This window comes from Ambystoma mexicanum, chromosome 3q (genome assembly GCF_040938575.1).
Source record: "Ambystoma mexicanum isolate Mex_15411 chromosome 3q, UKY_AmexF1_1, whole genome shotgun sequence".
Taxonomy (NCBI): Eukaryota; Metazoa; Chordata; class Amphibia; order Caudata; family Ambystomatidae; genus Ambystoma; species Ambystoma mexicanum.
Genome location: NC_090926.1, coordinates 406001690 through 406290047, shown reverse-complemented (window position 1 = coordinate 406290047; position 288358 = coordinate 406001690). Strand labels below are relative to the sequence as shown.

The 288358-nt window shown below is 48.0% G+C and overlaps 1 protein-coding gene and 1 long non-coding RNA gene across 2 annotated transcripts; one reads left to right on the top strand and one right to left on the bottom strand.

The window, feature by feature from the left end:
- Positions 1–78690: 78690 nt before the first annotated feature.
- Positions 78691–88152, bottom strand: LOC138582641 (uncharacterized). The gene is made up of 2 exons (XR_011305055.1): positions 88016–88152; positions 78691–82034 (listed from the first exon to the last, which is right to left on the bottom strand). It is a non-coding gene; the product is annotated as an uncharacterized lncRNA (long non-coding RNA).
- An 818-nt stretch (positions 88153–88970) lies between these two features.
- MAML1 (mastermind like transcriptional coactivator 1) lies at positions 88971–255041 on the top strand. Its single transcript, XM_069654103.1, has 5 exons — positions 88971–89267; positions 122132–123571; positions 171858–172115; positions 187624–187741; positions 249932–255041. Exons 1-5 carry the CDS (start codon positions 88971–88973, stop codon positions 250915–250917), a joined length of 3099 nt encoding a protein of 1032 aa, XP_069510204.1. The 3' UTR covers positions 250918–255041.
- The last annotated feature ends 33317 nt before the right edge of the window (positions 255042–288358 follow it).

The following is a 288358-nucleotide window of genomic DNA, read 5'->3' as shown; positions in this document are numbered from 1 at the left end:
TTTATTAGTAGCTGTCTCAAAAAGACAGATATTTGTTGGACTACCACACAAATATCCTGTAATTTTTGTGCCCTTCCTTTGCGTTTTATGCAGGCTTTCTACATGCTAGACATACTATTGTTTTCCAAATGTGCATTTCAAACTTCCATAAAAAAACAAAAGTAATTTCCAAATTGTAAAAATGCTGCTTGCGTTCACTAGTTTTCTTTTAAATGTTTTTTTCGACAGGCACCACACATACTCTGTTATTTGTGTGTCCCTCTGTGTTTTAGCACAGGTTATATTTATAAAGATGGTATATGCTTGTCAAACTGGTTAATCACAAATAAATGCTTCAGTTGTGCTGACAGCAGTTTTTAGGAAATTAAACTGTGGGTTCATGGGTGCCAAATTTTGATGTTCACTACAGGGGCAGAAATATCCCCACCTCCATCCTGAATATAAGCAAGGAACCAGCCCAACCCATACCCTGGCCAAACACATTTTATAGCACTTTTTCTATGATTCCAGTGTTATGCGGACGACACTCAGCTCACTTTCAGGCTACCCTCAGCCACCTCTTCTCCCTCCCTCATCTCTGACTGCCTGTCCCCCACCCAGGAGTGGCGTGCCGCCAATGATCTCTGCCTTAATACCAGTAAGACCAAGATTCTCCTCATTGGAACACATGCTCCCTCCTTTCCTGTCACTTTCTGGCCGGCCTCCCTTGGCCCTCCTCCTGCTCCCACCTGTGAGGCTAAAAACCTCAGGGTCATCTTCGACTCCACACTCTCCTTCTCTCCTCACATCTCTGACATCTCTAAGAAGTCACACTACCAGCTGCACCTCCTCAGAGACATTCTTCCTTACCTCTCCTTCCCCCAGGTGCTCAATGTCTCCAGAGCTCTGGTTCTCTCTAGGCTGGACTACTGCAACAGCCTCTTTCTAAATCTGCCTGCTTCTACTCTCCGCCCTCTGCAACTCATCCAGAACAGGACAGCGAGACTTGTCTTTGGCCTCAAGCCCAGGGATCGTATCTCTCCAGGACTGAAATCTCTGCACTGGCTCCCAGTGGTTGCGAGGATTAAGTTCACAACCCTCTGTATGGTCCACAAGGCCTTCTGGCGCCTGGGGCCCCAATACCTTCAGCTCTCTCTTCCAAAATATCTTCCTTCTCAAGCTCTTCTCTCATCTGCTCCAACTCCCTCAGGGTCAGTCGCTTCTCCAAGCCACAAGTTGGTGGTAGATCTCTTTCCTCGGCTGGGGCCTCCCTCTGAAACAGCCTCCCTGTCTCCCCGAAACTTGAGAAGAATCATCTCCGGTTCCGGAAGCACCTCAAAACCTTTCTCTCTGCTTCTGCCTTTTCTCCTCCTCTCGCCTGCTGACTTCCTGGCCGATACTGAAACTGCACTGGTTATCTGCACTGGTCACCTGGCAACCCCTCCTGCTCTCATGCCCAGCCCCCCCTCCCCTCAGTCACACTCCTGCACTGCCTTCCTGGCAACCCCCCGCACTTAGGGACTGGTCTGTACCCCAACAGTTCCACCACTAGCACTTGACACCTGATGTCTGCACTACCCTTGCACTTGCCACCAGCTGGCCGGACGCTACTGATTGTTATTTATTATCCCATGTACTGCACTGTCCCCTTCCCCTCGCCCCCGCACTTTCCTCCTTCCCCCTTCCCATGCACTTGCGCGATCTGAATGACGCCCGGCCTAGTAGGATCATTGTCTGTCTTCTCTCTATTCCCCCCTCCCTTGCCTCGTCATGCCTTGAAACACTTATGGTATGATATGGTACCGCATTTCGCTTTGCATATATAACATCTCAGCATCGGTCTGTCAACCTGCTGAGCTACCCTGGTAAGCTTCTACTATACAGCATGTCTATGGTTCGCTTAATGTACTAAAAGTGGGTGTACCTGTGTCATGGAAGTGATTTAAAGTGGAAATGTACAATGCGGAGTTTGGAAAGAAGCCACATGAAAGAAATTGCACCATTTTTAAAATATTATTTTGAACATTTCCAGGAGAGTAGCAGTGCTACTGTGATATTTTCATTGCGTGGTCACAATGATTCTGATTCTGCCCCAACCCCTCTGACATCTCTGGCAAACAAGTGCAGCTTGCTTAAGCAAGACAGTGTCAGGTGCGCACAAGGCCAACTCTGGTACTGCAGGCGGCCTGCAGAAGCAGAATGTGATACTGACATCTGTCAGGTAATTTACAAGCAGCTCCATGTGGCACAGAAGTCAAGCTCCCCGCCTGCAATTGGGACGTCCAGGGTTCGGATCTTGGTTAAGGAGAATAACTGCAAAAACACAGCATTGAAATATTTAACTTAAAAAAGTATTTCTTTTTCAGTATTTCCAGCGCGGGCTACTGTAGAGGCTCAGGCGAGCTACTAGTCGCCCGCGATCGACCGTTTGGTGACCCCTGCTCTAGATAGTGCGAAAGTAGAAGAAGTCTATAAAATCATTGATATCTGGATGCAGAAGCATTGGATGTGCCTCAACAATAGCAAGACTGAGCTCATGATCTTTGGAGCTCAGTATGCAAGAACCAAACTAGGAGATCAATATAAGGATTTCAGAATAAAAGAAGCCAAAATCCCAGTTTTACCCCAAGTCAAAACACTTGGGATGTTGGTAGAAGCCTCAGTGGGGGCCGAAGCACAAGTAAACTATCTACACAAAAACAACACATATTACCTGCGCTTGTTGAGAGCTATTAGACCTTACATAAGTGAAGCAAACGCTGCAAATATCGCAAAAGCGATCATACTATCCCGTCTCGACTATGGCAACGCGCTATTGGTGGGGGCCACCAAGAAAGAGCTGCATCGTTGCCAGGTCATGCAAAATGAGGCAGTTCGCATTGTTAAGAAAATTAAATTTGGAAATCACATATCGGCTGCAAGGAAAGATCTTCACTGGCTCAGAATTGAAGAAAGAGTCTACTTTAAGGCCATGACAATCGTTCACAGATGCCTATATGGCACGGCGCCAGGATATTTCAAAGAGAAATTCGCACTCTACATACCTAGGAGAAACCTGAGATCAGCCGACACAGGCCTCTTGGTTATCCCCAGGGTGAAACGAGCAGCAGGGGGGAGGCAGAGCCTTTCCATTTAAAGCAGCCAAATTTTGGAACAACCTCCCAGGGAATCTAAGATTAGAAGGAAACTATGGCAATTTCAGGAAAATACTGAAAACCCACCTTTTCCAGTAGCCTCTGGACTTTTCAGGGTCTCCCACTGGTATACATATGATTATCAGTCCTTCCTGAACTGTTTTCAGTTCTTACTGTTTTCAACATGCCTCTTTACTTAGGTGTTCTCCGCGCCCTGATGCCCGCGGGCTGGCGAGTTATAAACACATAGACATAGACATCCCAACTGCCAGTTCAAATGCATAGTAGTTCTGCTCCTCCAAGTACTTTCGAGTCTCCAACTCTCTTCAGGGAGGCTGTGTTTAAATTCAGGTGTTGCCAATTGCTTTTTTAATTACAGTCTCAAGGAATTCTGGTCTTTGTAGTGATGGCACAATGTTTTGTTCAGGAGACAAGGAACTAAGAGACCAGGAACTAACTCCCCTCCAAACACACACATCTTACCCAAAATTGGGGCAGGGGGAAGACCATGATTATGGCTCTTCAAAGTGAGGGCATGACAACCCCCGGTGCTGCTGCCTCCAGGACCCGAGCTTCCTGCAACATTAAGTAAAAAAGAAAAGGTCAGGCGTGCACTCTAGTTCCCAGTCTTTTTAATCCTTAAACTAGCAATAACAGGGTTTGATCCCAGCAATGTTAAAAAATAACAGGGTTAAATTCCAACTGCCACAGAATGTTCAAAAAATATACCAGGGTTAAATCCCAACTGCCAGTTCAAATGCACAGTAGTTCTGCTCCTCCAAGTACTTTCGAGTCTCCAACTCTCTTCAGGGAGGCTATGTTTACATTCAGCTGTTGCCAATTGCTTTTTTAATTACAGTCTCAACGAACTCTGGTCTTTATGGTGATGGCACAATGTTTTGTTCAGGAAACCAGGAACTAACTCCCCTCCAAACACACACATCTTACCCAAAATTGGGGGATGGGGGGAAAACCATGATTATGGCTCTTCAAAGTGAGGGCATGACAACCCCCGGTGCTGCTGCCTCTAGGACCCAGGCTTCCTGCAACATTAAGTAAAAAAGAAAAGGTCAGGCGCACACTCTAGTTCCCAGTCTTTTTAATCCTTAAACTAGTAATAACAGGGTTTGATCCCAGCAATGTTAAAAAATAACAGGGTTAAATCCCAAACTGCCACAGCATGTTAAAAAATATATCAGGGTTAAATCCCAAGTGCCAGCTCAAATGCACAGTAGTTCTGCTCCTCCAAGTACTTTCGAGTCTCCAGCTCTCTTCGGGGAGGCTGTGTTCATATTCAGCTGTTGCCAATTGCTTTTTTAATTACAGTCTCAAGGAACTCTGATCTTTGTGGTGATGGCACAATGTTTTGTTCAGGAGACCAGGAACTAACTCCCTTCCAAACACACACATCTTACCTAAAATTGGGGGAGGGGGAAAAACCATGATTATAGCTCTTCAAAGCGAGGGCATGACAACCCCCGGTGCTGCTGCCTCCAGGACCCGGGCTTCCTGCAACATTAAGTAAAAAAGAAAAGATCCGGCGCGCACTCTAGTTCCCAGTCTTTGTAATCCTTAAACTAGTAATAACACGGTTTGATCCCAGCAATGTTGAATATAACAGGGTTAAATCCCAACTGCCACAAAATGTTAAAAAAATATACCAGGGTTAAATCTATAATGGCCCAATTGGCTGAAGGAGCCAATTGGGCCAGTGGTTTCTACCGCAGTCCCAGAGGGATATATTATATATAACAAAAATAGAGATAAGGGACAGGGCGGTGGAGTGGCTGTTATAGCAAAAGATGCCTTACACCTATTCAAAGCCAGTTTCGAATGTACGGGCTGCGAGTCTATTCAATTAAAATTGACCTATACACCCAATAATTGTTTGAATATTATTGTGTTTTATAGGCCCCCAGCGCTAACCTCAGACTTTCAAAATGAGGTAGTCAGTCAAATCAATAAACTAACCTCGGCAAACTCCGCCACCATACTAGTAGGTGATATGAACAGGTGGAGGGGGGACCCGGCGGACAAAGAGGCATTGGCATTAGAAAAATCCCTGAATAATACAGGTTTCTATGTTATTAACAATGACCCTACTACACCCCAAGGGAACCAGCTGGACTGGGTGTGCACCAACAATGTACAATCAGAACATGTCTCCACTGAGCCATGCATCTGGTCCGATCACAGTCTGGTTACCCTGGAATTAACAATAGAACCTCCCCGCAAAAGACAAGAAAACCCACATATAGGAATTCAGAGTAGAAATTTCAAGAATCTAGGGCCAGAAGTTCTGACACCTTGCCTACAGCAAGTCCTGAAATCATTTGCAGAAAATGATAGCTGTGAGACCATGCTAGAGAAATACACCTCTGGTCTGCAAAAATTAGCGGACAAGCATGCCCCACTAAAAAATAAGTTAGTTAGGAAAAATAACAATCATTGCAAATGGTACAATGATGAAATAAATGCACTGAAACAAGGGAAACGTGCCAAAGAAAGAACATGGCTTCGGAATCAATTACTAGAGAATAGAAATGACTGGAAACGCAAGGACCTAGAGTACAGAAAGGCAGTCAAAGAAGCCAAACTCAACTATTACAACAGAGAAATAGAGTCAGCTGCTAACTCAACGAGCAAACTCTTCGAAATCCTCAAGTCAATTGAAAAGCCAAAGGCACTCTCATTACCACATAACCCATCTAAAGAAGATTGCGAGAAAGTTCAAGAAGCTTTTGCAGCCAAAATTTTAAAAGCCAGAACTAATATAATTCAGGCAAGGGAATCCGCCAGTATCGAAACTTGCACCACAGTAGAGCCCAGACCAGGAAATAGGGACAGCTTCCAGTTCAAAGCCATAACAGAGGAAGATGTCTGCCAGGTACTATCTAAAATGAAACCAACATCCTGTGCAGAGAACATCCTGCCCACAAAAATTATTCTGGATAATAGAGAGCTTTTTGCACCAACCCGCACTAAAATAATTAACACCTCGTTCTCCGAAGGGAAAATTCCCAACACCATCAAAAAAGTTACCATAACCCCTCTGGTGAAAAAGCCGGGCTTAGATCCAAAAGATCCTAGCAATTTACGGCCAATAACAAATTCCAATTTTGTATTGAAGATTCTGGACAAAATTGCCACAAATCAGCTACAACAACACGTGGAAGCACAGGAGATGCTACACACACAGCAATCGGGCTTTAGAGCCGCCCACAGTACAGAGTCAGCTATGCTCGACCTACAATCCCACATGTTAGAGCTGATAGAACAGGGCAAGTCGGGGATGCTCATGCTGCTGGATCTTAGTGCAGCGTTCGACCGAGTGGACCATTAACTACTATAAGAGGCTCTAGATAAAACTATAGGTTGCTCTCCAACAGCACTGGCTTGGATAGCATCCTTCTTAAGTGATAGGAGGGCACGCATTCACTGGGGAGACACTTTCTCAGAAGCAGCTCTCATCCTATTTGGAGTACCGCAGGGAGCCAGTCTGTCCCCTCTGCTTTTCAACATCTACATGCGTAGCTTGTGTGAATTATTGGAAAGCATCGGTGTGTTTTTCACTAACTATGCCGATGATACTCAGCTGGTTTTTGAAATGACGGGAGACTATACTCTAGATAGTGCGAAAGTAGAAGAAGTCTATAAAATCATTGATATCTGGATGCAGAAGCATTGGATGTGCCTCAACAATAGCAAGACTGAGCTCATGATCTTTGGAGCTCAGCATGCAAGAACCAAACTAGGAGATCAATATAAGGATTTCAGAATAAAAGAAGCCAAAATCCCAGTTTTACCCCAAGTCAAAACACTTGGGATGTTGGTAGAAGCCTCAGTGGGTGTAACGCTCACCTGATTCCCGTAGAGGCGCCGGTCTTGACTGGGCGTATACCGTATCTTCAAAGGTGATGTGTAACACACGGCTGGCTCTTTGGGCTGGACCTCTGTGCACTGTATGTTTGACTCGAAGGGTAAGATGTCTGCAGATAGAAAATATGGGATTAATGAACTGGGTTATTGAATGTCTCTCTCTTCTTCCCTTTCTCTTCTCCTGTAGAACCCCGAAGGTTAACGCTCTCACCTTAGGTAAGTGAACGCCGTGCTCTCCATCTGCCTCGGGGCAGGGTGCTGTAACCAGTTTCTTCACTGGATAAGGGGAGCAGGCCTCTTGACTTCAGAGGACTGCTGTCCGTCGTTTACTGCACGAACGGTAAGTTTCGAGTAATTCTAATGTCTTTAAAGTCTTTAATAATGATGTCTCTTGTTTTGCAGGGTTCCGGCGATGGTGGATGACGGGCTGAAGTGAGTTGAAGATGGAGCCCGTGTGATGAATAGAAGCGCCTGGAAGCACGTAAGTAAGCGCTTGTTGCCTGCTTCACCATGCGCTCTAACTGTCTTTTTATTTTGCAGGTACAAGTTCGGAGCGGCTGCAGGGTGCCGGAATACCCACTGGGTTAGATGTGGAAAGGAGTAATGGCACGTGAGTATTAAAGTTCCGCAATGTCTTTAAACGCACCTTGTTTTGTCTTTCAGATGCGGGATGCAGCGCCGAAGGCCTCCGGAGCGTGCGAAGAGTTGGTAAGCTTTTGTCTTTCAGATGCCGGAATGCAGTGTGAAGACCTCCGGAGCGCCTGAAGAGTAGGTAAGCCTTTGTCTTTCAGAATGCAGCGCGAGGCGTTGGTGACAGCCGATGGCCCAGGTAAGTGAAGAGCTGTCACTGAAGACCGTAATGCTAACCTGTTCTTTCTTGTCTTTATAGGTGTTGCTGAAGACTGGATTCAGGATGGTAAGCCTTTTTCCTTAGGCCCAGGATCAGATGCAGAAGACACGATGAGCGTTCTGCTGCAGAGGATGCAGAATAATGCAAAGCAAGATTCATCCATCGGGTGTGGTTTAAATAGCCTCCTGTAGTGCTTAGGTGTCTCCTTCCACAGCCACGCCTAGGTAAGAAAAGAGTTCCTGCTTTCCAGAAGAGTTCCAGTGTTCTGAACCTAGGGAGTGGCTCCTGCCCCACCCAACAGGAAAAGTAGTTCCAAACAGAAGAGGATCAGAGGCTCAACTGGCAGGCAAGTAAGCAGCATGGTCGGCTGCAGGTAAGTCCACCCAAGCATTATGAGCCCGGCGCTTCCAGAGCTGGGACTGGGTACATTTATGAGCCTGGTGCCACTGGCGCCAGGACTGGGTCCAAAAGGTCCCAATTGGTACTGGTTGGCACTCGGAACCTGGGTTATGAATCTGCTTCCAACGGAGTTGGGAAAACCCTGACCTTTTGGAAGCAGAGATCATGACAGTACCCCCCCTCAAGGCCCCTCCCAAACCGGGCTTCTCCGGGGGTTTTGGCTTGTCAGGAAATGTTCGGTGAAATCTTTTGATTAGGCGAGGAGCGTGGACATATTCAGCAGGTTCCCAGGATCTCTCTTGGGGGCCGTAGCCTTTCCAGTCAATTAGGTAAAATAGTTTAGATTTGGAGATCTTGGAGTCCAGAATGCTTTTGACTTCAAACTCGAGTTCCCCATCAACTAAGATAGGTTTTGGAGATTTAGTTAGTCAGGTTTGAGGTTGCACGGGTTTTATTAGAGAGACGTGGAAGACCGGATGTATCTTCATGTGCGGGGGCAAGTCCAACTTGACCGCTACTGGGTTTACTATGGTAGTGATGGAATAGGGACCAAGGTATCTTGGGTTGAATGTGCGTGGCCCTTTTAGAGGTAGATATTTGGTGGATAACCAGACTTGATCCCCTACTCGATATTGAGGGGCTTCCTTCCGATGTTGATCTGCTCCTTTCTTGTATTGTTCTTTAGCCCTTTGAAGGTGAGAAACAGCTTCCTTAAAGGCTTGGGTGATTGTAGAATGCAGGTAGTCTACTGCTGGTGTTTCAAGATCTTGGAGGGGATCCAACTCCGAGGTTCGAGGGTGACTGCCGTACAAAAGAAAAAACGGGGTTTTCCCAGTTCCCGAATGGACAGAGTTATTGTAGGCATATTCGGCTATCCAAAGGATGTCTTTCCAAGTTTTTTCAGTTTGTTGCAGCATGCAGTGTAAATACTGTTCCAGAGTTTGATTGGTCCTCTCGGTTTGTCCGTCGGTCTGAGGGTGGTGGCTGGTCGATAGTCTCACATCAATTTGAGCCGACCGACAGCAACTTCGCCAAAAATGAGAAATAAATTGACTACCTCGATCCGAAATTAGAACCGAAGGAAAACCGTGCAGTCGGACGATGTTTTCGAGAAATTCTCGGGCCAGAGTTGCTGCTGTTGGTAAGCCTTTGAGCGGAATGAAATGCGCCATCTTGGAGAATAAGTCCACGATTACTAGAATCGTATTGTATCCGGAGCATGGAGGTAGATCGGTGATGAAGTCCATAGAAAGCGTATGCCAAGGGCGAGGTGGGATGTCAATAGGGCGTAAGAGGCCTGCTGGTCTTTCCTTTTGACTCTTGTTTTGGGCGCATACTCCACAGGACATTATAAAGTCTCTGATATCTTTTTTCCAAGACGGCCACCAGAAGTAGCACTTGATCTTTTCTGAGGTCTTGGCTATACCGGGATGTCCTTCCATTAAAGAATCGTGATAACAAGAGATTACTTCTTTCTGTAAATCTGTGCTGGGTAGGTATAATCGTTCTTGGAAATACAATAAGTTGTCCTTTACTGCAAAGTCCTTTCCTTGCAGATGCCAATTCTGTATGTCTGCTGGAGTTACAAGTTGCCTGGCTTTATCCTTAACTGTCACGTCCCCCGGTTTCTTAGGGTATCCTTATGCCCAGGGGAGAAGGCCGTGGCGGTTAACTTGGCGTTTGCGGCAACGCCGACGCCACCGCCGGTAATCAACTACATCTCCCAAGAAGACGATGCCCGCAAGGAACCTTTGGAACGTTGTTACTTTCTTTTTACGTGCGTTCCACGCCTCAATTTCAATTCACTTCCTATAATTGGCCGCGCCACCAGTAACCCGGTGCTCCTAAACCATTGCGTTACGCGAGCTACGCTCTTGGAATAAGTTCCTTTTCTCCTATTCCTTGCCTTTCTGGTTCCTGAATTCTAAGTTGACCTTGGACCTTGTTATCGCCTCCTTGGTTCTGCCTTAGACCTTCGTTTGATCAACTCCCCTGCTCGACCACGGAATACACCTCAGACTTCTTTTGGATTATGCTTCTCATGTCTGGTTTCCGGCTCCCTTCAACCCCGTAGTTTTCGAATCATTCCTGGCCACCCGCTTCCCGAGCGGAGAAACATCACTTGTGAGATTATTGGGACGCTTTGCTGTGTTCATCACTTGTGGGATTTTTTGGGACGCTTTGCTGTGCTCATCATTTACTCCGCCCCCTTGGGTCTTGAGACACTTGGCTTCACTCCTTGGATAGCGGGACGCTCTGCTGTTTTCTTTGTCTACTTGCTTTTGGAACATTTGATTTTGTTTTCACTCATTGGATTGGGGGACACTCTTCTGTTGACATCACTAATCCATCATTGAGGGAAGTCTATGGTCCCGCTTCTTTCAAGCAGAAAAAACTTCCCTTGACCTTCACGCATTCCCATTCTTGTGTATTGTCACAAGTAGGTATTCTGCTGAAGGAACGGAATACACAGGTAAGCTTGTGGGGCTCGGAGAGGGTAGAGGGATTGGAGTTGTCAACAAACGGTATGTAATATTTGCTTTGTTTGTTTTCTTCCCTCTAGCTCCGCTGTGCGTTCTGCCTTTTTGCCTGAGCCCTTGGCCTGACAGGTGTTTCTTTTCCCTGCAAGCTGTGCTCTCAGGAAGGAAGTCTGAATTACTTTAGCGGCATCTACCCAAGTGATTTCTCAGACTGATCGTGGAAACCACGAAGTGCGACATTAACTTCCTCTATGGATTGTGTGGCGATTACACCCAGAATTCTTTGTTCGGGAATGATTGGTACAGGTTTACGGTTGATCAAGTGTTCTTCCACTCCCATCCGAGAAAGGGCATCAGCTTTACCGTTTTTTGTACCAGGTCGATAGGTAATTATGAAGTCAAACTCGGCAAAGAATAATGCCCAACGGAGTTGTCTAGAGGATTGGGCTTTTGCGGTTTTCAAATATTGCAGGTTTCGGTGATCCGTAATCACAGTAACGGTGTGTCGGGCCCCCAGCAGATAATGCCGCCAAGCCTTAAAGGCAGACTTGATAGCCAGAAGTTCCTTGTCAGTAATCGTGTAATTGATTTCAGGAGGCGAGAATTTGCGGGACCAAAATGCCACGGGATGCAACTGATTGGTTACCGGGTCCTTTTGTGATAGAACTGCCCCCATGGCAAGGCTTGAAGCATCAGTTTCCACGATGTAGGGGAGTTCGGGGCGAGGGTGTTTTAAGATTGGTGCAGAGATAAATTTAGTCTTCAAATCCTGGAAAGCTTGTTCCGCCTCGGTAGACCATTCAAAACGTTTGTTTTTCTTTAACAAGGCAGTGATGGGCTGGACTATTCGAGAGAATTCAGGGATAAACCTGCGGTAAAAGTTAGCGAAGCCTAACATGCTTTGCACACCTTTTACGGAGGATGGTGATGGCCATTTGAGAACTGCATCGACCTTCTGTGAATCCATACGCACTCCGCCAGGTGATAATATGAATCCCAAGAATTCAACTTCAGTCACGTTGAAAACACATTTTTCCAACTTAGCGAAAAGTTTGTGTTGACGCAATCTTTCGAGGACCATTTTCACGTGTTTCTGATGTTCAGATTCCGATGAAGAATAAACGAGGATGTCGTCAATGTAAACAACAACACACACATCTATGAGCTCTCTGAGGACATCGTTCATAAAATATTGAAAGGCGGCCGGGGCATTGCAAAGTCCGAAGGGCATGACCTGATATTCAAATAGCCCATACTTGGTGCGGAAGGCCGTCTTCCATTCATCGCCCTCTTTTACTCGTACCAAGTGGTAAGCTCCTCTAAGATCCAGCTTTGTATATATGCATGCTTTTCTGACTTGGTCCAGGAGTTCAGGGATCAAAGGTAACGGATATCTATTCTTAACGGTGATCTGGTTCAGGGAGCGATAATCTATACAAGTTCTAAGGTCTCCTTCCTTTTTTGGAACGAAGAACAAAGCTGAAGAAGCAGGGGACTTGGAAGGACGAATAAACCCATTTGCCAGGTATTGATCCAGGTATTGTCGAAGGTGAAGGTTCTCAGGCTTGGTGAGGGCATAAATTCTACTACAAGGAGGAGTAGATCCAGGTATCAGGTCTATCTGGCAGTCATAAGACCTATGAGGAGGTAGAGAGTTAGCCTGATCCTTCCGGAAAACATCTTGGTATTCTAGGTATTCGGGAGGTAACTGGGGAGTCTCTGAAGAAATTGCTGCCAGTGCAACACCAGGTGGAGGGTGACAAGTAGAGACACATTCTGGAAACTGGACCGTTCTTGCTCGCCAATCGATCAGAGGATTGTGTTTCTCTAACCAAGGTATTCCTAGAATAATCTGAAACTGAGGGGCCTTGATCACATCGAACACGATCTTCTCATGGTGTCCATCTTGACTTATTAGCGTCACTTCTTGAGTGGTATGCGTTACTGGCCCGGAGGCAATCTCCGTACCATCCACCGTAGTAATGACGTCCTTTACAGCCTTGGGACAAAGAGTTAGATTCATCCTCAAAACCATTTCATAATCCACATAATTGCCGATGGCACCGCTGTCGACGTAAGCTTCAATTGTATGTAATCGATCCGGATTATCAGGGCTAATGAGGACCATAGGTATCACGAAATGCGAGGTCACGGAACTGGTTTTCACGCTCGGCAAGAGGACCTCTATTCTTGTCGGGCGAGGTCGTTTCCCTGCTCAGAGTTTGTAACTTTGGTAACTGCAGCTCCTACTGCCTTCTTAGCAGGTTTCACCGGACAGTCTCGAAGAAAGTGCCCTGAGTTTCCGCAATAGAGGCATAATTGCAACTGTTTTCTCCTTTCCCGCTCCTTTTGTGTTAGAGGACCTTTCAGACCCCCTATTTGCATGGGTTCCCCGGAGTCTACTCCTTTGGAAGGAGTTGGCGGTTTGGAAAATACTCGAGCATCAAACTTGGAACGATCGGCCTTCCTGTTCTGCAGTCTGTGATCTATTTGAACGACTAAATCTATATAGTCCGAACAATCTTGTGGGGGATTCACTACTTGGGCTAACACATCTTTGAGCTCTCCACGTAGACCTCTATAAAACAGCGTAATCCTTTTGTCCTCAGGCCATTGGGTTTCCACTATCAGTCTGTTGAAAGACGCAATATAAGCCAAAAGGTCTTGATTACCTTGTCGCAACGAAAGAAGCTCATTGTCCAAGGCCTGCCCCTATGAATGTCTTACGAACAGTTTTTCCATACTGAGCTGAAAAGCTTGAAAATCATGGAGGACCGGATCATCTTGATTTACTAGAGGGATCAACCAGTCTGCCGCATTGCCACTAAGGTACGAAAGCACGAAAGCTACTTTAGCTTGATCAGTTGGAAAGGCTGCTGGCCGGCATAAGAAATGCAACCGGCACTGATTGATAAATACTGCAAACCTCTTTGGGTCACCAGAAAATCGTTCGGGCGGAGCCAGAGGTACATTCCCAGGTAGGTGGATCTGCACTGGATTCATAGAGGATGTAGAAGGAAGATTTCCCCCAGATGCGGGTAACGGGGTCTGTCCGGCTTGTGACTGTAGCAATTGTCTAGCGAGATCATCTGTTCGCTCCTTGGAAATAATCAGTTCCCTTCTTAGAGCGTTCGTTTCCTGACGGGCTGCATGCACTTCTGCCCTTAGTTCCCCAAGTAACTGGGCTAGTTGGTCGGTATCCGAGGTTTCCATAGCGCCTGGACGGGAGTTTTGTGGTTGGCTTTGCATTCTGTAACGCTCACCTGATTCCCGTAGAGGCGCCGGTCTTGACTGTGCGTATACCGTATCTTCAAAGGTGATGTGTAACACACGGCTGGCTCTTTGGGCTGGACCTCTGTGCACTGTATGTTTGACTCGAAGGGTAAGATGTCTGCAGATAGAAAATATAGGATTAATGAACTGGGTTATTGAATGTCTCTCTCTTCTTCCCTTTCTCTTCTCATGTAGAACCCCGAAGGTTAACGCTCTCACCTTAGGTAAGTGAACGCCGTGCTCTCCATCTGCCTCGGGGCAGGGTGCTGTAACCAGTTTCTTCACTGGATAAGGGGAGCAGACCTCTTGACTTCAGAGGACTGCTGTCCGTCGTTTACTGCACGAACGGTAAGTTTCGAGTAATTCTAATGTCTTTAAAGTCTTTAGTAATGATGTCTCTTGTTTTGCAGGGTTCTGGCGATGGTGGATGACGGGCTGAAGTGAGTTGAAGATGGAGCCCGTGTGATGAATAGAAGCGCCTGGAAGCACGTAAGTAAGCGCTTGTTGCCTGCTTCACGATGCGCTCTAACTGTCTTTTTATTTTGCAGGTACAAGTTCGGAGCGGCTGCAGGGTGCCGGAATACCCACTGGGTTAGATGTGGAAAGGAGTAATGGCACGTGAGTAATAAAGTTCCCCAATGTCTTTAAACGCACCTTGTTTTGTCTTTCAGATGCGGGATGCAGCGCCGAAGGCCTCCGGAGCGTGCGAAGAGTTGGTAAGCTTTTGTCTTTCAGATGCCGGAATGCAGTGTGAAGACCTCCGGAGCGCACGAAGAGTAGGTAAGCCTTTGTCTTTCAGAATGCAGCGCGAGGCGTTGGTGACAGCCGATGGCCCAGGTAAGTGAAGAGCTGTCACTGAAGACCGTAATGCTAACCTGTTCTTTCTTGTCTTTATAGGTGTTGCTGAAGACTGGATTCAGGATGGTAAGCCTTTTTCCTTAGGCCCAGGATCAGATGCAGAAGACATGATGAGCGTTCTGCTGCAGAGGATGCAGAATAATGCAAAGCAAGATTCATCCATCGGGTGTGGTTTAAATAGCCTCCTGTAGTGCTTAGGTGTCTCCTTCCACAGCCACGCCTAGGTAAGAAAAGAGTTCCTGCTTTCCAGAAGAGTTCCAGTGTTCTGAACCTAGGGAGTGGCTCCTGCCCCACCCAACAGGAAAAGTAGTTCCAAACAGAAGAGGATCAGAGGCTCAACTGGCAGGCAAGTAAGCAGCATGGTCTGCTGCAGGTAAGTCCACCCAAGCATTATGAGCCCGGCGCTTCCAGCGCTGGGACTGGGCATATTTATGAGCCTGGTGCCACTGGCGCCAGGACTGGGTCCAAAAGGTCCCAATTGGGACTGGTTGGCACTCGGAACCTGGGTTATGAATCTGCTTCCAAGGGAGTTGGGAAAACCCTGACCTTTTGGAAGCAGAGATCATGACAGTGGGGGCCGAAGCACAAGTAAACTATCTACACAAAAACAACACATATTACCTGCGCTTGTTGAGAGCTATTAGACCTTATATAAGTGAAGCAAATGCTGCAAATATCACAAAAGCGATCATACTATCCCGTCTCGACTATGGCAACGCGCTATTGGTGGGGGCCACCAAGAAAGAGCTGCATCGTTACCAGGTCATGCAAAATGAGGCTGTTCGCATTGTTAAGAAAATTAAATTTGGAAATCATATATCGGCTGCAAGGAAAGATCTTCACTGGCTCAGAATTGAAGAAAGAGTCTACTTTAAGGCCATGACGATCGTTCCCAGATGCCTATATGGCACGGCGCCAGGATATTTCAAAGAGAAATTCACACTCTACATACCTAGGAGAAACCTGAGATCAGCCGACACAGGCCTCTTGGTTATCCCCAGGGTGAAACGACCAGCAGGGGGGGCAGAGCCTTTCCATTTAAAGCAGCCAAATTTTGGAACAACCTCCCAGGGAATCTAAGATTAGAAGGAAACTATGGCAATTTCAGGAAAATACTGAAAACCCACCTTTTCCAATAGCCTCTGGACTTTTCAGGGTCTCCCACTGGTATACATATGATTATCAGTCCTTCCTGAACTGTTTTCAGTTCTTACTGTTTTCAACATGCCTCTTTACTTAGGTGTTCTCCGCGCCCTGATGCCCGTGGGCTGTCGGCGAGTTATAAACACATAGACATAGACATCCCAACTGCCAGTTCAAATGCATAGTAGTTCTGCTCCTCCAAGTACTTTCGAGTCTCCAACTCTCTTCAGGGATGCTGTGTTTAAATTCAGGTGTTGCCAATTGCTTTTTTAATTACAGTCTCAAGGAATTCTGGTCTTTGTAGTGATGGCACAATGTTTTGTTCAGGAGACAAGGAACTAAGAGACCAGGAACTAACTCCCCTCCAAACACACACATCTTACCCAAAATTGGGGCAGGGGGAAAACCATGATTATGGCTCTTCAAAGTGAGGGCATGACAACCCCCGGTGCCGCTGCCTCCAGGACCCGAGCTTCCTGCAACATTAAGTAAAAAAGAAAAGGTCAGGCGTGCACTCTAGTTCCCAGTCTTTTTAATCCTTAAACTAGTAATAACAGGGTTTGATCCCAGCAATGTTAAAAAATAACAGGGTTAAATCCCAAACTGCCACAGAATGTTAAAAAATATATAAGGGTTAAATCCCAAGTGCCAGCTCAAATGCACAGTAGTTCTGCTCCTCCAAGTACTTTCGAGTCTCCAACTCTCTTCAGGGAGGCTGTGTTTATATTCAGCTGTTGCCAATTGCTTTTTTAATTACAGTCTCAAGGAACTCTGGTCTTTATGGTGATGGCACAATGTTTTGTTCAGGAAACCAGGAACTAACTCCCCTCCAAACACACACATCTTACCCAAAATTGGGGGACGGGGGGAAAACCATGATTATGGCTCTTCAAAGTGAGGGCATGACAACCCCGGGTGCTGCTGCCTCTAGGACCCAGGCTTCCTGCAACATTAAGTAAAAAAGAAAAGGTCAGGCGCACACTCTAGTTCCCAGTCTTTTTAATCCTTAAACTAGTAATAACAGGGTTTGATCCCAGCAATGTTAAAAAATAACAGGGTTAAATCCCAAACTGCCACAGAATGTTAAAAAATATATCAGGGTTAAATCCCAAGTGCCAGCTCAAATGCACAGTAGTTCTGCTCCTCCAAGTACTTTCGAGTCTCCAACTCTCTTCAGGGAGGCTGTGTTTATATTCAGCTGTTGCCAATTGCTTTTTTAATTACAGTCTCAAGGAACTCTGGTCTTTATGGTGATGGCACAATGTTTTGTTCAGGAGACCAGGAACTAACTCCCTTCCAAACACACACATCTTACCCAAAATTGGGGGACGGGGGAAAAACCATGATTATAGCTCTTCAAAGCGAGGGCATGACAACCCCCGGTGCTGCTGCCTCCAGGACCCGGGCTTCCTGCAACATTAAGTAAAAAAGAAAAGGTCATGGGCGCCCTCTAATTCCCAGTCTTTTGAATCCTTAAACTAGTAATAACAGGGTTTGATCCCAGCAATGTTTAAAAATAACAGGGTTAAATCCCAACTGCCACAGAATGTCAAAAAAATATACCAGGGTTAAATCCCAACTGCCAGTTCAAATGCACAGTAGTTCTGCTCCTCCAAGTACTTTCGAGTCTCCAACTATCTTCAGGGAGGTGTGTTTATATTCAGCTGTTGCCAATTCTATGGCATGCCAGGAGACTTCATATTATGCATTACAATCTTTACTCTGAAACCACAGCAGCAAAGAAAAAACTTTTACAAATAAAAAAGTTTCAATAACAGAACTAAATAGAGTTCAATGTCAATGCAAGGGGGACTCCCCAATCCATCATCGAGGACAGGTCACGCCCTGCAGGGGACCAATGAGCAGGGACCCTCCTCTGTATATGTCCTTTACTCTAAACCCAACTCCTCTTTCTTTGCTGCTGACACCACAGCTAAGTCACTCCTTTCGTTGTGCCTTGCATGTTAGTCAGTGGTGCCATATGAATTGGTTTATCATATATAATATGCTGAGTGCTTTACTGCTTTCATCTTGGGAATTGTGTTTCCTTATTTTAAGTTTATTCTTGCAGTATTGTATGACCTGCCACTTACTTTGTGGCGTCTAATAAATATAATGGGCCGCGAGTGCCCGCACTTTATTTGTAGTGTGGTTCCTTTTATGAAGCGAGCATTTCGCATTTAAGGAAACCTTTTTTCCTACCCAACGCGTGCGGGCCTGTCTGAAGCTTTAGCTTCAGGCCCGTCACGTGTGGGCTTGAGGGCGTCTGGCAGTGCGGGGATCTGTGTTTATTTTTCTTTCATAAATTAGTGCGAGCTGCGCGCAGGCTTTCGTTTGGGTTTCAGTCGCGTGCGGCCCTTTTAGAAGCTTTAGCTTCAGGCCTGTCACGCGTGGTTTATGTGTTTATTTTCTTAAAGATGTTTGGCCACTTTTACCAATCGCATCACTTTGGTTTTCATGGGGTTACTTTCCAGATCGTTGATTTTGAGGTAATCATTCAGATTATCCAATTTTCTCTGGAGCCCGATCTTCATTTGATCAATTAAAATGATGTCATCTGCGTATAGCAGCCTACTGATCTTTTCAGAGCCCAAAGTTGGTGGAAATGCTTTTACGCTTTTTTCAAAGTGTTGATAATCGCCTGTGTAGGCATTATAAAGTGCCGGGGCCAAAGGACATCCTTGCTTTACTCCACGGCTTGTCTGAATTGTTGAAGAGAGTAGGCCTGTGCCATCGAGTCAGACTCTCATAGATGTTTCGGAGTAGAGTTCTTGTATCAGGTCCAACTTATTTTGCATTTTTAAAGCGCTCACACAGCCCGTGGGCATCAAGGCGCTGTTACAGCAATTGTTCGTTCTTTTTTTTAATCTTAGTTGCTTATTTATAATGCGCTTAAACACCCACAGGTTTCTAAGCGCAGACCCGGGGATCGAACCTGTGTTGTTTCGTGTCGTCTTGCTTCCAAGGCGCGCACGTTGCTACTAAGCTATCCTCCCGGGACAGTTGCCGAGTTTTTCCCACAGCTTTCCTCTATTTAATTTGTCGAAAGCTTTGGACAATTCAATAAAGGCCAGGCATAAAGAAGGAGCCCCTTCCTGTACTCTGGCCTTAAGGATGTTGAGCGTAAATATATTGGCCGTGGTGCTTAAGTTTTTTCTGAAGCCAGTTTGGAATTGGCCCCAGCCTTCCGATGAAGAGACCCAGATCTTAAAACTGTCCAGGAGGAAGGATCCAAAAAGCTTTCCAATACTGTCTAGCAGTGCGATGGGGCCATAGCTGTTAGGATCTCCTGACTTGTAAATCAGCACCACATTTGCTGTTTTCCAAGACAGGGGAATTGATCTAGTTGAAACACAAGATTCAAAGATTTCTGCCACCAGGATTGACCAGCTCGCTGGGTTAGATTTTAAATCCATGTTTGACAACCCATCTGGTCCAGGAGCTTGCAATGATTTTAGCTTTTTAATTTTAGATTCTATGCTGACTGGATTAAGTTCTATGGTACTCTGCAAAGTTCTGTTTCACCCCATGGTAAATCGAAGAGGGATGTAAAATGGGTGGTCCATGCCTTTTCTGAGACACTAGTTGTTAAATTGTCTTGGTTTAGCGCGCCTTTTGAAGATATCAATGACCAAAAAGCCTTCCTTGCTTACCACTGTGTTTTCAGCATTTGCTCATAGTCGTCCTTGTAGAGCTAAATTTTATAACTTTTTAACCAGTTCTTGTATCGGTGGTGGTAATCCGTGCTTCTTCACAATTAATAATAGAAGGAAATCGTAAGGCCTTTCTTTTTGATTGTCCCATGATGAGTCTTTTTTTCTCTAAGGACCAGATTATTTTGATGTTGGGCCTTTTCTTTAAGTTTGCCTCCTAATTTTTCCACCTGATATGGCTGCATTAATGGGCAATAATCCGTAAGGCTTATGGCCTTTTTTTGCTTTTCCAGTGTCTTGGCTCGGCAATAGTTTTTTGTTAATGCCGTAATGGCTGAATCTTTCAGTCTTAAACGTGTGGCATTGGCATGGGTCTCGATGTTAGTAGACCTGGGTGCACGCAAACTCTCATGTGCAAGTGAGGTGGAGGTTGTCCAGGTTGTTTTCAAAAGGTTATGGTCACTATTAAGTGTTCGATTAACCTCAAAACCTGTAATCTGCATCAGAAGATCTCTTGAGAGATATTCATGGTCTAAAGTGGCATGTCGTCCAGCTAGTTCCCAGGTTGGAATGAACGGATGGGTGGTTGTTTCCAGAAAGTGGGTATTGTGCAAGTCATAGGTTTTCATCAAGTCAGCCCATTTCCTTCCTCTATGTAGGGAATTTTCTGGCATTGCAATGGTGACAGATTTGTTTGTAAGTTTCCAGATCTTTTTTGCACTATTTTGGCATTTAAGTCCCCGCAGATGATTATACTATCAATTGCATCATTGGTTAGTGCATCGTCCAGTATATTTTCGATTTTTGAAAGAAATTGTTCTGTTGCGAACTCCTTCGGGTTCCAATACACGTTTATCAATAGATAGGCTATTCTCTTTTGTTGACTTAGCCTGGTTGGAGTGAGCATTGTTGGATCAACGTGGCCAAAATGTGAGGGTCGTCTTTTATAACTTTGATCAGCTGGAGATTAGATCCAATGCGAATTGCGGTCAATAGGCCCGCCCTCAGTCGACCTGTGGCTCCTCTCAGGGCAGGGGAGAAGGTGATCTCTTAGCCGTCTATCGTCGTTTTTTTGAGGATCCATGTTTCTGGAAAACACCAGATATTTAATAATCCGAGGTTTATGTCAGAATTGTTTGTCAAGTGAGTAAAACCTTGGGTATTCCATGAACCCAAAGTTAGACAAGAAGCGTCTTCCATGTTAGATGGCCCTATGGAATGAAACTTGACTCTCTGTCTTTCTATTGGTTGCTAGCGTCTCTGTTTTATTGTCAGCGCTTCTGGCAGCCAGGCCCATCGATTTAGATCTACTTTTGGGCAGCTTTGGTTCTTTTCAAATATTTGATTCTCTTTTCCTTTATTTGAGATGTCTTCATCAATAAAACGATGGTCAATCTTTTGAGCCCTTGCGGATGACCTTTGGTTATGACCATTAGAACGTGGGGGAATTCGATCAGACGGGGTTTGGTTCTCTTTACTCTGTAGCTCTTTCATTCCTCTAGCACGGGGTCTTTTTTCCAGGGACTCTACAGCTCGATCCTTATGTTTGTACCCTGAGGAATTTCTTTCACTTGTTCACTTCTTGGTTTGAAGATATTCCTTATCGTGATTTCTACCTCGATGGTTTGAAGTAGGTCTGGGAGTTACCGACCTGTGGTTTTGCGAATTTATTTGTGTTTTGTCTCGGTGTTCATGAGGAGATAATTTCCTTGAGTCATTGGACTCATAGTCAGTGAGATCGTATCCTAGGGATCTTAATTTATTTTTTGCCTTGGTTAGTAAAGACTTTGTTGCTGCTGACTGTATATGGAGGTAGACACTGTCCACTCGCTTTTTATCTTGGAATTCTACAATCGTAATCTCTTCTGATGGAAGAGACTTAAGCTAAGGAACCAGGCGTAAAATCTTTAAAATGGTTTTTCTGTTGAGAATGAATGAGACATCTTCTTTCCAAATAATTTTCAAGAGAAAGCTGCGGGTCCTGTGGTTCTTTCAGAGCCTTTTAACATTTCTCTTTTAGCTCGACGATCATTACTTCGCTCTCTGGTTGAATTCACGTATTTTGGTTTTCTGGGCCCTCTCGAGCTGGAATTCCTATGTTTTCTTTTTGAGATAGGAAGTCTCTCAGTTTGATGAGTTTTGGTTTGACTTTTAAGGATCCGTTCTCGTGAAGTGGAATGATTTTTCAAAGATCTGTTTTGGTGGACCCTGGAACTCCAATGCATAGGACTTTTTGTCGATCGTTCATGCTTATAGTTTTGGGTAGCTTCTCTCATTGGCGTCTTTCTATTAGTTGTGCGAAGCTCAAACGTAGGCCGATGTATTATCTTTTACACTTTCTTTGCCGATGGGTATTGGATCATCATGGAATCTTTATTTGCCTGAAGTTTTAACTTCTTCTCCTCAAGCGTAAGAAAAATAGGGCTTGCTTGATCCAAGGGTAAAAAAATGTTTTTGTTTCGATTCAGCAGCGCTTGGGGAGAGAGATTGTCTATTTGCCTTTCTTTTACCTTTTTGTGGTTGATTCCACTCCACCTCGTCTGTCTCCGCAGAAACTATAGTCCCGTTTAGTGCCGCCTCCATCAACTAACTTTCCGTAATTGATAGGTAGATTCCATGTCCTGATCTTCATTATTAGAAGTGGATGTCTTGCTGGCTTGAGGGGGTATGGTAAGATCGATGGATTTAGTTTCAAAAGTCAAACAAGTTTGTTTTAACGTGGATGCCAAGCTAGCTTCGTTAACTTTTGTTCTGACTGGTCGTCTACTCAGCGTCGTCTTAGGTGGCTTTCCTTGTTTGCCACTATCTTTTTGAATTGAAAAGTTGATGGGCCATGTGGCACATCCATTTTTTGCTTGTTGTTTTGTCAGGGTTTTCAGGTTACTTGTCTTTAAGAGCTCTGTAATCGGCGAAAGGATCTTTCTAGTGATAGTTATCCCCTTTTCCTTTGATTTCACTGGAAGTAAATTTGAAGGCTTGGGGTCTGCTATTTTTACTATGTTCTGGCCCTGAGGCAAGCTTTTTGCAGTGTTAGTTTACATACTTTTTTTCAAAAAAAATGTTTTATTACATATTCAAACAAACAAAACCAATACAAACCAATCTTGCAGTGCAAATATCAATAGTACTGTTACACATTGTTCATTACACAATTTTAGTCACTGCTCCCCTTATCCGACCCCCCCTTACAAGCCTATTTATTCCACTCACTTTGTATCCGCACCACGTGGTGGGGTCCCATTTTCAGTGGATTCTGTCAAATCTTGTATCGTTCCAAACAGTTCCGCTACCAACGATTTCCAGTGTTAGTTAACATACTTGTAGAATCTTTCATGCCGCTTCCTGTGAATAAAAAGGTTTTGATGATCGTCTCTTCAGTTTGTGTGGACGTTGAGCGCTTTATTGAAGAGTCAGAATGATCAGATTGCGAAGAAACTTCTGCCATTATGGGTTTGTTTAATTCTTTTGCTGTGATGTATCCTTCAATGAAGGAAAGTCTTGTTTGCATATATGCCATTATTATGACTTGATCTTTGGCTGTATAATTGAGCGCTTCATAAAGCTTGGTAAAGGGAGCTAGTGCTATAGTTAGGGATGACATAATAGAGAGGAGATCCGGTTTTTTTGATGGAGTAAGGGGGCCTGTGTCGCCCAAAGAGTCAATTGATCTTGGTGATTTCCTCATGGTGTAAGACATGGTTGGGGGCAATTGAGCATCTCAAGTACACGTAATGTTTCTAGTTGAAGATCGAACTGGATTGTTGCGCGTCTCTCTTGTCAAATTCTCGAGGGAATTAAGTTCAGCTGATGCATCACATTTCACAGCCATCAGGTCGGTCGAGTTTTCAGATTCCCGACCCGGCGGTTCTGATAAGTTTGGCTTCATCTTGGTGCTTTCAATGCCTCTTAGCATGGGGTCTTCAACTGTCGTATTCGTGACAAGAGGGCAATGTGTTGTTTCTTGGTCAGATGAGATTTTTATTTCGTTGGATATTGGTTTTGGTTCTTTTGCTTGAGAGAGAGTTCCAGTATCTATTGACCTTTCTGATTTTAGATGCCATCTCTTCCGGAACGCTAATTTACGCAAGGAATTGTTTTCGATTACCTGTGTTAAATCCTGACGTGTTCCTTCTAATAGTTCTGCATCAGATATCTCCGCTTTCCCTTCAATCTGTAACTGTTTTTTTTTCATAGAAAAAAATTCCACTATGGATCCCGTCACTGTTTTTTTTTTAGCCTTCAAATGGCGGGATAACGTTTTGTCTTTCGTTAGTGTTTTTTTGCAAGGTTGTTGTTTCTTGTGTTTAAAATCTGGTTTCATATAAAATTGAGACTGGGGCTCGACAGTTCTAGCCACAGTTGGATTATGGTGCTTTGTGGATAGAGTTTCTGTCGGCGCAGAATGTAATCCCTTAAAGTTTGTTTGCTTTTGAGGGGTAATCTGAGCCTTGGAGGTGGCCATGGGTAATTCAAGTTCGTCTTCTGAGTACTGTATAGTCGAGTACAAGCAGTCATCCGTTAGGAGGTCCATGGGACTATTGTTGGGAGGGCTGATTAAGACCTCGTCGTTAGGGACCTGATGAATTTCTGCCTTGATTTCTTCTTTGCCCCAGGGGGAGGCTTGTTTAATCAAGGCAGGAGGCGTAAGTGATGAGGAAACTTTCTGTACGGTATTAGTTGTTTTCTGGACCACCATCACTTCCAGCGAATCATTCCAAATCTGTAGGTCCTGTTTACTGGAAGGCGCGTGTCCTGGTTTTTGATGTTGCACCGCAGAAGAGTTAGAACAATTCTCTGATATGGCTTTTGACTCCGGCTGAGCCAATGTATTGGAAGCATCCTCATGTTCCAGCGTAGGCGTTGTTATCAAAGGTTTCGTTGGAACTGCCTCGCAGCTCTGCCCCGATTTCTCCTTCTCCCTCTCCTTCACTGCTGCCCACCCCCGTCGGCTGGAAAACTCATCACCTCCGTGACGGGCTCCCGGCTTTCGGCATCGCGCAGATCAAAAGAAAGGGCGCTCGATGCAAGGAGGGGCAGACTTCGGAGATCCGATGGAACTAAGTTTAGCACCTTGTCGTCCCTCGCTCCCTCCAAAACGTCCTTATCAGCCGCAACCTGACCAACTACATACGTTGCCGTATTTTGGGCCGGCGTATCTTGGGGGATTGTGGGACCAAGTGTGGTGTTGTTGGGAGGGACGGGGAGGTGGGTTAGTTCCTCTCTTTTGGCAATTTGGGCATCTTCCGGAACTGAGTCCGTAACCCGTACTGGCAGATCAAGCGCCTTACTATGGCTGGGCGGCGCCAATGTTGTTAAACAGGGGCAAAGTTGTCCGAGACGATCAAGGCATCAGTTTGGGGCTTGTTAAATGCAGCCTGCGCCTGCGCCCTGATTTCACTTTGTTTGCCATTTTGTCCTGATTTATCATCTTGATTTAGATGCGCTTTTCCTGAGCGACTTGACGGTTTCAAAGGACTCTGGTGCTGCAGGCCGCTATCTTCGCTCCGGGTTCGCTGGCTTCTCAGCCAGTGCCCTTCACTGCCAGTCTCTCGGGCAGACATCTTCCTTGATTGCGGACCGCAGAGTGGCCGCGGACTGCCGTAGACTGCGAGCACCTCAGCGAGCACATCAGCGAGCAGCTCCGCGGCCGCTCTGCGGCTTGGATGAGATTTTGTAGACTGAATAGGTCAAGCCTCCAACCAATGGAAAAAATGAAAAGCAGACTGCCGAGACTGTAATTAAAAAAGCAATTGGCAACAGCTGAATATAAACACAGCCTCCCTGAAGAGAGTTGGAGACTCGAAAGTACTTGGAGGAGCAGAGCTACTGCGCATTTGAACTGGCAGTTGGGATTTAACCCTGGTATATCTTTTGAACAGTCTGTGGCAGTTGGGATTTAACCCTGTTATTTTTTAACATTGCTGGGATCAAACCCTGTTATTACTGGTTTAAGGATTAAAAAGACTGGGAACTAAAGTGCGTCCCTGACCTTTTCTTTTTTACTTAAGTGAATAAAGTACTTTCCCTTTTGTACTTACCTGATTCGGCGTTGTTCCTGTGTGCTGGCTGGCTGTCCAGGAGTTCCCACATACTATATTCTGGCGAAATTACAGAAAAGTTCTTGTGTTAAGATCCGTTCAGCCTCTACCTGTCCAAATTACAAGGAATAACCTCAAGACCCCTGTTTTGACAATCAATCCGCAGACATAAGGGAGGGGCAACCATTCCCTTCAGTAAAGACAAGATTAGAAGATTTTCCTATATTCAATGTTAACACCCTAAAAAAGTAACAGGAATGCAATCTTATCTCCAATCCCTTTACACTTCACATCCCTCCCCATTTCCAACAAATACTGAGACGAGAAAGATGCAACTAGGAGCAGTGCAGATTACCATAGAAACAACATGGGGAAAGTAAGGGAAACCTACTATAGAAAGAACTCAAGTTGTTCAACGAATAGAGTCATGCAGGGCCAGGCATTTAATAATGACCACTCACACCTCACTCCACTTGACTGTTTAACTATAAAAGGTGTGGTTTTTCAGAAGGGAAAGAGCAAGCTGGGGATGCTGTCCAGACCACAGAAGCAAAGGAGCAGAGAGCAGCAGGAGTTGAAGCCTGGCGGAGTATGGCGTGCCGAGACGCTGGCCCAGTATTTGTGAGGGGCTACATTGTGGCTAGGGAGTTGTGCCTCCAAGGAGCCGGAGTAAGGCAGCCTGTATCCCTCTGGTGGCATTCGGTAAAGTGCTCATTCCCTTGGGACGTGTGCCGGTCCCAAGAGTGTTTGAGGGGCAGGTGTTGAGACCGTGACCTCAACCCCATGTATCCAGAGAGACTGCTTGTCAACGCGGTGCTGCTCCGTGAGTAACAGAGAGAAACTCGGGAGCGTGCGTTTGAACGGAGCGGGAGAAAGACACAGTTTTAAAGCGGCATGGAACAGAAAGAGAAATAAAGTGTACGTAGGACAGAAATTTAAGAAATAATCAGAATAATAGAAATAGAGGGAAGGGAGTTGCGCTAGCGGCGCCGAAGAAAAGTAAAAGTGAAAGAAAAGCATTTGAAGAGTGCAAAGAAATAAAAGTGGAATGAAGGCTTTTGAAGAGTGCAAAGCATGCACGTTAAAGAGAGGGCAGTGTGTCAAGTGTGCAGGAAGCACGAGAAAGAAACAGACAGGTGCAAGGGTGTACGTTAAGGGGAAGAAAGTAAGTGCGCAAGAGGCACGATAAGAAAGCGAAGGAACTGTATAAAAAGGAAAGGTACATCCTGACATGCTGAACTTGTGCTTGAAACCAAAATGGGCCTAAACTTGGGGAAGAGAACCCTGAGAGGCCTAACAAAGTGGAATACCTATTATTTCATGATACTGAAGGAAGGGAAGCTTAGGGAAGGGAACCCCAAGAATGTGAAAGAACTGTATATGAAAAGAAAAGTACGTCCTGAAAAAACTGAATTTGTGTTGGAAATTGAAAGGGGCCTGAGCTTGGGGAAGAGAACCCTGAAAGTCCTAGCAAAGTTGGAGATGTATTGTTTTGTAGTGTTGAACGGATTGAAGCTTGCTGAAGGGAACCCCGAGAAGCTTCAAAAGGAACTGTTATATTTCTTTTGTGGTGTTTGGAACTTGGACAAGTTGAAGCTTGGCGAAGGGAATCCCAAGGAACCAAAGGCACTGAAAGTATTTGAGAATATTGCAAAGGATCTGTGGAGAAGGTCTTACGAACAGCCCTTTTTGATTGTACTCATGTTTGCGACATTGATCAAACTACACCTGGTGAGACCACCTGAAACTAACCCTGGTTTTCTATTTTCTGTTGAACCACTATTTTTTCCTTTTTAAAGACTTCCTAACACATTTTTGTAAGGAGTGACACTGATGGATTTTTATTTTGGACTATCAGACATTGACAGCCCTTAGAATCATCAGTTAAGGGAACCATCCCTTTAGAGTTCGAGCCAGATGGGTATTACACCAACTCAGGAACCTTAGTAAATAAAGGTTTTGAAACGAACATCTTTGAGTCTGTGTCGCTCTTGATACCATGCCTGTCTCACACTATCCATAATTTAGAGGACATCTTGCAAGCATGCATTTCTGCTATCGGAGGTTGCTATTACCACCAACTTCCTTTGTCAACTCACGTCAAGCAACCATAGCCAACTTCCTTGTGCATCGCCAATACTTACATTTCTCAACCTTTCAATAAAAGTTCCAATGTTTTCCTCCTCATTATTTATATTACCGTTTTCCATCTCAGTCTTTAGCTTGTTCAGCATTGATCCCCTGGGATATATTTTAGTTCCTTTGCAATAGAGATCTTAATTCATTCCTGTCAGGCACCCCAATTTCAGAAAATTCAATTTTTGTATCCAACAAGGTTCCTATGACAAAGGAAGACTTCCAGTGGACCTCCACCAAATCAGTGCGAGTCTCATATGGGAAACTAACATAATCTATATGAAGGGAGGAAATGTGATCTAATGCAGGAATTTATCTAAGTAATTTTAAGATATTAGCCCTTGTAAAGGCTACATCCACATTTAATTGTGGTCTTAATTCAAAATAAAGCATCTTGCTTTCCTCCTTCTTTTTAGTCTTATGGGCATCCTCCCGTACACTGTGTACCGAAGATATTTGACGATTATTTTTAGTATTTTCCAAATCGCCAAATCCTTCTTTGACTGTGCTCCTATTCTTTAAAGCGAACAGTTTAATCAGCCGGTCTCTATCCCCCACATTCCATTCAGAGATGGTTAATAGCTTGGGGCGTTCACTAGTTTGCCCAAAGGTATTAGTTATGTTATGTTATAGTGCATAAGTATAGCGCTTTATATACCGTTGGTATGATCTCAAAGCGCTGTGGGTTGAACGCCCTCTGGGACAGTGGTCTGTATCAGTTGAGAGAGTAGTGTAGCATATAGTGCTTGGGTGCACTTGGTATGTGAGCAGCCAGAGTTGTTTGGGTGGGTTGGCTGCATTCTAAATCTAAGTGTGGTGCAGTGGATGTGAGAGATCAGTGTTATGTGCGCTACAATGAGGATGGTCTCTTGAGTTTGCATTCTGGCTGCCGTGGGGCATGTGTAAGCGATTATGTGTGCCGCCAGGCCGATTTTTTGGTGGGGTATAGCTGCGTTCTACCAAGCTGTTGAGGTGTTCTATGAGCAATGTAGGTATTTGTGCAGATAGGCCGAACTGATCGAGGGGTGTAGCTGCGTTCTATTGTTTGTTGATGTAGAATGGAGAGTGAGCATATTGCTAGGAATGAGTGCCTGCGGTTATCGGTGGGTGGCCCCCTTACTTGGGATGCTTTCAGACCTCAGTGTGTCGGCCGTGTCTGCCCTGGGGGTTGGTGGTAGTGGATTTCAAAGAGCGGTAAACTGGTCGGTGGGATATGCTGTGTTATCTCGGTCAGTCCGTCCTTTTCCAGACACTCTGTAGTCGGACTCGGAGGGCTCATTTTCCGGGTACCTGGAGGATTTTTTAATCTGGGTTGCTAGGTGCTTCTTGGGTTATTGCATGATTCTCCGGAGAGTTTAGCCAAGCATAGTTACTTCTGTGCTGCCGGTGCAGGGTTGTAGGTTCTTATTCCTAGGTAGGCAGGGGTCGCCTTTATTGATCATATAGCACCAGCTGTGCTTTGGCAGTTGAGCTAGTTGCGTGCGGCTTGGAGCTTGATAGGCCAGAAGTCCATGGTCCATAGGCTGACTTCTTTGCCCTGACTGTTCCTGCTTTTCTTGGGTGAGGTAATTAATTAATTGGTCAGCCGTCTTCCATGGCTCTCCTGCTGTGTATCAGGTTAGTGCTGATTCTCACAGGACTTTGGTCATTGGGGATGGGTTTATGGCCTTGGGGGGACCCTTTCACAGATTTGGGAAGAGCCCTGTTTTTACAGCTTTACGGAAGGCCATGTAATCCTGGTTGTGTACAATACGGGGAGGTAGTGAATTCCATAGAGTTGGTGCCAAAGTCAACAAGGCTGGCCCTCCAGGTCAGGCTGAATTGGAGGCTGCGATCATTAATAGGAGTGCCGTGCTTGGCCTTAGGGTGTGTGTTGGGCGGTAGCGCATAGTCTTCTCTTGGAGGTATGTCATGCTGGCCTTGTGCACTGCTCAGTGGGTGATGCACAGGATTTTTGAAAGTGGCTCTTCATCGAACAAGTAGCCAGTGCAGGGTGCGGAGAGCAGGCGAGATGTGGTCTCTTCGTCCCAGAGCAAGGAGGAGTTTAGCGGCTGCGTTTTGGACTCTTTGGAGTTTGTTAAGTTGGTATGCCTAAGCACCCAGGTACCTGGAGTTCGCATAGTCCAGTCTGGACATGACAATTGACGTAATAGAGGTCAATCTGTGGGGGAAGGAGAGATAAGGAAAGATGTGTCTCAGCAGTCTGGGGTGGTAGTGACAGGATTTGGATACATTATTGATCTGGTGGGACAGGATTAGGCCCGAGTCCAATGTGCAGCCAAGGTTTATGGCTGTGTTGGAGGTGGGGGGGAGTGCTGAGGGAGGCCACAGGAGTGGTTGCGTTAGTAAGGCTGTGTTGCCATATACCATGATCTCAGTTTTCCCTGGGTTGAGAAGGAGGTGGTTTCTAGTCCTCCATTGATCTATATCACTGAGGCAAGCTTCTCGGTCGTGGGGATGATCAGAGCTTGTCTTGGGGATTCTCAGGATAATGTGCATGTCATCAGCATAATTTTAGAAGGTGAGGTTGTGCGAGCGAATTATCCCTGGCAGCGGGGTCAGGTAGAGGTTGAAAAGGAGCGAGGAGAAGCACGTGCCCTGGGGTACTCCGGTGTTCACTGGGCGAGCGGAGGAGGTAAAAGGGAGAAGGATAGTGATTTGTTTCCTGTTGTTAAGGAACGAGGCAATCCAGTTGAGTGCTTGGTCTCGGATTCCAAGGACTAAGTGGTTAATGGTGTCAAAGGCAGCTGAGAGATCAAGGAAAACCAGAGCGGCGCACCCTTCAGAGTCTGCCATGACTTTGAGATCATCCCAGATCGAGATCAGTGTGCTTTCAGTTCCATGGCGAGGTAAGAAATGTGAGAAACCTGAAGGTGTCTCACTTAATAGTCCCCAGTGATCTGTCATCCAGGTGCCCAGGATACGGCCATCGCTGTTGGATCCAGTTCCTGGGTGTGGACCAGTGCGGGAGGATCACCTGGATGGGGGGGTCTTCGAGGAGTGCAAGTGGGACACTGAAGGGTGCGACGCAGTACCCCCTTCCTTTTGACACCTTTTCTCCGACCTGTCAAGTCGGATACTTGGAGGCTCCACCCCCTCCCCTTTTCTTACACAAACACTTTCTCACCCTGTGAGCAACGGCGGACTAATATCAGAGCAGTTTACCTGACATGTCCCAACACAAGTGTCGGGCAATTGCTGACAACTACACGCACCTGACTGCCCTTTCCCTTCCCCATTGGGATAGAGCACAATCGGAGCAAGGCCAAATGCACGAGGAAGCAGCTATTCCAGGACAGCAGTTCAAACGGAGGAAAAAGGCAGGCGAGACCTGAAAGGACGTCGAAGATGGAGTTACCCTTGACCTTTTCAACCAAGACCCGCAAAGCCTCCGACAAAAGAAACATAAGACCGGGAATCGCAGCTGGCGAATGGTGTGACGGATGTCAGCAGTACTTGGAACCCTACCACACTGATAGCCAGGGCGGGGAGACACGGTTTCCATCGTGGTACCGTCCTTGACTCAAGCGGCAAAAGAAACGCCAACGAGTTCAGCACAGCCGGTGAGCCGGAAGAACCTGATAGTGGGCCAGACTGTGTTAGGCTCAAGGTTGCAGTGGCAACTTTAAGATTAAGAGACAGAGGTCTTTTTTTAATGAACTTGGTACCAGAAATAGAGTGATCCAGCGCCACGTGGGCGCTCATACGAAGGTCTCTGGCTGGTACCCCTCTCTTGAACAAGGAAGGTATTGAACCGAAAAGATAGTGGAACTACAAGTACCAAGGGGCCATAGAGGAGGCCGGGGTGAGGTGTCAAGGTGGTCATACAAGGGTCAAGACAAACCCCTTGTACAATCGAAGGTCCTTGGCATGTTGCAGAAATTGTGAACTGTGGAAAGTGTGAACTCGACTGAAGGAATTATAAGACAGGCGTTTGCGACCGGCCGAGGGGAACGCCGTGCAAACTGGTTATTGTGAATAAACATGCCCTTGCCATAGGCTAACCAAGTGACCCAGCGAGACGTGCTCACCCGTCAGAAGTCTTTGTGTAAAGTTGGCAAGTGCAGTGGAAGGTCTGAGCCCGGATGAGGGGGACCTACAAAAAGGAGGTTGTTTAAAAAGACAATTGAGACTTTTGAATATTACAAATAAGGAACTTGATGGAAAGACAATAGTGAACCCGACTGAGGGATGTCAAGAGAAAAGTACAAAGAAGCTAACTGAACAACATTGTGACGACAAGTATGAACCCAAATGAGGTATGTCCACAATGAATGGATAGTCTGACCCTGATTGAAGGAGGCTAACCACTAAGAGGAGGATCGGAGCCCGGCTGAGGGGATCCAAGGGTGAAGACTAATCACCCTAAATGAAGGTTAACAGAAGGAACTTTAATTTTTTTGTTATCGCTGAGCATAATCACTCGACATGAAGGTTACCAGAAATAACATTTGTTTTGTTATTTTTGGACATATCAGGCCCTCTGAAGCAAGATACTTTGCATGAGAAGAGACTTGGGCACAGAAGGCCCTGTTAAAGAGGAAAGGAGATGGGCTCATGCCAGAGAAGCACATGAGTGTGCTGTGCCCAAGGGTCCCGCCTTGTCCCATGCTAAAAACGTCAGGAAGGGAGACCCCGGCCATAACATCCTGACTTATCATTTTGTGAACACTTCTTTCTTTTCTTGTGAACATTATCCCACACTATTTTGTAGTAAGGTAAGGATTGGCAATAGGTTTTCTTAGTATAGACTCTTTTTATTTCACTAGACTTCACTAGGACTGTATAATTGTTATTTGATGGTCGTAGCTTGCTTCCATCTTAGATTTAGATTTAGATTAGGCGTTTATCTCACCCATTTTATAGTTTAATAAACACCCTTGAACTGTGATCACTTGTGTCTGTTTTACTTTGATGCCATGCCTTTCTTACAGAAACCACACTGAGCGGGGTCTAGTCGGTTGTTGGATTTGGCGAAAAAGTTGAGCTGAGAGTAGGCAGAGCGGTCCATGAGTTTCGTTAGGAATCTGGTGTACGAGATGGGCCTGTGATTGGATGGCTGTAGGGGGGGTCGAGGCCTGCCTTTTTCAGAAGGGGTTTGAAAAGTGCTACTTTGAAGGGTTCTGGGAAGGAGCAGGAGGTGAAGGAGTCATTGAGCATGGACCTAGCCTGTTCTCCTGCACAGGAGGAGGAGAAGATTTCTTTGAGGAGGGGTGGGGGGCAAGGAGGGACCCGCAGGGTCTGCTGCTGGACAGTAGTTTGAGGAATTCCTCGCTCAAGATTGGCTTGAAGAATTTGAAAGTCGGTGCTGCAGGGGGATGGGATCTAGAGCGGCGGGTGAGGTTGGAGAGTTTGACATTGAGGGTGGCCATCCTGTCCAGTGCTGTTCTGTAGAAGTGATGGGAGAGGGAGTTGCAGAGCGCTTGTGTGGGCTTGGTAGGAGCAGTGGTGCAAGAGGGTTTCACGAATTCTGAGATCACTCTGTGGAGCTCTTTACTACTGCTGCAGCAGTTTAGGATTATTTTATTATAGTTGGTCTATCTGGCATTTCGGATCTCGGATTTGTAGTTACAGTGATGGCAGGCAAACAGGGATTTGCTAACAAGGGTTTTTGACGCTCGCCATTTGCGCTTGAGGGAACGGTTATGGGTCTTGACAAACTTCAGGTGGGGTGTGAACGATTTGGGGATTGGTCCTTTGCCGGTGCGGGCAGGGCGTGAGGGGGTGAGAGAGGAGGAGTGAGTTATTGAGCCAAGAGTCAAAGGATTCGATATGTAGAGGTCTGTCTGTGGTTGTGAGTGAGCGGGTCTTCTTGAGTCTAGTGGGTCTCACCAGGCTCTCGGTCGGGTTTGTTGTTTTCAGAGTCCCCAGGTCAATTGGAAGGAAGGTGTTAGGCAGAAACCTGTGCAGTTCCCTCTGGGACCACTGCAAAAGATTTAGGACTACAGGTGTTTGGCAGTAAACCCACTTGGTAGCAGTCTGTACCACACAGATTCACTTGGTAGCTGTGGCTGAGCAGTCAGACTTCCCTCAAGAAGAGTTAGGCAGTATACAGAGTATTTACAATAGGTCAAGAGAACACAATAGAACAAGTGAACACTGACCAGGGCTTGGTGTAAAAGAGATATAATTATTTATTTAAAACCACATCTAGAAAAACACACAGGCACTAATATTAAGCAATTCAAAAACACGGTCACTAAAAGATATACACTCCCTTAAAAGAATATTAGACAAGTCTTAAGTAAAGCCCCACTTATTTTCAGACAGCGGTGAGCGCTTAACGTAGATGGCACTCCAATAATTCGTTTTAAAAAGGGAGAGAAAAGCAGAGAATAAATGGAAACAGATCCCAACACTTTTTCACGAACACAACAAGAGAGGAAGGCAAAGTAACACCGTGAATTCAGAGTCAGTAGGCCGTATCCGCTTTAAGAGGATCAAAACGAAATGTGTGCAAGGTCACAAGGTTGCAGTGCACAAAAGTCTTGTAACGGTTCAAAAAGGAGTTGGACCAAATAAAGGGACCAGTTAGAGGGTCAAGGCGGCCAGCTCAGTCCAGAAGGTTAAGGGGTTATTATTACCTTGTAGCAATCTTTAGAAAGGGAGGCCTGGTGGACACGGTACCTTAAAGTGGTGAGAACACTCCAGCGTGGGCAGTTGTTCCTGGCAGCAGATGCAAGTCGGTGATTCGTCCGGGAGAAGAGAGGATCTCATCGGGGAGGAAGACAGGAGTCCGTTGCACTGCCAGGGAAGAAACCAGCTGCAGAGTTTCTCAGGTACAAGGAGCGGTCCGTTGATTTGCGGTTCAGTGGTAAGTGGCTATCCGGCCACCGGGGTGCTTGGCATGGGCGGTTCGACCACAAACCGGTCTGGGGTGCGAAGATCTTCTCTGTCGTCGGGAAGTGGTGAGTCAGTTCCGCAGGGCTCCACGCTCCACCGGTGGTGTCGTCGTGGTAGGTCGGCTCAGCTTCTCCCTCGTCAGATTCTCAGGTCCTGTGGCGACTTCTGAAGTTCCAGTCCCCAAAGCCCTGCTTTTATGCAGCATACCCCCATTCACTCAGCCTAGCTGTCAATCAAACATGCTAAGTGGTGAGCCGGCCGGCTCACCACTTGGGCCAATCACACAAGAGTGTGACTTGAGTTACCAAGGTAACTCAGTCCAGGGTGCCTAAACCCCCTCTCACACCCCCTGTGGTACCCAGACAGAGTGGCACCACTTTTGGAGGCTTCTGTGGAGAAGCCTGCCAAAAAGTGGAACAAAGGGCTCGACTCGGGTTGGGGTCACAGAAGAGAACACAAACGCCATTTTAGAATCGAGTCCTGGCAAAAAATACCAACCGGCGAATTAATATTAATTAAATAAACCGGCGGTGTGTTCGAGGCTATGAGAATTAAATAATTAAAGTTGGTAGCCTCGAACAATGGGAAAATCCCATAGGGAAATATTTGCGGTCGAATATAAAAAGTAGTATCCACTGCCACCAGCCAAAACTCGATCAGGGGGGACGGAGACATGCCCCCTCGACTAACAGACCCCGGGGCAATCGAATTGCCCCGACCAGTACGTCCACAATATGATGGTTTGTACTGGTTTCTGTTAATAATTTGGGACTAGTAAAGCCAATGGTGACTTTACATGCCCTGGGAGACAATAGTCAGTCCCAGGGTATGGAGTCTATGGTGGGGTGCCACTAAGACACCCCTGTGTTACTGCACAGAGGGTGCTTTGTAACACACATAGTAAAAACACATGAGACCCTATGGAGTAAAGGACCCCATAGCCCAGAAAGCACACCAACATTCAACGGAACAATATAAATCATGTCCAAGAGTGGGAGAAAAAGAGTCTCACTCTTGGCAGGAGAAAAAAAACAAACTCCAGAAATCCAGCAAAGCTGCTGGGGGACTCACTAGGTTAGGAAATTCAGCCTAAAGAGAGACTTCTCCATAACACTCACCCCCTCCCCCCCCAGACTAAGGGACAGGTGGATTTAATCCACTCCTGGATGAATCTCATACCTCTAGTCGATGACATACATCCTAGAGAGACCATCAGCATTTTGGTGGTGACACCCTGACCTGTGCTCAATGGTGAAATCAAACCCTTGCAGGCAGATTGACCATCTCAATAGTTTTGGGTTTTCCCCTTTCATTTGCATTAACCATCTCAAGGGTTGGTGGTCAGTCTGAATGACAAAAGTAGAACCATACAAGTATGGCGAGCTGGGATGCTGGAGGGTGCACAGTGGCTGAGAGGAGAGAATTTGAGCTGGAGAAACCCTGGAAGGCCTGGCACCTTGGCGTAGCGGAGTGTACTGAGTGTATTTCCTGTGCCTGGCGTGTCCTTTTTGGCGAGTCTTTCTGCCATTGCCATTGAGGAAAAGGAGGAGCTTTTCCGTCCCCGCCGGAGCCGAGCGTAGCGGAGTGTACTGAGTGTGTTTCCTGTGTTCCCTGGTGGTCAGTGGAGACGTGGACGCGGACGGACGGGAGTAGTGAGGAGCAACAACACACACTACCTCATCTTGGAAATTGGAGAGCGGGTAAGAACGGACTAGCGCAGTTTGAAAATAGCTGTGGGTGTATGTGAGGCCGAGAGTCCAAAGAATGAGGACAGTGGCAACGGCGCACACCCGCGCCCAAGCGAAGCGCAGCTTCTGGAAATGCTAATGCTAATACAAATGTACTTATCCTGCACACCGATGTGAGGATCCCGCAAGCGGAAAACAGAGACACGGCCCCGGCCCCGGCGGCCCCCCTCCCCTTATTGACACAGCAATCTTCATCCATAACCCCTGGTGGTACAGAATTAACCAGTAGGAAGCAGGGAGGAGGTGTAGGATCAAACAGAGCAGCAACAGAAGTATGTGATGGAAGTGGGGTCAAGGAAAGCACGAGTAAGCTGGGCAGTGTGAATGAGGAAGAAGTGGAGGTATGGGTTGTTGAAGTCGCTGTGAGTGAGCAACAAACACTCAACCACTCACATCCATCACAACCCGAGGATCTGGTGGTAAAAGAGATATCGGCGGTGGTGGCGAGTGACAATGCAGGCGATGTGAAGGAAAGATGCGTTGTATTGGTACATCACACACCTGTGCTGAGTAACATCGCCCCTGCCCCCTCCCCTCAGTGCCCATGTCTCTCTCAGCCCGATCTGTGTGTCAGACATTGTGTAGATCTACTGGGTGAAACTGAATCTTTTGCGAAGTGTACAGCTGCTCGGTGCGCCCCGACAGATGTTCATCTGACTCACAATGTTAGTGCAAAGCATATGGAGGAAATGCATAAAGACAGGAAATGGGATTTAATTCCAGAAAAAGAAGTTCAGGTCAGAGACGCTGGAAATCATACCCAACCAGCGGCAACGATAAATGACAAAGAAAGCCCTATAGAGGAGCAAGTACCCTTGAGGCTCATACAAGTGAGGCCGGAGGTAACCGTCCCAAGGATGGCGAGTTGCTACAAGGATCCGCTATCTTCGACATGTTCATCGACTATGGAGAATATACCAAACTCAGGACTTTCTTTAAAAATGTTGGCATGGACTAGAGTTGCAGCAATGCATAAACCAGAACCTAAAACTCTAAAAACAGCACACACGTTTGCTTCACTACCATTCCAGAATGAAATTGAGGGTTCAAATTCCCCTCTTCAAACAATGATGAAGACTAGAAACCCGGGAGAGACAGTGCGAGAGATAATTGAGGACTGGACAAGACCTAAGGTCCGGATGGAAGGAACTACTGAACTCAATTCTCCTAAGATGATACGCCGAAGAGACATGAGACATTTTTCCAATAACAGTCTCTTAATGCAGAGGGCCTGTTGTAACAAACAAATACCAAAGTTCCACTCTTATCAGGATCTTCAAACGCACATGCTTTTGCTTCCAGTGTTCATCATGGGTCTCCTTCCTTCAGGCTTGGACTCCCTTTTTACCATAATGTTTACACTTGGTCTCCCTCGTTCGGGCTCGGACCATGTAATCTCACTTTCTAGGGTTTCCTCTTGATATCAAAATCAAAGACTTTTGAATGTGCAATGGGTTTTTCTTAAACCGTCGCAGGACCACTTCAATTCACTTTGCACAATGTTCAGACCAATCTTCTACTTTAGTTTCTACAACTTCTTGGTGGGATACCTTAGAGAGACCTTCGATTGAGAACATTCACGGTGCCAGACCACTCTGTCAACGGCATTGCATCTTTCCTTCTCAAGTTCAAACATTCATCGGCCGTTTAGGTTTACTCGTGTCTTTCATCACACATGTTTAACAATGTTCGTTCCAGCGCTCGTTATAAAATGTTGCTGTTTGCAACCTTGACTTCAACACAGACCGGTCTTGCATCAGTCTCCCCAACTCACCGGCTCTGTTGATCTCTCTAGCGGTTCTTTGTTCTTGAATCCAAGGATGATATCACAGCGGCTGCTGCTCCTCCCCGCCTTGGTCGGTTACGCGGGAGGGCCTCCGGTATCTCTGACACACAATGCAGGATTCTTCAGTCTGGTTTCCTGGCCTTACGCTTTCTGACTCGAAGGTTTCTTGAAAGTAATGGTTTCTTGCCGAAAAGGTCAAGGGTATTTCCCTCTGTGCAAACCCTTCTTGGTTTGCCATCTTTATCCCCTCGTTCAGCTGCCGACTCGAAACTGCTTTTCCTTAGTGTACATTGCCTCGCTCAGAGTGTGCTCTCGTGCTCTGCCTTTTTTCCATGTGGGGACATTTAATGGAAGTCAGGTGTGATGGATTGTCAGTAATTGCCTGACTTTGCCTGACCATAGTAGCGGGACATGTCAGGTACACTGCTCAGGTGCAAGTCTGTTTTCTCCCAGAGCGGGATGTCTGTGTGGAAGTGTTTGTGAAGGGAAAAGGGGGGGGGAGTGGACATAAAGGTATTCTCACTCCTACTCTCCCTGGATCCTCTTCTCAGGGGGCCAGGGAAAGCCCATCGCTTTTGGATCCTGACCGTGGGGGTGGAGAAGTGAGGGAGAATTACCTTGGTGGAGGGTCCTGGGGGATTGGCATTGGGGTGCCCACAGGCAAGACATGGAAGCCCCCTTTCCCTATTGATGACCAACCTAACCCTCCGCCGACCTTCATATGCTACTGTAACACCTCTCCCCTGCTTTCCCCACATTTGACCTCCGACAGTACTGGGACGAGGAAGAGGCGACTAAGAGTGATTAACACTAAAACTTAATTTCACCACTCTGGTAGTGGGACGAAGAAGATGTTTGCAGAGTGCCTTGAAAGTCAGGCATGTCCCTTTAACTATGGTCAGGCAAGCCCAATTGAGAATGCACAACTGCAACCACTGGCAAGTGGTTGCAGGTGTATAAAGGGAGAGCCAAAGAGCAGCAAAGGGAGAAACAGGGAGGCCTGTGTGGGTGAGACCAGCAGGGGCCCCGTATTGTGAGGAGGCAGCCTTGGTGGGACCTGAGAGGAAGTCCGGACGCTGGCAGATGTCACAAGCAACAGAACATCAAGACCAGTCACTGGGAAAACAATCCAAACAGCAGAGCTATCGCTTAACGGGGCAAAGGGAGTGTGAGTGACTAACAATTCAAGCAAACTAAGCATGCGTGAGTTAATTCTCAAATTTTTAAACAGGTGACCATTCATTAAAGCTCATATCAAAAATATAATTTTGTTCTAAAACCTTGTTAAAAAGAAAAATACAAAAAGGGAGAAAAGATCTTTACACACCCCGTAAGACACAAGAAAAATCACAATTATAGCTACTCAAAAACATAAAAGTTGTTCATACTCTAATTAATCGGTGAGGCATGAGAAACACAACATAACATATACACTACAAAGATACGGTCGCACGTTTGGACATTTAAACAAGTGTAATGAGCATTTTAAGAAGAACAGTGTTGTAATGCTCTAGTCCGACCCAACATGTTTCTTTCCCATATTACAGAAGGATTACAAATAATTTGGGGAAAATTCTTCAGGGGTTTAGGTGAAGAGTAGCAGTGTCTCTGCAGTTTGTACTTCTCAATAAAAGTTTTACTGTGAGTTGTCCCACTTTTGTGAAGCTCTGCAAGGAGGATAAAAGCAACCAGTTAATTGTTGCTTGAGGGTTTATGGTCAATCATAGCCAGATGAAGTATATTACTTGGAGCTCATTAAAAGCTCTCATGTACTTCTCTATCACTTACCAGTGATATATAATTAATCTCCGGCAATGTGGCTTTTGGGGTCTCAATCTGCTGTGCTAGCTGTACCCTATGGGGACACAAAGAGAAAGACCAGATGTTAGTGACACTCGGCAACTAGACTCAATTGTAAAGCGACTCATATTCATGAGCCATAATTAGTTTGTGATGGGGGAATTTGATGTAGAATCCCTCAAGAAAGAACATAGATGTTAACTTACATGAGATTGATGGTTCCTCTTGTAAGGTATAAAGCTGTCCGTCATACAGGGGAATACAGTCAATCCGAGTACTCTCGTTATAAGGGTATACAGATGAAATCTTGTGGACAATCTGTAAGGTTACAAAGCGAGAATCTGCTGGTAATAAATCTGATGGTCGGCGCAGGCTGCTATTGCGAGCTCTAGCAGCTGAAGGTGGACGTATGGTGTTCACTACTCAGTTAGCATGCACGTCGTGCAATTGTGTGTGAGTGGCACACTATGCAAACACTGATAACGAAACCCGTGAATTATGGCTCTTTGACCATGCTCGAGCGGGCACTAACTGCTGAAAAGGGACGTGTGGTGTTCACAACTCTTAGCATACACGTCGTGAAGTTATATGCAGATGACGCTCTGTGCAGCCACGTGATTTTAAAACCTGTGTAATGCGGTTCTGGCTGCAGTGCTCATTTACTTTTGAGCTTTACTGGTTTGTGATGGATACATCCAAGCTGGAAAAATGTCTCTCATAGTAGAGGGGTCAGCGTCGGGTACACTTTGCAGGAGTCTTAGGCCCTCATTACGAGTTCGGCGGGAACCATGCCGCTATTGGCGGCATGGCTGCCGCCGAAATCGCATCGGGGTCCGTGTCCTCGGAATGAGGACTTACCGGGCCATTCCGAGTTTGGAAGGCCCACTAATTTCTCCCTCCGAGTACCCGGACACGGTCCTTCCCCATTCCCATTTCAGCCCCCATAGGGCTGAATGGGAATGGGAGAGGGAGCAAACAACGGGCCATTACGAGATGGCCCGTTGTTTGCTCCCTCTTCCCCTCGCGGGACCCGGTAAGCACGCCTGGTTTTCCCAGGCGTGCTTACCGTGTCCCGAGAAGGGAACTCGTAATGCGGCGGTACGGAGTGAACGGCGCCGGCACCTTTTACGGCGCCGTTCACTCCGTACAATCAGCGTTCTGTTGGACTCGTAACTTCCAGCAGAATTAAGTGAAGCAAAGATTGGAAGGGTACTTACTTTCAATAAATCCCTGTGCTGTGTGTTTATCAGTCGCCATCGTTTGCGTTCTTCATTGTTTACCGTCTGCCAGTTAATTTTTTTAAACCATTTTTATTGGTTTAAACAAACAGACACAACACCCAAAACAGAACCAAACAGTGAATATCAGTCGTAGCATTCAAGTGTCATATACCATATCATGTTATATCCACCTCTGTCCCATTACCCTCCCCCATCCCGAGCTTACTCCCCATCACCGACTTCGGCCGTCTCATCCTGGGGTGCCTTCCTCCCCTCACCCTCCGAAGAATCTTCGTCTTCAGACAAAGTAGCCACCAAGTGCCTCCAGGCCCTCAATGTCTCAGCTTCTTCTTCTCCCCCTCTATTGGCTGCTTCACTCCACACCACTGTATCTGCGTCCACCCATTTCTGAAGGTCGTGCCACCACACTTCCACCCTTGGTCTATTAATTGCTTTCCAGCCCATGGCAGTTCTACGCTTGGCCAGTATGTAGGCCAAGTCCTTGAGTTTGCTGACATGTGCCAGCTTACAGCTTTCTCAGACAAGAGGTGGGCCACCTCACAACAGAATTTCCTTATTTCAGGACACGCCCAGAACATATGTATTATCCTGCATCCACTTCCCCACATTTGGGGCATGTTTATATCCCAGCATTCTTGAACTTTGCAATTCTCTGGGGGGTCAAATACGCCCTATGAGTAATATATAACTGGATTTGCTGCAACCTTTCATTCCTGGACACTTTTTTATGCTATCTCTGAACCCTCCTCCACAACCCGTCACTCATAGATTCCCCGGCTTCCTCTTCCCAGTCCTGTCTCAGCTGGAGCACCTCCTTCCCCACCCTTGACATCAGTGGTTCATAAATTCGGGAAACTTCATGGGCCCCGTCTGATATATCATAGAATGTTTCTATGGCCGTGTCGGGCGGACCATCCTGCACTATTTCTGACCATGTATCTCTTATCTTCCGCTCCAGCCTAGTGTAAGTGATATATTGTCCTCGGTGTAGACTAGTTTCTGCCATCAGTGTGTTGAACCCCACTGCCTTCCCTTCCTGCCAGATGTTTCCCAACGTAGCTATTCCAATCAGTTCCCAAGGCTTCCGGATTGCCTTCCTCAATTGTTCGTCTATTCCTTTCAATGCCACTAGCGGCATTTGTGGGGAATATGGGGTTGGGTTCTCCATGACCCGACAAGCTCTTTGCCAAATCTTCCACCCCAAGTCTAACATTCATGTCCTCCTATCTTGCTGCGGTTTCGGCACCCATATCCACTCTCTTAAAAAAACGGGATACACTCAGCCCCCAACAATCTGGACTCTGATGTTGAGTCTTCCGATAACCATCTAACTACATATTGTAGCTGGCTGGCCAGATAGTAAATTTCGAAGTTGTGCAATTTAATGCCCTCTTGGTTATACTTGTAATATAAGTCACTGCCTTCTCCTTGTTTTGCTTGTATTCAGCCTCAACCGTATGGTATACTTTGATCCCTAGGTACCTAAAGGTCTTGGTCTCCCATTGTATTTGTAGTACCGGCAGTTCCTCTCGTGGTAACCCCTTATATCTACCTAAGGGGAATATACATGATTTCTTGGAATTTACCGTTATGCCTGACAGCACCGCATATCTCTCCATCACTTCCAGGATATTGTGTAGGTTCTCTTCAGGGTACCTTAGATACAGCAGCATATCATCAGCATACATAGATATCAAGTGTTGCCCTCCCTTCGTGCTGATCCACACCTCTCCATATTGTTGCCTCAAGTATATCGTCAGGGGTTCTAATGCTAAGATAAACAGCATCAGGGACCATGGCCATCCTTGACTGGTACGCTTACTAAGCTGCCATCGCTCTGAGACTATTGCTCCCGTCCTAACACGGGCCAGGAGCATACTGTATAACAGCTGTGCCCATCTCAAGTACGTGGGCCCAACCCCATACTCCTTTAAGGCCGCCATCAATTAAGGCCACTTGACCGAGTCGAAGGCCTTTACTGCATCCAATGAGATTATAGCAGCCTGCTGCGGGCCCTCTTCCGCCTGTTCTATGACGTGGTGTAGCCTTCTAAGATTATCAGATATACTTCTACGAGGTACATACCCAGTCTGGCCGGGATGTATAGGTTTGTTGATAACCGGTCTCAGTCTATTCGTCAACACTGCCGTGAGTATCTTGCTATCTTGATTAAGCATGGATAGCGATCGATATGACCCGCAGTCCATGCTTGGTTTGTTTGGCTTAAGAAGTGGGATAACAATCGCTTCCCCCAGGGACTCCGGCAGTATCCCCCTGTCCAGAGCTTCATTTAGCATTGCTAATAGTGGGGGGACCACCTCCGCCCTGTATGTTTTGTAGAACTCGCTAGGGAGTCCATCCGCCCCTGGGGCCTTACTAGTAGGTAAAAGCTTAATCACTGCTTCTAGTTCCTCCACCGTAATTGGAACCTCCAGGGCCTCTCTCCCTGTAGTCCCCAACTTGGGAAGACCAATATCCGCCAACGTTTCAGTCACCTCCCCCCCTCCACCCTCAACATCCCTATACAGTTGCTGTTAGAAATCTAAAAAGCCTTTATTGACCCCTTCTTGGGTATCCAGTAATTGTCCATTCATTCCTGTACTGCTCTAATTGTTTGCTTGGGTGTCTCACTCTTGTATAGCCATGCTAGTAGCCTGCCCAGCTTGTCTCCCTACGCGTCTTGCCTTTCCGTGTATTTTTTATAGCTCAAGTTACATAATCCCTCCCAATGCTCCCCACCATCCTGTTGCAACTGTCTTATCATTCCAGCCTCGTCAGGGTAATGCTCGCCCTTTCGCATGATTGCCTCTATTTTCTTCTACGCTTTTTGCAGCTTGTGTGTTATTCTCCCTTGCAGACCTTTGGATTTGGATATTGCTGCTCTCCTCACCACCACCTTAAATGCCTCCCATACTGTACCAGACGAGTCTACACTTTTTGTGTTATGTTCAAAATATTCCACTATTTCCTTTCTTATATCCTCCCTAAATATTGTATCTTTCAGAGCTTCGGCCCTAAGTTTCCAGGTAGGGATCCATGCCCTAGGTGGCAAGTATTGCCATGTTACCACCAGAGGCGAATGGTCAGAGAGGACTCTCGCTTTGTATTCCGACCACACCAGTTTCCCCGTCAACTCTGGTGCAGTAAATATGTAGTCTAGCCTTGTATACAGGTTATGTGGGGCAGAATAGTGGGAGTAGTGCCTGTCCTGTGGGTGATGCATCCTCCACACATACCAGATTGAAATTGCTCAATAGGGTCTTTAGGGCTTTAGCTGCCGGGATAGGCTTGTCCATCTTCATGTCTGATCTATCTACCTTGGGGTCCAGTGTACAATTAAAGTCTCCTCCCCATATCACTGCCCCCCCCCCAAGTATGGATTGGTTTTATCATATAGGGTCCTGAAGTAGCCTGTGGCATCTTGATTCGGGGTATACGTGTTGATTACGCTCAGCTCCCTATTTTCCACCAGTCCTCTCATTAGTACCATCCTCCCATCTGGCTCTATGGTAGACTGTAACAGTTTAAAGGGGACATGCGGTGCAATCCACATAATAACCCCTCTGGCTAACGCTGAATATGCCGCCCCTATGCTGGTCCCTCTCCACTTCCTCCCCACCAATTCCTGTTTCTCTTTTGTTAGGTGTTACCGTCTACCACTGTTGTAAATGGATGCAGCATACCAATTGGTGCAGAAGCAAATCACGTGATATATTGGTCACGAGGGTTGTAGTTAGCGGGCATCTTGACTTTGGAATGAGTATCCAGTTAGGCCTGGGAGTAAACTAAAAACATAAGAAATGGACTAATGTAACAGGTCGTACATGCAGTCAGCTACTGTAATGAATGGTTCATTATTGATATGGATCTCTTCGGAAAAACCCTAACAAAGCAAAGGAAGTTGCAAATATAGATGCATGCATCAGTCTGTGTTCTGCAGGGTTTCTCAAAGACATGGGATCCAAACAGTAATATCACACTACGTAGCTCTTTTCTACTGCTATACACTAATAAGTATAGTGAATTCTCGAATTAGTACCAGGTACAGATCTAAAGCTCTAGTTAACTAGATGCCAGTCAATTGTCTCATTGAGTGCCAGCTCGTCACTTTTTGTTAAGAAAATCATGCGCGTTTCCTCCCTAGAAAGTCTATTTTTATCCAACGCTTTAGTACCACTTTGATGGAGTTGGAGTACTATAGACCATTTGATTTTGTTGCAGGAATGTCCTGCCATCACAAAATGGCCTACCAAGAGGGCTGTTGGTACTCTGTTTCTAATACAGCTTTTATGCTCACCAATGCAGATTGTCACTGGTCTCTCAGTTTTACCAATGTACAATTTATCGCACGGGCACCAGATCGCGTAGATCACCCATGCAGTGTTGCAATTAGTAAATCCCTTTTGTTGCCATGGTGTCGTCAGGCCTACATTTAATGTTGTAGTTCTGTTTTTCTGGCTACAACATCTGCAATTACTGCATGCACAAAGGCCTCTAAGTTTTTTGAACCACCAGGATTCGGTTATAGTTGTCTGTCTCGTGGTGGGTTCATACACGTTGTTTTTGGTTATCAATTCCTTCAGGTTTCTACTCCTCTTGAAGGTGCATCTCGGTAGGGCAATGGGATTTTTCCCTTTGGACAATATGTGCCAGTTCTTAGTTACTTTTCGTTGGATTTGGTTTGACATGGCATTGAATGTACTCACAGAGACTATTCTCTCTGCAGCAGCATTCCTAGGTCTTTCTTTGACACTTCTTTTTTAAATATATTTTTATTGTTATCATCAATTGCACAGCAAGTACCTACATTTGTCATTGCAACATAGGGCAAATTCCCCCCCGGATAAACTTCCAACTTAAAACCCCCCCTGCCCTAACCCCCGAATTAAAGTAAACGGTAAACGGGTTGTGAAGAGAGACTGCAAGAAGCTTCTAGTCTTACACCTGCTTTGGAGTGGTACTTGGTTAATTTCTGGCCAAACACTTATTCATTCTGTTACTCCACCATGGACCAACCAAGCCAGGCCATCAGTTGGGGTATTTAATGTCCGGGAATCGTATGGTGTCTCACCCAAGGGCGGGGTTACCTTCTGTTGGACAGTAGAGACCCACTTAGCCAAGGCCTCATGGAGCAGGAGAGTTGGCTTTGCAAAAATCAAGGAATGGGAGTCAGTGGGCGTCAATATGCGAGTGGGACTGCAGAAGCGCTGCTGTTAAGCTTTCCATCTCGTAGATTGACATGGCCTTGCACAGCCAGTCTGTCCTAGTCGGCAGGGCCCTTCCTTTCCATCTAACAGTTACACATACACGTGCTGCAAGGAGCAGGTTTCTAGGAGGTGGGGTAATACCTGATATCGACCCTCCACCAGTTCCACACCAAACAGCACCAAGAGCGGGGTGAGTTCTCTGTCTATGCCCTCTATCTCGTGGATCCAGCTCAGAATTTCCTTCCAGTAGATTTGTATGCTGGGGCAGTCCCACCACTGATGCCAATATGTGCTAATCTGCGTGCATCCTCGCCAGCAGTGGGGGCTGACGCCTGCATACATTTTTGCAAGGCGCTGGGGGGTGAGGTGCCGTTGTGTGAGTAACCTGCAGTTATACATCTTGTACTGGACTGCTATCAACAAGCTCCAGACCGCTTTGAATATTGCCTCCCAACCCTCCTCGTTATCTTCCCATCCCAGCTCTTTTTCCCATTTTAATTGGATTCTGGGTGTTGGCAGGTGACCTCTTTCTAGGAGTGCCTGATACATTTTAGCGATCAGCACTTTGGACCCAACTTGCGTATTAAGGGTGTTTTCGAAAGGGGTGAGGGGTCGTTGCAGCTGCTCTTTCCATCGTGGGTCTGTGAGGACTCCCTTTAGCTGTAGGTATGGGAGGGGACCAATGTTTAAGCCCTGTTGCGCCTCCTCTAAAGCCTCCCTGGACAAAATGACTCCTTCCCTCCACATCTGGCCCACTCTAACTAATCCTTGTTCGCACAGGGGCTGGAAGCGGTTAGGATCGATTATGATATCCCTAATCGGGAGGGCCAGGTCGTGACTCCGTTCATGTCTGAGCTGATTTTCCATATCGTCCATAACACCCCCAAAACTGGCTGCTCTCGGACTTTGCGTGGGATAGATTTTAAGGGGGCCCACAACCATTCTCCCAGGGTGACCGGAGTGTAGCTGTTTTCCAGGTGGACCCATTGTTTGTCCTTGGACTCTTGGATATGGTCCGCAAGCACTCGTAGCTGTGCTGCTCTATAGTAATCTCGGAGATCGGATATGCCAAGCCTCCCTTTTCCTTGGGGGGGATCAGAGTATTATAGGCAATCCGGGCCTATTTCGTTCCCATAGGAACGCTAACAGCGTTCTCTTAGTCTTGGCAAGAAAGGTCTCTGGGAGGGCGATGGGGAGTGACTGAAACAGAAAGAGAAGCCTCGGTAGCACATTCATTTTTATGGCAGTGAACCTCCCAGCCCATGAAAGCTGTAGTTTCGCCCATCTCCCAACGTCCCCCTTTATGGCTGTCCAGAGGGGCTTATAGTTCGCCTGGTACAGGTCATTCAGCTGCTTTGTTATACAGATCCCTAGGTAGCGAATACTATTGCTGGCAAGCTTTAGTCCCCACTTCACTGGGCTTGGGCCTGGGCGTGCACAATTGTTCTGGAGTGACAATGCTACCGTTTTGTTTCGGTTTATGCAGAACCCTGAGTGACCGCCGTATTCATCCATCCTATTTATAAGCGCTGGGATGGACTGCGACGGGTAGGTTACATATACCAATACGCAAAAAGGTCCAGTTTATATTCTCTACCAAACTTTTTGAAACCCACTATCAAGTCATCGTTATGGATGATTTGGGCGAGAGGCTTCATAACCAGGGCGAAGACCATTGGCGAGGGGGGACATCCCTGCCTCGTTCCTCGTGTCAGAGCAAAGAAGGGGGAAGCCACGCTGTTGGCCACAACTTTCGCCTTTGTGTTCTTATAGAGAGCCTGCGCCCCCCGTGTCCAACTTGGCCCCAGATTTGCTTTCTCCAGGACCTGATCCATAAACCATTACTCTACCCGGTCAAAAGCCTTTTCGCCGTCAACCGAGACCAACGTAGTCTCCACATCCCCATCCTCAACTGATGCCATCAAGTCTAGGGTCTTACGAACATTATCCGTGCCCTGTGTCCCCTTCACATACTCCACCTGGTCGTTATGCACTAAGAGCAGGAGGACCTTGCTTAACCTATTAGCTAAAATGCTAGCGTATACCTTGGCATCCACGTTTAATAATGAAATCAGCCTGTACGAGCCGCACTCAAGCTTTTCTCTACCCTCCTTTGGTATCACTATGATTCTAGCCTCCGTGAAGGAGGGCGTGGCCTGGCCGGAGGTCATGATATTGTTGAACAAAACCACCAAAAAAGGAGTTAGGGGGAGGCTGGCCACCAGGGGGCGCACGGATGGCAAGCTCCTCCGCGTGAGCTCCGTCATGAGGTCCTCCAAAGTGGCTTGAGCCCCCACTTCTGGACCCCCCCGGGGTAAAAGACCGATCCGATCTGGGACGCAGAGCCCCCCCCATACTTCGAGCCAAAACCCGATGAAAAACGGAGGTTGCTTCACTGAGTTTCGGCCTGTGGGATTTGACCGAACCGAAAACCCTTCAGGCCTCGGAGCTCCCGCCTCCCACTGTTTGTCGCCGGCCTGCCAACCTGTGCCTTCGGCCCACATCCATACTCCAGCGGCACCGACGGGCCATACCCCTTGCCCCACTGCTGTCGTGCACCGTGTGCTTTCCCCTGGAGCATCTGGAGCGGGCCCGCACGAGCGCCCGTTAGAACCTGCATCAACCCATAAAAGGCAGCCTCATCACAGAACCCCGTCGCAGGGTGCCTCGCCCTCCTGCCGCCGATCCCAAGGCGGACTTTGCCTCGCACCCCCAAGGTAAGGTGCCATCAACGAGGAAAGAGAGACGGAGCGAGGCCACCGGACTCGGCCTGTGCGTCCCGGGCGGTGCACCATCCAGCACCCTCCAAGCCCGGATCAGACTACAAGGCTCTGCGCCCCACTTCCGCGTAGGGATCACCTCTCCTATGATCACGCAGGACACCCATTATAAACTGTAGAGTGGGGAGCCGGCTTGGAATAGCCTTCAGATGCACAACTCAAGTTCAGGAGGAATCCTCTCCACAAGGAAGGGACTAATCTCCCTCCCTGACGGCGCAAGCTACTCCGAGAGCTGAGCCCCTGCACTACAAGGCGTGAGCCCTTCTCGGATCTTCCATCTCAGGGACTTCCCGCCCCACGAAACTCTAACGCTGCGGTAGGGTCGACCGCTGACGTACTTAAGCGCTATATGAATCCTGGCCCCCCAGCACTCCGGGCCCCCCAACATGGCACCCCCCAACTGGCAAGACCATACCCTCTCTGGGGACTGTAACACCGTGAACTGACCCTCAAAGCAGCTACTAACGATACCCTTGTGAGGTTCGCTCGCACAAATATTACCAAATACAACGCATGAATGCCAAGGAGAGATTAGCGGCATACCAGTACGCACCACCGCAAGATAGCCATCGACCGTATAGAGCTACAAATATGGCATCACCGAAGCCTGAGGCAGCCTCAACAAAAGCGGACATCGCTGATATCCTCAACGAAATGAGGAGCATGAGAGCAGACATCGGCGGCAAAATTGATAAAATCACCCAGAGGATGGATAAAATGGAGGACAGGCTTGAAGAAGTCGAGCACAATCAATCATCCTTGAATACACTGGAGACACAAATGAACGTGCGAATTGCCGAACTTGAAGCCAGAGAAGAGGAATTCTGATTAAAGATTGATGACTTAGAAAACAGAGAACGGCGCAATAATATACGCATTTTTGGAATCCCAGATAAGGAAGGCGAGACTGAGTCGGACCTAAAGAGAACATTGCACGGCATAATGAAAACACTCTTCAATGATGACTCGGTTGACAAGCCCAAAATTGACCGTGTCCACAGGAGCGGGTGGAAGACCGGGAGGTCCCAGAACGGCGCTCGCTCGCTTTCATAATTATGCAGACAAGGCTAGGGTCCTAGACAAAGCCAGAAATGCCCCGCAAATCACACTGGGATTGACGCACTTCTCCATCTACCAAGACTTGTCATCCCTCATACTTGCAGTGCGGAGGAAGTGCCTCCCTCTCACTAAAATGCTAAAAGAGAAGGGCGTGCGATACCGCTGGGGGTACCCCTTCTCACTCTCCTTTGAGTGGGATGGTAACACCATAAAGCTGGTCACCGAGAAGGACATCCGGTGTTGCATTGCTGACTTACTGGGCGCTTCGGAAGATGAACCGAACCAAAGCGAGAAAAGATCTGAGACAACAGACTGGAACACTAAAGGCCTGCGTAGAAAGAGGATGCAAGGCTCTAGGAAATATAGAAGGATGAACACTTCTCAGGAAGCCGAACACTAACTTCATCATGTCTCCTTACCTGCCCTCTCTTCCTGCTGGTGCACCGGACGACATACACCGGGCTGACTGGCGGCTCTTGATGTCGTTGGCCGGTCGCTTATTGAGCACCAGCGGGCACTTGTCACACCATTGCCCCCCCTCTTCCCGCCCCACCTCATGCAGAAGATGCACTTGCGAAATGGACAAGGGTAAGAGTATGCATGCGCGCTGTGGGACATTCAGCTTTTGCGATCAGTAAAGAGAGTGGAGGTGGGCGGACAGTGGGGGCAATTTATGGAACGCGGAGACATAGGTGATGACCAAAAGTAACAGAGAAACATTAATCACCCATAAGGTGACATGTCTGAAGCCGGAATCGGGATCGCGAGTTTAAGAAACAAATGTAAAAATGCAGTTCAGTTTGTTAATGTGTGCCTATATTGCATGGGGGGAGTTGAGGGCTCATAGTTACGTTGTATATGTAAGAGAACGGGACCATTCTAGGTACGGTTCCCGCTGGTGGTCCGAGAATGACAGGGTGAACATAACCCAGCCGGATCGGACGTCGCACAGTTTTGGGGGATTGGAGGGAGGGATAATGCAACCTTAAGGGTCAGAGGGGATAGGTGTGTACTGGGAAGAGTGGGCAGGAGAGACGCCCTTTAAACCTTTGAATGCTGAACACCAGAGGCGCTTAACGACTCTCTCAAAGTCAGGTGAGACTCAGTTTGCTAATATGGAGGCAGGCATATGGCAGGCACCTAGAATAGAGGTAACGAGGCAGACGTACCTAGAATACCACTCCACACTGGTTGACCGTAATGGCGACAAAACCTAGACAGCAAGGGCTACGTGTTTGCACACTCAATGCAAAAGGCCTCAATTCCCCCACCAAGCGCTCCCTAGTAGCGAGAGAATTCAAGAGGTCCAATGTCGACATTATGTTCCTACAAGAGACCAAATACTAGAGGGGCAGTGAGAAAGGGATTGTAACCCTCGCTACAGTCTACGCACCTAATCAGGGCCAAAATAGATTCCTACACAAGATAACCGAGTGGATGTTTAACAAAGCACAAGGCCACACCATCCTAGGGGGCGATTTCAATACATGGATGGACAGCACCATGGACAGGCAAGGCACACTCGACCCCTCCCAACCCTCTCAGACACAGGCACACGTAGAAATCAAAACCACCCTTGCCCTTTACAGCCTTGCTGATAGCTGGCGTCACTTACACCCTTTAGACAAGGGATTTACTTTCCGGTCCATCCCCCATGAGACGCTCACAAGAATAGACTATGGGCCTCATTACGACCCTGGCGGTAAATAGCCGACATTACCGCCATGGCGTAATGAACATTTACGCCATGGACCGATGGCGGAAAGAGCGCCACATTCCGACCCATCGCGCACGAGCATTACGCCATGGCGGTAATGTAAATAACGCCATGGCGGAAAGGGCCCCTACCGGCATCGTAGGCCGCGCAAGGTGCACTACCGCCACCCATCTCAGCGGCCACCGTAATTAGCGGCCACCGTAATCAGCGGTGGCCGCAATTAGCGGTCACCGTAAAAAGCGGAACCGGAAATAGCGTCATTGCGGCGGAACGGGAAACAGCACGGTGGCCATCTTTAAAAACACAATCCATTGCTATCCTTCCCAACAACACCAGATCCAACCCTGACACCTGTCCCAACCCATCACCCACCCACTTAACCACCCAAAAATGCCCAAAGTTGTCAAGAAGGCATGCGACCGCCAGCGCCAGGACAGATTCTCCCGGGAGGAACTGAGCATGCTCGCGGAGACCCTACAAGACAATGCAGCCGTTGTTTTTTCGCCGCAAATGACCAGGCCGGCGATAGCCAAAAAGAAGGCCATATGGGCCCTGGTGGCAGAGCGTGTCAGCGCGGTGGGGACCGTACCCCGCACCCCACAGCAGTGCAGGAAGCAGTGGGATGACCTTAGGCTACGTGTAAGAAGCATCATCTCTGCCAACCGCAACCTTGCCCTGGCTACCGGTGGAGGTTCTGAATCCCCACTGAAACTCCAACCGTGGGAGGAAATATGTGCCAGCACGATTGGCATGGAAGGCATTGAAGGCGCGATGAAGGTAGGTGCCTCAAATCAAGACATGCCATAGTCACTGAAGTCCATTCATGTGTAGCACAATGTTGCCCTAGAGTGTAAATGCAACACATTAGCTGGACACTACCCACAGCCACATGCAAGCTCCATCCTGTATACATGTAGCATGCACACCCTAACTGCCGGCACCCACATACCTCCATCCTCATTCCACACAAAAAGGAGACAACCTGCATGCCCCTGCCTCAAATGTGCCTCATCTACTGACCAAAATCATGTCAATCATTGTCATTCCAATGTCTGCAGACCCATCAATAACGCTCTCCCTCCTTTGCTCCACCACAGGCTCAGAATCACACCCCGAGGACGAGGACACCCCTGCGACAAAAAGAGCCAAGAAGGTCAAGACAACCATTCACGCACCCTCAACCTCAGCTGCAGTGGGCCAGACCCCACAGCAAGCACAATCCACTGCCAGCAAACAGGACGGCCCACCGGCAAGCACCCCAGTAGGCAGCAGGCCAGCAGCAGCAGCACCACCTGTTCCAACATTGCCTGCCACAGAAGGCACCGGTTCTGCGGCCAGCAGCACCATTGGAGAATCAGCTGCCATTGCAGCATGCTCAGACTCCGACATTGAGGAGCACGACGTCAGACGCCCCACTGACCTTCCACATTCCCCCTGTTTGTCCCATGCCAGCCCCCATGAGGATCCCACACAGGGGCACACAGAGGAAGAGGAGTGGCCATCTACCCCATGCCCAGCTCTAAGTCCACAGGAGGGGAGCAGCCCCTCCATCACACCACCGGCAATGGGCATGGCCCAGCAGGGGCAACAGTCCCTTGAGGACATCATTCAACGGCAGCAACAGCTGTCCACGCTACTCACCGAGCATGCTGCCGAATGTGTGGGGGCTAGGGCAGCCATCGAACAGGCTACGGAGACCCTAAGGGCCGAAATTGCGCAGAGCACTGACACCCTGAGGGATGCAATGCAGTCCATGTCAAGGGACATTTGTGGCGAACTTGCCGGGGTGCGCCGTGTGCTCTCAGAGCTCTCCCACACCCTACAGGACATGCATGCACGGAGCAGGCAGGGACATCCTCCGCTGCCAGTTCTGCCCAGAGCAGCCCCGTCCGAAGTTCAGGACAGAACCTGCGCTCCACAGGCAGGGGTGCCCCGGGGGCCAGGAGAGGGGGCTTGTAATAGCCTGTGCCCACTGTTACAGGCATCTGTAGACACTCACAGGGGGTGTGTTGGGGTGTGCAGGGGGAGGGGGGAGGGGTGTGTTGGGGTGTGCAGGGGGGAGGGAGTGTGTTGGGGTGTGCAGGGGGGAGGGGGGAGGGGATGGTGTGTTGGGGTGTGCAGGGGGGAGGGGGAGGGAGTGTGTTGGGGTGTGCAGGGAGAGGGGGGATGGGGAGGGGGTGTGCCACGACAATTTATGTTTAAAATACACTTTTTCCTTTTTCCGAAATGAAATGTGTGGACATTTTCATTGCATATGTGTGCTTTATTGGTGTACAGTCCACAGTGTGCATGTCCCAGAGACACACAGTGCCCCAAGTGCCGTCTCCATGTGATACACACCAGCCGTGTGTGCTAGAAGCATTGGTCGATGATATTTTGACGCATTTCACGCCCCTCCTGTGCATCGCCTCCTCCATGAGGTGCGGCCCCATCTGCACCCTCCTCATCCTCATCGTCAGGTGGTTGCAGTTCTGCGTCAGGGGGCAGGGGCACATTTCGTCTGACGCACATATTGTGTAGCATGACACATGCCATGACGATCTTTGCCACTATCTCATGGTGGTACAGGAGTGCCCCACCAGACCTGCTGAGGCATCGGAACCGTGCCTTCAATAGGCCGAATGTCTGCTCAATGACCACACGGGTACGTGTATGTGTACGGTTGAAGTCCTCCTCGTGCTGGTTCTGCGGGTTCCGGACTGGTGTAAGGAGCCACCTCTTCAGGGGATAGCCTGCATCACCTGTATGTAGGCGAGAATGTATGTGTCAGTCATGACGTCTGATCAAGAACATGATGTGCCACCATGGCTTGCATCCAACTGTTACTTTGGACCACTTCTAAATGCACTAATTGATTCACACAATGCAACCAGTATATGCTCATGGCTCTCATGGCCTGTTTTGCATGCCATCACCCAATGTATGCAGAGGGGTGGAGTGCATTGTGAGTGCCCATCCACTGTGTCTGTTCATGCCGTTTGTTGTGTTGGCCTGGCACGTGTCCTGTGATGTCAATGCGCACATCATTGCAACATTGCTGTGGGCCTCATCATGACCCCAGTGAGCAATGCTGATGTTGATAGGGACATTTTGGGGGCCCTGCTGTCTGTGTAATGGTGTGTTGATGTTTCTGTCCGTCATGTGCCTCCTTCGTGGGCAGTTATGGGGGACAGGCCTTTCGGTTGATGGTGTTTGGTGACGTGCATGTAGGTGCATTTCATTGTTGACAATGTGTTCTGAATTGGTAGAATGCACTTGCAGATGGTTGTGTCATGGTTGGGACACAACCTCATTCACATGGTAGGGCTGCATACATTGGGTATTGGCTTTACTGGTGTTGGGTGGAGTTTGGGTTGCTTTAGGGTATCATCTGTCTCCGTTCTCTATGCTACTCACAGCCAGGTGGAGTATGCATCATCCCCCCCCCTTTCAGCCAGGTGGAGTATGCATCATCCCCCCCTTTCAGCCAGGTGGAGTATGCATCATCCCCCCCCCTTTCAGCCAGGTGGATTATGCATCATTCCCCCCTCCCCTTTCAGCCAGGTGGAGTATGCATCATTCCCCCCCTTTCAGCCAGGTGGAGTATGCATCATTCCCCCCCCTTTCAGCCAGGTGGAGTATGCATCATTCCCCCCCCCCCTTTCAGCCAGGTGGAGTATGCATCATTCCCCCCCCTTTCAGCCAGGTGGTGTATGCATCATTCCCCCCCCCTTTCAGCCAGGTGGAGTATGCATAATTCCCCCCCCTTTCAGCCAGGTGGAGTATGCATCATTCCCCCCCCTTTCAGCCAGGTGGAGTATGCATTGGTACGTCGTTCACCTACCCACTTCACATTTCCATGGTCATGACATTAGACTCACCGAGTAGCCAGGATCTTGGGCCTGCATGTCGCTCCATGTAGCGTGGTATTGTGGAGTTCCTCAGGACCATTGAATCATGGGTTGATCCGGGGAATCGGGCACAACAATGTGTGATGATCTTGTTGGAGTCACAGACCATTTGCACGTTGATTGAGTGGAAATTTTTCCGGTTGCGGTACGGTACCTCCATGGCACGTGGAACCACCAATTCCACATGGGTGCAGTCGATGGCACCAATGCAACCAGGTATGCCGGCTAGTGCATGGAAACCCACTTTGGTGTTTGCAATCTCCTGGGCAGTCCGTGGTAATGAGATGTGGTCGTCTGTGTGCTTGAGGAGGGCATCGAGCACTTGGATAAGTGTATGTGAGAATAATGGCTGTGAAATGCCATGCAAGTGCCCCACTGTGTGCTGGTAGGTGCCTGTGGCCAGGAGGTGGAGTACAGACACTACCTTCAGTAGGGGTGGGATGGCGGTTGGACTTTCTATCATGCTGACAATGTCGTTGTGTGTCATGTCTACAATGGCGTTGATGGTGTCCCCGACCAAACGGTACAGGGTGTGGATCTGCTCAGCAGTGAGGTTGAATGGACTGGCTCTGATGCGTGGGATTGGGGGCTGCCTGCGTGGTGGCACTGGCTGTGCTGGTGGGGCTTGCTGGCCCTGTCTTGCCCTCCTTCTCCTCCTGCGTCTCCTCTGTGCTGCCTGTTGTTGTTGTTGTTGTTGTTGTAGTAGCACTTGCATTGCTATCAGGTCCTCCAGCCCCAACATTGCAAGTCGTATTGGTATCATTGTGGAGTGTGACTGGGTGTGGGAAGGGGTGGGGTGTGCTCTTTTTGTACTTCCTGAGTCTGTATTGCCTCCACCTGTGCTGTTTCTGTGCACCTGTGGCAGCTGGATTCACTTTACATGGCCATTTACGGTTGGTCCGCGATGGCGTACTTAGCGCCATGACAGTAAGGTACTTAACGAGCTGGGTGATGGCGTTAGGTGCATGTCCGCTTGGGTCGGCATTCGCGTACCTTTCCGCCATGGCGCTAAGTACGGTGTGGGAGGTCGCGTGCGCGCGTCCTTGGCGCAGATAGCGGCAGCGTTGACTACGATGCCGCTAATGGCATCGTAGTTAACGGTCAAGGGTCATAATCGGACCTAGCGGAAAACGATGGCGGTAATCATTTACCGCCATCGTTTTTCGCTTAGCGCCAGGGTCGTAATGAGGCCCTATGTGTTCCTCACCGAGGGTCTAATTAGAATACTCCAAAGTGCAGACATGCACCCCATTTCATGGTCTGACCATGACATGGTTGTGGTTGATCTGGATTGGGAAGATCGCCCCCACCACAACACGAAGTGGAGGTGTAATGAGACACTATGGTCGGACACGGCCTTCAGAGAGGAACTGGAAAACTAAATTAAACAATTTTTCATTACCAATGATACGGATGATGTCACGAAAGTGAACGTATGGGAAGCGGCTAAGGCCACCTGGCGTGGGATTTTGATCAGGGAAGGTGCAAGGAAGAAGAGGGAACGTACCTTAATTGAGACCAATATTAGACAGAAACTAGAGGCCGCAGAAAGCTTGGTCCAGACGTCCCCGCAGAACAGATCCACACATCTCGCAACAGTCAAGGAATTAAGGGACGAGCTAAAAACCCTGGAACTGGGCAAGGTGTCACAGACCTTACAATATCTCAAGCAAAAGTACTATGAGAAAGGAGACAAGGCTGATGCCCTCCTTGCAGAGAGGCTCTGCGCACAAAGAGCAGAAAGATGGGTGGACATGATAGAAAGAACAGATGGTACTCTCGTAGACACGGTCAAATCCACCCCCGAAGGCATACAAGAGGCATTTGCCTTCTTCTATGAAGACCTATATACCTGTGACCCCCATCCCCCAGTGGGGAGCGTAGATGCCTACCTCAGAGGGGCAGAACTCCCTACACTCACACACTCTGAGGCTGGAGCCCTTGATGCACCGGTCACAGGAGATGAGGTCTCAGATGCCATCAAACGCCTTAAGTCTGGGAAGGCACCAGGGGACGATGGTTTCACCCCCGGCTTCTACAAAACGTTCACCGCTTTTCTTACCCCCTTCCTAGTTACCCTGTTCAACAGTATATTTGACACGGGACAAGCACCCCCATCCTTCACCCAGGCCCTCCTAACGGTCATCCCAAAAGAAGGTAGAGATCCAAAGTTTTGCGCATCATATCGCCCCATATCTCTCCTCAACATAGATGCCAACATCTACGCGAGAGTAATAGCGGCCAGACTAGAAACACATCTCCCCAAATTGATACACACAGATCAAGTCGGCTTTGTAATGGGACGGCAGGGAGCAGATACGATGAGGAAAACACTGCATTTGATACACGAGGCACAAAAGAGGAGTGATGACCCAACCCTCCTGTCTCTTGATGCCGAAAAGGCTTTCGACAGGGTGGACTGGGAGTTCCTGGAGGAAGTTTTAACCTGGATAGGCCTTGGCCCTAAACTCTCCCGCACTATTAAGGCTCTATACTCCACTCCCAAGACCTCTGTGGCTGTGAACGGTGGCTACTCAAGATGGTTCGCACTGGAAAGAGGAACCAGGCAGGGCTGCCCACTATCAGCCATTCTATTCGTACTGTCCCTTGAACCACTTGTGCAGAAACTAAGGCTCAATAAAAGGGTGGAAGGGATTAAAGTAGGCAACCAGGAATACAAACTAGGCCTATATGTAGATGACATCCTCCTGCACACAATCAACCCACTGAGCTCGATACCAGCGGCCATGGAAATAATTGAGGAGTATGGTCAACTGGCAGGCCTGAAAATCAATACGGGGAAGTCAGTCCTTCTACCGATCGACAAGAGCAGGGACCTAGATGTAGAAAGATTTGCATCTCTAGGGATGAAGGTCAGTTTTACCACTCTGCGGTATCTGGGCGTCAATGTGACCCGAGACCTGGGCGGCCTCTTTGAAGCCAATTTACCCCCGATACTACACACGATCCAGAAAGATACTGAGCGATGGACAAGACTCACCATTTCCTGGATGGGTCGCCTCAATACCATTAAAATGGTGATCCTCCCAAAACTACTCTACCTATTCCAGATGCTCCCTATCCAAATAACCCAAAACTTCTTCACAACCACCAAAAAAATCCTACATACCTTCCTGTGGCAAAATAGGAAACCCAGGGTTCCCCTGGCCCTACTACACTTGCGTAAGGATGATGGTGGGGTGGGCCTCCCAGACATAGAGCTTTATTACAAAGCTGCCCAACTCCGAGTGCTAATCCCGCACTTCAGACAACAGAAAGAACCCCAATGGATAAGTCTAGATAACTACCATCTTCAACCTTTTATTGTGGGAGAATGGTTATGGATACCGGGCCCCCAATTACGAAACAGTATTAAAAACCACCCCATCCTTGGGACTATATGGGCGATATGGAAACCAAACAAAGGAATGAAAGGAGTCATGACATGGCCCTCCCCCCTAACACACCTGTGGGCGCCAGGCGTCAGGGATGATATCCCTGATCCAGGCAGCTTCAAATCATGGTACGAGGCCAGGCTTGAAAGGACAGGGCAACTGCAGAGAAATTATGCATTCATTACCATCCACAAGCTAGAAGATGCCCTAGGCATAGGCCCACTTTCAGTCTTTCTGTATCTGCGGTTGAAAGGGGTGATGACCCGAGAGGTTTGGAAGGAGGCCTTGCAGAGAGACCTCACACCGTTTGAGAGAATTTTAGACCTGTACGTGGGCTCCAGGGGCCTCATTAGCACAATGTACACAGCACTAATTGGTAATAACACAACCCCCTCAACCACCCTGAAATGCAAATGGGAAAAAGACCTTGGAAGAAATCTCCCACCAAAGACATGGCTCAAGATATGCAGAAGGACCTCGAAGTCATCTATCTCCTGTCAGTACAAACTGCATGGGATCAAGTTACTGTATAGATGGCAGTATGACCCGATGAGACTAGCCAGGATGTATCAAGATATAAGCCCGCTCTGCTTTTGGGGGTGCGGCCAAAAAGTAGACTACAGGCACATGTGGTGGGGTTGCGGGGCAGTTCAAGCATATTGGGACGAGGTACTCAGCTGGATCAAAGAGCTTGATGGGGAAGGGAGGGAAAAGCCACCACTATTGATTTTGTTTGGTTTGGAGGAAACGGAAGAACATATACTTAAAGTACCCAAAATGATACATGGACTCTTGCTGGCAGCCAGGGCCTGCCTCACATCCGTCTGGAAAAGAGCAAGTTTACCGACAAAATCTGAGTGAATAAATGTCTCCCGCAATATCTATACTATGGACAGGCTGACAGCTGCCATTCATGGTGATCGCACCTCCGTTGACACTGAATGGTCTGAGTTCCGAGCCAAGTACAGTAACTGAAGTTGAATGTGCACCACGACATAGCCAGAGTACTAACCTGTTAATCTGCCATTAATGCTTTTGTTGATCCAAAAAAATCCAAATGTGGTACCAATGTCTGCACCAGCGAATTAGTCAATGATCTCCTCCCATGCTCTAAGTTCAGTAATGAGATCACCTTACCATCGCCTCAAGGGTTGCGGGGTGGGGTGTGGGGGGTAAAGTTTGGATTGGAGATATATGTTATTTTGAATGGAACGCATTGCATCTAAAATTGTGTTATGTTGTATGTAACAGAAAATGCTATACCCATGTTGAAAATCAATAAAACCAATTTTCAACAAAAAAAAAAAAAAGGAGTTAGGGCGCCTCTTAACCTTTTGTAATAGGCCGGGGTAAAGCCATATTGTCCCGGTGCTGAGCCCGCCTTGAGGTTGGAGATGGCGAAGTCTACCTCCTCTGTGGTTATCGGAGAGTTCAACCCTTCACGGTCTGTGGACTGCATCAGGGGAAATGTAACATTGGCCATGAATTTTGGCTGCTCTCAAGGGAGGAGTCACTATCAGATGTATACAGCTGCTCGTAGAATTGGGCAAAGCGGGCAGTTATTTCCTTTGGGTTGTCCAGAATGACACCAGACTGGGAATTAATCTTGTTAACGGCCTTGTCCGCCCTCTGCTTTCGCAGTTTTGCTGCGAGTCGGGTATGGGCTTTATCCCCCTTTTCATAATATCTTTGTTTAACATATCTGAGGTGGGTAAGTGCCCTTCCTTGCCAGACTTCCTTCAGCTCCTGTCTGAGCTCTTTGAGCTCTGCCAAGGTTTCCACAGCATCCCCTTCCCCCTTCTCTAGGGCAGTCTGCTTCCTAGTAATTTCCCTTTTCATCTGAGTTTCCCTAAGCAGTTTGGATCTCTTCACGACTGCCCTTTGTGTTATCAATAGGTCCCTTATTGTGGCTTTTGCAGCTGCCCATACTGTTGCACATGGGAGATTGCCTGTGTCGTTTAGTTAAAAGAATTCCCAGACTTCCTCATCTAAAGAATCCCTAAAGGGCTTGTCTTTAAACAGGGCGTTACATATCAACCGTCTATCTGCCGACCGGCTGGGGCCCATGTCTAGCTCTACCACTACCATGTCATGGTCTGACCATCCCACTACCTCAATAGCCGATCTTTGCAATTGGTGTTCGAGTTCCCCTCACTTATCAAATTCTGGAAGGAACCCGTCCCTGTGGGGGACAGCACCGTCTCTATGGGATTGGCCATCCAATGCGGAGTCCATGACCAGATTAAAATCTCCTCCCACAAACCATGGTCCCCGTCCTCCCACTGTCCAATAATGCAAAGAGGACCCTGCAGAATGCTAGTTGCTGAGTGTTCGGGGCATACACCGAGCACAGGGTCACCTCCCTTGATCTAATGGTCCCATGCATCACTAGGTATCGTTCGCCCGGGTCTCTGTGCGTTTGCGTAATCTGCAGCCCTAATGAAGAGCGGTATAGGATCCCCACACCTCCTTTTTTATCTGGCTCGGACGCCCATATGGCTCCCCCAACCTGCCTGCCCCTCGGGGTCTATTCCTCGCTGCTTTTGTATTTGGTCTCCTGCACAAATAAAACATCTAGGTTGGCTTGTTGGAAGGTTCTCACTAACAGACCTTTTATGTGGTGAATTAAGGTACTTGACATTTAAGGACCCCATCTTAACTGAGTCAGCCGCCATGGGTTGCGTAAGGTATGCATATGTAGCGGTGGAAAAAAAATGCTCTTTCCCCAGTTTGCGTGCACTTCTAGATCTGTGTTGAGGCCAATTCGCAATGTTAGATGTGATTGGCGGTCTGGTTCTCCTCCTGCAAGACCCTCCACTGCTTGGTGTGATTTGACAAGGTTTACTTAAATGCAACCTCACATTCTCCCTCACATAACCATAAAAAAATTAGAGCCCTCCTGTTTTCCCTCTACTCCATTGCGGGGGGTGAAAACAAACAAAAAAAGGAGAAAAAAGCACTCCTCCTCTTCATTGAGATGTCCTACGTAAAAGCATAGGGCCACACTACAGGTGTCTCTCTGAGGACCCCATCAACCTTAATTCAAAACTCAACAACTATTAACAAGCTAGATAGCTTTTTAACTACTCAATAGATCACCCAGCCTGGTGAATAGGGTATAATAAGGCATGTTGGAGGGGGGCTGGCAGTGACACTCTTATGGCAGAGCGCTGTCTCTGATTGTTAGATCAAGGCCCTGGCCCCCATTACAACACCGGCGCTAAACCATCGCGCTATTAGCACCATGGTTGCTGCCGGTATTGTAACGAGTCCGCCATGGTGAAATGGGGAAGTACCACCCCATTCCAAGGTTGGCGGGGCGGTACTTCCCCATTTCACCATGGCCCTTCCCCATTCCCATTTTTGCCCCATAGGGCATAATGAGAATGGGGAAGGCAGTAATTACGGTACTGCAAATTGCGGTACCGTAATTAGCACCAAGGTCCCTTTGCGGGTCCATTACTTAACGGCTGGTAAAACCAGCCGTTAAGGTGGGAACCCGCAAAGGGACCTCGTAATCAGGAGCTAAGGGATTACCAGTACCGGTACCCTTACCGGTAATCCCTTAGCGCCAGGGTCATAATGAGGCCCCCTGTCTCTTTGCTGCAGCGAGGTATGCATTCCATCAATTCCCCTCCCCCCAAATTCATCCTGGTGGTGCATCCTTCCCAATCACGTGTGTTCAGCCTTTTGTATTTTCTAGTTCCTTTTGATCTGCCTCTTTTTGGCCAAGGCCCCATTGGCTTCCTTGGTGGCTCTGATGATGAAAGTAATTCCTCGTTGTCCGCTGTTCCTTCCTTCTCTCAGTGTCATGATCTCTGCTTCCAAAAGGTCAGGGTTTTCCCAACTCCCTTGGAAGCAGATCCATAACCCAGGTTCCGAGTGCCAACCAGTCCCAATTGGGACCTTTTGGACCCAGTCCTGGCGCCAGTGGCACCGGGCTCATAAATATGCCCAGTCCCAGCGCTGGAAGCGCCGGGCTCATAATGCTTGGGTGGACTTACCTGCAGCAGACCATGCTGCTTACTTGCCTGCCAGTTGAGCCTCTGATCCTCTTCTGTTTGGAACTACTTTTCCTGTTGGGTGGGGCAGGAGCCACTCCCTAGATTCAGAACACTGGAACTCTTCTGGAAACCAGGAACTCTTTTCTTACCTAGGCGTGGCTGTGGAAGGAGACACCTAAGCACTACAGGAGGCTATTTAAACCACACCCGATGGATGAATCTTGCTTTGCGTTATTCTGCATCCTCTGCAGCAGAACGCTCATCGTGTCTTCTGCATCTGATCCTGGGCCCAAGGAAAAAGGCTTACCATCCTGAATCCAGTCTTCAGCAACACCTATAAAGACAAGAAAGAACAGGTTAGCATTACGGTCTTCAGTGACAGCTCTTCACTTACCTGGTCCATCGGCTGTCACCAACGCCTCGCGCTGCATTCCGGCATCTGAAAGACAAAGGCTTACCTACTCTTTGTGCACTCTGGAGGTCTTCACACTGCATTCCGGCATCTGAAAGACAAAAGCTTACCAACTCTTCGCACGCTCCGGAGGCCTTCGGCGCTGCATCCCGCATCTGAAAGACAAAACAAGGTGCGTTTAAAGACATTGGGGAACTTTAATACTCACGTGCCATTACTCTTTTCCACATCTAACCCAGTGGGTATTCCGGCACCCTGCAGCCGCTCCGAACTTATACCTGCAAAATAAAAAGACAGTTAGAGCTAATCGTGAAGCTGGCAACAAGCGCTTAATTACGTGCTTCCAGGCGCTTCTATTCATCACACGGGCTCCATCTTCAACTCACTTCAGCCCGTCATCCGCCATCGCCGGAACCCTGCAAAACAAGAAACATCATTACTAAAGACTTTAAAGACATTAGAATTACTTGAAACTTACCGTTCGTGCAGTAAACAACGGACAGCAGTCCTCTGAAGTCAAGAGGCCTGCTCCCCTTATCCAGTGAAGAAACTGGTTACAGCACCCTGCCCCGAGGCAGATGGAGAGCACGGCGTTCACTTACCTAAGGTGAGAGCGTTAACCTTTGGGGTTCTACAGGAGAAGAGAAAGGGAAGAAGAGAGAGACATTCAATAGCCCAGTTCCTTAATCCCATATTTTCTATCTGCAGACATCTTACCCTTCGTGTCAGATATACCGTGCACAGAGGTCCAGCCCAAAGAGCCAGCCGTGTGTTACACATCACCTGTGAAAATACGGTATACGCCCAGTCAAGACCGGCGCCTCTACGGGAATCAGGTGAGCGTTACAGAACGCAAAGCCTTCCACAAAACTCCCATCCAGGCGCTATGGAAACCTCGGATACCGACCAGCTAGCCCAGTTACTTGGGGAACTAAGGGCAGACGTGCATGCAGCCCGTCAGGAAACAAACGCTCTAAGAAGGGAACTGATTATTTCCAAGGAGCGAACAGATGATCTCGCTAGACAATTGCTACAGTCACAAGCCGGACAGACCCCGTTACCCGCATCTGGGGGAAATCTTCCTTCTACATCCTCTATGAATCCAGTGCAGATCAACCTACCTGGGAATGTACCTCTGGCTCCGCCCGAACGATTTTCTGGTGACCCAAAGAGGTTTGCAGTATTCATCAATCAGTGCCGGTTGCATTTCTTATGTCGGCCAGCAGCCTTTCCAACTGATCAAGCTAAAGTAGCTTTCGTGCTTTCGTACCTTAGTGGCAATGCGGCAGACTGGTCGATCCCTCTAGTAAATCAAGATGATCCAGTCCTCCATGATTTTCAAGCTTTTCAGCTCAGTATGAAAAAACTGTTCGCAAGACATTCACAGGGGAAGGCCTTGGACAATGAGCTTCTTTCGTTGCGACAGGGTAATCAAGACCTTTTGGCTTATATTGCGTCTTTCAACAGACTGATAGTGGAAACTCAATGGCCTGAGGACAAAAGGATTACGCTGTTTTATAGAGGTCTACGTGGAGAGCTCAAAGATGTGTTAGCCCAAGTAGTGAATCCCCCACAAGATTGTTCGGACTATATAGACTTAGTCGTTTAAATAGATCACAGACTGCAGAACAGGAAGGCCGATCGTTCCAAGTTTGATGCTCGAGTATATTCCAAACCGCCAAATCCTTCCAAAGGAGTAGACTCCGGGGAACCCATGCAAATAGGGGGTCTGAAAGGTCCTCTAACACAAAAGGAGCGGGAAAGGAGAAAACAGTTGCAATTATGCCTCTATTGCGGAAACTCAGGGCACTTTCTTCGAGACTGTCCGGTGAAACCTGCCAAGAAGGCAGTAGGAGCTGCAGTTACCAAAGTTACAAACTCTGAGCAGGGAAACGACCTCGCCCGACAAGAATAGAGGTCCTCTTGCCGAGCGTGAAAACCAGTTCCGTGACCTCGCATTTCGTGATACCTATGGTCCTCATTAGCCCTGATAATCCGGATCGATTACATGCAATTGAAGCTTACGTCGACAGTGGTGCCATCAGCAATTATGTGGATCATGAAATGGTTTTGAGGATGAATCTAACTCTTTGTCCCAAGGCTGTAAAGGACGTCATTACTACGGTGGATGGTACGGAGATAGCCTCCGGGCCAGTAACGCATACCACTCAAGAGGTGACGCTAATAAGTCAAGATGGACACCATGAGAAGATCGTGTTCGATGTGATCAAGGCCCCTCAGTTTCAGATTATTCTAGGAATACCTTGGTTAGAGAAACACAATCCTCTGATCGATTGGCGAGCAAGAACGGTCCAGTTTCCAGAATGTGTCTCTACTTGTCACCCTCCACCTGGTGTTGCACTGGCAGCAATTTCTTCAGAGACTCCCCAGTTACCTCCCGAATACCTAGAATACCAAGATGTTTTCCGGAAGGATCAGGCTAACTCTCTACCTCCTCATAGGTCTTATGACTGCCAGATAGACCTGATACCTGGATCTACTCCTCCTTGTAGTAGAATGTATGCCCTCACCGAGCCTGAGAACCTTCACCTTCGACAATACCTGGATCAATACCTGGCAAATGGGTTTATTCGTCCTTCTAAGTCCCCTGCTTCTTCAGCTTTGTTCTTCGTTCCAAAAAAGGAAGGAGACCTTAGAACTTGTATAGATTATCGCTCCCTGAACCAGATCACCGTTAAGAATAGATATCCATTACCTTTGATCCCTGAACTCCTGGACCAAGTCAGAAAAGCATGCATATATAGAAAGCTGGATCTTAGAGGAGCTTACCACTTGGTACGAGTAAAAGAGGGCGATGAATGGAAGACGGCCTTCCGCACCAAGTATGGGCTATTTGAATATCAGGTCATGCCCTTCGGACTTTGCAATGCCCCGGCCGCCTTTCAATATTTTATGAACGATGTCCTCAGAGAGTTCATAGATGTGTGTGTTGTTGTTTACATTGACGACATCCTCGTTTATTCTTCATCGGAATCTGAACATCGGAAACACGTGAAAATGGTCCTCGAAAGATTGCGTCAACACAAACTTTTCGCTAAGTTGGAAAAATGTGTTTTCAACGTGACTGAAGTTGAATTCTTGGGATTCATATTATCACCTGGCGGAGTGCGTATGGATTCAAAGAAGGTCGATGCAGTGCTCAAATGGCCATCACCATCCTCCGCAAAAGGTGTGCAAAGCATGTTAGGCTTCGCTAACTTTTACCGCAGGTTTATCCCCGAATTCTCTCGAATAGTCCAGCCCATCACTGCCTTGTTAAAGAAAAACAAACGATTTGAATGGTCTACCGAGGCGGAACAAGCTTTCCAGGATTTGAAGACTAAATTTATCTCTGCACCAATCCTAAAAAAACACCCTCGCCCCGAACTCCCCTACATCATGGAAACTGATGCTTCAAGCCTTGCCATGGGGGCAGTTCTATCACAAAAGGACCCGGTAACCAATCAGTTGCATCCCGTGGCATTTTGGTCCCGCAAATTCTCGCCTCCTGAAATCAATTACACGATTACTGACAAGGAACTTCTGGCTATCAAGTCTGCCTTTAAGGCTTGGCGGCATTATCTGCTGGGGGCCCGACACACCGTTACTGTGATTACGGATCACCGAAACCTGCAATATTTGAAAACCGCAAAAGCCCAATCCTCTAGACAACTCCGTTGGGCATTATTCTTTGCCGAGTTTGACTTCATAATTACCTATCGACCTGGTACAAAGAACGGTAAAGCTGATGCCCTTTCTCAGATGGGAGTGGAAGAACACTTGATCAACCCTAAACCTACACCAATCATTCCTGAACAAAGAATTCTGGGTGTAATCGCCACAGAATCCATAGAGGAAGTTAAGGATAAAGCCAGGCAACTTGTAACTCCAGCAGACATACAGAATTGGCATCTGCAGGGAAAGGACTTTGCAGTAAAGGACAACTTATTGTATTTCCAAGAACGATTATAGCTACCCAGCACAGATTTACAGAAAAAAGTAATCTCTTGTTATCACGATTCTTTAATGGAAGGACATCCCGGTATGGCCAAGACCTCAGAAAAGATCAAGCGCTACTTCTGGTGGCCGTCTTGGAAAAAAGATATCAGAGACTTTATAATGTCCTGTGGAGTATGCGCCCAAAACAAGAGTCAAAAGGAAAGACCAGCAGGCCTCTTACACATCCCACCTCGCCCTTGGCATACGCTTTCTATGGACTTCATCACCGATCTACCTCCATGCTCCGGATGCAATACGATTCTAGTAATCGTGGACTTATTCTCCAAGATGGCGCATTTCATTCCGCTCAAAGGCTTGCCAACAGCAGCAACGCTGGCCCGAGAATTTCTCGAAAACATCGTCCGACTGCACGGTTTTCCTTCGGTTCTAATTTCGGATCGAGGTAGTCAATTTATTTCTCATTTTTGGCGAAGTTGCTGTCGGTCGGCTCAAATTGATGTGAGACTATCGACCAGTCACCACCCTCAGACCGACGGACAAACCGAGAGGACCAATCAAACTCTGGAACAGTATTTACGCTTCATGCTGCAACAAACTGAAAAAACTTGGAAAGACATCCTTTGGATAGCCGAATATGCCTACAATAACTCTGTCCATTCGGGAACTGGGAAAACCCCGTTTTTTCTTTTGTACGGCAGTCACCCTCGAACCTCGGAGTTGGATCCCCTCCAAGATCTTGAAACACCAGCAGTAGACTACCTGCATTCTACAATCACCCAAGCCTTTAAGGAAGCTATTTCTCACCTTCAAAGGGCTAAAGAACAATACAAGAAAGGAGCAGATCAACATCGGAAGGAAGCCCCTCAATATCAAGTAGGGGATCAAGTCTGGTTATCCACCAAATATCTACCTCTAAAAGGGCCACGCACATTCAACCCAATGTACCTTGGTCCCTATTCCATCACTACCATAGTAAAGCCAGTAGCGGTCAAGTTGGACTTGCCCCCGCACATGAAGATACATCCGGTCTTCCACGTCTCTCTATTAAAACCCGTGCAACCTCAAACCCGACTAACTAAATCTCCAAAACCTATCCTAGTTGATGGAGAACTCGAGTTTGAAGTCAAAAGCATTCTGGACTCCAAGATCTCCAAATCTAAACTATTTTACCTAATTGACTGGAAAGGCTACGGCCCCCAAGAGAGATCCTGGGAACCTGCTGAATATGTCCACGCTCCTCGCCTAATCAAAAGATTTCACCGAACATTTCCTGACAAACCAAAACCCCCGGAGAAGCCCGGTTTGGGAGGGGCCTTGAGGGGGGGTACTGTCATGATCTCTGCTTCCAAAAGGTCAGGGTTTTCCCAACTCCCTTGGAAGCAGATCCATAACCCAGGTTCCGAGTGCCAACCAGTCCCAATTGGGACCTTTTGGACCCAGTCCTGGCGCCAGTGGCACCAGGCTCATAAATATGTCCAGTCCCAGCGCTGGAAGCGCCGGGCTCATAATGCTTGGGTGGACTTACCTGCAGCAGACCATGCTGCTTACTTGCCTGCCAGTTGAGCCTCTGATCCTCTTCTGTTTGGAACTACTTTTCCTGTTGGGTGGGGCAGGAGCCACTCCCTAGATTCAGAACACTGGAACTCTTCTGGAAAGCAGGAACTCTTTTCTTACCTAGGCGTGGCTGTGGAAGGAGACACCTAAGCACTACAGGAGGCTATTTAAACCACACCCGATGGATGAATCTTGCTTTGCGTTATTCTGCATCCTCTGCAGCAGAACGCTCATCGTGTCTTCTGCATCTGATCCTGGGCCTAAGGAAAAAGGCTTACCATCCTGAATCCAGTCTTCAGCAACACCTATAAAGACAAGAAAGAACAGGTTAGCATTACGGTCTTCAGTGACAGCTCTTCACTTACCTGGTCCATCGGCTGTCACCAACGCCTCGCGCTGCATTCCGGCATCTGAAAGACAAAGGCTTACCTACTCTTCGTGCGCTCCGGAGGTCTTCACACTGCATTCCGGCATCTGAAAGACAAAAGCTTACCAACTCTTCGCACGCTCCGGAGGCCTTCGGCGCTGCATCCCGCATCTGAAAGACAAAACAAGGTGCGTTTAAAGACATTGGGGAACTTTAATACTCACGTGCCATTACTCCTTTCCACATCTAACCCAGTGGGTATTCTGGCACCCTGCAGCCGCTCCGAACTTATACCTGCAAAATAAAAAGACAGTTAGAGCGCATCGTGAAGCTGGCAACAAGCGCTTACTTACGTGCTTCCAGGCGCTTCTATTCATCACACGGGCTCCATCTTCAACTCACTTCAGCCCGTCATCCGCCATCGCCGGAACCCTGCAAAACAAGAAACATCATTAATAAAGACTTTAAAGACATTAGAATTACTTGAAACTTACCGTTCGTGCAGTAAACAACGGACAGCAGTCCTCTGAAGTCAAGAGGCCTGCTCCCCTTATCCAGTGAAGAAACTGGTTACAGCACCCTGCCCCGAGGCAGATGGAGAGCACAGCGTTCACTTACCTAAGGTGAGAGCGTTAACCTTTGGGGTTCTACAGGAGAAGAGAAAGGGAAGAAGAGAGAGACATTCAATAGCCCAGTTCCTTAATCCCATATTTTCTATCTGCAGACATCTTACCCTTCGTGTCAGATATACCATGCACAGAGGTCCAGCCCAAAGAGCCAGCCGTGTGTTACACATCACCTGTGAAAATACGGTATACGCCCAGTCAAGACCGGCGCCTCTACGGGAATCAGGTGAGCGTTACACTCAGGCCTTGCAGCACGGTGGTCGCCTCCTCTCCCGAGGTCACCCTGTATTCTTCATTGGCATGCTCAAACAAGAGCGAAAAAAAGGAAGCCCCATCTATATCGGATATTATGCGCTCGGAGCCAGGTGGTCAGGGGGCGACAGTCTCTTCTTTGGGCAAGAGTGGCGGCCGACAGATCTTTATATATTTTGACTCGAGTCTTCGAAGTCTATGAATTCTGGTTCTCTGGCCGACTGAACAATTTCCTATATGTCTATAGTGGCGGACTTTCGCTAAAACTGAACGTGGGCCTCCAGGGGGGGGCCCAGCTCGATGCCCCCTCTCAAATTCCAATTCCGGTGACAGTTGGGGATGGGAAGAGGGACCCGACAAGGGCTTTTACTCTTCTTGCCAGTGTTTCGTTAGGTGCTTCCTTAAGACCTTGGAGTCGTATGTTTGCTCTCCTCGCCCTGTTTTCTAAGTCATCGACTTTTGCTGCCAGGTCAAAGTGTCATTGTTCCAGATCTTGAAAGCGGCTTTCCGCTTTCATTTCTATGAGGTTGGTGGACTGCTGATAGTTTTCAAGGGCCTCCACTTTATCCTCAATTTTGTGTACCCTTTCCTGGAGGGCGTTGACCGTCATGGTTATGCTATTCCTGAGGGATCGGATCTCATCAAGCAATAGATGCACATCAGCTTCGTGAATGTCTCCTGGTCTCCCCATGGGATGAGACGGGCTTCTTGGGGTGGGAGAGCTGCCATAATTAATTGCTTTCGGCGGAACTGTTGAAGCTTCTGGACTGTGGATGGATTTAATCCGTTCTGCCTATGGCCTGTCTTGGTCTGACCCCTCCATGTAGGGGGTGGGAGGACTGCTGCAAGCTGGGTCAGTGCGAAAGGATTGCTTCTTTTGCCTCTTCCGTGAAAAACGTACAGTAGCTTTGGCAGGTTTGTGGAGGCTGTGTAGGGGACGCTGCGTTCTTCTTTGTCCTTTTCGGATACCTGTCCCCTTTTTGGTGGGGAGGAGACGGGAGTGCACCTCTGTTTCGTAGCTTTGGCTGTCCTATCCGTTATACACCTCTGCTTACTACTCCTCTTGTGCTTCAGGTGGTGACACTTTATGCCCTATTTGGTCATCCCCGTTTGACTGTCACTACCCCACTTTGTCACAATGGGCGCTGTTGCCGGAGGTGCGTACAGGGGGTTAGGGAGGAGACCTCCCCGCCCACCGTCACGCTTGCAGCACAAGGGGATCCTGCTCCTCAGTAGCGCCACCACTATCTGTCACTAGTGTGCTCGCACGTTGAAGCACCTATTTGGGAGGGGAGGCCCACTGTGAAAGAAAAATGCTGGAGTGTCTCGTGGAGGGCTCCCCTCTTACCCTACACAAATTGTTCCCACTCAGATCCCCGAATTGCAGGAGGTGCCACCAGGCCCCAGCTGACCTTTACCACGTTGCCTGGCTCTGCCCTCAGGTTCAGTCTTTTTGGTCAGGCATAGCAGAGGCAATGGCGAGTATGGTCGATAACCTCATTCCTGTTACCCCTGAGATTTGGCTGCTGCCATAGTTGAGTCTGACCCCCGCTGCGAGAAACACCTAGTTGTTGGCATGGCCTCCGTGGTCGCCAGATCCCTGGTGGTGCGTACATGGGGGCCACCAGAGCACCTACATTCCAACATTGGCTCAATCTTATGTCGAGTTGTGAATGGAGGGAGACACAGTACAATCTGACGCTCCCGCCTAGCAGCAAACCTAAGGACTATTGGGCAGCCTTTAGGAGTTACATGTACCGGGAGCTAGATCATGAAACTGACCTCAATGTACAGAGGCCCCATTGCACTCCGGACAGCCCCCACCTCCCTCTGGGTCGCATTTCATGTGATCATTCACAAATGAGGTCTCTAAGTGATTAAAGCTGGGAACACAATCCATGGACAACTGGCTAATTTCAACGGTGCTGTGTGCCTCACAAAAACTGTGGTAATTTTGTGTGCAAGTCAATATTGTTTGTAAACTATGTTAGAAGTTGGGGGGAGGGGACATTTTGCCCCTTTGTTAAATCCGTATGTACAGGTTAACATGCAAAAAGTGAATAAAAACTGTTTAAAAATAAAAAAGCAAAAGAGCAGAATTTTCCACTTACACTTCGATTATCTATTAATCAGAAAGTACACAGAAGATTGAGTCAGCTTTCCTCCATAACAGTGTGAGATGGAAAATTAACCCCTCTAAATTCCCCATCATATATATCCTCCAAACCTCCTCCAGAGGCGTATGCATGTCATTGACAGCATTTCTTTTGTATTCAAATTATTTTTATTAACATGTTCAAATATAACAACAATACCCGCCCAACCCCCCAAATCCCTATTAACCTCCTGCCCCCCCTCCCCTGGGCAGAGATGTTATATAACTTTTCTTTTACAGCAGTTAAAAGCTTCTGGTCTGGTTTTACATAATATTCAAAATGCTCAAGTCATGCAGGCACCATCTTTTAACAAAGTCACCTTTCAAAAAGTCCAAGAGCAATGCCCAATCTCGTTTCAATTTTTAATATTGTCCTTGCACAATATACGTCATCCATTCCATTGCCATAACTCCCCACAATTTGAACAACCAATCCCTAACCGTTGGTGGTTTCTTCTGCTTCCACGCACTCGCTATAACCTACCATGCCGCTACCAGCATTAACATAAAAGGTTTGCTGTGTTTCTTAGTAAACAGGTGCATCCCTTGTTTAAACACCCCACGCATACATTCCCTAGGCGTCAGATCAACATTTAGGGGAATCACTGTCTTCATATGGTTCATAACATCTTCCCAGAACTTCCTCAGCATTTGACAATCCCACCATATATGTCTCCAAACCCCCTTCTCACCACAAGCTCTCCAGAATTGTTCTGTTGTTGTTGGAAACATTGCATGTACCCGTTCCGGGGTATTGTGCCATTGAACCATGACTTTATACCGCATATGTCTAATCTGAATCGACTTAGTTAATTTGGGAAACTTAGTCCACAGATATGTCCAATGTTCTCTAGACATTTCCACTTCCACGGTTTTCTCCATTTTGTGCATATATCCCCATGTCTGTTCCCTTTGTCCTTCCATCAATACCCCATATAGTTTAGACACTGTTTGTCTATTGCCAGTATGTGTGGTTATACATTTTTCGAACCCTGTAAGTTCTCTAACAGCTGCTGTTTTGCTTCCAGACGTCATTATCCAATGTCTCAACTGGTAATATTCTAACCTATCTTTTTCCAGAAGACCAAACAGCTGTTTACCCTCCTCAAATTAACAAATATCCACTCCCTGCAGCATGTCCCGAATTTTCACACATCCCACCGTTCGCCATTGTTTAAATGCCCCTTGCACCATCCCTGGACCAAACTGTGGGTTCCCAAATATGGGAGTGAAGGGGGGTGGGCGTGTAGACAGTTTCTCTTTTTCCAATAGTCGATCCCATACGTCACATACTACCGCTAATACCCAGCTTGTTTGCATGTTTGGTGGGTGACCTATCTCGCCTAGTCAGAGAACCCCTTCCAACGCACACCCTGCCACTGCTCTATCCATCCTTGCCCAAGGTTTTGTAGCATTCTCCGAAAACCATTCTGACAACCCATAGCTGCGCAGCTTCAAAACATTTCACAAAATTTGGTAAGCCCATTCCCCCCCTCTCTAGGCGCCATTAGCGTTCGTAACGCAATTCTGGGAGTTTTATTGCACCAAGAGACCATTCTATTCAAAGCCTTAAAAAAGGGGTTCGGTACCCTTATTGGAAGAGCCCGAAATGTATAAAGCATTCTTGGTAGGACCACCATCTTAATGGACGCTACTCTCCCATACCACAATATACGGAAGGGGGACCACTTCCCCAGATCCTCTTTAACCTTTTGTAGTAATTACGGGTAGTTTTTGTCAAATAACAGTGAAATCCTTTTAGTAATATTAACCCCCAAATATGTAATGCTGGTATTGGCCTCTATAAACAGAGAGTAAAAGGGTAAAGCCTCCTTTTGTATGGTAGTAAGACTTAGTTCTAAAATCTTCGATTTCACCATGTTAATTTTTAAGCCTGCAACTTTCTCTTTATCCACCAATTCTTCCAGCAATGTCAATTTTGATTGTTCAGGGTTGCTCAATGTGAGCAGCATATCGTCCCCAAACACAACAACCTTATGCTCCTCCCCCCGAAAGGGATACCCTTAATCATCGATCTCTGTTTAATTTTATGTAAAAACGGCTCCAGATACATTGCATAGAGGAGTGGGGACAGCGGACATAGTGCGGGAAACATGTCTGTTAATTGCCAAACGTATCGTGGGCTTCTGATAATTTGCTTGTACCATCTTTATGAATTTAGTCACCATGCCCATTTTCCCCAAAGCATAAAACAAAAATTGCCACTCAACACGATCAAACGCCTTCTCTGCGTCCAAAGCTATCCACACAGAGGGGATTCGTTTAACATTGACTTTTTTAATCAAATGAATCACCCTCCTAATATTGTCTGAGGTTGGGCGACCTATAATAAAGCCTGACTGATCCGCATTGATTAGACCCGAAAGGAGTGGTGCAAGTCTTGTTGCTATAACACCCGTATATTTTGAGTCAATATTCATTACAGCAATGGGTCTATATGACCCACATTGCGTCAGGTCTTTGCCTGGTTTCCCAAATACTACAACTTTCGCTTCTGCCATAGTCGGCGTAACCCTTCCTTTTGCCACAATCTTATTAAACAATTCCGCCAATCTAAGAGACAGTTGTTTTACATATTTTTTATAAAAACAACCCGTGAACCCATCCGGTCCTGGCGCTTTATTTAAAGGCAATGCTCTAATTGCTGCCTCCACTTCCTCCACCAAAATATCCCCTTCTACCGCCGCCCGCTCACCAGGCATTATCTTTGGCACGGTCACATCCATAAAGTAACGTTGCATGTCCTGCGGATCTGGGTGATTCGATGTATATAGAGTTTCATAATATCGGGCAAAGCCCTCTACAATGGCTACCGATTCGTTTGTAAGAGTCCCATCAAACTGTTGCAGCCTCTGGACCATTTTTGCTGCCTCTGTTCCTTTTAACTGTCGAGCTAGGAGTTTATCTACCTTATTGACACATATATAATACCTATGTTCGGTCATAAATATTGACCTCTCAGCACTTCGGATCATAATAACTCTAATTGGCTTTGTAATTCCTTCAGTCTTTTACCTAGAGCCCTTGTTCTATGCTCCACAATAGCCTATTACGTCTCTTGCAGCTGCCTTTCCAAATCCCCCTCCAATTTTGCTCTGTTTGTCCCTTTGGGCACACAGCGCTATAAGTTCTCCCTGCATTACTGCCTGAAAGGCGACCCAAGTCGACTCAAAAGACTGATCACAATTTTCAGAGGAATATTATTCTATCTTATCTCTTATCTTGCTGACCATTACTACGTCATTCTTCAGTTCTAGAGGGAATGTCCATGTCCACAGCCCCATTTGCGGCCCCACATCCCTAAACATCACACTGAGAGGGGCATAGTCCGTTATTGAAATTGAGCCTATGTCCATCTCTCTTACCACCCCCATTAGTCTAGGTGTAACCCAAACATAGTTAATTCTGGACAAAGACTGATGTACATGTGAAAAACATGTGTATCCTCTTTCATTTCCGCTCTAAATTCGCCATACATCATGCAGCACCATTCTCGCCATATTTTCCTTTAGTGCCCTTGAGGGGAACACCATCCCTTTTGTCGCTCCCCCACACCTGTCTATGATTGGGTCCCAGGCCAAGTTAAAATCCCCCGTTAGTATTACCTCCTCCCTAGCAAAGTCCTCTAACTTGGCCATCACCTCATTTAAAAATCCCACCTGCCTTGTATTAGGCATGTATATCGTGGCAAAAGTAAGCATCTTATGCTCCCACTGTACTAGTAAAAACAGATACCTCCCCTCCTTATCCACTAAGGACCCCTCCACCGTAAGTCTGAGTGTGACTCTAAACCCAATCAGAACCCCTAGAGTCTTTCCCCTTGCATTAGCTTGATGGATTCTCGAAAATAACTGTATCCAGACACCCATTTTCCCTTCTTTTTTAATATGGGTTTCCTGCAGCATGATAAAATCTGCCTTTTCCTTTTTCAACATGGCTCCCACCTTTTGCCTCTTAACAGGGGAATTCAATCCCCTAACGTTATAGGAGAAGACCTTGAAAGCTAAACATTAAATAAGCTTCCGATGTTTTGTACTTGAGTCTCCGTAATAGTAGTAATTTCTTCACTTTCTATGCCCCCTGCCCTGTTTCCCCCTCTCCCCAACTTCCTCACCCCTAACCCCCCACACATTCCTCTCAGGACTAGACCGTAGATCCTATAATACCCCTGGAGCCCCACCCCAAGGCTAAGGTCCAGACACACCCCGAGATCCCACCCATTGGGAAGCATTCGAATGCTTCCCAGACATTATCTGCCAATTTCTCTTCCTGGCTACCCAATTGACCCGCCACCTTGTATCATACCTATGCCCTTGTTTACGGACACCCCTTTTGCACCTACAAAACTCCCTCTCCTCCCCTTTCTGCACCGCCCCCTTGTCCTCTCCCCCCATGCCTTTCAATTTTACCTCTCTCCCTCCTCTTCTCCCCTGCACCATAGACCAGCCCCATGGTCTCATTCCACATGGAGTGGAGATCCTCGATCGTCTATCTCCTTTACTTCTCCCTCCAAGTTCAGCAGCGTCAACCCTTCAGCACATGATCTTATCCGATGCTGTACTCCTTCCATGGTGAACAACAATCCAAACGGAAATGTCCATTTGTATGAGATCTGTCTCAAAATCAAAGCATGTGTAATATGACCCATACCTCTCCGCTTCTGGAAGGTCGCCAAAGCCAGATCTTGGTACAGCTGTACTTGTATTCCATTCACCGTGATATTGCCCTCCGTCCTTGCTGCACGTAAACGGTTCTCCTTCATCCCATATGAGGTTAGGGCAATAAGAACATCTCTGGGCCTACCCCTGGTTCTCTCCTCCTGGGCCCCACACTATGGACACAGTCAATTCCTATATCCTCTGGGGATACCTCCGTCAGCAAGTTTCCAAAGCATTGCTGCACGATGCCTTTCAAATCTGCATCCAGAACTGACTCACTTAATCCTTTCTTCCTAATATTTGACCTCCTTGAGCAATTCTCTAAGTCCTCCGCTTGTATCTCAAGGTTATGTAACACTTTGGCCAATTGTTGTAATAATTCAGTGTTCTGGGTCACTTCCTTTGATATCTCTGCTAGGCCTTGTTCCACGACCGCCACTCTTTGACCTAATTCTTTTATTTCCCCCCTTAACCTCCATCATCGAGTTTTTCATGTCTTCTCTTAGTGAGTTAAACTGTTGTAGGATGTTATTTTTAATCCTAACTTCCATTTCACGAAGGCATCCCTTTAAGTCTTCCTTAGTAAGAGCCATTTCCCCGGTCTCCTGTATACGCCCCTTCTGGTCCTCCAGCTTTCTTCTCACCCTAGCTTTTGCCTCTTCGCTATGTTTCCAGCAGTGCTCAATTTGGCCTTCTTGCTCCACTGGGGATGGTCTTACTTTGGCTACTTTACCCCTTCCTTTGGGTCTTGGCATCAGGGGGACGTTGCCTATTCTATGCTGCAATAGGGTGACCTGCAGTCCCCGCATCTCCAAGTCCACCCCTCGTCCAAGGGATTTACAGCTGCCATGCTCTTTATTCCTCACCCGCTTGTTCATTGCCAAATAGGTTGTCGGCACACTTGCTTATACCAACAGTCCGTAGTAAAATGTTCTCCTTTCTTCAGGGAAAAAATGTCTTTCTTATCAAGCCCCAGCTATTTTTACCTCTGCCTGTCTCCTTTTACGTGCCTTTTTAGCTAATGCAACCAACTTGCAGTTTCACCATTTGGCGGGATTAGAGTGATTCCTTTCCCGTCATCAGCCTGCTATGCAATGTTCCATAATCCTTTAATCTCCTTATATCCGTTTGTGAGTCCCCCAGCGTCCTCTTGCTTCATGCACCAACAACTTGCCAGTTACCTAGAGTACACTAGATATCCTCGGGCCTTTGTGTGCTGTAAGTGATTTCAAAGCGACACTTCACCTAAGTCAATGCCTAGCGTGGGATGCACAACTGAAACCCTTAATTATTTATTTGTGTCTATAAATTCTTTTATTCTGAACGATGTACCACTTATATCACGCCCATCTCTTTTAACCCCCCGGTCACACTGAACCAGGAATCAGGCTGGTTTGCAAAGTTAAAATATTTATTTTTATAAATACAAAATATATATCACACTATTTTTAATGGTTATACAATAATCACCAATGGGGTGATGGCACACTAAACAATCTCTTTAATCACAAGGAGTAATGATGGGCAAAAACAATGCAGAGAAAAATACTTCGTGGGTTTGTTCAATCAAATGGCAATGTGATTACTATTTCCCCCTGCACACTCTTCAATCCCCCCAATATGCAATATAGAGATATAGAAGGAGAGAGAACAGGTTTCAGGAATGCAGAATTCAACAAAATATATCAATCCCAATTTCCTTCCCCCGCAAACACAAGAGAGAAACACGAATGATTGCAAACTGGTCAGAAATGGTTTTAGAGTTGGCTTTGAATGAAATGGGTAAAACACTGAATCTGGATTTAATTCACTGAAAGTGTTGAAATTCTAATGGGAGCCGCTTTATCTGATTTCAGACACACACAAGCAATGATTTGAAAATAATGAGCAAGTTGAAAACTTAATTTTGAGGTTGGGTGCAATGAAAAGCTATTTTATACGTTATTAATTTGCCCAAATGAAAAATTCACAGTAAACTTTTCTGCGTGCGGTAAGCACGATTGCGCAGAAACTATAAGGAATTGAGGTGTGGTTCTGGGTTCTTCAGAAAGCTTAGGTTGTTAGCTACAAGTAGACACTTCGATTTTGTATCTAGCATAAAGTATGAAGAAGTTATGAACATTTTCGTGGAGGCTGTTTTTTTAAAAAAGAGGCAAAATTGTAAAACAAGGATGCGCTTTTAAAATACAAACAAGGTTTCTTTACACTAGGGATGGACTATGAAGAAACAAACTACACGACAGCACAGCCACCATACCAGGACGTCTCTGAATGGTTTTTGCCTACCGAGACGCTTGCCTTCTTCAGATGCAATATATGAGCGCAAAGATGATTTTAACAATATAATTACAAAAGCACTAGAGGATAAGAGAGAGAGTTCAGGCAAGACAAAAAGGATTTCTAGCAATACAGTTCTGGGTATAAGATAGATTTGATTTGGATAGGGATGACTATGGACAGTACATAGGCTAGTGACAATCCTATACTATGGCTACTCACTACCAATGTTTGAATGGAATCATCAGGGATCTGGTTCTGGTCAAAGATTTCTGGGACAGACTGCTGGGCACACCAGACTGGACGGGTCAGCGATCAGAAAGGCCCTCTGGACACCTCACGGCAGGACTGGACAGCAAGGCACTCTGGTCTACACTGCACAGCACGACTGGACTGGATCTGCAATGGCTATCTGGGCTGCACAGCACAGCACGGCACCAGACAGGGTTTAATCTGCTCTTCTGGTTATGAAGATGATTCTTTGGCAGGCAAGCAATTACAGCACAGCCTGGCTGCTTCTTTGGTTTCCCCTTTAAGTTGAGGGATGGGTTCTGGAAGTTAGGCCCAGCTGAAAGTGGTTCAGCTATGCTCTGAGCCTTTCTGCTTGCAAAGTTTCAGGATTCTGGAACAAGGAGTATGGATGGATCTCCTTCAGAATGCTTCGCCAATATCAGGATGGTGGGTGGATCTGTGTCCTTTCTAGTTCTTCAGCTGTCTCTATTTATGTGTTTGATAAAGGGGTGGGTATACGGAATTATCCTAGGCGCACCCCCTAGGTAGTCTATTGGCTAAAGTCTGCTCTCTCCCTTGATTGAAGGAGAAAACAGTGTGTCATCATGATGATGTGGTTTATAAGGCAAAACCTCCTCCCCTTTGCCTTTTGCACATAAAATCTATTTTTGATATAATGCATCTTTACATGTGTACAATCTTTATACCAATAACATACATAGAGCACATATTTTGTGGAGCACACCCTCTTCCAAGCCTCATTGCTGAGCGATCTCGTGTCTGGATTTGGCAAAATTTCACACTTTTTGTCCGGGACACAATGTCCAATTTGTCCACAATTTTATACATATGTGTGCATGACATCTGGGCATAATCGTATGAGGTTTCATGCTTCTGACATCAATACAATTGCTACAAAACCAGAATTTTCACTGTGCCTTCTCAGAACATCGCACAGAGTTCTGGCTCCTTTTAAAATGTGCACATAAACATCACATTAACAATGTTATTAAAGCTATACTTTTTACGAATTTGCACAGTACTTTATCAGTCTTTTTCGAAAATATGCTTTCTGTGCTTTGAGCAATCTCCACCCTCTTGCTCTGGCAGAGGTCCTTTACAATCCTTTCTGATTAGCATCTCCATGCCTGGTAGGAAGCCCATTGTGCTCTTCCCAGAGCAGCCCAAATGCCCCTCCCCTTTTAATCAACACCTGAATGTGTGTTCCTGGCCCAGAGAGCCGAAGGGAGGTGCCTTGGCCAGTGGGGGAAGTTGCTTTGTAGTTTTGGCTTGATCAGGCTTACTTTAAAAGTCACTTTGTTAAATTTTTCCTTGTTGAAAATAAACTTGCAATTTTAAAACCAACACCTAGATCACTGATTCCAGGCCCTAAACCATGAAGTTTAAATAGTGACAACCTAGGTCACTTAGATTTAAGACATTAGATCTTAATGGTACAACTTTACAGTTTAAATGAAGGCTTTTGAAACAGTCACAGGTGGCCGCTGGTACTGCGCCCAGATTTTGACAGATTTTCACAGGCAAGCACACTTTTTACTGTAGATATTTTGCTGACAGATTCCACTTTTCATGACATTGTGTGTTCATATTGATTCCTTAGATGAAGTGGCGGGTAACACCCAGCAAAGATATTGGATGTTTTGTGGTGTTTTGGACCGGTATTTTGTATTTTCAGCAACCAAGAAAAAGGGATTTAAGAGCAATTTCCAGGTTTCTTTCAATAGAGCACTGCCCTTCATGCCGTTCCCATTTTTCCTTGGTGGGCAGCCCAGGGACATGTTTCAGCAGTGTGGTCTCCGTTCCACCACTGACACAGGCAATGTAGATTTGGCAGCCATCTTTACCGGTTTCAAAGCGCAATTTTCATAGGTTTTGGCACGCGTGGGGTTTTCGCTGCCATTTTGATGATTCTGGTGCCCCCAGGACCCAGGGATGTCGCAGGGCAGAGCAGAGTGGGTTAAAACATCCCACAAAGCCCCCCCTCGCGATTTGACTTTTGACCGCCCGTCAAGTCGTGAGATTGGGTTGTTCAATTTTTTATTTTTGGTCCAAATGGCAAAATTCGTCTGCTTCTCCCATCAGTGGTGGATCGACAGGCTCTCCTCGCCGGTTCCGGATGAGAGTATGGAGCGATACCCCGAGCCCCTTGGGTTTTTCCTTCCGGTCCCCGAGTGGTCCTCCTTGTGATTAGCATCCATGGTTTCAGTCCTAGGATGACAAAACAGAGCATATTTGTAGACATTTCCCTACCACTATTCATGTAGTGGGGCAGAATCATACATTTGACATATACTGACAATCGTTTCTATTTGCAATGTATTACTCATTTTCAACAGGTGGAATAGTTTTATAGTTGGAATTCTAGGGGTCTGGAAGTTCCCCCTCTGGGTTTCCAGATGAATCCTCTAGTTGCTGCAGAGTGTGCCTAGGATAACAACACTTCAGCTGGTTGATGTGGACCCACTTATCTTCCCCCTCTGCCAAACTGCCTTTGCGGATACAGATTTTGTAGGCGACTGGTGAGATTTTGTCTACAATTTCAAAAAGGCTCCGCCAGGAAGGAAGAAATTTGTGCTGTTTGGCCTGGTTCCTTTGGAAATTGTACAAGTAGACCCGGTCTCCTACTTGATTTCGCTGAGCATAGGCAAAAGCATGTTGAAGGTGTTTTCTCAGATCTCAACATACTCATGAGTTGTGCAGGCATTTATCAATGTCTGCTCTTGGGTTCTGTAGAGCAGATGCTGGGGAAGCACCATCCTTCGTTCAGTCATCAGCTCAAATAGTGACATTTTTGTTGCAGAAGAAGGGGTAGATCTGATGGCCATCAGGACAAGAGGTAGTCGGATGTCCCAACTTGGCCCAGAATTTGCCACAAACTTTTTTAATATGCACACAATTGTCTTGTTGTATCTCTCAACTCAACCACTAGAGGATAGCCGGTAGGCAATGTGTAATTTCCTTTTGACCCAAAGTATCTCCCACATCTTTGTCATCACTTTGCTAGTGAAGTGGCTACCTTAGTCTGACTCAATCCCTTCGGGTAGTCCAAAACACGAGAAGATGTGGCTGATCATCGGGGCAGCTGCTGTTTCTGCCTTGCAGTTTGGGGCCGGGAGACATTCCACCCATTTAGTGAACAAGCATGTCACGGTCAACATGTACTTGTTCCCCCTAGAGGAGCGACTCACGGGCCCGATAAAATCGACTTGTAAATCTGACCAAGGCAGTGTCATCCCCCTCTTTTGGAGAGGTGCACGGTGTGTGAGGGATAGTGGCTGAAATTGTGCACAAACAAGACATCCCTTCAAGTATTGGTTGAGGTCATGTCCCCTGTGTGGCCAGTATGCAACCTCTCTTAAAATTTCAAGTGTTGTATGAAACCCCCGATGACCGGCTGTGGCCGCATCATGGGCGTGACTTAGCATCAGGCTTCGGAATGAGGTAGGGACCACCCACTGATCATGGCCAGCTGTGGATCTCCTCACCAACAAACCGTCTTTGATTCGGAACATTTTTGGACATTTCATCAACACTCTGAGGTCCTCTTTCCCTATGTAATCGGTCTCCGTCAGGGGAAAGTTCTCAGGGTCCTCAATGTGTTCATAAAACTTTCCAATTATTGGATCCCCTTTTTGAGTGGTAATCAAATCAGCATCTGGGGTCTCCTTACTCCATTGTGCAGTTGAGAGTTCATTGTGAGCATTCGTCTGGGACCTAGTGATAGCAGTGACCTGGATTTCCCCCAACTGGGACTCGATCTCAAGTAGATCCCCTTGGATGGCTCCGGTTTTGGCCAGCTGATCAGCTAGGTCATTTCCAGTATAAAATCTCCCCTCCTTTTCCTCAAGGGGGCAATGATAATGTACATTTCTGGACAACTGGTGGGTTAGTTTCTTGGTTTTGGACACTGACGGGAAGGTGATTTGGGCAGAATTCTGTTTGGAGTCTTGGGAATCTGAAAGAAAAAGGTGACAGCTGGATATGGGGGAAGCTTTGGGTTCACCTGGTTCTGATTCTGGGCCATCCCCCCCACCCTTTTTGGAGGCAGTCACCAGGGTGGGTTTGAACCAGGAGATTTACATGCTGATGATTAGGGGATTGATGATCGGCGGTGCTAACTCAGTCCCCACATCTACCCAGTCTGGATTTGGATCCTTTGGGACCCATTTTTCTTTGGGAGGAGTTCCCCCATCTCTGAAGGAGAAGTTCCTTTTCCCAGGATCCTCTGAGGAACCCTCTCCTTCAAACTAGAAGATTTGTACCTCCTCCTCAAAATGGGTCTTTTTGGGCTGTTTATTTCTCCTACCCCCTCTCTGCTCCTTAGGTAGCAGACTTTCGGGGGCAGGAGATTTTGGTTCCGGTTCCTGGGTTTCCAGGTGCTTTTTACAAGTGGGGAAGGAAGCTTCCTCCCAGACTTTACACCCCCCTTCCACTTGTGCCTTCTCCCTGGGAACCGGTGAGTTGTCGGGGCTCTTCCCCCGTCATTGCTCTGGAGCACCAGGCCCTGGATTTGAGGCATTCTGCGCCACCATGCTCATCTGAGGGTTCTGTTGAGCCCTCAGCATGCGACCCAGATCCTGTGCCATGTTTTGGACCTGCCGCTCTAGTTGGGACACCCGCTCTGGCTGGTACGGGGTCCTCATGTCTCCCCTGGGCTGATCCCGGGAAGGGTAGCTATCCCTTCTCCCAAAATACCCCGGGTTAGGAAAATGTGGGTACCCCTCCACCCTTGGCCTCCCCTCTCCCGGATTGGGCTGCCTGGGCTCAGGAAATTGAGGAAAGAAGGATGGATTGTTTTGGGGGTTGAAGTTTTGCTGGTACCTTGGGAAGAAATTTTGTCCAGTATTTGGGGGATTACTGCCCTCCTGGGGGAAGTGAGGAGGGACGTTCCCTGGGTTAGCTGCGGTCTGGTTTGATCCCCCCCACCTTGGGAGTCCACACATAACCCAGGATGGGTCTATTCCCCTTGTAGCGGGGGCTGATGTAGTCCGGGGAGTTAGGGGTCCAATTTGTGGGATAGCCTCCCTGGCTCCCTGTTTGTGATTGGCCCAAGGGCCTTCTGGGTTTGGGGTTGTTTTGATTCTGTGCGGGCAGGTTTTTAGGACTCCCATCTCTAAATCTAAAATGGGGGTATCCTTCACCTCTGCCACCTTAGCAGCAGCAGGGGTGTTGGTTGTTTTGGGGCTTTTGGGATTATTTTTATTTTCCACTGGCTTTTGCACCTCATAAATGCATGTGGCTTGTTCGATGACCCAGTCTAGTGATCTTTTCTCGCTCCAATGTGGAGGTACAGATATGCCGCTATTTTGGCAATCTTACTTTGTTCTTCTTTTACCTTAGGGGACATATACACTTCACTCAGTGCCATATGTAATGGGCCCTGATCCTGCCATATAAATCTTTTAACTTTGCAAACCAGCCTGATTCCTGGTTCAGTGTGACTCGGGAGTTAAAAGAGAGGGGCGTGATATAAGTGTTACATCATTCAGAATAAAATAACTTATAGACACAAATAAATAAGGGTTTCAATTATGCACCCCACGCTAGGCATTGACTTAGGTGAAGTGCCGGGATGAAATCACTTACAAGATTGGGGGCTCATCCGGGATCTCTGAATTAGACATACCACTTGTGACAGTCTAATACAGCGTGCTAACTGACAGGGTACATAAACCCTGTTGGGCTACCACACTGTGTTACACTGTGAAAAGCACCCCAATGCTCTAAGGAATTTAGTCCGTTTTGCAAAAATAAAATAACTCCTATAAATCAGAAAGGAAATTAATATTTCCGGAATGGCGACCTTGGTAGAAATCAGTATGGCAAAAGAACACCTACTGCACAAATTATTTGTCAGGGGTGAATGGACAGAGCAGGATCAGAATGTGTGGTTGCAGGAAATCAAAGAACAGGCCACTGCAACAGGATTAAATATATGGCAGGCAACGCCCCACCCTCTCTGTAGGTCGTCAGCACCTTCCCCTTACACTATGGGGGAGAAGCCAGCTCTTCTGCCCAAAGCTCCTGCGCTTGTTCCATCATTGAAGGGGCTCTGACATTTGTTGCCCAGCCGCCACCTCCAATTAGCAGGCAGGCTTGCTTCTTGTTCCAGGAGAGGAGCCAAGGACTATATGTCCTTACCCATAGGTGGCCATCTCGGAATTTGGAATCCCAGTGCCAGCATTTCTAAATGCTATTGTCCTTATGGGTAGAAGCGCTTCACAGTGTATAGCAATAAGTGCTTGACGGTTTCCACACTGTTATTACCACGTAGGCGATACAGCCTGGCCTCCAGAGGGATAGTCTGCCAGGCACCACATATTTCAAGAGATCTCACGCTGTTAAAGTTAATTTTTAGGTAGTCCCATATTACACAGTTGTCTGCAAAGCGTTCAATTTACCCCGGCTCACTGGTGGAGTGGCAAGATATTTGATAAAGCCTAAGGGCTGTGTCCTGCCAGACAGCTTGGTAGTGCACTGTACAAGTCCCACCTGGCGTAGATGTAAGGTGATAAAGTTCTTTAATTCTGCTTCAAGGCCAGTTTATTCTGCCATTCAAGTCACTTGATAGTAAGGCAGCACTTTTTTATTTTCACCACATTACTAGTTGGCAGACTACCCCTGGTTTGGACAGTTTCCAGGAGCAGGTAAAGCAGAGTTCCTTCTGGTGCAGGGTGAATTTTCTGGTACAGCAATGTACAGCATGATTTTAATTGGGCCCAGAATTGTATAAGATTGAATTCCAAATACAAGTAGCTGGCAGGGATGTAGTGTGGTAAGTGGAATAATTTTCTGAGACATTTTCCTTCAGGCTTACCTAAGCTTTTCACATGCCCCAGACTTTCTGACTGTATCAATGCCCAAATGTCTGCCCCGTAAACCATTGTCGAGGCCAAAGTTATAGTAGAATTTTTAGAGAAAAACCACCTCCTTTTCCTGACAGAGTAGTTAACAGACCAGTAGCCACAGCTGTTTTAAGGCAAACATAGTCAAGTTGTTGTGTCCCTCTTAACTCTGCATCCAGGTATACCCCCACACATTTGAAGTGATTTTTAAGAAGTTTATTTTTATTTTGAGAAGTTGATGTGACTTTTAAGAAGTTTTATTTTAAACCAATCACGGGATTACCGACCACAGTAGTAAATAAACTTTAAAAAAGCATAATTCTTGTCTCTGGTTTTACCATAGAAGATAGATTACTCAGCCTACAATAACGCAGAGAGTCTTGTTTCTATTAAAGACACAGAGGCGAGTAATATCCCTCCTGTGTGAGCAAATTAATCAGTTTGAGGAGGATATCTTTATAAATTGCTTTTCTCACCCTAATCCAAATTAATTAACTGGTCGATTGAATGCATGCGCGCAGCAGAGGCAGACTACATGAATGCGCAGAACGAAGAGGAATCCTAGTGAGGTGCAGAGTATGGCACGGTTAGCCATTACAAGTTGGTTACACATTTGGTCAAGAAGAGGCTGTAGTGTTGTCAAGAAGGAAGGTCGGCATTGATCGCAAAGAAAGAGGAAGGACTCCGTAAGGGAGGGGCTTATGTGGCGCAGGTCTACGGTGGCCTCAGAAGGACATTCTTTTTAGCACTACAGAACCTCAGTTGTTGAAGTTTGTTGTTCTTTTGTAGTTCTTGAAATGTACTGTTTTGCATTGCTGCTGTGGGAGTAAGTAAAGGAATTTGATGCATAATGATTGCCTCTGTGCCTGTAATAGAATCAAGACTCCCTGCGCTATTCTAGGCTGGGTAATCTTTAGTGTGCCTTGCAAATCTGTTTTATAGTAAATTCCAAGAGCATTTATGTCATCGTCCCTTACCCTTTTCATATCCCTAGTTTTTAAAAGTAGTCTTAACACTAAGGTTTGGATTTGTCCGCTTTCCCTGTTTTATTTATTGATTTGCTTTGTGAAGTTCTCTACGTATTACAATTTTATCGAATATCTGTTACTCAATGTTTATTTAGTTTCTGCCCTCCAGGTGTAGGCGATTCTTTGAGTAACCTTACTGTGTATGCTTAAGCATAGATATAGTATTCTGAGGTTTTTCTTCTTATGGATCAAACTATTTATTAATTGTATTTATGTAATATGTATTGGCATCCATAGTATCTATGCTATGTATTTATGACTCATTTTGTTATGCTATGTATTGCACTTGTAATGAGAAAAAAACTAGTTAACTTACAAAAAAAATGGAAGACATCTTCGCTTATTTCCGTTTCCTGATTGAGCACTAATGCCATATCAGGGCCAGGCATCACCGTCGCCTGTTGAACCGTAGTCATTCGGTCAGGGCCAGGCATCAGCGTCGCCTGTTGAACCGTAGTCGCTCGGTCCCACTTCTTACAATTGTCGTCTGGCCAGATCATGACATGGGCATCCCTGAAACAGCAGATAAGCCAAGCATGCGCAGCTTTAGTTGTTTACATCGGCATTGTCTGTCCACTTTCCTATTGGCCAACACGGCCGTCGGGCAAGGTGTTGCACTTACCCTTTGCGTGCGCAGGGACGTCACACGCCGCCCCCTCCGCTGAACTCCCAGAGAGAGCCCGAAAAATAATTTCCAAGATGGTGGACGCAAGAAAGATAACAATGGCGGGCGGAGGCCGGGTTTTGGCCGCTGAACTTTGAGTGTTGGTGGATCCCGGAGGGGCCCACGCTGCTGGCTTCAAACTTCTATGTTTGCCCGGAGAATAGAAGGTCGCTTAGGGGCAGCAGTGTCAGGATATCCGAGTGTAAAAGGCCTACACCCGGATTATGTGGCCGGTCTGCCCGAGTGGTTGTTCTGGGAGATCTCGGTAACCTGTGAAACTTTGCGAGAGCCGTTTGAAACCTGCCTTGTGGAAGGGACGCGCAGCACGCTGAACCGATTTTCGTGAGCCAAGAGGTACTTCGTGGCCTGCGCGGAATAAAAGGGCTTTTAAAAGAGTCGGTCTAGGCAGGGGATCAACCGAGAACTACACCATACAACTACAGGTTCGGGTCGTGGAGATGAGCTTCAAACGTAGATTCTTCTGAGACCTGTTCACAATAGGGTCCCCTACAATCTGGACTTTTTGCAATACATTTCGGGCATCTTCAAGTCCAGGTGCCCGACTAGCAATGCTACGCCTCTGGGGGTAGCCCCCCCGCCGCACTCCATGGCGGAGTTCGCTGTACCGCGGCACAGTGCGGTGATGGAGCGCCTCCGCCGCCGCATCGAGCTTTGCCGCCGACACCACGGCTCGTGCGAGGGGCGCTATGAGTCGGTTTCGGCTGAGCGTCTGGAACTGGAGAGGCAACAGACCTACAGCCTGCATCAGCGTTGCCTCCAGGCGAAGGCCAAGCGAGCCGGCAAGCATCGGGCCCCCGCCGCTGACAGAGGCGGGTCAGGAGGGGGTGACAGTGGTCTCGGCACCGATGCAGAGCAGAGCCGGAGCAACAGCGCAGTGATAGCGGTAAGGGAGCCAGGGTTTCATTGTTGGGGCGGGAGTGAGCTGCGGGTATTGTCGGGTGGGACTCGGTTAATGGAGACAACACAGGGTGAGCAATCATTGGAGCCAACTTGATATTGCAGCGGCAACCTGTCTTTCGCTTGGGTAGTGGCAGGATCGCAAAATTACTGGTGGGGACATGGGCAGGGGGCATTACTGGGAGAGAACTCGGGGATGAGGTGATCGTGGAGGAGGGGGGGACAGTAGGCATGTTAATGTTAAAGGATATTTGTACCGCGCACTATCCCCACCGGAGTGGTCCTCTGGCGGCTCTGAAAAAGGGAGAGGGGGTGGGGGGGTTGAGTTAGTGGGAATAAGCTGGAAAAGTGCAAGAGAGCAGTGATGTGCTGCTTGCAGCCTCAGCCTGGTGGGTTCGTTGGCTGAGCGCGGGGTGTTTTATGGTCTGCAGTCGTCCTGTGCTGTTGTGCAAGTCTGTGTGGTTTGTTTTGTTGTTGCAGTGAATTTTGTGCGGATTGGTGTGTTTTAGGTTTGTGGTTGTGTTTGGTTAGAGTTTGAGAGGTGTATGCAGAGGGATGAAATTGTTAGTGGATTGGTTAGTTGGTATTGCTGTCCTTGCAATTGTGTCTAGGTGTGATGCTTGCTATCATTCACTATTCCATCCGAGTGTGGCCCTTGCTAATCTTCAATATTTTGTCTTGATGTGAGGCAGGCCAGTGATAACGATTCTATCCAAGTGTGGTGTTAGGTTTTGTATTCATTACATGCAGGTGAGTTTCACTCCATTTAGAATGTTCAATTGGAATGTTTATTATTGTGCTGAGAACGTTCTTTTAGATTCAGTTGGGGCTGACTCTGCATTGATAAGACCGGTGGATGTTTTTCCCTTCCCCTAATATTTATCAGCTGTTCTCATTACTGCTAAATTTTGATCTTGGCATCCGATTTCAATAAAGAGCACATCTTAAATACGGACCGCGTGATTTTCACTTTGTCACAAGATGTGCGATTTAGCATGTGGCACTTGTCATTCACTGTTTCATTTAAGTGTGGTGCATACTAACATTCACATTTCTATCTATATGGGACGGAAGCTAAAGTTAAAAATTCCATCTAAGTGTGGCCCATGCTAACATTGTTACACCTGTCTAAAGTGGCATCCACATCTTTTTCTTGACCAAGTTTATCCATCAGCAGTGATTATTGGATACAGAGGCTTAAGCATCATTACTTCATCCTCACATATTGAGTGTGTAGTCGTGAATTTGATTTCTTCATGGTCTGTGTGGGTCTCCTCCGTGATGGGCGGTGGGTAGCCAACGCTCTTATCTCTTCTTGCTGATAGATTTTTATCCATCAGCAGTGATTAATGGATACCGATGCTTGAGTCTCATTACTACATTTTTTCGTTTGAATATGTAGTCGTGGGTTGGGTTAGCCAAGGCCATAGAAAAGGTATATTTATAGCTGGTGTGGTATAGTCAGCCGTAGACCGGCTTGCCTGTTGACAGTGTACATAATGTCGATGTCGCATGGATATCTTTGGGCGATGGATACAGCTATGGTGGGGGGTAACTGGTTTATTTCGTGTTTCCACTTTGCCATTAAAAATCGTGTGCATGCTTGTTGAAAATATTTACCTAAAACCTGGTTGGTGGCATAGCCAAGCGACTTTCACAGGGCTTGGGGAGATTGCTGGGTTGCGCATCATGAAGACAGTGTTGTTTAAAGTCTGCTTACAGTGGCGGACGGTGGTAGTTAACATAATATGATGCAGGTGGTGGAGGGAGTAGATGCAAGTGAGAATATTGAATGTGGAATAAATATGCTGCCATGCACCTTGAACAGTATTTACACTTGTGCCAGTGAGGTCGGTTTTGCAAGGTTGCGAGGAAGGGATGCCCCATTAAGTCTCTGGTCTTGCCTCTATGGATAGGTGGTGTATTTAGAGCTGACATTTGCATCCTGATTCTATTTCCTTGATCTTATGAGGCCATCTAGTGGCACCATCAATATTTAAAACATTATGCAGCGCAACAGCATGTTTTTCATATTTCCTTTTGATCAAAATACATTAGCCTTGAAAAAGACCCGAGTGTAGGTCGAAACACTAGTTGGCTGTGATGTTAATTTGTGGATCAACGTAATACAAGCAATAACATTCCTTATAGTGTATTCCCAGTCGCCCAAATCATTGGTTCCATATATATTCTTTCACATTTTATGACCGTGCATAGCTTGGTCATTGCTGTTATTACTAAAATAACGTCAATACTTTTTTTGTGTTCTCTTAATAGTTAATGTTCGATCAGCTACAATGCTTTAGAAGGTCTAATCCACGGCTTATTTCTTGCACCTCTTCCTCGGGATCCCTGTTGGCTGTGCAGTACATTGTTGTATTGTAAGTCTTGTCTTATCGCTGGCATGGAGTGCTTGCTTTCAGAATGTTGATGTATGAATGAGTAGCTCAGTAGAATGTTGTGTGGATTTGTGAGTGAATGTTATCGGAGTGTCAGTTGGCACCTGAGCTGGGTATGGTAGGATGGCCGGTGGGGTCTACTCCTGTGTGTGTGTACTGTTATTACCCATCCATGTCCTGTTCCATATGTGACTGTATATACGTAAGAGTAACTGGATTATGTACATTCTGTATAATAAAGCTGTACCTGGACCAATCTGAGACTCCACAGCAGGTCTGTGTATGAGTGCTGAGCTGATTGACTACAGAGAGGCTTTACAAGAATTGATGACGAGGATACTGGAAATGCAGAAAAATGAAACCTAAAGGGCAGTACATTGTGAAGCTGCAGCAACAGTGAAGGACAGTAAGGAGAGCTCTGGGAGGGGGAGACGGCTGAGCATCTATGTATGATCCACCACTCCCCCGAGCTTTAAAAAACATCCTGCCCAGTAAAAGGGTTTAAATAATTAATAAGTGCCACTGGACTCTGGGAGAGAGGTCCCTAGCAACCAAAAATTCCCCAGAGGTCCCTGTTAAAAGGCATTGTGGAACTAAAGTCATGCGTTTTCTGAACTGCTGAGCTATCCAAAAGAAAATGAAATGATGGATTTAATTTACGAGTGTACTGTGAAACAACTGCCAATTTGTGCACCAGAATTGTGTTTTTATGCTGCTGGAAATGGGCGGCGGGCTGAGAGTGGCGCAGCTCCTCATGGGCGCTGGATTCTGGTGGTGGTTACAACGTTGGGACTCGGGTCTGATCGCTCTCATGGCAGCAAAGGAATGACATCTACAGAACGCCGCTAGACTATATCGATTGCCGGCGTGGGTTGTGAGCTGGTGATTAGTTTGCCCGCTTCAGAGGAAAGGACCTAACGGCCATAAGGAGATTAACGGCTCCAAAGATACGTACAGTCTCTAAGGTTACACTTATAAAATTAAATGGAAATGGTTACAGCGACAATAAGAATACTATTTGTAGGAATCCTGGTACAATTAGTGTGTGTTTTCTTTCTGTGCTGTAATGGATCCGGCCAGCAGTGCAGGGAAACATTTTTTATGAAAAGGCCAATGCATTATTTGGAATTAAGTGGAATTCAGGACATTAAGTTTCAAGTACGTCTGTGCACACAAGGAATTCGTGTTTACAGATCTGGCCACCAGTGTCGCGATGTCTGGTAGAATTAAGCGCTGCATTGGTAACATGCATGATGAAACATTGATGGGAGTATGCAGTGCATACATTGGAAAGATACAGATTTGTATTTTTAAATTAGTTGCAATGAGCAATAATGTTTTTCTTACAGGCTATATAAGTGATGTTGCTTTGGGCCTGGATGTTGCAGATATAAGAAGTGAAAATTGATGTTTTGTTTGAAATATATAATGCAGCATGTTTTATTGAACAATAGGTGGACAAGGACATTTGATATAATTAATAATGCAAATCCGAACCATACTGAATGATGTTGCGCCCTCATACCTAACGCGTTCATCCTTTCAGGTTCCGGTTAGTACACGTCTTTAATTTGGGCTTTCTTGGTGGTTGTAGTTCCTTCTGCACTCAACCAATATGTCGTCCTCCATCGGTACACTTAATTGCTCTTAGCCATGGTTACTTGTGCACTGCGCGGGTGATGTTTTTGTATGAAAGTTAGTTCTACTTTCCTTTTGCGGTTCTTTCACTGGAATACCAGCAGACATTTCCATACGCTCGCTCAAGTAAGCTGGTTTTTTTACACTCTCCTGTGTTCATAAACACCAGGGAAGCATTCAATTGCCCAATTACCTTATGCATCCCCCGTGGCAATTTATTCAGTGCTTCTACATGTCATACTCAGTTGTTAATATGGTAACTGGCACTTTACACCATTGCAATTTACTGTGACTTATTTGGTTGTTTTTCTTATTTCAGCCGTTCTGCAATTGAGAGACATTTTGAGGTATACATTTACCTTCTCCTTGTTGGTTTCCCTAATTTAATTGGTTACAATTGGTATTTATAGCCTAGACTCTTCCCTTGCAGTTTCACATTCTGGCATTGTCCTTTCCTCCAATTTTATTGTGAAGTCCTCCAAGTGGTGTTTAAGGTAATTCAATTGAACTAATTTTCTTTATCACAAGCCTTATTCTGGCTTATTTAAGTGTACGCTTTTGTCTCTGATTGCGCTGCTATTGCTACGTACTTACCTTTAATTTTGCAGTATGTTTTCTTCTCTTTTATGCCTTTTTCCGGTTGTGCAACTCTCTTCAATCCAATTCTACAATTTGGGGTATTTAATTTTACTTGCAATGTTATGCATGTTGATTTTGGGTTGATACTTTTCAATTTCCGTGTGAAATTCTGTTAGGTATTTTGCTATATTACCTCTTGCTTTCCCCTGTGCGTTACACCTGGATCTCCCCTTTTTTCCTAAATTGTTAATTTGTTTTAATTTTGTATTATGATTTCTTAACACAACTTTGTAAATAATTTGTTTTTTAAGTCTCAGATGAAGAGCCGCTCTAGGCTCGAAACGCGTGTCAGGCTTTCCTTCTTACACTTCAAATAAATTCTTTGGAAATCATTCCTCAGTCTTCACAATTCCTTGGCGCAGAGATACTGGGACTATTTCGTGTTTTCATCATACTTAATGATGCAAGATGTTTCAATTCTTCCACTTTGAATGTTGTGAGGCATTTTTAATGTGTTTCTAAGCGTGTTGACGTTTTGAATATGGGAATTTACAGTTGGGTTACAGAGATACCAATTTTTGGTATTTAGGGAAATGTAAAAGCTCAATGGGTCAATTAGACACATGTGTTAATGTGTTGCGCATATTTTAATGTACTGATTACTTTGGAGTGTGCATGGGCCGTTGTCTGTGTTGTGGCCCAAAGGTACATAGTGGTGCGGTTTATGGTTTACAGTGTTAATGTATGTGTTAGTCAAAATGGTCACTACTGTGTTGTCAACTGTAAATAGTTTGTGAGCAACAAAAAGGGAAAATATGGTTGTTTAAAAGTTGACGACTCTATGTATGTGCCAACTAAAAATGGTTGATGTTAGAGGTCTACCGACACTGTTTTTCAACTAAGTAAGGTTGATAACATATTATGAATCATTTGGGTAACCACACCGGATGTGTTGTGGGTGTGGTTAGTGTCATGTTTGAAATGTGTGGACATTCAACATTCTGGGGTTGGATGGTGTGACAATCTAAATGGCTGTTGCACATATATGAAGTATAAAAGAGGGCATGAAATGATGTATCAGTATCGAAAAATATTAATGGGAACTCAATGTAGAGGAAAATTAGAAATGCGATATGTGGAGTATATGATCAAATGGAGATACCTAGGTTGTAAAGGTTAACAGGATAGTTTATTGTTACAGGTTGAGATAGTTATGTCTATTTAAAATGTTCTGTGCTACCAGGAACACATTATTTGTTACATGTTGTTTTATGGGCATGATTCTGGTAGTGTTGGGTTGTATGACGCCTGCATGGGTAAGGATTTACATGGCGCGGGTGGGAATGATTTGCCCATGTGGTGTTGAGAGGACTGGCTGCTGTGTGTATGCCGCCTCGCTCCACCGTCCCCGTACATGTATGTGAGCACTGAATGCGTGGTGAGTGATGTGCATGTGTTTGGTGGAGGTTGCTGAGTATATCCAATGGTTGTGACTCTGGGATGTTTGGAGGGTGATAAGTGGGAGTGGTTGAATGGGATGTGAGTGTGAGAGCGGAAGTGTGATCAATGTATCCCTTCTGCAAACGTTGTCTTGTGTGTGGCAACACCTCTCTTTGGTTGTTAGTTTGCTGGACTTTCATGGACAAAAGTTTCAGTTGGGTGCTTCTTCACGGTTGTGGTGGTACCCGGGTCCGTCGTGGGGCAATCTGTGGTTCTTCCCCCCCCCCCTCCTGTTCCCCACCTGCATGTGTGATTGTTGTTCCCCTGTCTGTTTGGTTGTGTGCCAGAGCGTGGCAGGCTCTGTGTCTGGATGTAGCGGGTCCAGATGGAAGGATGTTGTGGTTGGAAGGCTTTGTGTAAAAGGGAGGAGATGTCATTGTGATCTGGTATGGAAGGGAGAGTTTGTTATGGTTGGAAGGCTTTGTGTGAAAGGGAGATGTTGTGGTTGGATCTGGTATGAAAGGGAGATGTTGTATTGTAAGTCTTGTCACTGGCCTGGAGTGCTTGCTTTCAGAATGTTGATTTATGAACGGGCAGCTCAGTAGAATGTTGTGTGGATCTGTGAGTGAATGTTCTAGGAGTGTCAGTTGGGGCCTGAGCTGGGTATGGTAGGATGGCCGTTGGGTCTACTCCTCTGTATGTACTGTTATTTCCCATCCATGTCCTGTCCCATATGTGACTGTATATAAAGAGTAAGTGACTGTATATAAAGAGTAACTGGATTATGTACATGCTGTGCATTCTGTATAATAATGCTGTACCTGGACCAATCTGAGACTCCACAGCCGGTCTGTGTATGAGTGCTGAGCTGATTGACTACAGAGAGGCTTTACAACAGAGATAGGATTGCTTTACCAAAGTAGAAAATTACTATGCATGTCTAAGACTGTCTAGCGTTGGCCCCGTCCAGCACCCATCAGGATCACAACATTCATGTTTTGCTTCTGTTTTATCAATCAAAATCGTTGTATTTCGGCAGTTTAGACATAAAAGCACAAAAATACAAACATGCAACAATATCGACATTACGAGTCAATAAAAACATTGACCAAATGTTTTCAAACACTATATCCAATTTAAAACCTTGCAAACCAATATCACGATATTGTTCACAAACTGAATGCAAGATCTAATATTCTGTCCTTGCATCTTAAGCACAGTCATTACTCTTAAACATTTCTGTGCATAAATACAGGTTCAGTTATGAGATAAAAACACGAGCTTAAAATTCTAAAAAAAACAGCTTGATCATAATTGCAAACCTGCTGCAATATTTTTCAGTCGTGTATACCCTCTATATTAATTTGAACCTGGCAAGCACAAGGCATCTATTAAACAGAGTTAATGGTTTAATGTTGTTCTCAAAGCTAACTCCAAAAGTACTGTTGTCCTAAAAGAGGTAACTCAACTCTGGGCAGTTGGGTCCTCCTCCATTCTATCTGTAGCTGCTCCAAGGCATGCTACAGATAGAATGCAGCACTCTAAAAATGCAGATAGCCAGAAGAAAGTAGGTGACCATTTTGCTTGTTTTGTATAGCAAGTAGTCTACAGCAAAAAAACACTTGCCTCTTAAACTTGCCAGAAGTACTTGTACTGCTGTGCATGGATTTGTTCGTGTGACGTAAGGTAATACGTCACATTCCGTTTTTGTTTTCTCTTGATGCAACATGAAGCTGGGCACGCTGACCCTTTTTTGTGATCTCATTAATATTCTAGTTTATTTTTGATTTTGTTTTTTTTTTAAGTGGCTGCTAACGTATCTTAATACCTACACAAAGCAGACTAGTGACTGACTGACAAATACAAGAGGCTACAAGTAGCCCACAAAGTTGAGCCATTCGTCTGTAAATCGCACGTGGCAACAGTCCGGCCAAAATGGAGATCTATCGGCTCTCGGCGTTTCTAAGGAATTAGCAACCTCAAACTTTAACTACAGTACAAGAAGTTCAGCTAGTAGCTTGGCCCCCCCTTGAGGCTGGCTAAGACTATGGAGCGGGAAAGCCCTATCAAAATGGAGGATTGCCTTTTAACCACTCCGAGAAGGGGACACAAGCTGCAAAGAAGCAAGTGATTTTAATCTGTTCCTCCTGACTGTCCATGACGACCCCACTGAGGAGGAGATCGAGCTAGACTTGGTGAGATCAAGCTCTCTTAATGAGCAGCACTCATTGCTCTACTGTGACGACCTGAATAAAGATCGATCTGAATCACAATTCTTGACGTTGGAGGAAAGAAGGATGTCGTTGGATCCAAAAATGAATTTGGAGCCTACTCCGTCATGAGACACAAACTAAGGTGTGCTGAAGTCGGCTCTTATGAGGGGGAGAAAATGATGGAAAAAAAGCCCATCGCCTTCCATGAAAGGAGAGTTGTGGCCCCAATGCAATATGAGGACAAGAGGTCCCCTCTCAAATGAAGGTTAGAATGGCTCCTTCACTTTAGAACGAGCTGATTCTGAACAGATCAAATGTGATGAAGGTATTTCACGTTCCCTCCTTCCACTTCCTCAGCTCAGGGGACATAAACATTGTGGATTTCACAAATAAGAGAAACATGGATAGTGTAATCTTGCACTTATCTCCGAAAGGGGTTAAATCTTCCCTATTACGGCAAGCCCACTTGCTTCACCCTTGGGGTTTCGATCTGACAGAGCTGTCGACTATTGAAAGACCTTGGAGGGTTGGTCCCATCTGCAAAGTAAGGCAAGAGTTAGCCCAGGAAAAGCTAGAAGAGTATCTAATGAAAGGGCTAAGTGTGAGTCCCACCCCTTCTTTGAGAAACCACAAGAAGGGGTTAGTGAGCCCGAAATGCAGGATGCCAACAGCTCTTTATTCAAATGCGAGGGTCCTCTCAGAATAAAATGCTTGCTAGTGTCACCCTCTTGCCCCATTTGAAATCCTCAGCGAATAGATGGGTAAGATGGCGCCTGACATCTTGGGACATTGGGAGCGTCGCTGTACAGCAATGTTAGAATTGTTAGGTACAAGCATTGAAGGTCCTGATGACTAATCCCGATAAAATAATGTGGGAGCAAGATCGGATCCAAACCCTAGAAGACCAAAATACCCACCGCCTACAGTCTGCTTTAGGCAATGAAGTTAAGGCCTACGGATTGAAGAATGTTTTTATCGGGTTGGGAGGGTGTAACTTTGTTGAATTTATTTTGTTTTGATGAGGAAATAAGTTTGTAATCTGTGATATCCAATTTTAAAAAAGCAGGATAAATTCGGGAACTGACGAACTTGCCTGTGAAACACTGCAGCAAACCTTTTGTGTTCAGGTTGGTACTTGGGACAGACACTCCTCTTATGCAGTGGCCTTTTCCCTGGCTTAGCCCTGTGTTGGTGCTGTTGGCTGGTGACTATCCTCTTGTCAATCTGCAGTGTTCTGGTAGTGTTGCTGGTTATTACAGTAGTGGGGCTGCACTAATATTTAGGATAACTGGAGCATTGTGTGAGCATAGCCACCACAAGCACACTGCATTGTCACCTTCCATCTCTGGAAAAACTACTGAACGAGAGCTAAAATTTAAAAGTTGCCAAAACATATAGTAATCGGACTGAGTCTTAGAAAATAAGTGCCAGGGTGAGCCCTAGCAAACACCGCCACAGACTAAGCACCGAGTTCCCTTAATAAGTGAGTGTTTGTAATTGAGTACATTTCTGAATCAAACCAAAGAGACATGTCTGCCATTCTAGAGCAGTGTAAACCTAGCAAATCAACTGTACAGCAGCAGGGTTCGAAATTGAGGGGAGCTGGGAGCTACTTAGCTCCTGGTTATAACCCGGGAGAGCCTGGTTGGCTTGAAACCAACATCTTCCATGAACTACATTTTGCTCCACAGGCCAACTGGGGCCAAACAAAAATATACGTGAAATTAATCCGGTGCATTTAGGAATGTGCATAAATGAGCACTAGCACACATCCAGAAGACGTTTAAAGCCGAATGGGTGATTTTTAATTGAGCCATTTATAGTTTGCATCTCATGTGGGAGTTAAATTTGGAGCACACTATATAATAGCTCTTGGTTTCCAAAGGTAAGCTTCTGCTTTCTGGGTGATGCCTGATACACAGGAGCTGCTTTTAGCTCCTGCTAATGAAATCCATATTTTGATCCCTGTACTGGGATATTCTTTTTTTTGTTTTGTTTCATGGTCAGTACTGATTTTGCTGACACGTGTTTCAACCACATAAGTCTTTTTCGAGCCACAATATCTAATCTGTGATCCACAAAGTTTTTGAAACACATTGACATTAGTTCATGTTGGTGTCAAGTTTAAAAAATAACCATCAACAGCACATTGTGTTACCAAGTAAAATATTACGTGCCAAAAGATCCACCAAGTGGTAAGAGGGAGACGAGGAAGAGCGGGGAGGGGAAATGAAAATGTAGGGAAAAAAATAAAAAAATATTGAGATGTGTAAGAACCAGTATAAAGTATTCACATATTCTTGTCCAAACTGATTATTGAAATCATGTACTTTGTCACTTGGTATGTTCAACGCTTACAATTGCACGTACTTTTAGCATACCTTTACTGTCTTGATTGCGCACCAAATCTCAAACCACCTTGGTCTTGCCATAGAAAATACACTTTAGAAGGTCGTCTCAAGTTACAAAGCACCGACATAATGACGAGACCAAAACTAAACATTAAATCTGGATGTTATTCCTCAATTAGTTGGTAAATAATGTCATCAAAGAAATAACGCAAGAAAAACCATAGTGAGGGCAGTAGGGCATTGTATGCCAGAAAAAAATAAGAAAATGGAAAAATTACTTTAAATCCGCTCCATTCTTACCCAATATTTGCCTTTTATCCTGACCAGTTGGGCCAAAAATCTTTTTGATGTCTGATTGTTGATATCCGTTTTGTTGCAAGTCAGAGGGTGCTTTAAAAACCCCATAAGACGCTTGATTTGATTGTTAGTCATTCATAAGTAAGCTCACCCTCACGTCAATATGGCCATGGTTGCATGCATTGAATATGTCGGGGCAGGCGATGAACGTGCGTAATAGCGTTAGTTGTGGTTAGCCATGTGTCATAGGCAGCACCCAAGAAGGGGCATTTCATTAAATGTACAGAGATTTGAAGCTTGTCAACAACACGGATGGCCAGGTTCCTCTATACATTATACCCATTCCTGCAGTGCGAGTATACATCCCGCGTTCCGTTGTGATTAAATAGAAACTATATGTTCATGAAAAACTGGGAACATGCATAAGATAAAGGATTCCCTATGCGGGACTCATGCCAGACATTATAGTACTCTCTCTAGTGTTGTGAATATGATCACTGAGTTGGAAAAATGGCACAGTTTCCTTCAATTCAAATTCAAGTTGCTGGAATCTTTAAAAAGGACACATTGTTCATGTTGAAATTACTGCTAATAATAGTGAGGGGCGATAAACCGAGTTAATGCAATAATATGCCGTACGGAACTCGCCTCTCATCATGTTGGGTCCGCCCTGTAAGCGACCATGCCTTGGTCTGGCCATCGCAGCGTACTGTGGAGCAACGCTCATGTCAGCGGGTTGCTTAGGGATACACGATTGTGAGTTGGTCAGGTGATATTAACCTGATCACATGTTGCGTAGTAATGAGTCAAGGGAGTGTGCGTCTACTCTGGGAGTTTGTTAAAGCACCAATGTTAATTTAATGACAATCATTATTGGTTAACGCTTTGTATCATGAGTACACTTGTGGTTAACGACTGGCAAATGTAATAAGCATCCATAGTTAATACTATTGCTAGCCTAAATGCCTAGTAATTACTCAAAAACCAAATAATGGGGTAAAACTAGTTTTAGCAAATCTGCACCATATGAAGGTAGAGCTCAGCATATTTGAAATTTCTGTTGGCTCTAAATATTTAGAAGGGATTTGGTAATGAGCATCAGAATATAATTAGATATTATGCGATGCACGAGTTGCAAGCATTTGATTATCTTTTCACCGTGCCGGGTGATCTGCTTAAAAGGAGTAAAAATTAAAAGCTTTGAAAGTTGGTAATGTAATGCCCAAAAATGTCCCTGCTGCAGCACTCGTGTTGTGTGTCCAAATGTTAGATTCGTCCTTTACTGTTGTTACTTGGCTGCAATGCCTGGTACTACCACTCATTTAGGCCTTTCACCTATTGAATTTGGGACAATTTCCAAATGATCGCAAAAGGGCTAGTCCTAAGGACAGCATGAGTATCAATGATGCCACATTTGGGAAATACATTATTCGGCAAAGGTTGGCACAAATAGGTCAGAATATCTCAATGGATCAGTTATGTATCAACAAATCAATAATTGTGATCAGGTCACAAGAAAACATAAATATTTGCGATGATTAAGATCATAAGAAAACATTCAGTTCAAGTTCACTGTTTAATTCATGTTTAGTGCACCTCAGTTTACATATTATGTTAATGGATATTTTTTTAAATGACACCGACAAGAACTAATGTCAATGTTTCAAATATTTTGTGCCTCACAAAAGACTGATGCCGTCGTCGTGTTGGCAAAATCAGTATTGACCATGGAATACTGTCATCACAGTTTATACGTGTAGATGAGTTTTTTTCATCTTATTATAATTGCTCTATACCAGCGCATGAACATGGAACAAATCCAATATCAATACTGGGCAGCTAGCCTGGACCTGACAGTACAGTTTTTTTTCAGAGGCCCTTGTTTTGTACAGTTAATCAAAATGCATGATTTCTTCTCACACTAATCATTTTATCTTCTTCCAATAATTAATTGGATGAAAGAAGCTCACATGAAAACAAACCTGTAGAACCTACTGTGGTAAGCAAGGGAAACCTCAGCTTCTGCGTGGGATTCGGAGAATTACAGCTGAGTGAATAGTCAAATCTCCAAAATTACACATTGATAGAGGTACAACTAGTATTAAGGTGCTTCTTGCACCTTTTTGATTAAATGGCCTACTTCCTCGTCTAGCCCTGCCACCAACTTCAACTGCGTCATTTCATTATCTGGGTAGAGCCTTCTTTCTAATACACTTGTGTAACTGGTAATTCCCACCATGCATGCGGTAAGCTTACATTTTCCCCGCCAACACCTCCAGCACAAAAGTGGTGAGTTGGGGAAGATCATGTTCAGCTGACTACCACTTAAGTAGCGAATTAGTCTTTTTTTCTTTAAACCGCTTGCATGCGGAGGAGGATGGCACCCCAGCCCAAATGTTCAACAGAGATTCTTCTAGATATTTGGGGCGCCAAATTCCTCCGTTCGTTTAGATGTAATCCCATGGGTGGGGCAGTCTGGCCCCTATGAAGTTCTATATAAATCAAGGAGATGCCAATAGTTTGGGATTCATTCTATCAAGTATGTCTTGAACTCTGCTTAAATTGGGCCTTGGGCAGACTTGGTAGGTTTTTATTTTTTTGTATTTTTCCCTGGGCGTTTTAATCTTAATTTTTTTTTCTGCTATGATAGTTGCGTTTCTCCCAGGGGCAAATTCATTGGTTGTCTGAGACAACCGCAGTTTAACACCAGTCACAGAAGGTTGCAGAGTTGCACCCTGTGTCATCCGGCTTCCTGGGAGGTGAAAATGCTAAATGACTTGTTAATCGACTTGTTGGGATGGATTTTTTTCACGGGTGGCTTTGATGGGATTCTTTTCCGAGGGAAGGGAGCTGAAAGATAAAGTGTGCTACAAATTGTCTCATAAGTAGGAGCTTTAGTTCCTTATCCCCAGACACCGCTCTCCACCCCCCCCCCCCCCCTCAGCTCTGGGAGGGGAGCCACGAATTAGAACTGATGCCGTATTTGTATGGCTCACTGCACATCAGCAACGTCCTTTAAGTAGGTACTATTTTTCTGCAGTAGGAGGATCTCTGCTGCTCGTGGCAAGCTTTGTGCACTGGTGGTTAGTGTCCTGACTAACTTTAATCTCCCAGTAAATAAACTCCACACCCCATCGTTCTGTTCCCCAGTTTCCTCCCTGGGTTGCTAGTAGAACCCTTGCTGCAAATTGCCTGCCCTCCCCAGTTGCTTTGAATGGGAAGTTTAAAAGTTGTTGCCTGCTGTTGACCTATTTATTTTACGTTGCCAATGTTTCCGTTTTCTAGGATGTGCTTGTATGGCTATTAAGCTCCGATTTCCATGGCTGCGGCAGATCCCGAATGAGCAATTTGTTCAAATCTTAATTTCCATTTCTGACTGTACTGTGGAATATGAAGTCTGAAAACTGTTTATAATTGTAGTTATTCCCATTTCGGGGTTCTGCCTTTGGAGTGAATGGATTTAGTAATGGCTATCTAGCGGTCATCACAAACTCAATTGATGCTCAACAGTAGTACATTTTTAATTGACATCAAGATGAAAAAAATGTCTGAACCCAGCCATGCTTTGACAGGCGTGAAGAACACGGCCAAGACTCCAGACATCGCACCCAACATTGACACCCACACCAAGTACCCTCCAGTCCCCAACCAAACAATGCCCCATCTCTAGTTGCCACACCAACTTTTGTTTCCAAGCCAATCACTATCAACCCAATATCCCACACCCAAACCACACTGGTCCTCACTCGAAGACCTGAGACTGCCCGCTCCCTCTTCCCAACCACACCACCTGTGCCCCCCATTATACCCTCACAGACCCCTCCCAGCAGTCGGACTGCCCTCCCCCGACACCGAGAGAAGCACCAACCCCACCAACTCTCTAGCCTTCTAATCAATGCCCGCTTTGTGGCCAGGAACAGGCACAGCATCTTTAATCTCCTTACCGCTGAAACCCCGCCTATTTATCACTAAAACATGGTTCTCGGACGACTTCAAATCAATTGCACATGAAGCATTCCCACCCGACTACACCACAACAGACAATCTAGAGGTGGCGGAGTAGTTCTTACACAAACCACACATAACCATCAGACTCTTCGAAAAACACAGCCTTGCACAGCTAACTGCGAATCCCTACTAGTCAAACTCTCCTTCTTGCCCTCTCTCCAACGGCTTCCTACTAATTTATAGGCCCCCTGGATATGTCGGCCGCTTTGCCAACACCCTATGCGCCTCACTAGCAGCCACAATGGTTCCCACTCTGCATTCACCCTACTGGGGGGAGGGGTTCAAAATCTGGTTTGATGCCCCTAACAACCCCATGACTCAACCCCTGGTAGCACTCAACCGTACCCAGCAGATAACTGGACCCACCCACACTGCTGGCCACACCCTTGATGCCACCCAACCTCCTTGGCATATCCACCCCTAAACCCCTCGCTTGGACAGACCACACAGCCATCCCTTTCTTTCTCTGTACACCCCCACTGCCTCACAAGGCGTGCTCCATTCCTTCCTCGCAGTTCAAGAGCTGGAACACGGTGCACATAATCCCAGACCTTGCAGAAGCCCTGCTCCTTGCCCTAGCCTCACTCGCTGCCCCAGAAAGACCTCCACCCATTGACCTTTCCGACTCCTGGCTCCACAACACACTTCTCCCTCTCACCCCACTAGCTCCAGCCCGCCAAGGCATGATGACCCCCTCCCCCCTTCACCCCCACCAATTGGTTCACCACCACACCTCAAGGTGTTCAAAACCCAAATCCACTCCCTAGAGCGCAAATGGCGATCCACCCGAACCCCATAAAACAAATCGGCATGTGCCCACCGTAACTACAAATCTGAGATCTGCAAGGTCAGAACATTATTTTACAATAACACAATCTTGAACTGCCGCAGCAGCAGCAAAGGGCTTCACAGGACCTGCTAGGTATTCCTGAACCGACCATGTACTACCGCCCCCAAACACCTCCACCCAATCTCTCTGCAATTCCCTCTCTGAACACTTTCACAAAATAGCCCTAGACAGGATGGCCACCATCAATGCCAAACTATCTAACCTCACTGCCCGTCCAACGCCCACTGTCCAAGAACCTACCCATGTGCCCTCTGAGACCTCATCGTTCAGCCCCATCTCAAGGAGTTTTATCAAACTGCTGTCCGACAACTTACCATCCAGGTCCCCCCTCGACCCCTGTCACGATTCACTTCTCAAAGAAATCGTCACCTCAACATGTGCAGGGGGACTGGCCAGATCCATTCTAAATGACCCCCTCACAATTCCAGAACCAAGTCTCTCACGTGAAACCCCTTCTAAAGAAACCATCCCTTGACCCACTCCAAACAGCTAATGACAGACCCATCTCCAACACCTGATTCTTGGTGAAGCTCTTCCTTCGTAGAAACCGACCACCTCTTCGACTGCCTGCAGTCAGGTTTCTGCCCTCTTTGCGGAACTGGATCCATACTAATCTCTATCCCCGCAGATTCAGAAGGCTGTGCCACACTCACTCTTCTTGACCTCTCGGCATACTTTATCACTGTCAACCACACCATCCTCCTTGACAGACTACATTCCCTCGTAATCCGAGACTCGGTGCTCAACTGGATCGCATTGTTTCTCTAGAACAGACACCAAATCACTTATCCCCCCCCCCCCATTCTCCAATGCAGGCCCTGTGATCAATGGAGTCCCCCAAGGCGCCTGCCTATACCCCTTTTCGTCAACCTCTACATGACCCTCTACCTGCGCTCATCCACTCCCACAACCTCACTTGCCATAACTACACTGACGCACAAATCATCCTGAGGATTTCCAAAGCAACCTCCGCCCCTCGTCCTGACCTGGCAGCATGCCTGGCAGACAATGATCACTGGATGGCTAGTAACCATCTCCTTCTCAACCCGGGGACAACAGAGATCATGTAGTGCAGAAAAACAGCCCTATTCCCACAACCGCACCCTCCATTGGTCCACCCCCTCCCACCCCAGTCAAAAAACCTTGTCTGCAAAATGGACTCTAACCTACCCCTTTCCCACCACATTAACAATGTATCCCAATCCTGCCACGTCCACCTCAAGCTACTGAGACCCATCTTCCCTTATCTCACCTACCCCCATAGACTGACGGCAATTATGTTAATTGTCATGTCGAGACTGGACTATGCAAACTCCCTATACCTGGGTGCACCTGCCTACCAACTAAATAAAATCCAAAGAGTCCAGAACTCTGCAGCCAGGCTCCTCCTTGCCCTCGGCCGAAAGATTCACATCGCACCTGCACTCTGCACACTACACTGGCTCATGATTGGGCGACAAGCCACTTTCAAAACCTTGAGCATCACTTGCAGAGCTGTGCACAAAAGCAGCTACTAGAGAAGATTCCAACCTGCAACCTGAGGTCCAGCATGGTGCTCCTCCTAATAGTCTCACCCCCCCCCCCCCTCCAATTCAGCCAGGATCGGAGGGCCCGTCTTCTCAACCCTGGCGCCAACAATCTGGAACTCTGCACACACCCCCCCAGCCAACCCGCTCCCATTCAACACACGCAAGCATACATAGCGTTCTGAAAAGCACTCCAGACCTGGCTCTTTCCCTAAATAGTGCTAAAAGACCCACCGCACTTTTGACCATCTGCGAAACAATGCCTCCCGGGCAATCTATCCAACGCTAAGGAAAGGCCAAGGGCCCACTACAACGAACAAGTAAGAAGGCCCGGGACACAGAACCCTGGGCCTAGTAGCACTTAATCCTGCATGGCTCTGTACCGCAATTAGAAGTTTGGCAATGTACTATGCTCTGTAGATCAGCTATGTTCTTGCAAGGTCAACTCTTGTAAGGGACAGCGATGCACTGCCCATAGCAACCTCCAGCGATGCACTGAACCTAGAGTACTCAGCCATCCGCTGCACCTAAAAGTTTCAGACACGCACAGCACTTTGGCGGGTTTCAATGCTTGAGTCTATGTGCTCTTGGGGGATCCAGCCACATATTCAGGAAGTATTCAAAATGTTCTTTGACCTGGCCGTATCTGCCTATTCAAAAGCTTATAATCCATGATCGGGTAGACGCAGGGATGGTAGACAGAAGCTCTGTAACAAGCTGGTCCTGTACTGCACTAACATGACAGTAGCATTGTTACTACACTCTGCAGTCCTAGCCATGCCTGGACCTAGATTACTCAACTTTCCTCTGCACCTGGAAGCTACTAGCCTTGTACAGCAGGTGGGAGTTGGCCAATCACAGCATTGCTTCAAGTGCTAGGCCCGGGACGGTATGGCCATGTATTGCAGATAGAGCGGAGTTCATACTAGACTTGGAGGTTCTTGGCGCACCAGATGCCTTTTTAAAGGGCAGCATAGTTAATCCGGTAGGCATGGGAAGGCAATCGGGGATAGGGAGGCCTCTTCCAACCCCATGTATGCTTGCACATGCTACCCACTACCCTGACGCTCAGCACCTACAATACTAGAATGCACCCACAATGCACACTACTGCCAGCATTAGAATGCAGCTATCCACCATGAAAAATGTGGTCTAGCTGCACAGAGTGCGCACACATTCTTTTTGCAGCAGACTCTCCACTTTCCTGGACTCCAGTCCCCAATGGCATACAACCTACAGCGCGTTGAGACCATACCAATGGTGAAAGTTGCTATACAAATGCCCATTAACATAACCTAATTGGCACACACAACTTTTCACCACATCGCTGCAGAGAGTTTACTTTGGTACGCAACTGCGCATGGATAGTAGTCATTTATAACGTGACTGTACACCAGTGTTTCTAGGTGAAACGAGACAAGAAAGGGAGGACAGAAGGAAGACAAAACAATGATCTTACTAGGCCTCGTCATTCAGATTGCGCAAGTGTGGGGGGAAGAGTGCAAGTAACTAGTAAGTGAAGCCGGGTGGTGGCTCGTAAGTGGAGAGAATCTGGGGACTGTAGGTTTGCAGATACAGTCCCTTTAAGTGGTTGGAAGGCCCAGAGGCAGTGCAAGGGTGTAACCAGTCATGCAAGAGCCTGGTCCCGTAAGTTCAGTGGGTGGTGGTCCCATAAATTCAGTGGGTGGGCGGGTAACCAGTATGCACAGCAGACTAGGACGGAGAAAGCTTAAGCGAAAAGGAAGGCCTTGAGTTGCTTCCGGAACCTTATTGGGGTCCTGCTCAAGTTTGAGAGAGGCAGGGATAATGTGAAAATATATCAACGGATCACTTCTCTATTGCTTTTAATACTTTTTATTAAAAAAAAACAATTTTTAACAACCAATCAACAGAAAACAAACCCAACAGCGCATGTCATACAGCTTTAAACCTCATGTACAATATCTAGAAATATCCACTGCTTACCCATTACCCTCCCCCTAACTCGAGCATACTCCACTTCGCCCTCTGCCGATGTTTCCTCTAGGTGTACCTCCCCCTCTGTATTCCCAGAGGTGGTATGTTCACTTGAACAGGCCTGGGTGGACCCAGACAGTGTGGCCACTAAGTGTCTCCAGACCATCAGAGTTTCCGCCTCCCTCCTTCCCTCCCACCTATTGGCTGCCGTTTCCACTTCAGCCCGTTTCTGGAGATCATTCCACCAAACCTCTGCCTTTTGGTTTATTTCGTGCTTTCCATGGCAATTCTGCGCTTGGCAAGTATATAAGCCAAGTCCTTAAGTTTACTCGCGTGTTTCAGTTTGCGCGGTCTAGGGAAACCCCCCTACCATGCATGCCCACAGAGATTCCACGTCTAGCGTGATCTTTCTAAGTTAATCGATGGGCTACTTCTCCCCAGAATTTTCTAATTTCTGGGCATGCCCAGAACATGCGTTCACTTCCCCACATTTGGGACATGTTTGTATTTCTGTGCTCTTGAATCCTCTGGGGGGGGGGGTCATGTACGCTCTGTGGGTTACATATAGCTGGATTTGTTGCAGCCTCGCATTCCTGGACACCTTTTGTATGGTACCTCTGAACCCTCTCCCACAACCCATCATTCATGGGTTCCCCGGCTTCCTCTTCCCAGTCCCGTCTCAGCTGGGTCACTTCCTTTCCCACTCTGGATATCAGCAGTTTCTCTCACCCGCCGTACACTCTGGTATAAGTGATATACTGCCCTAGGTGTAGACCAGTTTCTTCTACCAGTACATTACATTCCTTTTCCTTCCCATCTTGCCATATATCTCCTAGTGTTGCAATGCCCACCGGTTGCCAGTGCTTACGAATCGTCTAACACAGTTGCTCGTCCCCTCCGGTCAATGCCACTAGCGGCCCTTGCAGAGAACACTGGTTTGGGTTCTCCATGGCCTGGCAAGCCTTACGCCACATCTTCCATCCCAGTTCCAACATCCCCGGGTGCCCTTTTAGCTCTGGTTTGGGAACTACTTAGCTACATATTGTTGTTGACCGGCTAAATAATAGATCTCAAAGTTGGGCAGTTTTATGCCCCCTTTGTCATACATGTTCTGTAGTTTCCACAGGCTATTCTATTCCTGGTATTATGCCAAATGAAGCCTCTACATATGCTCTGAAGTTTAACAAAGAATCGCTTTGGTATCGTGTATGGTATATTCCCAAAAAAAGTGTAGCAGCCTCGGCAATAAGGCCATCTTCAACAGCGCCACCCTCCCCACCATGGCCAAAGGGAGCTTAGTCCAGAGTCTCATGCTACTCTCAATGTTTGCCACTGCTTTCTCTGTGTTATGTTTATATTCAGCCCCCGCCGTGTGATATTAATCCCCAGGTATCTGAAGGTTCTGGTGTTCCAGGGTATTTGTAGTACTGGTAGGTTTTCTTGCGGAATCCCTTTATTTCTCCCCAGGGGGAATACACACGACTTCCTAGGGTTAACTGCAATGCCAGAGAGCAACACAAATCGCTCCATTACTTCTAAGATGTATTGAAGGTTTTTCTCCGGATATCTCAAGTATAACAGCATATCATTGGCATACAGTGATATTAAGTGTGGCCCTCCTTTCGTGTAGATCCCCCACCACCTCGTATTGTTACCTCGGGTATATCGCTAGGGGTTCTAGTGTGAGGATGTACAGCATCGGGGCCTCTACTGAGTTGCCACCTCTCTGAAATGATCGCTCCCGTCTTAACTCTGGCTAGTGGTGAGCTGTAAAGTAGTTTAACCCACTTCAGATACCCAGGCCCTATTCCATATTCTTTTAGTGCTGCTATCAGCCAAGGCCATTTGACGGAATCTAAGGCCTTCCCCCGCATCTAATGAAACAATTGCAACTTCGTGCGAGTCCCCTTCTGTTTGCTCTATGACACAGTGGAGCCTTCTAATATTGTCAGATATGCTTCTGTGCGGAACACATCCGGTCTGATCTGGGTGTAGAAGTCTGCTTAAAACCTGTCTCAGTCTACTTGCCAACACAGCCATGAGTATCTTGCTGTCCTGGTTTGGCATGGACATCGGTCTGTACGACCCGCAGTCCATGCTCTGCTTATTAGGTTTGAGAAGCGGAATTCTGGCAATATCCCTGTGCTAACGCTTCATTGTCAGTAACGGGGGGAGCACTTCCATCTTACACGTTTTGTGAAACTCACTGGGCAGTCCGTCCGTTCCCGGGGCCTTACTAGTAGGTAATTGCTCAATCACTGCTTCTAGTTCCTCTAATGTGATTGGGGAGTCTAGGTTCTCTCTCTTTTCAGTATTCAATTTAGGTAAGCCAATATCCTTCCATTCACTCCCTTCTACGTCTCCATACAATTGTTGATAGAACTCAAGAAACCCTTTGTCAAGTATTTGTCCATTCTCCCCCCTGTATTGCTCTGATCATTGGTCTGGGTGTCTCATTTTTACACAACCACGCTAGCAACCTCCCCGGCTGTCCCCGCCAGCGTGCTGCACCTCTATGTATTTCTTGTAATTTAAGTTGCATAATCTCTCCCAGTGCCCTCCACATTCTTGCTGTAATTGGCTTATGGTTTCGGCGTCCTCCAGGGAGTTATCAACCAAACTTAGATCTATTGGGCGCCCTCCAAGCTCACTTCACGCTTGGGCAACCACTTTCTACCAACCAGCCAGCACCCCCTGGTTCATAGATGGATCTCCTGTGTCTGTCGCTGTCTGGTATTTCAGTAAACATTGAGGACACTTCTCGTTCCTCGGTTCATGCTGCCCTTCAGCCTCTCACATCCACTGTACAATCAGGCTGCACCCTTCTTCATGCCCGAGGCTAATCGGGCATTGCAGTACTGTACGACGGAAACAGCACCTGATACTTAATATCGGCCCGCTGCAAACCGCATGTCAGTTTCAATACCTGACGTACATTGTAGCCACTATGTCTTTGACGTCCCCCGAAACCAGGGCCACTTTGTATCCTTGCGTGGGCCAGGTCCCGCCGCCGCGCCTGCCGTGTCTTGCCTCAGGCTGCTTCAGAGGCTTTGAGAGCGTTTAAGTTGCAGCCTGCGAAGTCTGTACTTGTATGGGTTGTGTATTCCGGGACGCCGATTCAGGTAGCAGATGTGAGTGATGTACTTGGTGCACACACTTCGTCTCTGGCACCCCCGCTGGGGTGTTTCAGAAAGTTCCATGACCGGGCACTCCTCATATGCCCGTTGTTCCTCCTTTGTCTGTTGGGTGGCGGCCATCTTATTCACTGTCGCTGACGAACCTCCTAATCCTCCGCAGCTCCGAACATTGAAGTTGCTCTATGGATTAACGCCACAATGTATCTCTGCGTGCCTGGAAGCATCCCACACAAGATACTTGAATTATAGAACATTCGTACCATTTTCTCACGCAGTTTGAACAGGATGATGTGAGGATCTGTAGGAGCTCCAGTGAAAACACGTCTGCGTACATGGCTCCTTAGCGCCCCCCCCATTGCTTTCATGACTTAATAATGCACGATGGATCTACCCACAGACTGTGACACGTTAAAGGCTACATGCCTCTGGAAGAGCATCCTGGGACTTAATTGCCTTCTGGCAGGGTGGCAGGGTCACCAGACCAATCCTGGTGGGTCAGTCGGCTGCCCAATTTGGTGCGCTGGGTGGAACTGCAAGCCATGTGCTACTTTTTCTGTTATTTCTGTGAATAGAGCTGGTTGGTTATAGTGACCATGGTCTGCACATTTTCAGGTCCTTGGGAACCTGTCTGCTTACGAGTGCCTTCAAGCCAGCAGTGTCTGAATTTTGGGCATTCTTGGAGGAAGTTAATGCACATTGCACACTGTATCCTCTAACAGCACACCCCACTCAGGGCTCTGAAACTTCACCCATGACTGTTGCACTGAGGTCCAAATGCTGTCTGTCCGCATGCACTTCTGGTCCACTCCACTCTCAAATTTGGCCAGCCGAACCTTTTGCTATGTATGTGACTATTCATTGCAGTTACTTCAACTTGTACTGAGCCCACAATGAACTCTCCTGCATCCTGCACCACTCTAAACCACCCTCTTCAAATGATACCTCCACCAGATTCTGAATCCCAAACCACCTACCATAACCAAATCGTCAAAGAAATTAGCATCACCCCAACTATATTTGCACTTAAGAACTTACATGTGCACACACCAATGCCACTATGCACAGACCTGCACGCTGACTGCATCACTATATAGAAGCTATGCCTCGCTAGCCCACCATCCACTTTGACATGGTAAAAGGATGTTACCTCAAAATACTGATGTTCTGCTCAATACTCAACCCAATGACTTAGCAACGCTGTCATTGAAAATACTTAAAATGGAAGAAGATGCTCTCCATACAGAGGTGGGTGGTCACTGTGACCAGGGCCTGTCAAGTTTCAGTGCCCAATGAGCATGTCTGCTTCAGAGTGCCTTCAAGCCAGCACTAGAACTTGAATCTTGAACAAGTTAAAGCCCAGCACGAAGGTCTGACTGATTGACTGGGTGAGACTTCATGTCTGCACAGTTATTAGCCCTTGCGCTAGAGGAAAATTATCTTTTGTACAAAGCCGATGCTTGCTCCTTTAACCAAAACACTTTGTGGACCGACTTGATTTTAAATGTACAAAACCAGCAGCGCTGTCACACAAATGACGATGAACCAATGTCATGATTTGATATGACAGACTTTGCAACCTCATTACCCTAATTTCCCTCTATTTTTGCATTTATAAAGCACGCAGAACCCTCGGGCGTCAAGGTGCTGGTTACAGAACCCAGTCAACAGAGGCCGAGGGGGAATAGGCATAGGGGAGGGGTGGAGAGGACGGAGGAGTGCCAATTGAAAAGTAATGTGTTCATTTGCTTCTTGAAGGGCCAGTAGGAGGTTTTAGGCACGCATGTCAAGTGGCAGTGTTCCAGAGCTGGTTGGCGGTAGAAGGGAAGATGGAGCCCCCGAATCTTGTTCGCATGAAGCATGGTGTAGTCAGTCGGTGGTTGTGGATGGATCTTTTAGGTCTGATGGAGGTTGTTTGGGTAATTCTTTGTGAGGTAGGATGGAGCAGAGTTTGAGAGGCATCTGTGGGCGATGGAGAGAATTTTGAAATTTCTGTTTCACGGGTGGCCACTTTGCTGATCTTCTATGGGCTGATAACCTGGTCGGGGTACCTGGCCTTGAGCCCAAACGGGGAGGCTCATGGTGGCACGACTGGCATTGCTTTGAATCGTCTGGAGTTTGAGTTTGCGCTTGGAAGTGCCAGCGAAGAAAGAATTGCTGTAGTCAAGCCAGGAACAGATGACTGCTCTGGCTTTAGTTAGGCGGGCTTGTAGAGGAAAGGTTTGCTGGCGTTTAAGTTTTGTAGTATAGGCTGATGATGGAGAAGTTGCATTGTCGTGTTGAGGCTGGAGTCAAGGTAGATGCCCAAAGTCTTAACAGAGGAACAGACTGGGATGGTGAAGTTTGGAAAGCTTGGGGGTCCAGCTTGGCCAGTTGAGGGGGGGGGGCCACAATGAGGATTTCTGTCTATCATTGAGGCAGTTGGTGGGCGGCCATCCAAGCTTGGATTGTGTCAAAGATCTTGTTGACGGGTTCCAGTGTCTTAGCCAGTGTCCTAGTCATGGTTTCCTGTGAGGGGGGGGGGGGATCTGGGTGTCGTTGTCGGTGTAATTAGTGTAGGAAAATGCTGAGGGAGTCTAAGTTGTGAAGTAGAAGCTTGGTGTATATGTCATACAGGGTGGGGGAGACACAGGATCCTTGAGGGACACCACAGGGGAGTGGGCAGATGCATTTCCTGCAAAGACATGAGCGGGCCTGTCTGCTAGGAATGATGCGACCTATTTAGTTTCAGGGGAGAAATGGGCATCCGTCTCATCATTTCTTTTACAGCCACAGTGATCAAAATGAGTAGGCTCTATTTTGCGTTTAGCCTAGCTCTGCCTGGTCCACTCTGATCGGCTGCAGCCAGGAGCTACTTTTGATTCCCAAGATCAACTATGATCATACACTTATATGCCTATACTTTAGTGGTGCCCAGATACAAAAAGAGCACAGCTGGCGGCTCCAGTATTCCGGTCATAGCTGCTCAAACTTGGAACAGACTCCCTCTTGATCTCAGAATGGACCAACCCTACCCTAGCTTCAGACGGAAAGTCCTCACCTGGATACGTTCCAATGACACTTACCTCAACCTCCTCACTGCCACCTGCTCTAGAGACCCTTGATGTTTGTAACTAGACTAATTGGTTTCTGGTCAACTAGCTTTAACTGTATTTTCGCACTTGTTGCTAATTTGAACTGTAAAACTGTATTTTCCTGCAACCAAGTTCTCAAGTATCCTTGTATTGTCTGCGCCCAGCTACCCTTTGGGTTTGGTTTTGCGCTATACCAAATAAACAAACATACAAATATACCCAAGGGACAAACTCTGGACTTTGTCTAAAGGTGTATCCTAATGGCCCTATACATTCAGGGTTTTACAACTGAAAATCTGGCCAGTGTGCTTTTGGCCACTTGGCATCGAACGGAGCAGATGGCTATTGTTTCATACTGTTTTTAACCCTTCCTAATTTTAGGAATTTGCTTTTCAGTCTATTACTTCATTATTCAGAACTGTTAGGAAACTGCTTGAAACTTCTTAAAGCTGGGAAACCAGGCAGCAAAGGTAAGGTAGAGACCAAGTTTATTTCCATGTGCAGAAACTGACAGAGTAACTAGAATAGTATCCCTGGATCCAGAAATCTCAGGGTTTTTGTGGGGTTTTACACAGCTATCCATATAGAAGTATAACACATTTAGTTGGTTACATGAACAATGGTCTTTCTAGCGGTACATCATTCGTCCCTGCGAGGCATAGCTTTACAGCACCATTGGAGACGTGTACAATTCTGCTGGCTATAACCATCACCTCGAACAGGTGTTTTTCACTTCTCATAATAAAGCCTGATCAGCACCTACCGCCCATGTGACTCTGGTTCAGGTTCTCGGGTGGCACGGACTGCCTTCAATGATACTGTGCTGGGAAGTGGGTGTACCTGTGTCACGAAACCTCTCAAACCCTTATGGGCTCTTATGCTTGCCAATTAATTGGCTTCCTCAGTGCAACACCTCTGTAACCATGGCTACCATCACCACGTCATCTCGTATCATGACTGTTGCTTTGCTGATTCAGTGACTCTGGTACATCAACAGCTCATGTAGAAATAAAATGTTTGCTTCAACACCACATATTGGCAATTTGTTCTTCAGGGGTAGCACCTTGTCATGGACAGCTGCTGGGTATTCGGGAGACACTTTACCTCCTACTCTTCTTTTTATTTAGATCCCTGCTTCTTTCCTTTTGAAGCATAGAATAATTAACTAATTGTTCTCTATAATTCTTCACAATTGTAACTAAATGCCGTTGGTAGTGATTTCTCATAATTGTGGTCGTTAAGACTCAAACATCAAATGTCAGTCTATACTAGCAGTTGTCCAACTTACCCAGGATGTCCAGCCTGGACTGACTTGCACTAGGATATGAACGTAAGGTATATTGAGTGGCGATGAATATTAGTTGTGATGGGCAACATTAAGACGTGCCATATATTCCTTTTGATTTATTTTATTTTTTTCCTCTGGTAAATGCAAATCTCTTGATCGGCCGCCTACTATTTTCGTCCGGTTTTAAAATTTTGAACACTTTCTGCTGATTTTGCCAGTCCCTAAGGAATTTCACTGCTCAGCCTGCACTTCCAATCAGGCCAGGCGTGCATAATCATAAAAAAATAGAAACTGAGGTCAGTTGGCGCGCAGCTGCAGATCTAAATATAGCCTAGCTATCAAGCACTGATCGCTTAACATTCCACAATTTTGTGTAGCTTGTTCTGTTATTTTTAACACTAAATAGAAAAATGCCAATATCCACGTTTCCTAACTTCTGCAGATTTTCAGTTTTGTACTAATTATTTGTGTTCTGGTTTAAAATAAACCTGTCAACAAAAATTACGACAGTTGACAGCAAATCTCTTAATACACTTCTACTTTATAAAGACTAGATCTCTGAATGATCTCAGACATACTGAAATTATCATTGATATACTTCTGTTTAACCAACAACGTATTTCTATTAACTAATGTCTATTACAAACAGTTGAGAGGTACTGCAGTGGGGACCATCTTTGCCACCTATGGCAACCTCAATATGGGTGGGAGAAATGCAGCGTCTGGTCCAATGAGACTGTCCATTTCCCTGACGCAATAGTCCTCCGACTCAGTTTCATAGATGACTTGTTTGTCATCTGGAATGGGCTGAAAAGGCCTGGGCAATGTTGGTTGGCATCCTGAATGACAATCCGCTGAATCTCGAATTTACAGTGTCGGGATTCCATTGTCTCTTTGGGTATATTGGTGAAACAAAAGGATAGAGATTAGTCAAACTTTATAGGAAACCCACTAGTTCCGATATGCTCCATGGTACCAATAGCCATCCAAAAACCTGAGATGGGAGTATCACATATGCGGAGTTCATTAGACTATGATGGAACTGCTCTTATTTGGAAGTGTTTGATCCAGAGAGCAAAACCACAGCAATGAGCTACAAACGCCAAGCATATCCTAAGAAAGTAATTGAACAAGCATACATTAAAGCACGTACATGTTACTGTGATCTTCTTAACCACCTTGAGTACAGAACAAACAGTCGAAGGAGAGGGTGTCAAGATTAGACTAATCCTGACATTTGGTTCACAATCTCAAGCAATTCGCCAAATTTTACATTGTCATTCCCCCATTTTGAAGAACTGCCTAGTGTCACCTTTCGAAAGCCAGTGTCCTTAAAAGATACACTTGTGTCCAGCTTCTTGCAAGGAGAGAAGGTGGATGCTGGAATGAATTGGTTAAAAAATTCAGGAATTTTTTTTTAAGGAGAGAAGGAGGATGCTGGAATGAATTGGTTAAAAAATTCAGGGATTTTTTTTTCCAAATGCAAGGTTTGCAAGTTTGCTATAAATTGTGCCACATACACACATTCGATTATGGGACATTCAGTTCACGTCAGTTACAAGATTACATATGACGGAGTACGTTTTATCGTGCTTATGTAACATGTTATGTGGGGAGTATCATTTGTAAATTGAAACTTTGTTTTCTACAGCACGTTGGGGCCATAAAAATGCTGATTTAACCTACCCCATAGCCAAAAGTTTACATAAAGCCCATGACGGAAATATGTCATGCTTAAGATTTTGTGGTATACATAAAATTGACAAATCGCCCCATGGAGGCGACCAGGAACTTGGATTGCGACAATTTGTAGACGAGATGTATTTTGAACTTTGAAACCAAGACTCGTGGGGGACACATTGCTGATGAGGATTTAGACAGGGTCCTGGGAACATAATCTGTTTACCATGGTTTATTGTAGCTTTGACATCTTGTCTTTTCTCCCTCTTGTACATTTCAAATCACAAATATTAACGTACTTGTTTTCTTTTCTGTTCCATGTATATCAAATATTGATTTACTGCCGTTTGATAGTGTGCCTCGACTCATCCTTTTTAGTGAGTCTTTTAAATGCTTGTTTAACCTAGTGACATACAGATATTTTTTACTTTGACCCTTTTTCTGTCGTAGTAGCCTTTTGTCTTGATGGGCAGCAGCTTTGGCCCTTTACATTGATCCCGATCATGTCTTGTTTTTCAGTTTGTTTCATTAAGAACTATGTTTACATGCAGTTTTGCACATACTCTCTTGCACACATATTGCATTAGCGCTTTAACTTGATATGTAGAGCACTGTCCTTGGACAGTTAAGCATGTCTGTTAGTGACTCTTTTGCGTATATTTTTGTCCAGGTGGACAACGTGCCAGTCTCTTGTATTGATATTGCACTAGCACTTTACACTGACATTGGGCCTGATTCATGGACGTGTTTTATAATGGCGCAATCCCACAGGAAAAAAAGTTCTGTGAATCAGGCCCATTGCATCAGTCCTGTCCATCCCTATATAGGGGAGTTGAACATGTTTATAATGCAATCGCCAACTATTTGATACAGTCATACCCGTTTCCCTCAAGTTAACTGGTTTCTGCTCCGTTTAATCTGTTCTATAATGTTATTCAATTGGTTGTATAGAGGATACTGTTTACTTGGGATTTTGTACAGGACTTTTTTTACACTTTCATTGCATTAGCACTTTAAGCTGTTATGCAGGATATTATCCCCCATAGCTGGATTTACGTATGGTGGCACTGTGCCCCCTTGTACAAAATTAGCACTTTGATTTATGGTACTATACCGTACTGATGGACTTGACTAATGGTACAGTTGTTCATATGTCTCCATGTGTGAATTCTACTCATTGTGCTGAATAAGGCAATACTACGTTGCAATGGGAATATTTCGGTGCGTTCGAGCAGACACAATTGGTGGTTAATCTTATACACGCTATCATTGTGTAGCCGATGCTTCAATGTTGTATTTGATGTGGGACTCCGTCCCTGTTTTTGTTGGTATCCGCACCATGCTGCGAATGTCTGCTTCATAGCAGAAGATGGAGCATTGTGATATGCTTGCAGCCACTATGTCTGTATTATGAATTGCAGAGTGGTTGTAAATCAGTCGCATGTAACAAGTAAGAATGCAGCTGGGTTGATCATGTAGATGTGTTAAGGTGGCCGCTGCATTACATAATTGGTGGAAAGGCATCATTGATATACCATAGACAATGCAAGGGGACGAAGCAGTCTCCATGACTGTTGCAAGAGCCCGATATAAAGATGCTTGATTTTCAGACATGTGAACAAGCTACCGGGTGGGTGCAAAACGCACCATCCAGACAATACCTTCTGCCTGTCATGCAGAGATTCCAATAAATATTTACTGTCTATTCAAGCTATCAGTTTGATATCTTGCAAGATTGTAGTTTTCTGTTATGACCGTCCCATGGTTTTAGTATGTGTGTATTTTCATTGATACAACTTTAGTTAAGGGACAGTTAAGGTGATCTGATTTAATGTAGCAGATGTGTGAAGTGATCCTCTTAACACTGCGCATCTGCCCCAGCCCCGTTGATGACCCCTGAGATCTAATGTGTTATTTATATAGCGCTTATGCCCAAGCACTTTACATAGACCCCATATGCTCCCTCAGCGATTGAAGCCTATGGGCTTAGTGTGCGTTACAAATGTAAAAATTAAATATGCATACAATATCACCCAACCGGAGTTGGTACTCTTTGTTGACCTCGAAGGATGAAAGGCTGAGTTGGCCTTGCTGTGGATTCGAACCTGCAGCTCACACAGATCACAGCAGCAAGCACTCAACCCGCCGAGATATCTTGCCAGCCTCTAATTTGGTTTGTCATTGTGAATCCCATCCGTTATGTTTGTGCTCATGGGATTTGCAGCAGGGGGAACACCAAATTAAGATGGCAACTTCCCGCATCTGCTGAACTTCAAGGGTTTTATTGCTTTTAAATCTGATCACCTTAACTGTCCAAAGTTTTTTTTCAATGAATTTATAATACTTCTGCATAATAAAAGATCTCCCCATTCCAGAAAGGCAAAAGTTCATATGAAGTTCAACAATGAAGCAAGAGATCGAATCATTGACACTTGTACGCTATTCATCTATCTCAGCCAAAGGGTTTTGGAAGCATAATTAGTGTGCGGACAAACGAGCACATTTCGAAAAGTGCAGAGTTCTCAAGTCTTTTAGTGATGGACAAGGAGTTAGTAGGTGTTTCATAGTTTTGGTAAGTAGTTCGTTTTTGCCAAGCCTACAGAAGTCAACATTTTCATACATTTTCCTTATATTTGGGCTTCTTTACCCATAGCTTATTAGGAAACTATCTTGAACTGTGGAAGGTCTGTGCAGCAGGCTATCTGTATAATTCGGACTCTTTCGGAGCTACAGTTACTTTCGGCAAGTGTTGCAGGTTGAGATGTATGGGATCTCAATTCAGGGTTACCAGAGCTACTCTTCAGGAATGAGGGTTCTGCTGAAAGGGATGTCCCTTTCAAAATAATGTTCTGATGTACGTTTATGGATAATCAGATACGTTGTAAAACGGGAATCATTTGTAATTGTGGGGTGAAATTGCATGTTAAACTGGACATTTTTAGGTGTGCACAGCTTTTGTGGTTTTGGCTTAGTAGCATTGTTGATTATTTGAAAATGCATTGTTACACAGAACTGGGTATGGGCCGACAATGGCAGGAGTTTTTTAGGGTAGAGCATTTTTGCAGAAATTATGAAATGAGAAAACTTGCTGGGCCCATACCCTTTGACCTCTCTGGGACAAACTGGCACACTTGTATGTGATGATGAAGATAGTCGAGGATACAGCAATAGTCCAAGGTAGTTGGTCAGAGAATATAGTCCCTGTGCCCATTGCTTGGTTGTCGCTCTCTGTGTGTGTGTGTGTGTGTGTGTGTGTGTGTGTGTGTGTGTGTGTGTGTGTGTGTGTGTGTGTGCGCGCGCGCGGTGGCCACTGATGGCTCCCACTTTAAGGCTGGAATTTGCCACTGGTCCTTCCCAGGTGTGGGTTGGCGTGGAAGGCACTCCCTCTCCAGTTACGGTCCAATGGGAAGGTACAGAACATGCGGCTGTCACTGTTAGTCTTCTGAGTAATGCAGGTACATGGCTCTGTGAATGGCTTGCCTTGTCTGGGAGAGTGGTGTCAAAGATGGTGCTAAGAGTAGCAAGTGTCCTGGGAAAGTCAAGGAAGAGTACCAGTGCCAGGTAAAGTAACACATGTGGGTAGAGTTTACAGCGGGAGAAATCAGTCTCCGCATTGGCAGAAAACAGACTGGAGAAGAAATGCGTCACCAATAATCCATGGGGTTCTGGTGGTGAAGGGCAAAAGAGTGCTTCTGATATTGAAGTGTTGGCAGATCTGTTTAAAGTCAATATTTGAATATTTACTACAACTAGAGTGGACATACATTTTCATGAATTGAAGTAAATTTTTTTGCATTCTAGCGTGATGCAGATATAAGTTTTTCTTACCATCAAATGACCTATTCTGTTTGTTTAATGTCCTTTTACGTACATGCTTTGTCTCAAGTGTCACAATGTTTTCATTGATCACATATGCATCTTTCATTTATTTTTTGATCTAAATGTAGACCTCCTTTTTTTGTAACACAATACTCATTAAAATAAAGGTTGTTCTCCTCCTTTGCTTCAATACCATCTTGATTGCTTTTAAAGTTTGACCTAGCCATCAAATTACTACTTTGAGTGATTTCGTTATCGGCACACCCCACATTTAAATCATTATTTTCTTAAGCATTTAAATTACTTTACCAGCAGTTTGGACATTGTTTTTGATTCTAGTAGTCCCGCTCCACTGATGTATTTGGACACTACCCCAATTTTTTGTTTTATCTGATATTGAAGTGTGTATGTAACAAGAATTTCATTCTGATAAATCTATCCGCAAGGATTTGATGCTCACATGGTGTATCAAGATTCTATTCTATTGCAGATCTTGTTTTAAGAGCTACTTATTTAATGTCACAGAGTTGGTTTATGTAGATGAGGCTTATTTGGTGATCTGTGACTAATCCTCGGATTTGTTTTTTCTATTTTGCAGCAGCTCAATGAGACAGTAAAAAGGAAACTTGACAGTGCTGCTTCCCCCCAAAATGGAGACCAACCCAATGGGTATGGAGACCTATTTTCCGTATCCAAAAAGCTTCGCCATGATGATGGTCTTGGTGGCAACAGTGGCTCCTCCAATGGAATGCTTCCCGTCTCCCCTCTGCATGCGATTGACAACAAACCGCCTACCGCAGATGGCCTTCAACTTAACGGTAACCATTCAGTTGGACTAGATGGAATCAACAAAAAGTGTCTTGTCGACTCCAACCTTCAGTTGAATGGGAGCAGTGATGTGGAGGATGCGTTCCACATTCTGAGTAAAGAACTCAAGCAAGAACCAGTGGACGATCTTCCCTGCATGCTTTCGGGTGCAGGAGGTTCCATTTCGCAGAACAACTTGATGCCGGACCTCAACCTGAATGAGCAGGAGTGGAAAGAACTTATTGATGAACTTAACAGGTCTGTGCCTGATGAGGACATGAAGGATCTTTTTAATGAAGACTTTGGAGGGAAAAAGGACCTGGAGACTTCAAATCTAGCTCCACAACCGCCACTGACTCAGGATGTTCACATCAAAACAGAGTTTTCTCCATCTGCGTTTGAGCAGGAGCAGATTGGGTCCCCACAAGCAAGATCCACCTCTTCTGGGCCTAGCTTCATTGGTCCTGCCTCTGTGCCTGCTAGCAGTGCATCCCCTGTGCTTGGTGGCCCTCAGGCTATTTTTCAGCCTTCTAATCAATCCATGACAGACAATCCCAATGCTCCCATGATGCAGGCATCTAAGCAGCCTCAAAATGCTCAGAGACCATTGCCTAGTGTGATGCTATCCGGACAAGGAACAGCAACTGCCAAAGAGATGTCTTCAGCACATCAGCTTCAACAGATTGCGGCCAAACAGAAGAGAGACCAGATGCTGCAGAATCAACAGCCGGTCCAACAGGTTCACCAATCCAACACCATGCCTAACTGGCAGCCATCTGGGCCTTCTCGGAGCCCACTTGGGGTCACCTACAGTATGGAGAAGCCCACCAGCCCTTTGGTTTACCAGCAGGACTTCAATAATCAGAAACTCATTATGCCCAACATGGCAAGCAAAAATTCTCCCAGAGCCAGTGGGAGCTATCTTCAGCAAAATCATGTTAATATACTGCCCCATCAACCAAATGCTCTAAACCCAAACTCTGTAGCAGGCCAAAACTCTATGCTGGACTATGGCAACACAAAGCCCCTCACACACTTTAAAGCAGATTGTGGTCCGGGTAATTCAGTTCAGGCTCCGAACAAAGCAGCCATGTTGGCTTATATTCAGCAGCAGCAGCAGCAGCGTCAACAGGCACAACAAGTGCCTCACATGACAGAAGAGCAAGCTCAGTTAATTTTGATGAAGCGGAAAGCTTTAATGGCATGCAGGCCAATGGGGCCTCATAGTCAGGTAAGTATTTCTTTTTGTTTTGTACAAATACATTTAAAGTTCACCTTCTGTTTATTGGGTATAATACTGTGTCTATTGGACAATAACAATTTGGACACTGTCAGTTCATAGGACAGTTTTTTTTCCAACGTGCAAAATTTGGTTTGCTCCATAAGTAGACCTGTGCCTACAAATGTGTAGGGGAAAAAGTAGCCTTTAAATGCTACTTGCTTGAATTTAATTGTCTGCTACTTGTGCAGGCATTCCAGTTTTTATTTAATTCTGTTTATCTTTGTGTAGATGTATGACCTCCATGAAATAGATCTTGAAGAGCATTGTGTAGAACTAATTTTTTTTTTGTAACACGCCGATTACCTTTTAGCCCTGTGCAGTGCTGCATGTTCATGCAGCAGTTTCTTGAGGAAAGTGCAGTGGCATTCCCTAATACTTTGCGTTTCGGTAACCGCTTCATACCAGGTAGTGTCCTGGTCCGCAAGTGGGAAGATGCTATACTAAAGTAGGCCTTGAGTTTTTACCTGTCTAGAACACATTATCTGAAGATTGCTTTTTGCGAGCCCTCGTAAATGGAGAGTCAACACCTATCTCAGTATGAATCATTGTGTGCATTAAGACCTGCTCTGAACAAGTGCGCAGGAGTGCTCAAAAGACCTAACTATTTCAGGCAGCTACTTGTTAGAGGGGGTCCTTTGCTGGGCATGTCAGGGAGCAACATGGGTGTGCCGTCACACGTTCCAGTGGGCTCTTCTGTCTACACAGTGTTCTGGTGTAGATGGATTTCCTCCCACTTCTAATTATGGCTATGTCAATCTTTGAAAAAATAATCTGCGAGTAGGATCTATCCATTTATAACAAGCTGCCTTCCTGCAGTAATGTTTCTTGATGCATTTGGGATTCCTCCCGCATGCCTTCTCAACTTTCCGACCTGCCCCCTAAAAGAACGTTTGTCAATTATTTTTCATCATTTTGGTGCGACAGTGCTGCCTTTTCTCGGTACCTGTGACTGGTAAAAAAGTGTGTAATTGGGATCTGAGGCATGCCACACCTGTGTAACGCGGACGGTATCATACCAAAATATTCAAAACAAATGCTGCCGTCACATTAAAAAAAGAAAAGAATTTCGACCAAGTTAATCAGGAAAATAGAGGGGTTTGGGATAATTATTTTGCATGTTGAAATTTTGTAAAAAATATCTGATTTCTGACTCAGTTATTTTTTTTTCTTGAAGTTATAACATAGATATACACGTGACCTGCCCTTTTCATACTGTTAGGAGCCAGTGCAGAGCTGCCTAACACCACATAGTGGCTGAAAGGAACCTTTTCAGGCCAATTTGAACCTGGATGTTCTTTCCAAGATGGGGCAATATGTGAGGAATTTTGTATCCATTAGGTGAACTTTACTGAAGCTAGCTTGTTCTTTTCATGCATAACAAACTGCTGCGTAAATTCTCCTCTGCTGATGCGTCGCAAATAATCTTAGATCTGTCAAATTGCCTTAGGATAGTTTGGTATGCAGGTTGGATGTGTGGGCGGATTGAAGGTCTGATCCACGGTACATACTAATTTGTGTGCACTGTAAATTAGTTGGGGTACGGTTCTGCACCAGTGTAAATGAGTAAGTTAAAGCTTATATAAACCATTTATTTAACAAACCTTTTGTCCTTTGGTGCAATCCTAGGCTTCACATAATCTTCCTAAACCAACATTAAACAAATGGTGGCACATGCTAATGTTTCATCCAATGTCAGGCTTTATCAAGGCATAGCAATACATTTCCCACAATTAAAGCCAATTCCCTGTTCCAAATTACATGTAGTTCTTGGTAGCATTGATTCACATCCCATTAGTTGTCTATATATCCTGACATTATTTCACAATTTTGAGAGGTTAGCAACCTTGGTTAGTCAAAATCTTTGCCAATTTATGAAAATGTTCCATTTGTTAGTATCACATTGGTGGCACATTAATTAGTATTGACATTCCTTGTGTACAATAAAGGTGATATTTACAGTGGATCACTGCCATGTTATAAATAATCCTGTAGAAGTAATGATGGAGGAGGAAAGGAGAAACGAATAAAGAGGGGTGTAAGGGAGCAAATTCTATATTTGAAAGTCATTCATTATGGAGAGCTGTGGTGTCCAAGTAATAATCTCGCAATTCAAGCTTATAATCAATATTTGAGTCATTTCGTCATCCCTTTCTCTACAATATAACTCAGTTGTTAAGACTTCACCAGCATGGGGTCTGGCATGGATTCACATGCTCATGAATATTCCCCGTCCGGCTGGGAATCCCTGGTAAAAGAAAAAACTGTATTTCTCCTCTAAACCGATTATTGTACTCTGGATCATCCTGCCCCCATCCAATGACAGTCCGCTCCCTAAGATCCACCCCTGGTGGCCATCTTCAGATTTGCACCGCATGCTTCAGTGTTGAAGTCCTTAAATTGCTCCCCTAGTTAATTTCTGTGATTATCATAAAATGTTTACAAAATAGTTTGAATTTGCATTTTATTTTTCTTTATTGTCTTCGACTAAGGATAGAGACCAGCAGTAGGATCTTCATCCACTGTTGGATTATCGAAGTTGGAGAAGGCCCTGCCTTGGGCCTACTTTGTGCCCTTTCAGCATGGCTGAGGAGAAGGAAGGTCGCAGCCTCTTCAAACTCTGCGCGAAGTGCCTTTTAAGAAACGTCTTTGTGGAAGATCGGCCCAATAAATGCTTATACTGCCTGCATCCGGACCACGATGAGGACCGATACAGCAGACTGTTGGCGTGGCTCAAGTTGAGCAAGGCCTCTGATGCAGCCTCCAGGCAGGGTCATGCCTCATCCAGGACAGGTCGGTCCGAGTAGCGTCCTTCCTCTGGGACGAGTTAGAGATTCTTTGAGGACACCCCCGCTTGCGGGGGTCCAGTAGGAAGCCAAACTCTGCGACGCTAGCTCCGCTGGGTTCGCTGCTGATGTGGGTTCCGATTGAAGGCGTTCACCCTCATCCTCCACTATGAGAATGCCAATGAAAGGAACATGGTCACTAATCCCGTCCAAACTCTGTCTTCGGATAATCCAATGAGGCAAAAGTCTGGGGAGGACTCGTTGAAGGCAGCTAAGGCTTCACACCAGACCAAGTCAACTGAGTTGACGACTGCACCGTTGACGAAGGCAATCACAAGCACTTTGTCTTCCAAGTCAACGACGTCCACCGTGGTTCTAAAAGAGAGCGGGTCCAGAAAAGGTGGTGGCCACTCCATGGGTATCCTTGCCTCAAGGCGAGATACAGCTGAGAATGAACAGGGCCATGGAAAGACCAACTGGCCACTCCAACCCAACAACCTCCTGAGAGGGAGACTGAAACAGTCCCACCCGTGGAGCCTCCTAGGTATGCGGACTGGCAAGCTACTGAGGATAGACCGGAGCAAATCTACTCAAGTACTGACGAAGGCAATAATCCCCACAATGGGTGATGCTCAGACCATGGAGGGGGAGCTGCTTAGGGAGGAATACAATCCCCAGTACAGAAGAGACTCATCGGCCCGGATCCCACTCCACTGGGTCAGTTTTCCCCTAGACCTAAGGCTGTCTCTCTGGACATTTCAACCCTACACACAATGGTCACTTAAATCCAGCAAAGGATGCTGCCATTGGGACCTGCACCTCCTCGGGAGACTCAAGAACCTCTGAAGGTAAATTCTCCCTCACGGAAGGGCAAGTTCAGAGGGGGATGGAGGGAGGTTGCGGCACTGGTCCTTGGCATCATCTGACCCCGCCACCTTGTCACGAGAAGACTCCTACCGAAGCCCCAGATCCAGACACAGCTACCACGGGTATCGGCAAGGATGACTATTTAATTACGGCGGACGGGGAAGAGCGAGCCCCATAGGGCCTCCCCTCCAGACGAAGCAAGATCCTTTCATTCGGTCATGTTGAGGGCCTCTGGACTGTTTCAGTTGGTTCCTGAGGAGATGATGAAGGGTTTATTTATTTTATTTATTGCATTTGTTACACACCCAGACCCTTGGGTATCACGGCGAGGTTACAGACATCTTGATGAAGCTTACAATAGTCGCCATTATAGCGAGGTTACATATTGGTGATAAACAAGGTAAAATGATAGCAGTTATTTACAATATAAAATACAGTGTAGGCTATGCGGTTACAATATATACAGGAACAGAATTGATTGCGGGTGTTCTGAAGTATTATATTTAAGGTAGATTGAATAGTCTAGTTTTGAGCAGTTTTTTGAATCCCGAGTGTTTCCTCATTTTATTTATAGCTATTGGTAGGGTGTTCTAGGGTTTGGGAGCTAGGTGTTTGAAGCTGCTGCCACCTGCTCGAGTTTTTTTGTGTCTGGAATAGTTAGAAGTGCTTGGGTATGTAAGTAAGTTGATAGGGCGTCTTGTATGGTGGTACACCATTCTTTGCTGGTGTTGGTGGGGCTGGAGGCTGGAATTGGGTTTTCAAGTTCTTTAGTATTGAGAATAATTCTTTCGAGTCTGATGTGGCATTGTTAATCCGTTCATTGTAGGCATTTGCTATATCGGTGATTATGGTTTTTTTGTAGGTGCTATTTGCCTCCAGGTAGGCTGTTTCGGTCTCTGTAGTGGGTTGTTTCCTAAAAATGTGCTCAAGGGCGCGTTTGGTTCTTCTGAGTGTGACCAGGTCTTCACTAAACCAGAAGCAAGATAGTTTGTCGGTGCGTTTAGTTTTGGTGGTGAGGGGAGCTACTTTGTTGATAGTGGTTGTGAGACAATTGTGGTAGGCATCTACTATTAGTCTGGGATTGTTATTGGCGATAGTCGGTGAATCTAACGCTTTGGATAGGAGTGGCTCTAAGTTTTCAGGGGTGAGTTTGCGATGGGTTTCTAGTTTAATAGGAATTGAGGGTTTTGGAGCTAGTTGCCAAGGGTTCAGTGACATTGATGGTGAACAGGATGTTGTGATGGTCTATCCAATCAGGGGGTGAAATGAGTCTATGGAGATGTCAGTATTGAGCGAGAGAATCCAATCAAGGGTTCTTCCTTTGATGTGGGTGTGGGGCATTCACTAATTGAGTGAAACTCATGTCCTGCTTTGCAGGAATGTAGTGCTTCTGCTGTGTAGTCAAAGCTGTCATTAAACTCTAGGTACAAGTCTCCCAGCATGATGCACTTGGTATTGGGCTTAATGATGGGTGCTAATAGTAGTGGGATGTCTGTTTCAGGATGGCTGTTAGGGTTGCATGCTCTGTAGATCGATATTAGATTAATTGTGATTTTTCCATTAATAGGAAGTTTGGCGAGCAATATTTTGTTTCCTGCCATACTTTTAATAGTGCATGATCTTAGTTGGAGTTTGGTCTTTGCGATGGCATTGCTGTCCCCTGGTGAGTGGGTCCTATCAATTCTGAGGATGGTGTAATCTGTGGGGATGGCGATGGAGAGGGCCGGATGCTTGGTGAAGCCAGGATTCAGTTTTGACTAATATGTCGAGCTCAGCCTCTGTAATTAAGTCGTGAATTTCATTGGCATGCGCACCTAGCGAGCAGGCATTTATGAGGGCGCAATGAAGGATGGTAGGGCGTTTCAGAGTGAGAGTTTCTACTGTTGTAATGGTCAGGTGTTCAGGTGTTGGTTATAGAGGTGTAGTGGTGATAACTGGGGAAAAAACGGATTACACAGTGTCATTGTATTTGGGGCAGTTGATCCGATGCTGGGTTCGTCACCTCAGACGGCAGTGTCTTACCTCGCCGAGGACAGGTAATGAATGGATTTCAGGAATTCTCTTGAGCTTTAGAGTAAGCCTCTGTGAGAGTCTGGGTATTGGAATCCTGGATGGTGACATGAGTATTGGCATTAGATTGAGATTTGACTGAGTTGTTGGTGGCTGGTGGGAATGATGAGAGTAGTGGCAGGAAGGGCGTGGGGCATGGTATCGGGTGGTGTCTTGGCAGGCTGGCTTGGAAAGACTATTTTTGTAGGTGATAAAATGGCTGCCTGTGCAGGGTATATGGTTGGGGGTGAGGCAGTATGGGAACATGGTGAGAAGTAACCCGCCTAGCGTGGCTGAAGTGGTGGCTGGGGGGGGGGGGGCGTTGATCCAATTCTGTATTTGGTCAGGGTAGATGGACTAGTCAAGTACATTGACTAGTCTGTTGGTCAGCTAGGCAGGTCCATCAATTGGATGGAGAGATTGGTCTAAGCGTTATGCCAGTTAATTCAAATGGAAATTGATGCACAAAGGTTGGCCTAGCGGTAGGACAATAGGCTGGTCCCACGTTAATTGAAACAGACTAGTAAGTACAGGGTGCCGATTCAGTGGTCTCGCCTGCAGCTAGGAAACGCTCGGCCAATCAGTTGTCGGCAGCCATGGTACCTCCGGACGAGGAGGGGAATAGGTTGGATGCGATGGGCAAGCGAATAATTTACACGGCAGCCTCTACCATCACAGTGGCGGTAGACATCGCCGGCACAGGTTTTCGCCAGATGGGGGAAGTGGGTGTCTCTGCACCGTCAAGGTTGGTTGAAGGTTACAAACTCCACCAGGACTTTCAGACTAAGGTGCTGGATATGCCGCTTAACGGGGAGAACCTCTTCGGAAAGGCGGTCGATGAGTCTTTGCAGGCAATAAAGACTGACAGACGGCACGTTCCCTCTGAACTTTAAACATGACGATCCTCGTCCTTTCGCTCATCCAGAGGAATGCTAGGAGGATCTTCAAAGGGATATAGTACCCCTTACAAGCAGCCTTCATGCTCTTCCACTCAAGAAGCATACAGGGGATGCTCTCAAGGCAGCGAAGGTCAACTGCGCCGCCACCCGCAAGGCAGCACACCTCCCCCAAGCAGACCTGAACTGATTGTGGTTCTGTGCCCCCACTTGCGCACACCAATGGGAGGCTGGCTGGTCAAGTATGTCTTTTTTCTTTTCTCTCCGAGAATGCTTTTCTCTTTCCCCTCCCTCTTTCGAGGTCGTAATCACACTTCTTGCCCTCAGCTATGGAGAGGACGCCCTTTAGGTTTTGCCCGCTTTGCAAGGGCAAATATACCTGGAAGGACAAGCACAAACGGTGCAACCGTTGCTTGCCCCTCGATCACAAGGACGGCTGTGCGGCCGGCCTTTAAGTTACTTAAGCCCAAAACGATAAAGGACCGTAGGGTCAAAAGGTGGGCGGCTTACGCCATGTCTAAGTCAGATTCCTCGCCCGCTGCCGCCGAATGTGACGAGGACAGTGATTACACGGCCTCTGTAACAGAGGTTGTAAACCTCTCGAGGGAGCGTTTGCGCTCCTCTTAGTCCGTCCCTGGCCCCGACAAGCCCGGCTCACGCCCAGCTTATGGGGATGAACACCCCGGCGACAAGGACGCACACAAGAAATCTCAAAAACACATACCCCACGGCACGCATTCGTCGAAGGCGAAGGCAGCCAGAGCGCCAACGGAGGCGCCGGGCCCACCGGCGTCTTCCGCCGACCGCAAGGGTCGCCAGCCCTCCCCGCTCCCGGCGACCGGGCACTCTGGAAATAAGGGCGCTAACCCCAAACCCTCAGGCGGCGAGGCGCCTCGTAAGAGTGCGCACGTTGCCAGTAAAGACTCGACGGTACCTAGCGCGCACGTTGCCAGTAAAGACTCGACGGTACCTAGCGCGACGGCGAGCGATCCCTCGGCAGACAGAATGATCGCCGAAAGCCTTGCGCGTATATCTTCTAAGGACGGCCAGAGACAGACGTCAAGTGACACGCCGAAAACCGCGCACAAGGCCAAAGAAACACTGAAGGTGCCTGAAAGTAGGCTGGGACAGCTCCTGCTGTCGACGGAAAGCCCTAGCCTGCCAGAACATTTCTCAGAAGGCGAAGGCACCTTATCTTCGACGCTATGGGACAGATCTAGGCGAATACAAGAAGAGACTCCTTTTTCACTCCCAGACCGCTCTGGCCTACCTCAGTGGACCTTAGAGAAGTTCCAGTCCTGTATGGACAAGTTAGACAGATTCCTGGCCATTCCAGAAAATTGGACACCTAAAAGACCTAGGAAGGTACTCCTAGAAAGTCCAAGGGCTAAATACCCGAAGTTGTTCTATAACCCCTTTCAGGAGGATATGAACTCTTACTTCCAGGAGGAGTTAATTAATGATGAGAACCAACAAGAGGGAGAAGGCTTCCATGAGGACACTAACATAAGAGAGGAAGGGTACGAAGAAGACCCAGGTGAGGGTGACCCAAATCCCTGGCAGGCCCCATCAGGGTCTACAGAGCCAGACATTATAGACATCAGGTCTCCTCAAACCACACCAGTCAGGAACCCTTCGCCTGTTGACGACCAGCCCACCTTTAATGCGCTGCTGAGGAAAGCAGCAGCACATTTTGAGGTCGAAACTGGGGAGGTCACCCCCAGACACTGACTTCGTGGAAAGGATTATCAAAGAAAAACCCCCCACCAGCCAAACAATTCCAATACTCGCCTCTGTTAAGAGACAAATCAACCCTTCACTGGCCACCCCTGCACTAATAAGAGGGGTTAATCCAAGAATGGAAAAATTGTTCTTACCCTCTCAATCAGACCCACTATATATTAAGGGTCACTCAATCCCGGACTCCTTAGTGGTGGCTAACACTAGGAAAAGGGCTGGGGTTCCACTGTCTACCAGCGAGGCACCCCTGGATAAAGAGGGGAAAAAGCTTTATGCCCTAGCCAAAAGAATTACCACCTCGGCAGCGTTCTCAACTATAATTGCCAATAAGAACACATTGCGGGCAAGCTACGCTGATGCGCAATGGCGAAAGTTTAAGCAGGACATGGAGGAAGTCCCTGAACCCCTAAAAACTAGATTGCTGGCTACAGTTAATGAAGGGTCTCTGGTCAACCAATGAATCGTTAAGAATACCCTCGATGCAGCGGAAACAGCTGGCCGCTCTTTAGTACAGGGAATTCTGCTGAAGTGCCACGTCTGGCTTCGCAATTCCGGGTTTAAGGCGGAAACGCAAGCGGCGCTCATTAAGAAGCCTATTGAAGAGTCTAACCTCTTTGGAAAGGCAGTGGACGACGCACCGGAAAATGCGAAATAAGAATTTGATACCATAAAAACCTTGGACCAAATCTCAAAGCTCCCTAACAGGCGGGGATTTGGCAACAAGCGTTCTTTTCGTGGCCAACGCCAGCAACAGAATCAACAACTTCAATATTCTGCCAACAACTACCAAAGTAATAGTGGCCAGTACAATCAGAGAGGGCACCGCCGTGGCAAGGGGAGAGGCCGGGGTTCCACCCCTAGAGGCTCCCAAGCCACCAACAACACCAAGTGACGTGAAGATTCGGGTCCCCTCCCATGCATTGCCGGTCGGGGGCCGGTTAACATTCTTTCTTCCAGCATGGGAGGGAATAACATCAGACCGCTGGGTACTATCCACCGTAGCCCGCGGTTACTGTATAGAGTTCAACAGTTCCCCAACATACAGACCCCCGAGGGGACGACGCATGACACCAGAACACCTCGCCATCCTTCTCCAAGAAGTGGACCAGCTACTGGAAAAAGGACCTATAGAGGTTGTGCCTCTATCTCAGGTAACGGAAGGTATTTATTCAGTGTACTTCCTTGTACCCAAAAAGGATTTAACCATGCGCCCTGTATTAGATCTGTGCCCAGCGAACAAGTTTGTCAACCCCCAAAAGTTTCGTATGGTGACCTTACAGGAAGTGATCCCACTGCCATCACAGGGAGATTACATGACAACACTGGACATGAAAGATGCATACTTTCATATTTTAATGTTGCCAGCGCACAGAAAATACCTCAGGTTCATGATAGAGGGCAAACACTACCAGTTCAGAGTCCTACCCTTCGGCATAGCATCTGCACCAAGGGTATTCACGAAAGTACTGGCAGTGGCAGCGGCCCACCTGCGCAGGTTATCCATCCCAGTATACCCTTACCTCGACGACTGGCTCATAACAGGGGATTCTTACGAGACATGCTTCTCAAACACCCAAAAGACTGTAGACCTTTTGCTCCAGTCCAGCTTAGACCCCAGCTAAGTCAAACAATTCCTAGGGGCTCTAATTCGAACAAAGGACTGCCTCGTCTTCCCCTCCAGCGAGAGGGTCCAAAACATGCTGTTCCAGATCCCCCAATATGTGGCAGGTCGGGAGGTGACGGTGCGCAAAGCGATGCGCTTGCTAGGAATGATTGCGTCATGTATTTATTTGGTACCTCACGCGCGCCTGCGTCCAATGCAAGAGTGGCTCAACAGCCAGTGGTGTCAGGCCAGCGGACAATGGGACGATTTAGTGGTGGTCTCGCAGGCCTTGGTTTTCTCGCTACGGTGGTGGACAAAGGAAAACCTGGTAAGAGGGAAACCTTTTGCCACACCCGCAGTGGAAGCCACTCTAACCACAGACGCATCCCTCACAGGATGGGGGGCTCACCTATCCCATCAGACTGCTCACGGAGTGTGGACTCCGAGCGTAGCATCCAAGCACATAAACCTACTGGAGCTACTGGCCGTGTTCAAGGCACTAAAAGCCTTCCAGGAACACCTACAAGGGAAGACAGTGATGGTCCTTACGGACAGCACCACAGCCATGTACTACCTCAACAAGCAAGGGGGCACCCACTCTCCAGGACTGTCCAAGCTGGCCCAGAATATCTGGAAGTGGGCTCTCAAACGCATGTTCCTACTGTCGCAACACTTACCAGGGGAACTCAATCTGCTAGCAGACGAACTCAGCAGAGACTTCCCTCTGCCCTCAGAGTACGAATGGCAGTTGCACGAAGACATCGTCTTCGACGTCTTCACACAATGGGGATTCCCAGAAATAGACCTGTTCGCAACTCTGGAGAACTCACAATGCTAGATTACGCCTCCAGGTACCCCCAGAACCAATCCAAGGGGAACGGTCTATCGATTCCATGGTCAGGGAAATTTGCTTACGCCTTTCCCCCGATTCCCCTTCTCAAGATTGTGCACAAGATGCACCAAGAACAAGTTACCATGATACTAGTGGCCCCTATGTGGGCCTGGCAGCCATGGTTCGCTCACTTGATGGAGATGTCTCTATCTCCCCCAGTGAAACTTCCCTGCCCGCACAACATGCTGTCACAGGACAAGGGCAGGACACTGCATCCATGCCCTCAGACCATGAACTTAGCAGCCTGGCTCCTGAGATCATAGAATTTGGACACTTACAACTCCCACAGAGATGCATGGACATCCTCAGGGATGCTAGAAAGCCTAACACTCGTCACTGTTATTCTAGCAAATGGAAGAGATTTGTCATCTGGTGTAGAGGAAGAAGCATCGACCCAGTTGACTGCTCCCCCACGCACATTGTCCTGTACCTGACCCATTTACTGGACTCAAGTCTAGTGTTCAATTCCATTAAAGTCCACCTAGCGGCACTTTCTGCATACACCACTTCCCAGCTTAGTGTCGTGGTGGAAAGTCCCAGTTATCAAAGCCTTCATGGAGGGAGTAAAGAGAATACACCCTCCGATAGCAAACCCAGCTCCCGGCTGGGACCTGAATGTGGTACTTACCAGACTCATGGGCTCACCCTTTGAACCCATGCACAAAGCAACACTTAAAGACCTCACTCTTAAGACTGCTTTCCTAATAGCTATCACCTCCATTAGGAGAGTAAGTGAACTACAGGCTCTTTCTGTTTTAGATCCCTTTTTAGCAGTTCACAAAGATAAAGTGGTTCTATGCACGCACCCAAGGTTTGCACCGAAATTCATCTCAAAATTCCATGTAAACCAGTCAATAGAACTACCAACGTTCTTTCAAAACCCTTCCAATTCGGGAGAAAAAAGTCTGCATACACTTGATGTGCACAGAGCTGTCATGTTCTACATGGAAAGAACCAGACCACTGAGAAAGACTAATCAGTTCTTTGTCTCGGTGGCAGCAGGAAGAGAAGGAGATGCAGTATCAAAGTCCACTATATCTAGATGGATTGTTCAATGCATCACTCTGTTACACTCTTGCTAAGAGAGAACTACCCTTCAAGCCAAGAGCACATTCTACTCGAGGCACTGGGGCATCCATAGCATTCATTGCAAATGTTCCCCTTGAGTCCATCTGCAAAGCGGCAACCTGGAGTTCTGTGCACACCTTTACAAAACACTACTGTCTAGATGCACACTCTAGATCTGACTCCCAGGTGGGACAGGCAGTATTAAGACATCTTTTCTCTACTGTTCCTTCTCATAACCCACCGTCAACTCCGGGTACTGCTCGCTAGTCTATGCACAGCATGTGATTCTAAGCAGATTGACAAACATCAGAAGACAATGCATTACTTACCGAAAAAGCATTTCTGATGGTTGTATCTGCTTAGATTCACATGCGTCCACCCTTCCTCCCCGCTCGGATGGAAGGAACATAGACACCTTTCTACATCTCTCTTTTCTGTACTCACTCACTCACGTATAGAAGGCTCCCTCAGGGCAGAAAAAATACAAACAGAGGGACCTCGACGCGTGAGGGATTGTGGGTACAACGCACGTACTTCTAGGGATAGTGTTACAGACATGCCTTGTTGACGTCCCCTTTTCGACTACGAAAAACAAAATGCAATACTCCGCCATGACCACTGGATGTTGGACTATGCACAGCATGTGAATCTAAGCAGATACAACCATCAGAAATGCTTTTGGAGAGAGAGGGAGAAAAAAAAAATGTGGATCCCCACATTGTGTACAAAACCAAAATGATTCTGGCAATTACAGTTGGGAAGAAATGCAGACAAGTGCATAGGTTGCACACTGGTCCAAAATCCCTGCTTCAACACTAAAGTGTGTGATCCTGGGCAACTCATTTTGCCACTGTGCCTTTTTAGCAAAAACAGAAATGTCTATAACAAGTGATTTATTGCCAACTAGTTACTACTCAAAAAAGCCTGACCTCTTTTCCACTGTTTGAACTATACCATTAATAGTAGTGACCATTTATATAATGCACATGACAAAGGGCCTAATTCATTGAGCGTTTTCCAATGGGGTGTTGCCATTATAAAAGGTTTGTGAATTAGGCCCAAAGTGTATGTCTCGTGGCTTACTCCTTGCTGCTTCTTTAATATAAATTCAGATGAACTCCAAGTATTAAAAACTCACCTGTTCCTTCCCCCATCTTGTACTTTCATCATAGGTGAGCAGTCTTGATTGCCCAATAGGTTTCTTCCAAGATAGTCAAGAATCTGCATCTCTGGTATGACACGCATCATAGCCAATTTAGCCCGTAATCGCTAATCATATCAGGGTGGATTAAAGAGTGGTGGAAGAGCAAAAAAAGGAACTACTGGTACTCTGGCTGCATCCAAAAAGGAGAGTGGGGGGTGGCCAGACAGATGGGGTGGGTAGGCAAGGGGGAGTGCGGGACGGGACCAGGATCACAACCTTGCCTGAACTGTGAAGCAAGGATTTTAATCCACTTGCAAATTTGACCACATCGCTTCCAAGCTTTACTTGGTACAAATAGTTTGGATTTCAAAGCCAACAGTAATGATCTTAGAGAGTTTACTTACAAAAAACACAAATTGCATAATAACCCCGCATGACAACATGTAAATCCTTACAGCTACGTGTTAAGCCAAAGGATTATCATTGAGGATTTAATGTTCATCCTGAATGGTATACTGTAAGTCCCAGAATGCAATATAATGTCAACCTGAACCCCACAGTACTTGCAGTGATTTAAGACATGTAATAAAAGATGTTGTATAATAAACTCAGATATGGAGATTCCTTGCAACAAACCACCAGCTCATTGTTATTCATCAAGTTGAAAACATTTCATTAGTGACTTAAAGCACATTTTGTTTGCGTGTCAAGCTAGATATATAAAGCGCCCATTTAATGTGTTAATACAAACACATAATTAAATGGGCGCTTTGGGTTGCTCACTTTAACTATCATGCATATTAAAAGCTCTGCCACTTAAACTGTCAGTGCTTGAATGTCGGCCTGAGCCGATTCTAGAACTGTCTTGGGAGAAAGAAAAAGCATCCCAACGCAGGTGCGATAGCAGCAGCAAAAGGGCAGGATGCTCACCTGGCTGGTGTCTCCTGGCATCACCGCCCCTGTTGGTTTGTGGCCCCCTGTCTCAGCTGCGAGGCCCCCTGTCTCAGCTGCAAGCCCAAGGCTACTCTTCCTATGAAAGTATGCGGCAGTACTGTGGAGTGAAGGACACTTGCGCAGGAAATGTCTTGCAGAGGGGAGGGGGCGAGGGCAAGCCCTAATTACGGGTCTCAGAGACCAGGAAGGGAAGGGGCGAGCGGGGCAGAACAATGCACTTATTATGCCACATGCTGCACATGCGTTAGCTCTGCAGGAAGGCCCAAGGTGTGGGGAATGCGTTCACAACTTGACACAGCATGATGGTAGTGAGCCTGGTTTCACCTTGTACTTTGTTTAAGGCTTCCCTACTCACTGTTCACGCTGCTATTTAATGTTTGCCTTCACATCCCTGGCTTACTCTGGCCAATCGAATCAATAAAGGCTCCTCCTCCTCGAGACCTTAACCAAGTGAGACATTATTGATCCATAAATGCCCTCCCCACAGACGATGACTGTTTTTATGAAATGGGTGAATTCTTTGTTTCCGTTTTTCTAGGTTTTACTCCTCTCATGCAGAGCTCCTGGCCCGCATGGGAATCTTCCCAGAGTCGGGGAATGCAGCAAAACATTCCCTGGAGGACACCCATGGCCTGTATTTCATTTTTAGGGGCTTGTTCCATAAGCTCAAGACCCAGCACGGCACACTAGTGCAGATCCAAGACCCCTTTTGCACTCTATTGCCATCTAGTGGAGGAAAGTATGCTTTTTAATGAAAATAAATACAGCGTAAACAGTACGCAGAAGAAAATGAAATGCTCCGTAATGGCCATAATTGCATGCGTAAAATGGAGCAATGCGCACCTTATCTGGAGAGCTGGGTCCTGGTCTTCAAGCCTAAATTTGCCAACCATTGTAGACTGGGCAATGATGTGGAAGGCCAATAATTGGAACAAGTCCAATTTTATGAGTACTTGGGTGCCAGATCCAACGAGAATGGCCTCTGGGCCATGCAGGTAGAAAAGGCACGCTCCATGTTGGAAGTATGGTGGAGCAACAATATTTTTTTCAACATTTTATTAAGCATTTTCACATTGTATACATCAACTTAATTATTAGACATATATGTAGACATGGTAAGAGCAGTTAGATGGATCTGCCCCTTTTTCCGATGCACCGGTTTCTTGATAGTGGTGTTTAATTCTTCGCTTCTGGAGAGAGTCCTGTTGTGCTTGAGGCTAGGCCTTCTTGGACCGCTTCCCGACCTTTAGTGAGTTTGTTGCCTCAGAGCTAGTTCTTGCGTTCTGGGGATTTCGATCTGGCCTGTGGTTTTGGCGTCCGTCCCTTCGGTAGTACGACTTGAGCCATCTGGTCATGTGGGGTAGGGGGGGAGAGGACGGTTAGCTTTCCCTGGGGAATTTTCTGCCCCAGGTCCCATTTCCAATTGAGCATGTAGATTTCTTTCCTGTTAGGGTCCGTTCTGTCAAGTAGCTGGTATAGGGTTGAGACTTGGAGGTTGGTGGTGTTAGTGTGTGCTCTAAAGCAGTTAGATCCCTCCCTCGGCCCTCACCCTGCTATGCGATGACCAGTGCCTTAGTTGTGTGTAATGGAATCTTTAGTCTTCCGTAACCCAAAATGTTCCCTTACATTCTTTGAATGTCGGGGGGCATTCCGTTGACCAGAAAGTCTTGATACCCGTGTCAGCCATCCACCTGGCAAATCCCTGGGGGTGCAAGCTGGTGGTGAATTCGGGATGGTTTCATATAGTGGTTAGGGGCCCGAAAGTGCCACTGCAACCCCATTTGCGGGCTGCTTTCCTCCAGCTTTCTATTGTAGTCATAGTAGAGGATAGTGGGCTGGGTTTGGGGTGGTTCAAGAGGCTGTTATGTGTGGTAGGGTCGTTGGAGGAAGCATGGAGCCTAACCCCACTAAGTGCTTCGATCAGTGCCGGTTAGTGTTGTTTGCCAATGCGAAGGCATGAGAGTTGTGCTGCCCGGCAATATCTAGATATGTCTTGAACTCCCAGCCGGCCCATGCTTGTGCCCTGCAGCATGATCCGTTTCGCTTTTCTGTAGTTTTGGAGGTCCCCCTCTGGGATGTGAATGGGCATAGCTGTAAAGTGGTAAATTAGCCACAGCACTATGTTAATTTTCACCGCTGTTATTCTCCCAACCAGGAGACTTCTTGTCTGCACCAGCACTCCAGGTCTTTATACAACTCACTGATTAATTGTGGGAAGTTGGATCGGTATATGTATTAAATTTTGCTTGGGTTTTTGCACCCATAGATAGCTGACACAGGATTTAACCCAAGGGATGGGCGTGTTTGGATGCCGGAGCCTCCCTGAGTTTCGGTGGGATGTAAATTGCCAAGGCCGCAGATTTTGGAGTAATTAACCCTGAAGCCTGATGCATTACCAAATGCCTGGATTTCCTGCCAGAGGGTCTCCATCGAGCTGTCCGCCTGAATTAAGGTGAGGACATCCACGTACATCGCAGCTTTGTATGTGCCTTCTCACACTTTTAGGCCCTGTATGCGTCTATTTTCTCTGACTTTAATGGCAAAAGGCTCTATAGAGAATGCAAATATTAATGGAGATATTGGGCAGCCCTGGCGGGTGCCTTTGGAGTTCTTGATTTTAGACCATTTGGCTAGTCGATCTTGTGCCGTTTATCCTCGGGGTAGTGGTGGGATGCTGGTAAGAACATAGACCATTTTATGAGATTGGGGCTCAATCCAAAATGGGACAGCGTTTGGTTAATGTACACCCAGTCTAACAGGTCGAAGGCTTTGTGTGCATCAAGAGAGGTGACTGTTTCCGAGCCCGTTCTGGAGAACCGTTGTAATCTAGTCCCCAAGATCTTGGAAAATATTTTTGCATCCTTGTTCATCAGTGTGATCGGCCTGTATGAGTCCCAGTGCTCGGGGTCCCTGCCTAGTTTGGGGTTTTGGGGTTAAGTACTGTCAGTGATTCTTCCATAGATGTGGCGATACCCCCCGCCCCCCTGTTGTGAGGAAGGAATCGAAGAGGGTGGGGAGCTGCGGGCTAGAATAAGAGCAAAGGCCTTATAAAATCGAGCGGCAAGCCAGTCAGGACACAAGGCCGCACTCTTCAGAGATTTTATCGCCTATGCAGTTTCCTCTGTTGTGTTCAGAAGCTCTAGGACCTCCAACTGAGTGGGGGGGGGGTCGGGAGACCTTTCTAAATGGAGTGCAAGTAGCAGGATTGGGACTCAGGCTCTGTAGGGGGTCCTGAGATGATTTCTCTATGGTGCTTGACCATTCTCTCCATTTTATCCACCCTCCGCATACCAAACTACTCTGTTCACCCCCTTAAGTTTTGGAATATTATTTCACATGTGAACTTTTTCAATTTATAGGCTAGCAGATGGTTCGCCTTATTACCATTTATGTAATAGTATTGTTTGGTGTATGCTAGCGCCCTTGCTGATTTATCGGCTAGGTGAATCTACAGGGTGGTTTCTGCTTTTTTTTTAAATTATTTTTTTTAAAGGTCCCTAACCCCCCACTTAATGGACTGGTGCTTTTTAAAGTTCTTCTCTAACTCTCCACTCTCTCCTAGTTTAGTCTGCTGGAGGTGACCAATCCGTCTTCGCGCTGCTGTGCCACTAATTAGGGCTCCATCGCATCCCAGACCGTGGCTAATGGGGATTCCCCTTTTTTCCCTGAAATAGTGTGGAGGGATCCAGCAGGGGTCCAATGATGAAATGGAAGTCCGGCGTAAGCTGGGCAAAGGCCCGTGTAGCGTGGCCATACCTACTGCTGAATAGTCTTTAAGGCCGATCTCGTGCATTCGGCCCCGGGGGCAAGTGGAAAGCTGCGAGTTGTTGTTGGAGGTGCCCCCCTGTTCAGATTTTGTCTGGTTTCTTGTTCTTTTGGGGAGGGCCTCGGATCCTACGCCTTCGTTCCACCCGGGACCAGGCTACTGTGGAATCTTTCCCTGTAGATTCATGGTGTCTTCCTCACTCGGCGTCCTCGCTCTCCTCAGAAGCCAAAGTTTTTCTGCTTCCTTCAGGTTATGGATTTGCAATTGTTTGCCCTCCCAGGTGAAGTTCAGTGAGGTTCCAAAGCCCCAGTGGTATATGGGACCTTGCTTCCTCTCAACCTTTCGGTGAGATTCTTCTGGGCTTTTCTTTTTACTAGCGTGCTGTTTGCCAAGACCTGGTACAGCAGTATAGTTGCGTCCCTGAACTGGTTATGCTTAGAGTTCATGGCCTCCTGCATTATTGCCTCCTTCAGCTTATAGAAATACACCCTTGCCAGGACGTCCGGGGGAGTGGAGAAAGCTTGTTTGGATCTGGGTTGATGTACTTTATAAATCCAATGTGGTGCTATCTGGCAGAGTTAGTATGAATCGGAATAAATCCTTCGTGAAGTCTTCCAGTTCTGCGTCCGTGACTGAGATGGGTATACCCCGAAGCCGGATGTTTTCTTTATCATTTTGTTTTTGTTTCAGTGAGTCACACTGTGCCTCAAGGGCCCTTATCCTATCCGATCCCTCTCTGATCTCGAAGGCTGGTTCGCAGAGGTTGTTCTCTATCTCCGTCGGTCTGCTTTCAGCCTCTTCAATTCGTTTATCTAGAGTGGGTAGTTTTCTCATAACTTCCTACGTGCCCTTCTGATAGTTCCTTGTTCTTGCTGCCTGCAGGTCCTGGAGATCAGATTTTGTCATTGATTGCGTGGTTGGGTTATGTCCAGGGGTTGCATCTCCCTCGGCCAGCTGTGCCTCCACATATTGCCCCTTTTTTGTTTTGTCGGAGTTAGTTATGGTTAGTTATTCTTCTTATGTTACGATTTTCAGCAGGCAGTCGCCAATGCATGCGTCTCCGGACCAGGCTGTTACAGGATCTAGGAGATATTCTGATTGCTTTTCAGAAGCATGTTCCCTGGGAGTCCTTTGCTAGAGCGGCTCCTTGGGCCTCCCCATCTGCTTTCTGTAAGCATTACTGCCTCGATATGAGCTCTAGGGCTGACGCTCAGTTCGGCCAGGCTGTGCTGAAGAACCTGTTTCAGTAAGGGGTATTTCCATCCACCCATAGTTCCTGTAAGGAGTGCTTGGAAATCTCCCATAAGTATGGAGGAAAGGGGACGGGACGTAGGAGTATTACCAGGTTACTCACCGTAGTGACCACCTTACTCCTAGTCCATAGTCCCCTTTCCTCCATATGCCCTCCCGCCGTCCCCTCTAATAAGGTTCCTCTGTTATTGCTAATGGGTCTTGGACCTTGCGATAGAAAAGGACTAATGGACGATGCGCGGGGCGGAGCCAAGGTGGGCGGGGCTACGGCCGCGTGCCGGGCCCCGCACAGGAAAGAGGAGACACACATTTAAAAAAAAAAATGTGGATGCTTTTTACAAAAGTGCTCCGGTCCCATCCCACAGGGACAGAGAGATGTCCCATAAGTATGGAGGAAAGGGGATTATGGACTAGGAGTAAGGTGGTCACTACGGTGAGTAACCTGGTAAATCTTCCGTTTGAGGTCCCGAAGGGTAGCACCAGAGATCCCTGGTACCTAGTGGACTTATCTTCGGTGGGGTCCCAGGCCAGGTTGAAATCCACCGTCAAAATGACAGGCGATCTTGCGAACTTTCCCAGGCGAGTGAGCACTTTGTGTATGCAGGCGTCTTGGCCGGTGTTCGGAGCATAAAGCTTTGCGACTGTATAGGTCTGCCCCCTTCCTTCTAGTGCAAGTGCAGGTATCTGCCTTGATTGTCATTCTCTATGCCCTTTACAGGTCTGTGTTCTGGAAGGTTCTCTCATACCCCCAGATTCTAATCCTGAGGGTGTCACGTGTCTGGATGTGGGTCTCTTGTATCCTGATTGTGTGGGTCCTCTCTTCTTGGGTATCTTTCCGTCTTTTTCCTCTTGAGATGGGAATTAAGGGCGTTAATATTTGGCGATAATACCCTTAAGTGGTCTGATCGAGCCATTTCCAAGTTTGTTGGGTTATTATCCGGACTAGTGGTCCTGGGCGTCCCGGGATAACTCGCTCTACATCACCCCCTACTCAACCTCCCCCCGCCGCCCCCATTTTCATAGTGGGCCAGCCTCCTCTCCTGGATGCCTCATTCCACTCGTGCTGCTCCTTTTCGCCCTCCTCTTCCGCTGCCCCTCCCCCCCCCCGCCCCCCCACCCAACCTCCATTCGCTTGGTAGGTCGAGCTGGCTCTCAGCCCCCCCTCACATTGTGATCACGAGAGCTAGACCCTAAAACGCCCAGCTTGCCCCCACACAGGATTTCCCACTCCCATTCCGAAGTGCCATTATCTCCCTCCCCCGCCCTCCCTCCCGCGTGTATGTGGAATCATATCCACTCTTTATCGCTCTAGCATGATCTCTTTGCACACCCTCCACCGGCAATGCAGTCGTTGCAGAGGTCGTGCCTTGGGTCATTTAACCTGATCCTCTGTTCGCCCCTGTTTGATGGGTTGTGTGTTGGGGGGGCGGAGGGTGGGGGGGGGCAGGGTTCCCCAGAATGTTTGTCGCCCCCCTTTCTTGGTTCTTCCGGGCTCTATCGTCGTCCATTCCCATGCTCTCCGGGGGATAGTTTGAGTGGATGGCGAGGGGCGCAGTAATTGCGTATCGAACCCTGGTATGGCTGCTCCTTGCTCACATGTTACTTCGTGGTGCTTCCGCTGCCAGGTAAAGACATCTCTTGGTCTTGCCCCTGGTTCCTGGCGTTTCGGGCCCACCCAGTGAATTCTATCAAATCGGATGCCCACCTCCTTTTCGGCTTTCAACAGGTCTCCGAAGATGGATTTCATGGTTTGCGCCAACTCTTGGTCTTGTATTTTGGATCGCCTGGACCGGTTTTCCAGGTCCTCGGCCTTTAGCTCGAGGTTGTGGGTGGCTACTGTCAGGGTCTCCAATAGGGTGTCTGCTTTACGCGCAACCTGTTAGTTCTTGGATGGCCCTCTCATTGGTGTCCACTCTTTCCTTGATCTTGTTAATGTCTCTTCTTATTTCTTGTATTCCTTCGGCCAGGTCTTCTCTTAAAGTGTCCATTTGTTTTTGCCCCACACTGGTAATTTTCTCTATTTCACCTAGTAGGACTTTGAGGGAGGAGTGAGTCACTGGTCTCTCCAGGTTATCCTGTTGTCCCTCTGACTTAGACGCAGAGCGTCTAGTTTCTTGTAGGGTCTCCTGTTGGGTGTAGGGCCCTCCACGGCACGCTGGAGGAGAACTGGTTCCCCGGCAGGTGGGTGGAGGAGCGGATGGTACTGTGTGATGGAGCGACCCCTGCGGAGAGGTGATTCTCCAGAATGGGGTCTGGCATGGATTCACATGCTCATGAATATTCCCCGTCGTCAGGCTGGGAATCCTCGGTAAAGAAAAAACCAGTATCAGTTTCGTTTCTGATCTGTCTTTCGTAGTAACAACCAATCACTGGTCTCTGCGTCATACTGACCACAGCCAATGACTGCCCTCTACCTAAGCACCGCCTCTGGCAGCCATCTTCAGATTTTTACCGCACGTTCATGTGTTGGGATCCTCGTGCTATTGCTCTCGAGCGTTAGTGCTATTTTTCACGTTTTTTTTCTCAAAAACTTCGTTTTTTCGGTCAAAAGAGCCTCAAGCTCCACCGACTCTCCATCCGATCAACGGGGACCCGTGTCGGATTCGTCTGCGCCCCTCAAGGGTGAAGATTTCGTCGAGCTACGCTTTTGGAGGATTCCAGAAGTTTCTCAGGCCCGGACATGGCCCAGGAGAAGTGAAGCTCGACGCCCGGAAAGCTGTAGAGGACAAGACGCACATGGAGAAGGACTGTGCGTTTTGCGGCAATATGTCAGAACGGACCATGAAGGACCGCCACCAACGTCTCGCCAACTGGCTGGAAGGGAAGAGCCCGTCAGGCGAGAAGAAGAGGAAGAAATCCGAGCGGTCTTCTAAGACCTTTGAGGACGCCCCGGCGACGGGGGTCCAACATAAGGCCAAGCACCGCGAGTCCGCTGGCACCGGGATCGCCGAACGGTCGGGCTCTACGGGCGCCAGGCAGGGCGCACCCTCCCCGGCACCTTCAGCCACGAGCCAACGCTCTGGGTCGGGTAAGAGGAAGGGCGAGCACCCGGCGAAGCTCCTGGAGAGGCCCCGGTCGAGCTCGAAGGCCCCATCTGAAGGGGAGCGAGGCAGTGTCCCCCCCCCTCAAGGATAAGGCGGTGAGCGCACCTAAGGTGGTGAAGGCCTTAATCCATCCGGCCAAGCCCTCTATCGATACTGTCGCGGCGGCCCTCGCTCAGCCTGTGGAGGCTACACCAGTGGTGGCGACCTCGGGGCTCAGAGTCTCCCTGCCACCTCGGAGGGAGTCCTCTTTTGTGCCCATCGATAGGACCCCCGTGAAACCCCCGGCGGGGAAGAAAAAGGGGGGGGCAGGGCATCGTCGTAGATTCGGCCTCAACCTCAGAGGAAGAGCTGATTGAGGTCTTAAGCCACGGCCTTGGCGTGGAAGAAGACCGGCCCGTCGGATTCCCCTCTGCCAGTGCCACAAGACAACTCGGCGGCCATTTTGTTGGCTATACAGTCCTTATGTTCAGAGATAAGGACGAGACTTCCTGTCGTCGTTGGATTTGGAGGATGCCTACTTCCACATTCCCATCCTAAAGGGGCACCGAAAATTCCTCAGGTTTGTGGTCCAAGGGCGTCACTACCAGTTCAAAGCCCTCCCCCTCGGACTACGGTCGGCACCCAGGGTATTTACCAAGTGCCTTGCACCGGTGGCGGCGCAACTGCGCCGCCAGGGGATCCACGTCTACCCCTACCTGGACGACTGGCTCATCCGAGCCAAGACGAGGGAGCTCGCCGTGGAGCACACGGCAAGGACCGTCCAACTTCTCACGGACCTGGGATTCTCCGTGAACTACGCCAAGTCCCACCTGGTACCCGCGCAAAACGCACTGTTTCTGGGAGCGAAGCTCGACACAGTGTCCCTTCTGGCCTCCCCGTCGGAGGAAAGGACCAGGTCCATCCTGGGCAAGGTACAGCGGATGTTAGTTTCCGACGCGGCCAAGGTGAGGTCCATCAAGTCCCTCCTCTGAATGTCTTCTTGCATCTACTTCATTCCCATGTGCAGGCTCCGGATGCGCCCGTTGCAGGAGTTCCTGGACGCGCGCTGGATCCAGACGACGGGCGGCTTCGAGGAGAAGATCACACTCGACGAGAGTTTCCGCCGAGCGGTCCGGTGGTGGGGCACCCGCGCGCATCTGACGGCGGGCATGGACTTCCAGACCCCAGACCACCAGGATACAGTGACCACGGATGCCTCCCTGGAAGGGTGGGGAGCGCACACCGAAAATCTGCACGCGAGAGGCCTCTGGCTCCCGACAGAGAAGTCCCTCCATATCAACGTCCTGGAGCTTCGTGCAGTGTTCTGGGCCCTCAGGTCCTTCCTCCCGTCCGTCAAGGGCAAGGTGGTGAGGATCTTCACCGACAACACCACCACCATGTTTTACATCAAGAAACCGGGCGGAACCAGGTCCGCAGCACTGTCCAAGGAGGCGCAGGACCTGTGGCATTGGGCAGTCGCCCAAAGGATGTTTCTGGTGCCGTTTCATCTGGCAGGGATAAAAAACACCATCGCCGACTCACTCAGCAGGGAGCTGCGCTTGTGCCACGAGTGGGAACTACGGCAGGATCTAGTGGATCGCCTCTTCCGACGGTGGGGCACACCCCAGATCGACCTGTTCGCGACGGCGACGAACTCCAAGTGCCGGAGGTTCGCCAGCAGGTTTCCCCAGGCGAGGAGCATGGGCGATGCTTTCTCGTTCCCCTGGGAGGGCCTGTTCCTCTACGCGTTCCCTCCTTTGCCACTGCTAATCCGGCTCGTCAACCAGCTCAAGAGGTCACGGTGCAGGATGATCCTCGTCGCACCTGCGTGGCCGAGGCAGATATGGTTCCCGGACCTTCTGGACTTGTCAGCGTCCCCGCCAATCAAGCTGCCGGTGGACGCGGATCTACTCTCCAGGGAAGGAGGCGCCATCCTCCACCACGACCCGAAATCGCTGAACTTGCAGGCCTGGCTCCTGCAGCGCTAGAGTTTGGAGGATACGACATACCGGCCGACTGCAGAGAGGTTCTTGCAAAGGCCAGGGCGTCCTCGACTCTTAAATGCTACGGACACAAATGGAAGATTAACCCTCTACGGATTACGGCTCCCCAGGTACTGCCGTACCTGCTGACGCTGGCCAAAGCTGGACTGGCACACGCGTCCATCAAGATTCATCTTGCTGCGATCTCCCGTTACACCAGAACCACGGGCCGGACGTCCCTGTGGTCTCATCGTCTGGTGAAAGAGTTCATGAAGGGACTGTTCAGATCGTTCCCGCCGGTGAAGGAGCCGGCCCCGGCGTGGGAGCTCAACGTGGTGCTGACCAAGCTCATGGGACCTCCGTTCGAGCCTCTGCACTCTGCCCCGTTGAAGTTTCTGTCGTGGAAAACAGCGTTTCTTGTGGCCATCACCTCCGCACGACAGGTGGGAGAGATCCAGGCCCTTTCCTGCAAGGCCCCGTACTTGACTTTTCACGACACGAGGGTAGTGCTCAGGACGCACCCCTCCTTCATGCCCAAGGTACCGTCGGACTTCCATCTCAACGAACCCTTGGTGTTGCCTGTGTTCTTCCCGTCGCCTTCGTCGCCGGCTGAGAGGACTTTGCACTCGCTGGATGTGGCTAGAGCGCTGAAGTTCTACGTGGACCGCACGAAGTGTTTTCGGAAGACGTCACAACTCTTTGTGAACTTTGGACCTGTCAATCAGGGGAAGGCTCTCTCGAAGGCTTCCATTTCCAGATGGCTCTCTGGCTGTATCATGTACTGTCATCGGTTGGCAAACCGACCGCTGCCTGGCCGTCCGAGAGCCCATTCCACCAGAGCGATCGCAGCTACCACGGCGTTCCTTTCTGGTGTTCCCCTGCTGGACATATGCAGGGCTGCTACCTGGAGGTCGACGCACACCTTCACGAAATTCTACTGCGTCGATCGGGATTCCAGGGAGGAGTCCAGGGTCGGCCAAGCAGTGCTGCGCAACCTGTTCGCCTGAGGTGAGCCTGGTGAGGAGGTAAGATGCTTAATGTTGAGTTTGGTGTAATGCTTAATGTTGAGCCTTTGCCACCTCCCGTGGTTGTGCATGTGTGTACTGCTATGTATTCTTTATTCATGAGCATGTGAATCCATGCCAGACCCCATGCTGGAGAAGGAACAAGTTACTTACCTGTAACTGTTGTTCTCCAGCATGGGTCTGCCATGGATTCACATGCGAACCCTCCCGCCTACCCCTCTGCGGCTCTTCACTTGGTCATACTGCCACTTCACGTGCTTCCAAATCTGAAGATGGCTGCCAGAGGCGGTGCTTAGGTAGAGGGCAGTCATTGGCTGTGGTCAGTATGACACAGAGACCAGTGATTGGTTGTTACTACGAAAGACAGATCAGAAACGAAACTGATACTGGTTTTTTCTTTATCGAGGATTCCCAGCCTGACGACGGGGAATATTCATGAGCATGTGAATCCATGCCAGACCCATGCTGGAGAACAACAGTTACAGGTAAGTAACTTGTTCCTTCCATGGCTCAAAGGCTTTGGGGGGGGGGGCTAAGGCAGTCAAGTGGGAGGCCCCCAGAGCCCTCCTCACAGCCGGCCGGAGGTCTGCGTGTGCTCCGGGTCAGCGTGGTGCTCACACGGCAAGGCTGGTTGGCCCCTTCCCAGTCCCCGCCCGGGATCCCCCTCTGCACTTGGTGTCCCGGTAGCCGTTGGGTGGGTTGTTCCAGACTTGCTTGGGTGAGCCGGCGTGCACCTGATGGTGCCTGGAGTCCCAGTTCTGTATCTTTGGTCTTCTTGCAGAAGGGGGTTTCCCTCCTTAGGTGCCAGGAGCGGGGTGAAGGTTGGAGAGGAGAGGTTTCCCCATCTGCCGTCCTCGGCGTGAGAGTGGATGCCCCTTGTTGGTCCCTAGGAGGGGTAGTGAGTGGGGGGGGGCTGCTATGCCAGGGCCCAGTGCGCCTGTCGGGGAGCGGAGGCTTGGCTGCGTGGAAGGGGTTGTTCCTGGGTCCTGGATTCAGGGCGACCAGTGTTCTGGCCACCAGGCCTCCCGCCGTTCCTGGGAGACGTTTTTGGGATGTTTGTGGGTCCAGGCAGGTTGCCGCCTGCAGTGCAAGTCCAGTCCGGGTTGGCACGCAGTTGCAGCGGTCGATTCTGACGCCAGGTCAGCTGGTGGATGATCCAGGGGTCTGCAACCTGTGGCTCTCCAGATGTTTCGGACTACAACTCCCATGATCTCCTGACATTGACTATGCTGTACAGGCCGGATGGGAATGGTAGTCCAAACACATCTGGGAGCCAAAGGTTGCAGACCCGTTAGGTCTAAGGAAGGGCTGGTCCGTCGAGATTGCGGACTGGTCTTTGGGAGTGTGGAAGGAGGCAGTAGATCTCGCAGGCCTGATATAGCTGACAGGTTGCAAGTTACTAGCCTATCAAAACCACAATTTTTTTTCCCCCCACCAAGGCCTTTTACCACTCTGCAACGGCTAGTGGCAAATGCAAATTGGGAGGCCTGAATAAGACGTTCAAGAAAAGGTTTTGGCGCTCCCAACAAGAACAAGGTCTTGCAGCAATGCAATTCCGATTTGATGAATTTTGGTCTTCGTCTTTAATTTCCATTTCTTCAAAGACCTATGGGTTATCCCGTTTGTCAGAGCTCACAAATCAAGGTGAGTCCAAGTTTGATGCTGCAACAGAAGCACTTTCATACCAAGAGAGGCTATGGCTGTAGTCTACTAACCCAGGCCATGATTTTGGCCTTACACCTTTCCGGGATATGGTTTCAGATCTCTGAACCCTCCCCAGCCTACTCTCAACATTACTCTAAACACCTTTTACTCGACACCACAGTGCTGGCAATGGCGAGAGATCACAAAAGACCAGTGAGTCTTGGATATGCTCTGAAATGGTTACATGCTGGGACTTCTGCCAACTCTACCGGCTTAGCCTCCATGTCATGAAAATGTGACCCTCTTAACTCCTCATAAGGATGAAGAAACGTCTGTTTAGAGATGCTATTGAGGGGTCCTGAAACACAGAAAGGACCTGGAGTTTTCTTCCTGGTACTTCTTGATCACCCAAATCGGGAGGCTGAAGATCCATTCCGACTTGTCATTTCTAAATTTGCTCCTTTTCATTGGAAACCTTCCACATGGTATCTCCTTCATGAAAGGGACTAGCTGGCATGTCTCAATCTTCAGGATGCCTTTTTCCACATCCTCATCGGGAAGGAGCATTGGACGTTCTTCAGGCTTACAATAGAAGGTTGCACTATCAGTACAAATGTCTTCCCTGTTGACTAAACGAAGCACCAAGGTCCTTGTGAGGTTACCCCCAGCTTCAAATGACTCATTTGTATTCCTGTGTGGATGACTGATCAGAGGACAATTTAGCACCCTTTTGGGGTATTTTCTGGCTAGGTTTCTGACTAAATCGGAAAGTCTCACATTTTCAGAGAAACTGAGTCCTCTAAGCTTTTGCGAAGTCTCAACACTTTGTTAGAGATGGCATTTCCTTCCATAACAGTGTTGCCCCCAAGGAGAGACAGTCAAGGTGTCCAGTCAGGAGCCACTGTTCACGGAAGGCAATCTAGATTCAAAGGACTCTACGCTTTGTGGCTTCTTGCATCTCTCCTAGACCTTGTGTGGCTCAGGATGCGAGAAGTCCAGTTTTGCCTTGCCAGTGGGACCACTACTGGAATCTCAATACAAGCTTGTTGGGGGTTTTTGCTGCAGCTCCTTTAGTCTTACTTTGGTGCACCCACAAGGAGCACCTTCTCTTTAGGCTCTCCTTTCTGAATCGTTGAAACCCCCTTCAGATTTCCCGGACAACCTATGCTTCTGAGCTTAGTAGAGGGGCCGACTGCGGTACTCTGCAAGTGCAGGAAATGTGCTAGAACTGAACACCATTCTTTAGGTCATGGAATTTTTTGTTCCCTTTCTTTTGAGAAAAGTGTTGCAGATTCACACACACTACACCACTGCAATGTTTTATGTAAATAGGCAGGGAGCACTCTCTCCATAATCTTGGTAGCATTCCAGCTTTGGCGCTAGACTCGGGCAAACCGCTTTCTGTCAGTGATTGTACATGTTCAGGGTGTCAATGACACGTAAGTGGGCATGCTTGGTAGTCTTCATGGCTTTATTTGTGATTGGACATGTCATGAAAATAGTGCAGACATTTTTTCTGCAGTGGGGTGTTACTCAAATAGACTAATAGCAGCAAATAAGAAGCTAGAACAGTCATTAGTTTGACATTTCACTACTACCCCTATACCCCTCGTGCTTCCTCTGCCCCACCCCCCACACACTTCAATTGCTCAACTTCAGAACGTTGTTCCTGATAAGTTTATGCTCCTAGATTTTTAGGCTGGACATAATTTGCCAGGAAACACTACAACAGCAAGTTGATGGGCTTCTGTTGTTGGGGCATGGAGTAACATTGATCTGATTTAATTGTGACGGTTCACTACAGGTCGTCACTTCTCCTTAAGGGGGATACCTTTCCCATGAGGCAAGGGATCTCCTGGGGAGGGATCCCCCCTCCCCTCTAGGTATAGGGATGACATCTAGACTACTGCCCTTATGAGAACATCACCCCCCCCCATACTCCAGCCTCTCCTTCTGGTAACCTTTGTAGACAGACCTATCTACTGTGTAAGGGATTAAAGATTTAAGACTTGGACACAGTGGCCTATTAGTGTTTGCTATAGACATTTATTTATTTTATTGTAGTTGTCATTTTATATATATGACATTTTAGAACGCACCTATACACACGTGTCTCAAACGCCTTTTGCCGTTATTATAGTCACAATGCGCTGGTGGTGGGAATGCCCTTGGGACCGAAATCCAGTGTTGGAGGTCACTGAGTAGGATTAGAATGCGTGTGTGCATTTGGCCAAAGAATGCTTAGCAGGGCTGGCCAGGCTCTGGTAGAAAGCAACCCGGGAAATTAGTATTTCTGATGTTAATCTGCTTAGAATCGCATGCTGTGCATATGGTCCGACATCAGTGGTAACCGCGGAGTATTGCATCTTATGTTTCGAGAATCGAAAGGGGACGTCGGCATGGGCGTGCCTGTAACACTATCCCTACGTGACATGTAGTGTACCCAAGATCCCTCACGCGTCGAGGTCCCTCAGATTGTTTTTTCCACCCAGCATACTGGTTGCCTTGATGCGCAGCTTGTCAAAGACTTTGCTTATTGTCCCATCCACCTTTGGTCGAATAATTATATAAAATATCCATATCACCCTATCGGTCGTTTATTTCAATGGCTGTTACAGACCTCCGCCGAAGACCTTAAAGAGCTCGACGGACAGTGATCCAGTGGGTGTTGCCGACCACATGGCCGGGCCTTCCGCCGGCCTATAGAGTAGGGAGAGTGAGGTTGGGGTGGACATTTATATACAAATTGAGAATGCCTTTCCCTTTCCTTCCTCTTTCCCTTTCGGTCTTCGTTACTCTACCCATACTCCGCTATGGAGAGGACTCCATTTAGGTTTTGCCCTAATTGTAGGAGCAAATTCCCTTGGAAAGATGGGCACAGACGGTGCAACCAGTGCAACTGGTGCTTGCCCTTGGATCACAAGGAGGAAGGATGCACGGCTTGTAAGCTCCTCCGTCCTAAGAAATTAAAGGAGCGTAGAGTCAAGCGGTGGGCGACCTACGATATGTCGAAGTTCGAATTTTCTCCCACCTCCGCAGCCACCTAATGTGACGACGGCGAGAGTGACTATCATACCTCCGAACCGGAGGTTGTTGACCTTTGGACGGAACGCTTGCGTTCCACATCGTCTGGCCCCGCTAGGCGCGGCTTAGGCACTGCTATGGGGAAGTCACACCCCGGCGACAAAGACGAACATGTACACAGCACAAAGCACACAACACCAGGTCAATCTTCGGCCAGGTCGAAGAAGACTTCAGCGTCAACGGGTTCACCGGAAGCTCCGGCAGCACCCGCCGACCGTCTGGATTGGCAGTCCTCCCCGCAGCCACAAATGCACCTAGTGAGCGGGCCATTGAAGACAAAGGGCACTACCCCTAATATACCAGGTTCCGTTGAGGCGCATTGCAAGAAGGCTTCCGCCAACGATAGTGTTCCGGTTTTGCCGAAGAAGGCTGTCGCAGAAGATGAGGCCCCGGCACTGCTGGAAAAGGCAGCCGCTGAGGACAAGGCCACGGCACTGGCAAAGAGGACCCCCTCGCAATCGCGGGCTGAAGCTATGTGCCTCCCGACCACGGAGGACGTCACCGACAGCTTAGCTAGGATTGTTGCCGCCGATTCTCAGAAGCGGTAACCCGGGGATGCGCTGAGGCCCATGGAAAGGCCCAAGGATCTGCCGAGGTCAAGGATGGCCTAAGGGGGGGTGCTGCCGGAACCCACCCATAAGGCAAAAGAGAAGCACAGAGACGTCTCACTTTTGTCGGTACCTCAGGAGGAGTTCTCTGAGGGCGAAGAATTATTCTCGACGATGAGACAAAAATCTCGACGATTTTTGACGGATGAACACGATCAGGACCTTTTTCCACCTCTAGACCATTCTAGGTCCTCTGTTTGGACTAGAGAAGTTTGATAACTGTATGGAAAGGCTGGACAGGTTTGTTTCCCGTTAGAAAAACCTACACCAAGGAGGCCATGGGATGAGAGCCCTATGGACCCCAAAGTTAAATTTCCAAGACTTTTTGACCCCTCTTTAGAAGAGGATATATATGACTTAACTGAGGATGACATTCTTGCTGACACTCAGGATGAGGAATTCATCAACCCTGAGGACATGCATGATCCCATAGAGGGCTGGGAAGAGAACCCAGATGTGGGTGACCCTCAACTACGGCAGTTCCTGTATCAAAACCCTGATGCCCTGTCTCTGGACTCTCCCCAGTCCACTTCACTAGGCAACAACCCTCGCGAGTGGATGACCAGTTGACTTTTTTTTTTTTTTTAAACTTTGGTTTTATTGGTGGATTTTCGAAGAAAAATACAAACGGCAACGCTGGGAGCGTCGTAATCATCATTTTTTAACATTGTCATAAAACCCCCAGGTTCCCTCTTCCCCCCCCACCCCCCACCCCAACTCCTCCCCTCCCCCCAGATCAGAGTCACTTCAAAAGTCGAACAGCTGGAGCTGTCGTCGTCGCTCGTTGTACGTTGCCACAGAGGTATGCTATACTCTCGCGTCCAAATTGGCTGAGTGAGATCCGGCGTCTCCCGGGACCTGGGCTACTCCCACATCCCTGAGTAAAGCATTCCAAACCCACCCCCGCCATTCTGCCAGAGTGTACTCATATTGTCAGTGGGGGTCCCAGCCCCATGCCCCATAGACCCCATACCAGTTAGCCTGAAAGGAGCCCAATTCGTTATTTACCCTAGCCGTCAATTTGTCCATTAAGAACATGTTTTTGAGTTTCTTAAGCCAATCTTCCTTGGATGGGGTCTCTGGGCTCTTCCACCTTTGTGCCAGGGCCACTCTGCCCGCTCGCAACATCGTCTCCCACATTCTTGGGTACCTGTACAGTTCAGTGTCCTCCGGGGGGAGGCCCAGCAACATCGTTAGGGGGTTGAGTGGGATTAGTTCCTCGGTGACCTCGGCCATCCACCCCCGTACCTTCTCCCAGAACTCCTGCACCTTGGGGCAGGACCACCACATATGCCCCCTCGATCCCACTTGGCCACAACCGTTTGGGCATCTGGGGGACACTCCCGAAAACATCTTGGACAGTTTCAACGGGTCCCTATGCCAGCCCTGTAGGATCTTAAAGTTGTGCTCCATGTCCGATGTAAATAGGTTCCCATGAAATGCTATCTTAAAGACTTTGGACCACGCCTCCTCCGTGAGTGGTTCTCCTGCCAGGTCGTCCCAAAACCCCCGAAACCCTCTCCTCCCCTCCAAGTTAAGTGTTCAGTATTTGGTACATTTTGGAGACCGCCCCCTTCCTTGATGTGGCCGTGTCCAGGAACTTTTCGAAGGGGGTCAGCTGTCTCCGTAGGTTCTGGCCCCATGTTTGGTCACAAAGGATGCCCTTCAGGCGCAGATATTCAAAGATTGAAAGGGACTCCCGCCCCAGTGCATCTCGCAGGGCCTCGTATTCGAGGAACTCGCCCTCTTTGAACAGTTGTCCCGCCCATTCCAGACCCCCGTCCGACCATGACTGGGCATTCCTGAATCCCCTGCTGCCTAATTTGAGCGGGTGGCCCCAAAGTGAGGACATTGGAGAGGGCCATGTCGTGAGGTATGAGGTTGTGGGTCCCTCTTTCCAGATTGTCCAAAGTATTCCCAGGGTTGGGTGGGCTTTCATTTTGCTAGGGATGAGTCTACGCGGCAGCCACAGGAGGTCGCGCACTTTCAGAGGGTGGGCGTCCATGTCCTTCAGGTATGACCAGTAGGTGCCCATCCCCTCCTTCATGTGCTCCAGCAAGATCCGCAGCTGGGCGGCCCGGTAGTAAAGGAGAAAGTCCGGTAGTCCGAACCCGCCCTCCTCTCTGGGTAGTGTCAGGGTGGCCTTTCCTATTCTCGGGGCACTCCCTTGCCATACAAATTAGCGGATTGCTTTTTGTAGATCACGGAGCAACTGGGCGGGGACCTCCGTTGGGAGCGCGGTGAATAAATATAGTAATCTCGGCAGTACGTTCATCTTTATCGCTGTCATGCGCCCATACCAGGATAGAATCATACCATCCCATCTCCTCAGGTCAGACGTAACCCCCGCCAGGATAGGCCCATAGTTCTCCGGGGCCAATCTCGAGAGATCTCTAGTCAGGGTTACCCCCAAGTACCTGATGGAATCCCTCCCCACCGCGATCCCCGCACACCTGTCCCGGGGGTCCAACCACGGGTCCTGGGCCCGCATGGGTAGGAGCTTTGACTTAGCTGCATTTATTTTTAGTCCCGAGAACTGCCCGAAGGCTGTCATCAGACGCAGGAGGGGGGGGAGCGAGGAGCTGGGCTCCACCACATACGCTAGGATGTCGTCAGCGAACAGGGAGAGCTTGAACTCTACTTCTCCCCTTTTGATCCCTTTGATGTCGGGGTGGGCCCGGACTGCTATGGCCAGAGGTTCCATCGTCAGGACGTAGATTAACAGAGAGTGGGCACCCCTGTCGTGTTCCCCTCGTGAGGGGGAATGAATCGGAGAGTTCCCCGTTCACCTGCACTCTCGCTGTTGGGGCTCTATAGAGGGCGGAGACCCAGGTCCTAACGTGAGGCCCAAAGCCCATTCGACGGAGGAGGAGTTGCATGTACCTCCACTCGACCCTGTCAAATGCCTTCTCGGAGTCCAAGGAAAGCAAACTCGCCTCCAGGTCTGATTCCTGGGCATAGTGGATTAGGTCTATGGTCTTCCTGATATTATCCGAGCCCTGCCTGCCCTTCACGAACCCCACTTGATCCCCGTGTACTAACTTGGGCATTATCCCCTCCAACCGTTTACCCATCACCTTAGCTAGGATCTTAACATCTGTATTTAGGAGGGAGATCGGCCGGTAGGAGGAGCAGTCAGTGGGGTCTTTTCCTTCCTTGGGCAATACCACTATGATGGCTCTCATCATTGTTTCCGGCAGGGTGCCCCCCTCCAGTACTGCATTGAATACCCTCGCCAGGTATGTGGCCAAGATAGACCGGAACATCTTGAAGAAATATACTGAGAACCCATCTTCCCCCGGGGACGTTCCCGCCTTCATCCCACCGATTGCATTCTCCACCTCCTCCTCTGTGACCCCTCCCTCTAGACCCTCTGCCATCTCGCCTGTCAGGGATGGGATCTGGATGGAGTCCAGGAACTCCTCAATCTGAGTGTCTTCCCCGGCATATTCTGACGAATATAGTTGTTCATAGTAGCGTCGAAAAGCCGCTCCTATGACTGGGGTGCTATGGTCTAGTGAGCCCAGTTCGTTCCTGATTGCCCTCACCATTCTGCTCCTCTGGACCTCTCTAAGTTTCCAGGCCAGGATTTTATCGGCTCTGTCCCCCTTCTCATAATATTTTTGTTTCACTAGCTGGAGGTTGCGCTCAGTTTTGTGCAACAAGAGATCTTTCAATTGAAGTTTGTAATTTTCTAGGGCTGTGATCTTATCCATAGCCAAGGGTGCCTCCGGGGGGCCTCCCGGCTGGAGCTGTGCGATCTTTTCCCTAAGGGATTTTTCTTGGGCCTCCCTCTCCCTTTTTTTCTGAGCCCCCATTCTTATGAGAACCCCACGTAAGGTCGCCTTGAAGGCGTCCCACAGCACATGCGCACCCACCTCGCCATTGTCGTTCAGCTTGAAGTATTCCGTAATGGCGTCCTGCACTTCCTGCGCCAGGACATCGTCCTTCAGCAGGGAGTCATTGCACTTCCATCGCCCTTTTCTGCCACCTCGCCATTCCCCTATAATGGTGGTACGGACCAGATCATGGTCGGACCAGGGGACCGGGTCAACCTCATAGCCGGAGACATATGGGCGCAGGGGTTCGTCTACCAGGATGTAGTCTATTCGGGAGTAGGATGTGTGGATTGCAGAATAGTATGTGAAGGAGGGGTGTTCTGCCCTAGGGGTCGGGATGGTGTCCACTAGGCCCAGCTCTGTGTTGATCCGTTGGAAGGAGCGGGCCATAATTTCATCTGCAGCCCTGGTGGGTTGGGGTTCCAAGCGTTTCCTATCAACTTTCGGGTCCAGGACCATGTTAAAGTCCCCCCCCCCCCCACCACCATCAACCCGTGTACGAATAGTTTCAATCTGTTCTTCACTCCCTCCCAGAATTGCGCCTGGCCTTCATTGGGGCCGTACACAACTGCAAGTGTTAAGGGGGAGCCCCGCAGGGAGCCCCTCGTCAGCAGGAACCGCCCCTCTGGGTCTTTCAATGAGGCTTCTACTTCAAATCCAATGTCCCTCGCTAGCACTATGGCCACCCCCCTTTTCTTGGTCTTGTGGGAGGCGCTGAGGACTTCCCCAATCCCCCCCCCCCCGAAGCCTTGGTTCTTTCCCCCTCGCCCAGTGCGTCTCCTGAAGGAAAAGCACGTCTAGTTTAGCCCTCCTGAATTCCCTGCAGACCAGGGATCTTTTGGTGGGGGTGTTCAGCCCCCTCACGTTTAGGGAGCCCACGCCCAGGGTAGGTAGATCAGCCATTGTCTAAAAAAAACCCGCTACTGGATAGCTGACTCGTGGCACTTTCCTTGTCCGGCTCTTTTCGTGTTATCCTCTGATCTCCCGTTCTCCCCCCCCCCCCCCCTGCCCCCCCAGGTGGTCCTGAAACCTTTCCCCAACTGACCCCTGGTCCCCCCTGTGAACGTAACCACATCAACACAAACCCCCTACCCCCCTCCCCCCACCCCGGCGTCCAGCCAGACAGTTCTACCATTGTTGGTAACCGGCCGGACCACCAGCCTACCGCCTCCTGCTGGGTGAATATCCAAATTCAAGCCTCCGTGAGCCCCCCTCCCCCCCCCCCCCCCCTTTAATGTAACTCTCATACTTGCTGTTCCGGGAGGATCCACATAAGTTCGGACCCCCTGGTCCCGGAGTTCGGCCTGTCTTCGGGCCGGATCAGTTGGTGAGTCCCCGTGGTGAGATCTTTACACGGATCCCCCGAGGCCGATGTCGCCTGCCGTGAGATGCCTCAGCACCCTTCCTCCCCCGGGTCCGACAGTCTCGCTCCACCCTGGCCGGGTTCCGTGTCATTCCTGTCCGTCGATGGGGATGGTGGGTTCAATTTTTTAAATTTCCGTGGGCCTGTCTTTTTTTTCTCCTCTCTCCCCGTAATCGGCGCGCACTGGCTTCATCCGCGGCGAACCCGGAGGGTTCCCTCCGCGGGGTCGGGTCCGTTGCATATTCCTGTATGGCTCCCCTAATATCTTCCTCTGTAATCAGGTGCACTTGTTGGCCTTCGTATTCAAACGTGAGGGAAAAGGGGTACCCCGTCTGTAGCGCACCCCCTTCGTTTTCAGCATCTGGGTCAGCGGGCGGCACATCCTACGTTTGGCCAGCGTGTATGATGAGAGGTCCTGGAAAATGGCCACCTGTGCGTTGTTGTAAGTTATCTCTCGGGATTTCCTGGCCTCCTCTAGGACCTTTGCTTTTTCAGTATAGTAGTGGAAGCGGACCAGAATAGACCGGGGGCCCCCGGCTCTTCCCCCCCGCTCTATGGATCCGATCAAACGTCGGTTCGGTTGTCATCTCATCCGCGAAGAGGAGGGCGATGATGTCCCTCACCACCCGGGTCAAGTCTCTTTCCGTCTCCACCTCCGACTCCGGCACCCCAAAAAATCTGAGGTTGTTCCTCCGCTCTCTGTTTTCAAAGTCGTCCATTTGTCTTGCCCTCTCCTCATCTCTCTTTTCCAGGGCCGTTAGTCTCAGAGCCGTGTCCAGCTCCTGGGTCGCTGTTGAGGACTGGTTGGACTCTAGTTGTGACAGCATATCCTCGACTTTGTCCACTCTGCGGTCCATGTTTTCCATTTTTTGGGCAATGTCTGCCCGCATGTCCCTAATCTCCTGCAAGACCGAGGCGAAGCCCTTTTCCATGGTAAGGGCGGGCAGGGGTGGGGTCTCGGAATGGGACATGTCAGTCCGTCGGTCCGGGTCGCTGTTCTCCCTGCTGGTGTCTTGGTAGCGGTACTCCTGGAGGGTATGGCGCCAACTCATTCGGTCCTCCTACTTATCCCCTCTGCTGATGCGCCCCTGGGGGCAAGGGGCAGAGCCGGTCGGGGAGCGCGCTCTCTTTCCTTCTGGTGTGGCCCTCTGTGGGGGGCCTCTCGTGGGCGGGCACTCGCCCCACCAGACCTCCGGTGGGGGCCTCACGCCCCCTCCCCCCCTTGTGTCCTCTGTTTTTGATTAGCAGTTCTTAGGGTGGGGGGGGGAGCGGTTAATGATGTCCAATAGCGGTCTGTTGGAGGGCCCTCTGGTGCGATTCCTCAAGCGAGAGCTCCCAGGTGGGCACTCGCCCTGGGAAGGAACCCAGGGGCCACCACCCAGGGAAGTGATGTGTTCGAGGGTACTCTCCTCCGAATGGTCTGTCACTTCCAGGACTGGGGACGTATTCCCCCTAGTCTTCCTTGCGCTTTTTTTTTTTTTGGGGGGGGGGGGGGGGTTCGCCCCTCCGCGCCGTCCGCTGCGCCCCGCGACTGGTCCCCCGGAGTCCTTTAGGGTTGCGTGGGGGCCCGGGGCAGGCTCCCCCCACCTACCTCGGCTCCGAATTCGGGAGCGCGGGCAGGCCGCCTCTCCTTAAGCGGGTCGCGGCCCGCGTCTCTTCCGGCTCCTCAACGGGGGACTTCCCCTCCGCGGCGGCTCCTTGTTCGTGTGCCGCAGGGGTGTTGCCGGCGGGTCTTCTGTCGGGGCGCCGGCGCGCTCCGTGTTTGGGGTGGAGAGGGGGTCGTGCGCTCCCACGAATCCAGGCCGCCAGCGCGTGCCACCTCCTCCCTCGATGGTCGGGACGTTGCCTGGGGCTCTCCGGGGCTCCTCCCTTCGGGCCGCAGAGCTCGTTCCCGGGCACCCAGGGGTCCCCAGATGCCGCTCTTTAGCCCCGGGGGGGCACCCGAGGTTCACGGGTTCCGCGGACCGTGAATGTCCCGTGGTGGGGTCGCGGGGGGGGCTCAATCCCTCTGCGTAGCCCAGTTACGGCGGGAGCGGCGTGTTCAGGCTGCCATTGCCTGTGCGCCCCCTGGTGGCCTCTCGACCAGTTGACTTTTAACGTAATGTTGCGTAAAGCAGCTGTTCACTTTAAAATTGATACAGATGAAGCGGTCCCTGAAGCTGACTTCCTGAAGGACATCCTTAAGGAGAAACCGCCAGCTAGCCAGGCCATTCCTCTCCTCCATTCAATCAAACGTCTGGCGCCCTCCTTATCCACACCTGCTCTCACAAGGTGTCGACCCACTAATAGAAAAACTCGCCCTTCGCCATCAGACCCTCTGTATATCGGAGGTCATTCCACTCCAGACTCCCTGGTGGTGACTACATGAAAGCGGGAAGGGGTCCCTTTATCAACAGGCGAGGCACCCCCTGATAAGGAAGGTAAACGACTATGCCCTTGGGAAAAGGATCACGGTCGCAGCAGCGTTCCCAACGCGCATTGCAAACAATACCTTGTAGGCCAGCTACGACGATGCCCAGTGGGCCTACTACAAGAAGGCATACAGGAGGTTCCCGAACCCCTACATACTTGTCTCCTCACCACTGTCACTAAGGACAGACCGGTGAACCAAAGCATTCTTAAGAATACTTTGGATTCTGCAGAAACGGCTGGTCGATCCTTTGCTCACTCCTGAAGACATGCGTGGCTACGGAACTCTGGATTCAAGCCAGAGACGCAAGCGTCACTGATAAACGCCTGGAAGAATCCAATCTGTTTGGGAAGGTGGTCGATGAGGCCCTCAAGACCGCAAAGAAGGGACATGACACCTTAAAAACACTGGACCAGATTACACAAAGACCCTCTACAAGAAGAGGATCTGGGTCAAAACGGCTTTTTCATGGCCAACGCTTCCCTCGACAACAATACTCATAGGGAAACAATTGGAGTTCTACACAGGGAAATTGCGGATACACCACCCTGTATGCCCAAATGGGTCAGCGCCGTGGCAAAGGGAGAGGCCGGAACTCTACCCCTAGGGGCTCGCCGGCCTCGGGTTCGAAATGACCCGAAGATTCGGGTCCTCTCCCATGCCTCCCCGGTCGGGGGCCGGCTGCCGTCTTAATATCGTTTCTTCAGGCATGGGAGGGAATAACTACAGACCAGTGGGTGCTAAAGACTGTGGCCCACGGGTACTGTATAGATTTCAACCGGTCCCCAACATTCAGACCTCCACGAACAAGACTGACACCAGACCATCTTTGCATTCTCCTGCAGGAAGTCGAGACACTACAGGAGAAAGGAGCCATAGAAATCGTACCTCTGTCACAGGTAAAAGAAGGTATTTATTCAGTGTACTTCCTTGTACCCAAAAAGGATCTAACCATGCGCCCTGTATTAGATCTGCGCCCAGCGAACAAATTTGTAAAGCCACAAGTTCTGCATGGTCACACTGCAGAAAGTAATTCCACTGCTGTCACAGGGAGATTACATGGCAACAATGGACATGAAATATGCATACTTTCATATTTCAATGTTGCCAGCACACAGAAAATACCTCAGATTTATGATACAAGACAAGCCTTATCAGTTCAAAGTACTACCCTTTGGCATAGCATCTGCACCAAGGGTATTTACAAAAGTACTAGCGGTGGCAGCAGCACATCTGTGCAGGCAATCCATCCTGGTCTATCCTTACCTCGACAACTGGCTCATAACAGGGGACTCTTACGAAACATGTCTGTCAAATACCCAAAAGACGATAGATCTTTTATTCAGTCTGGGATTCTCGATCAACGAGAGAGAATCCAGCCTAGACCCCAGTCAGGTCAAAAAATTCCTAGGGGCTCTAATTCTAACAAAGGACGGCCTCGTCTTACCCTGTAACGAGAGGCTCCAAAACATGTTTCAGAACCCTCATTATGTAGCCAGTCGAGAGGTGACCGTACGCAAGGCTATGCGACTGCTAGGAATGATGAGTCATGTATCTACTTGGCTCCTCACGCATGCCTGCGCCCAATGCAAGAGTGGCTCATCAGCCAGTGGCGTCAGGCCAGCGGACAGTGGGACGATCTAGTGGTTGTCTCGCCGGCCCTCGTTCTCGCTGCATTGGTGGTTGAGGGCCAACCTCTTGAAAGGGAAATCCTTTACCACCCCCGCAGTGGAAGCCACTCTAACCACAGACTCATCTCTTACAGGGTAGGGAGCTCACCTGCTTCAACAAACGGCGCACAGAGTTCGGTCGTCAGACATATGATCCAACCACATAGACCTGTTGGAACTGTTAGCGGTGTTCAAAGCACTGAAGGCTTTCAGACGCAACTGCAGGGGAAGACGATCCTCATAGACGGCACCACAGCCATGTACTATCTGAATAAACAAGGGGGCACTCATTCTCCAGCGCTGTCCAAACTGTCCCAGAACATTTGGAAGTGGGCTTTCAAACACATGTTCCAGGGGAACTCAATCTTCTGGCAGACGTACTCAGCAGAGACTTTCCGTTGCCCATGGAGTACAAATGGCGATTACACGGAGACATCGTCTCCGTTTTCACAGAATGGGGCCCCCCAGAGATCGATTTGTTCGCAACTCTGGAGAATGCTCAATGCCAAGATTACGCCTCCAGGTACCCCCAGAACAGCTCCAAGGGGAACGGACTCTGGATAACATGGTCAGGGAAGTTTGTTTACGCTTTCCCCCACCCCCGACTCCCCTTCTCAACAAGATTGTGCACAAGATGCACCAGGAACCAGTCACGATGATACTGGTTGCCCCGATGTGGGTCCACCAACCCTGGTTCGCTCATTTGATGGAGATGTCCCGATCACCTCCAGTCAAAATGCCTTGCCCGTACAACATGTCGCAAGACAGAGGGGAGACGCTTCACCCATGCCCGCAGACATTGAACTTTTCGGCCTGGCTCCTGAGGTCCGAGTTTGGGCACCTACAACTCCCTCAGATTTATGGACATTCTCAGGGAGGCAAGGAAACCTAACACGAGGTACTGCTATTCCAGTAAGTGGAAACGGTTTGTCATCTGGTGCAACTCAAAGAGCATTAACCCGATTAACTGCTCTCCCACACACATTGTTTTATACATAACTCATTTACTTGACTCAGGCCTGGTCTTAACTCCATAAAGGTGCACTTACCTGCGCTTTCAGCCTAAGCTACATCACAACAAAGTGTCATGGTGGAAGATACCAGTTAATAAAGCTTTCATGGAAGGAGTGAAGAGAATTCGCCCTCCCATTTCTAACCCGGCTCCCCGATGGGACCTAAACGTGGTGTTCACTAGGCTTATGGGGCCTCTTTTCGAGCCCATGTACAAAGTAAGTCTTAAAGTCGTCGCCTATAAGACTGCTTTTTTAATAGCCATTGCCTCCATTAGGAGAGTAAGTGAACTACAAGCGCTCTCAATCCTAGATCACTTTGTAACAGTTCACAAAGATAAGGTGGTTCTGCGCACCCACCCTAGGTTTGCGCCTAAATTCATTTCCAAGTTCCATGTGAAGCAATCGATAGAACTACCAACGTTCTTTCAAAATCCGTCAAGCCTGGGAGAAAGAACCCTGCACACACTGGATGTACGCAGAGCTGTCATGTTCTACATGGCAAGAACTCGACCACTAAAAGACTAATCCGTTTTTCGTTTTGGTGGCGGCAGGAAGGGGAGACGACAGTCTCCAAATCTGCTCTAGATGGATTGTCAAATGCATCACACACTGCTACAGTAGAGAGCTGCCCTTCAAGCCTAGAGCACATTCTACTCGAGGCTCTGTGGCGTCCATAGCATTCATTGCAAATGTTCCCCTTGAGTCCATTTTCAAAGCGGCAACCTGGAGTTCTGTACACACCTTTACAAAACACTATTGCCTAGACACTCATTCTAGGTCTGATTCTCAGGTGGGACAGGCAGTACTAAGACATCTTTTCACTACGGTTCCCTCTCACAACCCACCTCCAGCTCCGGGTACTGTTCGCTAGTCTATGCACAGCATGTGATTATAAGCATTGAAATTAAAAGCATTTCTGATGGTTGTATCTGCTTAGATTCACATGCGCCCACCCTTCCTCCCCGCTCGGATGGAAGGAACATAGACGTTTTACCACTTTCTCTCTTTTCTGTACTCACGATAGTCATAAGGCTCCCTCTAGGCAGAAAAAATACAATCGGAGGGGCCTCGACGCGTGAGGGATCTTGGGTACACTACACGTCACATAGGGATAGTGTTACAGGCACGCCCATGTCGACGTCCCCTTTCGATTCTCGAAAGACAAGATGCAATACTCAGCGGTTACCACTGGATGAAGGACCATATGCACAGCATGTGAATCTAAGCAGATAAAACCATCAGAAATGCTTTTACGCTAAGTAATGCATATCTCATCTCTAATCTACAGAGAGGTTTCCCTGCCTCAAGAAAGCGAAGGACCGCCTGTCGGGATGTTAAAAAGAGCATGTCCTGTGCTGAAACACCCAAACTGACCCTAACACTCTAAACTCAATATAATGTGTACATGGCGATTTCTGTAGGCTATACACTTATAGCTTTTGTTCCAAAATATAAAGTTTTATGGTGCAGAAAGAAATAAGGTTCCACTAGAGAAAGGGATCCTACCTCTCCTTATGTTTCCTTCAGGTTTCACTGTCTATCTGGCACCTCCGGATAAAGATCAGAAATGTTCACAGCTTAGGAGGGTGGGGGATTGGGGGGGGGGGGGCTCGCCGCTCCTCAACTGTTTCGCTTACCTTCTAATATTTTCCTTTTTGGTTTAAAAGGGTCGAGGGGGAGACCTCTGCCTCGAGTTTCTCCACTTTTTATATTGCCACAGTTAGTAAGGGAAGTACCTCTTCTTTTCCTGGGCGCTGTCTACTTCTCTTGGCACAGTTCGTTTTTCTCCCAGTATTTAACCTCAATGTTACTTTCACAGCTTGTCAGGAAAAATGCTTCTTTCCCTTTATGCATTCTACTTGACTTAAAGTTCAAGTTTGTTCATGGGGGGGGGGTGAGTCTTCCCTTGCGCTTCCTTTCAATACACAATTCTCTTAAATGTTCAGTTTCTCACACTGCTTCCATTAGCCTATTTATCTCCCTGGTGTACTCTACTGCGAGGGTAGTTGCTATTTTCTCACTGATCCCTAAAAAGTGGGATGATTCTTTTATCAGTTTGTCACTGTTTCACAATTTCATGTTTACTTCCCTTCTCACTCCTGCCACAATGTCACATTACTGTTTCACAAATTCAAGTTCACTTCTCTTTCTACTCCTGGTTTACTCTCTGCCAGGATGTCGCACTACTGTTCCACTTTATCTTCCTGTATGTGTCCGAGACTCACTGTTTGCCTGGTTCACTAACCTGCCTTGGCTTTTCCATTCTCCAATTACTCTTTCATCCATATAATAATGCTGTTCTAAAATTGGGTCACCAACCAGTTCTCAGCACAGTTCATGTACAATAAATACTCTTCTGAAATATTGCGTCGCCAACCAAGTCTTAATTGCTTGCATCCATATCAGTTTCTTTAATGGCATCACTCTGTCTCTTGTGCTGTTAGTGCGGGACAGCATTCGCCTTCAAGCTCTCAGTAACCAATTTACTTTACCTAGGTTTACCCGGGAGGCTTGGTGTTCCTTGCATCTTTCCTTCTCCTTCCTTTTCAGTCCGCTGGCTCTGCATGCTTTACGATGGTCGGTTAGCCTTGCTTTGCCTTCTGCTCCATGCGGCTTCAGATGCTTAAGGCCATCACGCGGTGAGCTTCCTTCGATTCGCTCTCCGTGTACGCCGTTCTGGTCAGCCTTTGTGTTGCTTTTTACAGTCTGTCTGCCTTCAGCGTTCTAAAAATTACCAACAGTTTGTCTCTCTCTCTCGCCTTCAGGTCAGCTGTGTCTGCTTTAAACTTCCCGACATTGCTTAATATTTTCCAAAGACCTGAATGCGGCATTGACTTCCCACTTCTGGTCATCTTCATTGCTCTATCCCACTTACTCGTTGCAGTACCAAAAAGGGTATGGGGAAGGTAAATAAGGTTTTTGGTTGAGAACCTGGGCATTCTTTAACTACATCACAATAAGGCATGTTGGTATTTTATAGGGGCACGTGGGTGTCATTCGGAATAGTGGCTGCAAGAGTATTTTGGTCCAGTGGTTGTCTGCCACTCTGGAGTTTCTCTTCCCCTTGCCCCCCCTAGGGACACTGCCTGTCCCTGGCCACGTAAGAGAAGCTTCCCTCCAGAGACACAGTGACGATATTGCTAGATTAGTCGCAACTGTTATAAGGCAGAGTTTCTCAGTGTTCTTGAAAGGACGAAGACGACGATCAACAGGAACCTAGGTAATCCAAGTAGTGTGCAAATGGATTGGTCACCTGGACCTCTTGAAGACTGCTGCCTTAGTTCCGTCACTTCGGCCATGGGGGTGAGCGTGTTAGACATTATCATGGAAGGAGCCTTACAACCTCTTTCATGGCAAGTTATTCTTCATTTGTTCATCCCCACCAAAGTCCTGTCCAACTCATTTGAATCAGGACATATATATTTACCAGTCTTTCTGCCTTCTGCTTCATAGTTCTCCGGCCGAGGAATGCTTTCTATTCAAGGAATGGCTCCTCCCTAACTCCTAGGTCCACACACATTTTTATTCTACCTAACTGGAGACTGGGTGATCTGCTCCCCTGTTACTTTCCCATTATTAGTACCAGTCTCCCTTGTATCTGTGCTTCTCGAGCAGTGTCCTGCCGTGTCCCCCCATGACTTGATGACTTGTAAAGAGCTCCCCCCACCCCCCTCATTCTGCCCATTGTTTATGGGCTCCTTCACACCTGGGACATTGCCAATAAGTCCCACTTTCAACTCTTCCTTCTCAAAGGAATTCTCCCTTTTCTCACTTTTCCCCAGAAGCTCAATGTTATCCGAGCCCTGGTTCTCTCTAGGCTTGACTACTGCAATAGCCTTCTCCTAAATCTATCTTCCAATTTACGACCCCTCCAGCTAATCCAGAATAGGGCAGCAAGACTTATCCTTGGCCTGAAGCTCAAGGATCGCATATCTCCTGCCCTAAAAACGGCTGCTGCTTCCTGGTCCAATCTGTATGCCCTATATTGTAAGCGCATGATCTAATTCCTGACACGCCGCCGTTTGGCAAGGGGAATAGAATGTCAAACAGTGGATATAAGTTTCAGCTAGACTCAAGCAGACCAAGGCCACCATTAATTGGGCACTGGTAGATTGTGTGTGGTGCATGGTAGGGAAATGTAGGTACCCAGCTATGAAATGGTGGGCTCGTACACCAGGGTAAACTCTTGCAATGGTTTATGCAGCATCTGTAGAGCAGTTCTCTCCTGGATTGGTTCAGTAGTTGCCCGTTTCAAAAAGTTGAGAAGCAGGGACAGCCATGGGTTAAGTGAAATGTAATCTAATTTTCATTTGTATAGCGCCTTGCACCATTGGTAATGTCTCCACACACTGTAGGTTGAACGCCCTTGTGGACGGGAGTCCAGGTATGGGAAATTAAAGGGTTCTAGAATGCGCGTGTGCCTTTTAGCCAATACGAATGTAGGTGTTCGCCAAGTCCCTGCTAGTCACCCATGTCGAGCAGGCATGTGGATGGATGCAAAGGAGAGGTAGTCTGGAGAGTCTGCGAGAAGACATATGCCGCTAGAGCGAATTCTGTTGGGTGGGGATAGATGCATTTTAATGACTGAGGTGTTGCGCAATGTGACATTCGAGTAGTTTGTGTAGTGAAGGGGTGCTCAGAGGTAGAGTATGCGAAGCAGCAGATGCAGAAGATACTTTGTGATGGCAAGGCTGAATTATATCGTGGTGGATAGCTGCATTCTAATGGCATGTAGGGGATGTGTGATGAAATGTGGCCTGCAGAGTATGGGAAAGCAGGAGAGACATTGTGTGTGCAGCTAGATCGAATTTTTATCGTGGGGGGACAGCTGCATTCTATGGCATAGGTGCTGTGCAATGTGTCTTAGAGTAGTCCATGGTATCCGTGGGTAGCCTTTCTTTCGTCTAGCATCCATAGGCAGGGAGTATCGTACGTACTCCTGTGTCCTGGTTGGTTCATTTGTTGCATGGATGCAGCTGGCTTTGGGAGGTGGTGAAAACGAGTGTGGCTACATTCTAGCCATTGGTTGTATAGATTACCATAGTATAATACAGTATTGCTTACCATCAGATTCAACTCGATGCCATAGATTTCTCTTCGCGCCATTCCCCTTGGATTCGTCTAGGTGCAAAATCTTCATTCGCCTCAAAGTTCATCTAAGTGCCATACATTGGATATTAAGATGCAATACGTTGGCTACCCTCACAAACTAAAAGCAATGCATGGGTTCTTACCGTTCTTTGGTAATTGTATGGGGGGGTTAGTTAGTGCTGTCGTCTGGAAATTAAGTAGCTAGCTCAGTCGGGCAGTGTTAGTCGGGGTACCGAGGGGAATAGTCATGTCTTGAGGGCCCTCCGCAAGGCTAGGTGGTCCCCATTGCGTTGGATGTTAAGCGGCATGGAGTTCCAGATAGTGGGGGACTTGGACGGAGAAAGTGGTCCCTCCAATTCTAGTTGATTGAAAGGGGGAATCGCCAGTAGGAGAGCAATGCCTGATCGCAGGTTTCTATTGGGGTGATGGTGGGTGATTTTCTGTTGCAGGTATTTTGGGCATTTCTCGTGTAGGGCTCGGTGAGTAATGCACATGACTTTGAAAGTTTCCAGTCTGATAGCCAGTGGAGGTTATGGAGGACGGGGATGAGTTCTCCGTGGCCGAGGGTGAGGAAACTGGCTGCCGAGTTCTGGACTCTTGAGTTGGTAGGCAGGGGCGCCCAGGTAGAGTTGGCATAGTCTAGTTGGGAGAGGACACTGGACAGGATTGCCGTCACTCTGGGGGTAGCAGAGGTACGGGGAAGATTGTCTGAGTATGCAGAGGTATAGGTAGCAGGATGTTGACTGTGTTAATGTGGTGTGATAGTCAGGCCAGTGTCCATTGTGCAGTCCAGGTTTTCTTTTGACTGGCGGATGCAGCGAGGGGTAGGCCGGTAAGGAGGCCAAGGGGTGGGTTGCGGGAAGAGGGCTGTTTTGCCGCAAATCATGATCCGTTTTCCCTGTATTGAGCAGTAGGTGCTTGACAGTCATCCAGTGACCAATGTATTTTAGTCAGTATGCGAGGTCTGGGTTGAGGGTGGAGATGGTCTTGAGGATTCGAGCTATAATTTGTGTCATCGGCGTAGTTGTAGCAGGTGAGGTTGTGTGAGCGTATATGTGCAGGGATGGAGCTTGTGTAGAAGTTGAAGAGCAGAGGGGGTAGGCAGGTGCCTTGGTGGACTGTTCACTGGTCAAGCGGAGGAAGTGAAAGGAGGGAGGACAGCGATTTGGTGTTTGAGGAATGAGGAGATCCACTTTAGTGCTGTCCCCAATGCCAAGGGAGTGGAGCCTGTCTGAGGATCTTGCGGTTGAGGGCGTCGAAAGCCGCCGAGAGGTCAAGTATTAAGAGTGCGGCATAGACTTCAGGGTCTGTGGTTCTTGCGGCCATCCCATATGGAGACTAGGGAGGATTCGGCTCCATGAAGGTGTATGAAACTGGCCTGGGCAGGGTCTAGGAGGTTGTTGAAGGTACCAAGCTGGTGGTAGACTGTGCAGGCAGCGAGTTTGGCTAGGAAGTGGATGTTGATCAGTTTGCGGGCTGGGGGGGGTTCAAGTGAAGGTTTTTTCAGGAGGGGTTTGATGTGGGATGTTTTTGAAAGCTGCTGGGAAGATTGAGGTGAGGGAGAAATTCAAGATGGATCTAGCGATGGTGCATGCACAGGTTGATGTTTAGATTTCTTTTAGGAGGTGAGGGGGCATGGGTCATACGGATGGATGGGTGGCCGTCAGTCAGAATTCAGGACTAGAGATGGGAGAGAAAGAGAAGACGGGAGGTGGGTTGGTGGGTTAATTTGGGGGAGTTAGTAGATGGGGAGGGAAAGCTGCCAATGTCAAATACAACTGGAAACATTTTAATCACTTCCAAAGTTCATAAGGTATTAAGCATTCATAGCAAGACTTTGGGCAAGAGAATTTGAATCGTTGTGAAAGCATTTCTTTTTGTATTGTACATCATGACTTCAGAATCTTCTTTTTAGTTTATATTCGAGAGATTGTCTTCTCATCCTTGGATTACAACAGAGCTATACACTGAAATTGAACGACTGCACACAACCAGTCAATTACTGCTGTGGTATTTACATAACATTAACCGGTGGAACGACCAACAATTGCACTGAAATGAGTTGATGACATCCTATATCAAATAATGCAATGCGCTTGGTCAGCAAAGGGGTTAATTCAGAGTGGGAAATTCAAAGGTGGCCGGCATTTCGCATTGCATTAATAGCACTGTCACTATAATGTTGGTTATAGCTACTTTGTAATACGTTCTGCATCATGAGACTTGAGTACTGCATGTATTTTGTAGCATAGAATTAGTTCTGTGTTCCTTTCAAAGGGTATGTTGGCCAGACTATAAAAAACGCTATTCCAATTTTGTTGATTCTATTTCAAGTTATTAGTAAGTTTTATTTTAGTTAACTTGTGTTGGAGCTGTGCGGCTATCATTTTCCAAGCTGCCCTTTGTGTGGTGTTTGGAATGTGCAGTACCTTTTGGCTTTTGTAATTTATTTTTAAATCTTTTTTCACAGGACCAGAACCCATCGGCCGCTGTCTCGCGTGTTCCTGTCTCTGTGCAGGGATCTGGTGTTAGCACTCAGACGCCTGTGGTATCAATGGCTGGTACCCATACCAACACAGTGTATCTGAACAGCCAGCAGCAAGTGGTCGTAATGAAGCAACACCAAATGCTACTGGACCAACAGAAGCAGCAACAGCAGCTACTGATGGAGCAGCAGAAGCAGCAATTTTTGATGGGGCAGATGCAGCAGCAACTTCTGGCGGAGCAGGTACTTGTTTTTTCACAAATGCCAATGTAAAAAGGTGGTGTTATGTCTGTGTTTGGTATGTCCTACAAAGTGAAATGCAATTGGTTGCTTGAATTCCTGACACAAACGTGGAGAGATTGCAAGGGCCCAACTGTCCTGTGCTGCTACGAGATGAGTCGTAAATCAAATTGCCAGACAGGGTCAGTTTGGTTACCCATGACTAGCTTATATAAAGAGTCTAAAAGATACTACATATTAACTGTTAGAACTTGACATGATCAAATTATCTTTCTATAGAGCATTTATATTTTTTACTCCAACCTTATTGTCACTGTACAGTGTTCAACACAAAGTATTCGCATAATCAATTTAAATATTTACTAGCCACATTAGGATCGTGTGGTGCCATATGGTTTTCGGCTTTACAAAAAAGTAAAGCCTCGAACACTGCTTTTTCCACACTGCTTTGCCTTTGTGACAAGGGCAAAGCAGTGTTAACATATTTCTTGGTATGTTTTTTATACTACCGGGCGCAGAGCTGCTGAAGCTTCAAGGCACTTAGCAAGAAAGTGGGAAATGGCAAGCTTTTATGGATTAGAAATCCCTGAAGAACCATTGAGTTTTAATGAACTTTCTCAATGCAGGTTGAATGGAAGTGTAAGTTGGGCAGGAAGTCTGTTCCAGAGGAAGAATCTAGGTTCAGAGGGGGCACATGTTCCGACTACATGCAGGGAACGATTGTCAAAATCTGGATTAAATAAAATAATCTGAGTTTGCGCGGAGGGAGCAGCAATTTGAGGTAATCCAGGATTCGCCATGTAGAATTTTGTGGATGTATAAGATATGACTGGTTATTAAAAGTAAATGACAGGATGACTCCAAAAACATTTTCTCAGAGCCTTGTTTTCCTTTACAGTGGTCACTGAACACAAACTGCAAATCTGCTTTTCTCAGTTCTGGTTTTCAAACCGCTGCTTCGTGAAGGTGTATACCTTCCAGGTGATAAGGTGCACGATGCACCTTAACCGAGCAGTGGACACAAAGTGCTAGATTGTTGGCTTCTGAAGAAGGGAATAGTTTCTTACCTGTAACTCAATTTCTCCAGCATTGGTATCTTTCATGGATTCACATGCTTAGAATATTCCCCGTTGACAGACTGGGAACCCTCGGTACGCTTATAAAGCAGTTTCCCACAGGAAAACTTTCGACACTTTTGTGTCCGATCTACGTCGTTTTGGGGCCACGCACGCATGCCCCACTAGGACGTAGCGGTATAAATGCCCCGCCCCCGCGGCTACCTTCAGATTTCGACCCCTCCAAAGCGGAATGGGGTGAAACCTAGATATACAAGACGATTGCATTCTGGGGAGGCCGGCGGGCGCATGTAAATCCATGAAAGATCCAATGTTGGAGAAGGGAATAGTTTCTTACCTGTAACTCCATTTCTCCAGCATTGGTATCTTTCATGGATTCACATGCTTAGAATAGAATGCACAGCAGTGATCCTGAAAAGAGGTGTGAATGCAATCCGTCACCCTCCTAAGCATATGTATAGCAAGCCACGCTTACGTAGGATGCCAATGTAAAATACGCAACATTACATGCACAGATCAATACCTATATATATATCTCTCTCTCTATATATATATATATATATATATATATATATATATATATATATCTCAAAATAAGCACAGACCCTTCTTGAAAAAGGGGTTACCTTATTGAAACAGATGGCGCAAGACTGCTCTTCCCATTTGTATCTCGTCCGCATGCTGCCGTTCGAGGCAGTAATGGCCTGGCAAATGTCTGTCAGCGCGATTCCTGCCCACAAAGCCGTCGATGACGAAGTTGCCCTTGTAGAATGAGCTCTCGGACGCCCTTGTAGCGGTTTTCCCGTTTTGGAATGACAGAAGGCAATCGTCGACGAGACCCATCAGGCCAGTCCCTGCTTTGAAATTGCTTTTCCTTTTGCCGAAGGACCATATGCAATGAAGAGTTGTTGCGTAGATCTAAATTGCTGAGTCCGATGAAGGTAAAATTTTAAAGCTCTTTACGTCCAAGGTATGTAGGACTTTTTCCGCAGCTGATGAGGGGGCCGCGAAAAAGGTGGGCAGGACAATGGATGAGTGTTTATGATAAGCCGTAGGAACTTTTGGAATGAAACGAGGATTCGTTGACAGAACCACTTTGTCCTTTAAAAAAACCGTAGGTACGGAGGGTCTACGACCAACGCTTGCAACTCCGAGATCCGCCTAGCTGATATAGCTATTAGAAAGGCCACTTTCCATGACAAGAACTGCATCGACGATGTGGCCATTGGTTCAAAAGGTGGTTTCATTAACCCTGCTAGCACCATATTAAGGCTCCACGTTGGTGAAAAAACGTTTAACCGGAGGGAACGTCCAGAACAAACCCCTCATGAAGTTTCACCAACCTGTCACTAAACAAGGGAGGCGACTTCCTCCTCCTCGTGAATCTAGAGATGGCTGCCAAGTGTGCCTTTATTGATGAAAAAGATAATCCGTTCTTCGCTAGGTGTAGCAGATACGGCAGAAGCTGTTCCGGAGTGACCCTTAGAGGTTGCTCTCCCGTCTGTCCTTGACACCACGTACAGAACCTTCTCCACTTACACTCGTACGACTTGTTGGTGGAAAGGGCTCGCGCTGCTTGCAGGATCCTCCGACAGTCCGACGAATTGCTCAAGGCACCAAATTCCGAAAAGTCAGGAGCCAAGCTGTGAGATTGAGACTGTCTCGATTGTGATGCCACACTGTTCCCTCGTCCCGGGACAGGAGATTGGGAACCTTCGGGAACGTTATTGGTTGATCCACTGACAGGTGAAGGAGGTCGGAAAACCATGGCTGCCTCGGCCAACACACTGCCACTAGGATGACCCGGCACCTGTACCTGCGTATCCACTGCAGAGTTCTCCGTATTAGAGGGAACGGAGGGAAGGCGTAGAGGAACTTGTCCGTCCACGGGAAGAACGCTTCCCCCAGAGAGTCTTCCTGTGGCCACCTGCTGGCATGCATTCCGCACTTCTTGTTCCTCTTCGTAGCGAAGAGATCCAGCGGAGGTCGTCCCCATTTCTCGAAGACCTCCGACAACTGAACGCTGTCTATCTCCCATTTGTGAATTTGGTCCATATTTCTGCTGAGCGAGGCCGCTTGCTCGTTCCGTACACCCGGAAGATGATGAGCTACGATGGCTATATCGTGTTTCAGAGCTCAATGCCACACATTCTGAGCCTCGGTGGAAAGGGTTCTGGATCGCGTGCCCCCTTGCTCCCTCAAGTAAAACATCGCTGTCGTGTTGTCCGGCAATATGCTCACTGTGGACCCTCTGATGTGCGGCAGGAACGACTTCAGGGCCCAGCGCACTGCTCTTAGTTCCAGAATGTTAATGTGCAGGAGAGATTCCCTCCGAGACCAACGACCTTGCGTTTGTAGAGAGCCCATGTGTGCTCCCCAGCCTATCAGGGACGCGTCAGTCACTATGGTTAGCCGAAACTCCGGCTCCTGTAGGGGTACCCCTCTGGATAGATTCTGGAAGCTCTGCCACCACTGAAGAGCTAGTAGGAGCTCGTCGACGGTCAGTTTGTCGGACCAGAGCCCTTGGGCCTGCGTCCACCGGTCCGCCAGAAACTCGTGAACAGGCGGCAGTTGCCCACCAGAGGAATGCAGGATGCCATAGCGCCCAGAATTGACATATATTTTCTCACTGACAGTCTGGTATTAATTTTCAGCTGACCTGCCAACCGATTGAGTTTGGTGATTCTGTCGAGGGATGGTTTCACTAACCCTGACTGGGTCTCGAACTGTGCACCCAGGAACACAAGCTTCTCGACAGCGTTAACGAGGATTTCTCTAAGTTTACCGCAAACCCCAGCCGTTGTAAGAGGTGCATGGTGGCCTGCAAACTTGTGAGTCGACGTAGGGGAGGACCCCCTCACCAACCAGTCGTCGAGATACGGGTATACATGATGGCCTTGCCTTCTCAGCCAGGCCGACACCAGGGCCAAACATTTCGTGAACGTTCTGGGAGAGGATTTCAGGCCAAAAGGAAGTACTGTGAACTGGTAGTGAGGCCGCCCTACCACAAACCTTAGGAACTTTGTGTCGCCGACACATCGGTATGTGGAAGTACGCGTCCTGCAGGTCCAGAGACGCCAGACAGTCCCCTTCTTGAACTGACCGGATCACTTCTTGGAGCGTGAGCATCTTGAATTTTAGGCTTTTCAATGTTTTTAGATTGCGCAGGTCTAGAATGGGACACCACTTTCCGTTTGTTTTTTTTCACCACAAAGTATCGGGAATAAACCCCTTGATCCTTCTGTGACAACGGAACCAATTCTATAGCACCTTTTTGTAGCATAAGTGCTACTTCCTGCTGCAACACGCTCAGATGGGGTTGAGCTACAAACGCCGGTGGAATGTGCGGAGGGTTGCTTTTGAATTGCAGGGAATGTCCGTATCTTACAGTGTCCAACACCCATTGATCCGTTATTTGCTCCCATTCGTTGATGTAGCACGATACCCTGCCTCCCAGAACGTTCCGATGCCCGTCATTGCTGGTCCTTGGTCTGTTTATCCCTCGTGGACGAGTAACCTGTTCTCTTCTTGTGGGCCTGGTAGTCCCAGCGTCGTTTTGCCGCTTGAGAAGCCCGTCTGTATCCCTGGAAGGGGTATGCTGGCCTACTGAAGGACCTGTCTCTCGATGCCGAGAATCTGTAATTTCCCGATGCTCCCCTGAAGGGACGAAAAGACCGGAAACTTCAACCACTTTGGAGGGCCCCCAAGGAACGTGCCGTGTCAGAGTCCTCTTTCATGCCATTCAGGGCCTCGTCCACCGTCTCGCCGAACAGGTCTCCATCAAAAGGCATATCCAGCACCTTGTATTGCACCTCTGGCCAGAAGTTGGTGCATTTCAGCCATGCTTGCCTTCGGAGAACCACACCGCTATTCACCTGTTTAAACCCCGATTCCGCAAGGTCCATCGTGATGTTTATGGCATGATTGGAGGTCTCTTCACCTTCCCTGACCAGTAACATCGCCGCCTTACGCTGTTCTTCTGGAAGATGCTCCAGCATAGGAGCCAGTCGATGCCACATCTCCCTGTCGTATCTGGCTACTATGGCTAGAGAATTGGCCGCTTTCACTGTGGTAGCACCTACTGACAGCACTTTTTTGCCGAAAGCATCTTGTCTTCTGGCATCACTTTCCGGGGGGGGGGGGTCGTGCACTTGAGCTGGGTCCTCGCCTTTCTCGCCACCGCTGCCGACAACACTGAGTCAGTAGTTGGTTGGGAGGAGAGACACTTGGGGGTAGCCTCTGGGGCCTTGAATTTTTTCTCCAGACAACCTTTTATCGTCGGTTCTGAGAAAGGATGGCGCATGGTCTGTAACCCCTCCTGCCACACATGATCCAGGATGGGTACTGAAAACACTGACCACCTCCTCTTTCCCATGTGGTTGAAAAGAAAACTGTCCTTTTTCTCCTCTTCCTGGGCCAGCCCGAATTCTGTACAAGCCTTGGCCATCATGGGGGGAAGATGGCTGAGTCGGGGTTTCTAATTCCGCTTCAGACTCCCAGGTTGGATCCCTGGAGGGGGAAAGCGAGACATCCGATAAGGCTCTACTGTCCGAGTCCGAATCGATCAGCTCTCCTTCCTCGTGGCGTGGAGCCGAGAGGTCTCCACCCGCAGGCACTGCCGTGGGGGTTGACGGAGGTGGCCGACGAGACGGGCCCGGGTCGTTGATGGCCGACCTAGCCGGAGTTGTTTGAGGTAGTCTCTCGTCCAGTGTCTTCAGCAACGTTTGCAACGTGGATAAGACCTCCAGCGACAAGAGTGACTGCAGATTGAGAAGAGTGGGTAGAACCCAGAATGCTCCCGGTGAGAGGCCTGGTAATCCCTCGTAACCCGAGGTTTGCAGGGCCAGCTACTCTCACATCCTCATCTCCAGAGGACACCGACAAGGCCTCTTGCTGCAGTAGTGTTTCTGGCAAAACTGGGTCGTATACCTCAGGTTGCCAGGCCTCTTGCGGGATCTCCGTCGACGAAGCTAAAGCTGGCCCCATCGTCGTCATTACCATCTGCGGTCCAAGAACGGTTGAGACCACTTGTGTCAGTGGCAGAGAAGTGGTCCTTGCAGGATCCTCCGATGACTGCCCTGCCGTCGACGACGGTGGTGGTCGTGCAGGTCCTTGAGGCGTTCCCGCCTTTTCCGAACTCGACCTACGCTTCTCTGCATCTCGACTCGAGGTCGATCTATGATGATCGCCCAAGGAGGATTTTGATTTTTCTTGTCTGTCTGTCTTCGTCGAAGATGAGGATGATGAGGCTTTCTTCGACGAAGACTCCTTAGAATGGCTTCCCGATGATTCCTTCTCCGCCGGTCGTAATTTCTTCACCGGGGGTTCTGACTATGTCGAGCAGCACCGGGCCCCTGAAGATTTTGACACTGAGGCCACGCTGCGCGTGGAGCCCACCTCCAAAGGCGGGTATGCCCCCGCTCCATTGTTTAACCATGCCACAAGTCTTCGACTTCGTTCTTTGAGTCTTCTGGGAGAAGCCCTTACATATGTCGCACTTGTCTGCCGAATGATGAGGGTGTAGACAATATATGCAATCCATATGTCCATCCCCCTCGTACACCACCTTCAACCCGCACGTAGCGCACGGGCGTAACAGTGCTTTCCCTGACATTGGGAGAAAACTCCAAGCACAACCTAGACAAAATAGTAGACTACACGAGGTGCTCCCACTACTTTGGAGACGGTTGAAATCTGAAGGGAGCCGCGGGGGTGGGGTATTTATACCGCTACGTCCTAGTCGGGCATGCGTGCGCGGCCCCAAAATGACATAGATGGGACACAAAAGTGTTGAAGGTTTTCCTACGGGAAATGGCTTTATAAGCGTACCGAGGGTTCCCAGTCTGTCGACGGGGAATATTCTAAGCATGTGAATCCATGAAAGATCCAATGCTGGAGAATGAGATATTCTCCTTCACCTTGACACAGTGCCTCGTCCACCAAAGTTTCAAAAATCTTCACCAGCGTTGCTACTAGAGGGTCAAAAATATTTTTTCTTGGAGATCTAGTCCAGTGTATTATACCATGTACTACTTTGGAAACATGAAAGCTGGGAACATCAGAGCAATTTTAGATCGTAAACAGTCTGTTCTCCCAAATTCTGGTGAACATGTGCACCACAACCCTGAGCCGCTTCTACTCCCGAAAAATAGGCAAATATATTCCTAAAAATGAAAAATAGGGTACACAAATACTCTACAAAAATTGGGACACCGATTAAGGCCATTTTCACTCTGTTTTCACTCAGCTTCATGAGTACAATTGGCCCAGTAGGAGTGCCACAGGAGGAAACCCTATTAATGCTTGATCTAAAGGTAAACGTGTATCTTTCAATGTTCATGAATAACTAGGTACAAAGAAATGTATTATCAAAAATATATTAATTTTTTGAGTAAAAACACGTTACACTCCCATGGTCAATGGGACTTCTGTTTTACTCCCTAAAAAAAACATTTTACTCTTAAAGTGTGTAGAATACTCACTTCAAAATCTAACATAAGGGGCATATGTGTACATTTTGCGCAATGAAATCTTGCAGACGCACCATTTAATTTCCCCTTTTTCATTTAGCAGGTTGGCAGCAGTTATTTGTGAATTCTCTGCCTCGTTCCTCCAGTAGATGGCAGTCAAGCAATTTTAGGCACATACCATCTTTATCAGACAGCACGGCCAAGTCGGAGTTGTCTGTCTGGGCTGCTGAGTGGTGCAATTGGGGCTTTCGCGCATAACACACCTTTACTCCTTGAGCTCTTGACGAGGACCACAAGCTCATGCATTGCAGCAGCAAGGGGTCGGTCGATGCACAGTCTTTGTCTGAGCTCACTCAGGCAATGGCACCGCGTCAGAACTCATGATGCGATTTTACTTTAATCATTTTGTATGCCTTGATAATGGGACTAAGAGGCTAGGGTAGGCCTCGTATTGCTTGCAAGAACACATGATGGAATGCATTAAATGTGTTTAAACCGGTTTAAACGGCAATCGCTTGTTGCCTTCATATGCTAAATAAACTGTTTTGTTATAATCTGTGAGTGCGACCTATCGTGATCAATACAAAAGAACAGTGTTACTATAATTTGTGCTTAAGAGATGTTTAAAAACACATGAAAGTTGAGCTTCCCGGGTAGAGGCCATTCACTCTATTACGAACTTGTCTTTAAAATCATCCTGTCCTCCTCCCGCAAGTATTCATGACTGAGCTGTGGCCTGACCTTCATTGCTGCCAGCACCACTTTGAAATCAGAGGTACAGACAGCTCAGAGTCTGATAAGGTGCAGGACGTTGTCACAATAACTAGTTGCCACACCATGCCAAACTAAGGATGGAGAGAAAACCCTAAAACATCAGTGTCTCGCTTAGACTGGTATTTAGATGTGCCCTAGAGCAACATGTCTGCAATAGCGAATTTTATTCTTAGAATACGGTAATTTCAGTGCACAGCTAACTGCACAGACGGGGGCGACATAGATGTACTTGTGTTAAACTGTGGGCAGTATTGGAAATATATGAATTCAAGGGCAAGCCAATGAGTTGTCCAAGCAGTAACTTTTGTGTTGGCAGATTACTTTTTTTAATTGTGGTTTAGTTTATAAAAACCTTTCACAAATAATTAAAAAATTTAACAATGACCTAATCTAAATACAACAATTTAAGTACGTTCAATTTACACAAGTGTTTCTTACAAACGCTAGTGCAGTCTGACGTGATGCAATACTATACCAAAATTGATCTGTATACAAATAAAAAACCTTGAGATAGAAATGTCCACAGCCAACAGTGCCTCACAGATGGCAATACCACACAGTTGACCACTAGATGTTTGAGGGTCTGTTAGTTTTACCAAATTGACAAACTCGATCCAGTTTTGGCACCACTGACTTCCTTAGTTGAGAACAGATTCAACCGGAACCTACTCAAATCTTAATCACGAAAAGGATGACGCAGCAGATGAGTCGAAATCTCAGAAGGATAGTAGGAAAATAAGTAGAATAGGAATTGGCGCTACTCCAGGTGTGGTGAGGGGGACAGTCACTGTGGATAGTACCATTCAGTAAAAACATATCCCATTTCTCCATTATACCACAAATACATTAGCCTCGGGATCTAGCTTGGATAAAAGTCCCAGAGTGCATATTAATATAGTGAGAAGCAGTCAAACATTCACTTGTTAAAGTCCCCCACAACAATAATATAATCCATTGCAGACATACATTGCTCCACTGGCACTTTCACAGGATGAATAGCTATTAACTAGGAGGCAATAAAAAGTTTTCTTCAGGTTAATAATATGCACATTTAGTTTAACTGCTAAAATATCTGAACTGAAAGTCGCACATTTCTCTGCAAATAACCCAATATTATTACGACTATCACAAAGGATGACACCATACAGTCTTCCCAAATGCCCTGTCCGCTCTGGGGGAGCAAATAATAATAAAACCATCCCAAATGGGGATATCTACCAGCCATGTCTCTTGGAGACAAATTATGGAAAAACTATCTTTAAGCCAGGCTAAGTGAGATAGCCGCAAATGTGAGAAACCCATAGTGTTCCAAGAGGCAAAGTGCAGCAAAAGTTCCAAACTACCTCAGTTTGGCTGGGTTTGATAAGATTTATGTAAATGAAGCACAGCCTCAATATGCAACCAGTCAATTGTCTTTTGGAGACCGATGCATTGGGTGGCGGTTCCACACAACGATCTGCTATCGGTAGCCACCTTAATAGTTAACAGATTCCAATGATATATCAGATCTATGGCAGGAATTTGCTGCTTTTTTGGTCCCCAAACACTAGTTAAATGATCAGACCCTAAGCAGAGGAAAATATCATAGCCCAGCATTAAAAAAAGAAGCCTAATCAAGAACCAAGGATTTCACCAACTTGAAGAAAAACTAGAACTTCACTAAATCAGTACGATGGTCAGAAATGAACTAAATTTGTAAAATATCCTTTGAATCAATGGCACAAGGACTGGGCATTTCATAAAGTAGAGAATACGTTTTTCTCTATTCAAAGGTGTATCCAGATCATTGTTAAATGGCCTCTCTAAAAATAGAACAGCGGAATAAACATTATCAAAGGTCTCTAAGCAAACTAAGGCCACTTCCCATTTGCCCCGGAATAATGTTAAAGTATTCTACATACCGCCACCATCTTCTTTTGAAACGTCCGACTTCATAGAATGGGCCTCAATCAAGCCGGGTAAGGAGCCCACCAGCTTCAAACCCTCACCCGCAAGCCTCCCTTTCAAAACCCCAGAGCCCTGCCCATATCTAGAGCTAAGGTTAGATAACCGTTTCTTGCTATTGTCTTCTAATGTCGGAAAAATAGGTGAAGCAGGGGGTGCGGTTGGGAGGAGCTTCACTAGTCACCATACCAACAGTGGCCGAATAGGGGACACTGCCACAATTGTTTTTCCAAAGTCTATACATGTAGTAGCCGGGAACACACATTCTACATTGTAATGTTCAGTCAAAATGCTGAAATTCAGGAGTAACCCTTCTGGTACGGGATCGGACAGCTGTGGTTTTAGAAAGTGCAATCAAGTTAGCCCCCTTAGCTTGAATGTTGTCTCCTTTGCTGCATGCTTTCCTCTTTACAGGAGCTACCATGCTCCTTGAAGGCTCCCCACCGACCTAGAAATGTGAAGCCCAGGTAGCTCAGGTATAGATTCATCCGGAACTTCATTTATACAGGATAAAGAGAGCTTCAAAGTCCGTAAGAATGTTCACGACCCAGTGTTAACGTTACAATTTTTATTTATAATATTTTAAAGAGAATGTATACTGCACGTTCATAATACCTGCATGCTCAGGTGGAACCTGTGGCCTGGTTCTACTGGAGTTTCCAGGTCTCCTTGCTAGACTGGAATTATAATTGTTTTTATAATGTGCTTTATACCAATGAGTGGTTTTTAAGCGTGGGATCGGGATTCAAACCTGTTCGTCTTGTTTCCAAGATGAACTCGTAGCTATCTGTCCTCCCCTGGTATGCTCGATGGTCTACTTGCGCCGACGATCCAGCCATTAGACTCCTCACTGTGGAATAAGCTCTATGGTCCGCCCGATTTTAAACTTGGGTCATTTACAACAACAATGGGGGAAATCCGGCAATCTCAAACATGGCAATTCTTTGGCAGTAGTGACTACACTCCTTCTCGCATCTGATCACTCCTTAGTCATCGCGAAAATACAGCCTTAAAAAAATGTCAATTTTGATAATAGTTGGAAGGGTGTATGCTCCTGTGATTTAAAGTCATCCCTTATTATCTCATAAAGCTTCACCAAAGCAGTTGAAGCGAAGTTTAGAGTGTGCATAGCCGAGCTAGACTCCTACATGTAATCAGTATTTAATGATGCTGCACGACCAGTGGGCCCTTGGCGAGGAGTAGGTTGGTAAGAAAATCTGGGCTCTTATCTTTGAATTTTCAGAGGCTTACAATGAAGGTGAATGAGATGGACAAGAGTCCCCTATAGCCAGATAGATTGAAGCATCAGAAGACTCAGAGGTGCCAAACATGGGTTCGGAGCCAGTACAACTGATTCTCTGATCGTATATCCACTGCCTCCAATATTGATATGCCACCGAAAACGATGAATCCCTCAGTAATACAAGGTTGCAGTGGAAAGCATGATGGCAGTGCTTCTTACGACATGTTGGTCGTTGAGCACGCATCAGTAATCATGGCACTCGCCAATACCTGGCACTTTGATGTCTTCCTGGGCAGCCAAGGCAGCATCCACTGCCGCGCCTAAAAAGGCATCCGGTAGAGCAGTCCACTCCGGTATTGCTCTATTGTGGGGTTTATATGCATACATTGAGAGATCACAAATGGAGTGAAGTAACAGTACTTGGGAAGGAAACAGTGATGTTTGGGAATAAGTCACGGACTGCAGCACTCTGGTTGCACTCCGTGTGGTGCTCCGCGCACTGTTTAAAAACATTTTTTTTTAATAGCTATGGCACAGTGAGCAAGATATAATCCTGGTGTTGCCTCTAAAGGTTCCTCCCATGATACACGGTAAAAAGTGGGATGGTACCACTGACTCCAACATCTCCGGAACACAGTAAGATTGACAGTCCACAGCTTCCATCATGTACCAAACACCAGAAACACTGCAGCACTAGGGACACACACTGCCAGCTTTGCACTTGTGTCTTAATATTGATTAATGCTTCCATCCAGCGTTAATTGTGTACGGTCTTGTCAAATGGTTAATTACATCAAGCACAGATGCAGCCTGTTCCCCTTCTATAAAGGAGAGGGGAGGGCACCGTTTGAAGGATTTGGGCACTGGAAGCTGCAATGTGGAGAAAGATGGAGAGCAGAGCTCTGAATTCTTCAAGGGGGAGAACCATGACCTATTAACTAGTCCAACTTCCACCTTTTTTGAAATCCAAGTACTCTGAAAGAAGAAAATGGCATTGGAATGGGTGAGAGGGCTGGGCAGGTATTGTGGAAAATAACTGGTCAGGTATTGTGATCAGTTGCCACAACGGTTGTATGTTGGTGTACGTTGCCCGATCCCATGTACTAAAACCGTTTTGCATCGTCTTGCTGTGACTTCATGATTTCCAAAGTCACTTCCTGTGGCGTGGGCATTCCATATGCTAATTAGTCCTCCATTTATTTCTTTAGGATTTCTGCCCTGAGCATATCCTATTTATATAGGTCTTACTGGATTGAATAAGTCTATCGGTATCTGCCCCGGAAATGCTGAACCCAAAGCAGCACAATGAGGTTGAGGCCCCCCTGTGGCAGGTGATTTAGTGGAACTCTTTGATACACTGGCGCATTCTGGGGGTGATATACAACTGTTTTGTTTCTAATGTTTTCTATGCCCTGCTATGCACACTTTGGATTGACTCTCGCATACATTAAAATGGAGAAACTATTTTTACTCTCTTGAAAATTGCATTTACGCTCCAATTACAAAAATAGGGAGTAAACTACTTTCACTTCAAAATATCTGGAGCATTGCTGCCTCCACCCTCTCTCTCATACACCATTCACTCTTAGTTTCACTTTTAAATCCATCCCACGGTTGCTTCCTCTCCTCCATGCCCCTACCTTTCGGTCTTGTCTCTTATCCTACACCCGTTGGCTTCAGCTGTCGTCCGCTGACAGTTTCCCACTGCCTCACTCTTCTACCCATCTGTCCATTTCCTTTTCCTCTCCCATTTTCACTCCCACTCTTCTCCTGCAATGTCTATTAGTCATTCCCTGTGCCCATGTCTTTCTGTCATTGCATCTCCCTGCATGTTGCACTCTGTGCCCCATCACTTTGTGCACATCTGTGCATCATCTCTCTCCCGTTCTGTGGCCTTTCGCTGTTATCAAATGCATCTTTGTGTGCCCATTTTTAGGAAAGTTTTCTTTTTTTTAGCAACTTTCCTTACATTTCTATGGACACCTAAACGTGTTGCTTTTGTTTTTGAACTCTGTCCTGACCTTTTACAGTGAAATTGTCTTCAGTTTCACTACCCTGTACACTGAAATGGGGTTATTTTGTACGACCCGAGCCAACACTCGGCGATTTTTGTTTACTTTGGATGTGCCTAAAAAAAAAAACAAGTTGGTGGGAGCAGTTGCATTTTGACTACTTTGTAAAATGCTTTTCTTTGGCCCTACCGTGTTTACCGCATTTGGCTAATAACTGTGCCGCAAGGATTTTGATTGTTCTTTTGGCGATCTTGTTCTGTGACCTGTGTTTGTGTGTTCCCAGGAAGTGGGCTGGGACCCTCTGGTCCCAATCTACATACTGGTGGTACCTGAATGTCTGCTGTGCATGTTTGCATGATACCCACAGTGGTCCCTGATTGGAACGCTGCTTGTGTGAGTGAATGAGGTAGATCTTGCCATTGGAGAGCTGAGCCTGAACACTCGCCTTTCTTTGCATAAGACAAGTCCTACAACCATCCCCAGAGATCCTGGAAGAAATCCTGCAAGAAGTATCCTGCATTGCTGAACACTAGTGAAGAGACGCACAGAAGACCCGTCAGAAGGAGGTCTGGCGACCAACTTTTGCTGCTGTCCTGGATGAACCCTGTCTGGCTAGAGATCTTTAGAAGTCCTTCGTTGGAGCTTCTACCTTGAGAGTGAAGGAAACATCCATTCCAGACATTTGCTTGGTGTCCTGTGAACCAGAGCCTTCGGAAGTGCCCCTGAGCTAATCTGTGGCTGACCAGTTTGAGGGTTGGGCTACTGCGCTGCAGACTTCGCCGTTCTGCGTTTTTTAGCCCAGAGAGAGGTCACCTCTGCAAAATGTCAGTGTTCCAACAGCCATGGGAGGCCGAGATACGAGGCTGACTTGACCGTGACAACTGTCCTCTCCTGTCGCCCTGCAACGGTGGCAATCGCCAGAAACTGCTTACCCACGTCCAGTCGTGTGCTTAGGAAGCCTGCACCCAAGTGAGCTGTATTCTTTAACTGGAACACTTTGAACCAGCATCTGTGGCTGACCTGGGATTCACTCGAACCTGCAACTCCTGGGCACTGAGGTCCAGAAGAAATGGCGGGAAACGCAACCTCTGATGACCTGCCAGGTCCCAAGAGAAACCAGAGTACGGTGGGTGGGTGAGTTGTACTTACCTCAACCCCACATTTCCCCTTTTAAAGGTTTGCTAACTTTGAAACTTTTATAATAGTTTGACTTTGCCATTGCTTGCTTGTGCAAGCACTCTGAAATCTGGAGACAGTTTTATTCATTAGAATAGACACTTAATTGACACTTGGAACTATATTCCCGTCCGTAAGACCCTCCTCCTAACTTTTTCATGCCTTGCAAAGCTATCTTGAACTTTCAGGGCACACGACCATAGCCAACCTGGGGTTGGACTTCTAAAGTTAGGGTTGTTACTCTTATGAACTGCCATTACAATTCTATCCATACTTTCCTTTCAATATTGTGGGTTGGTGGTATTGTGGTTTTATTGGGATGTATGTTAAAAAATGTAGTGCCAATAGATCTAATTAGAACATTTTGTAACTCAAATCTTTTTATGTCCCGCCATGCATGTAATGCATGCGAGGGGCACCCTGCAGCCCATAATACCGAACTAGGCGAGCGGGGGGACACACCCACAAACCTTGTTTCTTTTTCTTTTTTGGGATTCAGTGTTTTTCAACCATGCCGAGTGCAGTCTTTTTTTTTTTCTGCCTTTTTGTGAAAACCTGTTTTTATTGCCCTTGCTAATGGGATTTTATATATGTATTTTATTAGTGGAGTGATATTACTACCTGCATATAGTAATTTTTAGTGTTGGCTAGAAAATTTCGACTCTCCAATACCCACCCTACCACACCACAGCTTCGGCCTTCAGGGAATTAAATAACTATTCCATTTTGTTTTGGCTTGGTGTTAGCAGGTCTAAATATTGGGATATTTGCTGTTCTGTGGTTGTGACATTATCTTCCATTTGATTGTACTTACAGGAGAAGCAACGTCACCAGCAAGAGCAGCAGCTGCAGCGGCACCTCACCCGGCCTCCTCCTCAATACCAGGACCAGTCACAAAACTCGTACCAGCAGCAGCAAGTTGGACAATTCACAGGTATGGCGGACAAACCAATATAAACATGCTTTTTTACTTCCTACCGCCAGCATTTATCTGATCCCTTTAAACAGCATGGTGTGGGGGTGTTGAGTGACTTCAATTAGAAACGTCGAGGTCAGGATCATATACGTGACTAAAGAATTGAAATGTGTCATACTGTGCAGGCTCCTTTTAATCTTACTGTTACTTTTTAAATGTTTTTTTGTGTGTATACAGTTGCACTTCTTCCATGGTAATGGTTAAGATGGATTTCTACAATCTGGCCTGGTGGACAGATTTTAGGAGCCTAGCCTAGTTATAGTGAGCAGGGTAACTGGGGGGTTAAGCAAAACCCAATCAAAGTAGCATAGGCGAGTAGTCCAGGCTATTCTCACGAGTGTGGTCGGGGGTGTACAGAGTCCACACATGAAGCACACAATAATTCAATTTAGACAGGAAAGTACACAAATGCTCTTATAGGTACCAAAACGCACACTAAGAAATGAAATAAGCATGTAGTGATATCACACAATACTCCATTATCAAACCTATATAGAGTCATCTTTAGGTTCTTAGGAATGCATTCGATTAATTGGACAACAACAAAGAAAGTAAATGGTGATGCAGTGGAAGGAAACCAGTTCACAAGAATAATGCCCTAACTTTAGAAGTCCAATCCTTGTGATGTGTAGCAGGCTTTGTGCCTGAGCCACAAAGCCTCTTCTTAGGAGGAGGGGGTGGGGACTGATGTAGGAAGAGGAGTTGTGGTGGTGATCCCGAAGATATTTCAACATAGTTAGAGGGATGTCAAATTTTATATTCCTTTCTTTGAAATAGAAGTGTTTAAATGACTATCTGACTATCAAAAAAGTGATGGAACGGAATAACCAAAGTTTATCAAGTCACGTCAATCAGAAGTTTATTCTAAAGAGAACAGGGGGAGGTTAATGCGTTGCAATTGCTTACCTCCGGTGACTCCCAATTTTCACAGATGACTAAATGTGTCAGCTGGAGGTAGGTTTGCCTGCCGTTGGTTCCATTGAGAGGTGCCCAGGAGCTGCGAGTGCAAGGATTTTTCTGGTCGGTTCCAGGAGCAGAGGACAACCCTTTGCGAAGAAGGAAGGCAGAAGGCACTGATGCAGACCTCTCCAGGACACACTTCACCAGATGGGGGAAGGAGAATGGCTACCACACACAGGAGACATCCGGTGCCTTTCCAGCTACGGTTGGAGATCTTCCAGATCAGGATCCATTGAGGTTTTGGATGCTGAAATTCAGCAGAAAGGAGACTTACCCCACAAGCTGGCGACCACCAAAGTTCTGATGAAGGCCGATGTCGAATCTACTGAGGTATCCCACTGGAGGGCTAGTTAGTCCACCGGGTGGTCCGGGACACTTGTGATGGCTCAGGACAGATGGATCCTCAGAATGCTTCGTGACTGGTTGGTCTTGGTCCCACCGGTCCAAGGGTTGAAGCACCGCTCGGGGCCTTCACAGATCAGGAGTCCGGCATGGCTTCACCGGGCAAAATGCAGGAAGAGGATGCTGGTCTTCTTCAGGAGACGTCAACTGATCTTCAGTTGGATGCTCTTGTACACAGGATACTTTGTTCCAATGCTGATCTCAAATGGCTGCTCGTAAATCCTGGCTGGAAGCAAGTACAAGCCCACATGTATCTGCACCATTAAACAGCTAGCAGTGCTCCAATGAGGGACCACTGGGTTTCACTCATGTCTCACACCCCAGACGGTCCCACCCACTTCCTGAGCGCCACACACTCACACGCACGCTTTCCCAGGCGAGTGCATGACCTTATATGGGATTTCCTAACCAGGCAGGAAGACCAAACAATAAAATGGGCAAAGAAAAAGCAAAAATGTAATTGCACAGCCATTTTAGGGCATTAGCCACGTTTAGTAGTCAAACGCGAATGGGCACACAAAAAATATTTCAAAAATGGTGAATAGGTAATTGCTGCCACCAGCTTGTCTTTAGGCACATATTAAATATATTTTATTTATAGCATGCCTATACACGTGTTTCAAGGAACGACGAGGCAGGGGAGGGGACAAGGGCGGACAAGACAACAGTCTTACTAGGCCCAGTGACATTTAGATCACGCAAGTGCAGGGGAGAGGAAAGCGGAAAAGTGCTGGGGGGGAGGGGAGGAGGAACAAGTGCTGGACATACAAACAAAACATTGAAAAAAGTGGCGAGCAGGTGGCAGCGCAGGGTTAAGTGCAGATAGCAAGTGTTAGTGCAGGTAGAGGGACTGTAGGGTTGTAAATACAGCCCCAAGTGCAGGGTTGCCAGGAGGCAGAGCAGGTGTGGAACTGGGAGAGCAGGGTCCTGGGCCTGTGGTTCGGAGGGTAACCAGACAGATCAGCAGGGAAGAGGAAGGCAGAAGCAAAGGGGGAAAGTCTTGTGCTGCTTCCAGAACCGGAGATGGTTCTGCTCAAGTTTCAGGGAGGGTGTTCCAGAGGGAGGCGCCAGCCGAAGAGAGAGATCTGCCCCCAGCTCTTTGCTTGGAAAAGCAACTGACCCTCAAGGAGTTGGAGGGGCGAAGAGCTCGAGTAGGAAGATACTTCAGAGGAGAAAGCTCAAGGTATTTTGGTCCCAGGCCCCAGAAGGCCTCGTGGGCAATGTAAAGGGTCTTGAACTTGATCCTTGCAGCCACCGGGAGCCAATGGAGAGATTTCAGTGCTGGAGAGATCCGATCCCTGGGCTTGAGGCCAAGTACAAGTCTCGCAGTCCTGTTCTGGATGAGTTGCAGAGGACGGAGAGTAGAGGAGTGTAAAAGACTAGGGTGATACAAATTTGTATCCCCACTGAACTGCATTGTAAGATGCTGTGTGCGCTGTTAAAAAGTTAACAAAAGGTAAAAATACAAAAGGGAAGCTTCCCCATGACAAAATGAGCAAAAGGCCCAGGGAGTGAAGCTAAAGGCTTCACTTCACTGTAAAAAGCCAGGACAGGGTCAAAAACAAAATGTTTGAGAGTCCATAGAATATGGAGGGAAAGTTGCCTAAAGAGAAATCTTTACCAACGGTAACCAGCCGCACAGTAATATTTCCCTAATGTCGGAATTTTCTTCATTTACCCTAACAAATGGAGAGCAACACGAAGAAATACTTCAAACATATTGTCTACGTACATCAAATCTCAAGGACTAAAATCCCTCGGGTAGACTTGTCAGCTACTCCTATAACTGGCAGTGCTGAATATCATTGTATGGCCCTTGATAAAGATCTCTTTACTAATTAATCTGCATTAATGGAAGAGCGGTTATGCTAACTCTAGAATACAGCCAGTGCAAGCCCGGTATGGCACTTCTCTTTATGTAAATCTCTTAATTTGAAAGGCTACAAGTCTGACAGCTGTTTTCATCTTGACGCAATCAACTGGAAAATGGGTAAGTCACTGGTGATGAGGCATACTTCAGTTTCGACAGTGATCTATATCCCGCTATGTTCACTGCTATTTTTCACTGGCTTCTGTGTAGTGTACCAAAGCATTTTTGGACAGCTTAAACTAAATTGTGCACGGTAAGAGTGACATGCATGCATGACAACAGGTTCTGCTGCCCCTCTTTTCCCCCTAAGGTACCTGTCCCAATAAGTATTTTTCTGACCTAGTGGCCAGAGTGCCAAGCTGGGATATGCAAGGGTGAAGAAGTAAGACTCTGACACTATGGTGGCATGTTTTTGGATAAAATACTTTTCTGATGCTTGGGAATCTGCTTAGAATCACATGCATAGACATCTAGTGGAAATCGCGGAGTATTGCATCTATCTTTTGTTCGAAGATAGAAAGGGGACATCGACATGAGCATGACTGTAACACTATCCCTAATGTGAAGTGTAGTGTACCCAAAATCCCTCTTGCGTCCGTTTTTTTCCACCAACCTATTATTTGGTCGCCTATGCGGAGCTCGCAAGAGTTTTATATTGCAAGCTTTGTCCCCACGACCTACGGTCGGCTAGTCTGCCGACTAATCTTCTCGACTACCTCGTGGGTTTCCTATCGCCAAAGACATCTACACCTGCTCGGCAACTGTTCAACAGTCGACCGCGTGTCCTCGGCGCTACGCCTATGCCCTTACAGTAGAGGGAGTTGGGCCCTGGGTTTATTCTTCTCTAAGAATTTATTTCCTTGACCCCGCTTTCTCTTCTTGGTCTGGCTGCTACTACCCTCTGCTATGAAGAGGACGCCCTTTAAATTTTGCCCGTTGTGTAACGGCAAGTTTCCTTGGAAGGGCACCCATCGCTGTTGCAATTGGTGTCTTCCTCGAGACCACGACGAGCGCTCATGCAAGTCCTGTAAGCTCTTTCGACCGAAAACATTGAAAGACAGGCGGACTTAACGGTGGGTGGCCTACGCTATGCAGGCCGAAAGCATTTTCCCCCGTTTGCGCCGCCGCTTCGGGTGACGAGGAATCCAATTTGGAAGCCATCGACCTCTCGGCAGAGCCTGCGGGCTCCCAGATGCCCGGCCCCAACAGACAGGCCACCGGGCACATTGTGACACACAGCACCCTCAGTGCAGTGTCACAGAGAAATCCTTTGGATTCCTGCCAAGGTTTAAATACCTCCTCTTGGATAAGCTACTGTTTCCAAGAGTAGTAAAGTGAAATAGACTTTACTTACCTTTTTCTCTTTGTAGACCCAGCACACACTGCCCTACATAGAGTGCTGGAGGGGTTACTTAGTATCCCCTTTGTCTACCTCTCATGGAAAAATGTTATGTTGCCCTTTCTGCAATTAATGGCTGGTCGCAGTGGTTTACTTTTTCCTGCCATTGTGCATTTTTACCATGGACTGAATCCAGCTGCAGTATTGCACCCATGGGTGCACATTTCGTCAAAAAGGCTTGGGCTTCTTTTTTCACCATTTCTTGTTGGAAAGGTCCGTCTTGAGATTTACTTTGCGTGCCAAACCAGGTTTGGTCCCTTTTTTGCTTTGTCTTTGGTGGGGTTCACTGCTGAAGCCCGCCTCTGGCTCCAGCATGTCCTTGGAGGACAGCCACCCTGCTGTGTGAGCGACATCTAGGCTTCGAGTTAATGGGACAGACTTGCATAAAAGGGAGTCTTTTGCAAGGAAGGAAGGAAGAGTCGACCACTGGACGAAGAAACCGAAGACGCTTGCTGTAACCTCCTGGACCGTTTCTTTGCCCGGTGAAGCCCTGCTGCACTGCTGATGCTCCAAATTTCTAATCGACTAGAGAAGTCCTGCAGGGACAACTTCTCCCCTTGGGTTGGTGGGACCAATTAACCCCAAGCCGAACTCTACTGGAACCCCTCTCTGCTGGCTGTACTTCATTGCTGCTGCAGGAACCGATTGCCAAGGACAGGAACCCCAGAATAGAGTGAATCGCCTTTAAGCCGGACCAGAGCTCCAGGAAGATTCTCCGGACTCCCTTGAAGCCAGACTAACCAAGCCTGAGCCACCTCAACAGAGTGCTGGACCCCAGAAGAAAAGAAAGTCCACAAGGTGGCCAAGAACTGTGGTGGTGCTATTTGCGAGTAGTTTAAACCGAAAAGCACCGCTGATCTGAATTGTGCCCATTGCTACCGTTGACCTTCAAACCGTAGTGCAGGAGTCCCCAGACGTCCTCCCTCTTGTCCCCACAACCCAGGAACAGCAGGATCTGCAGGACTACAATGGGAACAGAAGCCAGCTGGAACCTTTTCTTCAGACTCAAGGTACTGTGAAACCAGGTTTACTTACCTCTTGTGTGTAGCTTGCTTGCTCTCACTGGAGACCTGCATTTGCTGCCCTTTGCAGAGTTGCTTGCAGCTTTGCCCTTCACAAGCCTTCCAGCTTGTGGCCCAACAGTGATTTCTTTTACAACAAAACTCTTTAACATTGTGCAAGACTTTTGTGCTAATCTTCAAGAAGTGCCTCGGCTCCTCTTAACTTTGCTCAATTGACATTGGCTGTCCTGGCTCCCTGAAGACTCTTCTTACCCTCTGACTTTGTGTTGATCTGTCCCTCCAAAAAAGTCATACATACCTTACTTGTATAGCTGGGAAAGGGTTAACCTATATTTCATTGGGGGATTGAAAAGTGCTTAGCTGTTTGAGAAACTTGTTTACCTTGTTTCCTTCCCTAACCTTTTCCTTTTTGACAACTTCAGTATTACCATTTAAGTGTGAAAAGTGATCTATTGTATGTATTTCTTTATTTATATAGCACACCTGGCCCTAAGGCATCTGGGCACATATCTTAGCTTACACAAGTTAATATAGACATAACAGTTATGAGGCAAAGATGGTTGACATAAATATATACAGGGTAATCTTATGAGACATAGATGATCAATTGTAAGGCACATATAATTGTTAGCACAGATTACAGGTGAAATGCAGGCATGTTACATGCATAAGGTTATGATTGACAGATATATCATAACAGTTCAGGATAAAAATGTAAGAACATTCTACAATATATTAAAGAGGATGTACATTTCTAAGAAGTAGTGTGCGAAGTTAGTAAGGAAGTGGAGGTAGATTGTTTAATTCTTGCTCCAGAAGCCACTCTTTGGCTTTGCTCTTGAACATACCAAAGGCAGGTTCGAGTCAGAGAAGCAGGCATCGAATTCCAAAGTTTCGATGCTAAGACGGAAGCTGGTCCCGCCTGATTTTTGTAGTTTGAATGTAGGGATGGATAGGCAATAGCTTTGGGCTGTTCGTAGTGGTCAGTTAGAGGTATGTCTTGAGAACCTAGTGGCTAAGTATGGAGGTGCATTATTAGTCATACATTTGTGAATGAGGGCCAAGGATTTGAAGGCAATTCTTTGGGGAACAGATAACCCACGCATGTTACGTCTGGTGTCTGATATATGCTGGTTTCTAGGGAAGTTTAAGGCAGCCCTGATGCCGTCGTTTTGGGTAACATGTAATTTGTTGAAATCATGGTGACTGGTCCCAAGTTAGAGGGCGTTACAGTAATAAAGTTTGGACAAGATGAAGGTTGTTGTGAGGGTAATGCAGTTAGCTGTGTTGGTGAAGGGGCGGCATGCAGTAACAAGTTTGAAAGTATATTCAGATGCTGAAACAGCTTTTCGATTGTCTTGTGAGCGAGGGTGCGGAATCCAAGTAAATGCCTAGAGGTTTGGTGGCATTCGTAACCTTAATAATGTTACTATCGATGACGAATGATTTGAAGGAACTGTCAAGCTTGTTGAGTCTGTTAGTAGAGCCTAGGATGAGGAGCTCTGTCTTGTCATCATTGAGACAGAGCTCATGATGGGCCATCCAAGCCTGGATTACCAAGTAGATCTCATTTAGAGTTTTGGTGTCGACAATGTGATTGCCAGTGATAGGGATGAGTATCTGGGTGTCATCCGCATAATTAGTGTAGGTGACACCCAGATAATCGAGGATATCGAAGAGTGGTTTTGTGAACACGTTGTACAGTGTAGGAGATGCACAAGAACCTTGAGGTACTCTGCACAGTACTGGCGAGGGAGCTGCAGAGGAAGATAGGGAGAAGACACTCATGGAGCGATTGGCCAGGAAGGATCGGATCCACACAGTGGCATTGGCAGAGAAGTGTGCCGTCGTTTCAAGATGTCGACATAGGATTTGGTGGTTGACCAGGTTGAAGGCAGTGGAAAGATACAGTAGCAGAAGGAGTGCGATCTTGCTGTTATTCTTCAGGTCATCAATTTGTGTGTTTAAATCTAATGCGGCTGTTTCCGCACCATGCTTTGGTCGGAAGCCAGATTGCCTAAGGCCAAGGAGGTTGTTTCGTTCTAGGTAGTCTTGAATCTGTATGTATGCAGCTCGGTCAAAGATTTTTAGCAGAAAAGGTACAGTTGTGATAGGCCTGTAGTTAGTTGGTATACTAGGGTCTAGGGATGGTTTTTTAAGGAGAGGGATAACCCAAGCATCCTTCAGATTGTCTGGCACCGTAGCTGAGCTAAAGGATGAGTTTATAAGAATAGTAATGAAAGGAGCCAGTTCATGGGAGGCTTCCTTTATGATGGGAGCAGGGCAGGTGTCTCCCTGACAATTCGAAGGCTTAAGGTTGTGAATATTTTCTACCTCAGTTCTTATTAAAGGTGAGAAACTGAAGGGTTCGACCGTGGGAGGCATAAGGTTGGTTTTGTTAAGGAGTGAGTTGAGTAGGGTGAAGGACTGAAGGCTGCTTTTTTTTGTATTGATTTTAGACTGGAGTGTTGAAATTTTGTCTAGGAGCGCATTCTGTATGTTTAAACTCCAAGTGCTATCTTTGCTGCAGTTATCTGGCGGGTGGGGCAGGAGTTTCAAGTTCTCTAAGAATCTTGAAGAGCTCTTTTGTATTGGATTTAGCTTGTAGGATACGCTTGTTGTAAGTCTCCTTAGCTGAGTGACTGGCCTTCTTGTAGTTTAGTGAGGCTATAGCAAGGCTGTGCTTGTTTGCTTCTGAGGGGTGGCTTTTCCTTCGGGCTTCGGCGTTTCTTTTTACTTTGCGCAAGGTCTGCAGGTGTGTTGTGAACCACAAGTTGAGGTGCGCCCATGGTTTGGCCTTCCTAGTTTTTTTTTTAGGGGCTATAGTGTCTAAGGCTTTGAGGATGGTGTTGTTGTAAGTGTCAACTAGGGCAGTTGGGTCAGAGCAAGATAGTAGTGCATTGTTAAGAGCTTGTAGAATGTGTGGGAGAAGGCTATCTCTGGTCTTTTGTTTCTAGTACAGGTAGGGGGTGCCAAGTTGGGACTAAGGTGTTGATAACTGGCTACGATGTTGAAAGTAATGGTGTGGTGATCGGACCAATGACATGGTGATTTGACTATAGAGGTAAGGGTGCAGTTTCAATCTGCTAACCAGTCAAGAGTTCTTCCCTTTTCATGCGTAGGTTTAAGGATGTGATGAGTGAAACCCAGGTTGGTAAGGGAGTTAGCCATTTTAAAGGCATTAGCATCGTTGGGGTCATAAAGGCCCAAGTTGAAATTGCCTAGTACGATAATTTGTGAATTAGTCTTTGTTTTGTGGTGATTGGCCCTGGGGGTCTGTAGATGAGGTGCAAAGTGGCTGGTTGATTGTGAGAGATAGGGAGTTTGACTGATAAGAGTTCAGCAGATAGGGTTTGTTGATTAGGTATCATTCTCATGTTTATAGATTTTATTTTTTATGGATGAAGGCTACAACGCCTTTGGATCGGTTGAGGTGCGATCGCATCTTATGATGGTGTAGTCATTGGGAAAGGCCACTGATAGGAGGGGGTCTGATGCCGCATGCAACCAGGTCTCTGTAATGGCGTGGTAGTCCAAGTCTTGTGTAGTTGTAAGCTCAGCAATATCAAGAGCATGGGCAGTAAGTGACCTAGCGTTGATAAGGGCCCCTTAGATGGAAGACCATGAGGTTGCCGGTACATGAGTGGTAATGTGTAGGTCAGCAGAGGTGATACTGCGGCAGATTGTCGAAGGGGATTGTTTGTGGTTTAGGGTGGTTGCGAGTCTGCTGAGTGGTTCTATAGCTTGTTGGTACGAATATGTAATGCGCAGGGTAGATTGGGCGTAGGCTTAGCTGCAAAATGTTTAAGCCAAAGGGCCGGGTCGTTCAAGTAAGGATTGGTGAGTGGTGAGGTATGTAATGTAGTAGTGTTGATGCTCTGTTGCAGGCCAGTGGATTGACCGAGAGGAGGTAGTGTGGTCAGTGGATGACTGGAGAGGCAAGTAGAGAGGCAGATGGGGGTCTGCCATGGTTAGGTTGAAGTGCTTTGCCGTGAGGTAGAAAGGTAGAGACACTAGCACAATGAGTAAGAGCCAAGAAAAGGGACGTTCGAGGGGATTGGGTCCTCCGACGTATTCCGTATCTACGACATGTAATCACCACAGCTGTGCAGCTTCGGAAACTTTTTCTGCGTCCTGCGTCGATGTAGACGCGCCGTCGTCGAGGACCTCGTCCGACGTCATCCGATGTGATAAGTAGGACGCACGACGCCCGTAGCCTCAGTTCCGTTTTTTCCGCGAACGTGTTGCTTCGTGATTCTCGGTTCACGCCTCGACTCTTTGGAGTTCTGTTCTTCACGGTTCTTCGAACCTGTTCGTTTTGTGAAAATCCTTTGTGTGAAGATGTCTTCTACTTCGTCTTCGACCCCGCGTCCGGGTTTCAAGAAGTGCGGGGAGTGTGGGTCCAAGATGTCGGTGACGGACTTGCACGACGCCTGCCTCTGGTGCCTCGGGGAGGCCCACGACACGGATGACTGTATCGACTGCCAGTCGCTCACGTCCAAAGCCTTACGCGAACGTAAGAAGTTGTTGTCGGTAGGTCGGGTGTCCAAGCCCAGGAAGTCGAAGTCTGCGGGGCTTTCGACAGATGATTCGAGGGGTGACTCTCCGCGTCATCGTCGGAAGTCTCGTGGGTCTCCTTCTAGGAGTCGGTCTCGCCACTCCTCAGCCTCTTCGAGGCATTCTCGGAAGCACCGACACCGGTCGTCTTCCAGGTCCTCTTCGGAGGACTCTGCCCGGCACATCGCTTACCCCACCAGCCGTGCGACGCCGGAGGAATGGGCTTCCTTCGGGAAGAAAATGCTGGCGATTCTTGAGTCGCAGGGTACTAAGCCGTCCGCGCCCCCGAGTGGGGTCGGTCGTGAGAGGTCGAGAGACACCGCTCGCAAGAGTGGTCGGCACGAGTCACGGGAGAGGTCCCGTTCGGACAAGGGGACTCGTTCTCGACGTACCCGTTCCAGGTCCCGGTCCTCGACGCGTTCGAGACCGTGTGCACCTGTGAGGTCTTCGAGGAAGACATCGACGTCTGAGGCGTCGAGGGCGTCGACAGGCTTTCTTGAGGCTCCGGCTCCGAGGAAGTCGTCGAAGCCGTCGACGCTCAAGTCGTCGAGGGACACGCTTGGGGCTCCGGCCTCGAGGGCTGTGTCGACGCCGCCGATGCTGGAGGCGCTGCATCTGACGTCGACGCCGATTTCCTCGACGTCTACGCCGATCCTCTCGGCACCGATGCCGGTTCTCTCGACGCCGGCGCCGATTCGCTCGACGCCTTTCGTGTCAGAGGTACCCTGTGGCACGGGTGGACCCCCTAGGAAGGCTCTGGTTAAGAGCAAGCACTCTCGGGTGCCTTCTTTTCGCCACCTGGACTATATTTCAGAGGCGGATGAGGATTCTGATGGCCTGGTTCCTAGTCGGGTTCCAGATGACATTGTCTCGGGCCATAGTCAGTTTGACGATTTGAGACAGTCACTGCATGATGCCAGTGGACTGGACACCTCTCCGGAGGTGGAGTTTTGTAGGCCTGAGCCTGGCTCTCATGCCGATTCCTCGTACCGGCGCCTTATGGCTAGGGTTTGAGTGCTTGGGTTGGTCTGCTCCCCCAGGGGAGTTTGTGCAGGATGTTCTGACAGACATCCTTGATGTTGGTCCCGCAACTGATCCGGTACTGCCGTTCCATATGGCTTTACAGAGAAGGGCGGCGGCGGCTTGGACTGCTCCGGAGAGTCTCCCGGCGGTGGGCAGATCCTTGTCGCGAAAATACCGTCCAGCCAGTAGCGACCCCTGCTACTTGACCAGGCACCCCACTCCGGAGAGTTTGATGGTGCAGGCGGCCACGGCCCAGGCAAAGCAGGCGTCGTACCCTACCATCCCTCCTGATAGGGACGACAAACGTTTTGATGGCTGGGCGAAGAAAGTGTTTTCTTCTGGTGGTATGGCGCTTCAGGCGGCCAACTCCATTTGTGCCTTGTCTCGTTTCACGCACACTCTGTGGAACTGTGTTGCGTTAGCGGCTGAACATATTCCCGAAGGGGACGAACGGGATGGTTTCCTTGCTATGGTCCAGGATGGTAAGGATGCCATGTGTGAGTCCGTTCAGTCGGGTTTGGACTTAGCTGAATGCGTCAGTAGGTCCATGGCGACGAGCACCGTGATACGCAGGTTTGCGTGGTTGCAGAAGTCGGGGTTTGCTCCTGATGTGCAGTCTCGGCTCCTCAACATGCCCTTTGACGGCGAACACCTTTTTGGCAGCAAGGCTGACGAGAGCCATGAGATGTTGCAGACCTCGAAAGCTGCAGCGAAGTCGTTGGGCGCTGCAGTTCGCCAACCTCCGCCTTTTCGTCCTAGGACAGCAGTGGAGGGGTGGTTCCTTTCGCTATTACTCGTCCTTCAGTAAAGCAAGAGGAGCTGGCAGTCAAGGAGGCCAACGCAGGGGTACCAGAGGTGGACGACAGGGTACCCGTGGTGCCAAGGCTGCTCGGGCAGTTGCCTCTTTGCCCTCAGGTAACGCCGCGGCCGCTCCCATTCAGTCATGAGGCCATGTCCCTTGGTTCGCCGGTTGGGGGAAGACTGGTGCAGCATCTTGTAGAGTGGCAAGCCATTACTTCAGATGTGTGGGGTCTGGAGATCATAACCCACGGCTACTGTCTTCCCTTTCGGCACAGGCCTCGTGACAATCCACCGGGGAACCTCTCTTTGCAGAGTCCGGATCCGCTCCTTGCGCAGGAAATTCAGGCCCTGCTGGAGAAAGGTGCCATAGAACTGGTACCTGTAGCGGAGAGGAACAAGGGATGGTATTCCCCTTATTTTTTGATTTCAAAGAAAGACGGGGGATTGAGACCCATCATGGACTTGCGCGGTTTGAACAAACTCCTCAGGAAGGACAAGTTCAAGATGGTTACTCTCTCTCAAGTCCTCCAGGCCCTTCAGCTTCAGGACTGGTTGGTGTCACTCAACCTCAAGGATGCTTACTTCCATGTGCCGATCCATCCCAAGCACAGGAAGTACCTGAGGTTCGCGGTTGGCGACTCGCACTTTCAGTTTCGGGTCCTGCCGTTCGGATTGACCTCCGCCCCGAGGGTTTTCACCAAGCTCATGGTGGTGGTGGCAGCGCATCTCAGGCAAGGGGGGATTCACGTCTACCCCTACCTGGACGATTGGTTGATCAGGGGAAGCTCTCCCGAGCAAGTCCTGGATCATCTGTCCGTCACCTGCCACTCCCTTCACAGGCTGGGCTTCTCCCTCAATTTAAAGAAGTCGCATTTGACGCCAACACAGCGGCTCCAGTACATCAACACTTCCCTGGGGCAGTGTTTTCCTCCCCAGGTGAGGGCTCTTCACATTCAGCAGATGGTGCACAAGTTTCAGCATGCCCAGACGCTCCCAGCGTTCGTGCTCTTGAGGCTGCTCTGCCTCATGGCATCCTGCATTCTTCTGATGCCAGAGGCTCGCCTGCGGATGAGATCTTTGCTGTGGGCGCTCAAGACGCAATGGTCGCAGTCCTCCGGCAGGATGTCGGACCCGGTTCAGGTGCCACCCTCGGTCGCCCGGGACCTTCTGTGGTGGGCCGTCGAAGGCAACTTGATGAAGGGGGCTTCTTTTTGGCTTCTCTGGCCGGAGGTGACGATCGTGACGGATGCATTCCTCACGGGTTGGGGAGCTCATGCCAACGGGCTGACAGTCAGCGGTCGTTGGTCTCCGTCGGAGTCCAGACTCCATATCAATCTGTTGGAGCTGAGGGCCGTCAGGCTAGCCCTGAAGGCTTTTCTGCCGACTGTGCGAGGAAAGAGTGTCCTGATCCTGACGGACAACACGGTGGCCATGCACTACCTCAACAAAAAGGGGGGGGCAGGGTCACTTCCTCTGTGCAGGGAGGCGATGCAGCTCGAGTTCTGGGCCATCCAGCAGGAAGTTTCGATCTCGGCAGTTCATCTGGCCGGGGACGAAAACGTGACGGCGGACGCTCTGAGCAGGCAGAGCACGATCTCTCGAGTGGGAGTTGGCTCGGGAGATTCTCCTGGAGATCTTCGCCCTTTGGGGGACCCTTCAAGTGGATCTCTTCGCCTCCAGTGTCAACCGGAAGTGCGAAAGGTTTTGCTCGCGGGAATTTCCTCCAAAAGGAGCCTTAAGAGATGCGTTCGTGGTGGAATGGTCGTTCCCGCTGCTGTACGCGTTTCCTCCAGTCCCCGTCATCCCGCAAGTGCTGCGGAGGTTACGGAAGTTCGGTTCCCGGATGATCCTCATTGCTCCGGCGTGGGTTCGGAGGACGTGGTACCCGGACCTTCTCGGCTTGTCCATCTGCCCTCCGCGTCGTCTTCCCTACCGAGACGATCTGCTCTCACGGGAGGGGGGTCAGGTTCTCCATCCAGAGGTCAGATCCCTCAACCTTCACGCTTGGCTTCCGAAAGGTTGAGGTGTAAGGATTGGGACCTCCCTGAAGACGTGATGGAGGTGTTGCTTTCGGCCCGAAGACCAGCAACAAAGTCTCTGTACCGTTGCCATTGGCGTAAGTTCTGCGACTGGTGCGGAGTTCAGGTTGTGGATCCTTTTGCATGTGACATCCCCATGGTTCTGTCCTTTTTACTTTCTTTGGCCCACAGGGGCTTGCAAGTGGGTACCATTCAAGGTTACCTGGCGGCGCTGTCCATCTGAAAGCGCTCGTCAGAAGAGTGTTCTTACTTTAAAATCCCTTTAATTTCACAGTTTCTGAAAAGGCTCACTAATGTGTTCCCTCCGTCACCTTTCCTGGTGCCCGGTTGGGATTTAAACCTTGTTCTTAAGTTTCTTATGGGGGCTCCGTTTGAGCCTTTACATTCTTGCCCTTTGAGGCTGTTAACTCTGAAAACTGTGTTTTTAGTTGCGGTTACTTCCGCTCGCAGAGTGAGTGAGTTACAGGCACTTTCAGTTAAGCCACCCTTCACTGTATTTCACAAGGACAGGGTTGTCCTTAGAGTTCGTCCTTCTTTTCTTCCGAAGGTAGTGACGGAATTTCATTTGGCCCAGAAGGTTGTTCTTCCGGCATTCTATCCTCCTCCGCATCCTGGTAAGGAAGAGGAGAGGCTCCATAGGCTTGATCCTAGGAGAGCTTTAAGCTTTTATGTTTCACGCATGTCCCGGGTCAGAGTGGAGGATCAACTCTTTATTGGTTACGCTGGAAAGCGTTTGGGACAAGCTGTGACGAAACAGACTTTGTCTCGCCGGATTGTTTTGGCCAGCTCGGAGTGCTACCGCTTGGCGGGTAAGGACCCACCGGCTGGCTTGCGGGCCCATTCTACCAGGGGTATGGCTGGATCTATTGCCCTGCAGAGGGGTGTTCCTATTCACAACATCTGTGATGCAGCCACCTGGGCTTCAGTACATACATTTGTACGCCACTATTCCCTCGATTCCATCCGAGGACAGGATCTGGCCTTTGGCAAGGCGGTCCTTTGCTCTGCTATTTGATTGGCTACTCTAAATTTTGATTCTAAATTCTTTCCCTCCTCCTTGCTCTGGTACTGCTTTGGGAGTCTGTCATAGATGTGGAATACGTCGGAGGACCCAATCCCCTCGAAGAACAAGTTACTTTCTTACCTGGTAACGTTCTTTCGATGGGATGGTCCGACGACGTATTCCATATCGCTCCCGCCCTACCTTCCCCGCTGCAGAATTTCTTTTGCGATTGCAGCTTACGTTCCGCAAAGCTTGGTGTCTGACTGGCAGTTGACTAATGTCACACGTTCTGGGGGAAAAAACTACAAGTGAGGCTACGGGCGTCGTGCGTCCTACTTATCACATCGGATGACTTCGGACGTCGGAGGAGGTCCTCGACGACGGCGCGTCGACGTCATCGACGCAGGACGCAGACGCCGAAAAAGTTTCCGAAGCAGCACAGCTGTGGTGATTACATGTCAAAGATATGGAATAAGTCGTCGGACCATCCCATCGAAAGAACGTTACCAGGTAAGAAAGTAACTTGTTCTTCTAATATAATAGAATGTATGATAGTGGCGAGGTTGTGCAGGTATGTGCATGTTGCACCGTAAAATGACAGTAATCATACTGATTTGGTGTGTAAGAAGACTCATGTATGCATTTACGAGCTTACAGGATAAAACATTGAATATAGCATTGTGGCACGTTAGCTATGAGGTACATGTAGGTATGAATTGCAGCTATTAAGGTTGGCGTACTAGTGGAGGTAGGAGAATAATGCAGTAATCAGCGACAGTAGCATTGGATAACAGGGTGCCACGTTGGTGCAGAGAAACATTGAGGTAGCAGGCATAAGATACGAATAAGTCATGGGGTACCGATGGGGGCATCCAACAGCAACGGTGTATGTGCACATAGGAAGTAGGATGCTATTAGCTGGGCAGGAAGTAGGACGCTATTAGCTGGGCAGGATGATTGAGGCTACAGATGTAGATGAATTGTGAGGGTTACAGTGCTCAACACAATGTTAATATTGTGTGGTGTGGCGATACAACACATATAAAGTATAGCTATGCACTGGCGATCAGAACGAAGGCAGATTAGCATGGAGAAGAGTGATCAGTCTTACTGGATAAGTGTACCTTGTAGAAGTGGCTGACTATTGGCGAAGTAACGGTAAATTGTCCGGCAACGAAGCAGAGAGACGGGCCCTGGCCTCTGGACTACTCGAGACAGACGCCTTTGCCCAGCACCTTTGTTCGGAGTCGGCGTTGTGGTTGTTGCAAAAGGCAGCGGTGTGCACCAATCCTGCGCCGGGGAAGGATATTGCAGGCTGCACACCACTTTTCGTTGTGTTCAAGGGGGAGACAGGTGTTGCACGTCCTGTGTTCGTCCTTCCAAGGATATCTGACCCTACACTTAGGGCAGAATCTAAAAGGAGTCCTTTCCATAGCTAAAGGGAAAGATGACCAGACCAAAAGGGAAAAGAGGGGTAGGAGGAAAGACGTACCAACAATATGGCCTCCCCGACCCCACTCTACTGTATAGGTTGGCCAGAGGGCCCGAACACGTGGAAAATCCAGCAGCCGGATCTTGGGTGCCGAAATTCACAGCTGTAGACGAATCCCCTGCAGTCTTCGTCAAAGATGTTCTTGTGACCAAAGTGACTTAACGGGGAATAACCGACCAGTCGGTATAAGATAAACAATGTCTCTTTTGTAAGAGCTCCGCTATATGACAACCAGTTATCTGGGCTGAAAAAAACAATCCGAGGGACCTCGGCGCGTGAGGGATTTTGGTTGCACTACACGTCACGATAGGGATAGTGTTACAGACACGCCTATGCCGACGTCCCCTTTCGGTCCCCGAAAGACAAGATGCAATACTCTGCGGTTACCACTGGATGTCGGACCATATGCACAGCATGTGAATCTAAGCAGATACAATCATCAGAAATGCTATTACGGTAAGTAATGCATGTCATCTACTTAATTTATTGAACTGAAGGAGTGTATTTAAGTGTTGCATATTGCTCCCTTCTAAAGAATGCTTATTTTAAACTGACTGTTAAATTAATACATAATTTTTTTTTATCAAGAAAAAGTATAAGTGTTATTTGATTACCTGTCTCTGTGAATCTTACAACCTTACAGCTCACATTGACCCCTCCTGAGATAAGCCTAGCTGCTCAGTCAATCTACCAACTTGTAGAGTCCTATACCAAAGGTTGGGTTACCTATTGCCAAGAGCAGAAGGCTGGTGTAGTCTCCCACAGGGTTACTACATACAATCTTGCCTAACGGTGACATCTATAAAGTCAGTTTCACCTTTACACATTGAATTTGGGTGGGAAAATTTCAGAGTTGGAACACACTTCAGCAACTGTTACAATAGTCTTTTCTCCCAGAGGGATGTAGGTAGTCGGTTTCCTTCTTGATGTAGACTGATTACTGTTCCTTGATCGCGGTTACAAAAGGGGGACCTTTGGCGGGCTTCTGTGGCAGCGCTCTGGAGAGTGACTCAGCAGAAATGGCTTCCACTCACTTCAGCGGCTTTTTGTGGTTTTGGTGCCTTTTTCTCTGCGCCATGCAGGAATATTCCCGGTTGGAGTTTCCTCTGTCACTTGGTCCTGAACTCTAGTGAGGGGACTTTTGACGAATTCCTGGTTCTGTAGGACCCCACGGATGCCTGCAAAGTTTCAGCCAGATTCGTTCTTCAGAAGCCGATGCACTTGATGGTCCAGGTACCCCGGGTATTGGGATATTGCAGCCCAGGAAGGTTGCAGCAAGTCAGGTTGAGCCAAAGTGAAGCAGGTCTCAAGGCGAGTTGGTCCCACCAGCCTAAGGGAGGAAGTCGTCCTTGGCGGATCTTTCCTGTCGATAAGAAAACAGTGTCAGCACAGCTGCATGGCTTTAACCAGTGCTTTTGCGGTCCTGGAAGGTGCTGCTGGCATCTCTGCTTGTCCTTAGTCTGATGTCTTGTTCCAGTGGTCGACACCGCCTGTAGTCCCAAAATCTTTGCCTTTTATGCAGAATTGTATTAATTCACAGGCATTCGGCTCTTCCCCCTCTCTCCCTTGCCGCTTGCTGACTGGCTGCCTGGTGTACTTGTCTCTCAGGTCCCTAACACCCCCGCCAGTCCTCTATCGCACTTGCCTCAGGGCCCTACCCCCACACCCTCACTCGCTGCACTTGAGAAAAACCTAAGAGTGGCTCTCTCTGCACTTAGCCTAGTCTCCACCGACCGGGTGCACTTGGACCTCTCGCTCCCTGTGACTGTGCACTTGCACGATCGGTTCCCACCGTGCCTGAAGTTCGTTTGTCTGTTCTCCCTTGTCTTCACCCCTTAATCGCACTGGTAAAACTGCAGAATCGCCGTCGGGCCTATTTGCTGCATCTCAAACTGTTAAGTGTATTTTACACATGTACTCTGCCTGTGCAGACTATTATCGTCTCAGAATTTCAAGGGCTCTGAGCGACAGTTTTTTTTTTCCCATGTTCCCACCCTCCTTGAGTGCTTTGAAACACTGCCTTTTTGTATAGGCGCTTTATAAATAAACAGTACCATACCATAGAGATCGGTGGTCCGCAGAGGGTTTTTTGAGCAGGGGGGTGCACAAGAGAGCTTGAGAGTGGGAAAACTCTGGTGCTCGAAAGAGAGGTTGCAGAGGTTTGCCAAGGCTGGAGCCTAGAATCAATGTTGTCCTTGATGGTTTTGGAGGGGCAAGGGGCCACCTGTTTGGAAGAGGGTTTCATAAATCGGACTTGTAGAAACCCCTCTCAGGTGTGACAGGGTAGAGGGAGGAGAGAAGAGAGAGGAGGAGGCTTGGTTGGGGTGGCCGAGGGGTGGGGTGGGGGGCCCAAGAGATGATGGTGCAAGAGAAAAAGAGAGGGAAAACGGGATGTCCTGTGTTTGGGTGGTGAAGTGTGCAGCCAGGGCCCCGCAAAGGGCCTCAGTGGGTGCAATGGAGGAATGGGGCTGCAGTAGGGTTGCCCAGTTCCTTTCAGACTTTGAAAAATTAGGCTGTATTGTTGGATGCCGTGGAGATGCAGGCTTGAATATGAACTCTTTTCTTGGACCGGATGCAGAGTCTATATTGCCTTTGCAGAAGGCGGCAGACCAGCTTGTCAGGGTGCACCTGAAGATCCCCATTTCTGTTCCGCTGCCCTGCACTTGCTTTTAAGGTCGGCCAAATCAGAGTTGTAACAAGAGTTGTACTTTTTGGCAGACTTCAGTTGAACCCCCATGACGGGGGCAAGCATGTTGAGAGTATTGGAGATAGAAAGGTGAAAGTTGAGAGGGCTGTGTCGAGGTGGGAGTCGGCCGCAACACTAGGAGGAGGAGAGTAGGTTGGAAGCAAAGGCAGCCACTGACACTTTTTTCATGGGTCGGGTGACCTTGAAAGGTGGGAGGCAGTGCAGGGTGTGCTAGTGCTAAAGGAGAAGAAGCTTCAAGTGGGAGGAAATGAGTGATCAGTCCATGAGAGTGAGGTAGTGAGAGGGATGTCTGTGGAGATTAGAGCATCCAAGGTGTGCCCAGCAGCGTGTCGGACAAGAGGGTAGAATGGACTGAGAGAGTCTTGCATAGGTTGCGGAAAGCTCCTGAAGAGTCAAGATGGATGTTAACATTCCTCAGCAGGAGGAGTTGGGAGTAGGAGGAAAGGAGAGAAGATGCCAGGTCAAAACATTACGAGAGGAAAAGGGTGGACTGGCCCAGCAGCCGATAGAAAGTGGCGGAGACAGCCTGCAGACCAGGTTTTTGAAAGGAATAGGCCTGACTGGGAATGGTGGAAATGGGGGATCCACTCTGGAAAGATCAGGACAACTCCCCGCCCTGGGCTCAGAGGATCTTGTATCCTTCAGGGAGAAGTGTCAAAACTCAAGCTGTCCTTAAACCAGGTCTCAGTTAGAGCAAGAATATCAAGGTCCAGGTGTTGAAGGAGGTGGCAGATGTCGGAGGAGTGCTTGACTGCAGAGCAGAGTTAAGCGTGGCAACGTGGAGCAGATTGCCATTTTTGAAACACTTAGGGTGGGAGGGGGGGGGTGCAGGTGACAGAGGTCCCCATCCCGTAAGCGGGGCAGTGCCTGAGAGGGGCAAGCAAAGGCCGCGGGTCAGAAGGGAGTGCAGGCAAGGGAGCTGGGACAGTGGTAGATGGCAAAGGAGCCAGTGAAAGAGGAGCCACAAGGGGCAAGGGAGGCCCAGATGTGTCGGCAGTGGGTGGCAATGGCACCAGCGTGGGAGAAGCTGACATGGTTGTCTCTGCAGAGAGTGTGGGCAAGGGAGCCAGAATAGAAGACTTCGCCATAGTAAGGAGCCATAGTAAGAGAGGCGGTGTAACCAGGCGGAAGCAATGTAGCCAAGGTGTACCTAGCAGGCAAGAGCCAGGAAGGCCGTAGGTGCAGTTTGCAAGAGAGTCAGTGTGGAGGAAGTGGAAAGCTGAGAAGGCGAGGGAGGAGCCTATCAAAAAGGTGGTGGTTGGGTTGAGGGCCTTCTACCAAGACCGTACCATTTTGAGCGGTGAAGGATAGCAGATAGAGAAACAGTTGGAGAAGATAGGAGAGATAGAAAGCACCATTGTGAGGGGGCCCAGAGTGGTACACTTAAGCAGGCTGAGCAGCTGAGGCACAGGGGAGGAAGTTGACATTGGGGCACAAGCGCACAAAGGAAGCACACAATAGGAATGGGGAAAAGCAGTGTGAGCTAAAGGAGGTCAGGGGGTACAAGGGAACAAGAAGCCGAAGCGGTACAGAGGGCAAGGGAGTAAGTTTGATTTTTGGATCTAGCAGAACAAACCATGCAGGATGAAAGCATACCTAAAAACGAATATTGTGAAGTGGGGGCAGTGAGGTGAGCGCTCAGGAAATGTAGAAAGCAATCTAAAACAGTGAGCATGAAGTACAAGGAGGTCATATGTCAACAGAGATAGGGCAATGAGAATGCCTGGAGAGGCAGAGGGAAGAGTCAATGAGGCAGGCAACTGAGTAACCACACTCACGTGATGGGGATGCCACAATCCAGGGGCATAAGGATGAAGTACCCAGCATAACGCATGATTTTCCCAGCAGTAATAAGAGGGGGGGATGCATGCCCAGACCGGCCCCATGTGTGGTAAGGACTGGAAAGCAGCCGATGCACATCCTATGTGCAGATGGATTCGGCCATGCTAGAAGGGGCCAGGCCAGGGCACACCGACCCAGATGAACAGAGGGCTGAAAAGAAGGTAGAGGAGCCACACTCAAGGTAGTAGTGACCTGCAATCCCACATGCAAGAATGTACTTTCTTTCAGTGTTTCTTCTTTACTTTTATTTGGCAAAACAACCAGAGTACAGTGGGTTACATTTAGTACACAAGACAGACACAACACTTTACTACAGAATCAAATCATGAGGCGTCTGAGGTGCATACATTACAGTTCTTGCTGAAATATAGTTATGATTTTACCATATATATGGCATTTATAAGGAACCTATACACGTGTTTCAAGATGTGGCAAGGGGTGTGGGGGTTACAGAGGGAAGACCGAGACAGCAATCCTACTAGGCCATGTGTCATTCAGATCACGCAAGTGCAGGGGGAAGAGGAAAAGAGTGGAGGGGGGGGAACTTGTGACAGTTATTAGATTACTCATCCGGGGGAAGGTTGGCAAGGTAGGTTTGGAACTCCGACCATACATTATTGGGGCGGGATGTGGAGGGTAGTGAGTCCAAGTACGTCTCACAGTTCTGTGCCCAGGTTAGTGCTGCCATCACGCTTTGGTATTGGGCAGGGCTGCTTGTTTCCATCCCAGCAGTATACATCTCTTAGCGATCATACAACCTATATTTACAAATGAACAGTCTCTTGTTCGGGAGATTGTCTCACATACCAAATGGGACTCCCAAGAGGGAGCGCTCAAGATGTCCAAATCAGAGCGTGTTCAATAGTGTCTGAGAATGTCTCCAGTTGAACACAGGACTAAAACAAAAGTGCTCCACGGCCTGAGACATCCTACTGAGTTTTTTGGGGGTGTAATAGTCTATTCAACAATTTATATTGCATACATCTGAATTTGAATTTAAGGAGACCTGTTTAGTGTGTAAACACATGCGTTTCCACTGGGCGTCGGACAAATCCACCCTTAAGTTGTCAGTCCATCCATTGCGTACCCCTGGGGTCAAGGGTGATTGTTTATGCACAATCATTTTGTATAGCGTAGACAGAACTGGCAATGTGTACCAACTATTTGGTTTCCAGTGGCTCCAATGGGTAACATGGCCACAGCGATTGTACAGCTTCTTGTATACGCTAATATGGTTTTGGACGAAATGTCAGAATAAAAATTACCGACCCCACCAAAAGACCTAAAACGCACACCACGTAAGTTCGAATGACCAAAAGTTTGAACTTTTCGTGGTATGTGTTTAGGTGTTTCGGTGGGGTTGGTATGGAGCTGGGGGGGGTGGGTGTCCTCCTTCGCCCAATGTTTATCTTTCAAGAGGGAGGATTTCACACCGTTGACTTTTTCTCCTAGGTATTTAATCCCATTGGGGGACCAGCGGAGGGTGATGCGTGCCCCTCGGTTGCTTAGTGCCGCTAGTCAGTGGGAAAATCTCTGATTTAGTATAATCTATTGTGAACTCTGAGAAGCCCCCCCGCCCCCCAATATGTCCCGGAGGATAGGATCAAGATTTGTCGAGGGTCTCTTACATATAGTAAGGTATTGTCTGCATATAGTGAACTATCTCGGGTGAGCCTTTGAGACGGATTTCCCGATGTCCGTGACTGGCACGGATCATATCTGCCATTGGTTCGATAACCAGGCCAAAAAAGATCTGGGAGAGCGGGCAGCCCTGCCGTGTGCCCCTGCTTAGCCCAAAGGGTTCGTATTTGTGAGTTAACAAAGACTCTGACTGTAGGGCATGTGTATAGCAGCTATATAGCAAAGCATTTCTGGGCAGATTCCCATCTTTTCAAACACCACCCATAGGTACTCCCACAAGACCATGTCAAATGCTTTCTGTTCGTAGAGTGTCACGGCCACCGCTTCTGCCGACGGGTCTATTCTTGCCATCGCATCCAATAGGCTTCTAATATTCAGCGAGGTTGACCTGCAACAAGGGTATCCCTTCAAGTAGGGAGTGTATATCTTGTGCACCATGCTGTTGATCGGAAGCATACAGAGAACTATAGAGTTTAGAGAACAGAGAATTTCTTGGTCTGACCATTGGGGATTTCCCAGTGCATTGTTAATGCAGTCCATCTGGGTGCACCCGTCCTCTCCCCTTTCCCATATTCCTGGCTTCCTGTGGATGCGAGAAGTAGCTCACCTACCTGAGGGCTTGTGCCTCAAATTGCTCCAGTTCGGAGCATATCTGTGCCAGCACTTGTGGATTCGAATGATTGGAGTATTCCTGTTTCAGGGACTTGAGCTTGGTTTAGGAACACTGGAGGTCACTCCTAATGGTTTTTAAGACCCCAGCTTCTCTAGAGAAAGATATACCACGGATGTAGACCTTAAAGGCTTCCCATCGTACACTGGCGGAAGTGGCGTCATTATACGTGAAATAGGTTTCTGTATCTGACCGGATCTCCGCTTTGAATACTATGTCTCTGAGAGCTTCATATTTGAAACGCCAAACACTGCCCAACCTAGGGGACTTGTCTGTTTTCAGGGTCAATCTCACTGGGGAGTGGTCGGAAAAGGTGTGGTGTAGTATTACGGCGTCCCCAACTCTGCCCATCTACGAGTCAGAAGTTGGGTACATGTCGATACGCGAGGAACTATCGTGCACTGATGAATAGAATGTGTATTGCCACTCCTGTGGATGTATTAAGCACCATGTATTACATGTAGGCTAAGAGTTGCTGAGCTGCCTGCGACCTTGGTCTGGTTGTCATACCAGTCCTGTCCATGGTTTGATCAAGGATTAAATTCATGCCCACCCTCCTGCCCCCCAACAGGATCGGGACCCCGATGTAACCAGTGAGTATTGAGGCTACATCAAAGAATTCAGCAGAGTCGATATTGGGACCATAGGTGTTAACCAGTAGCAATTTCATACCGTCAGTGAAGCAGTGCAGGGTGACATAGCACCCTTCGGGGTCCAAGTATTTCTTAATTGCAAATTTTACAGATTTATGAATTGGTGTCATGACCCCCCTAGATTGGGTTGAGTACGAGGTGAAAAACCTACCCCCCACGTCGGTGCAACGCCCTTGGATGCCCCTCCTTAGCATGTGTCTTCTGTAGGAGAATAGCTTTTACCCCATGCCTATTAACTTAAGCCATGATCTGGTGAACAGATAAATATAACAATGTATAACCAAACTCTTAGCAAGGTAGTGTGACTGAGCAGTAAGGCCTAGACTTAGAGTGTGGGGGTGGTGAAGGGTCCAGTTAAGCGAACACAAGAGCACTCTTAATAATCATTTGATTTTTTTTTTTTATATAGTGCTTTTTAGGTACGTTTTTCTAAACGTGTAACTGGGGTTAGACTTCAGACTTCATAAGACCTATCTTAGTTTTAGGGTCCCAACTTCTAATTATAGGCCTGTACTACACAAGTCGGTAGAGTGGCTGAGCAGCCAGGCTTAACTTAGAAGTAATGTGAGCTTTTGAGCAGTACAAAGAAATCAGTACATACAGCGATCCAAGGAAACGCGTACTCACTTAGTTATATAAAAAGTAATTATTTATATATACACAAGGCACACAAGCAAATCTAAAATGCAGCAACTACTAGCAACATTCAATTTAAAATGGAATAAGATTTAGGAAAGGAACAATAATGGAGGCAAGTATTCTTTCATATACTTTTCATGTCCAGCACACACTGACTTCAGTTAAGGTCAGTAAAAAACACATATGTTTCACCTTTGCAAAATTCATTTTAAGGGAAAGTTAAGGTTAGATAGAACGCAGCTAGCAACTGGTAAGTAACACTGTAATTCTCCCAGTGATTCAGGCAGTCTCGTTTCTTAACTAGAGTAGTGTTCACAGTTGAAGTTGTGGAGGTACCAGCATTGCCCAAGCCAGTAGGATAAAGAAGATGGCGTTTTGGAAAACTAGCAAAGCCACAGTCAAATGGACAGTACCAGTTCTGATGACATCTTCAGAGAATAGTTAAGTAACCAGCCAGTCGTTGATGTAGAAGCACAGCAGCTCAAGAGGAGCCTTCCTGTGGGTAAGGGGTTGCAAGACCTGCACAATGGAGTTGAGGCCCACTCCCAAACGTGGAAAACAGCACTCCCAATGCAAAGGAGCACCGGAAATGGCCTAAGATAAGTGTAATTCAAGCGCCACAGTACCTGAAGAGTGAAGTTAAAAATGACCCTGATTCCTGCTCCTTGGTCGTGGTGACAAGAGGGGGAATCTTCAGTAGGCTTCTGCCGCAGTACTTGAGAGTAGGGGTCGCCAGCCAACGAGTCAGCTCACTCCATTGGCAGTTTGTGGTTTTAGCAACTTGTTCCTGGTGCATAGAGGCAACAAATGTAGCCGGTCAGATTCTCTTCGCTTTCTTAGTACTGTACTCTGGTGAGGGCACTTTTGCAGAAGAATTGCAACTTCTGGAGGTCCACAAGGGTGCCTGCGAAGTTTCAGCGAGATTCGTTCATTGCAAGACGTTGCACTCAAACAGGGTTCAGGTACCCTGGCTATTGGTATTGTGCAGCCTGGTAAAGTCGCAGGACGTTGGGGGGGATGGCTCAGATTGAAGTCCTTGAGACTGATTGTTGCCACCAGCCCAAAGGAAGAAATAGTTATTGGCGGAGCTTCCCTGTCGAGTTGAAAACTGGGTCAGGACAGCTGCAGGGCTTCACTGGTCTTTCTGCAGTTGTTGAAGGTGCTGCTGGCGTCTCTGCTCGTCTTATGTTTCGGATTTCCAGTTCCAATGGTCCATTCTGCTTGTGGTCCAAAAATCCTCACTTCAAAGGCTGGAACCCATTCATTGACTCCTATGGAGCTGTCAATCACTTGGAGGTTTGCTGTCCTGCATGACAGCCAGCCACCCAGTTTAAACGGTCTGTAGGTGTGCCTGACTGAAACCAATGGACAGTGACATTTCACGACCCTCCCTCACTTCCTGCCCTTCCAGACACACTGGGGCCTGGAAGGTTTTCACACAAGAAGCCTGACGAAGACAAAACTCACAAAGGACCTACCTCCACCTGGAATGTTGGGAGTGCCCAAAAGGTACTTGGAAACGAAAAATGGCAAAAAAGATTGTGCCATTTTGAGAAAATGGTCGCCCATTGGTGCTGTACTACAGCTGAGTAGTCAGCCTGCTAGTAACCTACACAAAAACGTACACAGTATCCACTGCAACCAGCCACTTAGGTTTGTTAGTCACCTAACAAAAAGTTACAGAAGCAGTGGGAAAGGAGTTAAATGTAACTCCCCAGCACCTCATATAAGGTGGTGTCTGCTTTTCCCACAAACGAAAAGGTAAGTAAGATAAAGGTTACCTTGCTACTCTTAGGAACAGTAGTTCACACAAGAGAATAAAATAAAAAGGGAAGTCCAAGGGACTTGTCAGTGACTCGCACAGAGGTTGCTGTCCGTCACTAAAGTCAATGACGGATGCCTGTATTGAAATACATGGAGCAAAGCATACTCCATAAAACCAATAAAATAAGATTCTCAGTCGGGGCAAAAGAATGAGTGACATAAAGTTCCACTCACTAGGGAGAATAAATCAAAAAATCGAGTCCAGCAAAAGTGCTGGGGGTCTCTCAGGTTAAAGGGAATTGGCACAGAAACTGAAAATTCTCCCTAAGACTTTAATCTAAAGGGCTTTACATAGGACATATTTACATACATTACTATTATAATAAGTTAGGCATATTGTATAAAGAAAGCTACATATATATTATCCTGTGAAATTGAAAAATCGAAGCTAAATAAAACATTCATTACTAACAGAAGTATACCCACCTTAGGGAGCTATTGCTAAAGAACACCACTCTTGACTTTTCACTCCACTAGATCAGATATAGAACACTGTATTAAAGTAATTGAAGAAAAAAAAGTAAACAGGGAAGTAATTCAAAAAGTAGACCACACAAAACACTGCCTCATAAAAATGAGGCTCTTTGCTTAAAACACCCTTCCATAATAGAGATGTGGGAGAGAGAGAGAGGGGGGGGGGTTAGTGCCCTAAATGTCAAGGCACATAGGTTGCCTTATCTCTTAAGCAGGGAGAACAAGTGTTGCCAACATGTAGGCGTATGTCTCAAGTAGTGAAGCACAAAAATCGGTTCTTTAGGGGTTCTCTCCCAATCCCACCACTTTAAGGGAAGCACAATTGGAGGGTGGTTGAGAGAATCCTTGGCCAGAACTCATTGATCGTGGCCAGGCCAGGTAGTTATGACTTTGCATCTGTTAAACCCTACGGAAGGAAAGGGGATGCAAACCAGTATGGGAACTCTCCTCCTGTACTCTGATTCTGTTAATTACTACTTTGGATTCTGAATACTGTGAGCCCACTTTGTGCGTTGTTCCATTGGGGGTGTCCCAGGGGGTCACTGGTGTAAAGGTCACTTTGGGCTTCTGGATTAAGCTACGGTTAGTAGGTAGTTTCACAATCTGGCAATACTGTTCCTGAGACTGGACAGCGGGGCGACCTTGGAATGATGGAGACCACCATGATACTGACGACCTCCAGAGACCCCAGAACAGGATAAAGGTTGGAGACAGCGGTCAACACTATATTCAGGTGGTTGAAGACCAACCTCATGGCAAGGGCAAAGAAGCAGGTCCTGCTAGACCTTTTTCTGTGTTGGAGAGCTTAACGTCCCAAGTCCCAACTCTGGCTGATGACTGTTGCAGCAAGGTAGCTGTCAGTCCAGATTGTGATAGGTGGACACTTCAGAAGGCTTCTAAGTATAGGATCTTCAAGCCGTGGTCGAGTCTGGTTGTCTCCACCGGTTGAAGCACTGATTAAGGACTTCAGGAGATCAGACAAAGGAGCAGGGTTGTGCCTGGACACTTACGGAAGGCAATGCTGGTTGGCTGCAACAATGATCTAAAGGTCTTCAGTGGGATGGTCCTCTTGGAAAGGGGTCTTTGCGCCAGCAATAATCTTAAAAATGGCTGCCATAGTTATCCTTGTATCCTAAATTCGACTTGGAATCGCCCCCGAAACCACTAATAAAATGGTGCAGATTCCTGCTGTTGACTGGGGCTGTCCAGTCATGGACAGCCTCTGGCCACCTCATCTGCCCAACAACACAAACACACTTTGGCCAGGATATGGACTAGGACTAGACTCTACTAGCCCGGCATCCGTCCACAAACACCACTGCTTTGCCCAAGGGAGGGCTTGGCTTATATGGCATATCCATCCCTGAAGGCCAGGAAGAATGGCAAACGACAAAGATGGACAAATGGAAATCTCGTGGCACTGCCATTTTACAGTATAGGATAGTATATTGGTAAAATACAAAAGTGCACGTGAGAAAAGTGAAACGGCAACAAGCCAGTACTGGACACATCATGCAAGTAACAAAAGATTACGTAAAAGCGAGTGATGCAAAGTTCACACTTCACTGTAAGGTGATGTTTGCAGCGTAAAACAAACAAGGACTTTTGTAATGGGGTTACAGAGCCTTCACTGATAACAATGGGGACTGATCAGTGACCCCAAAATAGATGATCCGAAGCAAGGTAAATAAAGCAAAAAGGCTTTACTTACCGTCGGGCCAGGTTCAATACCACAAAATGTTGTGGGGTTCCATGGATGACTGTAGAGGGAAAGCAGCAAGTAGAACATCTTTCCTAACACTTGAGCATTCTCTTTGTGGGATCGATTAGAGCTCAACTATAAATACTATCTCTGTAATGGGAAGTGTATTAATGTAGGTATAGGTCAGTTTTCAGGAATAGATGTTTGCCACTGCTTAGTAGGATAAGGTTATCCCAACTTTGACTGGTGTTGATGATCTGGCTGCAGTGATCAGAGCTTGTGGGTGTAATAAAAATGTAAGAGTTGGTAGGAGGGAGTTGGGCAAACAACCCACATGGGAAAGACCGCACATTGCACTGAGGGTATGGTGCACAGGTGTGGGTGAAGCACCTTCATGTATGGGTGAGATTGAGGATCCTACCAGCATAGGATGAAAGCTTCTTGGAACACTGATACCAGAGCGGCCATGTAGAAGAGTTGGAATACATGGGTGGGTTCCCAACATGTGCTTGCATAATATAAAAGCATTATTTCTAATTCTTGTGTGCATACAAAAACTTTGGGCTTTTGTGTGTGTTTGTATTTGCCAATACATATTTTGGAAAAGTATCTATTCTGTCAGTGTGTAACAAAATATAGTGATAACCTTTGGTAAACAAATAATTACCAACAGTTGAAATAGAAATGACGGCACAATCTATAACCCGATACAGGACAAAAACAATGACTGGCTAATGGGGTGTGTTGCATACAAAATGCAGTGAAACATATAATAAAGAAAACGAGCTTAATTCTTGAAAAACCACTGTTTGCAAATGTGGTTATTGTTAAGCTTATTTTAAACTAGACCAGAAATAGGTCCTTATGCAGGTCAGGCCTGGAGGCGTTGGGCCATGCTTTGGCTTGACTCAGAGGGCGGTAGCAGTTGCTGCTTTATAGAAACCAGCATCTTCTCCATTGAGCAGTCCCTGCTCGTCCCTGTTTTCGCACCTTGGTCACCTTACTTCCACTCTGTGGATCGGATAGTTACTTCATGCCCAGCAGTTGCTTTAGATTAATAGCCAACGTGTCATGAAAGCAGAAATCGGGATCCACAGTAGGTCTCTTGAGCAGCAAAATGCTGCTCATTGGCCCTCCAGTACTCATGCATGGAATCTCAGCTCGTTGAACTGTTTTGTGCGCAACAGCAGACTCCTGGATACGAAAGAGACAGGTCAACGAATTTAGAACAGTCGGCAGCAGAAACACTTCTGCCTTCTGGACAGGGAGTTGGCAGTATTTCGTTTAATTCAGTGTTTATCAAGTATGAAAATAAATGTACTGTGACTCTCTCTCCAGTGACTTGGCAAGTGGCATGCAGAGGAACGGCAAAGAGCAGTAGGAGTTCTTTCACCTGTGCCATGGTGCTTTGACCAGACAATCACGTGTGTACAGCTATTTCTTTATGAAATACTTGGTGCTGCATATGGTTATGATGGTATCGGACAAAAAACATATTTGTGTGTTTGGATGGTTTTTCAGAATCAAACTCTGGTGAAGGGCTCTGAGAAGCCAACATATTGGCATAGGGCAAAAATTAAAGTTGCAAGCTACAAGCCAGCCATTAGTCACTCGTCACCTCCGTTCTATACATGCGCACAGCTCGTAGGAAAGATTTCTTTTAGGAACTTTGCCCTGCCTTTTGCCTATTTGCTATAGGCAAACTGATCAGTCCTTCAGGCTATCGGTACTGGGAAACTGCTTCCCTTTTGACCCTTTTTAACATTGTACACAGCATCTTACAATGCAATACAATAGGGGTACTTTCGTATCATCCTAGCTTTTTACACACTTTTGTGTCTAAAGACAAGCTGGTCGCAGCAGATCTTTCTTGACAATTTTTGCATTATTTCTAGTGTGCACATTTGCGTTTACTGCATATGGCTACTAAACAGGACTCGTGCCCTAAAATGGCATTGCCACAAGCTTTTCGCTTGTTCTTTGGACATATTGTAGTTTGGCCTTCTTCCTGCCTTGCTAGGTCATGCATTTACCCGGGAAAGCTGGTGCTTCCAGGATGGATTTTTGATGAGGTGTGTTGTAAGCCAAAATTCTCTTGTAGACAAACAGCTGACTGAAGATCTGAAGAAGACTCCTGAAAAGACCTGGCTTCCCTTCCTACGTCTGGCTGGTGAAGCCCTGTTGGACAACTTGATCTCTGAAGTCCCTGAGCGGTGCTTCAGCTCTTGGACTAGTGGTACCTACTAGTGTCAACATCGTCTCGAGTATCTAGCCTTCGGAAATGCCCCTTGACCACCATTGGACTGACAAGTTCTCTCGTCACCTACCTCGCCCGAAGCGTCGCTGTTTTTTTCACCCAGAACTTCGGTGGTCACTCGCTTGTAGTGCAAGTCGCCTTCCCTGCGAAGTTCGGTGTACCAGCCTCGAGGAATATTGGAATTTGCCTTCCCTGTCAAGTGAAGTGTCCTGAAGATGCCTGCATCATTGAATCTTGCATTCCTTCATTGCCAGGGGTTGCCTCTTGACCTGATTTGAAGAACCCTTGCACCCACAGCTACTTGTCACCACTCACCGGAACCAATGGCAGGAAATCCAACCTCCAGATACAGGTAAGTAAACGCAAAGCATGTGTCCCCCACACCCCCCACATCCCCCCAACCCACCCTGTCCTCCATAGGATAACATTGGGAACAAGTCACTTTAGTCTTCAATTCCACTGTCTTTTGCCCATCAAACCTGGGTAACATTCCTGAAAGATTAGATGACACAATTTACTTACCTAATAACCTTGTTCAATATTCTTATTTTTTTTTCTCCAAATAAACGTTATTGGTGAGTGGTCGTAAATTCAACTTTAACAAGACAAGTTTTCAATTGCATTTTTTGTACTTGACCATACCAGATTTTGTGTAAAATTGTCTCCCCACTTCAACTGAGACTAAAGTTAACCCTCTACCCCCCCTTACTTCAACCGCCAAACCCTCTGCCCCCCCTCCAAACAAAACCAGGCACCCGGGTGAATTCGGCAGCTCTCATCTGAGCCTGCTTTGGCAAGGCTCCTTCCATCATTTGCCCCATTCTTGAAGTAGAGTCTTTCCTCTGCATTCGTTAGTTTCCCATATAATCTCTCTCTGGGGTGAATCACATCTATATCTGTTCCTCCTTCTACCCGTTATGTCCAACCGAGGACGCCTCCCTCTTCCTTTCCCATTCCTGCATCTGGCTCCCACCTCCACTCATAGTCCCTCCGTGGGGTCGATCGTGCTCTCTGGATCCCCACTGCCCCCCACCCCTGTCTGCGGCCTCTCTGGGTCGTATTTCGATAAGAAGGGTGCCCACTCCACTTCCCTTGATGGAGTTTGGTTGTGTAGTTGTCTAGTAAGTTGTCAATTCCTGTATTTGTCTAGGGCTTTTGAGGCCCACTGCTTTGCACTAGGAAGTTCTCTCTTCCAACTTGCTGCTAGGAATGTTCTGGCTGCTAGCAGCAGACAGTGTGGGAGCATAACCCATTGCCCTTCCATTTGGCTCCCCCCCGAACCGCACAAGAAGGGGGTCCAGTTGTCCATTTACCCCATCCACACTCCTTATCCATCACAGGACTTCCTTCCAGCACTTTTGCACTTTATCGCACACCCACCACATGTGCCAGTAGTCCGCTACTGACCCATATTGCCTCCAGCAATGTGGGTCTGCTCCCGGGTACATCCTTACTGGATCCCACTGCCATCTAGACAGAAGTTTAAGCCCATGAAGTTTGTATTGACAGGCCACCGATGTGCAGTGTGCATTCACACACAACCTTCTCCACTGGTCTTCCTCCATATCCCTTCCCATAGCTTTCTCCCATTTTCTCTTGTGCACTTATATTTTCCTTCCTTGCGCTTCCAGTAGTGCTTGGTACAGTGCGGAAATTAATCCTCTTGCCCCTTTCCTGTGTCCAGCACCCTTTCAGTACGTGTCAGATCCCTCTGTAGTCCCCCCACCCCCCTCCAGCTTTCGGCCATTGGGACCTCTTTAAGCTGCAAATATTTGAAAATGGAGACCTTACTCCCATCCAGTCGCCTTCAACTCACCCAGCTCTATAAACACATCTTTCTTCAAGACTTGCCCCACTCTTTCCACCCCTTCTTCGAACCAATCTTGAAACCTCTCATGGCACAGGATACGTTCTCTAATAGGTGGGGCCCAGATGTGGCTCATGGGCGAGGGCCAGTTCGTGACCCCTGCCATCTCCCTCTTTACCCTTCAAAGAGCCAAAATCAGGCCTAGAATCCTGTGTGCCTTTACCCCTCTCGGGGTTGCTGCCTGCGGCGCCCAGGGCCACTCCCCAAGCGTAACTGGTTGGTAGATTTAGTTCTCGATGCCCACCCATTGCTTCTGCCTGTCCACCCGCAAGTGAGAAACTAAGGCCCTAAATTGAGCTGCTGTATAGTATGTGTGCATTTCAGGTAGACCCACCCCGCCTTACTCTTTAGGCTGCACTAGTAGTCTGTAAGCTACCGTTTTTTCCCCTGCCAATAGAACCTCACTATTCTTTTTTCAGAATTAAAAAAAAAAGTTTTTATTCTGAAAAATGTAGGTCTGGTAGCTCTATCGACAAAGTTTAATATAGATATAGTACTCTGGGAAGAGGACCATTTTTAGCGCATTCAGCCGCCCCAGCCAACAGATGGTGATTTTCGATCATGTTTCTAATTCCCCAAAGAACCTAAGTGGGGGGAGGGAGTTTTTCTCATCATAGTCCAGCTCTCTATGGATCCTCACCGTGAGGTATTTTATGCTATCCTCCTCCACCTGTATATACCCACCCTCCCCATTCAGCTTTTTGCCCCTCTGTTGCCCCTCCCAGCGGGAGGAGGCTAGACTTATTTACATTCACCTTCAAACCTGATGGGCATCCATACCCTTCCAGTACCTGAGTACCCTGTGGACCGTTTCCCTTACTTGCGATAGATCTCATTGTCATCCGCATAGATGCTTAATTTGTGTCAGCCCCCACCCTGATGCCTCTTATCCATTCATCCCTGCGTCCTCCTTCCCCAGCGGTTCCATCATCCTGGCAAAAAGCAGGGGCAATATAGGGCATCCCTGCCTGGTGCCCCTGTGAAGTCCAAACTCCTGGGATTGTATCCCATTCACCACTACCCTTGTTGTGGGCCCCTCATAGATTGCCCTGATGGCCCTTCACATTCTGTCCCCCACTCCTAGTTTCTTCAATACTGCAAATCAGAACCCCCCACTCTACTCGATCGAAGGCTTTTTTTGCATCCACGCTCAACAATGCATATTCCCCTGGGTGACCTCTGACGTGTTCTATAAGGTCTAGGGTCTTCTGATCGCATCCGGGCCCTGTCTGCCTGCTATGATTCCCATCTGATCTGGGTAGACTATTCGGGGCAGTTTCTCTTCCAAGTGAGTCGCCAAAATTTGCGTACATTTTTTCGCATCTACTTTTAGGAGTGAGATGGGACAATATGATGAGCATTGTGCTGGGTCCCTTCCTTCGGGATCAAAGATATTGGGGCCTTTCTGAAAGTGGCAGGTGCCTCCACTGTTTCCAGGATGTGGTTATACAGTTTTACCATGTGGCGAGATGAAACCCCCCTGTACCTTTTTATAGAATCCAATCGTATATCTGCCCTCACCTGGCGCCTTACCATTCGGAAGGCGTGATATCCCCTCCTGCACCTCCTCAGGTGTTATTGGACTCTCTAAGTGGTATGGGGTCCCATATCCAGCCTACTGAGATACATCGGCATCCTCGCTGGGGTCTTCAGATTTATAAAGCTTCTCGTAGTATTGGGCGAAACCTATCTCTTTTGGTGTCACCCGGGAACCTCCTGTGGAGTTCTCTAGGTTAGGTACCCATCTTTCCGCCCTCTGTGCCTGGAGTCTCGCTGCCAGAAGTGCGTCTCCCTTGTCCCCCTTCTCATAGTACTTCTGTTTGAGGGATCTCAATTTCCATATGGTTTCTCCCAACCCGAGTGCTTTCAGTTCTGCCCTCTTGACTAGTATCTCCTCTCATCTAATCTGTGTTCTCCCTCCATAGCAAACATCCTCTCCTCTGCCTCTACTATCTCGTTCCTCAGCCTTTCTTGCATCAGGTTCCTTTCCCTTGTACGCCTTGCCCCCTCTCTAATCAACATTCCCCTCCCGGTTGCCTTTCCTGCGTCCCAGACCACCCCCATACTCGCTTCCCCAGTGTCATTCAGTTCAAAATGCTCTGTGATCGCCTCGGCCAGTTGGTCTGCAAAAATGGGGTCCTTCCAAAGCGTTTTGTTACGCCAGCTACCTTCCAGCCTGTAGAGCCCTCTAATATTCAGGCACATGAGCACCATGTTGTGGTCGGTCCAACCTACCGGCCTAATTTCACTACTGATCACCCTTGTCCCTTGGTCCCTGTTCAGGAGTAGGTAGTCCATCCTGATGTACGTCTTATGCGGGTCCGAGAAAAAGGTGTAGCCCTCTTCCCTTGGGTTCTGCGGTCTCCTCACATCTATTAGGCCGCGTCCATCGCCTGTTCCAAGTGGCCCGGCCTTTCCTCTGTTCCCCCAGTGCAATACGTCCATCGCTGCTTCTATCCTATGTTTCATCTGCCCAGGAGTTATTCCCCCCACCCCCATGTATAGGTCGCCATCTATCTCCTGAATCGCATTGAGTACACTGTTTATAAAGCGCGCCTGCCCTGGTTGGGCGCGCACACAGCAGCCAGGAGCACTCTCGCTTCTTCCAAAGATCCTTGCAATATCAACAACCTTCCTTCCAGTAGACCGGTGGTCCTACATTCCTGCAGTTTGCACCGTTTGTTTAGCACAATTCCAACCCCTCCTCTTGGAATTCCCTGATGCCCAGTGGACCTGTCCTATCCCTGCTCCTCTTGACACCCGCTCGTCCCCCTGTATTAAGCATGGTTCCTGCAGAAAGAGCACGTCAAGGGATGATTTGCAAAACTCCATTCAACTAGAGACCTCATTGGGGAATTTAGACCTTTCACATTCAGTGTACCCACCACCAAACCCCCATCAGCTTCACTTCTTCCCCGTTCTGAATGCTCCCTATTGCCCACCTCTTCCTCTCTGATTTAGTCTGACTCTATCCTGTCCTCATCTCTTCTGTATTGGGTGTGGTTCCCCTCGTAGCTGCTGCTGCTCCCCCAGGGCCTTCCCCAAAAAAAAATACAACTTTATAATTGTTTCAACTGTAACTTGAGTTCATTGAGAGATTTAGAGATGCCCTCTACCCCACTGAGGGCCACTTTGGAGCGGAGATTCACATGTCCCTTCGGCATCCCTTACTCATTTTCGTTCTTTCCTTCTGAAGCGATAATCATCATCTCTTTCACAATGGCTTTCATCTCATTGTTTTCCTGCGGCTGCTCCGACATTTTTGGTGTCTTATGCGGTGACGGTCCCTTCATTCGCATGCATTTCCTGCCCGTTTGTCCTTTTCTCCTCCTCTGCGGGCCAGGTTCCGGGCCTGTCCCTGCTCACCGGTTGGGCCCCTCAGCTCTGTATCGGTGCCCGCTGTGAGGTGGCTTAGGGCTTGCTCTGCCTCTTCCGCAGATTTTATACGGTAGTCCACTGAGTGACTCAAACTGTAGTGAGAACGGGTATCCCCACCTGTATCTAATGCTTTTCTCCTGGAGCCACTTCGTGAGGGCCCTGCAGGCTGCGTCTACAGATAGTGAGATTGGACAAGTCCTTGTATATCGTCACTTTGGAGCCTTGAAAGTCCAGTTCCCTTCGCTGCTTTGCCCTATTCAACACTTCAGTCTTGTCTTTGTAGCTCAGGAACTTTGCTACTATGGAACAGGGCCCATTTCTGTATAGTCTCCCACCTCTGTGCGCCCTCTCAAGTTGCACCTGCTTGCCCTCCAGTCTCGAACAGGTTGTGCACCAAGGCCTGTACCTTCTTCTCCACTTGCCTCAGTTTCTCTCCCCGTTTCCTTGAGGCCCAGTATCCTTAAGTTGTTCCTTCTTTCTCTATTTTCTAAGTCATCCATTTTCAACATCACCTCCTCTTCACGTAGCTCCAGCTCTGTCATTCTGGTATCTAGTCTCATTTCAACCATGTCCGCGTTCAGTTGGTTATACTCTAGGCCTTCCACTTTGCTTTCTACAGTTGTCATTCTGCTTGTTGGGTCGGTGAAAGATGCCTGTATGTCTCCCTTGAGGGCCTTGATCTCAGCCAGTATATGTCCTGAGTCCTTCGTCGAAAATGGGGACATGTCTAACTCTGTCCTTATTTCCTGCGGCTTTCCCGCTGATCCTGTTGTTTTTCCTGACTGCTGGGTCGCGCTGTCCATCTCGCTTTCTCTTGCTCTGTTCCAAGGGCCCGTTCCCGCACTTTCTGGTGGCACTACTTCCCCTTACTCTTCACCTCCGAGCCACTTCCTCTCAACCCCTCTTCTCCTGTTTCCGTCGTGGCTCCTTGTGCCTTCTATTCCCTCTGCTTCTCTGCGTTCCTCCTGTCCGGTCCACTGTCTTAGCTCCTCAGTTCCCACTCTAGCCGCTCTGCCCTCTTTGGGTGTTCCCGCGGGGCAGCGTTCTCCCCACTGCTCAATCGTTGTGTGCGGCGACTCAGCTTTGCTCTGATCTATCTGGTGGCAGCTTATGGTGCCGTTGTCTGTCTTGCAACGTTTGGGGCCTGGGCCCTTGGCCCCTTGTTTGGTCAATTGTTGTCACTGTGGGGTGGCTTCAAATGCTTATTATACCCCACATTCTCTCCCCAGGCACGGAACTTTCCTAGTACATGGGCCTCATTCACTGCAAAGCTACCACCAATCTCCCTCTGCTCACATCCGTGGTACCTCAGGGTCCTCCGCTGGTTATGCTCTGTCCGGAGCTTTGGGCCTTTGCTCATGTCGTGTGCGAGTCCCTGTCTAACACGACTGCCCTCCGGGGCTTCTTCGAGCTCCTTGGTTTGCCACTGCGCCATGTGTGATTAGCGGGTGGCTCTGGGGCCCTGAGTGTCCAATGGGGGCCCCCCTCCGCACAGCTCCCCCCCCAGATGTCCTTATGCCTCCTTGGGCGCGCCGGTGTGTCTGTGTCCCTCCAACACGCCACTCGTGTCACCTGCCCTTTTCCTGCCCAGTTCCACACCTTAAGGGGCTCCCCCTCTCCTGCGTGGACTTTCCTTGTCTTGGTGCCGGCATGGAGTGTTGTGGTCTGTGTCCCTTTCGGGACGTTACAGCGTTTCCAGGGGAGCCTCCTCCACTTTTCATCCTTTTATAGACCCCAGTGGGAAGAGGGAGGGGGGTGCAAGTGCTACTGCGTCCCAACTACTCTTTGGGTCTGCAGCCTCCCCTCTTCTCTCACCGCACCCCTCACCTCTCTGGTGTGCTGGGGGAGGGGCAGGACAGCAGTGGCAGGGATCAGGCCCGGTGCGGGCCACAGGAAGCATATTTCCCTTGTTGGTGTGGCCTCCTCCCCTTATGCCAGTCCAGTTCGCCTTGGGTACAAGGGTGGGGGGAAACAGTGGTATTAGCTTCCTCTTGGTGGCTGGGGTCACCCCTACCACCTCCTCCTTGCCACCATCTCCTTCGTGCTGGTGGGGCTCCTGTCCTTCTAGCAGCTGGACCGTTACACTCCACTGCTCCTCCTAACGCACTCCTCATTGCAAGGCGCAAACTCAGGGCTCTGCACCGGCTCCCTCCACACGACCCAGCCGGAGCTTCACCGATACCTTTCTGGGGCGTTTCGTCTCTCTTCCCCCGCCTGTGTGGCTCGTCACCAGGCTCCCGGGGTAGCTTTCTGCTCTGGTGTTCTGTTTCTTCTGTTCCAGGGTCCGGGCTTTGTCCCGCCTGCTTTCTTCTGCGGGTCTCACCAAGATGTCACTTCCAAGTTTGCACCTCTTGGCTCGTTGCTCCTCCTTCTTGGGGATTGGCTTGTTGAAGTTAGGGAATATCACTTGGGAGTTTGTTCCATCTTTACTGCATTAATTTACTTACCTCGTGTTAGTGAAGTCATTTGTATGCATTTTAAGATCCTATGGTGAATCTTTTTATTGATGAATGTGCAGTATTTTAAAACATTTTTAGTGTATGGAAAGTCCTCGAATACATATGTGTACATTCCTGTCTACATTGAATTGTTTCATTGTTTGGACTAGCCTTGACTGCTCTCCACGTTTACCTTGATTGGTTTTTGACTAACCTCTCAGACTGTTTACTACAACTAGGGTGGTCTGCTAAAATCTGTCCACCTGGCCGAATTCTAGAAATCTATCAACGGCACACAATTTTTTACTCGCCAAAAGTCCACTATCACAAGCCATTGACTAGTGGCGAGGTCACATTTTTCTCTGGTTATTGGTACACAAAGGTTTTCCCTGAAGTCCAACCAAGCTCTCGATGGTAGTATGGCTAAGCAGCAAGGCTTCGACTCGGGAGGTGGTAGGTTTAGTGTGAAGTTAAGTTTACAGCAAAGATTTGCAAGTAAGGGGTCCACACAGGTAAGTCCAAATCTATAATACATATTTTTTTAATCACTTTTTATTGGTATTTAATGGTAAGAAAGCTTTTACAGCATGCAAACTTCTGGGCAGGTGCCCATCACAACACCTCAAACCATAAATCCCCTGAAGTTTTCACTCACCCCCGAACCCATTGTCTCGGGAGCAAAACCAGCTCTTCCCTAGTGCGTCTTCTGGTGCAACTCCGACCGGGCTAACGGCTGTCAGTGGTTAACCGACTCCCCCAAGTCTTAGGCAAAGAGTTATATGCTAAGGGTGGTTTCGGGCTGGGTCGTGGGACCCTGTGATTCTCCCGGCGTTTCCTCTGCGTGGCCAAATACCTCCAAAAACTGAAGCCAGTCCATCTCCATCTGGGCGCTTGAGCCCTGTATCGCCGCTGTGAGGCTTTCCATGAAATAAATGTTCTTAGCCACCGCTACCCACTCTTCTTGTTGGAAGAGCGGTCCTCTTCCATGTTCTAGCGCGATCTGCTCGTGCTGCCAAGAGTAGCAAGTGTGTGAGGTCCGGGAGTTTTTCCCAGTGATCGTCCCTTAGCTGCAGACCAAACATTAACAGGATAGGATCTTTTGGATAAACCCCCTCTCCTGCCTCCTTGAGCCAGCTCAGGACTTCTGACCAGAAGGTTTGAACCATCTTGCATGACCACCACATGTGCCAGTAGTTGGCTTTTTCCCCACATCCGTGCCAGTATTCAGGGTCAACGTCTGGGAACATCTTGGAGTGATCGGGTCGTACTGCCACCTATTAAGAAGTTTGATGGCATGTGTCTTATATTGGCAGGAGATGGATGTCTTGAACGCCCTACTGCAGATGCGTCCCCACAGGCCCTCTCCTATTCCACAGCCCAGGTACCTCTCCCATTTCCTTCTAAGGCTTTTGGTTGTTCCCTTTTGGGGGATCATAAAGGCTCCATAAAGGAGGGAGATGAGTCCTTTCATTTCTACGTGGCAGTCTAGGATTTTTTTCAACAGGGGTAAGCTTTCTTTGTATGCAGGGCTTTAGTTTTGGCTTCATTAGGACGCCCTTGAGTCGTAAATATAGGAGTGGGGAGAGGCTACCAATTCCAGGGCCGCCTCGAGCTCCTGAATGGTTATGAAGGTGTCCTTCCTCACCAACTGTCCCACTCTGGTTAGTCCAGCTTCGAACCAGGACTGCTAGTGTTCATGGCCTGGAATTTCTTCTAGGACTGCCGTGGACCAAATGTGGCTCAGTGGCAAGGGACATGTGGTCACCTTGTCTCTAGTTCCCTTCCCTGCCAGGGCTTTCCACATTGTTCCCGGTATGGGGTGGTCCCTAATTCTTTTTGGTAGCTTCTTCATTGGAACCCATAACCATTCACCCACTGTGACTGGGTGCAGATAGAAGTTTTCAAAATAAACCCATTGTTTGTTGGGGTCAACCCTGAGATGTGGTGCCAACGCCCTAAGCTGGGCCGCTCTGTGGTATGTGCGCAAGTCAGGGAGGGCTACTCCCCCCTCTTTCCTTGGGAAGGGTGAGGATCTCGTATCTTATTCTGGGTCTCTGGCCCTGCCATATGAATTTGGTAATTCTTTTTTTGGCTTCACTGAGGTCAGATTCCGGGGCCTCCAGGGGAAGCATCTGGAAAACGTATAGCACTCTGGGGAGGAGGTTCATCTTTACGGCATTCTTCCCATCCATGATATTTGCCCCTACGCCCAACCCTTCATGTCCCTGAAGAGTTTATCAAACAGAGGGGGGTAGTTCGCCTGGCTCAGGTCTTCGTTGGGTCTAACAATATTAACATCCAAGTATCTTATGCCCCCGTGCAGATTTGGAGACGCAGGGGGATCAATTCGGCCAGATTCCTTTCCATATCAGGGGCAAAGGGGAAAATCATCGACTTGCTTATGTTTACCTTGAAGCCTGAGAAGCGACCGAACTGATCAATGACCTGCAAGGCATCCGCTCCCAATCTAGCGGGCTCCCTCAGGAGTAGCAGAGCATTGTCTGCGTAAAGGCCTAGTTTGAAGGTTCGGTCGCCTATGTCGATACCGCGTACCATCTGGGAGCCTCTGAGGTATTCTGCCAGGATCTCCATGGTCATGGCAAACAAGAGCAGGGAGAGGGGGCAACCCTGCCTCGTTCCTCTCTGGAGGGCAAATATGCGTGACAGGTGACCGTTGACCGTGACTCTAGCAGAAGGGGCTGCGTATAGGGCCTTAATGGCTCATCTGATCCCCACCCCAAAACCCAGCTTCTCAAGTATCCTGTGCAAGAACCCCCCAGTCCACCCGGTCAAATGCCTTTTCAGTGTTAATGGATACCAGGACTGGGTTGTCCCCCTTCAGTGCTGCCTCCCTCATGACATGCAGGGTCTTGCGAAGAGTGTCCGCCCCCTGCCTCCCCTGTATGAAGCCCACCTGGTCAGAGTGGATTAACCCCGGCATGTTGCCATCGATCCTCGTGGCGATAATCCTGGTGAATAGTTTTGCATCCACGTTCAGGAGGGAGATCGGTCTCTAGGAACGACAGTCTGCCGGGTCCTTCCCCTCCTTGGGAATCACAGTAATTAATGCTTTGCCAAATGATAGGGGTGTCCTCCCTGTGGTCATGATGTTGGAGAATAGACTTGCCAGGAATCCCGCTAGGTGGCCCGAGAAGGCCTTGTAAAAGCCTGCAGTGTACCCATCTTCGCCCGGGGCCCTTCCCAGCTTCATGCCGGATATTGCCTTGAGTACCGCCTCCTGTTATCGGGGCGTCCAGGGCGGCTGCTTCTGGGTTTTGAAGGGCGGGGAGGGTAACCCCACTGAGGTATGCATCGAGTTTCCTTCTCTGCCCCCTACCCCCCCCCCAACCCCCGTCCCTTCGTTATAGGGTTTCATAGAAGCCCGTGAATTTCTCAGCTATGCCTTCTGGGTCTAAGAAGGTTTCCCCTTCTCCAGCATGGGGTCTGGCATGGATTCACATGCTCATGAATATTCCCGTCAGGCCGGGAATCCTCGGTATAGAAAAAATCAGTATCAGTTTCGTTTCTGATCTGTCTTTCTTAGTAGTAACCAATCACTGGTCTCTGGGTCATACTGCCCCCAGCCAATGACTGCCCTCTCCCTAAGCCCCGCCTCTGGCAGCCATCCTCAGATTTTTACCGCACGTTCAAGTGTTGGGAGTCCTCGTGCTGTAGCTCTCGAGCTTTTGCTGCGTTTTCGCGCTTTTTCAGGAGATTTGTCATTTTTCAATTAAATAGATCCTCAAGCTCCACCGTTTCTACATCCGATCAACGGGGATCCGTTTCGGAGTTTTCTACGCCCCTCAAGGGTGAAGTTTTCGTCGAGTTACGCTTTTGGAGGATTCCAGAAGTTCCGAGGCCTACCCCAGACATGGCCCAGGAGAAAGGAAGCTCGACGCCCGGGAAGCTGTTAAGGACCTGCCCTGGATGCCAGCTTCAGAATGTTTTCAAGGAGGACGAGCATTCGTTATACCTCTGTCTCCATGAGGACAAGACGCACACGGAGAAGGACTGTGCGTTTTGTGGGAACATGTCGGAGCGGACCATGAAGGATCGCCACCTCCGTCTCGCCAACTGGCTGGAAGGGAAGAGCCCGTCAGGCGAGAAGAAGAAAAAGAAGTCCGAGCGGTCTTCTAAGTCCTGTGAGGGCCCCCCTGCAACAGGGGCCCAACAAAAGGCTAAGCACCGCGGGCACCGGGAGCGGCTAACGGTCGGGCTCCTTGGCTGCCAGGCAGGGTGCATCCTCCCCAGCGCCATCAACCACAAGCCAACGCTCTGGCTCGGGTAAGAGGAAGTCCGAGAACCCGGCGAAGCTTCTGGAGAGGCCCCGGTCGATCTCGAAGATTCCGGCAGAGGGGAGCGAGGCTCGGACCCTCCCCCCAAGGTGAAGGCCCCAGGCGTCCAGAAGGTGGCGATGGCCTTAATTCACCCTGCTAAGACCTCGGTTGAGGATGTCGCCGCGGGCCTGGCTCAGCCTGTGGAGGCTACACCAGTGGAGGTGCCCTCAGGACCCAGAGTCTCCCTGCCACCGCGGAGGGAGTCTTCTTTCAGGCCCATTGAGAAGACCTCCACGAAGTCCTCGTTGGAAAAGGTGGGGGAGGGGCTGGTGGCCATCGTGGATACAGACACGACCTCTGAAGAAGAGCTCATCGAAGTCGTGGAAGAGGCCCAGCCCATCGGGAGGGATCCCGACGAGGGCGACGACGAGAGCGACGGTGTCGCAGACGAGGCTCCTCAAGAGCACTCGCGCCCGTCGTTTCCGGTGCCGCAGGACACTTCAGCTGCCATTTTGTCAGCGATTCAGTCCTTATGCTCGGAGATAAGGACAAGGTTGCCCCTTCCCCCGACGGAGGTACCTGAGCCAGACCCGACGGGGGTACCGGAGCCAGGACCTTCGGAGAGTCCACCGCATAAGAGGACGCCGCCGCATCCTACGCCACCTCTCCCACCTCTCCCACCTCTGCAGCCTGCTCTGCCTTCCCCCCGATCTACTACCCACGGGGATGACACAGGCACGGACACGACGGGTACAGATGACGACGGGACGTGTCCCCCGTCGCCCCCTGCTCGGGCGTCCCTGCCCGACGAGATTGGATCCTTTCATGCCATGATTTCCAGGGCATCCGAGCTTTTCCAGCTCTGCCTAGAAGAAAAGAAGGAAGAAGGGTTCCTTTACCAACGGCGCAAGGCTAAAAGGAAGACGGTCCTCGCCGTACCGCTTCTTGATGACATCTGGGATGAGGGGATTGCCTTCCTCAAGAACCCTGCCACAGCGCCGGCAAAGAGGGACCGGTACGAGAAGTACCGGGTCCCCAACGCTGCCCCCTTGTGCATTCGGGCACAACCTACCCTGGATTCGGTCGTCTCGGCGGCGGCAAAGAAGAAAGCTGGGGGGGCATCGGCCTCAACATCAACTTCCCCGCCGGACGGCGAGGGCAGGAAGTTGGACACGATGGGACAGATCATCTCATCCTCAGCAACGACTATCAAGGCGGCCAACGCCATGGCTATCGTAGCCCGCTACGACGGAGTTATGGTACAAAATCGCCCCTCTGTTAGACTTCCTTCCGGGCGCCAAAAGGGCTGAGGCCCTTGGAATCCTACAGGAGGGTGAGATTGCTTCGGACCACGCCATCACGGTGGCTAGGGACATCGCCGACACCGGTTTCCGTCAGTTGGGCAACGGCGTTTGCTTGAGACGACGAGGATGGCTCAAGGCCACGGATTTCCGCCAGGACGTACAAACCAAGGTTTTGGACATGCCCTTCGACGGTAACAACACGTTTGGGAAGGCGGTTGATGAGTCCCTTCAGGCCATCAAGACCGACAGAGACTGCCCGGGCACTGGGAGTGCTCCGACGACGGCTGTCCTTTTGGAGCTCCGGAGGCAGACAAGGTGCCTCCAAGGGATCCGGCAGTGGCTCCTCCACGTACCGCCAAGCGGCAAGATCTTCGTCTTAGGAAACCTACAGGGGACGTGGCAAGTCAGGTGGTGCCAGGCGTCGTCGACAGGGAGGTCAAGGAGGCAAGGCGTCCTCCAAACAAGATTGAACCGACCGTGGGGGTCAGGCCCCCGCCGAAGCACCCCAGTGGGAGGCCGGCTGGCGAGGTTCGTCAGCGTGTGGGAGTCCATCTCCACCAACAGCTGGGTGCTGGATGCCCTGGCCCAAGGGCACGCCCTCGAGTTTCAGAAGAAGTGCCCTCACATTCCACCTGTGGCCAGGAAGGAAAATCACGTCCCTCAACTACTGTTGGAAGTAAGGGCGATGCTCAAGAAGGGTGCCATCGAGCTCGTCCCAAAGAGGCTTTGGGGCTCCGGAGTTTACTCAAGGTCCTTCCTCGTAAAAAAGAAGACAGGAGGATGGCGCCCCATCCTGGACCTACGACGACTGAACAAATACATCAAGGCGCAGAAGTTCCATATGGTCACCCTCAGCACATGCTGGGACAGCTGGAGGAGGGCGATTTCCTGTCGTCGTTGGACTTGGAGGATGCGTACTTCCACATCCCCATTCTAAAAAGACACCGAAAGTTCCTCAGGTTCGTGGTCCAAGGGTGGCACTACCAGTTCAAGGCCCTCCCGTTCGGATTGAAGTCGGCACCCAGGGTGTTCACCAAGTGCCTCGCACCGGTGGCAGCGCGGCTGCGCCTACAGGGGATCCACGTCTACCCCTACCTGGACGACTGGCTCATCCGGGCAAGGACAAGGGAGCTCGCCGTGGAGCACACTGCGAAGACCGTCCAGCTGCTCACGGACCTGGGATTCTCCAACTTTCTAAAATCCCACCTGGTTCCGTCGCAAGTCGCCCTGTTTCTGGGAGCCAAGCTCGACACAGTGGCGCGGCTGGCCTCGCCGTCGGAGGAAAGGACCAGGACCATTCTGGGCAAGGTGCAGCGTCTGCTGGCCACGGACATGGCCAGGGTAAGATCTATCAAGTCCCTCCTCGGGATGATGTCGTCCTGCATTTATCTGGTGCGCCTTTGCAGGCTTCAGATGCGCCCCTTACAAGAGTTACTCGACGCCCGCTGGGTCCAGTCGACGGGCAGCTTCGAGGACAGGATCCCTCTCAACGAGACGTTCCGTCAGGCGATCCGGTGGTGGGGTACCCACTCCCATCTGGCGGCGGGCACGGACTTTCAGATCCCAGCTCACCAGGTGACGGCGACGACGGACGCCTCCCTGGAAGGTTGGGGAGCGCACTCCGGAGATCTTCACGCGAGAGGCCCTTGGCTCCCGGAGGAGAAGTCACTCCACATCAACATTTTGGAGCTACGCACAGTGTTCTGGGCCCTCAGGTCTTTTCTTCCGTCCCTCAAGTGCAAGGTGGTGAGGATCTTCACCGACGACACCACCACGATGTTCTACATCCGGAAGCAGGGCGGAACCAGGTCCCCGGCCCTATCCAAGGAAGCCCAGGATCTGTGGCATTGGGCCGTCGCCCAACGGATGTTTCTGGTGCCTCTTCATCTGGCAGGAATAAAAAACACGATTGCCGACTCACTCAGCAGGGAGCTGCGCTCGTGCCACGAGTGGGAGCTACGCCAGGATCTATGCCAGGATCAAGTGGATCTACTCTTCTGACGATGGGGCGAACCCCAAATCGATCTTCCGCGACGGCGACGAATTCTAAGTGCCGGAGGTTCGCCAGCAGGTTCCCCCAGCCGAGGAGCATGGGCGATGCTTTCTCGTTCTCCTGGGACGCCTATTTCTTTATGCATTCCCTCCGCTGCCGTTGCTGCTCCGGCTCATCAACCAGCTCAAGAGGTCGCGGTGCAAGATGATCCTAGTCGCACCGGCGTGGCCGAGACAGATCTGGTTCCCGGATATTCTGGAATTGTCAACGTCCACACCAGTCAAGCTGCCGACGGACGCAGACCTTCTCTCCAGAGAAGGGGGCGCCATTCTTCACCACAGCCCAGAGTCGCTGAACTTGCAGGCCTGGCTCCTGCAGCACTAGAGTTTGGAGGGTACGACATCCCGGCCAACTGCAGAGAGGTTCTTGCAAAGGCCAGGGCGTCCTCAACTCTCAAGTGCTACGGACATAAATGGAAGAGGTTCTCTGTCTGGTGTCGTGCACAGAAAATTAACCCTCTGCGGATTACGGCCGTCAGGTACTGCCGTACCTACTGTCGCTGGCCGAAGCTGGACTGGCTCATGCATCCATCAAAATACATCTGGCTGCAATCTCCTGATATACCAGGACTACGGGACGGGCGTCCTTGTGGTCTCATCGCCTGGTGAAAGAATTCATGAAGGGGCTATTCCGATCATTCCCGCCGGTGAAGGCTCCTGCCCTGGCGTGGGAGCTTAATGTGGTGCTGACCAGGCTCATGGGGGCCCCATTCGAACCTATGCATTCGGCGCCTCTGAAGTTCCTGTCATGGAAGACGGCTTTCCTCGTGGCCATCACCTCCGCACGACGAGTGGGAGAGATCCAGCCCCTATCTTGCAAGCCTCCATACTTGACTTTTCAGGACACGAGGGTGGTGCTGAGGACGCACCCCTCCTTTATGCCCAAGGTGCCGTCGGACTTCCACCTCAACGAGCCCCTGGTGTTGCCAGTTTTCTTCCCGTCGCCTTTGTCGCCGGCCGTGAGGACTTTGCACTCGCTGGATGTAGCTAGAGCGCTGAAGTTCTACGTGGACCGCAAAAAGAGTTTTTGGAAGACGTCACAGCTGTTTGTGAACTTTGGGACTGTGAATCAAGGGAAGGCTCTCTGGAAGACTTCCATTTCCAGATGGCTCTCCGGCTGCATCATGCACTGTCACCGGTTGGCAAACCAACCGCTGCCCGGCCGTCCGAGAGCCCATTCGACCAGAGCGATCGCTGCTACCACGGCGTTCCTGTCTGGTGTGCCCCTGCTAGACATCTGCAGGGCTGCGACGTGGAGGTCCACGCACACCTTCACAAGATTCTACTGCGTCGATCGGGACTCCAGGGAGGAGTCCAGGATCGGCCAAGCAGTGCTGCGCAACCTGTTTGCCCAAGGTGAGCCTGGTGAGAAGGTAAGAGATGCTTAATGTTGAGTTGTTGTATTGCTTAATGTTGAGCCTTGCCACCTCCCGTGGTTGTGCATGTGTGTACTGCTATGTATTCTCTTATTCATGAGCATGTGAATCCATGCCAGACCCCATGCTGGAGAGGGAACAAATTACTTACCTGTAACTGTTGTTCTCCAGCATGGGTCTGGCATGGATTCACATGCGAACCCTCCCGCCTACCCCTCTGCGGCTCTTCACTTGGTCATACTGCCACTTTACGTGCTACCAAATCTGAGGATGGCTGCCAGAGGCGGGGCTGAGGGAGAGAGCAGTCATTGGCTGGGGGCAGTATGACCCAGAGACCAGTGATTGGTTAATACTAAAAGACAGATCAGAAACTAAACTGATACTGATTTTTTCTATACCGAGGATTCCCGGCCCGATGACGGGGAATATTCATGAGCATGTGAATCCATGCTGGAGAACAGTTACAGGTAAGTAACTTGTTCCTTCTTCCCCGCTTGCAATTCTTGTCACCCATCTCTCAGCCCATTGACCTCGGAGTTTAGCTGCCAAAATGGCGTCCGCCTTGTAGCCTTTTTCATAATATCTTTGGCGTAGGTGTTGGAGTCCAGCTACTATTTTGCCCATCTCTAGTTCCCTGAAGTCTTGCCTCTTCCCTCTCGCAATACCCAGGTCCCTTCCCCTCTCCACCTCCCCTTCCCTTCAGATCTCTCCAGTGTGAGAATCTCAGACCTCAGCCTGTGGTCCAGGAGAGTCCTTTCCCTCTTTGGAGGCCCCTTCGCTAATCAACCTACCGCTCAGGTTGCCTTTGCCGCCTCCCATACTAACTCCTGGATGACTTCTCCAGTAACATTTAGGTTGAAGTATTCTCTGATCACCGTTATCATCTCCTCTTTAAAGGCCGCATCCCTAAGGAGAAAGTCATTACATCTCCTTAGGGATTCCCTGGATTTTAGGCCCGATATGCCAATGTCGGCCCAGACTAGGTCGTGGTCCGACCAACTAACTGGGCGAGTCTCTGAGGCCTCCATTCTGCTCATGTACTGGTACCCCGTAAATAGGTAGTCTATTCTAGTCCCTGTACCATGGACTGTGGAGTATATCCCCTCCCCGTTGGATGGAGCTCCCTCCATATGTCCACCAGTCCCTGCTCCCACATTAAGTCCCGAAGCCCTCCACCTGGTCGTCCCCCCTCTAATGCCTGGTGGGATAGCCTTGCCACTATGGTCCAACTCCCGATCTGCCCACATATTGAAATCACCCCCCAGGATGAGGAGCCCTTCCGCTCTGGTCAGCACCTCAGGAAGGTCTTCTTGAATAAATCCCATCTGACCCGCGTTAGGGCAGTATATAACAGCTAAGGTGATTCTGGAGTGTTATAGACTGCCTGATACTACCATGGCTCTCCCGTCCTCCCTCCCCCATTGGGTTACCTCGGTCAGTTTATGGTTCCTGTGCAGTATAATTCCAACACCCCCTCTCTTAGTGTGGCCGGATGCCCAAAAGGTGTGACCCACATGGGATCCGGGGATCGCCCTCTCCTCCCCCTTGACCGGTCTGGTTTCTTGTACAAAGAGGATATCCACTCTCGCATTTTTCATTTCCCTCCCCAATAGTGAGCGCTTCGTTGGGGAGTTAAGCTCCTTAATGTTGAGGGAGCCTATTCTAAGGGTCTCGTCCCGGCCCTTCTCATTGTCTATCATCGGTTCTTTGCCTTGTGTTCATCTTTTCCCCGGTCCTGTGGGAGCTGCCCTGATCCTTTTTGGAGCTGGATTCGGTCTGGGCCTGACTGAGCTCCTCTATCCCAACCACCCTCCCTTCTCCCCTCCCCTCCCTTCCCCATTCGGGACGCCTGCCAATGGGCAAGCCCCCAGGATGAGTGAATCCGTACCCCGCAGGTCTCTCAGTGAACTGTGTCCCCGGCAGGGATTGCCAAACTGGGATCCTTGCATACCCCAAAGGTAAATCTTTATTCCCCTAGTCATCCCTGCCTGCGACGTGGGGGTGTTGGGCTTCCTGAATTTTCTTCTGCCCTTTGTCGTCTTCTTTGTGGGCCAGGGGCCCTCAGGTTGTCTCCCGGGTTGTGGCCATGCTTGTGTGCCTTCTGCATCATTTCCCTCCTCTGGAACATCGCCCTTGAGCACTTGGAGGACTTGCGTGGCTTCTTTGCTGCTAGTCACCCTGTAGTCTACACCAGTCCGCTCGAAGGAGAGGGCGAATGGAAACGACATCTTTATCTTATGCCCTGGCTGATGAGCCACTGGGTGAGCGGGCGACAATCCCTTCTGCGGGTGAGGGTAGACAGGTCTTGGTAAATCCTAATTGTGTCGCCTTCAAAGATGAACCTCTCGAGCCTTCTTGCCTTCTCCAGGACCTCCATTTTCTCTCTGTACCGGAGGAAACATTCCACAATAGACCTCGGCCCCCTCGTCCGCCCCCTCTGCCTCGGTGTGCTCTTTCAAGCTGAACTTCCTTGCCCCCTTCTAATGTAAAGAGTTGGTTAATCAGACCTTGAACTTTCCTTCCTACGTCGGCCGCCATCTCTTTGCTGGGTAACGCCCATTATGCGTCAGTTATGTCGGCGTTCCCGATTTTCCAGGTCCTCCAAGGTGTCCACTCTTCCTCTCAGGTCCACTATAGAAGCCTGTATGTCGGTGCGAATGGCTTTGATTTCCTGGAGGATGTCCTTGAGGTCATCCTTCGTTAGCGCTGCGGAGGGGGGGGGTGTCGCTGCCCGAGGGCATGGTGGCTTCGTGGGCCTCACTCGAGGCGGTTTGTGCGCGGCGAAAGCGTTGGAGGGGTTGGGGTGTCAAGTATCTGGCTGCGGGCCTTGATTTTGTGCCGGGGGGCCCGAGGGGCTTCTAAGGATTGAGGCTGTGGCCTGCTTGGAGTTGTATGCCTCTGCAGTGTAGGCGGAGGGAGATGTGGTGGCTCTGGTGGGTTTAAAGCCGCCTAGTCCTTTATCTTGGGGTGCTGGAGAAAGGGTTGTATCCCAGGTGGGGGCCTGGGGGGTTTTTAGAGGGGGGCGGCGCCCCAGCGCTGTTTTCTCCGAGGTCCACTTCCCCCTCCGTCTCCTCACCTTCTTTGCATGTAGTCCTCTGGGCAGGCTGATGCTCTGGGGCCAGGCTCCTCCTCTCCCCGGCGCCACCGCGTATGGATGGCCTTTGCGGGCCTCCTTGCTCTGCAGTATCGTGTGCGTGGGGGCCCCAGCGCTCTATCCCCCAATGTATTCTATGGGGAGGGCGGTGGCGCTGCAGTGAAGGACGCCTCCGGGTCCCCAGCACGCAATGGGCCCACACGCCGGCGTCCCTGTGGATCTCTGGTGGAGGCCGCTCCACCCTGGGCTCCAGATGGGGTGGGGGAGGGGGGCTCCCACTCCGCTAAGGTGGGCCGCTCCTTGAGGACATTGTTGATGTTGGCCTCTGCTTCCTTGGTCCTGCATGCTGCCGGTGAGTGGAGGGTTCAGATGGTGGACTCCTCTGCTGCCGGGCCCCCGTGGTTCTTTGTCACGGCGGGGGTTGGCACAACACGCCGCTCGTCCGGGGCTATGGGCGTGGGAGCGTCTCCACCCGCGCCGGGTCTCCTGGCGTGTTTTGTAGGTGTGGGGGGGGGTCCCCCACACTACGGGCCTTACCCTGGCCCCCGGGGGGGCGACGGCGCCGCTAGATGTGATCCCTGGGTAGCGTACTAGTGGGGGGTGGGGGTTTGGCCGCCCAGGTTGCAGATCCTCTCGGGCTGCAAACAATAATCCCGGCCGGGGATTGTGACTGCACACTAGGCCCTGCGGGGCTGGAGGAGCACGAGTCTTACACGACTGGCATGCTCCGCGCCCCCTGGTGGTCTCCTATAATACATTTTTTAAGCAATACATTGCATAAAGTTAAACACACAAAGGTCAATTAATGCACACATATACAATTGCATAGACCTAAATGGGTTACACACCACCGTAGGCATCAAATGCATACACTGTACAGATCCTAGAGTGGAGGACAAGCCTTCTAAATGCTAAGGTACTCACTCCAGTCAACAATGATTTAGATGTCAGCCCTAATCTTCCAAGTGTCCAGGTTTGCTATAGAGGAGTAGCCTTAGGCATACAAGAAAATTGGGAAATTCGAGCACGCACAGCCTGTGACTCGATTATTGGAAACAAAACCTTTGAGAAGGCACCTCGCTACCAGTCCTTATGTCATAAGCTACTGTAGAAAACACCTCACCCAGGTTTCACCACATTTTGCTCGGTAAGGTAGCTAAGAATGAAGATGAGACTGCACATAATGCGTTTATATGGGGACTACGTACAACCCCATACCTTGAAGAAAGTGCGAGACTCCATCCGATAGGGAATTGTGGAAGACGAGGCTCATCGCTGGTTTGGTTACAGAGGTATCTTTGGGCCAACGTGAATTTTGATATTTCGTCACGTGAGACCCAGGTCAATGATTAAGAAGGATGAACTTCAGATTCCACAGGACCACCCCACAGAAGATGCAGGCGGGGGTGGACATTGTGTGGAAGCCCAGACAGGGTTAGCAGGCACTCTGGAGCAACGCACATGGGCTTGAGGTTCCAGCAGGCCCTTCCTTGTAGTGAGTAACAGCAGTAGGTTGTCTGTTAGCGATGCAAAATCACCACTTTTCCATCCCCAAAACGAGAAGGTTCCAAGGCAGGTGCCGGCCCTGCCGCTTTTCTGACATTGGGGATGCAATGGATGCAGAGCAAGGCTTTAGGCTGTTTGGCTCCACGATTCCCAGGGAGGAAGGCACCCGTTACGCAAGAATTGATGTAGTAACACTGTGTGAGACTACACAACCCTTGTCCTCTTGGTATTGGGTAACCCACCTTTTGGTATAGGGCTGTACTACACAAGTTGGTATTGTGACTGAGCAGCCAGGCCTATCTCAAGAGGGGGTAAATGTGAGCTATAGCAATTAAATTTCCAAATACAAGTAGCACTTATACTCAAGGTAACACCAGTTTTTAAATAAGCATTCTTTAAAAAGGGCAATATATGTAACCATCAAATATACTTTAAAATACTTTTCCAGAATCAGCATAAATTTAGTAGATACTCTTTTGAGATGCCTTTTACACCGGGAGGTGACTTAATTCATAAAGACAGTAATGGCATTTATATATAACTAGTACACTTTGCCAATTCTGAGGTTGCAGAAAGGAAAGGTTAAAGGAAGGAAAAAGTTGAGCAGGTTCTTGGGGTATGTGAGTATACTTAAATCTTTCAATGAACTCTAGACAAAACCTTTCCCAGCAAGAAGTCTAAAAAATAATTTACCACCTCTGAGAGACAAAAAATATCAGTCAATGGATTGGAAGAGTCTGCAGGGAGACAGGACAACCAAAGTCAATTGGAGCATAGTCTGTGGAGCTGAGGCACTTCGTAGTTAATAAGTCTTGTACAAAGTTAGAGGGTTTTGTAGAAATCACTTGTAGGGCCACAAGCTGTTACACTTGTGGAAAGTAGAGTTGAAATCAGCTCTTAACAAAAGTATATAGACACTGGGATAAGTACACCAAGTCTGAACATTACCTCTGGTTTGAAGAGTGGTCCAGCTGGATTCTGTCTTACAGCTATGCAGATCCTGGGATTCTTGAGCCTGTCGTGGGAAAAAACAGGGACGACGTCTGGAGGACTCCTGCAGCAGCAATTTGGAGGTCGCCGGCAGCTACCGACTCTTTCGGATCAGCGTCACTTCGTTTCAGCGCACGGTAAACAGCACCACTGCGGATCTTGGATACCGGTTGGGCTTCCTTCACTCCTTGAGTCCTGCACTCTGGTGAAGGGACTTGAGCTCTGGTCCTCCTGCTTCTTGATGGTCCTTGAGACTCCTGAAGCTTCTGGTCGGATTGTAGACATTGCACTCGACTACAGATTACTCAACCCCTGGCACTCTGTTTCTGCAGCAGCAAAGAAGTACAGCAAGTCGGGGAATATGTTTCAGTAGTTCGTCTGTTAGTTGGTCCCACTAACCCAATGGAAGAAGTTTTCCCTTCTGGAGTTTTCTTGTCGATGAGAAAAAGGAGTTTCAGCACAGCAGCAGGGCTTTGTCGGGCAATTCAAAGGTCCAGGAGGATGCAGCAAGCTTTGTTCACGGTTTCTTTGGGTGTTCGTCCCACTGGTTGACTGCCTCTAGTCCCAAAACCCTCCCCTTTTAAGCAGATTTCTCCCAGGGTGGCTCTCCTGAAAGGCCAGCCAGCCAATCGGGAATGGTTGCATTCATGCACTCCTAGAGACAAAGGGCAGGGGAGTTTCGGGAACCTCCCTCACTTCCTGCCCTTCCAGACACACTGGAGCCAGAGGCAGGTTTCAGGACCGAAGCCTGCCAAAGGCAAAACGAACAAGGGGCTCAAACCTGGCTTGGCACACAGAGGAAAACCCAAGAAAGACCTCACAAACAGAAAATGGCGAAAAAAGACAACCGGGCCATCTTGACAAAATGGTCACCCATCGGTTCTATACTGCAGCTGGGGATTCAGCCTGCTGTAACAAATCACAATGGTAGGAAAATTAAACCACTGCCACATCCATTTAAAGTAGTGAGGGTAACATAAAAAATGTTACATGAGCTACTAGGTAACCCCCCAGCACTCCATATAAGATGGTGTGTGCTGGATCTACAAAGAGGGTCAGTAAAGTCAATGTCAATTTATTATTCTTGGGAACAGTAGTTCACACAAAAAAAGGTATCTAAACCGTATGAGAAATCTAAAGGATTTCTCTGACATTGCACTGAAGATGCTGTCGCCATACAAAAGAAGATACCTATGGAGTTGGTCAGACTCCAAAAACAAAAAACACATAATCCAAATCAAGTCAAAACACGAGTGAGAAAAAGGTCTTTCTCACTCCAGGGTTAAAATTAAAAAGTCCTAGAGCTGGGGGTCTTTAAGGTAGGGAGGTCCAGGGGGGGAATTAAGCACTAAACTGAAAATTCTCCCTAACGACCTGTTGTTGGGTCTTAGAGGTTGAGATGAAGGTAAAGGATGGATTTGCAGTAGCTGCAATTGCACCCCTCCAGCAGGTCTCTAGTAGTCCTTAGTCTTCAGATCCTTGTACTCCTACGTCCCGTCCCCTTTCCTCCATACTTATGGGACATTCCTCTGTCCTGTGGGACGGGACTGGAGCACTTGTAAAAAGCATCACATTTTTCAAAAATGTATTCTTCTCTTTTTATGCGGGGTACCTCACACGGCTGTAACCCTGCCCTCCTTAGCTCCGAACCAGTGCATCGCCCATCAGTCCTTTTCTCCGCACGTTTGGGAATGAAATTACTTGCATCTTCGGAAGATTTTTTTCCTTCCAGTGTCGTCCTCTCCTGCTCTGGCTTAGCGGTCGCATGATAGTCTACGCTGTTTCGGTTAGATTTTCCTAATTGTTGTTCCTGCGAACGACGCTTCGCTAGGGCAGATCCCCATCCTCTTTGTTTAGAGTGTTTGGGTCCTTACCAGCGGTGGGAATCGTGCTTCTACTGCGATCCCCTTTCGGTCTGAGCACTTCAACGTCATCTGGAGCGGTGGGAGGAGGTGTTTCAGCGTGTTCCTCCTCTGCATTTTCAGAGTTTCATCGACAAGAAGTAGAGACGCCCAGTAAGGTCTTTAGTTTTTAGGGTACCCCGACTGGGGAACTCCTATCCCGGGGTCTTCCCGTTCCGGTAGGCGCTTTAAAAGCTCTGTTACCGAGGTTTCCCCTGAGGTGCCTTCCACGCCTAAGAAAAGTACCAGAGTTCTCTGAGGGCCTCCTTAAGGGGCCTGCTCACACTGGATTGCAATCCGAGGCCCCTCCTGTGGGGGCTATTCAACGGCCCAGTTCTACTGAGGCGGTGTGTACCGGAGCTTGCTTCGAGGTCTCCTTGTCTGGAGCTTCGCATACAGACAACGGGGCGTGCTCCGAGGCCTCGATTGAGGTTTTCTGTACCGAACCAAGGTTCGGGCCCCTCGTGAGGGAGCGGTTACCGGACCCTGGTCCGAGGTTCCTCTACCTGAGGCTAAGGTGACCGACAGAACTGAGAGGCCTGTTAAGGTCTTGTTGGTGAGGTGGGCTCCGCATCAGCCCCGCTCTAGTGGTGATACCGGTTCTGTTGAGGGGGCACAGAGTGAGGTCACTGACCATAATTCCTCTGTTACCAGCGTGGCCGAGGTTCCTTGTGTCAAGGCTAAAGTCAAGAACCCTGCCTCACTCGCACATGTGAAGCATTTCTTGTCCGGCGTTGACAAAATGGCGCCCGTTCTCGTGCGAACTGCGACAGCCATGTTGGACTCTTCTCTACGCCATCTGCGTTGGGTGCTAGGAGCATTTTTTCGGGTGAACAGCATTTTTCTTGTGCAGCGTTTCGTCCAGTTTATGACTGGAACGCTTGGATGCTATTACAGCACTCGGTCTTGCTCCCTGCGGCGTCTGCGCCATTGATCTATGTCAACCTGGCTGGTGAGGGCCCCTCTTGGCAGCCCTCTCCCTTGCGGCCCTGGAGCTACTCCTCTCATGAGGCATCCGCCTGCCACAGTAAGCCTTCGGCGGAGGATGCCTTCTTTGTAAAATTTCAGAAGCTCATGCACTCCGACCCCATGAAGGAATATTTCAGAGGTCTCTTTAAGGAAATCTGCCCTCCAGGGCCGAATCTATGCCGACAGTTCCTGTTGCAGCACCGGTTGTTCCGGCAGCTGTCCCACCTCTACCAGTTGTCCCACCTCCAGCTCTTCCGCTGCCCTTGTCTCCAATAGACACGTCATCGGCGGAGCCAGACGTGACGCAGGTCGATCCAGACGCGCTGGATGACACACAAGGGGATCAGAATGGAGATGACCAGCCCCGCTCGGTTAGGGCGTTCTATGACCAGGTACTGGACATGACTCTTCTGGATGTTCCAGTACCTGAGGCACCCCTTGGGGGTGCTTTCGGGGGCGTTCACCTTGTCTCCTCAGGAGCGCAGTCTTGTTTTTCCAGAAGGACGTTTTGGCCGAGGTCTGCAAGGTCTGGGATAAGCCACACTATGGATTGCATGTTAACAAAAAGATTGACGCTCGTTATAGGCGTCATACATCGGAGGAGGTAGCCTTAGCATCTTGCCCACTTCCTTCCTCCACAGTGGTTGCGGCCGCCACGCTACAAACCAGACCGGCTTCAGCGTCCTCTACAGCGGCCGCTCAGGTTCTGGTAAAAGAGGACAAGCTGCTTGACTCTTTGGGGAGGAACATCTTTGCTAATTCGGCCCTGCAGTTGCGCCAGGCGAACGCAGTGCTCATTTTAGTGGGAGCGAATATGAAAATGTGGAAAGGTCTGTCGGAATTTGAGGAGTTCATTCCTGCGGACAAGCTGGACGATTTAAAGGCTGGCTTTTCAGATGCCAGAGTCCTGGCACAGGATATGCTTGAGGCACATCTTGTCGACACCTAGGCTCGGGGCCTTATGCTTGGCGTGGACACCTCTCGTCAGGCTTGGCTTCATGCCACAAAGTTTTCCAAGGAGGTTCAGGATAAAGTTTTGGACCTACCTTTTGACGGCAAAGAACTGTTCCATTCGTCAACGGATGTAGAGCTGACTAAAACGAAGGACAGCACTCAGACGGCCAAGTCTTTGTCCGGTTTGGTAAAACCACCTTTTAGGGCTTATAGAACGCCTTTGCAACCTCGGTCTTGTTCTGGATTTCGAGGGTTTCTAAATCGAAAGAAACCGAGTCGATCCTCCAGCTGGAAGCCCCTGTCGGCGGCATCAGCAGCGAGGTCGGTTCTTCTCTCGGTCCTCGGCCTCCTCCTCCGGATCTGGGGGTCTCGCCTCTGAGAAGCCCGCTAAATTAGGGTTTTCGGCCCCGCACAAGTCCCCGGTGGGAGGGTGCATTGCATCTCACTGGGAGGCGTGGCAGACCATCACCGAGGACCAGTGGGTCTTGTCTGTCGATAGGGCGTGCTTCTGCTTGCCCCTTCTCCCCCCCCCCCCCCCCAACCCCACCCATCAATCCTCCTTTCCAGCAGTCGGGGACACCCTCCCTCAGAGCCGAAGTCCAGAAGCTTCTGTATCTCAAGGCGGTGGAACCCGTTCCCCTAGGGGAGCGAGGGGAGGGCTTCTACTCCTGTCTGTTCACGGTGCCCAAACCCAACCATGCTGGCCTGCGCACCATCCTAGACCTTTCCCAGTTCAACCTTTCTCTCCCCCAAGATAAAATCAAGATGATCACCCCAGGTGTCCTCTACAGAAGGGCGACTGGCTCAGCCTAGTGGACTTTTAGGATGCTTATATGCATATCCTCATTTGGAGTCCGCATCGGAAATACCTACGGTTTTCCATGGAGGAGGAGCATTTCCAGTTTCGTGTGCTCCCATTTGGTCTCAGCTCGGCACCGCGTGTCTTTCTTCGGCTACAGGGTATCCATGTGTATCCGAATTTGGACGATTGGCTGCTGCACAGTCCTTGTGCACTGACAGCCTCCAGCAACCTTCAGTCTCTCCTTCAGCTCCTGTTCCACCTTGGGCTGTCGGTGAACTGGCAGAAATCCTCCATGACGGTCTCCCAGGACTTGATTTTCCTGGTTTTTCGTTGGAACACGATCGATTGCAGAGTGTACCTGACTGGGGACAGAATGGCGGATCTGTTTGCCAGGTGTTTATGCAGTCGGACAGCATCTCAGCCTGGTGGTTACAGAGGCTTCTGGGCCTCATGGCTTCGTGTGTGCTGGCTCTTCCTCTTCTTCGTCTCAAGATGAGGCAGACGCAGATGGCTCTTCGGAGCTCATGGCTTCAAGCAGTGGATCCAGCTTCCAAAATGATACTGGTTCCACCTTTCATGAGGGTGGACCTCTTGTGGTGATTGTCTCTCAGCAGTCTGTCGGTGGGCGCTCCCTTCAGGACCCTTGCCCACTATTGACTGTCACGACGGATTCCTCCCTTCTGGGTTGGGGTGCGATGCCGATCATCTTCAGGTTTCAGATCTTTGGTCGCCACAGGACAGCTTCATATAAATTATCTGGAGCTCCTGGCGGTATTCCTGGTGCTGAAAGCATTCAAACCAGGCATTGTCAACAAGGTGATGCGTGTCCTCACGGACAGTGCGGTGTCCATGTTCTATATCAACAAGCAGGGGGTACCAGGTCTCCTCTTGTGGATCTTGCCATTCAGATCTGGGAATGAGCCATTCAGCATGGTATCTGGCTGGTAGCAGTACACATGCCGGGCCAGCTGAAGGTCACTGCAGATGCCCTCAGCAGACAAGCTATTGTCCGCTACGAGTGGGAACTGAACACTGAGATCCTCTCAGATATTTTTCGCTGTTGGGGCACTCCAGAAGTGGACCTCTTTGCAACATCTACAAACAGGAAGCTTCCAGTGTATGCCTACAGGAACGGGGTCGGAGCCTTCTCATTGGAGAATGCTCTCGATATTCCATGTCACAACATGAAGGCCTACGCTTTTGCGCCTCTTCCTCTGATCCATCGGGTGCTTTGCAAGCTAAGGAACAGTGAATTGCTCCCTGCTGTTCATAGCCCCTTGGTTGCCGCCCAGGTTTTGGTTTTCGGAGCTTCAGCATCGATCAGTGTGCCTGCTGCTCAAGCTTCCGCTGGTCCCCGACCCGCTTCACCAGAGCGATCAACAGCTGTGGCACCCCTCCCCACAATCGTTCAGCTTGGCAGTTTGGTGCCTGAGTTCAGATCTTTAGAGCGCTTCAATTTGTCTGCGGATAACATGCGCATTATTCAAGCCGCCAGGAAGCCCTCCACAAGATCTCAGTATAAAAGTAAATGGCTGCAGTTCTGTCACTGGTGTTTGGCTAGGCAGCTGGACCCCAGGGAGGCTACCATCGACATGGTCCTGTCTTTTGTTTCACATCTGGCAGAGTATGGCATCCATGTCTTGTCCTGCAGGACATATTTATCAGCTGTTGCCGCTTATTTTTCCACTGACCAGTGCTATTTTTTACAATCTAATCCTGTTATTAAAAGACACTTTGCGGGCCTGATGCAGCTTTATTCTCCTGTTCGCAACCTACATCCAAGATGGGATTTGAATGTGGTCCTTACGGCCTTGTGTCGTAAGCATTTTGAGCCCATGACTACTGTCGATTTTAAGTACCTTTCATGGAAAGTGTCCTTTTTGATTGCTGCGACTTCGGCAAGGCGTGTAAGTGAGCTTCAGGCCTTGTCGGTGGAGCATCCATTCCTTACTTTTCCTAAGGGTAAGGTAGTCCTACGAATGAATCCTGCCTTTCTTCCGAAGATGGTCTCTGATTTTCATTTGAATCTGTCAATTTCATTGCCTGTATTCTTCCCAGCCCCGGCCTCGGAGGTTAAAAGAGCCCTTAAGTTCTATATGGACAGAACATCTGAGTTTAGGAACTCTTCGCAGCTTTTTGTGACCTTTGGAAATCCATAGGAAAAGCCAGCCCTCGAAAGCGACTATCTCCCGGTAGATTGCAGCCTGTATTTCTGAGGCGTATACCATTCAGGGTCTTCGGGCCCCGAAGGGAATTTATGCTCATCTTGTGCAGGGCAAGGCTGCTGCCGTTGCCTTACAAAAATATGTTCCTTGTATGTATGTATGACCATTGCGAAAGCGGCTACGTGGGCCTCCCCATCAGCTTTTTGTAAGCATTATTGTCTGGACCTGAGCTCCAGGGCTGATGCTCAGTTCGGTCAAGCTGTGCTTAAGAACCTGTTTCAGTAAGGAGTTTCCATCCACCCGGAATTCCTGTGAGCCGTGCTTGGGACTATCCCATAAGTATGGAGGAAAGGAGACTATGGACTAGGAGTAAGGTAGTCCCTACAGTGAGTAACTTTATTATTCTTGTCGATCTTAAATGGTTCCAGACCTCTCCCACCCCCTCCTTTCTATTCCAAATTTAGCTGGGGGTGACCCCTCCGCCCAATAATAGGGACCTAAAACCGGTAGAGGCTATCCTATAATTGATGGCCAGCTACTCCATAAGCTACCCAGCAACCAAGCACTCTCTGGAAGGAATGTGGATTGGGAAAACAGTCCGCAGTTCCAACTTAGTTCAGGCATACAAACCACTGACTGGGAATTCTTTTGCAGGTCTTCCTCGAAAGTACACCCCCCATGTATGGCACTTTCTGACTTGGAAAGGCATCAGAAGGTCAACAATTAAGATAAGATCGTGGACAAAATAAAAGGCACTGCATTGCAACAGGAAAAGAGTAAAAATCATTTCACTGCCACCAGCTTCTTCTGTACATATTACAAAAGTAACCAGAATGTTAACTGGCGAAAAGAAGGGGACCATGTTCAGGCAGCACTCCACTTAAGGTGATCTGTGCTGCAAACAAGGGTTAACAATAAATGTGAGCAGCTACTACCCAGCGCACCCCAACAAAATCAGGTTGAGTCTAGAAATAATTAATTGACCCCAAAAGTTATCCAGAGTCGTCATCTAATAAATTAAACTGGGGTCCTGTTGAAGTTAATGGGCGGTGGGGGGAGAGATGCAAATGGAGAAATCTTTCTCAACTGTGGTATTCATAATACCTTTTTTTTTTAATTACCTGCATCCTCCGAATGAGGTTTAGTCATCCAAGATACCAGTGGAAGATCAGACCAACACAACCATGTGATTAGAATGCTAATGGTGAGCTCAAATATTTGAATTGACCTTTTGTTTTGGCTATTAGATGGTGCTAATGCGCCACCTATATGCCAAAACCCTTGCATTGGAGTACAGCTAGGGAGAAATGGGAACCAAAACTTGTAGATCTGGTTATTTACCCACCCATTAACTGCTCATACTAATTCATATTGCCATTTCCACCCTTTTCCTGCCCTTCTCTGCCAAAAACACATCCTCCTGGGATCTCTTTGACCAAGGTGTAACAAGTCTTGCCATCAAACGTTGCCCTCAAAGTTCCTACCAGTGGTTGTCTTTTTTTAAAGAAGGCATTTGAGAATAATGTAATTGGAGCTGTAGATGCACTATTGGTGTAATGGTCTTACCCAGGCCTACCTTCAAGCACTCGCTTTATAAGCCCTGTCCTTCATTGAATACGAGCATTGGCAAAGTGATTTTATATGCCCAGGAACTCTCACCATTTTGCAGCTGCTACCAGTTATTACCATTAGGGCAGTGCCTGGCAAATGCCTTACCCATGCCTACACAAAACAAAAAACTGTTGGAATTGCCAATGCTTGTTTTGGAACGGATTTGCGCTTAATCTGTACTAGGCTCCTAATTTTACCGTCCTTTTGTCTTTTAATAGCGCTAAATTAATTAAATTGTGTGTGTGCTAAAACAATACATTGTTGCTTTCCTTGTTTTTGTATAAATGTCTTTGACCATAGGCTGATTCATGATTAAAATATGGCAATCTCATTTGTGGCAATAATGGTGATGTTCCAGTGTTTCATGGGTCTGTTTAGTTACAGCATGCTGTTCTAAACTGCATCAGAAGGTGGGTTTGCACAATAGTTTTAATATCCAGTTGAGTGTTTAGATTGAAAGTAATGTTGAACCGAATTTATTTTCCAGGATCTTCTCCAGCAATCTCTGGCGTGAATAGTCTCGGACAGTCCAACTCCAGCAGCCCTCGAATGTTCTCTCAAACACAGACTCTGGTACAAATCGGACCAGGGCACAGCTCCGTTTCCTCAGTACCCACTGGCACCAACCAGCAAGAACGTGGTGTAACACAGTATCCTAGTATGCAAAGCGTTCCCCGAGGAGGTATGTACAACATGACTTCTGGCATTTCCCAGATGGTTCCAACGCACGCTGCCCAGGTTACAATTGCCAACGGGCAGCCACAGATGCAGCGTCAGCCAACCCTGGTTCAGGGCAACACAGTTTCAACTGGTTATGGACAAAATCCTTTGGGGAATACGAACATGGCACAGCAGCAACACAGTAAGGGGGCATTAAATGCTGCATTGTCGAAGCCCCAGATGGCCAGGCTGTCAACTGCACTAGCTGCGCAGAACCCATCATGGCAGCATCAGACTTTGCAGACTATGAATAGCCAAGTCCAAGGAAGCAATGGCTTGGGGCAATTTAATGCAACTACCGGGTTTCACCTTCAGCAGAACCACCTCAAAATGGCCAACCAGCAGTTCTCACAAGGCATGCCTCAGGTAGGTCTCGGTGCCAACAGGCCGATGGCAGCAATGAACTCTGCGGTTTCTGGGCAGATGATATCAATGGGCACTCAGCAAAGGACAAACCAATCTGGCCAGCAGCCAGCACCACCCCAGCAAGTCATGCCAAACATGAGCCAGACTGTCCCTGACATGACTAGTTTTAGCCAAAATTCTAACTCTCAAATGGCCAATAGAGCCGGTCTGCACTGTGGGCAAGGTTATCAGTTAAGGACGTCAAATCAGGAGCTGACATTCGCATATAATAGCCAGTCTGGCAGTAGTGGACTGACTGGTGATGCAGAACTGATCGACTCTTTGCTGAAGAATAGGACTTCTGAGGAATGGATGAATGACTTGGATGAGTTGCTTGGCACTCATTAAGGCCTTGCTATTGTTTTTTATGGTTTTTCGTTTTACTTGAGCATTATGTAAACTTGGGACCAAAACCTGTGGCGCTTAAACTGTTGGTTCATGTTTGAGGGCTATGGCTTGCGCCTTACACCTTGCGTCCTCCCACAGTTTTGTCACATGCAAGCCTGCAACATCATGGCTCTACACTGATATGTGACCTATTGCTGCTGTGCTGATATTGTAGTGGGACAAGGCCGAGGAAGGGAATATGATCCTTCTAAGCTGCTTAGGGTAGTCTGTGTACCAGCAGTCGTTTCAGTCTCCTGTGTGTGAACGGCAGACCGTTATTGAACCACGTGCCCCAGGCCTTCACTGACTGCTACTCCTAGGCAATACTTAAAAAAAATCGTTTGGCTGTCCTAAATCAAATAATGTGCCTTTGCACTAAGGCATTGATGAGCTTTACTCAGGCCGCATGGGCTATGCACCTTTCATATCTTAGCAAGGTTTATAGTCGAAATGAATCACTATCTGTGGCAGTAGGACTGGGAACTATGTGCACCTTAGGAAAGTGTCTGGACTGTCTCTTTTTTTTAGTACAGTTAACTAAAAGCACAACTGCTTCATCGCCTTGCTGGGGGATCATATTGTAAAGTTTGTTTACACACGTGAGTGACCTAATCGCCATAGGCTTGTATCGTGTCTAGTGTGGAGAGTACATAAAAGATCAGGCCCCTGTATACAGCCTGCAGTCCCTTTTATTGGTGTTGAGTGGTCTGATTGCAAAAGGAGTGAGCTGGCTTCACTCTGCTCTACAGCAATCTCCTAACTGCGTAGTGCTTCAGGGTTAAAGCCACGACCACCTCAGGCGTATTAGCTTTAAAAAAAAAAAGTTCATGGACACTGTCTCGTTTACTTTTGTCATGTATTTATTATTTTAGAGTTCTGTCAACACCCAAATGCCCCTGTCTGCTCCTACCTGCACACCCCCATCCCTTGTATCTGCCCCTTTTCTCACTTGCTTTTTATGCCCATGGGTTACTACAAAGGTTTATTTCTGTGGCAACTTGTAGACTGGTCCAGCATCGCCAGCTTCTTTCGTGCAAAAGCACAGAATGTAGTGTGGCTAGCTTGGTACCTTCTTACACACACTACAAAAAGCTCTGCAAGACCCTTCCCTGACGAGCAATGGTGGCAAAATCTGTTTTTGGGGCATTTTGAAAATGTTCTCTCCTGTACAGCATTGTATCGGTTGCAATTTTCACTCCATAAAGGTGCTGTCTAGTCAGTAAATTAGTGACTTGGTGTGCTGACCTTGCATCTCAAGGTAACTGCTTCGGATGGACCAGTTTTGTAAAGGTCCATGTATAATTGTTTTGCTGATTCTGTTGAACGCCTTCCCCTCCAGCCCCCCAAACTGCTCCCACGTTTGCTCAGTGTGCTGTTCTGTTTCTCCCATCACTGCTGTTGCCCTCTTGCAAAACACTCCCTGGAATTTTGCTGCTCGGGTGGTAGATCTAAATTGTGGTTGCACGCTATTTTGAAATCACTATTTTATGCAGATAAAACATAATGTGTCACTTTGGATTTTTGTTGTTAGTGCTGGGGGTTAATGCCATTCATTTCGCTCTGTATCCTTTCAAAACCACGTCAGGGGGCTTGCACAAAAATTATTTTTATTTTCTTTGTCTGCCACCGATCAGTGCATATTGTGAAAGCATTGATTGGCTTTGCTGCTCATGCTCTTCTATAGTTCAAGGGAAGTGTTTGACAGGAAGCTTGTCGCCCGGCTTTCTTGGTTCCTATAATCCTGCGCTCATTGTCAAAACCACCAAATTAACGTTAACAAGTCACGGAGGGATTGGAACTTGAGTGACAGTTTTAGTTTCCAATATTGATACACCCGACACACATTGCACACAAAATAACTCTACCATAACGTGGTGGACTGTCATTCGCAGCTATTCTCTGCTTGTATGATGCTACCAGACCACCATTGTGAAAACTTCGGTTACGTTTGCATGTGTTAAATGGCCATTTTAACTTTGTCCACCATCTTCTTGTTGAATCTGGAAATCTGATTTCCAGAAAGGCACTGAATGTATTAATTCCATCGTGAGTGTATTAAGGGAAGGGAGGGTGTTGGTGGTAGAATAAAGTCTTGCATAAGCACAGTGGAGCCACATTATTACACAGAACACAAACGGCACCCAGTTAAAGGTGTTTGTACGCATTTAGAAATTCAATGTCCCTCCAATAGTTCTGTCACAATTTCCCTTACTCCCAAGCATTGTAATTTTGGGGACTGGTTGCAGGAACCAGGATGCATTTTAAGAAATCTTCCATTGCAAGGATCCCACTACAATCTATGTATCCTGGCACCAAGAATGGGCTTATACAAGTCACTGCTTTATGATTAGCTTGTAGCTTTCATGGCATTTTCCCACAGGGAACAAAATAAGTTATCTGACCGAGTCTGACTGACCTCCCGACTATTAACTTGATCACAATTATTTTTTTATTTTGTATGAGCACATTTTGCACTTTGACGTCAAGCCTACAATTTTTGACACTAACCCTTAATTTCATAGTAGCTGTGGGCATGCACACTATAGTTATAGACTGGCCCTCTCTATCTCCGAGTTCAGTTTGACAGACGTCACAGCTGGTTGCTTTCTCACATTGATCGCTCAGACATAGGGCACACATGACAGATTCACACTGCCACATGCCAGTGTTATTTAGGTGTTTTGGGGAAATATAATGGACATTACAAATTGGGTAAAATACATAGTTGATTACATCACAAAGTTGAAACTTTCTTCCTGCAGTGGATACAGAAATTAAGCTCTCCTTTGAGCTGTGAGACTCGGTGTACCAGTCACCTCTCAAATGTCATGATTTTATTTTCATTGACGGTTCCCCTTTTTCCAGAAAGTAGCATGCAGGTGGTAGGTGCTAACCCTACTCAGCAACTTTCCTGTTCGTGACAAAAGCAACCGTTTAGAAAATGCTTTTGAATGAGCTCTAGCAATATCTTCTCGCCTTGAACATTGCTTTAATTGAACTGATGCTTTACTGATGCCCACGTGAGACACTCCATCAATGCCGCCTAGTCGCACTCGGTGTAATGCCTGCTCTTCTGCAATTGAAACTGTATTACACATTTGTCCAGGGTGTATTCGCGAGTGGAAGTGATGACTGTCTTGTCATTTGTAAAGTATATTATTGTATTATACCAGTGTGCCTTGACTCGCTGGAGAGGCAAAGGGGCCAAAAGGGCTGCAGGTTGTATGTCTGGTCCTACTTCACCTCAAGTGACACGTCATGGATGAAAGTGACGGGTGTCTACAAATTCCTTAATTTTGTTATTGGAAATGTACCATTCTGCTTAATCCATCCTGCAGCTCTCCATGGGCTTATGAGAGACTGGATATGCATTTGTTGCAGAGATGTTATTCCTACTTGCACTGAAAAAAGGGCCAAGCACGTCCATGCATTTGTTGTGTTCAAATTGAGTTCTGTTTCCGCAATTGGTCATTCAATTTTCTGTGTGTCAAGCTTTGATTGGTAGTTCAATTACGCTGGCCTTCACACTACTTGCATGAAAAGGGTTGTGTTAAGAGCAGATTTGCCCACTTTATGTCCACAATATGGCTACCCAGATGCCTTCATTATTCCCCAGTCAATGATGTTTGGGGATTGGAGCACGATGTAGTAGTGAGTTATCTATCACTGTGGAACATTCGCTGCCTTCCAAAATCTGAACCCGAGGAAAGGGTGCTTGTTTTTTGTACTACACATTTCTCATGTGTACATAAAATGTTTACAGTTTTATATGAAAGATTGAATAAGAGTGAGGTCGTCTGACTGTATATTTTTTACTTTTTATAGATTTTAAAGAACTGTATAATTCTTTATATATTTGTTCTATGGGGGGGGGGTGCAGTAGGTTTTATGCCTGCAAATGGAAAATATTTGAAATCTTGATTCTAACCTCTAAGATTTGTATTTTTTTTAATTCCAATGTATACAAGACCTCATTAATACCTTTATTTTTCTGCTACATGTTACCTGGTTCACACCAAAAAAGACTGAGCGCTCACATCTGTTTGTCCTGTCATTACTAAAAATTAAAATATTTTGCTAGTGTATTGATGTTGGCCCTTTTTTATGTTGCCTCTTTTCTGGAAGGTGTTTTTGTATGTATGCAGAAGGCTTTTTATGAAGTAGATCTGTTGCGTAGGTTCTGCTGACATTTTCACATTTCCTATTTATCTTCCCGTCAGGCTTGATTACATTGTGGTGTGCCGATCCACTCATGCATTCATACGTCGTACCAGACGTTTAACACTTTGTGTACCGAGTTTGACGCTTTAGTGGCTGTTCATTTAGGATCAAGCTTAGAAAAGCAACTCCTGAACACTGGAGGATGGTCAAATTCATGTAACCCAGACATTAGATGACCTTGGTGTTCTGACTGGAGTGTTTGGAAGATTATGTTCACATGCCTTTTAACCTTTAGTGTGTGCGAGATCTGACTTTGTCTCCCTACAAATACATTTCTTTTTTTTAAAGCTGTGAATCTGTTACACTTTGTGCGGCACACAAGCGTTATGTCTAATGGTTATAGCCAGAATTGTATTAAAAAAACTGGGGCCATCAAGAATGTGCCTCGCTAATGAAAATTCCCATATTGTGTTGGCTAGAAATACCCCAGATTCCCTTGTTTGACCTGGTCTTCATTGTGTTAACTGATGGGGCTGAATACCAGAGCCTTTTATTTAGCATTAAAAACCCTAACTTTGAAGCAGAGCCTCTTTCTATGTGCATAGCATCAGCAACACCTGCCAGGCTGTTAAATTGTGCTTGACTGGACTGAAAGCGGAGTCTCATCTTCTCCTGTGATAACTTATGCAAATTCTTTCTCCCACTGGTCAATGCTATGCTGTAACATGTTGTATGTCGTGCTAAAGGAGCATTTCTTCGTTGTATACTCGCATGTTTTTTCCAGTGTCTAGGCCATGACCACGCCTGGGATGTGTGGGCTTTCTCATGGAAAGCCCTACAACTTCATTTAGTACACTTGGAAACCTTCAAGAGACCATCCACTTCTGAACCTGAAGTCATTTGTCGAAGGCAAGTTGAAAAAGGAAACCAGGTAAGTTCCTCTTCGTTTCCCCTGCACCCCTTCTCAGTAACGTCCTTGCCAAGGGGTGCAGTCTCAGGGGTGTTTCCTAGCTGGCCTGATTTGGTGAGCACCAAGGGCACATCTGAGTGCCACCAGATGGCGTCCGTCTAGGTTGCACTTCGGGGCACTAAGCTAAGAAAGGGTCTAATACCAGGGATGATATTCCTTGGGGCCATCAGCGTGTCACCAGAGCTTACCCAACTAGCTGTTACTTGCTTCCAAGCGAGCCCTGGCCTTTTCAGCACCTGTCTTTCTGCCTGTAATGCAAGTGAGTGGTGCATATGATGACAGGTAGATCAGAGAGTGCTCACACTAGTTAACTGGTAAAATGCCCTTGTCTTTTATACCTTCAAGGCCACTACTTGCCCTTTCCTGATACTCTGCTTATAAAGGATGTCCAATCTGCATCAATCGTGGAAGCGCTTGTACAGCTGCATTCAGTTCTCGTTTCTACTGTAGTGACGCATTCATTGATTCCAGTGGTTACGCTGCCTTCCCTTTGTCAACGGGTCTAGAACATGCAGCTATGTCTCAAATGGCAACTCTGAGATGATCCTCTGTCTCAAGACGCTCTTGTTGATGAAGATCCAGGTGATGCTTGTTAGATGAGAATTGGTGCAGTCACACTGTGTGAGACTACACAACACTTATCTGCTTTGTATTAGTTAACCTACCTTTTGGTATAGGTTTGTACTACACAAGTTGGTAGTGTGACTGAGCAGCCGGGCCTATCTCAAGAGGGGGTAAATGTGAGCTGTAGAGCTGTACAATTCAAATTCGTAAATACAAGTAACCAAGTAACTTATTTCAGTTAGAAATATTTAACATACATTTTTAAATGAGCGTTTGTTAAAAAGGCAATGCATCGTAACAATGTAAATTTACTTTAAAATTACTTTTCAGAATCAAAACAAGTTAGTGGATAATCTTTGGATATGCTTCTTACACCATTCCTACACCTTGAGGTGACTTCAATCACAAGGACAGTAATGGCATTTATATAGCACCCTAGTGAACGCTGCAGATTCTGAGGTTGTATAAAGGAAGGGTTGGGGAAGGGAAAAGGTTGGACAGTTTCTCAGTTTGTGAGGACAACTAAATCTTACAATGAAATCTAAATGAGCCTTTCCCAGCAGTAACAGTATACAACAAGCTTCCACCTATGAGGTACAAACAGTATCAAAGTCCATGGGCTAGAAGAGTCTTCAGGGAGCCAGGACAGCCAGTCATTCAGCCACTCAGTCTATGGATCTGATGCACTTCTTAGACCAAGGTCTTGCACAAAGTTAGAGAGTCTTAGAAAAATCACAGTAGGGTCACAAGCTGTAAAGCCTGTGAGAAGGGAGTTTCAATCAACTCGAAAGGAATGTAAGACCATGTAATTTTTTATTTTTTATTTTTTTTTATTTTAATGTAACATCAGTTTGTACAAAAGAAAGACAACTTTAAATTACAGGTTACTAATCTTCTAGTATCTAGAACAACCTCAATCACGGAACCAAAAGGATCCTCATCCCTCAGACCAGGCCCTCCAAATTGGATAAGTCCAAGGCGTCCAAAAAGTTTGATTGCACAAATTAACTGAGTGTTGATGCCACCAATCAAATAACACCACCAAGCATCCATGTTTCCAGATAAGGGAGCAAAGTGGGCTAAATGCTGGTTGCGCTGAAGAGCAATCGTCTCACAGGCAATGATTAAGTGCCGTAATGATTCTGTCGCTTGGTTACAGAACCGACATCGAGTGTCCTGTTCAGATATCTCACGCCTCAGTACAAGGATCTCCTTGGTTTTATAGAGATTGAGGCGTAATCGTAGGAACATGTTCCTGTGATAGCTTGATGGGAATCTATCTAGGTACTTTGGCAAAATGTCCAGTTTGTTCAAGGCGCTTCCAAGGTCTAAGGAAGAAGCCAATTTGTTTCTAGCCTCCTCATTTACTATCCAATTTTGTTGGCGCAATTTCTTTTTTGCCACTTGCGGTCGCAAGATTACTGTCTCGAGAGAAACATCGGCATTGTGTAATATGCAAAATGGCTTAGCCTTCCACTTGTTTACCAAACCAGCAGAAGGGTGCTCCGAGACTGTATGCAAAATTTCGTATGGTGTTGAAGCGTGTTCCAGCATCATTTTTCTCAGAGTGGAGATGGATTTCCACAGGACAGTACCGTAGAGTGAATCGGTGCATAACTCGTAACGTATTGCTGCCATTGCAGAATTCTTTGGCAGCATTAGGACTTTTCGCCAGAAATTTCCCTCCAGCTTGTTCCACAAAACCTGAGGCATATTCCAGCCAGATTCACTCCCAAATGTTATTGCAGGCGTCACTTTTTGCAGGTAGAATGTTAGAATTGGCTTAAAAGAGAATTTGCCATATGCTGCGTGCAGTTTGGCACCTTGCAATGCAAACATTTGCATACGGGCCACCAAGTCTTGTGTCCAGTCCCACTCACGAATAGAATTATTAAATTGCACTCCTAGATATCTGATGCTATTCGATATCTCTAGTCTTTTATCCATTATTTGCCAGCAAAATTTACGAGAGCGTGCTTGAGAACCACGTCCGATCACTATTATCTTCGACTTTTTGGAGTTGATTTGTAGGTCATTTTGCAGGCAATAGTTTTGAAATGCATTCAGCAGTCTCTGAAGCCCAACTGGAGTAGAGTCCATGAGCACGATGTCGTCAGCGTAGATGACCCAGCTTATTTGTTGCCCATTTACTAACAGCGGAAAAATCCTTTGGTCTTTAAATGCCACAGATAAGTCTGAAATGAAGAGTTTGAAAAGTAGGGCAGCAAGCGGGCAACCTTGCTTCACACCCCTTTTTGTGGCGATTTCATCTGACAAATCACCCTGCTGATTTAACCTTACTCTAAAGGACGTATTTGAGTGGAGGGCAATCAAGGGCTCCAGCAAATCACTTGGGCAATTCCAGTCATTTAGTTTTTTACATAGGAGGTTACGATTTATGCTGTTAAATGCCTGGCTCAGGTCTATAAAGGCAAAGTACAGCATTTTCTTTCTCTTCAGGGCATCGAGTTTTAAACAGTTTAGGAGGACCAGATTTAATTCAACTCCTACTCCTTTGGTAAATCCTGTTTGCCTGGGATCGTTCACGGCAATCTCAGTTGCCCAATTAGACAGCCGCTTTTGCAGAAAGGCACCAACGACCTTACCGATTGTGTCCAAAAGAGCAATCGGGCGATAGTTGTTAGGATCGTCCCGATTGCCCCTTTTGAATATTGGAACCACCACTGCTCTTAACCATGAAACCGGCAGGATTTGTTCATGCGAAATTCGTTCAAACAAAGATCTCATCATATTGGCCCATAGAGTCTTATGGGATTTTAGCATCATATTTGAGATACCATCGGGGCCTGCAGCCCTAGAAGCCTTTAACTTCGTGATTGCCAATTCGATGTCTTCCGCAGAATCTTCTACATTCCATCTTGCAGTGGTTATTAATGTCGAGGGTACCACAATGCAATTGAAATCATCAAAAACAGTGGAAAAGTGAGCGACCCAGCTGGCCCCGTTCACACCATTCGCCATTGAATAGGTGTGATTCAAGCTACCAGTGTTGATTATCTCCCAAATGTGTCTGCTGTCCTTCAAAATAATCAGTTTTAGCATCTGTTCAGTTTGAGACTGCATTCGCAAAAAATTAAAGGATTTAATCCAGTTACAATATTTCTGGCGTCTAGATTTTATTTTGGTGGGAGCACTTCCAGGATCGACTTTTTTCAGGAGCCTTATATCATCCCGTAGCTTTTTCTTTTCCTGACTTATGGTTGCGTTGAAAGGATGTTTTACTTCAGTTGCAAACCCTTTGTGGATTGTATTCCTCCCTTTAAAGTAGTGTATTAACAAGGGGTAATTTATCCTTGAAGTTATTGAGGGCGCTTTCTCAAGGTTGTTTGTCAACATTAGCAACCGAGGTGCACTCATGCGCAGCCTGTTCGCTCCGTTATTTATTGTTACGCTCTCAAGATATTTGGATGAGGCTGATTTTGTTGCTTTTTCCCAGCTTAACAGCATTGCACCATGGTCACTCTTGTCAGTCTTTTTTATTTCAAATGAAGAGACTGTTGCTAACAAATTTTTGGACATCCAAATGTAATCCGAGGTCTTTTTGCTCACGCCACGTTTCCAAGTAAAGCCAGGAGGAATATCACCACGGGTTGCTCCGTTCAGCATCGAGTGCTCTTAATGCCATTTCTTTTATCCATCTGACACCTCGATCCTGCAATTTACCATTAATCATTATACCATCTTCATCGCATTTAGTTGTTGGCATATTTAACCAGGCATAGTTGAAATCACCACATATTATAATTTCCGGATCCTCATCTGCTAGAAGACACTTGTCAACCTCTGACAGTACGGCTCCAATGAACTTTGATTGCGAGATCATTGCAGTATTCAAGTAGATGTTGACAATCAATAACACTTGATTCCTGAATGGAGAAGATCGTTTAATCTGAATCTTTGTTACTTGTACGAACATGTTCAGATTTACAGAGGATATGATCGTCCAATCATTATTATTCTTGATCATTGTAACCAAGCCAGCGAAGGGACGACCGAAAAGGTTTTTTCCAGCAGGATTCAGAAGGACTGTGTACCCATCACAACCAGGGCACTCGCGCAGCCATGTTTCCTGTAAACATATAATTGACAATTCCATCGGGAATTGCCACTTTCCATCAAACAGATGTTTAAAGCCGCGAGTGTTCCAGGATAGCAGCTGGTTATTTTCTTCTCTGCTGTCCGCTCTTAGCTAATAGTCCTGTTTTGCAGTTTTTGTGCAGGGTGTGTGTTTAATATTCATGTGGTCCCACAGAACTTTCCTTCTTTTTTCATTTTCGGTTTGTTCCACTGGTGATAGGTGTGGACTAACCTCATCACAAGCATCAACACTTATTACTTCGAAGCCGAAGAACAAGAGGTCATCCGCGGTATCCAGTATGGCCGCCTTGAGGGCACGAGAGTGTAGATGTAAATTTACCCAGTCCGAAAAATCCTCAGACATGTATTCAACAACTGCTATGTCTTCCGATTTTGTTGCACGCAGCATTGAGATACACTGTAGCAGATTTAGAATGTTCCTTCGGTTTAAATTTACCTCTTTCTGTTCTGGCAGGGCATTTTTGATTTGGATTTTCCATATGCCTTTACGTGTTCTGTCAGATCGATTTTTGCTGGACATGTTTACTCTTATCAAGTTTTTCAATTTGTGCACTTGTTAGTTTTGGATTTAATTTACCCCACAGGGGAATTGGGAGAGCTTCCGCCCCTCCTTTAATCGCATTTAACCCTAAGCTCTCTTTGGTGGCAATCGATATGGAAGGAGCCTTTACGACTTTCGTGGTTACTTGCACGCCAGGGCTGGTTAAATTCATGTTTGACTCGGTCGCCCGCTTCATGAGTTCTTTACCAGTTCTTTCGACAATTGACTTTGGTACTGCTACAGTGCCAACACTGCCGCCGATGTCATCGTCTATAGAGTATGTTGAATACTTGCATAACTCCAATGATGCGTCAGAACTTGAATCATTGTCGCTACTAGAAGCTTTTCTAGCTCTTTTGGCTGGGATGGTAACTTTTTCACCAGAGCCGATTTAGGTTTTAATTGTCCGTCCAATCCTTTCTCCGGCCGCTTAAATAGGGAAAGAGACGGCAGAGTTGATAAGTTTCAAATGAATTTTTTCTTACAAGATGTACGGGTACGTTTGGCTACTTGTTTCTGGGTTATGGGATTTCGAGCACCTTTTGTGCCACAAGACTTTTGTTGCTGGGTTTGTTTTTCACTCTCTTTCGCCAGCACTGTAGGTGTTTTAAAAATCCCAAAGGAAAGTTTTTCCGTTAAGTTTATTTGTTCTTGTACCTCTGCACCTTTATCTGCTTGGATAACCACATCAAGCATGGCAGACGGGGCAGCGCCGTCTCCAACAATCACTGGAGGTGCTCGCTGCAGAGTGTGAGTTTTGACCCCAACAGGCAGCAAACAGTCATTCTTAGAGCTCGCCACCACACTCTTAGCCTGCACAAGAGGGGCTCCTTTTTTAACATTTGAGCATCCCACCGAGGTACTGCATGCAGGGCCACACAGGGTCATCAGGTGCTTCTGGAATGCCTGGCCGGCTTCCGGCGGTTGATCCTTAGACAAGTTAATTTAACAGTGCGGAGCATGAACATACTCACAAACTGGACTCGTAAATGTGGATGTATTGTGTCGCATCCACTTTGTACACTCAATTACAGCGTCCATTAGTGCGGAATTGTCACTATTTGACTGGCAGGCTAAGTCACTTAGTCTGGTTTGCCATTTTGAGGAATTTTCCGCTTCAATATCCAATCTAGCAGCAATTGCCTTCGAGAAACTTTCTAAACTGCTCATTTTTACATTGATGTCTGCCAGCAAGGTCATTTGATCGGTTACTGCATCATGTATAGATTCATACAACTTCATGAATGGAAGTAATGCAATTGTTCCGGCCAATACTTTGTTGTGTATTTGGATTCCTGCCGCGGTAGACATAGAGCTTTTAGATGGTTGATCAGTTTTTGTCGCCTCCTGGGCAGTTATTGCCATCCTGGAAGATGCGTTTTTCTTTCTAAGCAAGTCGTCTGCAGGTGGAATACACGTTACAGCTCTTTTTTCTACTTCGTCTGTACCAGGTAGCTCAAAATTTTCACACAACGATTGATGGAAGGAATCGTTTGAACTGGACAGCAAAGAAGTTTCGGATCTTTCAGTAGAGCTGTTTTTTTTCGCTCGTAGAACGTCGTTTTTTCTGATTTTGAGACTTATTTTTCTTTATGGAGTGATTTTTCAAAAAACTGGCGTTCAGACGTTCATAGGTGGCTAAAAAGTCTGCTTTCAAACGAGCAGTCAGTCGCGCCTCACGAACAGAAAGATCAGTAGAGTTTTTCTCTGTTACTGGCACTGATACTGGAAACGAATCTGGAAGCGCCCCCTCGCCAGGTTCCATGTTCCAATTTGGTTCCTTTCGTTTGTCGTTTGTGGGGCCAGGAGCGTCTCGGATAATGGCGCCTCCAACTGGCGGTAAAAGAAGCGGGAAGGCGGCGGCCTTTCCAGGTTTTTCAGCAGAATAAATGTTACACAACAGGGATTCGAACCGACCCATTTCCTGCCTTATGACAATTGGTAGGTTGGTTCCCATCAAATCAGAGTCTGTTAATTCAAATCGAGATGTCTGCACGACTTCACACGCATCGACATACACTGAAGGAGAAAAAACCTGAGCTAATTCCGCAGTGCTGATGTCGGGGCTTGCCCTTTGATCACATGTGTTGCTAGGACAGTCTATCAGCGTTCTGGGTGGGCCCAACGATGTTTGGGCTAGGGCGGCTAATGACGGCACCGAGCCTTTGCCCAAGCAAGTAACCACCTCCAAGCCGTTCTCAATGGCAAACTCAATTAGATCTTTATGTGCTTTTAACTCCACCGGGGGAGCAGGGCTTACCTCCTTTGGGAAACTTAACAACGCTTTTCTTCTGCAGAGCAATGATTTCTGGCGAGTCTGTGGGCCCTCCTTCGTCGTCATCATATTAATCACGGTTTCCAGCGCTCCCGGCACTTCACGGAGAACGTCAGAAAACAAGGGAACAGTAACCAAGTGGATGACAGCAAACGTGCGGGGAACTGCGGCAGGCCGAACTCCGCCGTATCATATGATGAAAGTCTTACTTGTTTATCGGAGGCTCCAGGAAGCGCGTTCGTATCGTGTTGCGGCAAGAGCCTACAGCAGCTTGCAGTGCCGGGTTGGTGAGTAAATAAGTGCAGCTTCAACACAATGACTCCTCTGAGAATGAAGTTTGCACTGTTTGGTCGCACAATGCGGGCGGCAGCGTCTGGGCTTTGAAGGATCCTGAGGTCACGTGATCAGGTCACGTGCTGATGATGCCGCGCCTCCTCCAGGAAGCGTGTTCGTATCGCGTTGCGGCAAGAGCCTACAGCAGCTTGCCGTGCCGGGTTGGTGAGTAAATAAGTGCAGCTTCAACCCAATGACTCCTCTGAGAATGAAGTTTGCACTGTTTGGTCGCCATGTAATTCCCAAGTGATAAAAACTGTGGCTACCGGCAGTGAGGTCAGTACCCCAAGCCTAAACGGTTCCTCTGGTTTGAAGAAGATTGGTCCAGCTGGGTTCTGTCTTCTACAGCGGTGCAGACCCTAGTTCCTGAGCCTGTCGTGGGGACAAGAGGGAGGTGGTCTGGAGGGCTCCTACGGCGTTACTTGGGAGGTCATCGGCAGCTACGGGCTCTTTTCGGTTCAACAGCACTTTGCGGTTTCAGCGCTTAGCAAACAGCACCGATATGGATCACGAATACTAGTTGGACTTTCTTCACTCCTTCGGTCTTGCACTTTGGTGAGGGGACTCTGGAGGTCCTGCTTCTGGAGGGTCCTTGGGAGGCTCCTGGAGCTTCTAGCCGGATTCGTTACTGCTGTAGACGTTTCACCCGACTATGGACACTCGACCCATGGCATTCGGCTTCCGAAGCAAGAGGCACAGCAAGTCGGGGATTGTGGTCCAGTGGAGTATGTCCCTGGGTTGGTTGGGCCCACTAACCCAAGGGGAGAAGTTGTTCAGTACAACTTCAGGACAACATCAGGGCTTCACCGGGCAATTCAAAGGTCCAGGAGCTTGCAGCAAGCTTCGTTCAGTTTCTTCGGGTGTCTCTCCCAGTGGTCGACTCTGCCTGTAGTCCCAAAACCCTAGCCTTTTAAGCAAGTTTCTCCCATTAATGCACAGCCTAGGCTGTCACTCACACAGCAGGGTGTCCTAGAAGGACAGCCAGCCAGCCAATTGGGACTAGTTGTAGGATCACAAGTCTGTGAGGAAAAAGTTAGAATCAGCTCTAAAAGGTAAGCCAATGCAATTCCCAACTGAGAATAGCGTGGCTAAAAGACAATGAGGTAAGAACCCCAAGCCTAACCAGTACCTCTGGTTTGAAGAAGTGGTCCAGCTGGATTCTGTCTCCCTTGTTACTGAGACTCAGTCGTGGGAACAAGAGTATGACCTATGCATGGCCCCTACGGCAGTACTTGGGAGGTCGTTGGCAGCTACATGTTCTTTTCGGTTCAGCGCTTAGTAAACTGCACTGTTGTGGATCTCCGATACCGTTTGGGCTTACTTCACTCCTTGAGTCCTGCACTCTGAGGGGGATTTGGGATCTGGTCGTCCTGCTTCTGGAGATTCCTTAGGAGACTTATGGAGCTTTTAGCCGGATACGTTACCGCTGTAGACGTTTCACTCGACTACGGATACTCGACCACTGGCATTGGGCTTTCAAAGTAACAAAGGCACAGCAAGTCGGGCATAGTGGTCCACTGGAGTATGTCTCGGGGTTAGTTGGTCCCACTAACCCAAAGGGAGAAGTCGTTCCGCATGGAGATTCTCTTGTCGAGGTGAAAAAGTTCAGCAGGGCTTCACAAGGCAATTCAAAGGTCCAGGAGGTTGCCGCAAGTTTTGTTGACGGTTTCGTTGTCGACTCTGCCTCTAGTCCCAAAACCCTCGCCTTTTAAGCAGGTTTCTTCCATTCATACACAGCCTAGGCTGTCAATCACACGGTAGGGTGACTGTCCGTAAGGTACAGCCATCCAGCCAATCAGGACTGGTTGCATTCAGGCATTCCTAGAGACAAATGGCAGGGGATTTCGAGGACCCTCCCTCACATCCTGTTCTTCCAGACACACTGGAGCCAGAGGCGGGTTTCAGGGCTGAAGCTGGCCAAAGGCAAGACAAACAAAGGGCTCAAACCTGTCTCAATGCACATAGTAAAACCCAAGAAAGACCCCACAAACAGAAAATGGCAAATAAAGAAGACGGGGGAGGGGGGATATTCTGAGTAAATGGTCACCCATGGGTGCTGTACTGCAGCTGAGTGTTCAGCCTGCGGTAGAAAAGCACAATGGTAGGAAAAAGTAAACCACTGCCACCAGCCATTTAAAGTAGTGACGGTAACATAAAAATGTTATGAGAAAGTAGGACGAGGGGTGACTAGGTAACCCCCCAGCACTCCACATAAGATGGTGTAGGCTGGACCTACAAAGAGAAAAGGGAAGTAATGTAAATTTTGCTTTACTATTCTTGGGAACTGTAGTTCACACAAGAAAAGGTATTTAAACCTTAAGAGAAATCTAAAGGATTTCTCAGTGACACTGCACTGAAGGTGCTGGGTGTCGCCATACAAAAAGCAGATGCCTATGGAGTTTCAGACTCCGAAAACAGTGAAAACACAAAATCCAAACACAATCTGCCCCCCCCCCCCCCCCCCCCAACGACTAAGGGACAGGAGCATTTAATCCACTCCTGGATCAATCTTATTCCAGTCGGTCATACTTTCTGGAGAGACCCTCAGCGTTTTGGTGATTACACCCTGACCTGTGTTCTATGGTAAAATAAAACCGTTGGAGGCTGATTGACCACCTCAACAATTTTGGATTCGCCCCCTTCGTCTGCATAAACCATCTCAAGGGTTGGTGGTCTGTCTGAATAATGAAAGTAGAACCATATAAGTATGGCCTAAACTTCTTCAGAGACCACACATTGGCAAAACATTTGTGTTCAATGATTGGCCACCTTGTCTCGCAGTCCTTCAGCTTCTGCTGATGAAGCAGATCGGGTGTTCCCTGTCTTTCTCATCCAGCATGTCTGCACAATGAAGGATTGGTTATAATCAGGAGCTCTCAAGACTGGCGCTTCACAAAAGGGCTTTAGTCCTTCAAAGGCCTTAGTGATTCCACCTGACTTTCTTGGGGAATTTGGGTGAGATTACATTTAAGGGAGACGCTATGGTCCCATAGTTCTCTATGAAATTCCTGTAATACCCAGTGAGATCTAGGAAGGCTCTCACTTGAGTGAGTAGTAGGGGTTGCCCAGTCCTGTTCAGCTTGTACTTTGCTAGACAATGGTCTAATTTCACCTCCTACCTCATGCCCAAGTTAGACCACCTTACTCTGATCAATTTGACATTTACTAGCCTTTATGGTCAGATGGGCCTGTTCCAGGGCCTGCAAAACATATCCTAAGTGCGGAGGATGCTCTTCCCAAGTGGGGCTAAACACTGCAATGTCATCAAAGTATGCCATGCAGAAGTCATCTAACCCCTTCAGAACTTCATTCACAATCCTTTGGAATGTAGCAGGTGCATTCTTAAGTCCAAAAGGCATAACCTTAAACTGTTATAAGCCTCCTGGGGTGCAGAATGCAGTTTTCTCCTTGACATGGTGGAACAGTGCTATTTGCCAATAGCCCAAGGTCAGTCAAATGTACTGAGGAACTTGGCTGAATCAAGTTTGTCCACTGGTTCATTTGTTCTGGGTAAAGGATTGGCATCAGTCGTGGTGACTGCATTGACTGCATTAAGTGCCCTATAGTCCACGCAGAATCTCAACTCTTTGGTTCCTGCCTTTGGCACTCATGCAACTGCACTAGCCCATGGACTGGTAGATGGCTCAATATCCCTGAGGTCGAGCATCTTCTTGACCTCTGTGTTCTGACATGCTCTAACCCCTGCTTTTGACATGGACTGTCACCAGTGAGAATATCATGCTGGCCCCTGGTGTCAGTGAAAACAAGGAGGCCAACTGATTCAACAGAGCCTTGCACTCCTCCTGTTGCAGAGTCAAATCTGAAGAGGGCTATCCTTAAATTGTCTTATCTGAAGGTTGTCCCCTGGCGAGATCAGGGAGAGGCTCACTCTACTCCTCTTGATCAGAGGCTAGAAGCAAAGCTTCCAGTTCTGGTCTGGATACATAAGCCTTCAGACGGTTAGTGTGAAAGACCCTTGGAGCCTCCTTGGGGTTGCCAAAGTCCATTAAATAGTTGACCTCTCCAAGCTTGCCTTCAATATTGAAGGGTCTAATCCACTTGTCCTGTAAGGCCCTCTGCCTTGTAGGTACCATAACCAATACAAGCTGGTCTGTAGTGAACTCCACCATGTTGGCCCTCTGGTCATGCCAATGCTTGACCAGAGCCTGACCTGCTTTCAGATTTTCTGAAGCTTCTGTGATTGTTGCCATCCTCTTCCTGAGGCCCAGCACATAGTGAATGACACTCACTGGCTGTAGGGAAGGAACACTTTCCAACCCTTCCTTCATCAGGGCCAAAAGGCCACTGACTGGATGACCAAGAATTTCAAATGAGCTGAAACCAACCCCTGCTAGAGGGACTTCCCTATTAGCAAAGATAAGGCATGACAGTAGAAGGTCCCTCTGTTAGGGGGTTCCTCTAAAGCACCCATCATGCTCTTCATAGTACGGTTAAACCTCTCCACCAACCCATTGGTTTGGGGCTGGTAGGCTGTTGAGAACTTGTAAGTCCACAGTTTTTCCACATAGTCCCAGGCACAGGTGAGTGTCCTGTCTTCACTGGTGCCCCCCATTTTTGCTCCTCTGGCGTAATTTAGCCCCCCAGCCCTGCGCGCTCATCCCTCCACATCAGGCCCTTGCCTGTGTTTCCTCCCCTGCTCCTGCCTCATGTCCTTCTCTCCCCAGGCCCCTCCCCTGATTGGCCAACGGTCCCCATATACATCCAAGTGCCCGTTGCAGCCCCTGCGTCTAAGGGTCAGAGGCAAAGGGTAGCTCCTACAGGGATGGCTCTGTACTGTGCCTGCAGGTGTCAGCAGGAAAGCAGCCTCCCACTAATATAAAGCAAACCTAACTACCAATTAACTTCAATCGCTCAGTGACGCATATAACCAAACAGACCCACTGTGCCCTACCACCTAGCTTACTCTCCACACAAGGACCAGCAGTGCTCCCACCTGACTTCCAGGGTGCAGTGTCCCTCTTACCATCCCTCTAACAGCTAACACTTCCCTGCTGCAACCGCATTCAACAAGGTGGTTGCAAAGGCATAATTCCACCCGCGGACAAGCATTAGCAACTGGCTGCAGTACACAGACGCATGAAACGAGGAACAGACTACCGTCAACCAGCACCAACCTGGTGATAATAGCCACTTTAGCATTCACCCCACCATGCAACAGTACCACCGGAAAGAAGTACACAACCACTCACACCCATCACCAGCACTAGGAAATTCACTGTGAAGACAAACTATTTAAAAACCAATCATATCTTGAAACCTAGGCCTCTCTCCCACTATACAGGATTCTCCAATCTAGGTGATGTATTACTGCCTGCCTTTCTGTGAAACCTAGGTACTTCTACCATTATCTAGGTGTCTCAAATCTAGCTGTATTTACCTACTGCCTGCCGTCCCTGATCATTTTTGGCCCCTGGTGAGTGTGTGCCCATAGTCCTGCCCCCTTTTTTGGGACACCATTGTAAAAAATGTGTGCCACCAGCCCAGCATTCTTTATTACATTTACTGTTGAGCCCCCGTGTTAGGCGCGCTTCTCCCTCTATCATATGTCCCAAATATAGGTGCTGCTATCGCATCTACTGCCACTGAATTTACTGTTATTCCATCTACTGTTGTGCCCCCGTGTTGGGCCCTTTCTCAGTGTAACCAGGTATCCACAATCTAGGAACTTATATTGCGCTTATTGCACCCTCGTGTTTTTATTCACAATCAAACCATCACCAATGATAAAAACAGATAAACATAGTGTGATACGCATATATTACAATCTATATTGCACATTTTTGAGATTCTTCTCACTTGTATAAAATAGAACAAGTACAATTCATTTAATATGGGGTTCAACAAGTTAGTCGTGACCACTCTCTTATTTGAGGTGGTTTTTCAGATATTAGACTATCTATTTAGGTTGGTCTATCGTCAATTTGTTGAACCCCATATTAAATGAATATGAATAAAATGTATATTACACATGATAGTTTGTGAATATATTTTAGCTCTTACATAAGATGCTTCCTTGTTCTGGTACTCTGGCCTTTCGTGCAATTCTTATTATGTGCATGAACTGAAAAGTGACTTACTTTGCTTATTAGTAGGCTGTAAGTTTGTTCAGCCTGTTTTGGTAGCACCGAGAGAGGGGTAGCCAGTTCATATTTTCTTATACTATCCTCTTAATACGTCTCCCGTTTTGAGATACTGGCCCCCCGAGAACAAAAACTTGGGAGTTTACTGTTATTGATATAACGCTTCAATTCAACCAGGACTGGAAGGTCCACCTACTCAACCTTGGCTCCAACCCTGTGGAACTCACTCCCTCACATTTGACACACCCAAGACTACATGGCCTTTAGTAAAGCTCTAAAAACCTGGCTTTTTCCATAAACTACGATTAGGACCGCTGAAACTTATCAAACATTCATAGAATCATGAGTTCAATGACATTAAATTGGAAAGTAATTGCAGCCGGCCAACAAGTATTCATAGGGACACCGAGGGAAGGGAACCACAGAAACCGACAAATAAAACAAGGCGGAATTAGAAACTGTGTCCCTCAAGCGCTAGGATATTAATCTGCTGACTCTCCGGTTCCCGATTCTACTACACAGGCCTAACAGCCTCTCGTGCCATCAAGTTGATCATATCCATTCACTCCCTACTGTGCCAGACTAGATACCTATGATACAAACCCACCCAAATCAATAAAACCAGGCTATACAATGCTGCTGTCCGGCATAACCCTTAGCACTGGTGCCTCGATAAGACTACGCTGCTGCGAGTTATATCCTGACCTATAATCATTATCCTGCCAAGACCTAACCTATAATCCGCCATAAAGCACAACCAGAGACCCGTAAAATGGGCTCCATGATGCTCAGTGCTGAGCCCAAGAATGACTGTCTGAACGTGCATATATCTTCTCCAGCATTGGATCTTTCATGGATTCACATGCTGTGAATATTTCCCCATCGTCAGGCTGGGAAACCTCAGTAACTTTAACTTGTCGTTTTCCTATAGAAAATTATCGACATTCTTTTTGGGTGCTTTAGGCCCCACCAATAGGATGTCTGGTATTAATAACCCACCCCTGCACAGATTTCAATCATCTCCAAACTGTTGGGATCACCTTGTGTTTTGCACGTGCGTTTGGTTTGTGGTCTAGGATGTCATCAGTAGCCCAGAAGTCGTCTCTTAGCCTTGTGCTACCTGCAGCCTGAAGGTGTACGAAGGGGATGGTCATATGGACTGCCTCTACCCCCATCACTCGGCGGATGCCAGCGAGATATGCGAGGGGTTTTCACAGAAGCCTTGAAAGACTGTAATTGATGGCTCATATGCTGGCTTAACAAGGGCACTTACCCGGCTTCTGAGGTGGGTTTGGCCCGGTAAGCCAGTCTTCAGGGAGAGCGAAGGCCGCGGAGCATCAGAGGAATCCCCTGCTAAAAAGCATCAGGCAACGTTGCCTGCATCGGAGGTGGGGAAAGGCAGCAAGTCCTAGCCTAGGCCGCATCATTCGAAGGGTGCAAGTGGCTCTTCGTTGTCCAAGCATGGTCGTGCTGACCAGTCCAAGGGGTCTGGTGGTAGGCCCGAGAAGTCTACGGTGTCGGAGAAAGAACTGGCAAAGCCGATGGAGTCCTCTTCGAAGCACTCATCCAGGAACCATCACAAGTCTTTGTCGAGCCTGGAGTCTTCGAAGCACTGTTCCGGTTAGTCTTCCAAAAAATCTGGGTCTCTGGCGGAATCGAAGCCAGGGGACGTGGTTCCGACGACAAACTCGTCGACGGATATTCCGTTGTTGGCGGTGGTGATGCAATCTACGGTTCTGTCGATGGTGGCGTCGTCGGCACCGTCCACGACTCTGACGGACAGTGGTCCACTGCCGTTGTCGTCACAGATAGTCGGGAGGGTTGTTGGCGACGAGTGGGGCGTGGCAGTCCGCCTTTGAGTCCATACTTCCTGAGAACATTTTGCAGTAGGATCCAGCTACGTTTTCTGTTTCTTCAGGAATGGAGGAGAAACAGGAGCCGGTGTTTGACCCGTCGACTCTGGGTCTGCAGAGTGGGAGGCCGTCGAGTGGGGTGGGGGCTGGGCTGTCCCTTTACCCGTTGGTTAATCAGCAATCTCTGCTGTCTTTGCAGGTGCAATCTATGCTCCAGTCTTTGTTGGGGCAACTGGATGCAAGGTTGCCACCCTCCTCAGAGTCCAGCGGTGCCGGTGGTAGACGGGTTGCCTGGTGAGGCGCCTCAGAAGTCTCCTCCAGCACGGTTGCCTTTGCCGGTGGGGTTGGCCATCCATGGTCTCATCCTGAAGAGGGAGAGTTGCCTGAATCGGACCCTAAGAGTGCTCTGCGGGACACCCCATCAACAGTGTCTTTGTCACCAACGAGGGATGACGCGTGGAGCAGCCCCATAGCCCGGCACAATCATCTCTGCCAGATATTGGGGCGTTCCACGCCATGATGTCTAAAGCGTGTCTGGAGTTTGGGCTGGCGCCTGAAGAGGAACGTAAAGACTGCTTTCTTTGACCATATGGGAAAGCAAAGGAAGGCAGTCTTCTCGGTGCAGATTCTCGACCACATGTGGCAGGAGGGCCTGCACACGGTGCGCCACCCGTTTTCAGAACCAGCGGTGAAGGGTTGCCTTGTAAAGAAATTTAAGGCTCAGAGTATACCCCTAGATGCCTAGTGTCGAAACCACGGACGCGGTCTGCGGCGGCTGCCAGCCGTAAGCCCAGAAGCCAAAACATATGTTACACCTCCGGACAGTGAGGCCAGGAAACTGGATGCCTCACTGCTGGGAATGAAGGTCTTGACGGTAGGGGCTACGACTGTGAAGGCTGCAAATTCCTTGTTAATTATGGCCGGATATGATAGAGAAATGTGGCATTGTCTAGCCACAATTGAACATCTTCTGGAGCAACACTTAAAGGAGGCAATGCTGTTGGTTCGAGAGGGGGGAGGAGGCCTCCAACCATAGCATCAGTATTGCTGTGGACCTGGCGTAGTCACGATTTAAGCAGATTAATGGGGTGGTGCTGCGACGGCAGGCCTGGCCGAAGTGTACAGACATTCGTCCTGAGGTTGAATATAAGGTCATCGATATGTCCTGTGAGGGTGAACAGTTGTTCGGCGAGAAAATTGATGAGGACCTGAAAGGAATGAAACAGGATACGGGGACCGCAAAATCCTTGGTTCCTTGCAAAGTGGTTGCTCTTTTCACTCCTTTCAAGCTTTTCGTGGAGCCTCTGGGAATGCCCAGTTTGCCTCCGCCAGCGATCCAAGTTACGGGCGCTCCAGCTACTCGTCTCAAAGTTATCGGGGATCAGTCCAGTCTAATCAGAAGGGCACAGACTTTCAAACTCAACAAAAGAAAGGTTTGCAGTCCTCCGTGGCTAAGGGAAGGCAATCAAAAGCTCAACAATGACTGCCATATGGACAATCTGCTGGAGGGCAGGGTCGCAATCCATGTCGACGAGTGGCAAAGGATCACATCAGATAGCTGGGTGCTAGACACGCTGCATCTCGGCCACTTGGAGTTCCGGCGTCCTCCGGTTCCTATTCCGCCAGTGCATGTGATGCAGCCACATCTTCCAATCCTGCGGCAGGAGGTGGTTCTCATGCTAGAAAAAGGGGCGATAGAACCAGTTCCGGTTGCAGAGCAGGGACAGGGGTCTACTCCCGGTACTTCGTTGTGAAAAAACCCAACGGCAAGTGGAGGCCTATTCTAGATCTTCAGGCGTTGAACAAGAATCTGCAACGCCTGAAGTTCAGGATGTTCACCCTTCAAGATGTCATCCGCTCGGTGCAACCGGACGAGTTCCTGGCGTCGTCAGATCTGCAGGATGCCGATTTTCACATTCCTATGAGACGGAAACACTGCAAGTTCCTGCCTTTTGTGGTCAGAGAGGATCACTATCAGTTTCAGGTCCTCCCATTTGGCTTGAAGTCTTCCCCCAGGACGCTCACGAAGTCTCTGGCCCCGTTGGCGGGCTTCCTCCGGAGGGTCATCATGTGTACCCCTACCTGGATGATTGGTTGGTGAGGGGTTTGTTGCGGAAAAGGGCACGAGTCTCTCACATGGCAACCATGCAGCTTTTGCAACTTCTGGGATTTACCGTCGTCTTCGACAAATCATATTTGACGCTGTCCAGAGAGTTTGTTTCTCGGGCACAGTTTCTTACCCTGGACAATCTGGTAAAACCTTACAGAGAGTGACTGGAAAGGTTGCGGTCCAAGGCAAGCGAGTGGAAAGGGGGTGCAGTGGTCTCGGTCCGAGGTTACATGTCACTGTTGGGGGCCCTGGTGTCATGTATCCCACTTCTTCCCAATTGCCGCTGTTAATGAGGCCAGTGCAGGAGTTCCTCGCAGACAGGTGGTCGCAAAGTCAGCCTGGTGGACTCCCTTCAATTGTGAACGTGCAAAACCAATCTTGTGAAGGGCATGCCCTTGCTGGATTCAGAGTTCCAATTCACGATCGTGACACTCTTCCCAGATTGGGTGGGGGGCGCCCCTCGGTGGATCCCAGGTTCGGGGGCCTTTGGTCTCCGGTGGAGACTGCGTTGCATATCAATGTGCTCGAGTTGAGGGCTGTACACTGGGCCCTGAAGTAGTTTCTTCCGCGGATCAGTGGTGAGGGTGTTTACAAATAATACCACCACAATGTTCTTTTTAAGGAAACGGGGGGTGAGAGGGGGAATGCATTCCAGAGTCCTGTCAAAGGAGGCGCAGGACATTTGGCATTGGTCTCTAGCTCAGTGGATCAACGTTGTCGCTTTGCATTTGCCCGGGGTTCTGAATATTCAAGCGGACGCGCTCAGCAGGGATGCCAGTCAACTGCACAAGTGGAGGCTGAAGGCGTAGCAGGTGGCAAGAATCGTCCGGCGATGGGGTCATCCTCTGTTAGATCTGTTTGCTACGAGGGAAAACACGCAATGTCTGGAGTTTGCCAGCAGAGGGGCTCACCCGGAGTCATTGGAGGACGTGTTTTTGTTCCTGTGGATGGGCCTCTTCACGTATGCGTTTCCACTCATTCGGAGGACCACCCAGTAGATTCGGAAGTACCAGTGCAGGGTGATTCTGGTTGCCCCGTTCTGGCCCAGGCAGATGTGGTTTTCATATCGCCTTCATCTGGTGGTGGTAGAGCTGGTTTGTTTGGGAGGGGATCTGGATCTCCCGCCTCAGGACGGCAGGGGGTGTGGCATCACGATCCAGAGTCTCTCAGCCTGGTGGCTTGGCTCCTGATCACTCCAAGTTCGGTCATCTAGGAATATCCAGGGAGTGTCGACGGATCTTGGAGGCAGCAAGGGCTCCTTCCACAAATGTCTTGTATGGTCATAAATGGGTGAGATTCTGTACCTGGTGTGAGGGCATCCTGAGATTGAGCCTTTGGACGTTTGCCTGGCTTAGGTAGTCCCGTACTTGTTACACCTTGCAGAAGGGGGTCTGGCATTGTCATCCATTAAGGTGCATTTGGCGGCGATTTATAGGTTCATGGGAAAGCGCCATACTCCCCCTCTGTTTAGTGATTGCTTGGTGAAACATTTTCTGAAAGGACTGTTTCGGACATTTCCTTCGGTGAAGAAGTTTGAACCAGTGTGGAGCCTCGGCTTTGATGAAACCACCTTTTGAACCCATGTCGATGGCTTCCTTGATGTTGTTCTCGTGGAAAGTGGCTTTTCTAGTGGTGATTACCTCGGCCAGGCAGGTGTCAGAATTGAAGGCACTGGTCATTGACCCACCTTATCTAAGGTTTATGTAGGACAAGGTTCTCCTGGCTACTAACCCGCACTTTATCCCCAAAGTGCCGTCATTATTTCACAAACTTGCCTCTATTTCATTACCCTCATTCTTTTCTAATGCTTCCACACCAGCGGAAAAGGCCCTGCATTCTCTGGATGTTAAGCATCCAGATCTCCAGCATTGGTATCTTTCATGGATTAACATGCGCCCACTGGCTGCCCCTGCAGGCAAACCTGGGTTCAGGTTCCCTCTACTTTGGAGGTTAAAATCTGAAGGGAAGTAGCGGACCGGGGCTACCAGACGTCCTATTGGTGGGGCCTAAAGCACCCAAAAAAAACATCGATAGGACACTAAAGTATCAACGTTTTTCATAGGGAAATGCTAAGTTACCGAGGTTTCCCAGCCTGACAGGGAAATATTCACAGCATATGAATCCATGAAAGATACCAACGCTGGAGAAATGGAGTTACAGGTAAGAAATTGCTCCCTTACTCCGGTCCAACCTGCAAATTTACCTCCTAGTACCGCTACTGTGAAACGGGAGGACCCAGCAAGTAACCAGAAACAGTGGGCTCCTATAGGAAATCACCCACTCACCTCTCCTACCACTACGCTCACTCTCCACTTTACACCAGCAAACATTAGAATGCAGCTATACACCTCAATCAATTTCAGCCTAGCTGCACACATACAAACTCTCCATGATCAGCTGTACCCCACGAAAAATGTGGCTTGCCTACACACACAAACTTCCAACACAGGCCTAATGCCGCCAGAATGCATTCTGAGACCAACCTCCTGACTGCACACATTCGACTGATCTCTCACTACAAGCGCACCTAGTGCTAGGATGCAGCCACCATCACATAAATCACACTGGCTGCACACATATTGAGTGCACCCAAGCTCTGTATTCTATCCTACTGTCTCGACTGACCTGGATTACGGTCCCCAAGGGTGTTCATCCCACAAACGCTTTGAGATCCTACCAATGATATATAGAGCGCTATATAAATGCCATATAACAATAACATGGTCTGCATGTAGTGGGACATGAAGTTTGATCCCCTGTCAGAGATGACTTCCTTAGGAAACCCAACCCTGGTAAAAATACCAAGGAGGGGCTTAGCCACTGCCTGAGCAGTAACAGTTCTCATAGGTATGGCCTCAGGATACCTGGTAGCATGGTCTACCACAACCAATATAAATCGGTTACCTGAGGCAGTTAGGAGGGTCTAGGGGACCAACCATGTCAATCCCCACTCTCTCAAAAGGGACTCCCATCTCAGGGAGGGGCACTAAAGGTGCCACATTCTTGGGTTCACTCATGCCAGAAGTCTGACAAGTGTTGCAGCTCCTACAGAACTTGCCTACATCAGCCATCAACTTGGGCCAGTAGAAGTACAGAGATGGCCTCTTTGGGCCTCTTGAAACTCAAGTGACCAGCCAAAGGGGTCTCATGTGCCAACTGTAGGAACTTTTGTCTCACCTTCTGGGGCACTACCAGTCTCCTGGAGGCCATCCTCCCAGTGAAGCCTATGTTTCACTGGCTCTTACCCTTCCAGCTGGGAAGCTGTCTGCTGACGCAGACCTTCTAGAGAGGGACAATTTGTCCTCTGCTGAAGTCTGCCTAGAGCGTCCACTTTCTGCAAGTAACATCTGCAGCTCAGGATGGTCTCTAGGATCCAGATCTCCAATGCAGTAAGATTTTTCTTTCAGCTGTCACCAATAGCTGATTCCACAGAATTTGGTTGGTCTTCCCACTCAGCATCAGCTGGGGAAGGGGTCACTGGGATGACCAGGAACAGTCCTCTCTGGGATGTCCTTGTCCTGTGAACAGGTTTAGGTTTCAGACCATAGTCTCTTTCCCTGGACGTTGAATGGTGGCCTTCCTGTGAACTGGGGGTATTGGAAATCTCCTTGACCTCAAACTGAGTCTCTCTCAAGGTTACCTCTCTGGCCAATCTTGTTTGCTCCTGCTTCTTTGCTGGGAGGCCCTGGGTAGTAGATACAACCAACTCCAAGAGTTTCTAAATCTGTCCTCCTCAGGACTCTCCCTGGCACTTCATTCTGTACACTAACAGGGATCCTAACAGTCGTGTTATTGCACTGGATGAGAGCTGGCAGAATAGGAACCATTTGGATAGGGCCTCCTGCAAGTTTAGTGGGACCTTTGGGTGCCTTAGCTACATCCTCGGGTTTATGCTTGGCCCAGTGTCTCTTATGGCAGGAGTCTCCTGGCTATTTACAAGAACACTGTCCTTATAATATTTGATATCTGGAATGCTGTTATATATATCCACATTCTGTTCCCACAGTCCCAGGGACACTGAAGAAACGCTGGCTTGAACTCAAGGTGGTCTTCAGCCAGTAGCTGAAAGTGTGCACTTGCCATTTGTGCTTCTCCCTCAGGGATGAAGGCTAAGGCGGCCGTGTGGACCCCTGAAGGTTTACCCTTACATCTGGGATCCCCTTTCACATGATCTACAGACCCACATTCAAAACATTTTCCAAATCTTCTCTGGAATGGGGGTTTCAAATGGATTGTCTCCTCCAACGTATTCCTCATCTTTGACATATGTTGTCTAGCTTCGGCTGCGCTTCAGAAAACTTTTTTGGCAGAGGGCGCCATGCATCGTGTCCATGTCCCTCGAAGGCCTCTGTCGAGGGTGACCTTATATATAGCACACACAGCGCACTTTGGCCTCGGTTCCATTTTTCCGCAAACGTGTTTGCTTCGTGTGAAACTCGGCGCGCCTCGTACTTTTTTTTTTTTAGTATATTTCTGTGCGTTTTTCGAAAACCTTCCGAGATGTTGTCTTCTACTCCTCGGTCCGGTTTAAAAAATGTAAGTACTGCGGTTCGAACAATGTCCATCACCGCCCCACATCAGATCTGCCTGTGGTGCCTCCGAGAGGGCCACAATACGACTGTGTTCCAAGTGCCAGGCCATGACTGGGAAAGCCTTGAGGGAGCAAAAGGGGAAACTTAAGGTAGGCAGAGTTTTCAAACCCCCAAAGCCCTGGCCGGCTTGTCTTTTGACCATGACTCACCTCAGAAGAAGAAGGCCAAGCGATCTTGGTCTACACGCAGTTCCTGCCATTCTTCTTTGTCATGCCCATCAAAGAAAGACTCCTGCTGAGTGGTAAGATTTCCGGGTGAAAATGCTTCAAATTTTCGAGAAGCATGGTCATCCTCCTACCAAGCCTTCTGTGGAAGCCAGGATGGAGAGGTCTTGGCCTAAAACGTGCACACCCTCGAGCCCAGGTACTGGTGTGATTCTAGTCGAGTCCTCAAGGCCTCGTTCAGAGAAAGTCTGGGGATCACTCGAGACTGGGTGAGAGGTGGAAGCCCTCGAAGGAATCAACGTTGTTGTTGCCTATGAAGCCCATCGTGTCATCGACCGATGCCTTCGACGGCAGAGTCGACATCGACGCCGACAATGCCTCTTTTGACGTCACAGCCGCTGAAGCCCAGGGTTCCTCCAAAAAAGGCACTGGCTAAGACCAAGTCGGCACCATCAATGCCTCTGGGTGCCAGACCAGATAAATGATGTAGCCCTCTTCCGAAGGAGGATTTCTTCAAGGCTAGGACTTCCATTTTTGAGGTAGATGAGCGTACAGATGAGGGTGCCTCATTTGGGCTACAATATGGTACCCAGAATCGGCCAGAGTGCCTCATTTCAGAGGAGAATTGAATTCAGGGCCTATGAATCTTTGTACAATGCCAGTGTAATAGACACCTCTCCTGAATTGGAATTCAGCAGGCCTGAACCTGGACAGCATGCAGACTCCTCATACAGACAATTTATGTCTAAAGTTGTGTAATACTTATGTTGGTCTAGACCTCTGATACCTTCTGATCCGGATGATCTTACGGACATTCTGGACAAGGGTTCAGCCACTGATCCAGTGTTCTCCTTCCATGTGGCACTTCAGAAAAGGGTGGCAAGGAATTGGCATTCTCCGGAATCTAATCCAGCTGTGGACAAATGTCTTGCAAAGAAATACCACCCATCCAGTAGCGACCCTGGCTACCTGTCCAAGCACTTCACTCCAGAGTTTGGTGGTCGAGGCAGCTACGGCTACCTTGAATAAGGCGGCATACCCTACCATCCCTCCTGATGAGAATGCTAAGCGTGTGGATGGATGGGTGTGAAAAGTATTTTCTGCAGGGAGTATGGCTGTAAAATCAGCCAACTCCATGTCCGCGCTTGCAAAAGTTTCGTACACACTCTGGGAGTGCATTGCTATGGCGGAACAGCATATTCCAAAAGGGGCAAGAAAGGGAGGGCTTCCTGGTTATTGTGAAGGACGGCAAGGAAGCCATGTGTGAGTCCCTTCAGTCTGGGTTGGTCTCTGCGGACAGCATCAGCAAGTCCATGGCTACAAGCACCGTGATGTGCAGGTTTGCATGGTTGCGGAAGTCTGGTTTTGCACCTGAGGTGCAGGCTCGGCATCTCAACGTGCCTTTTGACGGGTCTCATCTTTTTGGCAACAAGGCTGAGAGCCTTGAGAAGTTGTAGACCTCGTAGGCGGCCGACAAATCTTTAGGCTCTGCTGTTAGGCAACCTCAGCCTTTTCGTGCTAGTGGACAACTTTAGAGGGGTAGATCTTTTTGCTTCTACTCATTTGGAAGGGTGAGAGGAATGGCCAGTTAGAGGCCAAAGGAGAGGTCCTTGTGGACGAGGTCGAGGTGCCAAGCCAGCTCACGCAGCAACCTTTGTTCCATCGGCTGCTGCAAATGCTTACTGCCTTCCATTTCTAGAGAAGCCCCAGGGCAATCCACTGGGGGAAACACTCTTTGAAGGTTCCAGATCCGCTCTTTGTGCAGGATATGTTGACTCTGCTAGAGAAAGGCGCTGTAGAAACAGTGCCTGGAGGGGAACAAGGTTGGGTATTCCCCATATTTTTTGATTCCCAAAAAGTACAGAGGACTGAGACCTATATTGGACTTGAGATACTTGAACAAGTTCCTCAGGAAGGATAAGTTAAAAATGGTCACTCTTTCTCAGGTTCTTCAGGCCCTCCAACTCCAGGATTGGTTGGTTTCATTGTACCTTCAGGATGCATATTTTCATGTGCCAATTCATCTCAAGCACAGGAAAGACCTGAGCGGTTGGCGACTCGTACTTTCAGTTTTGAGTCCTGCCATTCGGGTTGACCTCTGCCCTGAGGGTTTTCACCAATCTGGTGGTGGTGGCAGTGAGTCTCAGGAGGGGGGGAAGATACAAGTCTACCCCTATCTGGACGATTGGCTGAACCGGGCGCGTTCTTCCAAACAAGTCCAAGATCATCTCAATGTTACATGCCACTTTCTTCACAGACTGGGCTTCTCCTTCAATTACAAAAAAGTCCCATATGACACCTTCCCAGAAGCTCCAATACATCAGAGCTGTACTAGACACATCCTTGGGGAAGAGCTCGCCCCCGAGGTGAGGGCTTGAGACATTCTTCAGATGGTAACAGAATTTCAGAATGCCCAGAGTCTTCCGGCCTTCGACTTCTTAAGGTGGCTCGGCATTTTTCTGGTGCCAGAGGCCCGCCTGAGGATGAGATCCCTTCATTGGGCTCTGAGAACTCGAGGGTCCCAATTTTCAGGAAAGATATCGGACAGTCTTCAGATTCCAACCAGAATCTCACAGGATCTTCTATGAGATTTTAGGAAGAGCCTTTTTGGCAACCATGGCCGGAGATAACGGTAGTGACGGACGCCTTACTCATGGGGTGGGGAGCTCATGCCAACAATCTGTCCATCAGCGGTCGTTGGTATCCATCAGAGTCCAAACTACAAATCAATCTTTTGGAGTTGAGAGCAATCAGACTAGCGCTGAAGGCTTTTCTGCCATCTGTCAGAGGAAAGAATGTCCTTATAATGACGGACAACACAGTGGCCATGCACTACCTCAACAAGAGAGGAGGCGTTGGGTCACTACCACTGTGCAGAGAAGCAATGCAGCTCTGGTACTGGGCTATTCAAGAAGGAATCTACCTCCTCAGTGGTTCACCTGGCCAGGGAAGAGAACACAGCGGCGGATGCTCTGAGCAGGCAGAGCAGTCTCCCACGAATGGGAGCTAGCTCAGGAAGTCCTTCAAGAGATCGTCTACCTTTGGGGAACCCATCAAGCGTATCTGTTCGTGACCAGTGTCAACCGGAAGTGCGAGCAGTACTGCTCGTGGGAATTTACTGCGAGAGGAGCTCTAGAAGACGCGTTTGTGGTGGATTGGCTGTTACCCGGAAAAAACATTGAACAAAGGCCTGGCCACAGTCACTAATCCAGTTGTGCAGTTACCTCAGGAATACCTAGAATTCCAGGACGTTTCCCAAAAAGAACAGACAAACACCTTACCGCCTCACAGATCATACGATTGTCAAATCGACATCATACCCGGTGCGCAACCTCCATGCAGTAGGATCTACGCCCTTATGGAACCCGAAAACCTACACCTACGACAATACTTGGATCAATACCTCGCTAACGGCTTCATTCGCCCATCCAAGTCCCCTGCATCCTCCGCTTTATTCTTCGTACCTAAAAAGGAAGGTGACCTCAGAACGTGTATAGACTATCATGCATTAAATAAGATTACGGTGAAGGACCGATACCCATTGCCTCTGGTCCCCGAATTACTAGACCAAGTAAAGGATGCTTGCATCTACACTAAATTAGATCTCTGAGGGGCATATCATCTGGTACGTGTAAAAAAGGGTGACGAATGGAAGACTGCCTTTCGTACCAAGTACGGAATATTCGAATATCAGGTGATGCCCTTCGGGTTGTGCAATGCACCAGCAGCCTTCCAGTATTTTATGAACGATGTCCTGTGTTGTCGTATACATCGACGACATTCTAGTATACTCCTCCTCGGAATCAGACCATGTTAAGCACGTTCGTGCAGTCCTCGAGAAACTACGTCAGCACAAGTTATATGCAAAATTTGAAAAATGTGTTTTTCATGCTACAGAAGTTGAATTCCTTGGATTTATCCTGACTCCAAACGGAGTCCGAATGGACTCTCGAAAGGTGGATGTAATTCTCAAATGGCCATCACCCAGTTGAGTTAAAGGGGTACAAAGCATGCTTGGATTTGCTAATTTCTACCGCAGATTTATTCCTGACTTCTCACATGTTGTACACCCCATCACAGCACTTTTGAGAAAAAAACAAACGCTCCTTGTGGACCGAGGAGGCTGAAAAGGCCTTCCAAGAGCTGAAATTGAAATTCACGTCGGCACCTGTCTTGAAGCATCCACGCCCAAGCTCTCATATGTAGTCAAAACCGATGCATCCAGTTTAGCCATGGGAGCTGTCCTGTCCCAGAAGGATCCTGAAACCGGTCAACTTCTTCCAGTAGCATTTTGGTCCAGGATGTTTTCAGCCCCTGAGTTAAACTATGCGGTTACCGATAAAGAGTCAAATCCGCCTTCAAGGCCTGGCAGCATTATCTTCTCGGTGCAAGGCACACCATTACTGTAATCACCGACCACAGGAACCTGCAGTATTTAAAGACAGCCAAGGCCCAATCATCGCGTCAACTTGGATGGGCATTATTTCTTGCCAAATTTGATTTCGTGATCACTTATTGACCAGGATGCAAGAATGGTAAGGCAGATGCCTTGTCCCGAATAGGGATGGGAGAAGCATATTCGAACCCAGAACCGGTGCCTATAATTCCAGAACAAAGAATTCTTGGTATAACTCCTCTACAGACTCTAGAAGATATTCATTTAAAAATCCAACAACTTTTCGATTCAGCAGCCCTGCAAGATTGGGTGAAAAAGGGCCATGATTATTCAGTCATCAATGACTTACCTTATTATCAAGGGCGTCTATTTCTACCACTCAAGGAACTACAAGAACTAGTCATCTCCAATTACTATGATGCTCTGATGGAAGGACACCCAGGTATTGCAAAGACTGAAGCTAAAATATAAAGACAATTCTGGTGGCCCACCTGGCGAAAAGATGTAAAATCATTTGTGCTGTCTTGTGGTATCTGCGCCCAAAACAAAAGAATAAGACAGCCGGTCTTTTACAACCTTTGGATATTCCACCCGCACCCTGGTACACTTTGTCTTTAGACTGTATTTCAGATCTACATCCGTGTAATGGGTTTAACACCATTCTGGTTATTGTTGATCTTTTTTCCAAGATGGCCCACTTCATTCCTTTAAAGGGATTACCTTCCGCTTCAATTTTGTCCAAGGAATTTCTTGAAAACATTGTTCGAATACATGGATTTCCTTCCGTATTGGTCTGTGACCGAGGTAGTCAATTCATTTTTCAATTTTGGAAGAAATGTTGCCAATTGGCGCAAATCGACGTGAGGTTATCAACCAGTCACCATCCCCAGACCGATGGTCAAACGGAGAGGACCAACCAGACTCTTGAACAATAACTACGTTGCATGCTACACCAGACCGAAAACCATTGGAAGGAAATTTTATGGATTGCTGAATACGCATACAATAACTCAGTACATTCTGGAACCGTACAAAGCCCCTTTTATGCCATGTATGGACATCGTCCTCGAACCTCAGAACTCGATTCACCCCAGCACTTAGAAATGCCGGCAGTGACCCATCTGCACTCTATTAGACAGGCCTTTAAGGAGGCAACTGAACATTTGAAACAAGCAAAAGAGAAATACAAGACAAATGCTGATCAACATAGAAGTGACACTCCCGAATACCAAATTGGAGATAAAGTTTGGCTGGCTATGAAACACCTCTAAAAGGAACTCAAACTTTTAATCCTAGATATTTGGGACCTTCCACCATTAAGGCCATTATCAACCCAGTGGCCGTCAAATTAGAACTACCCTCTAATATGCGGATCCATCCTGTCTTTCATGTTTCACTTCTAAAACCAGTTCAACCCGGAACAAGATTAACCAAACCACCTGACCCCATCCTGATAGATGGAGAACCTGAATTTGAGGTAAAAAATGTCGTGGACTCTAAGATGGTTAAATCAAAACTTTTTTATTTAATCGATTGGAAAGGTTACGGACCACAAGAAAGGTCATGGGAGCCCAGTGACCACGTTCATGCACCTCAGTTGGTGAAAAGATTCCATCAGAACTTCCCAGACAAACCAGGGCCCAGGGGAAGAACAACTTTAGGAAGGGCCTTGGGGGGGAGCTGGGAAGAGTGCTGTCATGATGCCTACCCCCAGGCATCTGGACCAAGCCCATCAGCCCTGGGAGCAGGCATCTACACATTTATTAAAACCTCAGTAGCCCGGCTAGGGGCTATCTGGGTTCAGTCCTGGCGCCTAAGGCGCCAGGCTCATAGTCATTACTTACCTCAGGCAGACCATGCTGCAAATGACTCCAATCCAACGTGAAGCCTGGCAGGGACTATTTTACTACAGGGACTATTTTTTACTCTGGTGTGGTTCTAGGGACTTCTTACCTGGGACTACTTTTGAGGCTATTTAAACCACGCCCGACCAGCAACATATGCTTCGCGTTATTCTGCATCCAGCAGCATAACACTCACCGTGCCTGCAAGTCAGCATCCAGACCTCTGCCACGCCCGTCCTGAATCCGGAGCTCCTAGAGAAGAAGGAAAGTAGAGGCAAGGTTAGAAAACAAACTTTATTCCAGTTTCTCACCTGATTCCGGAACCATCATGTCTCGGCACCTGGAAAGCACATTCTTTCTACACGCGTCGCATCGCCAGCTGCAGCGCCGCGCCATACTCGCCAGTCCTCATGGAACCTTTCGATCCGGCGCTGCCTCCATTTCTTTGCCGGGCTCCAGCATCTGGGGACAAAACAAATAACCAGGTGAGCCGAAAGAGCCAACAAATACAATCTATCTAACCACCATAGACTTACCTGATTTACCACCGGAGGCATTATTCTTTAACTCTCCACATCTTCAACGCCTCACTGAAAACGGAGAGAAAACACGTTAAATACATGCATCATTTACCGGACAGCATCGGGTAATACAGACTCTTACCTGAAAGTCATCTACCACCACAAGACCATCTTTTCACGAATTCCACTGCAAGATAAGAAAGGAATGGGACAAGAGTGAACATCAGACATATTGAACTCTATGAACACTATACTTACTGGTCTTCACCAGGAACCTCAGAATCGACTCTCGTCCGGAACTCCCCAACGCCTTCTAACCAGTGAAGCAACTGGTATCTACGCGCCCCTGCAATCCACGCAGGATGGAGAGCTCATCTTTCAAGAATATAAGGTGAGAGTACTGGAAGGGGATTTCGGAGGTGATTAGTGGGGAGCGCAGGGAGGTGCCATCACTAGAATCCACGGGTGGCTAAATTCCTCTCTCCACTTGCAGGAGAATCCTTCTACGGGTCAAGCAGACGAGACTAGGAGGGCCAGTCCAGTCTGTCATCTCTGCACTACGCATCACTTTGGTGGAGGCCGCAGCAGTCCGGGTCCGACCGGCGCCCCTGTGGGAGCCAGGTGAGCATAACAGGAAGCTAATCAACATGGCATGGCTTTGTGTGCTGCGGAGACCGCAACGGTGGGAGGGAGCGCAACATGGGGAGATGGGAGAGAAGCCTTTTCATTCAATGAGATGCTTTGAACACAGCACAGAGAGAGGATTTCGTGATGCAGACATAGCCAATAGTGGAGTGAATGGAGAAATGGAGGAATTAGATGGTGTTTTGCACCGCACACAGAAGGCCAAGGCAGAGATATGATGTCCAATGTCACGCTGACAGAACACGAAGGGAAAGTACACACAACACAGACTGGCAGGCATTGCTAAAAGAGAAAGAGACATTCTTAGCTTAGAGAATGTAAGTAACCATGGGAATGAGTACGTCATTGGAAAGTATAACCAGAAGCCAAGAGAAGAGAGCTGTTAGTTGCTGTGAGAGTTGGAGTAGTTGCTGTGGGAGAATCCGATGGGCTAGTTGCTGTGAGAGATGGTGACAGATGGAGTTTTGGATGGAGCTGCCCTCTGAGAGATAGATCGAGAGACGCAGTTCTGAGATTGAGGGAGCAGTGACTTGGTGCAGCAGAATCCGATGGCTTTGGGAGATCCAGAGCTTGGCAGAGCATGGCAGTTACCAGATCTTGAGGCCTGCTACTGACTGGCTGATTGCAGAGTTGTGCATAGAGGCGAGACTTGACAAAGGCAGAGCTGGAGAGGAGAGAGATGCAAATGGGAAGTATGGTCTATGGCCTAGACTGAACTGGTTTGTTAGAACAGACACTCATACAAAGAGCTTTGGGTTTGGGAGAAGGGGAAATCAGACAGGGATTGTATTACGAGAGTGAGTGTGAAGTATGGTGTGGATTGGTGTGGATTGATCCTGCATGAAGGCGAGGGATGCTGATGCTTGCATTAGAATCACAGGCTTGCATTAGAAGCCTGTAAGGGTTATAGTTATCCACTGCATGGTAGATTTGTACCAAAAGTATAAAAGGTGCAAATTAGATGGTTGCAATAGTTTTAGTATTGTTTGAAGTACGCTTTGCTGTGCATAAATAAATGTATTCTATTGTTATAATTGAATCGATTCATGTGTTTTCTTTGTGTCTTGTGTTATTGTGTCTATAGGTGAATGTATGCTAGGAGTAACACAGTGCACATAGGCCCTGTGACACAGAAGCAGGGGGGGGGTGTAGTGATCCACACCCCCTAGGAGATTGTCTAAGACCGGTGTATGGTTGCCCAGGAGGGCAAGACGATGGTTAGGGATTTGTTTTTTGTAACTAACATAGGAACTGGATCCAATAGCGATGGATGTGTCCTGGCCACCTGGATAGCAGATCCCCGGGTACTAGTTAGGGAGACACCTTCAGGTTTCTCACAAATGCCACGATGTCCAATGTTCCGGTCCCACAGCCACCTGCCGATGGGCATCGGCAGTCATGTGACTGACACACTGGTACAGAGCCGTTTTTCCCACTACCATAATGGGCAGCTGGTTTGGCTGATCGCCCTATAATTACATCACCTTTTTCCAGTTATATTTGTTTTTTTCATAATGAGTAGGTTAAGCCCCACCCCCTTTTATAGATTTCTGTCATACTGGTCACGTGTTTCAGATCAAGGTTTCCCAAGTCCGGCATGCCCAAGGGATTTCCCGCTACGTGTGTTTATGATGGCACTATTTCTATCCAGCCCCTTCTTTAGCTAAGCATAGGACAATATCTTGGACTGTGTGTACACCTAATGCATCATTACCCCCTTACCGTTCCCAGTGAAGCCCTTTGGGCGTCTGTGGCTTAGAGTACCTGTGACATTTCCCATGTATCTGCCCTCAACACCCCCCTTCGTTACTCTTGCAGTTGGTAGGTACGCCCGCCTGTCTGGTGCTGAATTATCACAGTATGGAATGTACCAAATATGTTAGAGCTGCCTTTTTGTAAATCCCTTTTACAAGTGACCATGTGCCTTCATGACTGGGTGGGGAGCACACCTCAGGTACTTCAAAGTCCAAGCCATGTGACCTGCTCACGAGGAACAGTTGCAGATCAATGTCTTGAGCTTTAAGCAGCTCAGTGAGCATTTCCCAGATTCTAGACACAAAAAAAACGGCAGAACTGGTCTCATGAAAACAACCAGTGTTTTATATAAACAAGCAGGTAGCACTCACTCCCAAACATTATCCCAAGCAGCACAGCAAAATTGGCAGTGGTGTGTACAAATGAATGTATATCTGCAAGCCCAGTATATGCCAGAT

What these genes read in the sequence shown, in the direction of transcription:
- MAML1 (XM_069654103.1), top strand. Translation starts at nt 88,971, where the DNA reads ATGGCGGAGTTCGCTGTACCGCGGCACAGTGCGGTGATGGAGCGCCTC. An exon ending in CAATGGGGCCTCATAGTCAG is followed by an intron (nt 123,572 to 171,857) that starts GTAAGTATTTCT and finishes CTTTTTTCACAG; the next exon opens with GACCAGAACCCATCGGCCGC. An exon ending in AGCAACTTCTGGCGGAGCAG is followed by an intron (nt 172,116 to 187,623) that starts GTACTTGTTTTT and finishes TTGTACTTACAG; the next exon opens with GAGAAGCAACGTCACCAGCA.